The 288,358-nt window shown below is 40.0% G+C and overlaps 1 protein-coding gene, 1 long non-coding RNA gene and 2 other non-coding genes across 8 annotated transcripts; 3 read left to right on the top strand and 1 right to left on the bottom strand.

Moving 5' to 3' along the window:
• Positions 1 to 92,563: 92,563 nt before the first annotated feature.
• LOC133253153 (uncharacterized) lies at positions 92,564 to 98,015 on the bottom strand. The gene is made up of 3 exons (XR_009738210.1): positions 97,926 to 98,015; positions 96,192 to 96,288; positions 92,564 to 93,268 (listed from the first exon to the last, which is right to left on the bottom strand). It is a non-coding gene; the product is annotated as an uncharacterized LOC133253153 (long non-coding RNA).
• An 805-nt stretch (positions 98,016 to 98,820) lies between these two features.
• LPAR1 (lysophosphatidic acid receptor 1) lies at positions 98,821 to 266,618 on the top strand. 5 transcript variants are annotated; one of them, XM_061426477.1, is made up of 5 exons: positions 99,916 to 100,002; positions 124,939 to 125,137; positions 170,252 to 170,411; positions 196,977 to 197,724; positions 259,292 to 266,618. In XM_061426477.1, exons 3-5 carry the CDS (start codon positions 170,367 to 170,369, stop codon positions 259,591 to 259,593), a joined length of 1,095 nt encoding a protein of 364 aa, XP_061282461.1. In that variant the 5' UTR covers positions 99,916 to 100,002; positions 124,939 to 125,137; positions 170,252 to 170,366; the 3' UTR covers positions 259,594 to 266,618. The 5 variants fall into 5 exon arrangements, with proteins under 5 accessions (XP_061282458.1, XP_061282459.1, XP_061282460.1 ...); XM_061426474.1 differs by lacking the exons at positions 99,916 to 100,002; positions 124,939 to 125,137 and adding an exon at positions 98,821 to 98,908; XM_061426475.1 differs by lacking the exons at positions 99,916 to 100,002; positions 124,939 to 125,137 and adding an exon at positions 99,521 to 99,607.
• Positions 193,984 to 194,116, top strand: LOC133253532 (small nucleolar RNA SNORA71). Its single transcript, XR_009738322.1, has one exon. It is a non-coding gene; the product is annotated as a small nucleolar RNA SNORA71 (small nucleolar RNA).
• On the top strand, positions 258,868 to 258,939 carry TRNAC-GCA (transfer RNA cysteine (anticodon GCA)). The gene has a single exon. It is a non-coding gene; the product is annotated as a tRNA-Cys (tRNA).
• Positions 266,619 to 288,358: the final 21,740 nt, after the last annotated feature.

Here is a 288,358-nt window from a genome sequence, read left to right as displayed (position 1 = left end):
ATCTCTAAAATGAGAACAATAGTGCTTATATCAAGAGATTGTCTTGCTTAAAAAGCAACATACGTAAAACAGTTTGTCCACTGGCTGGCACATAGTGCTCAATTAATGCTAGCTTTTCTTTTAATTAAGAATACACAGAAGAACTATATAATATAGAGAAAAGCACTAGAATGGCAAAGACTAGAGATGTCTTCAAGAAAACTGGAGATATCAAGGGAACATTTCATGCAAGGATGGGCACAATAAAGGACAAAAATGTTAAGAACCTAACAGAAGCAGATGAGATTAAGAAGAGGTGGAAAGAATACACAGAACTATACTAAAAAGATCTTAATGACCCGGATAACCACAATGGTGTGGTTATCACCTAGAGCCAGACATTCTGGAGTGTGAAGTCAAGTGGGCCTTAGGAAACATTACTATGAACAGAACTAGTGGAAGTGATGGAATTCCAGCTGAGCTATTTCAAATCCTAAAAGATGACACTGTGAAAGTAGTGAACTTGATACGTGAGCAAATTTGGAAAACTCAGCAGTGGCTGCAGGACTGGAAAAGGTCAGTTTTCTTTCCAATCCTAAAGAGAGGCAATACCAAAAAATGTTCAAATTATCGTACAGTTGCACTCATTTCACATGCTAGCAAGGTAATGCTCAAAATCCTTCAAGCTAGGCTTCAATAGTACATGAACTGAGAACTTCCAGATGTCCAAGCTGGATATAGAAAAAGCAGAGGAACCAGAGATCAAATTGCCAATATCCGTTGGATCATAGAAAAAGCCAGAGAATTCTAGAAAAACATCTACTTCTATTTCATTGACTACACTGAAGCCTTTGATTGTGTGGATCACAGCAAACTGCGGAAAATTCTTAAAGAGATGGGAATGCCAGACCTCCTTATCTGTTTCTGAGGAAACTGTATGCAGGTGAAAAAGCAGCAGTTAGAACGTTACATGGAACAACTGACTGGTTCACAATTGGTAAGGGCTTACAACAAAGTGTATATTGTCACCCCGCTTAATTACCTTATATGCAGAGTAGCTCATGTGAAATACCAGGCTAGATGAATCACAAGTTGGAATCAATATTGCTGGAAGAAATATCAACAACCCCCAATATGCAGATGATGGCACTCTAATGGCAGAAAGCAAAGAGAAACTCAAGAGCCTCTTGATGTAGTTGAAAGAGTAGAGTGAAAAAGCTGGCTTAAAACTCAGCATTCAAAAAACTAAGATCATGGTTTAGTCCCATCACTTCATGCAAATAGACAGGGGGAAAGTTGAAACAGTGACAGATTTCACCTTTTTTTTCTCCAAAATCACTGTGGATGGTGACCACAACCATGAAATGAAAAGACACTTGCTCCTTGGATGGAAAGCTGTGACAAATTTAGACAGTGTATTAAAAAGTAGAGACATCACTTTGCCAACAGAGGTCCATCTAGTCAAAGCTATGGTTTTTCCAGTAGTCATGTTTGTATCGTGAGAAGTGAACCATGTAAAGAAGGTTGAGCACTAAAGAATTGATGCTTTCGAATTGTGGTGCTGGAGAAGACTATTGAGAGTCCCTTGAGCTGCACAGAGATCAAACCAGTCAATCCTAAAGGAAATCAACCCTGAGATATTCATTGGAAGGACTGATGCTGAAGCTGAAGCTTGAAAACTTTGGCCATCTGATGCTAAGACCAGACTCATTGGAAAAGACCCTGATGCTGGGAATGATTGAGGGCAGAAGATGAAGGGGGTCGCAGAGGATGAAATCGTTAGATAGCATCACTGACTCAGTGGACATGAATTTGAGCAAACTGCAGGAGATAGTGGAGGATGGAGAGGAGCCTTGAGTGCTACAGTCCGTGATGTTACAAAGAGTCAGACGTGACTTACTGTTAGAACAACAACTTGCTTTAGTAGCAAATCCTAAAGCTTACTCCTCTCCTTATATCTTCTACCTTGAACTGACTTTTCTTCTCCATGGGCCTCTACTCATTTTTCTTTTCTTTTCTTTGGCCAAATGGCATGTGGGATCTTAGTTCCCCAGCCAGGAACTGAACCTATGCCTACTGCAGTGGAAGCATGGAGTCTTAACCACTGAACCATCAGGGAAGTCCCCGGCCTCTACTCTTAATGACTGTCTTGATTTTATGAAGTACAGAGGCCAACATTTGTGGAATGTCCGGTTTCCTTTCATCTTCAAATATATGAACAACTGTATTCATTTTTTTGCTCCCTAAATGGCTAGCACAGGCCTGGCAGATGAAAATATCTGGCATTTGTTCCACTGAATTTAAAATGCCCTCACATTTTATGTTCAGTCCATGAAATTAGGGCAAGATAAGGGGGTAGGAATCACAATTGCAATTGTTTGAAAATTAGGCTCAATATTTGCTTGTGATGGTTGGTGAAAAATAAATCCTCTGGTATTTAAAATCTGCCTGAAGGAGACTTGAGAATCAGGAGATGTCTACACGAAAGGACTAATTTAGCTCTGATAATTAGCAACATAAGCAAAAAACAGATGAATAAGCTGGCTTTATTTGTAAATAATTGTTTATGGTCCAAATAATTTCCCCTCTGTGACAGAGACTTCCTTGCTCAGTATTGCAACATCTCTCAAATATAAACAGTAAAACTAAATGGCTACAGACAATGATCAATGTGTTTTATGATAGCAATACAGAGGGAGAACAAACATTCCCCAACTATCTAAACACAGCCAACCAAGCAAAGTCATCTGAACCTCTTGTGTCATGATAGAAATGGGATAAATATGTTTTTTCAGTGTATACCCAAATTGAACTTCTGTGACTAGTTCTGACACTAAAATAAATTCATTTTCCTGAAGTAAGAATGAATTTAGGAGAGAACTTTAGAATGATGTTATTGGCTTGAGGATATTTATTCTAGTATATGTGTTATAAGCTCTTAGTCTAAAAATCTGAGATATGGAATTTTAGCCAAGGAAGCTTGTAGATTCAAACTCAACTTTTTCCCCTCAAGACTCTTCATTTTATTTGTATTCAATGCTGAGTATATAGGCTTTCATTAGCCACTGATCTTCATGGGATTTGGAGAAGGAAGATGCCATGGATAATTTCTGAAATGTGAGGACATCGGCAGAATGAAGTAAAACTAGTTTTGAGTCAAACATTCTACCACTTAGGAGTTTGGATAATTAAGAGATTTTCTACCTTTCACACATATTTCGTGTGCAATTGCAATGATCCATTCCTGGAACTGCCAATATAGATTTAATTGGGCTTTCTGTTTTTGTAGTAGAAAGCTGTAACTCACTTGGCCCTGTTTCTTTTCTTAGGTTCTTCTTTATTCAAAGAAACATATGTTATCTTTCTTTTCCTTTTCATTAACTTCTTATGTTTCCCAAAAAGAACCACTTGAAATTGAGAAGGTAACATTGATACAAATTCTGACATCACCTATCATTGTACTGAGTTTTGTTAACTCTGTGTGTTTATAATGATGCTCTATTAAACTCTTATTAAACTTAAGGAAAATAGATGGATTTGTTTGAATGATTCTAGGGACTCTTGTGGAGAATGCAATGGCACCCCGCTCCAGTACTCTTGCCTGGAAAATCCCATGGACGGAGGAGCCTGGTGGGCTGCTGTCTATGGTGTCGCACAGAGTCGGACACGACTGAAGCGACTTAGCAGCAGCAGCAGGGACTCTTAAGGGATTCAAGAGCAGTATGATGCCATGTTTCAGGAGAAATTGAGAAAAAACTGTGCTGTACATCCTCTTTCTCCATTTTCCCCCATAATCTCACTGCACATTTGCTTTATTTTTATTTTTTAAAATTTTTATTTTGTATTCAAGCATAGTTAACAGTGTTGCGTTGCAGCAAAATGTGCAGCAGAGTGATTCAGTTATATATACATGTATCCTTTTTCAAATTCTCTTCTCTTTTAGGTTATTGCAGAATATTGAGTAGCATTCCTTATGCTATACAGTGGGTCCTTGTTGGTCATCTATTTTTTTTTAATTTTATATTGTAAACTTTTTATTTTGTATTAGAGTATAGCCAGTTAACAATATTGTGATAGTTTCAGGTAAACAGTGAAGGGATTCAGCCATACATATACATGTATCCATTCTCCTCCAAAATCCCCTCCCATCCAGGCTACCACATAACATGAGCAGAGCTTCATGTGCTATTCAGGATGTCTGTGTTGGTTATCCATTTTAAATATAGCAGTGAGTCCATGTTAGTCCTAAACTCCCAGTGTATCCCTCCCCCAACCTAAGTTCTCTAAGTCTGTGAGTCTGTTTTTGTAAATAAGTTTTCTTGTGTCATTTTTTACAGTCCCTATATAAATGGTATCATATGGTATTTGTCTTTCTCTGCCTGACTTATTTCAGGCAGTATGATAATCTCCAGGCCCATCCATGTTACTTCAAATGGTGAAAGATGTCACAGAGTATGTGCCCAAGAAATTCACTAGTATTGCATTGCTAGAAGCAGTGAGCGACCTGTTGAAAAGAGGCAGTTATTTGATTTAATTTTGGTTATTGATCGTTTCATCTTTTTCCAGTGTCTTCACAGTCTTAAAAATTTTTTTTATTGAAGTATAGTTGATTTACAATGTTGTGTTTAATTTCTAGCGTACAGCAAAGTGGCTATATTCTTTTTCTTGTTTTTTTTTTTTTCCCATTATTTCATAGTCTTTTATGTAAGAAGCAGACAGGCTCAATGGGGAACTGCTAGCCAGATGTCATTGTAATCCAGAAGTATTTTACAGAATTTTTAAAAAACCTAGGGCAAGTTTTAGTTTTTCTTCAGTTGTCCAAGATACAGTCATGACTCCTGTAACTGTGTGGTACTGACCAACAAATGACATTGGTGCCTCATGGCTTGTAGTTGTTGCATTAAGAGATTCCAGGTTCAAATTAGAAGGTCAAGGCATTGAATTCCAACTGGATGAGACTCATGCCCTATTTGCAATGTTGAACAATCAGCCGTAAACAAAGAGAACTGGGGGGAAAAAATCTGCTTTTTGTATAATTTCCCTAATTCTTGTGCTCCCTTGGGTATAGTGGCCTGATTAGGTGTTAGGTTTCTTGATCCTCTCAAATCAACTTGTTGCCATGGGATTTTGTATTTAAAGTCCCTAGGTTGTACAAGTTGCTAGGTTAATGGTTTTAAAGACAGTCTTTCCAGGGCCTGAGTGCTGAGTATCTCATGGAATAGTCCTGTTCGGAGCTTCAAAATATTCTTCATCAGATGGATGCTGTGTCCACTGACCAGGAGGCCTGTTCTGCAGGGATTCATCTGTAACATTTGCTACCGATCATCAGGGGCTTAGAGAAGACAAACCCTTTTTCTAGTGAAATCAAGCTAACAGCTAAAAATTAACCCTCTCCGGCCTATCTCATCTCTGTGTGCACTTTAGTTGTGCTGGGGGGCATGGAGAGCATAATCTGGGATGGAAGAGATCCATGTCTTATCACCCCTTCCTACAAAGCTTTAATATTTGAAAATACTGTGAAGTTTCAAAGAGTCTGATATAACCAGAAGGTGATAGGAATCCCTTGCAAACCCTGCTGGGGTACTCCCTTTGGAAATGAATTGTGGCTCAAAGACACTAGGCTATGGAATGTACTCTGTCCTTCCCAAAGCCCCTGGATCCAAATCCTTCCTCTAAATAGCCACATGTGCTGACTCCTTTCTTTACTTCTGTTTCCTCATCTCTAAAAACAAATGCATACTCAGTTGCTCAGTCATGTCCAACTCTTTGTGACCCCATGGACTGTAGCCCACCAGGCTCCTCTGTCCATGGAATTTTCCAGGCAAGAATACTGGAGTGGATTACCATTTCCTACTCTTCCCAACCCAGGGATGGAACCCAGGGATTCTGTGTCTTCTGCTTTGGCAGGCGGTTTTTGTTTTGTTTTGTTTTTTTACCATTGTGGCATCTGCCTACAGGTCTAAAACTAAATGGCTGATCTTAATTGATGTAAGGAGGCATGTAAAGGGCCAAAGCACATAGAGGGCTTAGCTTAACAGGTGCTCAATAAATGTAATTGGAACTCCCTCCTCAGTTCAACCTCATAACAAACACCTGGGATGAGAATACTCTTAGCTAATTAGGGGAGCAATTAGGAAATTGCTTCCTATGGATTAGACTTTCCTGTGTTTGTTTTATGGCAGTGGATGTGGCTGCTTTTTATGTATGTCTCTAATGATTCAACAGTTAATCATTGGGCAATCTGAAGAAGTTTGTAAGTATGTGGGTATGGTGACCTCTAAGGGGAGCTGGGGAGGAGCACCCAAAAGTGAGCAGCTTTCTGATAGTCATGTCAAGACAGACACAGAAGAAACTCTCTCAAATAAATGTGGAAGGTGACCACTGCCAGGTGTGGTACCACTTCCAACTCTGCTTAATAGATTTGCATTCAGGTAATATCTATAGGACCCTTACTTTCTGACAGGAGCAGAGATAAAACAGAGTTTTTGCAAATAGGATGGTTAAAATGGGGAATGATACAAATAAGCAAGCGCAAATCAGTGGGATAGATGTGTGGATAAATAGGTGCACAAGAAGCTTTGTTGCACACAGGAGGGACTGCTTCAGGAGAAGGAGCATCAGGGAAGGCTTCCTGGAAGCAGTGACTTCTGTTGAGCAAAGAAGTCAAAGAAATAGATTGAGGAAACTCACTGAGGGGCACTGTTGGAAATATGTGAGCAGATGCTGGTGAGCGTGCTGTATGAAGCATGGATGGAATGGGCTATTTACATATCAAGGTGGGCTTTGCAGAGTATAGTATTCAACAGTTGTTTATTGAGTGAATTAGAGACTTTGTTCCATGCCCTGCTGAAGTGCAGATAAGTGTTTTCTATTGCCTTTCTCTGATCATCCTATCATGAATCTGTTAAAAGAGAAATGGAGATAGTTTACCACAACCATTTTTCTATAGCCGTTATAGTTACAATGAGCTCTGATTTTCCTTTTTAAAAATTTTAGAATATTTTTGTATGATTTTAAAGGTTACTTTTCATTTGCAGTTATCATAAAATATTGGCTATATTCCCCATGTTGTATAATTATCCTTGAGCCTATCTTACACCTAATAGTTTGAACCTCCCACCCTCTCACCCCTATATTGCCCCCCACCACTGGTAACCACTAACAGATGTTCTCTATATTTGTGAATATGATTCTTTTATATTATAGTCACTGGTTTGTTGTATTTTCTATCTTATGATATTTATCGTACTTACCGTTTTCATGTTTTATGCCTTTACAGTTCACATGAATTTAGCACTGGCTTTATTTCTAAGGTTTCTGTGACTGCTCTTGACACAGTTAACGGTCTCTACAGTCCAACCAGACTTAGTAATATGTTATAGTTGCTTCAGATATTTTTTTCTGTTAAACAGAAATAAAGTGTTACTGGTCGAGTAGAAGCCCATCTTTTCCCTTCCCTCCCTCCTGGGAGTTAGCTTGTGTCCTGACATTCTCATGCATGTCTTAAATCTTTTACTATAAATGTATATATCTATAAACATAGTATTCTAAATATGAATAATATGGTCATTTCCTCATATATGTTTTCATATTTCAAAAAATCAGACATCATTTCAAGATGAACCAATTCAAGATGAACCTTCAAGAAAATGTATCACTTAACAAAAATGTGGGAGGGAACTCAACCAAAAGCACTATATTTAAAACAGATGCTCTAGTGTCTGAAACAGGAAAGAAAATTTAAAATCACAGAATGAAAAAGCAAAATGATCACTTCAAAAATCATTTGTGTTATTTTATATTTCAGGAGGAAAATATGTTAAAAAATTTTACTTTGGTTACCATTAATCAAGTATGGAAAAATTGATACTAAAGGAAGAAATGGAAGAAAAAGAAACCCAATGAGGCTTTTATACACTTTGCATGCTGATAAGATTTATGGCAGTTTAGTTAAGGACTCTATAATTGGATAGATCAGTGATGAAACAAACTAGTACAGGGCATTCCTCCTTCATCTAATTAGACTCCCTGAATCATGGAATTTAAATTATATGTGGAGAGGCTCTGTCAAAACACTCTCCTGCTTCTCCAGTAATTGAAAGCAACTGGATTTTTGCCCCTGGCCCCCAACATCTGGGAAACTTTCATCTAGTTTTTTTCCCTCCCAAGTGTGTATATGCATAAAAGCAAAAATTTCCAGTTTCCCAAATAGATTTCAAATTTGTCCTCATTCAGCATTTTGTTGAGTTTTAATTTGTCATTAAAATTATATCATAGACATAGTAAAAGAAAACCAAGGTGAAGGAAGACCTAGTTTAAGCTTACCTACAATTCTCATGTGTTCACCTGGGCCATATGTTTATCCTGCCCTCAAGTCTGTCCCAAAGGGTAAGATATTTCAGGGTTATTTCACATGGGTTTAGGATTCTTTTGTGGAATTGCAGTCTCTGAATTACAGCCCCTGGGAGCTAAAACAGATAAAGACAGAACTCAGGTAGGTTCTGCCTCAGAAGGTGAGACACACCCCGGGGCTATCAGCCTTCTGAAGCTGTGTGTTAATTGCTCAATTGGCTCTGACTCTTTGTAATCTCATGGACTATAGTCCGTCAGGGGTCCTCCATCCACAGAATTCTCCAGGCAAGAATACTGAAGCGGGTTGCCATTTCCTTTTCTAGGGAAACTTCCCAACCCAGGGATCAAACCTAGGTCTCTTTCATTACAGGCAGATTCTTTACCGTCTGAGCCACCAGTGAGGACCGAAGAATCATTGTGCTTGTGTGTTAAATCGCTTCAGTCATGTCGGACTCTGCGACACTGTGGACTGTAGCCTGCCTCCCGCTGCAGGAGATGTAAAAGACGCAGGTTCAATCCCTGGATCGGGAAAAATCCCCTGGAGAAGGGCATGGCAACCCACTCCAGTATTCTTGCCTGAAGAAACCCATGGACAGAGGAGCCTGGAGGGCTACAGTCATGGGGTCACAAAAAGTCAGACACGACTGAGGTGACTTAACATGGACTGTAGCCCACCAGGCTCCTCTGTCCATGGGATTCTCCAGGCAAGAATACTGGAGTGGGTTGCCACTTCCCTCTCCAGTAGATCTTCCCTACCCAGGGATCGAACCTGCATCTCCTATGTCTCAGGCATGCTCAAGTGGGTTCTTTATCATTAGCACCACCTGGAAAGCTGAGTGCTTCCCCAGTCCCTGGGGCTATTTCTCCAAGACAGATCCTAGATCTGACTTCTTTCCTTTTTCTTTTTTAAACTTCTTTCTTTATTTTGGAGGATAGCTGATTAACAACATTGTGATAGTTTAAAACATATCTGTTGGGATAGTTCAAACATTTCTGTTGAATATATCCCAATTTAACTATTAATGAATGAAGAATTTAACTATTGATTGACTTTTCCTTTTTGCCTGTGTACTCTAAAAATGTTTATAGCATTGCTATAAATTATTCCAAACACAATGGGATATTTGAAAAGCAGAGCATTGTGGCTTAAGTACAGTTATTTCTAGTAAAAATCCTATAGATGTTTGAATGAAGAATCAAAATATTTACAGACCTGTATATTTTATGATCCCTTGTATCTTGCAGTTGTAGTAATAGCTTCTACTTCACTTCAAAAGAAGGGATCATCCAGGTAAAGACAAGTGGAGTCCCTTTACTTCTACTTGAGACTTCATTTCTCTTTACCTGGATGATGCCTTCCTTTTTTAAAAAACGTTTTTTTAAATTTTATTTTTAATTGGAGGATAATTACTTTACAACGTAGTGATGGTTTCTGCCATACATCAACAAGAATCAGCCACAGGTATACATATGTCCCTCTGTCTTAAACATCACTCCCAATCCCTTCCCCATCCCACCCCTCTAGATTGTCACAGAGCACCAACTTTGGGTTCCCTGCATGATCCAGTAAATTCCCACTGGCTATCTATTTCACATATGGTAATGAATATATTTCAGTACTATTCTCTCAAGTCTTCTCACCCTCTCCCTACCCCACTGTGACCAAAAGTCTGTTCTTAATGTCTGCGTCTCCTTTGCTGCTTTGCAAATAGGATCATCAGTATCATCTTTCTAGATTCCACATATATGCATTAATATATGATATTTGTCTTTCTCTTTCTGATTTACTTCACTCTGTATAACAGGCTCTAGGTTCACCCACCTCATTAGAATTGATTCATATGTGTTCCTTTTTATAACTGAGTAATATTCCATTGTGTATATGTACCACAACTTTATCCATTCATCTATTGACGGACATCTAGGCTGCTTCCATGACCTAGCTATTGAATGATCCCTTCTTTTGAAGTGAGATGGAAGTTATTTACCACAGTTGCAAGATAAAAGGATCTTAAAATATACAGTCTATGAATATTTTGATTCTTCATTCAAAGTATCTGTAGGATTTTACTAGAAATAACTAAAGCCATGATGCTCTGCTTTTCAAATATCTCATTGTGTTTGAAATAATTTAGAGCAATCCTGTAAACATTTTAGAGTACTTAGGCAAAAAGGAAAAGTTAGTCAATAGTTAAATTCTTCATTCATCAAGAGTTAAATTGGGGTATATCCAACGGATATGTTTGAAATGGCTGTTGGTAAAATATAACTTCAGGAATTGTTTCTAAAAAGACTGATTTTTTAAAAAATGGCATTGAACAACAAAAAAAACAGTTTTTTAAAAGCAAAAAACAAACCAAAATGCTTCCAGCACAATTGGTAAAATTTTTAGCAATATAAACAGAACTGAAAAAATCAAACGTGAAAACTAAGAATATGTCAGAAAAATAATTACTGATTTTCAAACTTTAGATCAAGAGACAGACACAAAGAAAAGATATCATAAGAGGAGGAAATTTTTAGCCCAAATTTTACAAATAATTTTTATATTTATTCTGAATATTGGTCCCTAGAAGAATGTGTGCATATCCCATAGAGATAGGGGTCAGATACAGAGATGGAATTTCCATGTCTTTCTGCAAAAATCATTTCCTTCATTGGTCTGTCATTGTCATAACCACCCTCCCCAAGTCTATTAAACTTCCTGCCTGTGAAAATATAATTTCAAATCTCCTTGGTGAATTAGACAATTGATGAGAAAATGTTAGACAAAAAATAATTTGTATTAAACTGAACTGTTTGTATCTCAAAACTTCTTCACTGTTTTCTCTGATGAATTCCTGCCTCTTCAGTCTTAAAATCCCAAACTTGAGAAACCTCTCCTCTATGAAATCTTTACTAACACTCCTCACCATTTTCCTGTGCATTCCTCTCCCTGACACTGATGACTTCTTTTGTGCTCTCTCTACACCTTGTGTAGACTTTAATTGTATCGTTTATAACCGTTGAGTCATACTTGTTACTATTTACACACTAGTAAAATATACTGTGAGACCTTTAAGAATAATAACATTTTTTTGGTTTGTTTGTTTATATTCACAGCATTGCTGAGAACCTGTCTAATGGTCAGCTCAACATAACACATGTTCATGAGTAAATTATGGGAAGGTGAAGAAAAGTCCTGGGGCTCCCCTGCATGGCACACCAGATTTAGCTGATCCTGGCTCTGGAAGCATGAGAGAAAGGATTTCTTCAAAACAAATTCTGAGAGGAATGGAGAGTTTTAGTTTAATGGGTAGTATTTCATTTTGGCAAGATAAAAAGGTTCTGGTGATTGGTTGCCCAACAACGTGAATATGCTTAATTTAACACTGCCAAATTGTTCACCTGAAAATGGTTAAGATGGCAAATTTTATGTTTTGTGTATTTCACCATAATTAAACATTAAAAAAAAGTTTGGATGATGAGGAAGAGGACATATGAGCACAAGACATTGTAAGTGACCTAATGACCTCTCACCTGTGACAAGCAGAGATAATATCCATGACAACTGGCTACTCACAGTTGGTGTTTTTCCTTTTAGGTGCACTGTGTTTCAGATTCTATCTTATTTCATTTTTTGACTAACCCTATGAATGGAACGCATTTTTTCTCCTGCATTTCAAAGACCTAGAAACTAAGATGAAAAGAAGTGAACTGAACACTGGGGATCTGCTGGGTCAGGTCACTGCCAAGACTGGTGGTCAGCTGTCTGGTGTTAACCACGTAGGCTGGGCTCATGATCTCACGATATCTTGTCCTACCTGTGGTGCTTCAGGCCCAGAGAAAGCCACTCTGCTCCCACTCGGGGCTCTGGGGACCGGTCCACTATGCTGCTGTTAGGTCCACTATGCTGCATCTTGGATGAACAGGAGAGGAAGAGTTTTCTCTCAAGGATGGCACCTGTCCTCTGTCTGGATGATCTTCTCAAGCAGCTAGTCTCTTATTTGGTGGGAGACACATTGAAGTCTGTGGTGAGGGTCCCTTCTCCACTCACATTTCCTTGATGCCATTATCATCATCATATTATTATTACTATTATATCATTTTTACAGGAGGCCCAGTGGATCATGGGAGCCTGATGGTTTCGACTGTCCAGTGGCAGTGTTTATATCTACCTGTCCTTGTCAGTGTGGCCAGCACTCAGGTCCAGGTGTCACACAAGACAGCCTCTGAGTGGACATACAACCTCATGCACATTATGGATGCCACATTCTAACCCAACTTCAGCTGAGTCAGTTGAATCACAGGATTGCAAACTGATAGCTCCTGTATTGCCCAAACGCTGTGCATGTGAGCCTCAGCTGACACAGTGCTGGCCACTGTAACACAACTGCGTTTAAACCAACTGAGAGAATTCTATTTTGAATGCCAACAAAGTCTAGATTTGGGAGTAAGGCAGTGACTTCTAATTCTTCCCTTGCAGCTGCCCAGGAGACCAAGTTTCCTAGCCTTCCTGGCAGCTGGGTGTTGACCAATAGGATGTGAGCAGGAATAGCAACTTCTAAATTAACTTTGTTTAAGAAAGCCACCTTTATTTCTTCTCTGCTCTTTTCCACGAACTTGTCCTGTGAGTTAGCCTCAATCACGCTGCCTTGGGTCATTCCCTAGGGCAGGATTTTCTCAAACTTTTTGGTCTTAGGACTTCTTCAGACTCTGAAAAAATATTGAGGAATCCCAACTAGCTTTTGTTTCTATGGGCATATTTACTGTATTTAAAAAGTGGAACTAAGAAAAATTGTATTAATTATTTATCAAGTCATTTAAAACTAACTAATAGCTAATAAACCTATTATATAGTAACATAATATTACATATTAACATAGAAGTACATTTTAATGAAAACTAGCTATATTGAAAAATTTAAGCTATATATTAATTCATTTAAAATAATTATAATAAAACTGGTATGTGTTAATATAAGAACATATTTTATTAAAATATTTTATTTTCCTAGACAAAAAGTCAGTGAGAAGAGGGGAATTGTTTTACATTTTTCAAATCAGCTAATGTTTGGCTTAAAAAACCAGCTGTGTTCTCACATATGCTTCTGCATGAACTCTGCTGGGACAGACTCTTTTGCTTGCAGTCTGTGAGGAAGAACCAGCCTCACACAGATAGTAGCTGGGAAAGGAAGGAGTATTCTAGTAGTCATTTAAAAAAATGTTATTCTTCTTTGATACTGCAACAGATATAAGTGATAGTTTCTTAAAGGTTAGTTGCAATGTGAAGTCTGAAAAAAGTGACTTTCATACTCAGGTACATGAAGAATCTACTGGTCTGTTTTGCACTTTAAATGGATCTTTTACCCATTCATGACCTTACAATATTGCCTCACTGAGTTGCGTAGACCTTTCAAATGTTGACACATTTTATTAAACTACATCAAAACATCCCAACTGTTCACATCAACACCAATCTCAGAAAAAAAAAAAAATGGTAGTAACGTAAAGATAGTCAAAAGTCTTTAAGTACTGGGAAGCTGTCAAGTTCAAGGTACAGGTACAGATTTTCCAAAATGGTAATTTTTGCTTCAAAGCTCAAATTTTGTAATTGGCAACAAATACTGTCAGTTGTTTTTCTTGATTTGCTTTTTAAATTTTCACAAAGATGTCTGTCAAACACCCAAATCTGGATAAGAATATTTGTCTTTCCGCTATTCTTTGAAGTGAAAATCATGATTCATGGAGAAAATAAAAGTAGCTAGCTCTCCTTGAAGTGCAGAATTTCACAAGTGCTTTTCTTGGAGACAAATACATTACCTTGGAATTCATCAGACTTGACACATACTGCCAAATTCATTACCTAAAGTATTATGAAGAACCAAGAATTAATAACGTTAATATTTCTTGCTGCTTCATCAAAAGCATTTTAGAGTGAATCTGGCTTTTCTACCTTGTGATTGTGTGGCAGTTAAGAACACACTGAATACTAGTCCGCTTGGGCTTTCTGGTGTCCCTGCCTTGATTGAGGCCAGCGGTTTTATCTACCATTGCTTGTGTAACATTAGTTTAAATGTCAGTGCGGTGAAAAAGGCAAGATATCTTAGTATCATTATGAAAATAGCTCTGACCTATGCTCTGCCCGAATGGGTCTCTAGGATTCCAGTGTTGCAATACAAGGGAAGGTCAAGGCCTTCACGTTCTTAGTGTCCATGTGGAGCTGCAACAAGAAGTTAAATGCAATGTCATGGCGGGGGTGGTGGGAGGTGGGTGGAGGGGGGGGCACCCACAGAACCTAGTCTTATGACTTATCATTTCTGAGTGTTCTTTATTCCTAGCTGAGCTAAACTGTCTGGAATGGGAAAGTGAGCATCTTATAAAACCGTTTTTTCAGGGCCTGGGAAGATGGGGCAGGGCAGCATGAGGCAGGAACTGGTGGCTGGCCAGAGTCCCTGCAGCCACAGCTTCCTGGGCAGTGTAATGGAGCACGTTCCAGTGTTTCTGAAAACCTGGAAACAAGGGATGCCAGGCATTACTTTGCCTTGGGGCTCTTCCACCTAGGGTTTTTAGCTTCTGCAGCCCCATTTGTGGGGTACAGATCCATCTCTCTCTTTGTTCTGCCAAAAAGTCCTCCTCTTCCCACCTTTGCTCAAGATATCCAAAGGAGTAAAAGGCATGGTGGGCTTCCTGTAGCCTTACCGTCAGCTCTCCAGCTATTGCTCAGGGCTACCAGGGTCCTTTCCAGGCTTCTGGTGGCCTCACTCAGAGAACTATACTCCTGGAATTGTAAGTGAAGCTTGTTTCAGAGTAAATGACATTTTAGGGAATGGGGAAACAGTGTCTGAACCTCTTTGGGGTCAAATTCTGGCAGTTCTGTTTGTGGTATAATTCTGATGACGTCTTGGCTTTTCCTGTTGCTAGTGTATGATTCACCTTTCTTGGGTCTGACAAGTTGGTTATCATTTATCTTTGTATTTTTAGCTTCCAAAAGTGTATTACTTCACTGAGTCAGCTCTGGGATGATGACAATAGGCCTGTCGTTTCCTGGTATCACCATGCCCTAGTGTTATGTTCCATACCCTGATAAATTTGCCATATTTAATCTCTAAAAGAGAACCCAGAGCCACTTAACATAATTGTAGAGTTTATCTATTTGACAAAGGTGCCTGACTCAGAGGGAGAATGAAGGCTGGTACTCAGCCCTGTTCTGCTCACCAAGCTGTATTCCCACAGGGCTAGATGTGCCCAGAGTGAGCATCTTTTTCTCTTGTCTCCACAGAAAGGGTTCCTTTCTTTAGCTTGTATCAAAATCTTCTGACAGGGGCTTAAGGTGGCTCTATCAGGACTTACCTTGGCCCCTCCTGGGTCCTTTGAAGGATATTTTCTTTGTGGCTTGACCATTTGTGTCTTACTCAGAAGGGCCTTCCAGATATAAGTCCTGTTGTCTATTTCTTTCCCACTCAAACTGGCTTTCACCCAGGGTCCTAGGGGAGTGGGCCAAGAGCAGTACTTTGTCCACGTTGGACAGCTGGACTATTCAGCTAAATTGTAAGGACTAAGTTCTACAAACTCATCTCCTTCCTGTGTCCAATCTAATGCACACCCTTTTCATCAGCAAAAAGAAGGCTTTTGTTATGTGTAAGTATAGGAAGGAATGTCTGATAAGTCAGAGACCAATATACAGCCAGCAAGCATCAAGCACCCAACAGGGGAGACCACTTAAGAACAAAAATGTGGTTTTTCTCTCACAACCACCAGATGACTCCGGCTATGACAACATCAGACATGGTCCTAGAAGTAGCTACTCTTGCTGCTGCTGCAGTTTCTGTTGGGCAGTCCTTTGTCTAGAGCTGCTGCATGCAACAATCTGATATATTTCTTTCTTCTTCCCCAGCCCCTCACATCAAAGGGTGCCATGAGCTTTCTGTCCTTGCTGGCCCTTAATTTTCTCTGGAATCCTGGTTCTTTTAATCATGGCCCTTGTAACTAGTTTCTTTATTAAAAAGTCTTTAAAAGTCTCATCTTGGAATATGGTTGGTTTCTGTCTCTGATTGGTCCTTAGATCATCATGAAAGTACAGAACCATGAGGACAAAGAGAACCTCATACAAACTTGGAGGTAGAGGTGAGCAGTTGGGAGAGGTTGGCAGAGAGTGATTTGGGATTTTTCAAAAGCGACTAAGGAAGTTAGAAATTAATGGAGAAATTTCTTACCAATTCTGAAAGGAAATTCTCTTTCACCTAGAATTTTATTCCTAGTCAGAACATCAGTTAAGGGATTTCCCTGGCGGTCCAGTGGCTAAAAGACTCCACGGTCGCAAGTCGGGGGCTGGTTCAATCCCTGGTCAGGAAATAGACTCCCACGTGCCACAACTAAAGATCTCACCTGCTGCAACTGAAAAATGAAAGGTCCTGCATGCTGCCATGGAGACCTGGCACTGCCAAATAAATAAATAAACAAACATAAGTTTAAAAAGGACATCAGCTAAATATTAAATAGACTGAAGATACTTTCAGAACTTTAGGGTCTCTAGGAATTGACATCTTTTCTCAGGAACCTCCTGGGGGAGGTACCCCTTCACAATGAGAGAATAAGCAAATGCAAAGGAAGACACAGGACCTGGGAAACAGGAGATCCTAAGGGAGACAGAGGTGAAGGGACTCCTGCCAGTAAGGCTCGGGGGAGATACCAGGTCAGCACAGGAAGCAACTGAACCAATTAAAACAGGTCAGGGCTCCAAGCAAAGCTTTAATAGAATAGTTTTGAGAAGAGATTTAGACAATGGAGAAGAATTTGAAAGTGCATTAGTAATAAATATATAGAAAGCAAAGCAAAAAGTGGCATACTTCCTGGCTTAGCAATGGATAATATAAATACTATTGACCTAACAAAAATTAATACATGTCAAGAATACAGGGGGTAGGAAATGTGTGATTGTGTGTGTGTGTGTGCATGCATGTGTGTGTGTGTTGTAGTGGTGGTGGTGATGGTGAAAGCGGGGAGAGATGAAGAGCCATCAAGGTCAAAGCACCAGCCAGCTAATAAATAACTTCTCAAAGTGACAAGGCAAGAAAAATTACTATAAGCATGGTACTGAGATATATGGAGGTATATATACAGAATCACGCTAAGTGGCTTCAGTCATGTCCAACTCTTTGCAGCCCCATAGATGTACCCTGCCCCGCTCCTCTGATCATGGGATTTACCAGGCAAGAATACTGGAGTGGGTTGCCAGTCCCTTCTCCAAGGGATCTTCCCGACCCAGGGATCGAACCTAGGTCTCCTGCATTGCAGGCAGATTCTTTACCATCTGAGCCACCAGGGAAACCCTATAAACTCTATATGCAGGTTTAATTTTAAATTTTCCTTTAAAAAACCTAAACTAAAACCTAAAAATGGGAAGAGAGATGAGAATGAAGGAGTTTATGTGATTTTTTTCTTTTCTCTAATTTGCTGTACTAATAAATTGTTCACAGTTTCAAAAAAGAAATCCAAACTATTAACAAGTAGATCTGAAATAAAATAACTGGGCAGAAAATATTGCTCCCCTGCTTCCTTGGGCTGGTTCAGGGGCTCTTGCCAAATGATGTGCTCAATACTCACATAGCTTTGATCTCTGAACTGCAAACGAACATCCCATTTCCTTCCTGAGCATGGGTAGGGCTCTCTGTGTTCCAGTCACACGTCGCCCCTTGACCTCCCTAGCCCTGGACAGTTGTAGTGGGTTGAATTGTGTTCCTCAGAAAGATATGTCCAACTCTTAATCCCAGGTCCTTGCAAATGTGACTTTATTTGGAAACAAGGGCTTTGCAGGTATTATGTCCATGACCTCAAGTTGAAGTCATCCTGGTTTTAGACTGTGTCTTGAGTCCAATGACTAGTGACCTTATAAGAGAAAAGAGAGGGAAATTTGAGATACAAACACAGAAGAGACTCAGGGAAGAAGGCCACGTGAAGATGGACGCAGAGATTGGAGTGACGTAGCCACATCCAAGGCACCAGGAGCCACGAGAAGCTGAAAGAGGCAAGGGTGGGGATCCTCCCCTAGAAAATTTTAGCGGGAGCTTAGCTCTGGCAACACCTTTATCTCAGACTTCTGGGCCTCAGATCTGTGATAGAACCCATTCGTGGTCATCCCTAGGGCAGCCCTAGGAAACAATAGCGTACATAGATGCAGATGAATGAGAACCAAGCCTTTGAGTCTGTGGTGTGAATTTTTCAGGTCCTCTTCTCATCAAACAAACGTTTGCTGAGCTCCTGACATTTATCAGGCGCTGCACTGGGCCTCGAGGTTGGAAATGAGAACTTAGAGGCAGAGACAGCTTGGCCATGTGCTGTGGTCCATGTCAAAGCATTTGGGCTTCATCTCCTGAACCAGAACAAGCCTCTGAAGGGTTATAAGATGAGTTTGGTGCCTTGGAAAAAGAACTCAGAGCAGAGGGCAGTAGGGAGAAGGGATTTTGGTGGGAACCTGGGAAATGTAGTTAGGACTAGTGTTTTCAAATGTGGACGGTTGGGCCCTTCATTGAGGAGACTTGGGTAGGAGAGGCCTGTCCTGTCTGAAAACATTCATCAGGCCTAATATTTTCATAATATAAATGATAAGCGATCCCATCATGAGAAAACCTGGGACTGTAGTTGGATACCATGTGTCCTAGATGCGATGAGAGATGTTATCACTGTTCACCTGTCTATTTGTTTGATGCAGATTCGGTTTATTACCCTCATCTTTTCTGAGTGCATTTCTGTGATACCAAGTGTATTTCTGATATTTTCAAATTCTCTAGCAGTCCTGTGAGGAGAGTACTATTATTCTGCTTCTGCTAAGTCACTTCAGTCATTTCCGACTCTGTGTGACCCCAGAGACAGCAGCCCACCAGGCTCTGCCGTCCCTGGGATTCTCCAGGCAAGAAGACCTGATGGAGTGGGTTGCCATTTCCTTCTCCAATGCAGGAAAGTGAAAAGTGAAAGTGAAGTCACTCAGTCGTGTCCGACCCTCAGCGACCCCATGGACTGCAGCCTACCAGGCTCCTCCGCGCATGGGATTTTCCAGGGAAGAGTACTGGAGTGGGTTGCCATTTCCTTCTCCAGTGCATGAAAGTGAAAACCGAAAGGGAAGTCGCTCAGCCGTGTCTGACTCTTAGCGATCCCAAGGACTGCAGCCCACCAGGCTCCTCCGTCCATGGGATTTTCCAGGCAAGAGTACTAGTACTTCTACTTTAATCATGAATAGCTGAGGCTTAGATTTGGGTCAAGTCACACAGTTAGGCAGAGGTGGGACTCAACTCGAGTGACTTTACTCCTTAGCCATTCCCCAGTATTTCACTCCCTTTAAAAAAATTCATTTATTTCTTTAAAATTTATTGTAGTTAATTTACCATGTGTTAATTTCTGCTGTGTAATAAAGTGACTCAGTCATACATTATATACATTTTTTGATATTCTTTTCCACTATGGTTTATCATAAGATATTGAATATAGTTTCTTGTGCAATTCAGTAGGAGTTTGTTGTTTGTCCAGCCTATATATGCTAGCTTCCTTCTGCTAACCCCAAACTCCCAATCCTTCCCTCCCTTATCCCTCTGCAATTACAAGTCTATTCTCTGTGTTTGTGAGTCTGTTTTGTAGTTATGTTCATTTGTTTTATATTTTAGATTCCACACATAAGTGGTATCAGATGGTATTTGTCTTTTTGTTTCTGACTTCACTTAGTATGATAATTTCTAGATCCTTTCATGTTGCTGCAAATAGCATTATTTCTTCTTTTTGTGGCTGAGTAATATTCCATTGGAGAAGGCGATGGCACCCCACTCCAGTACTCTTGCCTGGAAAATCCCATGGATGGAGGAGCCTGGTAGGCTGCAGTCCATGGGGTCGCTGAGGGTCGGACACGACTGAGCGACTTCACTTTAACTTTTCACTTTCATGCATTGGAGAAGGAAATGGCAACCCACTCCAGTATTCTTGCCTGGAGAATCCCAGGGACAGGGGAGCCTGGTGGGCTGCCGTCTCTGGGGTCACACAGAGTCGGACACGACTGAAGTGACTTAGCAATAGCAATAGCAATATTCCATTATATATATATATATATATATATATATATATGTATATATAATATTTCAAATATCTAATTTCATATGTGTATATATATCTTCTTTATCAATTCATCTATTGATGAACATTTATGTTGTTTCAATGACTTTTCTATTGTGAATAGTGCTACTGTTAACATAGGGGTATGTGTATCTTTTTGAATTATAGTTTTATCTGGGTATATATCCAGGAGTGGGATTGCTGGGTCATATGGAAACTGTAATTTTATTTTTTTGAGGAACCTTCATACTTTTTTCCACAGTGGCTGCACCAATTTACATTTCCACCAACAGTATTTCACTCCCTTTGAAAAGTTTAGTTTGATGGCCAAAGGATGGGCCAGAGATTATAAGGATGTGAATGAAGGCAGTGGCAGTCAGTCTGGGTGGAACAAGATCGATGTGAGGGCTGTTTGAAAAGACTTGTTGACAAATCAAACCGGGAAAGGTGAAGGGAAAAAAATAACTTGGGACACAAGAAAAGATATTACCCACACTTTTTTCTTACTGCTTTGAAAATATTATATTTAGAATTTTTTGTTTCAAATAGTAAGAGTTTTGCATAATCAACTCAATACAATCTATATAAAGCAGTCCAGTATAGCTTGTGGTACAGCATCTGAGCTATAGAACAGATGTAATTTCATGCAACCGTATTCATCAGTGAATTTTGTAGTAAAGATGATATAAAATGCAAGTAATCACACATGAGTTTCTCTCCTGTATGGTTAGACTTCTGTAGAATGTGTAAATAGATTAATACCTTTTACACAGTACAGTTGTGCATCATCAAATACCCTCAACTGCAAAACAAGTCTGCTTTTTTTCTCCATTTAACTTTATTTGAGGAAATCTCTGGCACTTATTTTAAGCCATGTCTAATAAGTGCCTGTCTAGTCAAGTGTCTAGTCAAGGCTATGGTTTTTCCTGTCGTCACGTATGGATGTGAGAGTTGGACTGTGAAGAAGGCTGAGCACCGAAGAATTGATGCCTTTGAACTGTGGTGTTGGAGAAGACTCTTTTTTTTTTTTTTAATTTTATTAATAATTCAATGCCATTCTCCCGAATCTTCCCACCCTCTCCCTCTCCCACAGAGTCCATAAGACTGTTCTATACATCAGTGTCTCTTTTGCTGTCTCGTATACAGGGTTATCGTTATCATCTTTCTAAATTCCATATATATGCGTTAGTATACTGTATTGGTGTTTTTCCTTCTGGCTTACTTCACTCTGTATAATAGGCTCCAGTTTCATCCACCTCATTAGAACTGATTCAAATGTATTCTTTTTAATGGCTGAGTAATACTCCATTGTGTATATGTACCACTGCTTTCTTATCCATTCATCTGCTGATGGACATCTAGGTTGCTTCCATGTCCTGGCTATTATAAACAGTGCTGCGATGAACATTGGGGTACACGTGTCTCTTTCCCTTCTGGTTTCCTCAGTGTGTATGCCCAGCAGTGGCACTGCTGGATCATAAGGCAGTTCTATTTCCAGTTTTTTAAGGAATCTCCACACTGTTCTCCATAGTGGCTGTACTAGTTTGCATTCCCACCAACAGTGTAAGAGGGTTCCCTTTTCTCTACACCCTCTCCAGCATTTATTATTTGTAGACTTTTGGATCGCAGCCATTCTGACTGGTGTGAAATGGTACCTCATAGTGGTTTTGATTTGCATTTCTCTGATAATGAGTGATGTTGAGCATCTTTTCATGTGTTTGTTAGCCATCTGTATGTCTTCTTTGGAGAAATGTCTATTTAGATCTTTGGCCCATTTTTTGATTGGGTCATTTATTTTTCTGGAGTTGAGCTGTAGGAGTTGCTTGTATATTTTTGAGATTAGTTGTTTGTCGGTTGCTTCATTTGCTATTATTTTCTCCCATTCTGAAGGCTGTCTTTTCACCTTGCTAATAGTTTCCTTTGATGTGCAGAAGCTTTTAAGTTTAATTAGGTCCCATTTGTTTATTTTTGCTTTTATTTCCAATATTCTGGGAGGTGGGTCATAGAGGATCCTGCTGTGATGTATGTCAGAGAGTGTTTTGCCTATGTTCTCCTCTAGGAGTTTTATAGTTTCTGGTCTTACATTGAGATCTTTAATCCATTTTGAGTTTATTTTTGTATATGGTGTTAGAAAGTGTTCTAGTTTCATTCTTTTACAAGTGGTTGACCAGATTTCCCAGCACCACTTGTTAAAGAGATTGTCTTTAATCCATTGTATATTCTTGCCTCCTTTGTCAAAGATAAGGTGTCCATATGTGTGTGGATTTATCTCTGGGCTTTCTATTTTGTTCCATTGATCTATATTTCTGTCTTTGTGCCAGTACCATACTGTCTTGATAACTGTGGCTTTGTAGTAGAGCCTGAAGTCAGGTAGGTTGATTCCTCCAGTTCCATTTTTCTTTCTCAAGATCGCTTTGGCTATTCGAGGTTTTTTGTATTTCCATACAAATTGTGAAATTATTTGTTCTAGCTCTGTGAAGAATACTGTTGGTAGCTTGATAGGGATTGCATTGAATCTATAAATTGCTTTGGATAGCATACTCATTTTCACAATATTGATTCTTCCAATCCATGAACATGGTATATTTCTCCATCTATTAGTGTCCTCTCTGATTTCTTTCACCAGTGTTTTATAGTTTTCTATATATAGGTCTTTAGTTTCTTTAGGTAGATACATTCCTAAGTATTTTATTCCTTTCGTTGCAATGGTGAATGGAATTGTTTCCTTAATTTCTCTTTCTGTTTTCTCATTATTAGTGTATAGGAATGCAAGGGATTTCTGTGTGTTGATTTTATATCCTGCAACTTTACTATAATCATTGATTAGTTCTAGTAATTTTCTGGTGGAGTCTTTAGGGTTTTCTATGTAGAGGATCATGTCATCTGCAAATAGTGAGAGTTTTACTTCTTCTTTTCCAATTTGGATTCCTTTTATTTCTTTTTCTGCTCTGATTGCTGTGGCCAAAACTTCCAAAACTATGTTGAATAGTAATGGTGAAAGTGGGCACCCTTGTCTTGTTCCTGACTTTAGAGGAAATGCTTTCAATTTTTCACCATTGAGGATAATGTTTGCTGTGGGTTTGTCATATATAGCTTTTATTATGTTGAGGTATGTTCCTTCTATTCCTGCTTTCTGGAGAGTTTTTATCATAAATGGATGTGAATTTTGTCAAAGGCTTTCTCTGCATCTATTGAGATAATCATATGGTTTTTATTTTTCAATTTGTTAATGTGGTGTATTACATTGATTGATTTGCGGATATTGAAGAATCCTTGCATCCCTGGGATAAAGCCCACTTGGTCATGGTGTATGATCTTTTTAATGTGTTGTTGGATTCTGGTTGCTAGAATTTTGTTAAGGATTTTTGCATCTATGTTCATCAGTGATATTGGCCTGTAGTTTTCTTTTTTTGTGGGATCTTTGTCAGGTTTTGGTATTAGGGTGATAGTGGCCTCATAGAATGAGTTTGGAAGTTTACCTTCCTCTGCAATTTTCTGGAAGAGTTTGAGCAGGATAGGTGTTAGCTCTTCTCTAAATTTTTGGTAGAATTCAGCTGTGAAGCCGTCTGGACCGGGGCTTTTGTTTGCTGGAAGATTTTTGATTACAGTTTCAATTTCCGTGCTTGTGATGGGTCTGTTAAGGTTTTCTATTTCTTCCTGGTCGAGTTTTGGAAAGTTGTACTTTTCTAAGAATTTGTCCATTTCTTCCTCATTGTCCATTTTATTGGCATATAATTGTTGATAGTAGTCTCTTATGATCCTTTGTATTTCTGTGTTGTCTGTTGTGATCTCTCCATTTTCGTTTCTAATTTTATTGATTTGATTTTTCTCCCTTTGTTTCTTGATGAGTCTGGCTAATGGTTTGTCAATTTTATTTATCGTTTCAAAGAACCAGCTTTTGGCTTTGTTGATTTTTGCTATGGTCTCTTTTGTTTCTTTTGCATTTATTTCTGCTCTAATTTTTAAGATTTCTTTCCTTCTACTAACCCTGGGGTTCTTAATTTCTTCCTTTTCTAGTTGCTTTAGGTGTAGAGTTAGGTTATTTATTTGACTTTTTTTCTTGTTTCTTGAGGTGTGCCTGTATTGCTATGAACTTTCCCCTTAGGACTGCTTTTACTGTGTCCCACAGGTTTTGGGTTGTTGTGTTTTCATTTTCATTCGTTTCTATGCAAATTTTGATTTCTTTTTTGATTTCTTCTGTGATTTGTTGGTTGTTCAGCAGCGTGTTGTTCAGCCTCCATATGTTGGAATTCTTAATAGTTTTTCTCCTGTAATTGAGATCTAATCTTACTGCATTGTGGTCAGAAAAGATGCTTGGAATGATTTCTATTTTTTTGAATTTACCAAGGCTAGCTTTATGGCCCAGGATGTGATCTATCCTGGAGAAGGTTCCATGTGCGCTTGAGAAAAAGGTGAAATTGTTTTGGGATGAAATGTCCTATAGATATCAATTAGGTCTAACTGGTCTATTGTACTGTTTAAAGTTTGTGTTTCCTTGTTAATTTTCTGTTTAGTTGATCTATCCATAGGTGTGAGTGGGGTTTAAAGTCTCCCACTATTATTGTGTTATTGTTAATTTCTCCTTTCATGCTTGTTAGCAATTGTCTTACATACTGCGGTGCTCCCGTGTTGGGTGCATATATATTTATAATTGTTATATCTTCTTCTTGGATTGATCCTTTGATCATTATGTAGTGACCTTCTTTGTCTCTTTTCACAGCCTTTGTTTTAAAGTCTATTTTATCTGATATGAGTATTGCTACGCCTGCTTTCTTTTGGTCCCTATTTGCATGGAAAGTCTTTTTCCAGCCCTGGAGAAGACTCTTGAGAGTCCCTTGGACTGCAAGGAGATCCAACCAGTCCATTCTGAAGGAGATCAGCCCTGGCATTTCTTTGGAAGGAATGATGCTAAAGCTGAAACTCCAGTACTTTGGCCACCTCATGCAAAGAGTTGACTCATTGGAAAAGACTCTGATACTGGGAGGGATTGGGGGCAGGGGGAGAAGGGGATGACAGAGGATGAGATGGCTGGATGGCATCACTGACTCGATGGACATGAGTCTGAGTGAACTCGGGGAGTTGGTGATGGACAGGGAGGCCTGGCGTGCTGCGATTCATGGGCTTGCAAAGAGTCAGACACGACTAAGTAACTGAACTGAACTGAATAAGTGCCTGTATTGCTTTTCTAGGGCTGCATAATAAAGTACCACAGACTAGGTGGCTTGAACAACAACAGAAATATATTTTCTCCCAGTTCTGAAACCTGGAAGTCCAAGATCAAAATGTCAGCGGGTTGATTTCCTTCTGAGGCCTCTCTCCCTGGCTTGAAGATGGCTGCCCTCCTGCTATGTCTTTGCCTTCTTCTCTGTGCTTTTGTGTCCAAATCTCCTTCTCTTATAAGGACACAAGTCATGTTGGATTATGATCCACCCAAAAGACCTTATTTTAACTTAAGAATTCCTTTAAAGACCTTATCTCCAAATTCAGTTATTAGGTTGGTGCAAAAGTAATTGCAGTTTCAAACCATGAATCATTTTAACTAGACTCAAAAACATATTTATTAATCAAAATAGGAATCGTTACAATCAACACATTTTTGCTAATGAGAAATATTCCAATGATGTAAAAATCCATTCTTCAGGGTTCAACAAACTCTTGGAAAGCATTTTCTGCATCCTGCTGGTTGTGGAAGCGTTTTACCTGTGAAAAGTTGTTGAGATGCTTGAAGAAGGGGTAGCCGGTTGGCAAGAGATCAGGTAAATGTAGTGGATAAAGCAAAACTTTTAGCCTAATTTGTTCAACTTTTGAAGTGTTGGCTGTGCAGTGTATGGTCAGGCTTTGTTTTGGGAAAGAATTGGAGCCATTCTGTTGACCAATGCCAGCTGCGGTCATTGTAGATTTCAGGGTATCTCATCGATTTGCTGAGCATATTTCTCACATGTGATTGTTTCGCTGGGATTCAGAAAGCTGTAGTGGATCTGACGGGCAGCAGACCACCAGACAGTGACCATGAACTTTTTCTGGTGCAAGTTTGACTTTGGGAGGTGCTTTGGAACTTCTTCTCAGTCCAACTACTGAGCTGTTCATCACTGGTTGTCAAATGAAATCCACTTTTCATTGCATGTTACAACCTGATTGAGAAATGGCTCATTGTTACTGCATAGGATAAGAGAAGACACTTCAAGACAACAGTTTTTTAAAATTTTCAGTCAGCTCATAAGGCATGTACTCATTGAGCTTTTTCACTTTTCCAGTTTGCTTCAAATGCTAAGTGATGGTAGAATGGTCGATGTTGAGTTCTTTGGCAATTTGTGTAATTGTAAGAGGATCAGCTTTGGTAATGGCTCTCAATTGGCTGTTGTCAACTTCTGAGGGCTGGCCGCTATACTCCTCATCTTCAAGGCTCTCATCTCCTTTGCAAAACTTCTTGAACTATCACTGCACTGTATGTTTGTTAGCAGTTCCTGGGCCAAAGGCATTATTGATGTTGTGAGTTGTCTCTGTTGCTTTATGAACCATTTTGAACTTGAATTAGAAAATCGCTCAAATTGCTTTTTGTCTAACATCCTTTCCATAGTGTAAAACAAATGTAAAATAAATAGCAAGTAGTAAGTCATTAGCAAAAAAAAAAAAAAGTAAAATGAGAAATGCACATTAAAATGATGTATAACATAACCACATTTACTCAAGTTATTCCAAAATCAAATGGCAAAATTCGACAATGCAAAAACCACAATTACTTTTGCACTAACTTTCTGAGGTTCTGGGGGTTAAGACTTCAACATTAATTTAGGTGGGGGTCAGTTTAGGTACCCCGTAGTATGGTCCAAGATTACAAAGTTCAGAGCCATATTCACGCTGTAGGAAGCCGTTTCTTGAGATGATGGGATCCAGTTGCTCAGGCCATTCAGACAATCAGAACAGAGCCAAAAGTGACTTCACTGTGGGACACTTAGTGAAGTTACCTCCCTCTTCCTTATTATGTGGCCTGTTTCCCAGGGCTAGAGAGAGATTTCAGTCATTCTTTGGCATTATTGCTGGCCATGGGGACCTCTACATCTGATATTTTAAAGGGATGAGAACATGGGTGGGTGGAGGTTGAAAGTATTTGTTTAGATACAAGTACACAGACAGGCTGAATGAAATGGTGTGATCTCAGAGGGTGTGTGGAAACTGGCAAAAACTTTGGAGGTCAGTGCTCTGAGACTTCTAGAACTATGTCTCCTTCTCCCTAGTCCAACACTCTCTATGAAAGGTCACTGCTCATTCATCAATTTGACATCATGGAAGAAAAGCTCCCTTCAATCCTGTTTTTCCTTATGTGTGACTCAGAGTTCATTTATTAAGGGAAAACGCTGTGGATGTACATGTATATTTCCTAATAAACAAAGTGAGAGGGAATTTTTTTTTGCTACATATTGTTTAATTAAAACACATTGCCAACCGATTAGCTCTGTAATAAAACAAAACAGGGTAACAACGTTCCGTTATTTAAAAATCCTTCCCTGTCTCCCCAGTTGAAGTATTCTTCTGCTCCCTGTCCAATGAATGGCCTTTTATTTAGCCTCACTTTTGGCCTCACGCTGAAGAGTCTCAAATCTGTATCTGCCACCTAGAATTTTCCCCTAAGCTTCATAAGTTGATTGCCAGTTCTCTCTAGGTCTTGCCATTGACTGCTCTATAGGAAGCTCACACTCTTATATGTAGTGTACCAATAGTACCAAATATGTACCAAAGTGAACTTCTTTTTTAAAATTTATTTTTTGAAGTATAATTGATTTACATAGTTGTATTAAATTTCTGCTATCCAATGAAGTGACACAGTTACACACACACACACATTCTTTTTTGTATTCTTTTCCATTATGGTTTTTCACAGGGTATTGAATATAGTTCCCAGTGCTATACAGGAGGACCTTATTGTTTATCCATTTTCTATCTAATAGTGTACATCTGCTAATCCCAAACTCCCAAAAAAGTGAACTTCCTGTGTCCCTCAGAAACGTTGCTCTTCCTCCACATGCCACATTCTGGTTCATGAAACTTATTCAAAGAACTTAGAGATACACTTGCTTTCCTCTCATGCCTCACCTCCCATAATTAGACCCCCAATCCTACTAACTCTACGTCTTAAGTACATACCCTGGCTAGGCTTTCCTCTTCCTTCTCTTACATTTAGATTCCAACCATCTTTCCCCCAAGCCGATTACATTTGCTTCCCCAGGTGTCTCCTTGTCTCCTGTCTCACTTTTTTCTCCTTTCCTTGGATCCTAAACCTATAGACACATTTCAGCTTCCTTAGCCAACATTCCAGGCTCCCATCCTGGGCCTGACCACTTACCCAACATTCTACCCTGAAACACACCCTTTCCTAAACTTGCCGTTTGTTGCTCTAATGTAGCCTGATGGTCCCCAACTTGCAGTCATGCGCTCATGTGGATATGCAAACTCTTACTTCTCTTGCAAGCGTTACTCCCTTGGGCGGCCTTCCATGGTCCCCATAGCTTGGACTTGGTGCTCTTTTCTGTGGTTTATGGCATAGTGTGCATATCCTTCATTTCACTGGTCTACTAAGGTGAACCAGTTTCCTTACCTGTCTCATACATCAGATTTCCAGTTCCTTACACCCAAGGACACTTTTCTTCACCTCTGTGCCTCTAGTGTCTAGTCAATCACTGCCTTTAAGTATATTGAATAAATGTGAAAGTGCTTTCAAAAGTTTCAAATCTGATGGAAGTATAGGGAATCTTTTTATAAACATATCCCTTAAGCATCTATAATGAACTATTGTTTTATTGTAAGAAGACCAGTGAAATCAGAGTTGTAAGCTTCAGGTGCCAATCTGTGTCTAAAATGGGGCTAGTGATACTGTCTAAGCCAGTTGTGAGAATCAACTATGATAATATGGGAAAAATTTATTTCTAGACCCTAAATACCGTTCTTTGAAAACATGAGTTTAACACCAACTATGGTCAAGTCTTTCTAAAACTATATCCACCTATCTACCTATTGATATCTATACATATTTGTATATACACAGATATATGTATATTTTGTACTTTGTCCTGCTTGACTGTTTAAAAATTGATTATCACCATCTGTGTAATATTCCCTCAAGTGGTGATTCAGTGACTTCCTTATTTTCAAAAGAGAGCAGTGTTTTCGGTAAGATTAGATTAGGTTAACAAGTCCTTTAACGTGTATTTGATCAGGCACCTGCTCATCATATATTAATGCAAATAAACATAGAATTATCTAACAAAATTCAACCTGTTCTCCAAAAATAAAGGGAAGAAATTGAATCCTGTTTAGGTAAAGAGAGTTGTTCAAAGCCAGAAAAATCAGTGATTGAATGACTTGAGCTCATGTTTAATTTTGCCTTGAAAGAACCAATAAGTTTTGCCCAAATTTTTAGGTATTTTGAGAGAAGGTGGGAATTAGCACTGATTTTGAATATAGAAATGAAAAACAGCTCCTCTATCCACCTCCATAAGACATTTTCTATTTTTCCACATGGTATGTAGAAAGTGCTCAATAATTAGGGAGACCACACCTCCCATTTTGTTCAGAACAGTCCTGGATGGCCTTCTGTCTAGATAGAATTAATATAGCATCTCTCTCCTTCTCTAAAATGTCCCTGTTTGGATGCTAAATCCCACCCTCAGTACTTATTGAATGAATGAACAAATGAAGTCCTAGCTTCATTCAAGGAGAGGAAACAAAGAAGGTAAACATTTCAACTGTAACATTCTGCATTACATTATCCAGTGTTGTTTTACCTGGGGGCTTTATCGCTCCCAAAGAAATATTCAGGTTTTCTCATACACAAGAAGTAGAAAGATGCCTCTTCTTGCCTCAGTTCTCTTCTATTTTCACTTAACTTTTTCCATTAAAAAATTAACATAGTGATCTGGCTGGACAGACCAATGGAGCCATCAAGGTTCTGGAGATGCAGTGACTGTTGTGGCAGAATCAGAGAGACCCTACGGTCACCAGATGTCAGAGTTATTTACATATCATGTGTGATTTAAACTAACCTGATGATGAGATTTATAGCACTTAAAAATTTATTTTATTGAAGCATAGTTGATTTTCAACGTTGTGTTAATTTCTGCTGCTGCTAAGTCGCTTCAGTCATTACCGACTCTGTGCGACCCCATAGACGGCAGCCCTCCAGGCTCCCCGTCCCTGGGATTCCCCAAGCAAGAACACTGGAGTGGGTTGCCATTTCCTTCTCCAATGCATGAAACTGAAAAGTGAAAGTGAAGCCACTCAGTCGTGTCTGACTGTTAGCGACCCCATGGACTGCAGCCTTCCAGGCTCCTCCTTCCATGGGATTTTCCAGGCAAGAGTACTGGGGTGGGTTGCCATTGCCTTCCTCTGTGAATTTCTGCTGCTGCTGCTGCTGCTAAGTCGCTTCAGTCGTGTCCGACTCTGTGCAACCCCATAGACGGCAGCCCATCAGGCTCTGCCGTCCCTGGGATTCTCCAGGCAAGAACACTGGAGTGGGTTGCCATTTCCTTCTCCAATGCAGGAAAGTGAAAAGTGAAAGGGAAGTCGCTCGGTCATGTCTGACTCTTCGCGACCCCATGGATGGCAGCCCACCAGACTCCTCCATCCATGGGATTTTCCAGGCAAGAGTGCTGGAGTGGGATGCCATTGCCTTCTCCCTGTGAATTTCTACTGCTTAGCAAAATGATTCAGTTATACACATATATGTTTTTTCATATTCTTTTCCATTATGGTTTATCATAGGATGTTAAATATAGTTTCCTGTGCTATACAGTAAGAGCTTGTTGTTGACCCATTCTCTTTTCAACCCCATGGACTGTACCATGCCAGGCTTCCCTGTCCATCACCAACTCCCGGAGCTTACTCAAACTCATGTCCATTGAGTCGGCGATGCCATCCAACCAGCTCATCCTTTGTTGTCCCCTTCTCCTCCCCCCTTCAATCTTTCCCGGCATCAGGGTCTTTTCCAATGAGTCAGTTCACATCAGGTGACCAAAATATTAGTTTCAGCTTCAACATCAGTCCTTCCAATGAATATTCAGGACTGATTTCCTTTAGGATTGGCTGGTTGGGTCTCCTTGCAGTCCAAGGGACTCTTGAGAGTTCAGAAGCATCAATTCTTCAGCCCTCAGTTTTCTTTATAGTCCAACTCTCATATCCATATATGACTATTGGAAAAACCATAGCTTTGACTAGATGGACATTTGTTGGCAAAGTAATGTCTCTGCTTTTTAATATGCTGTCTAGGTTGTTCATAGCTTTTCTTCCAAGGAGCAAGTGTCTTTGAATTTCATGGCTGCAGTCACCATTTGCAGTGATTTTGGAGCCTAAGAAAATAAAGCCTGTCACTGTTTCCATTTTCTCCCCATCTGTTTTCCATGAAGTGATGGGACTGGATGCCATGATCTTAGTTTTACGAATGATGAGGTTTGTTTTTTTTTTTAATTGGAGGCTGATTACTTTACAATATTGTGGTGGTTTTTGCCATACATTCACATGAATCAGCCATAGGCGTACATGTGTTCCCCATCCTGAACCTTCCTCCCACCTCCCTCCCCATCCCATCCCTCAGGGTCATCCAAGTGCACCAGCCCTGAGCACCCTGTCTCATGTATTGAACCTGGACTGGCGATCTATTTCACATATGATAATATACATGTTTCAATGCTATTCTCTCAAATCCCATCCTCGCCTTCTCCCACAGAGTCCCAAAGTCTGTTCTTTACATCTGTGTCTCTTTTGCTGTCTCACATATAGAGTCATTATTACCATCTTTCTAAATTCCATATATATGCATTAATATACTGTATTGGTGTTTTTCTTCCTGACTTACTTCACTCTGTATAATAGGCTCCAGTTTCATCCACCTCATTAGAACTGGTTCAAATGCATTCTTTTTAATGGCTGAGTAAGATTCCATTGTGTATATGTACCACAGCTTTCTTATCTGTTCCTCTGCCGATGGACATCTAGGTTGCTTCTGTGTCCTGGCTATTGTAAACAGTGCTGCAATGAACATTGGGGTACACGTGTATCTTTCAATTCTGGTTTCCTCGGTGTGTATGCCCAGCAGTGGGATTGCTGGGTCATAAGGCAGTTCTATTTCCAGTTTTTTAAGGAATCTCCACACTGTTCTCCATAGTGGCTGTACTAGTTTGTATTCCCACCAACAGTGTAAGAGGGTTCCTTTTTCTCTGCACCCTCTCCAGCATTTATTGTTTGTAGACTTTTTGATAGCAGCCATTCTGACCAGCATGAGATGGTACCTCATTGTGGTTTTGATTTGCATTTCTCTGATAATGAATGTTGAATTTTAAGCCAACTTTTTCACTCTCCTCTTTCACCTTTATCAAGAGGCTCTTTAGTTCTTCTTCAGTTTCTGCCATAAGGGTGGTGTCATCTGCATATATGAGGTTATTGATATTTCTCCTGGAAATCTTGATTCCAGCTTGTGCTTCATCCAGTCCAGCATTTTGCGTGATGTACTCTGCATATAAGTTAAATAAGCACAGTGACAATATGCAGCCTTGATGTACTCCTTTCCCAATTTGGAACCAGTCTGTTGTTCCATGTCCAGTTCTAACTGTTGCTTCCTGACCTGCATACAAATTTCTCAGGAGGCAGATCAGATGGTCTGGTATTCCCATCTCTTGAAGAATTTTCCACAGTTTGTGGTGATCCACACAAAGGCTTTGGTGTAGTCAATAAGGTAGAAACAGATGTTTTTCTGGAACTTTCTTGGTTTTTTGATGATCCAGTGGATGTGGGCAATTTGATCTCTGGTTCCTCTGTCTTTTCTAAATCCAGTTTGAACATTTGGAAGTTTAAGGTTTATGTACTGTTGAAGCCTGGCTTGGAGAATTTTGAGCACTACTTTGCTAGCGTGTGAGATGAGTGCAATTGTGCAGTAGTTTGAGCATTCTTTGGCACTGCCTTTCTTTGGGATTGGAAAGAAAACTGACCTTTTCCAGTCCTGTGGCTGGGTTTATTCTGTTTGTTGTTTGGCCGTTCCATTTCAGAACACCGGAAATATGGGAAAACAAGTCCTTAAAGAGACACAGATGTATAGAACCGTCTTTTGGACTCTGTGGGAGAGGGAGAGGGTGGGGTGATTTGTGAGAATGGCATTGAAACATGTATAATACCATATACGAAACAAATCGCCAGTCCAGGTTCAATGCAGGATACAGGATGCTCAGGGCTGGTGCACTGGGATGACCCAGAGGGATGGTACAGGGAGGGAGGTGGGAAGAGAGTTCAGGATGGGGAACACGTGTACACCTGTGGCATATTCATGTTGATGTATGGCAAAACCAATACAATATTGTAAAGTAATTAGCCTCCAATTAAAATAATTTAAATTAAAAAAATAAAGTGTATAAAATAAACACCTGCTGCCCCTTTGGGAGAATTGCCTGGAATAAATGCACATGATAGAAGCTCTTTGCAGGAGACTGTCGGACTCTTTGGCAGGAGATCTAGGCAGGCTGGGCAGTGCTGTTGAAGCCCTGTCCTCCAGACAGAGTGTGATCAAGCCCTGCCATTAGCATTAGCAGAAGCTGTCAGGCCAGGGGCCCTGCCGTGGGCTGCAAAAACCCCTCTAAAGCTGTGGGCAGTGGCTGCCGGGTATTTACTTAACACCCTCCAGCCAGACAAAGGAAAGTTTATGGGAATAGATCCTACTAAGGGAACAAATGCCTAAGGGGACTGAGGAAGCTAATTAAGGGGAAAATCTGAAACCTGCTGGGATTTCATTTCCTTAAGTGCTCCGGACACTGGAACTGGCTTACCTGGTCCTGCTGCTGTCATCCTGTGGTCCTACTGTGGGTGTAAATCCCCCCCAAATGTCAGTCCTCGGCATTTGAGAAAACCCACTGGGACAGATAGTGTAATGGAATCTCCAACCTGAAACCAGAGACTGCCAGACAATACAGATTGAGCCCTTAACTAAGAAGGAGGCGGGACACCGGGTGATCTTACTTTTATGTGGCTTCTAAACAATGTTCATTCCCAGAAGCCGAAACAGAGACTTAGAATGGTGGTTGCCAGAGCTAGGGATGGGGGAAATGAGGAGATGCTGGTCCAAGGGAGTGAACTTCTGGTTATAATGTGAGTAAGTTCTGGGGATCTAATGTATAGAATGGCGACTATAGTTAAAAATACTGTGTTGTAGACAATGGCACCCCACTCCAGTACTCTTGCCTAGAAAATCCCATGGACGGAGGAGCCTGGTAGGCTACAGTCCATTGGGTCGCTAAGAGTCGAACACGACTGAGCGACTTCCCTTTCACTTTTCACTTTCATGCATTGGAGAAGGAAATGGCAACCCACTCCAGTGTTCTTGCCTGGAGAATCCCAGGGACGGGGGAGCCTGGTGGGCTACCATCTATGGGGTCACAGAGTCGGACACGACTGAAGTGACTTAGCATAGCATAGCATAGCATAGCATAGTCATACTTTGCTAAGCGAGTAGATCTTAAAGTGTTCTCACCACACAAACACAAAATGGCAACTTCATGAGGTGATGGGTGTTACTGAACTTGACTGCGGTGCCCGCTTTACAATGCATACATATGTCAAATCACCGCATTGGTGCTGTCTGCCCTTCATAGGGGACACACGGGGGCAAAGTCTGTGAAGCTGGGTCTCCAGACTGCACGCTGGGCTAATGGTGGAGGGAGGCCAGGCCCAGGTATAAGTTCACCAGGTAGGACAGGGCTCAGATCTCCATGGAGGCCGCCAGTGGGTGACTGTCTTCTGGCTCTGCCTGACATCTCAAATCATCATAAAGAATGTCACTTCACCCACAAAGAGGAAAATCAGGCTCACGTGAGTCGAGAGGTCTTCTGAGATCCTGAACAAATACCAGTATCTTTCCAACTTCTTATGTGGCATCTGGTTTTTAAAGAGAGAGAGCCTTTCCTTCTGACGTTTGAGATCACTTTGGTCTCATGTAGCATGGCTGAGTGTCATGTTACAAACAGCTTCCCTTTGCTTGTCTTGATAGTGTGACAAATCGAACATTTGTTAAGATGATGGGTCCTGAGGAAGGGAAAGGTAGAATGGTTACAACCTGGGCTAGGCATACAGAGAGACCCAGCTCTTAGTGGTTGCTTTGTCACTGTTTGGACGGAGGAGCCTGGTGGGCTGCAGCCCATGGGGTCGCTAAGAGTCGGACACGACTGAGCGACTTCACTTTCACTTTTCACTTTCATGCATTGGAGAAGGAAATGGCAACCCACTCCAGTGTTCTTGCCTGGAGAATCCCAGGGACGAGGGAGCCTGGTGGACTGCCGTCTATGGGGTCGAACAGAGTGGGACACGACTGAAGCGACTTAGCAGCAGCAGACCTTTTCTCATCAGTAAAGAGGAAGTACTAACCATGAGAGATTAAATGAGACTTAAACCTGTATCTTTACATAGCAAACCCTCACTGAATGAGACCAAATGGTTTATGAATAGATTTTTTAGGGAAAAAAGAATGATGACGGCTCCTTAGCAATGGAGACGGGGGTCTGGATTTCCCTGGATTTCTCCAGTCTTCTCTAGGGGGTTAGCGTTTGGTCAGTTACTGACAGATCGTGACTTTGCCTGAGAATGTGTCCATCTGCAAATTCTCATGTAACAGACTTAAATCTCCCAGGACTGGTTATAACCCTGAGGTGGGATGATACAGAGGGATCTTCTGAGGTATAGGTTTTGTGGATTCTGTCATCATAGGAAAAATAATACCTAACAGTTTTTAAATATTACTGTGTGCCAGGGAGTGTCCTAATGTTTTAAATACACTTTCTCATTTAATCCAATAATGACCGTATGAACTGTCATGTGTCCTCCTTTTATTTAAATCGCAAGCCCTTTCCTCTGCTATAGTGTTTCTTGTCTTGTAAGGTATAATTGACAAATAAAAGTTGCATATATCACGGCATCCAGTCCCCCCACTTCATGGGAAATAGATGGGGAAACAGTGGAAACAGTGTCAGACTTTATTTTGGGGGGCTCCAAAATCACTGCAGATGGTGATTGCAGCCATGAAATTAAAAGACGCTTACTCCTTGGAAGGGAAGTTATGACCAACCTAGATAGCATATTCAAAAGCAGAGATTTACTTTGCCAACAAAGGACCGGTTAGTCAAGGCTGTGATTTTTCCAGTGGTCATGTATGGATGTGAGAGTTGGACTGTGAAGAAGGCTGAGCACCGAAGAATTGATGCTTTTGAACTGTGGTGTTGGAGAAGACTCTTGAGAGTCCCTTGGACTGCAAGGAGATCCAACCAGTCCATCCTAAAGGAGACCAGTCCTGGGTGTTCATTGGAAGGACTGATGCTGAGGCTGAAACTCCAATACTTTGGCTACCTCATGCGAAGAGTTGACTCATTGGAAAAGACCCTGATGCTGGGAGGGATTGGGGACAGGAGGAGAAGGGGATGACAGAGGATGAGATGGCTGGATGGCATCACCAACTTGATGCACATGAGTTTGGGTGAACTCTGGGAGTTGGTGATGGACAGAAAGGCCTGGCGTGCTGCAATTCATGGGGTCGCAAAGAGTCAGACACGACTGAGCAACTGAACTGAACTGAAGGTGTATAAGATGAGACATTGTGAAATGATTGTAACAATCAAGCTAATTAACACATCGACATTGACTTATGTAGTAATGTGTGTGTGTGGTGAGAACACTTAAGATTTATTCTCAGCAACTTTTCCTATTTCCACCTACCTCCAGTCCCTGGGAATCTCCATTCCAGCCTCTGCTTCTGTGAGTTGACTTTTTTGAATTGCATGTAGAATTGAGACCATAGATAACGCAGTATTTGTCTTTCTGGATCTGGCTTATCTCACTTAGCCTATCTTAACGTTCTCTAGGTTTATCCATGTTGTCACAAGTGCATGAATTTCCCTTTTTTACAGCTGAATAATATTTCAGTGTGTGTGTATGTGTGCCACATTTTCTTGATTTATTCATCAGTGACACTTAGGAGAAAGGAGCAGTGACCCTACAAAAGACTGACCCAGACATGCCCGAGAGTGTCCAGGAGTCTCCGGCAGAGGCGTGGGTTGGCAGTGGCCTGCTGCAGGGTTGGGGGCACTGAGTGCAGCAGTGCATGCATGGGAACTTTTGAAGGAGGTCACCATTATTTTCATTACCTCCTCCATAGGGTTTCCCTGGTGGCTCAGAGGTTAAAGCGTCTGCCTGGAATGCGGGAGACCTGGGTTCGATCCCTGGGTCAGAAAGATCCCCTGGAGAAGGAAATGGCAACCCACTCCAGTACTGTTGCTTGGAGAATCCCATGTAGGGAGGAGCCTGGTGGGCTACAGTCCATGGGGTCACAAAAGGTCGGACACAACTGAGTGACTTCACTTTCTTTCACTTTTCACCATAGTTTGGCCTCAGGTCAAATAACAGGGAGGGAGCATAGCCCTTCCCTTCAATAGAAAATTGGATTAAAGATTCTGAGCATGCCCCACCCCCATCAGAAGAAGACCCAGTTACCCCTCAGTCAATCTCTCCCATCAGGAAGCTTCCATAAGCCTCTTATCCTTCTCCATCAGAGGGCAGATAGACTGAAAACCACAATCACAGAAAACTAACCAATCTGATCACATGGGCCACAGCCTTGTCTAACAGTGAAACTATGAGCTGTGCTGTGTAGGGCCACCCAGATGGACGAGTCATAGTGGAGAGTTCTGACAAAATGTGGTCCACTGGAGAGGAAATGGCAAACCACTTCAGTATTCTTGCCTTGCGAACCCATGAACAGTACGAAAAGGCAAAAAGATAGGACACTTCAAGATGATCTCACAGGTTGGTAGGTGCCCAACATGCTACTGGAGATCAGTGGAGAAATAACTCCAGAAAGAATGAAGGGATGGAGCCAAAGCAAAAACAACACCCAGTTGTGGATGTGACTGGTGATGGAAGTGAAGTCTGATGCTGTAAAGAGCAATACTGCACAGGAACCTGGAATGTTAGGTCTGTGAATCAAGGCAAATTGGAAGTGGTCAAACAGGAGATGGCAAGAGTGGGCATCGACATTTTAGGAATCAGCAAACTAAAACGGACTGGAATGGGTGAATTTAACTCAGATGACCATTATAAATACTATTGTGGATTAGAACCCCTTAGAAGAAATGGAGTAGCCATCATAGTCAACAAAAGAGTCCAAAATGCGGTACTTGGATGCAATCTCAAAAACAACAGAATGATCTCTGTTTTCAAGGCAAACCACTCAATATCACTGTAATCCAAGTCTATGCCTTGACCAGCGATGCTGAAGAAGTTCAAGTTGAATGGTTCTATGAAGACTTACAAGACCTTCTAGAACTAACACCCAAAAAGATGTCCTATTCATTATAGGGGACTGGAATCCAAAAGTAGGAAGTCAAGAAATACCTGGAGTAACAGGCAAATTTGGCCTTGGAATATGGAATGAAGCAGGGCAAAGACTAACAGAGTTTAGCCAGGAGAACGCACTGGTCATAGCAAACACCCTCTTCCAACAACACAAGAGAAGACTCCACACATGGAGATCACCAGAGGGTCAATACCAAAGTCAGATTGATTATATTCTTTGCAGCCAAAGATGGAGAAGCTCTATACAGTCAGCAAAAACAAGACAGGAAGCTGACTGTGACTCAGATCATGAACTCTTTATTGCCAAATTCAGACTTAAATTGAAGAAAGTAGGGAAAACCACTCAGGTATGACCTAAATCAAATCCCTTATGATTATACAGTGGAAGTGACAAATAGATTCAAAGGATTAGATTTGATAGACAGAGTGCCTGAAGAACTATGGATGGAGGTTTGTGACATTGTACAGGAGGCAGGATCAAGACCATCCCCAAGAAAAGAAATGCAAAAAGGCAAAATGGTTGTCTGAGGAGGCCTTACAAATAGCTGTGAAAAGAAGAGAAGCGAAAGGCAAAGGAGAAGAGGAAAGATATAAACATCTGAATGCAGACTTCCAAAGAATAGCAAGGAGAGATAAGAAAGCCTTCCTCAGTGATGAGTGCAAAGAAATAGAGGAAAACAATAGAATGGAAAAGACTAGAGATCTCTTCAAGAAAATTAGATATAAAGGGACTTTTCATGCAAAGATGGGCACAATAAAGGACAGAAACATTATGGACATAAGAGAAGCAGAAGATATTAAGAAGTGGCAAGAATACACAGAAGTACTACACAAAAAAGATTTTCATGACCCAGATAATCACGATTGTGTGATTACTCACCAGCCAGACATCCTGGAATATGAAGTCAAGTGGGCTTTAGGAAACATCACTACTAACAAAGCTAGTGGAGGTGATGGAATTCCAGTTGAGCTATTTCAAATCCTGAAGATGATGCTGTGAAAGTGCTGTTGTCGATACGCCAGCAAATTTGGAAAACTCAGCAGTGGCCACAGGACTGGAAAAGGTCAGTTTTCATCCCAATCCCAAAGAAAGGCAGTGCCAAAGAGTGCTCAAACTATTGCACAACTGTACTCATCTCACACGCTCAAAATTCTCCAAGCCAGGTTTCAACAGTACGTGAACTGTGAACTTCCAGATGTTCAAGCTGGTTTTAGAAAAGACAGAGGAACCAGAGATCAAATTGCTAACATCTGCTGGATCATGGAAAAAGCAAGAGAGTTCCAGAAAAACATCTACTTCTGCTTTATTGACTATGCTAAAGCCTTTAACTGTTTGGATCACTACAGACTGTGGAAAATTCTTAAAGAGATAGAAAGACCAAACCACCTGATCTGCCTCCTGAGAAATCTGTATGCAGGTCAAGAAGCAACAGTTAGAACTGGACATGGAACAACAGACTGGTTCCAAATCGGGAAAGGAGTACATCAAGGCTGTATATTGTCACCCTGCTTATTTAACTTATATGCAGAATACATCATGAGAAATGCTGGACTAGATGAAGCACAAGCTGGAATCAAGATTGCCAGGAGAAATATCAATAACCTCAGACATGCAGATGATACCACCCTTATGGCAGAAACTGAAGAACTAAAGAGCCTCTTGATGAAGGTGAAAGAGGAGAGTGAAAAAGTTGGCTTAAAACTCAACATTCAAGAAACTAAAATCATGGCATCCAGTCCCATCACTTCCTGGCAAATAGATGCAGAAACAGGGGAAACAGTGACATACTTTATTTTCTTGGGTTCCAAAATCACTGCAGATGGTGACTGCAGCCATGAAATTAAAAGATACTTGCTCCTTGGAAGAAAAGCTTTGACAAACCTAGATGGTATATTAAAAAACAGAGACATGACTGATACTGAAGCTGAAGCTCCAATATTTTGGCCACCTGATGTGAAGAGCTGACTCATTTAGAAAAGACCTTGATGCTGGGAAAGATTAAAGGCAGGAGGAGAATGCAACAACAGAGTACAAGATGGTTGGTTGATATCACCAACTCAATGGACATGTTTGAGCAAGCTCTGGGAGATGGTGTAGGACAGGCAGTCTTAGAGTGCTGTAGATCATGGGTTGCAAAGAGTCAGACACAACTGGGTGACTGGACAACAATGACAACAACAACAAATATTTCATTTACAGTTATTGCAAAATATTGGCCATATTTCCCATGTTGTACAGTATATCCTTGTAGCTTCAGTTCAGTTCAGTTCAGTTGCTCAGTCGTGTCTGACTCTTTGTGACCCCATGAATCGCAGCACGCCAGGCCTCCCTGTCCATCACCAACTCCCGGAGTTCACTCAGACTCATGTCCATTGAGTCAGTGATGCCATCCAGCCATCTCATCCTCTGTCATCCCCTTCTCCTCCTGCCCCCAATCCCTCCCAGCATCAGAGTCTTTTCCAATGAGTCAACTCTTCGCATGAGGTGGCCAAAGTACTGGAGTTTTAGCTTTAGCATCATTCCTTCCAAAGAAATCCCAGGGCTGATCTCCTTCAGAAGGGACTGGTTGGATCTCCTTGCAGTCCAAGGGACTCTCAAGAGCCTTCTCCAACACCACAGTTCAAAAGCATCAATTCTTCAGTGCTCAGCCTTCTTCACAGTCCAACTCTCACATCCATACATGACCACTGGAAAAACCATAGCCTTGACTAGACGAACCTTTGTTGGCAAAGTAATGTCTCTGCTTTTCAATATGCTATCTAGGTTGGTCATAACTTTCCTTCCAAGGAGTAAGCGTCTTTTAATTTCATGGCTGCAGTCACTATCTACAGTGATTTTGGAGCCCAGAAAAATAAAGTCTGACACTGTTTCCACTGTTTCCCCATCTATTTGCCATGAAGTGGTGGGACCAGATGCCATGATCTTAGTTTTCTGAAGGTTGAGCTTTAAGCCAGCTTTTTCACTCTCCTCTTTCACTTTCATCAAGAGACTCTTTAGTTCTTCACTTTCTGCCATAAGGGTAGTGTCATCTGCATATCTGAAGTTATTGATATTTCTCCCAGCAATCTTGATTCCAGCTTGTGCTTCTTCTAGCCCAGCGTTTCTCATGATGTACTCTGCATAGAAGTTAAATAAGCAGGGTGACAATATACAGCCTTGACATACTCCTTTTCCTATTTGGAACCAGTCTGTTGTTCCATGTCCAGTTCTAACTGTTGCTTCCTGACCAGCATACAGATTTCTCAAGAGGCTGGTCAGGTGGTCTGGTATTCCCATCTCTTTCAGAATTTCCCACAGTTTATTGTGATCCACACAGTCAAAGGCTTTGGCATAGTCAATAAAGCAGAAATAGACGTTTTTCTGGAACTCTCTTGCTTTTTCCATGATCCAGCTGATGTTGGCAATTTGATCTCTGGTTCCTCTGCCTTTTCTAAAACCAGCTTGAACATCAGGAAGTTCATGGTTTCACGTATTGCTGAAGCCTGTCTTGGAGAATTTTGAGCACTACTTTACTAGCATGTGAGTCGAGTGCAGTTGTGTGGTAGTTTGAGCATTCTTTGGCATTGCCTTTCTTTGGGATTGGAATGAAAACTGACCTTTTCCAGTCCTGTGGCCACTGCTGAGTGTTCCAAATTTGCTGGCATATTGAGTGCAGCCCTTTCACAGCATCATCTTTCAGGATTTGGAATAGCTCAACTGGAATTCCATCACCTCCACTAGCTTTGTTCGTAGTGATGCTTTCTAAGGCCCACTTGACTTTACATTCCAGGATGTCTGGCTCTAGGTGAGTGATCACACCATCGTGATTATCTGGGTCATGAAGATCTTTTTTGTACAGTTCTTCTGTGTATTCTTGCCACCTCTTCTTGATATCTTCTGCTTCAGAATGGTTAGGTCCCTACCATTTATGTCCTTTATTGAGCCCATCTTTGCATGAAATGTTCCCTTGGTATCTCTGATTTTCTTGAAGAGATCCCTAGTCTTTCCCATTCTGTTGTTTTCCTCTAGTTCTTTGCATTTTATACCTAATAGTTTGTACCTCTTATTCCCCTCTTATTCCCCTCCCCCTATTTCACCCCCCGCCCCCCATTGGTAACCACTGGTTTGTTCTCTCTATCTGTGAATCTGCTTCTTTTTTGTTACAGGGAGTCTGCATTTTAACAAGCACTTAGTTGTTGCCTTTCCGCTTTTACATTTGAAAACCAGTGTCCAAAAATAGACCGATATGTTACTCTTCCTGCTGCTACTGCTAAGTCACTTCAGTTGGGTCCGACTCTGTGCGATCCCATAGACGGCAGCCCACCAGGCTCCCCTGTCCCTGGGATTCTCCAGGCAAGAACACTGGAGTGGGTTGCCATTTCCTTCTCCAATGCATGAAAGTGAAAAGTGAAAGTGAAGTCGCTCAGTTGTGTCTGACTCTTAGCGACCCCATGACTGCAGCCCACCAGGCTCCTCCATCCATGGGATTTTCCAGGCAAGAGTACTGGAGTGGGGTGCCATTGCCTTCTCCTAGATACCCTAAATTTTTCACAGAAATAAGTAACATTTATACTAAAGACTTAAATTAATAGAAGAAAGCTATCTTTCTATAGCAGTGGCTCTCAGTCTTGAGTTTTTATTAAAACTCATTGGGGAGATTTAAAAAATAAAAATAAAAACCATGCCTGGGCCACACTCTAACAAAGACTCTGGAGGGAACCAGGCATCAGTACTTTTTAAAGGCTCGCCAAAGGATTCTAATGTATAGCCAGGATGAAAACTCTTGCTTTGTAGAATAGAAGGAGGATACAGAGGCTTCCCTGCACCTGCAATGCAGGAGACCCCAGTTCGATTCCTGCCTCGGGAAGATCTGCTGGAGAAGGGATAGGCTACCCACTCCAGTATTCTTGAGCTTCCCTTGTGGCTCAGCTGGTAAAGAATCTGCCTGCAATGCGGGAGACCTGAGTTTGATCCCTGGGTTGGGAAGATCCCCTGGAGAAGGAAAGGCTACCCACTCTAGTATTCTGGCCTGAAGAATTCCATGGACTGTATAGTCATGGGGTCGCAAAGAGTTGGACGCAACTGAGTGACTTTCACTTTCACAGAGAACTAGGGGCTTGCCAGGTGGTGCTAGTGGTAAAGAACCCACTTGCCAGTGCAGGAGACATAAAAAACATGGGCTCAATTCCTGGGTCGGGAAGGTCTCCTGGAGCAGGGCATGGCAACCCACTCCAGTATTCTTGCCCACAGAATCCCATGGACAGAGGAGCCTGGCAGGCTACGGTCCATGGGGTCACAAAGAGTCGGACACACCTGAAGCGACTTAGCATGTACACACAGAGAACTAGAGCAGCATTTTTCAAACTCTGATGTGCATATGAGTTACCCGGGATTTTATTAAAGTGGAGATTTTGATTCTGTGTATCTGATGATGCCTGAGATTTGCATTTCCAATGAGCCTCCAGGCCCTCAGCCCACACTTTGACTAACAAAGCAGTGAAGACCCTGTTCTCAAACTTGGCTGCCTATTAGAATTAGCAGAGAACTTTACAATAAGCTGATGCCCAGGCAGCACTCTAGACAATTAAATTGAAATATCTGAGAATGGGACCCAGCCATGAGTAGTGTTTTAAGCTCCCCAGTTAACTTCAGTGTATGTCAAGGACTGGGAACCGATGTAGGAGAGGGTTGTTAAATTTATTTAAATCCCAAAGAAGACAGAGATTTTAACCATGTTGAAACCCCAAAGAGCAGGAGGAATTGATCCCATTCATTGATGATGTCAAAATCTAGCATCATTGAGTTTTTGCATCTTAATTTGTTTCACTTGGTTGAAGGGGACGTCATTCTCCCTTGGTATTCCCACAGTCCCCTCAACACTCCTTCTTTGTTCCACACCCATGGCGAAGACTCATGTGCTTCTGCAGTTTTCTGTCCCAAGCCTGACTGGGCTGAACCACATGCCCAGTTAATCTCTCATGTCACGTTATGCTGCTCAGACATGAGCTGTGCTGACTTTCTAAATAAGACATGAAGTCCCCAAATTTAAAAACATGTGAGGTCATAGGAAATGTTTTTAAAACAAATAATTTGGTGCTCATGGAAACAAGAAGCTCAATGACATTGTCTAAGAAGTTGTCTGCAAGGACTTCCCACAGCTCTCAAATGGCTCTTGGTTATCAGGGGCTGGGAACATCCCAACTGGCAAGAAGCTCATCAATTTGATGCCATGGAAGAGCTGATACAGGCAGAATTTTAGAATTTTACTTCATGTTTAACTCCATCGGGACAGATATTTCACTTTTTCCTTGGTGATCTAATAGAGATTTTGGTTTATGAACAAGCCCTAAAAATAAATTCATATACCAGCACTGTTTGGTTTGAGCTTCATTTTCCCCCCAGTGTGTGCGAAGTTGGGTCCAGTCTAAGTTTTTTACAAGATTTCTATTGCTTTTCTTCTGAGGTTCTTCCAGATTATGACATAACCAAATGAGCCTTAACTAGAGATTTTTTGTGTCTCCTGTAGGAGGTGACGCATGAGCTTTCTGTCTTTCTTGCCTGTTTGAGTCCTCTGGGTTCTGTCTTAGGATAAAGGTCTCAGCATTCTATTCATATTTAAGTTTTTCAAATATTTATTTATGTATTTGGCTGGGTCGGGTCTTAGTTGCAGCGTGGGGATCTTTGTTGCATCCTATGGGATCTTTTCTTGTGGTGTATGGGCTTGGTTGCCCTGCAGCAGGCGGGATCTTAGTTTACCCGCCAGGTATCGAACCCATCTCCCTGCATTGCAAGGCAGATTCTTAACCACTGGACCACCAGGGAACTCCTCCTTTAAAAAAAAAAAAAAAGTATTTTCTTTTTCTTTTCAGGCTTTAATAAAAGTAAACTCATTAACAACTTTTTGTTGAGAAAGTCACATTTAATAGGCAGACAATTTGTAATACTATATAAAGTACGTCTATTTTGTAAACATGGAAATCCTATACTAAATGAAATATGTAAGCATATCAAACTTTGCTGTTAAAATTCAGAATTTGTTAAAGGTCATTTAATGCTCAGCAATTAACTGTGAACCCAAGTGGTCCAGGATCTTTTCCAGTGGGAGGTTTCTAAGCACCATTCCAAGCTTTTCTATGCTAATTGGTGTTTACATTGTTCTTATTTTGTGGTCCATTTTGTTCATGTGTATTTTTATAGGAATCATTCATTTCTTCTAGGTTTCCAACTTGAAATAATAAATTTCTCTTCAGTTCAGTTCAGTCGCTCAGTCGTGTCCAACTCTTTGCAACCCACAGCATGCCAGGCCTCCCTGTCCATTGCCAACTCCTGGAGTCCATCCAGACCCATGTCCATTGAGTCGGTGATACCATCCAACCATCTTATCCTCTGATGTCTCCTTCTCCTCCGGCCCTCAATCTTTCCAAGCACCAGGGTCTTTTCAAATGAGTCAGCTCGTCCCATCAGGTGGCCAAAGTATTGGAGTTTCAGCTTCAACATCAGTCCTTCCAATGAACACTCAGGACTGATATGCTTTAGGATGGACTGGTTGGATCTCCTTGCAGTCCAAGGGACTCTCAAGAGTCTTCTGCAACATCACAGTTCAAAAGCATCAATTCTTCAGTGCTCAGCTTTCTTTATAGTCCAACTCTCACATCCATACATGACTACTGGAAAAAACATAGCCTTGACTAGACGGGCCTTTGTTGACAAAATAATGTCTCTGCTTTTTAATATGCTGTCTAGGTTGGTCATAACCTTCCTTCCAAGGAATAAGCATCTTTTAATTTCATGGCTGCAGTCATCATCTGCAATGATTTTGGAGCCCAGAAAAATAAAGTCAGCCACTGTTTCCCCATCTGTTTGCCATGAAGTGATGGGACCAGATGCCATGATCTTAGTTTTCTGAAGGTTGAGGTTTAAGCCAGATTTTTCACTCTCCTCTTTCACTTTTATCAAGAGGCTCTTTAGTTCTTCTTCACTTTCTGCCATAAGGGTAGTGTCATCTGCATATATGAGGTTATTGATATTTCTCCCAGCAATCTTGATTCTAGCTTGTGCTTCTTCCAGCCCAGCGTTTCTCATGATGTACTCTGCATATAAGTTAAATAAGCAGGGTGATAATATACAGCCTTGACATACTCCTTTTCCTGTTTGGAACCAGTCTGTTGTTCCACATCCAGTTCTAAATGTTGCTTCCTGACCTGCATACAGGTTTCTCAAGAGGCAGATCAGGTGGTCTGGTATTCCCATCTCTTGTAGAATTGTCCACAGTTTATTGTGATCCACACAGTCAAAGGCTTTGGCATAGTCAATAAAGCAGAAATAGATGTTTTTCTGGAACTCTCTTGCCTTTTTGATGATCCAGCAATGTTCCTCTACCTTTTCTAAAACCAGCTTGAACATCTGGAAGTTCTTGGTTCACATACTGTTGAAGCCTAGCTTGGAGGATTTTGAGCATTACTTTGCTAGTGTGAGATGAGTGCAATTGTGCAGTAATTTGAACATTCTTTGGCATTGCCTTTCTTTGGGACTGGAATGAAAACTGACCTTTTCCAGTCCTGTGGCCACTGCTGAGTGTTCCAAATTTGCTGGCATATTGAGTGCAGCACTTTCACAGCATCATCTTTCAGGATTTGAAATAGCTCAACTGGAATTCCATCACCTCCACTCGCTTTGTTCATAATGATCCTTTCTAAGGCCCACTTGACTTCACATTCCAGGATGTCTGGCTCTAGGTGAGTGATCACACCATCGTGATTATCTGGGTCATGAAGTTCTTTTTTGTACAGTTCTTCTGTATATTCTTGCCACCTCTTCTTAATATCTTCTACTTCTCTTAGGTCCCTACCATTTCTGTCCTTTATTGAGCCCATCTTTGCATGAAATGTTCCGTTGGTATCTCTAATTTTCTTGAAGAGATCTCTAGTATTTTCCATTCTATTGTTTTCCTTTATTTCTTTGCATTGATCGCTGAGGAAGGCTTTCTTATCTCTCCTTGCTATTTTTTGGAACTCTGCATTCAAATGGGTATATCTTTCCTTCTCCTTTGCTTTTTGCTTCTCTTCTTTTCACAGCTATTTGTAAGGCCTCCTCAGACAGCCATTTTGCTTTTTTGCATTTCTTTTTCTTGGGGATGGTCTTGATTCCTATCTCTTTACTTTAATTTTTATTCTTTCTAGTTTTATACCAAATTGTCATAATTAATGAGCACATAATGATACATTAATTATTGCAATGACATATTTTATTCAGTTTCCCTCCCTTCTACCTTTTTCTTTTCCAGTATTTCATCATATTTAAGTTTTATCTTGTTTCTGCAGAGGGGAGGAGACTTAATCTGTCACTAGAGAATTCCTCCAGTTATCTTTGAGAGAAATTAAAAAATCAGAAAAGGTCTTTTATATTTACTGCCATGCTTATCATTTTATTACTATATTTATCATGTTTACTTTTACTGCCCTTTCTATTTTACTGTCTTTTATATTACTGCAAAATTTATCATATTAAATGCTTAAGGAATCATTAGGTTCTCAGCTAGAACTAGTAGCTAATGTATAACTGAATTTAAGATTCTTTAAAAATATGAGCTAATGTATTTTTGCTATTTACTTTGCTAAATTTTGGGTTGTTGAGCAACAGATAACTAATACAATAAAGTGATTATAATCAGTGTTTTAAAGGTCTTGCTTATTCTATCATCTCTTTTATTCCTAGGGTTTTTTTAGTAATTATTCGTTTATTGGCTGTGATGGCTTTTCGTTGTTGGGGGCGGGCTTTCTCTAGTTGTGGTGAGCGGGGTTTTCTCTTGTTGCAGAACAGGACTGTAGGGTGTGTGGGCTTCAGGAGTTGTAGCGCATTTCTATATGGTTTCTATAGGGACATTGTGTACAGTGAGAAGCAAGGCAATATGTATTCTGGATCGCTAAGATGTGAACTTTTCAAGGCATTTGAAGGAGAGTAGTCTAACTCAGGGCCTTCCCTGGTGGCTCAGGTGGTAAAGAATCTGCCTGCAATGTGGAAGACCTGGGTTCAAGCCCTGAGTTGGGAGGATTCCCTGGAGGAGGGCATAGCAACCCACTCCAGTATTCTTGCCTGGAGAATCCCCATGAACAGAGGAGCCTGGTGGGCTACAGTCCATAGACTCACAAAAAGTCGGACACGACTGAGCAGCCAAGCACAGCACAGCATGTGCTTAAAAAGCCACCAAACTATTTTTCACAATGGTTGTACCATTTTACACTTCCATTAGCAATGTGGGAATTTCTCCACATCCTTACCAATCCTTGTCTGTTTTCCCCCATTTTTTTTTTTTTTTTTTTTCATTATGGCCATTCTAGTGAGTGTGGAGTGGTATCTCACTGCAGTTTCCATTTTCATTTATCTAATGATTGATGGTATTGAGTATAATCATTTTTATTGGATTCTAGACATTGTGATGATAGCATTATTGAGTGTCTGGTTTTGTTGTCTTCCTTTAATCAGGATTGGATTTTACTCTGGAAAGCAGTTACTGTAGTTCTAGATCTTGATCCGTTCAAGGCATTTTTTAAGCTCAAATAGCCTTCACTCCGTCTTTCCTAAAGTGTAGATTCTAGTGGATTCCCTTAGTATGCAGTGAGGTTTCTCCAATTTGATTGGTCTGACTGAAAGGTTTTTTAACTCTGAAAAGTTCCGGTAGTTGTTCAACTTGCAGCTCCATATAAGTTTTCTTTCTGTAGTAGTTGGCTCTTGTGTTTTCTCACCCTCTAAACACACTGCTTATTATTCATCAGACATTCAAGATTCCCATGAAGATTTACCGAGCAATTTATTAAGCACTTCATTCCTTTGTGGTGCTCCAGACAAAGCCTAGCCACTTTGGCCCTCCTAAACTCTGATCTTTGTAACCTCCGCTTATCGAGACTGCTGCTCTCTGCTTGCCTTCTTCCTCCTTGTCAGCGTCTGGTAAATGTTTCCATGTAGAAAGCCGGAGTCATCATTGCATTCAACTTGCTTGTTTTCCTTCTGTCAGGGGTCACAATCCTGCGCTGCCCTGTGCTGTATGGTATCTAGAAATAGTTGTTTTATGAATTTTGTCCAGTTTACTAATTGTTTACTGTGGAAGGCTAGTCTGGTATCAGTTATTCTATCATGGTCAGAAATGGAAACGTAAAGCCTTTATTTAAGATATTAATTATCTCTAAAGAAATAAAAGCTTCTTTCCCAAAGCTCCAGTTCATCCGCAAACTTTCAATGCCCTTCATTGTTTGGAGGGGGATATTAAATTTGCTTATTTCTGAATCAATCTTTTTGGTTATGATTATGCTAATTATAAATCAGTCCCTATGACAAAGTGGATTGTAGTCCCTAATTTGCTTGGTCTATTCAAGATTCACCTTTGAAACCGAAGGTGGAGTCAGGTGACCTAAGTATTTCAAACTCTATGAGGGAGAGGTGGATTCCTGAGTGAAAAGTATGGACAATGCTAAGATGACAGGAGGGATTAAATTCTGGGGTAGGTAACTAATATATATTCAGTATTTCTATTTTATAAATGATAAGTGGGAGGACAGAGAGGTTAGGTGACCTGACCAACATCTCAGATATAGTGAGTGACTGAATTAGGACCGATCCATCTAACTCCAAAGGCAATGGTAATGGCAAAAAAGCAATGTATTAAAATGGAGTTTATAAATTATAAAAAATAGACTTTATAAATTATAAAAAGAAACTTTCATATACCTTCATTTGTTTTAATTCTTCAATCTAATGAGTTAAGCAAGGTAGATATTCACTCTGTTTTACAGATAAGGATACTAAAGTGATTGATACAGGTTGATTCAAGAATGTATGATTTGTGCAGAACTAGGATTAGAACCTAAATCCTCCTGCTATTTTCATGGACTATGATCTTTCCAATATTTCTTTAGTTATTTAGCCCAGTTTCACCCCCTTCCCATTCTCTTACCTGTTAAAGAGAACAGATTCCAGAACTTCATTGTGAACCATTTGGTTTTCGTTTCTTAATTTTACAGCTGAGTTGCTTTCACTGGGAGTCAAAAACCACATAATGAAAGATAAAATAATGTGTTTGTTTTATTGCTTTTCTTGGTGAAAGGTCTTGGCTCATGGGACAAATTCACTTTGTTCGGCAACTTGAGATAATCAGAAATTGATTACTTGAATCACTTAAATCTCTTTATCATTTAAATCTTTTCATGCAGAATTAAAGATGGTCATAGGTCAGAGACTAGAGGGAGAAGACTGCAATACATGCTTTTTCTAAAAGTAAAGAAAACAATTAGAAGACAGTATCTTGGAGAGAACAAGGGCTTTGGAGACTGGGAGACCTGAATTAAATCCCATCTCAGCTACTTAGTTACTTAAGGATTTTAAGCCTCAGTTTTCTCAGTTATAAAGTGAGGATAATAAGTACTCAGAAGGGTCATTTTAAGAATTACTTAAAGAAGGCTATAGTAGCACCATCAGATAGTTAATACTCCATGGCAGCTATAATTTTTAATATGTTAATACTATGGAAAATTCTGGAGCTCTGAGAGCAGTGTACTAAGATTTTTATCTTTGTCAGATATTTTCTCTAGTAAGATAATCAGGGTCCAAAGTCTTAGAAAAACTCGCTAGGCTGAGATAGTTACTTTTTCTTAGCCTGAAAACCAGAGTACCTTGAACCCTTGAGTTTAGAGCAATGGTTAAGGGGACAGGCCTGGAGTCAGAATATCTGAGTTGCTCTCTGGCTGAATACAGACTAATATCTCTGAATATCAGTCTAAGCTGCAGTTTCAACATTGATAAAATGAGATGATAATCATAAATGTGTGTCTACTGATACACTTAGCTTAAAACAAAGTAAAGCAATCTCTGTAAAATACTCAGAGACTTATACCAGTAAGAACTCCAACAAGTCTGCTCAAATTGGAGAAGAACCTGGGGTGAAGTGGAAGAGAAGCCATTTCCTGGTTCTCCATGAACTCGCATTTAACTCCCAGCACTGAATTATGGATTAGCTTCCTCTGAATGTCTATACTATCTTTATTTTTTTTCCCCATTGCTTTTAAAATCTCTTGAGAGCTGGACTGTCTCATTGTGGAAGCTGCTCACTCAGAGAAGGTTGCTGAAGTCATCATAGGTAAATGCATCGCAGGTGGACTGACTGTGGGCAGCGGCTGTGGGACCCCAAAGAGGATGAGAAATGTTACAGTTAGAAAATGCTGCCAGCACAGGAGGGTGAGGGGCATGAAATGGGAGCCAGAAGGAACTGGGAGGAAATCATATTCAGTGCAGTGCTGAGGAACAAAGGTTTGAAGAAGCTGAGAAGGTAACCCTGGGCTTTATGGGAGGAATCATAGCATATTTCTAGATTTGAGAATGGAAAAGAACATAACAAAAACTTGAGAAGGTCCAATAATATATTCAGCTCGTGGCTTCCCAACATGATGCCAGATGGGAAACAGAAGAGTCCCAGAGTGTCTACCAGCCAGACATCTCAGAGGGGAACTTCATTCACTGAAGAGCTCTTATAGACCAGTAACATACATGTCACGTTAGCTAATCCTCACAGCAACTCTGTAGGGCAGGCACTATTATCAAATCCATTTTGAACAGAGATCAGTAACTTTCCCAAGGTCACGAGACTAGTCAACATTAGAACTACCCATCTTCTAAAATTCAGTTTAACATGGTTACTTTGCCTTCTGAAAAATCTGGGGAATAAATCCACTGGAGATGACAACAAATTTATGTAAAAAAAAGTTAGGCAGATTCAGTTCAGTTCAGTTCAGTCATTCAGTTCAGTTCAGTTCAGTCGCTCAGTCATGTCCAGCTCTTTGCAACCCCGTGAATCGCAGCACGCCAGACCTCCCTGTCCATCACCAACTCCCGGAGTTCACTCAGACTCACGTCCATCGAGTCAGTGATGCCATCCAGCCATCTCATCCTCTGTCGTCCCCTTCTCCTCCTGCCCCCAATCCCTCCCAGCATCAGAGTCTTTTCCAATGAGTCAACTCTTCGCATGAGGTGGCCAAAGTACTGGAGTTTCAGCTTTAGCATCATTCCTTCCAAAGAAATCCCAGGGCTGATCTCCTTTAGAATGGACTGGTTGGATCTCCTTGCAGTCCAAGGGACTCTCAAGAGTCTTCTCCAACACCACAGTTCAAAAGCATCAATTCTTCGGCGTTCAGCCTTCTTCACGGTCCAACTCTCACATCCATACATGACCACAGGAAAAACCATAGCCTTGACTAGATGAACCTTTGTGGGCAAAGTAATGTCTCTGCTTTTGAATATGTTATCTAGGTTGGTCATAACTTTCCTTCCAAGGAGTAAGCATCTTTTAATTTCATGGCTGCAGTCACCATCTGCAGGGATTTTGGAGCCCCAAAAAATAAAGTCTGACACTGTTTCCACTGTTTCCCCATCTATTTGCCATGAAGTGATGGGACCAGATGCCAGGATCTTAGTTTTCTGAATGTTGAGCTTTAAGCCAACTTTTACACTCTCCTCTTTCATTTTCATCAGGAGGTTCTTTAGTTTTTCTTCACTTTCTGCCATAAGTGTGGTGTCATCTGCATATCTGAGGTTATTGATATTTCTCCCAGCAATCTTAATTCCAGCTTGTGCTTTATCCAGCCAGGCATTTCTCATGATGTACTCTGCATATAAGTTAAATAAGCAGGGTGACAATATACAGCCTTGATGTACTCCTTTTCCTGTTTGGAATCAGTCTGTTGTTCTATGTCCAGTTCTAACTGTTGCTTCCTGACCTGCATACACATTTCTCAAGAGGCAGATCAGGTGGTCTGGTATTCCCATCTCTTGTAGAATTTTCCACAGTTTATTGTGATCCACACAGTCAAAGGCTTTGGCATAGTCAATAAAGCAGAAATAGATGTTTTTCTGGAACTCTCTTGCTTTTTCCATGATCCAGTGGATGTTGGCAATTTGATCTCTGGTTCCTCTGCCTTTTCTAAAACCAGCTTGAACATCAGGAAGTTCACAGTTCACGCATTGCTGAAGCCTGGCTTGGAGAATTTTGAGCATTACTTTACTAACGTGTGAGATGAGTGCAATTGTGCAGTAGTTTGAGCATTCTTTGGCATTGCCTTTCTTTGGGATTGGAATGAAAACTGACCTTTTCCAGTCCTGTGGCCACTGCTGAGTTTTCCAAATTTGCTGGCATATTGAGTGCAGCACTTTCACAGCATCATCTTTCAGGATTTGGAATAGCTCAACTGGAATTCCATCACCTCCACTAGCTTTGTTTGTAGTGATGCTTTCTAAGGCCCACTTGACTTCACACTCCAGGATGTCTGGCTCTAGGTGAGTGATCACACCATCATGATTATCTGGGTCGTGAAGATCTTTTTTGTACAGTTCTTCTGTGTATTCTTGCCATCTCTTCTTAATATATTCTGCTTCTGTTAGGTCCATACAATTTCTGTCCTTTATCGAGCCCATCTTTGCATGAAATGTTCCCTTGGTATCTCTGATTTTCTTGAAGAGATCTCTAGTCTTTCCCATTCTGTTGTTTTCCTCTATTTCTTTGCATTGATCACTGAAGAAGGCTTTCTTATCTCTTCTTGCTGTTCTTTGGAACTCTGCATTCAGATGCTTATATCTTTCCTTTTCTCCTTTGCTTTTTGCTTCTCTTCTTTTCACAGCTATTTGTAAGGCCTCCCCAGACAGCCATTTTGCTTTTTTGCATCTCTTTTCCATGGAGAAGGTCTTGATCCCTGTCTCCTATACAATGTCACGAACCTCATTCCATAGTTCATCAGGCACTCTATCTATCAGATCTAGGCCCTTAAATCTATTTCTCACTTCCACTGTATAATCATAAGGGATTTGATTTAGGTCATACCTGCGTGGTCTAGTGGTTTTCCCTACTTTCTTCAATTTAAGTCTGAATTTGGCAATAAGGAGTTCATGGTCTGAGCCACAGTCAGCTCCCAGTCTTGTTTTTGCTGACTGTATAGAGCTTCTCCATCTTTGGCTGCCAAGAATACAATCAATCTGATTTCGGTGTTGACCATCTGGTGATGTCCATGTGTAGAGTCTTCTCTTGTGTTGTTGGAAGAAGGTGTTTTTTATGACCAGTGCATTTTCTTGGCAAAACTCTATTAGCCTTTGCCCTGCTTCATTCCGTATTCCAAGGCCAAATTTGCCTGTTATTCCAGGTGTTTCTTGACTTCCTACTTTTGCATTCCAGTCCCCTATAATGCAAGGGACATCTTTTTTGGGTGTTAGTTCTAAAAGGTTGTGTCCAACTCTTTGCAGCCCCATGGCCTGCAGCATGCCAGGCTTTCCTGTCCATCACCAACTCCCGGAGCTTTCTCAGACTCATGTCCATCAAGTTGGTGATGCCATCCAACCATGTCATCCTCTGTCATCCCCTTCTCCTCCTGTCTTCAATCTTTCCCAGCATCAGGGTCTTTTCCAATGAGTCAGTTCTTTGCATCAAGTGGCCATAGTATTGGAGTTTCAGCTTCAGCATCAGTCCTTCCAATAAATATTCAGGACTGATTCCCTTCAGGATGGACTGTTTTGATCTTCTTGCAGTCCAAGGGACTCTCAAGAGTCTTCTCCAACACCACAGTTTAAAAGCATCAGTTCTTTGGTGCTCAGCTTCTTTATGGTCCAACTCTCACATCCATACATGACTACTGGAAAAACCATGGTTTTGACTAGACAGACTTTTGTTGGCAAAGTAATGTCTCTGGTTTTTAATATGCTGTCTAGGTTGGTCGTAGCTTTTTTCCAAGGACCAAGCGTCTTTGAATTTCATGGCTGCAATCACCATCCACAGTGATTTTGGAGCCCAAGAAAATAAAGTCTGTCACTGTTTCCATTGTTTCCCCATCTATTTTCCATGAAATGATGGGACCGGATGCCATGATCTTAGTTTTATGAATGTTGAGTTTTAAGCCAGCTTTTTCACTCTCCTCTTTCACCTTCATCAAGAGGCTCTTTAGTTCTTCGCTTTCTGCCACAAGAGTGCTATCATCTGCATATCAGAGGTTATTTATATTTTTCTACTTCGTACTATATCAGTATTCTTAGGAATCTAGGCTTAAGGAGTTTTCCTAGAACTATTAAGGAAACCATATGGCTTGAGGAGCACTTGGAATTTTCCACCAAGCCCCAAGGAGTTCCTGCTGATCACATAGGGTGGCCTCTATGAGTTCAGTCTCTTCCCTCCATTTTAATCAAGAGCACATCAATGCTATTTTAAAATTCAACCAGATATTTATATTGCCTGGGATTCAACTTCTCCCTCAACAAATCCAGCCCAAAGAGAGAGATCTGGGCCAAGGCCTTCAGGTCCCTTGCCTCCATGTGCTCTAGGAAGTTGGGGGGAATCCCCCATCTCTAAGATTTTCCTTTTAATTGACTCATTCTCTAAATGACTGCTGGCCTGACAAAGTGACCTCAGAATTGGTGTGAGGCCAGCAGAATATCCTCCTAAGAGCAGGATTCAATCCTCAAAGTCATTACCCTCTAAAAAGAGGCTGTATAGGTCTTTCTGAGGATTTCTAGAGGCCTTTTTCATCTGATCTCACAAGATTCTTATCAAAGAGGTCAGCTTTGCCTCTTTACTTTCCTGGAAGCCATGGGCCATGTACTATCATCCCTGTTTTGAAAGTTACCCTACCCTTCAACCAAGTTCATTTTTCCATTTATTTAGCATCTGCCCTTTGTTTGAATTGGTTTCCAGAACCATCCTCTAATGAATTAGATGTTTTTTTAGTTTTTCCACGTCGCTCCATAAATGTTTAAACTGACAAGTAACTTACCTGTTCTCTTAGAGTAGAAAGTTCCCTCTGAGTTGGGTTCCAGAACCAAACCATTCATTTCAGGATGGTCAGTACTCCTTTCTCAGTCACCCCTTTCTACCAGCCATCACCAAATAGTGTGTTCCTGTTACTGATAGCTCTGGGCATTCTCTGCAGTTCTTCTTCTTCCTTGGGCAAGGGTATTACTTATCACAATATCCCACCCTCTGCCAGAGTTAGAGCAAAGGGAAGAGTGCAGTAGAAAGAGTGCTATCATTACTGACTTGTGGGATATTTTTGGTCATATTCTTGAATAACTATTTCCCTGATACCTAACGTATCTGAAGTAAAATGAAGTGAATGTCACTTAGTCGTGTCCGACTCTTTGCAATTCCATGGACTATACAATCCATGGAATTCTCCAGGCCAGAATACTGGAGTGGGTAGCCATTCCCTTCTCCAGGGGATCTTCCCAACCCAAGGATCAAACCCAGGTCTCCCACATTGCAGGCAGATTCTTTACTGTCTGAGCCACCAGGGAAGCCCGTATCTGAAAATACCCAGAGACTAGCACCTCTTCCCCTGCCCCCAGTCTCCTATGAGTAGGATTTTGATTGTCCTGACTTGCCTTTGTGGAGCAGCATTTCCCCAGTTTTTCTTTTCTAAGAGAATAGAATTGGAGATGAGAAAGTTGGAATCTTATTTCCTGCAGCAAAAGAGTTTTGTGGAAGCACGTTGAAGATATATTTAGGATAGGGCTCATTCTCATGTGTGATTTAGCATGTTTTTTTTCCAGGAAATAGGATGCATTTAAACTGAGAAGAAGTGTTTGGCTTGTATAACTCACTCTAAAAGTTTAATGAGACTCTAGTGTTGAGAGTATGAGTGTGCAGAGTGCTGAGATGGTTTCTTTTGCTCACTGACCAGTCCCTGTGAGCAGGGTTTGGGCTGTGATCCCTGGTCAGCAAGAAGAGGAAGTGAGTAAGAGAAAAAGCCAACAAGGAGAGAGAAATAGTGACAGGTTCCAGATTTCCTTTGTTTTTCTTTCTTTTCTTCAGCTCAGGGTGGGAGGGAAATAATTTTAAAAGTCTATAAGTGCTATTCCCTGAGGACAATAGATGGAACCTTTAAAAATAATTAAAATAGCCTAAAATAGACATCTTTGGGGGAATTTCACTCGTGGAAAGTACAGAGATAGTTGCAGGATTTCTTTTCCATTACCTGGAGTATTCCTTTCCTGCCTTCTCCCAACCTACCTTCTCATAAGGGGTAAAACATCAAAGCAAAATTGTTCAAATACAAAACCAAAAGTAGCACAGCAGCATCACTAAGGTCGGATTTGGAAAAGATACCCTTTTTCACACATTCTATGGGTTTGGGGGAAAAAGAGGAATATAAGATTGTGGAGAAATAGATGTCTTGGTATGAGAGTAACTTTAACAGGGAAAAAAGGTCAGAACCTCTAGGGTTTGCTACCCAAGGGAAGGAAGTCTTAGGGTCTGGCTCCACTTTCCAGGCCACGCACTTGGCTAAAGTTATTTCCCTCTGAAAGGCTGCTGAGGAAAGAGCATCCCACAGTTTGGAAGCTTGATTCCTAGCTCAAACGTCACTTCAGACTTCAGTGCTTTGCTTGGTGTGTGCATGTGGGAGACATTCCTTTATCAGGGTAAGACCACCACAAATACCTCATTTTGGATTGGAGAACTGTGAGACCACATGGTTTCCGGGACAAAAATCCTCTGCTATTCCTATAAAAGGTTCACTTCCTTGTGGGCAGAGTTGAATCTTGGCAGATTTTATTTCCTTTTGGAAAGTGCTGCTTTTCTAAGTATGATTTAGACTGCACTGATATTAAAAATTATTTGTTTTTCTTAATATTATATATTAATATATATGTGGAATCTTGAAAATGGCACTGATGAAACTATTTGCAGGGCAGGAATAGAGCTGCAGACATAGGAGACAGACCTGTGGCCAGCCGGGGGAGGAGCCGGTGGGACGGGTTGAGAGAGGAGCCCTGAATCACACGCCTTACCAACACGCAACAGATAGCGAGAGGGCAGCTGCTGTATGACACAGGGAGCTCAGCCTAGCGCTCTATAGCCACTTAGAGGGCTGGGATGCGCTGAGGGCTGGGAGGGAAGTTCAAGAAGAAGGGGACACTTCTTGTATACTTTTGGCTGATTGCCTTGTTGTACAGCGGGAACCAACACAACATTGTAAAGCAATTATCCTCCAATGGAAAAAAAAATTTAAGTGAAAAAGAATAGTTGTTTTCTTATGAAGTGTATTTGTGTGTGTGTATATTTTCACAGTTATCCACAGGCTATATATACATGGCCTTCCCTGGTGGCTCAGACGGTAAAGCATCTGCCTACAATGTGGAAGACCTGGGTTCGATCCCTGGGTCGGGAAGATCCCCTGGAGGAGGAAATGGCAACCCACTCCAGTATTCTTGCCTGGAAAATCCCACGGATGGAGGAGCTTGGTTGGCTACTGTCCATGGGGTCTCAAAGAGTTGGACACGACTGAGCGACTTCACTATCACTATCACTGCTGCTGCTGCTGCTAAGTCGATTCAGTCGTGTCCGACTCTGTGCGACAGCATAGACGGCAGCCCGCCAGGCTCCCCCATCCCTGGGATCCTCCAGGCAAGAACACTGGAGTGGGTTGCCATTTCCTTCTCCAATGCATGAAAGTGAAAAGTGAAAGTGAAGTCGCTCAGTTGTGTCTGACTCTTAGCGACCCCATGGACTGCAGCCTACCAGGCTCCTCCTTCCATGGGATTTTCCAGGCAAGAGTACTGGAGTGGGGTGCCATTGCCTTCTCCAATCACTATCGCTATCAAATAATAAATATATGTTTTATATATTGATTGACTTGTATATAGTATATGCTATATATTTCATATTATATATTGTATATGTAAAATATACAATATCCTATGTTATATACCATATATAATACTATAACTATATATAACATTATAATTGTATATAACATTATGCTATAAATGTGTTGTTCAGTCACTAAGCTGTGTCTGACTCAATATAATGAATAGATGTAACACACAGTATATTGTATATTTTTACTTGAATATAATTTTGTAATGAAAATCAATTGTCAGGTAGGTCACTGAGGGGTCAGGGAATTACTATGCTTACTTTAACTTATTCTAAAAAGACCTCTAATGAAGGTTGACATTTCAAGAGCTCTTAGCATACAGAACTTGGCAAATGGGTCAGAACTTGGCAAATAGTACTGGAGGGGAACACATAACTTGACAGGGAATCAAAAATGAGAATGTGGAAACATTGGAATGAAAGGGTAGCAAGAAGTTTAGCTTGAAAGAAATGAAAATGTTTTAAGGAAGGGTAGTCAGGTGAGAATTAAAAGTGGGGGATTCAGTAGATACTGCCTTGATAAATGTGCAGTGAGCTATATGATTTGCGTAAATGAATAGGTCTGAAGCTTGGCATTTACAATAGAATTTGTATTTTAAAGCTAGAAGGAAATATGGAAGGAAAAAGAACCTTTCGCAAGCATAATGAGCATAATGCTTTTACATGGATTTTTAGGGGAGTCAGCAGCTCTAAAGCCAGACAGATTCAAATCTCTGCTCTGCTACTTTTTTCCTTTCTGACCCTGGGCAAATTAACGTTCTGAGCTCTGGTTTCCTCATGTATAACATGGGGAGAGAAAACCTTCCTATGCAAGGGCTTTTTGTGAAATATAAAAGAAATTCTCGGAAGTCCATGGAATACTGCATCGACTATGTGAATGTTAATTTCTGTATCCCTTTAATAACTGACAACATTGAGGCTAGAGATTAGGTGCTGTCTTTGAAAGTGAGATTTGGCCAAATTTAGGTGTCCTTTTACCTGTCCGATTCCCACCTCCTTCCTCCCCACTTACACTTTGTTGCCACTGGAATTTGACTGGACCTCTGCTAGGCCTGGACGCATCTGGTCATGCCAGGTCACTAGGCAGTTTCTGGGAAGGCAACTACTCCTTTCTGTTTCCTAGAAAAGCCCCCAAACTAGCACTTGTGTGGAGGCAGCAAGGCAAAAAGACAATAAACTATTCCTGATGATACAGACTTTAGTCCAGTGGTGGAGTCAGAAAAGTATGAGACACTGTATACTCATAAATGGCTGGCACACAGCAGATCTGAATGCAAGGGTGAAGGCATTTATTGAGGAAAAAGTATTTCTTGGTGAGCCCCTGGAATGGGGAAGCTAAGCCTTTGGGTTATTATGGATATAAGATGAAAGCTGTGTTTCAACTTAGAGATAATATTTCCTCCATCATTCTCCGGCATAATTACCTGGACATGAACAAGACACGTGATTGAACTTTGAACTCACCGACTGGGATTCACAGGTGGCAGAAGCTCCCAAAAAGTCTGTGAGGTCGTTATACACTCTTACCTAAGCACACTGATGCTCCAGTGTTCTCTTAGTCACTCTGGGTATTTAGAAAGGCACTGGCTCAAGCTCCTTCTCTTTCCCCACTTGTTTTTTATGGCAAAATATACAAGGATGAGCCTGTCTGCATATCGTACAAGAGCCATGTGACTTTTGGTTTTGTAAGCTGCGCCAGTAGCTCTTTCCAATGTGTAATATCCACCCTGCTCTTCAGAATAAACCCTAAGAGCATATATGTAGATGTGTTGATGTGTAGACATGAGACATAGTCCCCTCCACTGGGGCTGCGGTCCTGGTGGACAGACGGGAAACAGACACGCTGAGTGGTTTGTTCTCAGACAGTAACTGGAAAGATTGATGTCATTTTATAGTCTGTATTTCACAATAAGGCTCTAAGCCTGGCTTTCTGTCCTCTCAGAACTGAACCATGTGCCCAAGCCTTAAAAAGGAAAACTAAAAGCAGAACATGAAGAATATGTTCCATTATAAGCTCAGGAGGGAGGTGAAAAGTTTAAACAAATGGAAAACAGAATCATTGTCAATGGTTGGCTATCGTGATTCAACATACTGATGCCCTCAGCCAACTGTATTTTGGGGGCAAAAGAAAATATTACATGCTAGAAGATAGATATTTAACTATTTTTCTGTAGCATGATAAAAATGCAGGCTTTCAGTCTTCTACTGACTCCTGTGTGCTACAGGGAAAGAGCTTTAATAAAGAGTGAGAGAACCGACCCCCGCCACAGGGGTATGAGCTGGTATAATCAGAGGAGGGAAAAGACCATATTATTTAGGATAAACAAGAAAGGGAGAGCAATTTAATTGGTTCCTGATGTCTCACATAACACAGGCCAGAGCTCTTAAAACCTAGTGGCTTATTTTTATTTGTGAATAGATTTGATTTTTTTTTTTTTTTAATGGGTTTTCCATCTGTGTTGGTCGAATTCCAGTTAAGAAACTTCCATCCTGGCTGCTTTGATCTTGTGCTCACCTTTCAAAGGCATAAAAAGGTCTTCTTTTCCCTTTATATAAAAGTACTTCCAGCCAATATTTAATATGAAAGAGATGTTTATCAGACTTGGGATGGGCATATTGAAGCTATTCAGGGGTTGGGGCTTTCTTTGCTCATTTCTTCTTTTTCTCATACACACTCTGTTTTTTTCCTATCAGCCTAGGTCCCTTGCCTATACTTCCTGTTGTGAGTTTGCACACAGAGGGAGGTAGAGGTGGCAATCAATAAAGTTGTTAGTGTATGGATACCAAGGGGGAAAGGAGGGGGTGGGAGGAATTGAGAGATTGGGATGGACACGTGTACACTATTGATACTACATATAAAACAGAGAACTAATGAGGATATACCGTATAGCCCAAGGAACTCCACTTAATGCATCGTGATGACCTGAATGGGAAAGAAGTCCAAAAGGAACGGGATGTATGTATATGCTTGGCTGGTTCATTTTGCTGTGCGGTAGACACTAACACAGCATTGTGAAGCAACTATACTCCAGTAAAGATGAATTTGAAGAAAGTGAGAAGAATAGGAATTCAAGAGGGGTTGCTAGGTAAGGGACAAAGTGTGTTGGTCGCTCAGTCATGTCCGACTCTTTGTGACCCCATGGACTGTAGCCACCAAATTCCTCTGTCCATGGGATTCTCCAGGCAAGAATATTGGAGTGGGTTGCCATGCCCTCCTCCAGGGGATCTTCCCGACTCAGGGATCAAACCCGAGGCTCTTACTTCTTCTGCATTGGCAGTTGAGTTCTTTACCACTAGCGCCACCTGAGAGGCCCTCATGTAAGGGAGAAGTGTGCGAGTCTGGGCATGCTGATTTGCTTCAGTCATGTCCAACTCTTTGTGACCCTCTGGACTGTAACCCTCGAGGCTCCTCTGTCCACAGGATTCTCCAGGCAAGAATACTGGAGTGGGTTGCCATTTCCCTCTCCAGGGGACCTTCCCCACCCGAGGACTGAACCAGTGTCTCTTATGTTTCCTGCATTGTCAGGCGGATTCTTTACCACTAGTGCCCCTGCAGGAGACATCTGGTTCCATCCCTGGGTCAGGAAGGTCCCTGGAGAAGGAAATGGCAACCCACTCCAGTGTTCTTGCCTGGAGAATCCTGTGGACAGAGAAGCCTAGAGGGCTACAGTCCAGAGGGTCGCCAAGAGTCATACACGACTGAAGTGAATTAGCACACACAGGCACGCACACTTTGCAATTATTCAATTGCGAAACCTCTGACTGACATGGACATGACTATTTCAGAGAGCTGACGATTCCAGTACTGTCTGCTTGCCAGATCTTGATGTGAACTCCAGACATAGAGGTGGTGTTTGGGAGGTGGTAATTCTCCGTGGGTACTGCTGTTCCTCTTCTCCCCTTCCTATCTCTGCTGCTGCTGCTAAGTCACTTCAGTTGTGTCCGACTCTGTGCGACCCCATAGACAGCAGCCCACCAGGCTTCCCCGTCCCTGGGATTCACCAGGCAAGAACACTGGAGTGGGTTGCCATTTCCTTCTCCAAAGCATGAAAGTGGAAAGTGAAAGTGAAGTCGCTCAGTCGTGTCCGACTCTGTGTGACCCCATGGACTGCCGCCTACCAGGCTGCTCCGTCCATGGGATTTTCCAGGCAAGAGTACTAGAGTGGGGTGCCATTGCCTTCTCCCACCTTCCTGTCTCTAGGAAAGCTATAAATTATTTAAATCAGCAAATCAAATAGGTCTCTTTGTGAACTTTTGCAAGTAAAACAGAATGTGTTATTTTAAAAACCAACTGATGATGATGAAATGGATCTGTTTTCAGGTGAAAGAAGTTATCTAGTTCCTGGACACAAAGCCTGGTCATCTGAGATGATTCTGGAGCCAACTAACATTTTTCAGTCCACTTTCTACATAATGTTTTTTATAAACTGTGATACTCACTGGTTAACTTACATATAATTACCATTGTTTCTTATGCAAAGTAAACACAGTTATAGCGATTGTGTTTCCCCTAACATTTAAAGCAAAACACTCAGTGAGATAGCAAGGCCCCCACTTTAAGGAAAATGGAGTTTTGCAAAAATAAAACACAATAGAATAAATATTTGCACATTGAAAAGAATTAATTATTTGAACCTCACATTACTATATAATTCCTTTAAGTTACAAAATGTAGTTTAAGTATACTTTTATTAACTGTAATTTAATTAGCATGCAACTTTTTAGTAATACCCATTGCAAAAAAAAGTAAATTTCTTAACAGTTTTCTTTTAGCTTTTTGTTTTTAATAAAACAGCCACCACAGACTTTGACAGTGTTATCCACGTCTGCAGCCAACAGATTTTGAAGAGATTGCTTCATTTTCTACTCAGACCTCTAAACCATGAGGAAGAGTGAAGCCTTTTACTCAGGGGCCATAGGATGGAAGCATTCTCAAAAAATAATTAGTGAAATTGTCATGAAGGGTAAGGAGGCAGGACCATGTTAGTTCCTAAACAGCTCTTTATCACACATTGCAGATGATGGAACAGAAATGCTGGAGCAGCACGTCGGCTATTTGCATGTTTCTCCCTGAATCAGAGGGAGGGGACTTTACGGATCCCAGCTGTGATTATTTTGGGGTTTCCTGGCTCTTTACCATTCTCTAGGTTGTAGTCTATGTGTCCAAAACTCAAGGGAGATTTTGTTCCAGCAGCTCTTGCCCAAGTGAGTTTTCTTTTCTTTCCTTTTTAAAAATTTTATAAAGAGTATTAGATACTTACAAGGTTCTGCATACTGCTATGATGTTCTTAAATGCCGGGTCAAAGGTAGGACGGGGCTGGGGAGACAGAGCGGGGGAGGGAGGGAGGATGGGACAGAGAGAGGATGAATAAATGAAAAAAAAGGGAGGAAGAAAGACTAGAGACCAGAAAATGAGCCCACCGTATTCCATTAATTTCCTGAGGAGAAAAGGAAGAGAGAAAGAAAGGAACAAAAGAATCAAGAATTCAGAGCACTGAAGGCCTTATCTACTTTTACTTCTTAAGTTTTAGTGCATATCATAATCATCTGGGAAGCTTGTAAAATGGAGAATTCTAAGACTCCTCGATGGTCTCTGATTTATCTGGAGCTCAGGAATCTGAATTTTTAACAAGAAACAAGCTAATAGTCTTAGTAATGTTGAAGGGCAGTTCCTCCCAGGTATTGGTGCCTGTGGAAGTTGCCTGAAGCAGGCCTCAGATCAGATCAGATCAGATCAGTCGCTCAGTCGTGTCCGACTCTTTGCGACCCCATGAATCGCAGCACGCCAGGCCTCCCTGTCCCTCACCAACTCCCGGAGTTCACTCAGACTCATGTCCATCGAGTCAGTGATGCCATCCAGCCATCTCATCCTCTGTCGTCCCCTTCTCCTCTTGCCCCCAATCCCTCCCAGCATCAGAGTTTTTTCCAATGAGTCAACTCTTTGCATGAGGTGGCCAAAGTACTGGAGTTTCAGCTTTAGCATCATTCCTTCCTACGGGCACATAATTAAGTCACAAAAGCAGAAAGAAGAATGAACATTTGAGAGGAAACCAGGGGAATGCGGTCAGAAGAGAGTGTTAGGAGCAAAACAAGAGACCTCTTGGGATGCAGGAGAAGGAGGGTTAAAAGAGAAAGCGAGTACCAACAGAGATTCTTTTTACCTTTTAACATCCAGATTTGCCTGATGAAATGAAATAGAAGACGGGAAAATGAGAAGACATAGAAGATGACCAAGTTGCTGTTAAGGCATTAATAAAATTAACCAAAACTTAAGGCTGAATTCCTTGCTCATTTAATAAGTCCTCTGTCCCAATATTTACCTTTGTGATACTATATCATAGGAAAATCATGAGAACATATTATTAGAAATAAATGACTGAATTCTTTGCCCTTTTTCCAAGAAGTTCTACTGAGGCACCTGCCTTTTATTAGAGAGGAAGATGGAATTTTAAAATAACTGAAGAAAATTGGATCCAGAAGAGACAGGATCTAAAGTTGCCAATGGAAAGATGGAAGCCTGTTATTGCCCACCTCAGAAAACTTCAAAATGTCAAAGTTCAAGTGTCCATTTTAAGAGTTTAGAGTTCAGAATGGTATCTGGTTGGCCACTGATGACTACAAAATTTCTTTGTATAAGGGACTTGGAGGCAGAAATAGGTTTCGGAAGGAGCTGGAGTTGGGTTTGTATAGCACTTTACATAAGGTTGAGAAAGTCAGCTGTTCACCTCAAAGAGTGAGGGGTGATGGAAATTATTGATGGTAGGTGGGGTGGCTAAAGCCATTCCAGTCCAGTCTCTTTTTTTGAAGTTCCAGTAATGAGGCTGCTATTCCCCGAAGCAGACTCACATAAAGTCTCACTAAACTAGCTGTGAAACCACAGAGAAAATGAAAACATGGGTGTTAAAGAGACTGATAATCAATCACCTGCATTCTGGAGGGGACTAAGCTGACTACAAAGACATTGAAATGACACATGCACACCTTACCACCTGAAAGAAAGCAAGGTGGGCATTTTCCCCCACTTCAGCAGACGCTCACTGGTCTGCCAGTCTAACCAGTGCCCTTGGGTCACTCATGTGAAGGCTCATAGGAATGTCTTGGTCCCCTGAATGGCACATACAGGTCTGGGAAGCCATCTCTCCAGCCACCTCCTCTGCTGATGCTGTGTTATAGCCCTCACACATCACACATTGATGAACTTGGCATTGGACAAGTCTAGATAGGGCTTCCCTAGATCCAGGGAAGCAGTCCACTAGCTCCAGGGTCCTCAGTTTCCCTGATGATTTCTGGATGTTTTCTTTAATTGACGCCTATGCTAATAGAAGGAAAAGTGAGATTCCCAGGCTCTGGCTTCATCCTTCTTTTTCCCCAGACTCCACTAGGAAAAGAAAAGATGGACTTTTCACTCCTTCCTGCGATCTTTGCTTTCTGAGTTGTCCTTGCTTAATACTTGTAGTGGAAGTCTACGATCAAATTAGTTGTTAGGAAAGTGAGATCAAGGAATTTAGAAAACCCTTTTCTCTCTGGGCAAAGCCATTTGACAGAAACTGAACACTGACCTTTCTTTCTCCTGCATTCCTGCTGTTAGAAGTCCTAATTACCCTTAACCATCATCCAAATCAGATGGCTGCCCAAAAAGGACAAACCACATTAAAATATTTCAAAAACAGTTCATCTAGCACATATTTCTCCAGTTTATTGTTTTAAAAGTGTCACTTGTTCTATGTAGAGGCAATTATTGAATAAACTGAGTAAACTGCCCTCTCAAGACTTGCCTTTACCTTCCCTTCTGTCTGGGATGTGGCCCTCCACCGCTCTATCACCCCCTTATCCACCTTCCTCAGATCTCTGTTCGTGTGCCATCTTCACAAAAGGTCTTTGCTGACCAGTGCCGAATCACTCTGCATTCGCTTTTCTCTAACCCCCTTCAGAGCTCTTATTGCTACGTGACGCGTCATCTGCTTGCTGGCTGACTCTGCTTCCTCGCGTTGGACTGTAAGCTCCCTGAGGAGTGGCTCTACTTTGTTCACTGTTGTGTCTCCAAGGCCAGAATGGGACTTTTCTGCATTTATTCAGATGTAGCTTGTTTTCTCTTTTGACCTCATTTTGAGATGACTTATGAATGAAATTACAAGTCACTTTTAAACTCCCGGAAATAATTTCCATGAAGTTATTTTGAAATTTTGTAATACTGCCATGTATTTTAAAATGTTGCTATTTTTTATCTGTAGCTGTCAGTTCAAATTGATTTCTACTTTCTTTTACTATCTTAAAATCTTGTACTTCCAATAATTTTTACTTTAGATAAGATGATGTGGTACTGTTTGATAAGCAGTTGCCTCACTGCATCTTTTTGATAAATATACTGTTGGTTCATCTGAACTGTCCATCTTTATCTCCTTTCATTTTTTCCTTGACTGTTATTTATTCTGATCTTAATAATGCCATTCTCAAGTTTTAAACTAGCATTTGCCTAGTATTTTCCTGTTCTGCCTATTTTCAAATTTTTATTTGTTTTAGGTCTGCTTCTTTTAAGCAGCAGATAATTGTTATTTTACTCAAACACTCAGCCTTTAAAAAAAAAAAAAAGCTCTGTATAGAGCTTTCCCATCTTTGGTTGCAAAGAATGTGATCAATCTGATTTTGGTGTTGACCATCTGGTGATGTCCATTTGTAGAGTCATCTCTTGTGTTGTTGGAAGAAGGTGTTTGCTATGACCAGTGTGTTCTCTTGGCAAAACTCAGCCTTTGTCCTACTTCATTTTTTACTCCAAGGCCAAACTTGCCTGTTTTTCCAGATATCTCTTGACTTCCTACTTTTTCATTCCAGTCCCTAACCTGTAATAGAGTATAATCTGCAAAAATACTGAATCACTATATTGTACACCTGGAACCAATATTGTAACTCAACTACACTTCAGTTTAAAAAAGAGAGAGTCCTAAAAAAAAAAGATGAAAAAGTTCTAGAGATCTGTACAATTTTGTGTCTATAGCCAACAATAATGTATTGTAAACTGAAAATGTGTTAAGGTAGTAGATCTCATGTTAAGTGTTCTTGCATTAATAAAATAAAACAGAAAACATATCTCAGTTTAAAAAAAATAAAAAAGAGAGAGTCCCTGGACTTGAGGCCGAATGGTTTTCTTCACTGGTACCCTCCCACTTACTTTACATTTCTCAGGCTTCATCAATATGCCGGCCCGAGTCTGGTGCAGGTATCTTTCCCTGCAGCTCCTGCTGTGTCTTTAGCCTCACAGTGGTTACCCTGGGCAGTACGTACAGTCAGTGGGAATCATGTCTAGTCATTCAGGTGAACTCCCTGAAAACCCCACCTTCCTGCTTTCTCCTGGCATAGACTGAGGCTGGGGAACAGGATGCCATTAGCAGTTAGGGGCTGTTGTGCCATCTCTCATACCACGCACGTCTGTCCCTACTTGTTAGTGTTTCTCTGTAGAAACCACATACTCAGAATCTCTTTATTTTTAGCTGCCAGCCTTAGTAACCCATTTTTGTAAAACTGGAAAAGTTTTCTTCAACACCCTATTATCTCCCTTTCACTATCTCCTCTATTAAAAATTCTATTTCTTTGCTTTTTACTGGGTATTGATAATGATCACTAACATTGTTAAATTTATGTATCAAATATTTAGATTTTACATAAATTAATCATTTAATCCTCATGGCAATCCAATGAAGGAAGCACTATTTGCTTAATGTCATAGATAAAGACTTGGCACCTAGAATCAACACCTAGAAAAGATAACTCGCAGCACAAGAAGAAATAGCTAAAAAGGAGTGGAGCTAAACTTGAGCCCAGATCATCTAACTGCAACCTCTGCAACCCCATCACAACACATACTGTTGTTACACTGTTCTAGGAGAAGTCCAGTGGTGCCTCTAACCCACTAATTTTATTCCCAGAAATGTTCATTCTGCCACTTGTCGGTTTTGCTCTTATTTGTTTATTTTCAATCATGTTTTTTAATCTATAAAAATTCATTCTTTCTTTTCATGATTACCTTCTAATATTGTCTAATGGAAAACCATTTTATCTATACATTGTCCTTGAAATCTCATTGGGAGTTATCAGTTAGAATTAAAGATCTCGGGGGAGGAGCCAAGATGGCAGAGGAGTAGGACCGGGAGAACACTTTCTCCCCCACAAATTCACCAAAAGAGCATTTAAAAGCCGAGTAAATTCCACAAAACAACTTCTGAATGCTGGCAGAGGACATCAGGCACCCAGAAAAGCAACCCAAGTCTTCGAAAGAAGGTAGGAAAAAATATAAAAGACAAAAAAAGAGACGAAAGAGGGAGGGACAGAGTTCCGTCCCAGGAAGGAGTCTTAAAAAGAGAGAAGTTTCCAAACATCAGGAAACCTTCTCACTGCCGAATCTGTGCTGAGCTTTGGAAGCACAGAGGGCAACATAAAAGGGAGAAAAAATAAATAAACAATTAAAACTCGCAGATTGCAAGCCCTACGGTAACTCCCCAGCGGAGAAGCAGCACAGACGCCTGCACATGCCATTAGCAAGCGGGGACTGGGCAGGGAGGCGCGGCATGGGCTGCATCGCTTAGAGTAAGGACCTGGCCTGAATACCCTGAGTGCTATCTGAGCGAAATAATCTGGGCTAGCAAACCAGACTGTGGGATATCTACCACACGGAAAAGCCAGCCCTAACCTAAGACACCGTCTGCGCATGGAACAAAGAACTGAACAGAGATAGCCGGCTGCAGACCATCCCCTCTGGTGACAGGCAGCCAGAGCCAGAAGGGGGCAATCGCAGCCCCAGAGAGACATTATCTATAGAACTGTAAGCAGGCTTCTTTGCTAACTAAAACTTCTTGGGGGTCTGGACGGTCAACATCTGCCTGAGAAGGTGCGCCGGTTGTACACCTAGATAACCGAGTGGTGGGGAGGCGATAAGTCGCAGCAATCGCGCTCGCTAAACACCTCATCACCTGAGCTGCTCGGACCTAGGAAGGGCACAAAATGCAGGCCCAACCGAGTCTGCACCTCTGAGGACTACCTGAGTGCCTGAACCTGAGCGGCTTGGACCTGGGAGGTGCAGGCAGCCCAGGGCCGGACACAGATGGTTCCCGGCGGAGCAGCCTAGAGCCTGAGCAGTGGGCAGGGAGGCTACACGCGCTGTGAGCGGGGGCAGACCCAGTGCAGCTGAGGCACTGCGAGCACACGCCAGTGTTACTTGTTTGCATCATCCCTCCCTCCCTCCCCACAGCGCGACTGAACAAGTGTGCCTAAAAGGAAAAAAAAAAAAAGTGTCCTCCACTGTCCCCTTTGTGTCAGGGCGGAAACCAGACACTGAAGAGTCCAGCAAACAGAAGAAGCTATAACAGAGGGAACCGCCTTGGAAGCTACAGGCAATAGATTAAAACCCTGTGGTTACTACTGATTACATAGGAAGGGGCCTATAGATCTTGAGAAATAAAAGTCGAACCAAGGAACTAGCCAAAAATGAGCTGAACCCACAATACTCACAACAAAACCAGAGAAAGTCCTCGATATATTTTTACTAATTTTACAATCATTCTTTCTTTTTTTTTAAATTAAAAAAAAATTTAAGTCCTCTATTATTCCTTTAATTTTCACTTTTATAACCTATTACTTTGCAAAAAAAAAAGACCCTATTTTTTTTTCTTCAACAAACTTCACATATATATTTTTTATAATTTTTTGACCTTGTTTTTTTTTTTTTTTTTTCTTCTTCTTTTCTTTAACATTGTATTTTTGAAATTCCAAACTCTACTCTAGATTTTTAAGTTTAGCTTTTTGGTATTTGTTATCAATTTTGTACCTATAGTTTTTTACAATTTCTGTGACTTTTTTTTTTTCTCTGTTTCTTTCTCTTCTTCTTTTATATAACATTGTATATCTGAAATTCCAAACTCTACTCTAGATTTTTAATTTATGCTTTTTGGTATTTGATATCAATTTTATACCTGTATCTTCTTTATAATTTTTGGGACATTGTTTGTTTTTGTTTTTGTTTTTCTCTCTTTCTTTTTCTTCTTCTTTTTTTTTAACATTGTATTCTTGAAATTCCAAACTCTACTCTAGATTTTTAACTTTTGCTTTTTGGTATTAGTTATCAATTTTGTACCTATATTTTCTTTATAATTTTCGCGACCTTGTTTCTTTTTGTTTGTTCGTTTTTTCTCTCTTTCTTTTCCTTCTTCTTTTCTTTAACATCGTATTTTTAAAATTCCAAACTCTACTCTAGATTTTTTAATTTTTGTTTTTATGTATTTGTTACCAATTTTGTACCTTTAAGAACCCAAACTTCAGTACCCATTTTTCACTAGGGAATGAGATTCCTGGCTTAACTGCTCTCTCTCCCTTTAGACTCTCCTTTTTCTCCACCAGGTCACCTGTGTCTCCTCCCTAACCCCTCTCTACTCTACTCAACTCTGTGAATTTCTGTGTGTTCCAGACCATGGAGAACACATAGGGAACTGATTACTGGCTGGATCTGTCTCCCTCCTTTTCATTCCCCCCTTTTATCCTTCTGGCCACCTCTATCTCCTTCCTCCGTCTTCTCTTCTCTGTATAACTCTGTGAACATCTATGAGCGGTCCAGTTGTGGAGTGCACATAAGGAAGTGATTATTGGCTAGTCCACTCACTCCACTATTGATTCCACCTCATCTCATTCGGGTCACCTCTAACTCCCTCCTCCCTCTTCTCTTCTCCATGTAACGCTGTGAACCTCTCTGGGTGACCCTCACAGTAGAGAAACTTTTCATCTTTAACGTAGATGTTTTATCAATGGTGCTGTATAGAAGGAGAAGTTTTGAAACTACTGTAAAAGTAAGACCAATAACTGGAAGCAGGAGGCTTAAGTCCTAACCCTGACTCCAGGGAACTCCTGACTTCAAGGAACATTAATTGACAGGAGCTCATCAAACGCCTCCATACCGACACTGAAACCAAGCACCACACAAAGGCCAACAAGTTCCAGGGCAAGACATACCAAGCAAATTCTCCAGCAGCAAAGGAACACAGCCCTGAGCTTCAAGACACAGGCTGCCCAAAGTCACCCAAAAACCATAGACATCTCATAACTCAGTACTGGACAGTTCATTGCACTCCAGAGAGAAGAAATACAGTTCCACCCACCAGAACACCAACACAAGCTTCCCTAACCAGGAAACCTTGACAAGCCACCTGTACAAACCCACACACAGCGAGGAAACACCACAATAAAGAGAACTCCACAAACTGCCAGAATACAGAAAGGACACCCCAAACTCAGCAATTTAAACAAGATGAAGAGACAGAGGAATACGCAGCAGATAAAGAAACAGGATAAATGCCCACCAAACCAAACAAAAGAGGAAGAGATAGGGAATCTACCTGATAAAGAATTCTGAATAATGATAGTGAAATTGATCCAAAATCTTGAAATCAAAATGGAATCACAGATAAATAGCCTGGAGACAAGGATTGAGAAGATGCAAGAAAGGTTTAACAAGGACCTAGAAGAAATAAAAAAGAGTCAATATATAATGAATAATGCAATAAATGAAATTAAAAACACTCTGGAGGCAACAAATAGTAGAATAACAGAGGCAGAAGATAGGATTAGTGAATTAGAAGATAGAATGGCAGAAATAAATGAATCAGAGAGGATAAAAGAAAAACAAATTAAAAGAAATGAGGACAATCTCAGAGACCTCCAGGACAATATTAAACGCTACAACATTCGAATCATAGGGGTCCCAGAAGAAGAAGACAAAAAGAAAGACCATGAGAAAATATTTGAGGAGATAATAGTTGAAAACTTCCCTAAAATGGGGAAGGAAATAATCACCCAAGTCCAAGAAACCCAGAGAGTCCCAAACAGGATAAACCCAAGGTGAAACACCCCAAGACACATATTAATCAAATTAACAAAGATCAAACACAAAGAACAAATATTAAAAGCACCAAGGGAAAAACAACAAAAAACAAACAAGGGAATTCCCATAAGGATAACAGCTGATCTTTCAATAGAAACTCTTCAAGCCAGGAGGGAATGGCAAGACATACTTAAAATGATGAAAGAAAATAACCTACAGCCCAGATTATTGTACCCAGCAAGGATCTCATTCAAATATGAAGGAGAAATCAAAAGCTTTTCAGACAAGCAAAAGCTGAGAGAATTCAGCACCACCAAACCAGCTCTCCAACAAATACTAAAGGATATTCTCTAGACAGGAAACACAAAAATGGCGTATAAATTCGAACCCAAAACAATAAAGTAAATGGCAATGGGATCATACTTATCAGTAATTACCTTAAACATAAATGGGTTGAATGCCCCAACCAAAAGACAAAGACTGGCTGACTGGATACAAAAACAAGACCCCTACACATGTTGTCTACAAGAGACCCACCTCAAAACAGGGGACACATACAGACTGAAAGTGAAGGGCTGGAAAAAGATTTTCCATGCAAATAGGGACCAAAAGAAAGCAGGAGTAGCAATACTCATATCAGATAAAATAGACTTTAAAACAAAGGCTGTGAAAAGAGACAAAGATGGTCACTACATAATGATCAAAGGATCAATCCAAGAAGAAGATATAACAATTATAAATATATATGCACCCAACACGGGAACACTGCAGTATGTAAGACAAATGCTAACAAGTATGAAAGGAGAAATTAACAATAACACAATAATAGTGGGAGACTTTAATACCCCACTCACACCTATGGATAGATCAACTAAACAGAAAATTAACAAGGAAACACAAACTTTAAACGATACAATAGACCAGTTAGACCTAATTGATATCTATAGGACATTTCATCCCAAAACAATGAATTTCACCTTTTTCTCAGGCGCACATGGAACCTTCTCCAGGATAGATCACATCCTGGGCCATAAATCTAGCCTTGGTAAATTCAAAAAAATAGAAATCATTCCAAGCATCTTTTCTGACCACAATACATTAAGATTAGATCTCAATTACAGGAGAAAAACTATTAAAAATTCCAACATATGGAGGCTGAACAACACGCTGCTGAATAACCAACAAATCACAGAAGAAATCAAAAAAGAAATCAAAATTTGCATAGAAATGAATGAAAATGAAAACACAGCAACCCAAAACCTGTGGGACACTGTAAAAACAGTCCTCAGGGGAAAGTTCATAGCAATACAGGCATACCTCAAGAAACAAGAAAAAAGTCAAATAAATAACCTAACTCTACACCTAAAGCAACTAGAAAAGGAAGAAATGAAGAACCCCAGGGTTAGTAGAAGGAAAGAAATCTTAAAAATTAGGGCAGAAATAAATGCAAAAGAAACAAAAGAGACCATAGCAAAAATCAACAAAGCCGAAAGCTGATTCTTTGAAAGGATAAATAAAATTGACAAACCATTAGCCAGGCTCATCAAGAAACAAAGGGAGAGAAATCAAATCAATAAAATTAGAAATGAAAATGGAGAGATCACAACAGACAACACAGAAATACAAAGGATCATAAGAGACTACTATCAACAATTATATGCCAATAAAATGGACAACGTGGAAGAAATGGACAAATTCTTAGAAAACTACAACTTTCCAAAACTCGACCAGGAAGAAATAGAAAATCTTAACAGACCCATACAAGCACGGAAATTGAAACTGTAATCAAAAATCTTCCAGCAAACAAAAGCCCCGGTCCAGACGGCTTCACAGCTGAATTCTACCAAAAATTTAGAGAAGAGCTGACACCTATCCTGCTCAAACTCTTCCAGAAAATTGCAGAGGAAGGTAAACTTCCAAACTCATTCTATGAGGCCACCATCACCCTAATACCAAAACCTGACAAAGATCCCACAAAAAAAGAAAACTACAGGCCAATATCACTGATGAACATAGATGCAAAAATCCTTAACAAAATTCTAGCAACCAGAATCCAACAACACATTAAAAAGATCATACACCATGACCAAGTGGGCTTTATCCCAGGGATGCAAGGATTCTTCAATATCCGCAAATCAATCAATGTAATATACCACATTAACAAATTGAAAAATAAAAACCATATGATTATCTCAATAGATGCAGAGAAAGCCTTTGACAAAATTCAACATCCATTTATGATAAAAACTCTCCAGAAAGCAGGAATAGAAGGAACATACCTCAACATAATAAAAGCTATATATGACAAACCCACAGCAAACATTATCCTCAATGGTGAAAAATTGAAAGCATTTTCTCTAAAGTCAGGAACAAGACAAGGGTGCCCACTTTCACCATTACTATTCAACATAGTTTTGGAAGTTTTGGCCACAGCAATCAGAGCAGAAAAAGAAATAAAAGGAATCCAAATTGGAAAAGAAGAAGTAAAACTCTCACTATTTGCAGATGACATGATCCTCTACATAGAAAACCCTAAAGACTCCACCAGAAAATTACTAGAACTAATCAATGACTATAGTAAAGTTGCAGGATATAAAATCAACACACAGAAATCCCTTCCATTCCTATACACTAATAATGAGAAAACAGAAAGAGAAATTAAGGAAACAATTCCATTCACCATTGCAACGGAAAGAATAAAATAATTAGGAATATATCTACCTAGAGAAACTAAAGACCTATACATAGAAAACTATAAAACACTGGTGAAAGAAATCAAAGAGGACACTAATAGATGGAGAAATATACCATGTTCATGGATTGGAAGAATCAATATAGTGAAAATGAGTATACTACCCAAAGCAATTTATAGATTCAATGCAATCCCTATCAAGCTACCAATGGTATTCTTCACAGAGCTAGAACAAATAATTTCACAATTTGTATGGAAATACAAAAAACCTCGAATAGCCAAAGCTATCTTGAGAAAGAAGAATGGAACTGGAGGAATCAACCTACCTGACTTCAGGCTCTACTACAAAGCCACAGTCATCGAGACAGTATGGTACTGGCACAAAGACAGAAATATAGATCAATGGAACAAAATAGAAAGCCCAGAGATAAATCCACGCACATATGGACACCTTATCTTTGACAAAGGAGGCAAGAATATACAATGGATTAAAGACAATCTCTTTAACAAGCGGTGCTGGGAAATCTGGTCAACCACTTGTAAAAGAATGAAACTAGAACACTGTCTAACACCATACACAAAAATAAACTCAAAATGGATTAAAAATCTAAATGTAAGACCAGAAACTATAAAACTCCTAGAGGAGAACATAGGCAAAACACTCTCTGACATCCTCTATGACCCACCTCCCAGAATATTGGAAATAAAAGCAAAAATAAACAAATGGGACCTAATTAAACTTAAAAGCTTCTGCACATCAAAGGAAACTATTAGCAAGGTGAAAAGGCAGCCTTCAGAATGGGAGAAAATAATAGCAAATGAAGCAACCAACAAACAACTAATCTCAAAAATATACAAGCAACTCCTACAGCTCAACCCCAGAAAAATAAATGACCCAATAAAAAAATGGGCCTAAGAACTAAATAGACATTTCTCCAAAGAAGACATACAGATGGCTAACAAACACATGAAAAGATGCTCAACATCACTCATTATCAGAGAAATGCAAATCAAAACCACTATGAGGTACCATTTCACACCAGTCAGAATGGCTGTGATCCAAAAGTCTACAAGCAATAAATGCTGGAAAGGGTGTGGAGAAAAGGGAACCCTCTTACACTGTTGGTGGGAATGCAAACTAGTACAGCCACTATGGACAACAGTGTGGAGATTCCTTAAAAAACTGGAAATAGAACTGCTTTATGATCCAGCAATCCCACTGCTGGGCATACACACTGAGGAAACCAGAAGGGAAAGAGACACGTGTACCCCAATGTTCATCGCAGCACTGTTTATAATAGCCAGGACATGGAAGCAACCTAGATGTCCATCAGCAGATGAATGGATAAGAAAGCAGTGGTACATATACACAATGGAGTATTACTCAGCCATTAAAAAGAATACATTTGAATCAGTTCTAATGAGGTGGATGAAACTGGAGCCTATTATGCAGAGTGAAGTAAGCCAGAGAGAAAAACACCAATACAGTATACTAATGCATATATATGGAATTTAGAAAGACGGTAACAATAACCCTGTGTATGAGACAGCAAAAGAGACAGTGATGTATAGAACAGTCTTATGGACTCTGAGGGAGAGGGAGAGGGTGGGAAGATTTGGGAGAATGGCATTGAAACATGTATAATATCATGTATGAAACGAGTTGCCAGTCCAGGTTTGATGCACGATACTGGATGCTTGGGGCTAGTGCACTGGGACGACTCAGAGGGATGGTATAGGGAGGGAGGAGGGAGGAGGGTTCAGGATGGGGAACACATGTATACCTGTGGCAGATTCATTTTGATATTTGGCAAAACTAATACAATTTGTAAAGTTTAAAAATAAAATAAAATTAATTAAAAAAAAAAGAATTAAAGTTCTCTTTAGTTTCCCCCCATGACTAGTATTAATAGAGGTAATTTTCTCTGACTCTGCAGAAGAGAAGCACTCTTCTGTCTGGTGGCAGAATCTCTTCTTTCATCTAGTTATTGCTCACTGTCCACTTACTTATGAGTGAAGGGTTAGAATAATCGGCACCAGAGGCCAACATGGGTTTCCTTAAAAATCTTGCTGGATTGTGTTGATCATCCCTTGGTAATCCTCTTCTCTTCCTGCCTTGTCGAGGGCAGGTAGGTGTAAAGATCCTGGATAAGCTGAGTTGGCTGGGCTGGGTCAAAATTTTTTCCTTTTTTTTTTTTTTTTCCAGATGTGCAAGCTTAGAAGCAGACCTGAGGAACAGTCTCAGAACTGCCCCTTCAGTGAGTTCTTAGGGGCCAAATTCCTGCTCAACTTCACTTGTCCTGAATGAAGTTCAGGTTGAATGATATGCCAACCCATCTGTATGTGGGCCACTCAGAGTGGCTTTCAACATCCTGCGGTTTGCTCTCTGGTGATTGATCCTCAACCTGCCACTCACACAGCCTTTGCTCTTGGGATTCCAGGGACATTGACGGCAGGTTTGAAATGTAGTTTCCAGTGGGAAACAGGAGAGGTTACATGACTAAGCATGAGTGGGGTTTTATTGAAATATTGAGCTGTCCCCACCACATACCCCCACCTCCCCATGTGGTTTTGTGGTGGAAAGTTTTACTGAGAGAACTTTTGACTTCACTTTACTTCAGAAGTTTGCTACAGAGAATTGTCCATTTTATATATTTGAACTCTTCTCACCAAACCAAGTATGGAAATAAACACCAGAATTGGCCACTCTGTACAACATTATATTCATTTCTATTCATTATTGTGGTATAATGGTTCATGACAGTATCAATTAACATGACATCACAGTACTATATCAATTTACTCAGGGAGGGGAAAGGGCATCTAACTGAAAGGTAGCCAGTCCTATAAGGAAACCTGGAACCAAAAGGTTTTGTCCAAACAGGGATAAGCTGGTCCAATTAGATTCTCACTCTGAATAGTTCAAATGAGGAAATATGGTGAGAATCAGAAGTGGCAGGAAGAACAGAAGATAAAAGGGTGTATGGAGGGATCTTGAGGTAGTTTAGAAAGTACCATCAAGTTAAAGTTATGAAGAAGCAGAAAACATTTCAGTTAAATCAAAGATGTACAGTCAAGGGTGATTAATCAGAAGAAGCAAGAAGACACAGAGAAAACAGAGATTGAGGTAACAATGGAGCCATATGAAAGGCTGTTTTACAGCAAGTATTACCAACCTGTTGCTCTCTGAGATCCAGTTCTAGTCTCTGTGAGGTCACTCAGAGCAGTGGAGTGCACAGGGACGGATATTCAGCAATTACATCCTGTGACTTTTTTTTTTTTTTTTCATCCTCTGACTTTTGAGGGAAGATGATTGGGTTCTTAATCATCAGACCATGTGCATTTCAGAAGCTGAGAAAATAGAAAACTGTCAGATATTCTATGGGAAAAAAAAATTTCTCAACTTTCATTTTTTCCTTCTACTTGATACACTTAAAATTGCAGTGAGAGAGACAGCATTTTGTTCTGAAATATTCAGTGAGCATCACTGGCAGTGTAGTTGAAGTCTTCCTGGTAATTAAGAATGACACAAACATATTCCTTACAAAATCCAAGCAGGCAAATCTTTCAGATATGAATCAAATGAAATTCAAATAGCTGAGGGGCTTCTCTCGTAACATTTGAGCAGAAACAGTTTTCAATACTGTTTGATAAAAATTTCAGCTTGATTGTTAGAGGAGAGGGCTTCCCAAGTGGCACAGTGGTAAAGAATCCACCCGCCAATGCAGGAAATGCAAGAGACACGGGTTTGACCCCTGGGTTGGGAGGATCTCCTGGAGAAGGAAATGGCAACTCACTGCAGTATTCTTGCCTGGAAAATTCCATGGACAGAGAAGCCTGGCGGGCTATAGTCCATGGGGTCACAAAGAATCAGACACGACTGAGCAAGGTCTGAGGAAAAAGCAACAAGGTGATCACTGCAATAACCTATAGAACCTAAAAAGACTAAAAGACCCTGACCAGATGGAGGGTAATTAAGGAGACATTGTAGGATGGAAACTATCTGCTCTGAAAAAGTGGAGAAGGCTATAGTGAAAGACTCATAAAACAGCAATATTATAATAGATGCTAAGGAGCTATAGGAAAAAAGAGCCCTAAAATACAGGGGCTCAACTAACAGACATTTATTCCCTGTCAAAAAACAGTCTAGAGGTGAGTAGTCCAGATTGGTGGGAGAGGAACATTGTTTCTTCCGTCCTATTGCTTCTCCAATCCCTAGGGTGTTGTCTTCATTAATCCTTTGAAATTGGATCCAGATAGGAGAAAGTAAAGAGATGGAGGGCAGGCAATTTCCTTTCAAGCAAATAATATAGAAGCTGCCTACGTTTCGTCCACTCATACTCTTCCACATCCATTGGTGAGAACAAATTATTTGATCATAATGGCTATAAAGTAGGCTGGGAAGTTGAAGTAGCTCTGAGCTGAATGTCCACATTTCAGGTAAAATTCCATGGTTAAGGAGTTAAGTGAGCTTTAGGAAGCATCACTACGAACAAAGCTAGTGGAAGTGATAGAATTCCAGTTGAGCTACTTCAAATCCTAAAAAATGATGCTGTGAACCCTGTGTATGAGACAGCAAAAGAGACACTGATGTATAGAACAGTCTTATGGACTCTGTGGGAGAGGGAGAGGGTGGGAAGATTTGGGAGAATGGCATTGAAACATGTAAAATATCATGTATGAAACGAGATGCCAGCCCAGGTTCGATGCATGATACTGGATGCTTGGGGCTGGTGCACTGGGACGACCCAGAGGGATGGTGTGGGGAGGTAGGAGGGAGGAGGGTTCAGGATGGGGAGCACGTGTATACCTGTGGCGGATTCATTTTGATATTTGGCAAAACTAATACAATTATGTAAAGTTTAAAAATAAAATAAAATTAAAAAAAGAAGAAAAAAAAAAGAAAGTGTTGCACTCAAGATGCCAGTTAATTTGGAAAACTCAGCAGTGGCCCCAGAACTGGAAAAGGTCAGTTTTCATTCCAATCCTAAAAAAGGCAATGCCAAAGAATGCTCAAACTACTGCACAATTTCACTCATCTCACATGCTAGTAAAGTAATGCTCAAAATTCTCCAAGCCAGGCTTCAACAATATGTGAACCATGAACTTCCAGATGTTCAAGCTGGTTTTAGGAAAGGCAGAGGAACCAGAAATCAAATTGCCAACATCCGTTGGATTATCGAAAAAGCGAGAGAGTTCCAAAAAACATCTATTTCTGCTTTACTGAGTATGCCAAAGCCTTTGACTATGTGGACCACCACAAACTGTGGAAAATTCTTCAAGAGATGGGAATACCAGACCACTTGCCCTGCCTCTTGAGAAATCTGTAGGCAGATCAGGAAGCAACAGTTAGAATTGAACATGGAACAACAGACTGGTTCCAAATAGGAAAAGGAGTACGTCAAGGCTGTATATTGTCACCCTGCTTATTTAACTTATATGCAGAGTATATCATGAGAAATGCTGGGCTGGGATGAAGCACAAGCTGGAATCAAGATTGCCGGGAGAAGTATCAATAACCTCAGATATGCAGATGACACCACCCTTATGGCAGAAAGTGAAGAGGAACTAAAAAGCCTCTTGATGATAGTGAAAGAGGAGAGTGAAAAAGTTGGCTTAAAGCTCAATATTCACATAACAAAGATCATGGCATCTGGTCCTATCAATTCATGGCAAATAGATGGAGAAACAGTGTAAACAGTGGCAGAGTTTATTTTGGGGGGCTCCAAAATCACTGCAGATGGTGATTGCAGCCATGCAATTAAAAGCCGCTTACTCCTTGGAAGGAAAGTTATGACCAACCTAGACAGCATATTACAAAACAGAGACACTACTTTGCCAACAAAGGTCCGTCTAGTCAAGGCTATGGTTTTTGCAGTAGTCATGTATGGCTATGAGAGTTGGACTATAAAGAAAGCTGAGTGCTGAAGAATTGATGCTTTTGATGTGGTGTTGCAGAAGACTCTTGTGAGTCCCTTGAACTGCAAGGAGATCCAACCAGTCCATCCTAAAGGAAATCAGTCCTGAATATTTATTGGAAGGAATGATGCTAAAGCTGAAACTCCAGTACTTTGGCCACCTGATGGGAAGAACTGATTCATTTGAAAAGACCCTGATGCTGGGAAAGATTGAGGGCAGGAGGAGAAGGGGATGACAGAGGATGAGATGGTTCGACAGCATCATTGACTCGATGGACATGAGTTTGAGTAAACTCTGGGAGTTGGTGATGGACAGGGAGGCCTGGCGTGCTGCAGTCCATGGGGTTGCAAAGAGTTGGACACGACTGAGCGACTGAACTGAAGGAAGAAGCAAAGAAGGCTTTCTGGTAACCACTAGCAGCAAGCCACACCGAGATAATCCATACTAGGGATTAAAACTCTTTAAAAGTTTGGAAACCCAGGTCAGTAATGTCTTTCTCTAAGAGCCCAAAGCCATCTTTGTGGGTTATGAGGCAAAAGGCAAGTCTGTGAAGTCTGTACAACAATGCAATGGAGCCTTTTAGTTACCACCGTAAAACTTCAACTGTTGTTGAAATCATGTTTTCTTCCCTTTATCCCCAAGGGTTATATGTGAAAGTCCAGAATATTTTCTTTGCTTTTCTAAAAGGCACAATCTAGATCCTCTCTTTTAAGGCCCTGAAAGATTAGGTCTGCTCAGGGAAATCCTCAAATCTCAGCCTTCTGTTTTCTCCAGAGCCTTCATCAAGTGCTCCATTGTTTCTCCTCACAAAGGAACACAGGCAAACCCCCTCCAAAGGGGCCGAGGACTCTCAGTTCTCCCCTTCTGCCATAACTTCTTGGGTAGCAAAAAGCTTAAATAAATATTGGAATTTATTGGCTTATGTAACGTGAAAGTTCAAGGGACAGACTACAGGTACACTTTGATCCAGGAGTTCAAATTATGTCATCAGGATATTATCTCATTCTCTCTCTGTCTATCAGTGCTACTTTTTTGAGTGTTGGCTTACTCCTCTGGCAAGTTCTCATTCTTGTCGGCCTCTAACATTTCAGGCTTTCAGTTTCATAGCTCTTATTGTAGCAGGAAAAGAAGAGATACCCCTTTCTGCTCAGCTGAAATAAAAGTATCCAAGATTGGACATCAGTGGCTCTGATAGGGTCACTGGCTCATGTATGAATCAATCAATGTGACTGTGGAATTGGGTGCTTTGAATGCTCAGCACTACATTAGAGGAAAAGGTTCAGCGTATCATCTTTGCATGCTCAGTTGCGTCCAACTCTGCAACCCAATGGTCTGTAGCCCGCCGGGCTCCTCTGTTCATGGAATTTTCCAGGCAAGAATACTGGAGAGGGTTGCCATCTCCTACTCCAGGGGATCTTACCAATCCAGGGATAGACCTCACGTCTCTTGCGTCTCCTGCATTGGCAGGCAGGTTCTTTACCAGTGTGCCGGAAAAGGTTAAGTCAACACAAAATGGTAGAAAGGAATCTCAGAGTGCTGTTAGTAGAAGGGAGCATGGATGCTGGGCAACAAAACCACAACAGATGTCCTCGGCCTATCCCTTTGCCTATGAAATTGACATATCCAAACTGGTCTTATAATAGGATAACAGTTAAATACTTGCCTTTGAATAAGCATATTCTCTAAAGGCCTTTAAACTACTTAGTTCCCTGAGCCTTCCTCCTGCAGTCATACTGCAAATTCGTCATTAACATGTCCTCATGTCCTTTCACCTTAAGGGCAGACATATGCCTTCTTACAAGGACCTACTGATTACAAGTTACATCACAGTAAGTGCCATCTCGCAGCTGTAATTTCTTACAGTTTTCATCTTACAGCCTACTTCCATTTTCTGTAACTTCTTGTTTATTCCTAATGAAATGAATTACTTAAAAAAACTTCACGTCCCACTTGAATATGAGGGACACCAAAATTAAAGCATCTGTAGCAAGAGTAATTTGTAGAGGATTTCAAGAAAGAAAACCTCTTTTATTTCTTAAGTAGAATAATAGATCTCTCTAAGATGCAGTGGAAGCTGATGCTATAGACAGTTGGTTCTATACCCTGCCACAGTCTCAAGGGCGTGGAATCAATAAGACATTTGCTCAATAATATCAAAATCTTGTTCACATTAATGAGGACTGAGCAGGGACTCCAGTTTTACCATTGTTCTCTTGGAGCAAGCTAGATTAGTTGGGACTGTAAATGTAGTGTAGGGTGAGGTAGTTAAGACTCTAAGACTTTTTTTCCCCAGGATTGAAATTCTACATCTACCACTCACTGCCTGTTTGACCTAAGTTACTTGACTTAACTATTCCTTAGTTTCTTCACCTACAAAGTAGAAACAATAATAGTATTGAGCTCACAGAGTTGATGTGATGCTTTTATGGGTTCATATGTATAAAATATTTAGTATAGTGTGAGAACTATGAAAGTAAAGATCCATGTAAGTGCACAGTGAAGAACCTTGTTAGCTCTTACTATTTACTTTTAATGAATGTTCATATATAAATATTCAAGTAAACAAAGTGAGGGAAGTATTATTCAGTAGCAAGTTCCTTGAAGAAACAACTAAAGCACAAAACTCACATTTTCTTTTTATGAATCCTGCCTAAATTACCCACATCTGAGCAAGAAAGTGGGAATGACATATTAATGGAAAAACAGGCTAATAAGCCTAACCTAGTTTCACATTCGAGAGGTGGAATAATTTATGGGAAAGCTCTCTAGGCTTCTAAACGCTGCAGTCAAATCACTGTATGGAGAAAGCTACAAAATCAAATTCCAAACAATGAAAACATCAGTTTCTTAATGGAACAGTTCCAACCATCTGGCATTCATATGTTTGCAGGGAGGTTATTGTGCAGCCATAATGACCCAATCCCACCTCTAGGCAAGAAGCTTTCATGAAGGAAGTTTACTCTGGCCATTTGTGGCTGGTTAATATTACCAGAAGAGGGTTTTTTTTTTTTTTTTTTCCCAACTGTTCCACTGTTAATGTTTCAAATTTGAACTTTTTTTTCCAAGAGAACAGAGAAAGAATGAACATGAGATATATTTGTAGAGTGCAAAGAGAGAGTAGGAGATTTCAGCATCTCAGTAATAAGTTTTTTCTTGAAGGCAATTTTTCAAAAAGAGGTGCCTTGTTGCATAGGCTGGATTCAGTCTTGCTGATAATCTATTATCTCTTCTAAACAGATTTAAATTAATTATTAGATCATCTTCTTATCATACTTTAACAACTGATTTTGAATAGAACTCGGAACATAGAAATAATGATATTTCACTTTTCTTTGAATGAACTGGAACTTGACCTACTGTTGAATGTTCATTCACTCACTTAAGATTAATAATCCAGTAAGTATTTACTAAGCCTCTACTAAGTGCTAGATACTGCATGAGGCATACCTGTTTAATAGAATGTAAAAAGATGAGTTTTAAGAGTTGAAAACAGGTATAATAAGAAGGGCAGTTTGATATAAAATATTAACAGCATGAGAGATTTTTATAAGGACAAAAGGGAGACATGCACAAAAATTTAAAATTCAATGTAAATAAAATCTACATTGGAGTGATTAGAAAGAAAAATAAACTATGGATAATAAAATCAATCAAGTGGATTTCACTCTTTATAAGTTCTTCTAAGATGGAGGGCAAAAGATTTTTTAAAAAGGCAAAGAGATAAAAATGACAAGAGAGTAACTGAACAGAGACCAGAGAACAAAGAGCTAGTGTATCGATAAGGCTATTCCTGAAGGAGACATAACAAATAAAGAAAAGGCCACAATTAACTATATAGTAGAAGAATGTTTTCTGACAATATACAATACAACTTTATTGTATAAAGTTATAAAACAACTTATACATTTATTATATAAAGACCTATGTCTGTAGATTTGTAGCTTCTAGGTTACAACAGTTTACTTTTTCTTTTTTTGAAGAGAACAGAAAATATTCAAAGATACACAAAGACTAAATATATGCTACCATAAAGCCTTTTTGAGAAATGTAAAAATTAGTCCAAGTGACTGAGTTGTGTACCAAGTTGAGAGCAGATAAAAATTACTGGGGCTTCTCTAGTGGCTCAGTGGTAAAGAATCCACCCGCCAATGCAGGAGACATGGGTTCCATCCCTACTCCAGGAAGATCCCACATGCCTTGGAGCAACTAATCCCCTGTTCCACAATTATTGAGCCTGTCCTCTAGAGCCGGGGACAGAGCTCACAATTACTGAGCCCATGCACTGAAACTACCGAAGCCCGTGCTCCACGACAAGAGAAGCCACCACAGAGAAGTCTGCCCACTGCAACTAGAGAGCAGTCCTCACTCGCCACAACTTGAGAAAAGCTTGTGCAGCAGCAAAGACTCAGCGCAACCAAAAGAGATAAACATATAAACTTAAAAGTATAATGAAAAAATTTTTTATTGAAGAGAAAGAATAAAAAAAAATTCATTAAACATTCAGCACCAGAAACTAAGGAGATTTACAAAATAAACCAAAGGAAGTCAGTAGGAAGGATTTAACTATGAACAAAACAGCTAAAGAGATACACACCAGAAAATGAATAGAAATGATAAATCCATCCTAGATCTGTTTCTTTTTTTGTAAAGAGTGAAAAAAGGCCCTTAGCAAAGCAACTCAGTAAAACACACATACAGACACATGCATCATCTATAGTACTAGGATAAATGGTGAAGACTCTAACAATTCTGTTTCAAGCAATTTGAAAATCTCAACAAGAAGACTATTATATGGCGATCATTTAAAGATAAATAGGACAGTAACTGTGGAAGATACCTGTGCAGGTTGGGTTCTATGTAGATGCTGAGGCTGAGGCAGGAGAACAAAGAAAGCGCTTACTGCGGAGTACCATCTATGAAAGGAAAAGGAGGAGAAGCAGGAGAGGGCAGAGGGAGCTATCTGACTCTGTTGGAGGCCCAGTGAAGTCCTCAGTAGCCCAATATGGATTTGGGGACAAAGATGGTCCATTAGAGAAGTCCCTCATTAGACAAAAATGGCTACACCCTTGTACCACACCACTGCTCAGTCATTGGCCTGGGTTGACCATGAGAAGAGTGTAATCTTGGCTATCATTCTGCTCACTCATTGCCTAAAGTGATGCCCTAAGAAGACTGTGGCCTCACCTTAAAAGCTACAAAGGACCCTCAAAGTGCTGAAAGCCATAGACCATCCACTAACCACACCCTTTGCAGCTGGCTTATGAGTTTTTTTTCTTGGAATGGATTTGAATGGCACATCTCCACGTCAGCCATAGTCCACTGCTTGCTCCACGTGGATCTACTTCTCCAAACTTGTGAAGGAAGCAGCACCTCCACACACACAGTGGGCTTCTCTTCCTGAGGAAAAACTTAGAAAACAGAGCTTAGTGGTATTAACCATAGCCTTCATCGCTGCAGTTCATCTCAGGGCCATCACTGGTATTTACCTTCCTTCCCCCCATTAAACATTTTACATTAAACATTACATTTACATTAAACATTAAACATTAAACATCTCACTCTTCAGCTAACATCTCCAGTAGTCCTAGTAACTTACTTCATGGTGTGACCCTGTGTCCTTAGTAACCATACACTTCTTTAATTGCTGCATTTGTCCATTCACACTCACAACTGGGCAAGGGAATATACCAAGAGGTACCTACCTGAGTCACGTGAGTTCCACACATATCCCTCCCTGTCCCTGTTAAGTAACAGTCTTTATTAGGTGTAACTGACAAAAAATAGTCTTCTCCTGTGAATTATCAGTGTGATGTATCCCTTAAAAATGGTGATTATACTTCATGTCTGCTGGACTTTACATAAAAGAATTCCAAACTGCCCAGGTAGTACTTATAGCTTGTAGTTCAATGGGGCTTTTTCTGTAAGACTTGTGACACTGGTAAGAGTTCAGAACTTCTGTCTCGCAGATCCCAGAATTGTGTAAAGAGAAGCACAAAGTCTGAGAGTGGGTCACTGAGATTTATGGTAAGTGGGGTCCTTGGGGTTCCTTCTGCTTCCACCCTCTAACTTCAAAAACCCATTTTTTTTTCTAATTGGTGATAAGACACCACATAAAGGTCTCTGTGCCAAGGCATACAGTGCATCCTAAAAAATAATTTCCATCCTTGCAGGCTGTTGTCTCCAAGTTGGTGATTCAGCCGTGTCTTCAACAAGACATTCTATCCCCTCCACAGGAAGTTTTTGGGTGGGGTGGTATGTGATAAGACTACATGGTCCATTCTTATGCTTTCTTCACTGCAAACTGAATGCCTTGGTTGAATGTTGTATGGGATTCCAACCTTGTGGATCAGACATGCCATAAGTCCTGGATAGTGATGCTGGCTGATACCCTTAAGGGCAGGAAAGGCATATCCAGAAGAGATGACCATTCCTCTGAAAATGAACCACAAACTCTTTAAGGATGAAAGAAGCCCAACCTAGTCAACCTTCTAAGAAATATTTCATACTAGAGGTTCAGAGATAGGAATGTCAGATCACCTTACATGTCTCATGAGAAACCAGTATGTAGGTCAAGAAGCAATAGTCAGAACCCGACATGGAACAACAGACTGGTTCAAAATTGGGAAAGGAGTACATCAAGGCTATATATTGTCAGCCTGGTTATTTAAGTTATATGCAGAGTACATCATGTGAAATGCCGGGCTGGATGAAGCACAAGCTGGAATCAAGATTGCTGGGAGAAGTATCAATAACTTCAGATATGCAGATGACACCACACTTATGGCAGACAGCGAATAGGAATTAAAGAGCCTCTTGATAAAGGTGAAAGAGGAGAGTGAAAAAGCTGGCTTAAAACTCAATATTCAAAAAATTAAGATCATGGCATCTGTTCCCATCACTTCATGGAAAATAGATGGGGAAACAAGGGAAAGAGTAACAGACTTTATTTTCTTGGGCTCCAAAATCACCGCGGATGGTGACTACAGCCATGAAATTAAAAGACACTTGCTCCTTGGAAGAAAAGTTTTGACAAACCAAGAAAGCATATTAAAAAGCAGAGACATTATTTTGCTTCAAAGATCCATATAGTCAAAGCTATGGTTTTCCCAGTAGTCATGTACAGATGTGAGAGCTGGACCATAAAGAAGGCTAAGCACTGAAGAATTGATGCTTTGAACTGTGGTGTTGGAGAAGACTCTTGAGAGTCCTTTGGACTCTAGTGAGATCAAAGCAGTCAATCCTAAAGGAAATCAGTGAACATTCATTGGAAGGACTGATGTTGAAACTGAAGCTCCAATACTTTGATCACCTGATGCAAAGAGCTGACCTATTAGAAAAGACCCTGATGCTGGGAAAGATTGAAGGCAGGAGGATAAGGGGATGACAGAAGATGAGATGGTTGGATGGCATCACTGACTAAAAGGACATGAGTCAGGCACCAGGAGATGGTGAAGGACAGGGAAGCCTGGCACACTGCAGTCCATGGGGTTACAAAGAGTCAGTCACGACTGGGCGATTGAACAACTATGACCAGAGGTTCAGAGTTGGTCCATGCTATGTCTATACTTCAGGCTTTGATTTGGTCTCCTTAGCTGGCAATGTGGACATTCAGAAGCAGCATTAGAGAGATCAGCTTTGGTAAGTGGGAGTCAGTTCTGTCATACTCATGCTTAGCCTCCCTCTCTGCCATGCTGCTGCTGCTGCTAAGTCACTTCAGTCGTGTCCGACTCTGTGCGACCCCATAGACAGAAGCCCACCAGGCTCCCCCATCCCTGGGATTCTCCAGGCAAGAACACTGGAGTGGGCTGCCATTTCCTTCTCCAATGCATGAAAGTGAAAAGTGAAAATGAAGTCGCTCAGTCGTGTCCGACTCTTCGTGACCCCATGGACTGCAGCCTACCAGGCTCCTCCGTCCATGGGATTTTCCAGGCAAGAGTACTGGAGTGGGGTGCCATTGCCTTCTCCGTCTCTGCCGTGGTAGCCACTTTATTCACATGTCCTTGGTGGTGCTGACAAAGGTTAGCTCAGCATTCCTGCTTGTGGAGATGAGCAGGAATTCCACCTCTTCCCTCTCCTTTACCAGTTGGAAGAATTATGGAAGGGAGAGGATCATGTTCATTCAAGTTCATCTTGGAATATATGATGGTACTCAGTGTAATTTACTCTTGTCAAAACCTATCCCTAATGGGTCAGATCTATGACCTCTTAGTGTAAATTCCTACAAGTCAGTTCAGATCTGTTTCTGGGAAGAAGTCCAGTTATTGTTATTGCTGTTCATCTTTTAGAAACCTAAGCTCTCAGAAACAGATTTTTAGATAACTTTTCAGAGATATTTTTTCTGGATATTTTCTCAGAAATTGGAGATAAATTAACCTCATCAGCAAATTATATCAAGGCTCAATTGCTATTACTTCCTTCCTCCTGATCATACTGCATCTTCCCAGGGGTTTTTAAAGTATCCTGTGTTGCTGTTTCAACTGTGCACCCGCCTCCCCCCAACCTTTGTGGCTCTGTATTCTGCATATTAGCAGCGACTTCTGTGAGGTCATGTCTTACCTGTGGAGCCGTCCTCCCAAGGTTGTAGCCGTATTTTATATCAAGTTAATTCCTATTCTAGATTTGTAATCTTCCCATGGTGCAGATACAGGGTGGCTAAAGGTTCTTAGCAATCATGAATAAGATTTCATACCTTGAAATCCTAACCCTCAGCACCTCAGAATGTGACTGTATTTGGAGGCAGGGTCATTAAAGAGGTAATTAAGGTAAAGTGAGGTCATAAGGGTGAACGCTAGTCCAATAGGACTGTCTTTATAAGAAGAGACTAGGGCACAGATACACACAGACTGAGGGGAGACCAAGTAAACACATCTGGAGAAAAATCACCATCTGCAGGCCTAGGACAGAGGCCTCAGAGGAAAGAACCGTTGACCTTGGACTTCTATCCTTTAGATCAGTGGGAAATGAACTTCTGTTGTTTAAACTATCCAGTCTGTAGTACTTTGTAATGGCAGCCGTCTGTTCTCAGGATACACAGACCTCTCTCTGTTGTTCTCACATTCCAAGAGTATTGTTTTTCCTTCACGTCTATACATACTGTTTATGCCTGTAAATCCCCGTCTAGGAGGTCAGGTTTTTCTATAAAGATTTTTGATTTTTCTATTTTCCCTTTTGTTACATATTTTCCTGAGCAATGAGCACAGAACACACGATTCGACAGTGAGAGAAGGAAAGTGGAACTACAGGAAGAAGAAATTGTAGAATAAAAATCTCAAAATTTTGGTCATATTTGGTCAATTGTTTGGTCATATAATTATTATATTTACTAAAGCCAGAAGATACATGCTATTAATTATATATTTTATGGTTATATAAAATTAGAATAGTAGCCATGGAAAATCACAGGCTTCATACATAGGAATAATCTACTGACTTATTATTTAAAAACTTTTAAAATTGAAGTATAGTTGATTTACACTGTTGTGTAAGATACTGGTGTATACCGATGCTGCTGCTGCTGCTGCTGCTAAGTCGCTTCAGTCATGTCCGACTCTGTGCGACCCCATAGACGGCAGCCCACCAGGCTCCCCCATCCCTGGGATTCTCCAGGCAAGAACACTGGAGTGGGTTGTCATTTCCTTCTCCAGTGCATGAAAGTGAAATGTGAAAGTGAAGTCGCTCAGTCGTGTCTGACACTTAGCAACCCCATGGACTGCAGCCTACCAGGCTCCTCCATCCATGGGATTTTCCAGGAAAGCGTACTGGAGTGGGTTGCCATTGCCTTCTCCTACTGCTGTATACTACTGATTCAATTATACATATACATATCTTTTTTTTTTTTCCATTTGACTCAAATTTTAATAATCAAATAAAATATATTAAAAAATACATTATGAAGAGACCAGTCATCAAAAACAGCTTTCTCGAGAACAGCATTTTTCAACCTTCAAAAAGAATTTTTTTGTGATTTCCCTGCTAAGGGAATTTTTTGGAGAATTTTCCAAATCACTCTTCTCCCCATAAAATTTTAATATCACAGATATACTGTATATCTGTTTATTTATTTTTTTAATTTTATTTTATTTTTAAACTTTACAAATTGAATTAGTTTTGCCAAATATCAATAGGTTATTATCAGATATTGAATATAGTTCTCTGTGCTATATAGTAGGAACTTATTATTTATCCTGACTTATTATAAAGTTAATTTTTCTTAGGACATGTGTATAGTTTATCTCGGTTTTTTATAGGAGTACAATCATTGTCTAGGATGTCATAGTGTTTATATATGTTCATTCACAACAGTAGCCCCCAGAGGATGTATGTGGTGGCTGAGTATTATTCCATAACAGTTTGCCTTAGAAATACCATTGTATGGATATAGCCAGATAATTATACTTGTGTTTTAAAGTATATTATTTGGGTATAATTTACAAATAATCAGTTGCATCAACATTAAATGTTCAGTTCAATGAGTTTGTACACTTAGTACACCCGTGTTACCACCACAGAAAGCAAGATATAGGATAGTTCTCCTACCCCAGGAAATTTCCTTGTGTGCCTCTTCTGTCAATCCCCAGTCCCTTGGCAACCATTGTTCTGTTTCAGACATCACAGATGAGTTTCACCTGTTCAGGAACTTCATAGAAATGAAATTGTACAGCAGGCACTGTTATGGATCTGTCTAATTTTATTCAGCGTGTTTTTGAGATTCATCCATATTGTTGTGTATATCAGGAGTCTGGTCCTGATATTGCTGACTAGTCTTCCATTAATGTCCATAATTACCATTTAATCTGTGGAATTTACTCTGCCTCATCTTCTGGCAGAGTTAATGTCGTCAGAGAAGTCAGGCTGATTGGCAGAGGCATTCAGTTAAATGTAACCAGTGCTTTGAGGTAGAGTTTGTACAAAGAGTTTGTACATTAGAGTTTGTAACATCTCTAATGTGCCCGCTTCTGACAAATGCCCACTCCAGAGGGCAGGTCATCAGAAATCTCTCCTTTTCTCAGATCAAGCCACAGTCTAGGTTACAGGGTATCATTGAACCCCTGGGATTATAGTAAAAATGTCTATGTATAATATATATGTCTATGTCTATATATATATTCATAGACATTTTTATACATATATGTATTTTATTCATATACATATATGTATATCAGTTAAGCCAAGGTAACAGAGTTCTCAAATATAGTGTCTCAAAGAACAAAAAAAAATTTTTTTCATATGAAAATCCAGAGAGATGTTCAGGTTGGTAGAGAGGCTCCATGTGGACATACAAGCATCAGGAGTTTGGCTGCCTGCCATCTTTGATTGGTGGCTTCCAAGGTTTGCATGGGCATCACCATCCTCATCAACAGAAAGGACAGAGAACCTGAGGGAGCACACATAAGAAGAGTCTTTGGTAATCCTAGACTCCACAGAAGTCTCTTTTGCTCAAGTTCTACAGGAGATAACTCAGGTATGTGGGCTTAATTAACTGCAAAAGAGGCTGGAAATCTAATCTAGCTGGTGTCCTAAAAGGCAAGAATGGATACTGTAGTTACCTCTGTTACAATGGAGAAGGAAATGGCACCCCACTCCAGTATTCTTGCCTGGAGAATCCCATGGATGGAGGAGCCTGGTGGGCTACAGTCCATGGGGTCGCACAGAGTTGGACACGACTGAGCGACTTCACTTCACTTCACTGAGCTACTTCACTTCACTTCACTTCTGTTACAATGTGTACTGCTGTTGTTGTCGTTCAGTTGCTAAGTTGTGTCCATCTCTTTGTGACCCCATGGGCTGCAGCATGCCAGGCTTCCCTGTCCTCCACTATCTCCCCAAATTTGCTTAAGGTCATGTCCACTCAGTCAGTGATGCCATCCAACCATCTTATCCTCTGTCACCCCCTTCTCCTCATGCCTTCAATCTTTCCCAGCAACACTCTTCCAATGAGTCGGCTCTTCGCATCAAGTGACTAAAGTATTGGAGCTTCAGCTTCAGCATCAGTCCTTCCAATGATTATTCAGGGTTGATTTCCTTTAGGATTGACTGGTTTGATCTCCTTGCAGTTCAAGGGACTCTCAAGAGTCTTTTCTAGCACCACAGTTCAAAAGCATCAGTTCTTTGGTGCTCAGCCTTTTATATGGTCCAACTCTCACATCTATACATGACTACTGGAAAAACCATAGCTTTGACTATATGGACCTTTGTTGGCAAGTGATGTCTTTGCTTTTTAGTACGCTGTCTAGGTTTGTCATAGTTTTCCTTCCAAAAAGCAATCATCTTTTTAATTTCATGGCTGCTGTCACCATCCATGGTGATTTTTGGAGACCAAGAAAATAAAGCCTTTCACTGTTTCCATTGTTTCCCCATTTATTTACCATGATATGATGGCAAAAGTATGATTATGATCTTAATCATAGTCTTGTTTCTTTTTTCTCTTTTCCCACTATCAGCTTACTGTGTGTGTGCGCTAAGTCGCATCAGTTGTGTCTGACTCTGCAACCCTATGGACTGTAGCCTGCCAAGCTCCTCTGTCCATGGGATTCTCCAGGCAAGAATGCTGGACTTGCCATGCCAGGGTTGCCATGCCCTCCACCAGGGGATCTTCCTGACCTAGGGATCAAACCCATGTCTCTTACACCTCCTGCATTGGCAGGCAGACTCTTTACCAGTGGTGCCACCTATAAATCCACTTATTTTATTACTGCTTTATAGAACTAACTTTTTGTTTTGTGACCCTTTGTATGATTTTTTTTTTATATTTAGGTCTATTTTTAACTCTGAAATTATATATATAATACACATATATATTTTCTTCTTCATTCCCCCCCACCCCCAACCACCACATCATTTTAGATCAAAAGCTTTTAATTTGCATGAAGGAGACTACAAGAAAAAGATTGTTTGACCTTGATCTATTTCAGACATTACCCAGATTATTCATGCAGAAATAGGTGATAAGAAAATGGTGAGCAGAGAGAGACTCTGTTTAGGGCTCTCATTTCACTGCAGTCTGGTCCTCACGCAGGACTGCTGCACACACAAGCCCACCTTCTAGTCCCCATTCCTAGAGTCTCCTGATGTCGCCACTACCCTGAAGAGTTTTATTTATTGTTACTACATTGGGCTGCCTCACCCTCCTCTGCCACTGGCCTTTTCAAATAGAAAGGTTTCCGAAGGAGAATGATTTCTTTCTGGTCAAGGGGAAAAGCACCAGAAGAGGCATAAATATACCATTTTAAAAAGGAAGAAACCCCTGTCTGAGAGGCACCTGAAAAACTTCCCCAAGCAGGCTGAATTCTCAGGGTATTGTTTCACCAGAATATACTTTCTACATTCACAGACTGGAGGGAAAGTTTCCAACAGATCTTTTTTGCTGATAGTTTTGATTACTCTCTAGTAAAAAAATTTCAAAGGCTTTTTGCCAGACAGAAGAAATGTGGGGAGGCAGAGGGAACTGGCATGATAGTAGCCCCCTCTGAACAAATAACAGAGCCCAAAGTAGTGACAGCCAGTGTTTCAGTCCTAAATGCTTTGCAAATTATAGTCCTTGGACCACTAGATAACAGCAATAACCTGACAAAGTCTACTGTTACCCTCTAAGATATTAACGTAAACCATTCTGGAAGTATTCCCCACTCTGATTCTCTTCATTTTGCTAAAAATATTTTTTCTCATGTTTGACAGCACCACTGTCTTTGGGTCTCTGACTCTGCTGAAGTCATTTGAAGAAACAGATCTAGAGAAACATTGCTCGGCAAAGGATAAGAGAGAAAGGTTAGGACAAAAAGCATTAAGTTGCCCATCCAATAAAGGGAATCAGTTTGAATGGCAAGAGGGCCACAGACAGATAAAAACATTAAAGAGAGTATAATCAAGATATCCTTCTGCATCTCTGTTGAAATCACATCATCTACTTTTGTGTCTGAAGTCTGTTCAAATATATTATCTTACTTTGATAAAGGCAGTGTGGAACCCAATAAAGTAGACTGAATTATTATTATTATCATCCCATTTTACAGATAAGAAAACTGACTTGTTTGAAATGTAGTACTTATTTTGATGGATTAACCTCTGTAATGAACTGGATTCTGTATTGTATTTCATTTTCTCTCTCTGTTTACACATGGGCATACAACCTAGAGTTGATTTTAAAGTTATTGAACGAAACCTGGGTGCAGAGCAGTCTCCTTCAGGCAGGCCTGCACATGTCAGGGAGACAAGTCTGTCCAGGCTGACCTTGTACTTTGCTAGGCCAATAAAGAGGAAATAAAAATTTTTAAAGCAAATAAATTGGAACTCTTGTATACTCATCTTGTGTGGACAGAATTCCTCATTTGATGTTAGAAAGGACCAGAGAGCAGTTTGGTCAGTTAATATGCAGTCAAAGCAGAAGCAGCCATATTCCTGAAATAAATATATTAGAGGTGAAATAAATATATATATTGGAAAAAAATATTGGAAACATTCAAGCTGAGGGCTCAAAAGAAACTCATTCACACTTTACCTTTGATTTATGAGGAAGGCCTAAACATAGAAATAATTAACTTGTAAATTAATTAAATGATTATTTGATACTATTTACTGCTACATTAATATAAGTATTTTTAATAAAATTCAATAAAATTTTAAAGTATTCTTTTTACTAAATATAGAAGTTTTAGTATTGAGAAACCCAAAAGTAAATACTGAGTGTGTAGTAGAAAGACAAGAAAATTAGCTAAGTGAGTTTTCTGAGTCGGGTAGAGCTATATTGCAGAGTACATCATGAGAAATGCTGGGCTGGAAGAAGCACAAGCTGGAATCAAGATTGCCAGGAAGAAATATCAATAACCTCAGATATAAAGATGACACCACCCTTATGGCAGAAAGTGAAGAGGAACTAAAAAGCCTCTTGATGACAGTGAAAGAGGAGAGTGAAAAGTTGGCTTCAAGCTCAACATTCAGAAAACAAAGATCATGGCATCTGGTCCCATCACTTCATGGGAAATAGATGGGGAAACAGTAGAAACAGTGTCAGACTTTGTTTTTTTGGGCTCCAAAATCACTGCAGATGGTGATTGCAGCCATGAAATTAAAAGACGCTTACTCCTTGGAAGGAAAGTTATGACCAACCTATTTAGCATATTCAAAAGCAGAGACGTTGCTTTGCCAACAAAAGTCCATCTAGTCAAGGCTATGGTTTTTCCAGTGGTCATGTATGGATGTGAGAGTTGGACTGTGAAGAAGGCTGAGCGCTGAAGAATTGATGCTTTTGAACTGTGGTGTTGGAGAAGACTCTTGAGAGTCCCTTGGACTGCAAGGAGATCCAACCAGTCCATTCTAAAGGAGATCAGCCCTGGGTGTTCTTTGGAAGGAATGATGCTAAAGCTGAGAAACTCCAGTACTTTGGCCACCTCATGGGGAGAGTTGACTCATTGGAAAAGACTCTGATGCTGGGAGGGATTGGGGGCAGGAGGAAAAGGGGACAACAGAGGATGAGATGGCTGGATGGCATCACCAACTTGATGGACGTGAGTTTGAGTGAACTTTGGGAGTTGGTGATGGACAGGGAGGCCTGGCGTGCTGCAATTCATGGGGTCGCAAAGAGTCTGACACGACTGAGCCACTGAACTGAACTGAACTGAACTGGATAGTTGAAAACAAAAGTCCTTTTCAAGTATATTCTTTCTTTTCTTACCAATATGTACTTTGTATTATACTTAGATTATATAGCGGATATTTTCCTATTCGTCCTGATGTATATTAGAGTTTAAGATCAGCTCTCATTGTTCGTGTGGTAAGAGTTTTTATATACTTTCTGCATGTTGTAAATGAACATACTAGCACTCTGCATGTATTAAAATCTCTAATTTTTCACATTATCTATTATAAAAGAAATTATAAATTGGTAGGAAAGGGGAAAAGGCAGTCATTTAAAGCTGATTTTTTAACAAAGGGGATTTGATGCATTGTTTGAAAAAGGAAACAGCCTCAGATAGTAATTGACGAGCAGCTTGGTTTTTAGCCTTGAGCATCCTGTGAAAACCACGAGACCAACTCACCCAAGGTTCTCAGCAGTCAGTCACTTGGGGGAGGTGGTCATATTCTCTTCGAAGCTATACCTCACTGGAAGCTTGAGAAGTTCTCATGCCTTCCAAGAAGTCTTCCTCTCCCCACTCGCTGCGGTTTCCAGTGACCTCTCTTTTCTGCAAAGCCCTAGGTTACCGAGTGACCGGCACCAACGCAGCCCTCCCTCGCGGTTCTGCCTGTCTTTCTTACAGGTAGTTGGATCAGCCCTGCCAAAGTTCCTTGGCGTGGCCCCCACGTGCCGTTTCAGGCCAGAGTCTGCAGTGTTTACTAGTAAGCAGCTACTTCTGTTGTGCTGCGGCTTTAGCAGTGAAGCCAGAGGCAGAGAACTGCCAACACTCCTGGAAGCCAAGGGTGGTAGATGGTAGGGGTGGCGCGGCAGGAGAGCACTCGCGTCCTCCCTGTGGCCGCCCCCCGCCGTGGACTGGGAGGTGTTCAGAACCCGGGCGAGTTTCTCCGGCTGCCTCTTTCCGGAGAAGGATCCCCAGGCCTCAGTCCCGCACCGCTCCCGCCCACATCTTCAGGTGTGTATTCCCCGCCCTTAATTACTCTTCTAAAATTGATAGTTTGTACTTGGCTTGGCGAAGTGCAAGTGCAGACTGGGAAAGCGGAAGAGAAATGTATAATCATGGATATGGAGAACTAGGGGAGCACAGTCATACATTTGCTTTGGTCTGCAGACCCAGTCAGTCGCAAACTCAGAAATGGAAACGTGTGCACCTTTCCGGCAGCAAAATTGACTCCGCGTTCTTCGCAGCTTCGAGTTAAAAGCTGCGCTGGGAGAGCTGTGCCTGCTGGAAAGTTTGGACACTGCACTACGCGAGAGGCCAGACGTTAGGGGTTCCGCGGGCCCGGCGATGTCTTCCAGAGCTTTTCAAGTGGGAAGAAAAGAGCGACAAAATGAAAATGCAACGTGTGGGGGTGGCCACCCGAGTCCCGCAAGCTGCCGGTCGCAGAGGTGAGCGCGGGAGCGGGTGCGGGATGGGGAGATGGAGTTGAAGGCCCTAGGGTCTCGGGCCCCGGGTGGGTTCTCTCCGGGTGGGGGGGCGCTGGGAATATCATGAATGGGAGGCTTGAGCTACCCTCCGCCCCCGCTCTGCAGACGAGGCTGGAAGTCCAGCAACTGAATGGGGGAGGAGGAGCGCCGAGGGTCGGGGCTCGGGGGGCGTCGCGCCAGGTAAGGGAATGAGCCAGGGGGAGGGAGTCGGGAGGTGCAGGACTTGCTGACTTGTGCTACGTGGAGCCAGCAGAAAAGAAGGAGGCGGAGGAAGAAGGAGGCCGGCGTCGGCGCGGCTCCCGTGGCCCTCCCTCGGCGCCCCCTCCCCCGCCGCCCCTGCCAGCGCGCCAAAGCCGGAGCACTCCAGGCGGAGCGGCGGCAGACGCTCCCCGAGCCGCGACGCCCCTGTCCCCCAGCGGAGCCCGCCCGTTGTCGGGCGGCCAGGGTCCCCGCGCTGCTGAGCCCTTCCCGGCCTCCCGGCCGCGCTCGGGACCCCGGCGGGGTGGGCGCAGGGGGCGGCCCCGCTCCCGGCGACGGCCGAGGGGCGGGCGGAGGGCCGGGCTCGGCGGGCCGCGGGGCGGGGGCTGCGGGGATTGACCGCTCAGCCTGAGGCCAGCCTGGGGGCGGCGGGAGCCGGACGCGAGGCGGCGGCGGGCGCAGGTAAAGGCGCGGGCGCGGCGCGGGAAGACGGTACCCTCTGAGCGCCGAGCCTGCGGCCGCCGGGTCCCTTCTGCGGCCAAAGGGCGCCCCGGGATCGCGCTTCCCGGCGGCAGACGCGCTTTGTGGCTGTGGGTGCGTGCGTGCGTGCGTGCGTGTGTGTGTGTGTGTGTGTGTGTGTGTGTGTATACGCGCGCGCCTGTGCCGGGTGTGGGTGGTTGTCTATGCCCGCGGGCCAGCCTGTAGGAGCGAGGCGCTGACGGCCTCCCCAACCAATTGACCGAGCCCCGGGAGAGCAGTTGCGGCAGCCGCCCGGGGCCCCCGCCCTCCGGTCCCCAGCGCGCTCCGGGGCCCACGCTGTGCTCTGTGCCTGCGATCGGGACCCGCCCAAGTGACACGTAGGTGGTCCCCGCTTACCTGGGACTGGGTGGGGGCACAAGAAGGCAGGCGGGGGGCGCTCGACGTCCTCCCCAAGCCGTGTCCGGGTGGACTTGGGCCGCCGGGGGTCCTCGCGCCCCGCAGCGCCGGGTTCCCGCACCACTTGCTTCTCACCCCTACTCAGCAGTCTCTCCCGGCTGAGGACTTTAAGCTTAAGTTTCTGCTCACCCGCCTAATAAACACGTTTATCAAGTAACTGGGAAGTCTAAAGCAAGGGAGGGACCTGGCTTTGAGTTGGTGGTTTTGAAATCGACGGGCTCCTTGTGTGTGTGTGTGTGTGTGTGTGTGTAGGACGAGTTTGTCGTGAATGGACTTAACCATTTTTTCTTTGCTGCCATTTGGACTTCGATGTGTAAGAATGACGGTATCCAGGACTTGTTGCTGCCTTCAGTCTGGGGCCTGAGATTCCTGCTCTCTGCTGCTACTTCTCTTTCTTTTCCTTTTTGTTGAAATCTATGGAGTTTTTGTAAACGTGGGTTTCCAGTGAGCGCTGGCTTGTTAAAGTTTCACTGTGAACGCATTGTTTTCTATTGGAATAAACACATATTTACAAACATGAATCTTGAAACAGGTAACTGCAGTTAGGAGAGCAAAATTCTCTATTCCTTCAGGCTTTAACAGTCCGAGTTTTTCACCTATTTGCTTAAGTGTCATTTGCCCAGCCTACGTATAACCGTGAAGCAGGAGGTCTATGATTCAAAGCTTTCAATTCCGGTTATAGAGAGACTGCACTGGAAAACCTGCAAAGTTCCTTCTCCTAAGAAACGATTTCCTTGACAGATAAAGAGTAGTAGAGCCCCAAGGAAAAAGGGTGTGTACTGGAGTTATGCTTATTTGGACGGAACTAAATTGTGTTAACACACATGTCATCCGGTTGTTTCTGCCCTTGATTCTCCAATTCAGGGAGACTGGAGAATATTTGTCCCAAATGCAAAATTGTGAATGACGATCACCATTATTAAGACTGCGTTTTTCTTGATACGGTTTAATTTGAGGATAAAGAAGCCAAGTAGCCAGAGAAAGAGGTAGTGTGTGGCAGGAAGATCAGGCTGAAGGACCAGCGGGAGGACTGGGTTATCACAATAAGCCACAGGCACACCACGCCCCCTAGCGGTGCGACCTTAGCCAGTTGGGTAAACTAGTCCTTCTCCCTGCCTGTGTCCTCATCTGGAAAATGGAAGCGTTTGATCATCTTTGCTGTTCCTTCCAGCTCCTTGCGATAACTAGAAACTGGAGGGTGGTTATCCCATCTTAGAACAGTAGGAAGTGAGTAAAGAGAAGTATAAACCGTTAGTCTGGGAGGTACGGGGGAGGGCAAGCAGGCTGAGAAGGTGTAAGAAAACCAGCAGTGGGAGATGCCAGGAGGACGGGAAAAAACAGCTAGGAGTTGATTTTCCTCTGTTTTTTGTTTTTCTCATCCACAAGGACATCAGTAATACCTGCTCCCTTCCCACTCCAGTCAGTCTTCCATTACCCATTTTATTTAAAGTGGGTGAGCCTACTTAACCATAAAATTGACCTGGAGTTCCCAGTCTGACCTGACCAATTTCCCATTTGCATCATTGTCTGGAGATGAGCAGTAGCACTCGGCTGTGGGCACTCAGTGGATCTCAGAATCCCTGCAAGTGATGGGGAAAGATATCAGACATGGGAATGTAAGTGGCCACCCTTTTCAACACCTGCAGTTTAAAACATCTATTTTTATTTGAAGCTAACCTTTTCTGAAAAGTAGTTTAAGAAAAAAAGACTTTACCATAAACTTTGCAAATTTTTACTGAATCTATTCTGTTAAGACCTACTGAAAAATTCAAAGAAAGTAAAACTCTTACTTGGTAAGCCTTTTTGATACATAATGGCGGTCAGTCTGAAGTTCATGATTTTTAGGCCCAAGAATCTTATTTCAGATGCTCAGTCAGGGAAGCTGCAACCTGTGTGGAGTATATGGTATCATTTTTCACTGGGAAGCTTTAAGTGTCCAGCAAATAAAGACCTAAATTTTGTTTGAGGTCACGATTTTATATCTGTGCTTGATGTGTGGCCTGTTTTCTTTGTTTTTGGTACCTGTATGGATACACGTTTGAGGGACATGATCTATTTTAAGTGAATTGTGATACCGTAAAACTTGGTTTAAAGTCTGAAAGCTTGCTCTGGCCTTGCTAACTCAGCATCTTGTTTGGTTTCTAATTTTTACGTATCACGTTACCTTCCCAATCCATAGCGTGTTATTTAACTATGTCATGGAGAGCTATTATGGATGCCTTGGAGAGTTGGGAGAAAAGGAGGATATTTTAATTGAATAAGTAGTTACTGAATTCCTTTGACAGTGGCAGAGACAAGGATGAGAAAAAGGCTCTAGAAAGAGCTGCAGTACAGAGGGAAAAAATACAGCCAACTTCCAGTATATAGCAACTGGGTTGCATAACTAGGTGGCAGCTGTAGAGTCTAAGAACCTTGGCATGCCAGGGAAGGGAAAACTGAATTCTGGCTCTGGGAAGGACTTCACAGAGGAGCGTGAAGATGAAAATGATGTGTCTCTTAAAAGATGAATAGTGGGGCATGAACTTGTTGTTGGAATCTGGAGTAATGAGGCTGGAGAGGTACAAGGTGATAAATTGTGGGGGACCTTGGATATTATTTTAAGGAATTGTGCTACCTAGGGATGTGGAGGGGCATGTGTGATTTAACCCTATGATGCAGGAAGACACTGAGTCACAAATCCTGGGCGTAGAGAGGGCTGAAATGATTGAGAGGTGCCTGGGCCCCGATTCCATTACATTCCTTTGTAAAACTCAAGGGCGAGTGAATGTTAGGGCACTGCTGCCAGCTTATGCAGATTATATAAAGGTTACAGATTGCCCCCAAATTGACAGTGCTCTTTTGAGAGATTTAATATAGTGAAAATTAATGATGTTTTTGTGTTACACCTGGACCTTGTGAGGCCCTTGAAGCATGTGGTTTAAAATTGCAGAGCTGACCAAGAAAGCCTTTTGTTTCCTTTTGTTTTTGTTTAGGGAGGGGCCTGCTAGTTAATACTAATTTAAACATGACTAATGGCAACTGACATTCTCAACCCTGTTTATGTTATACATAGTGTTTAACCACGGTAATTGAATATTTGTAGCACAGAAGAGAATTATTACTAGTTTAAAAATGGTGTTGACACCTTTGTAAAAGGTCAGGGTTAAGGAAAGAGGAGAAAAACACTGTTGCTGTTACCTTGAGGATTGACACAGGCCCCCCAGAGCCTTTATTAAGTTTAACCTCCAGTGGAAGGAGCTTGACGGGTTCTGTGAAAGTGAAAGTCGCTCAGTCATGTCCGACTCTTTGGGATCCCTGAATAGTCCATGGATTCTCCAGGCCAGAATACTGAAGTGGGTAGCCTTTCCCTTCCCCAGGGGATCTTCCCAACCCAGAGATCAAACCCAAGTCTTCCACATTGCAGGTGGATTCTTAACCAGCTGAGCTACAAGGAAAGCCTTGACTAGTTCTGTAGATGAATACTTAAGAACATTCTTTCTGGTCACCTGCTTTTTTTTTTTTTTTTTGGTTTGTTTTTTCCCACTAAATCTCTAGAGCTGAGGTGTGTAGCTCATTATCTCTAGACAGGAAGAATCTCTGTGGGCTTCTTTTGGGAGAGACTTCCAGCAAGGTGGCTCAGATGGTAAAGCGTCTGCCTACAATGCTGGAGACCCAGGTTCAATCCCTGGGTTAGGAAGATCCTCTGGAGAAGGAAATGGCAACCCACTCCAGTACTCTTGCCTGGAAAATCCCATGGATGGAGGAGGCTACAGTCCATCGGGTCGCAAAGAGTCGGACACGACTGAGCAACTTCACTTCACTTCACTTCCAGCAACTCTGGAGGTTTCCTTTCATGTCCCAGTACCTCCTGTCAAAGGTGGGAGTGGATAGCCTTTCAGCTGCATGTCCAAGGTGGAACTGACTGGAGTTATTCTGCTGTTGCTGCTGCTGCTAAGTCGCTTCAGTCATGTCCGACTCTGTGCGACCCCAGAGACGGCAGCCCACCAGGCACCCCCGTCCCTGGGATTCTCCAGGCAAGGACACTGGAGTGGGTTGCCATTTCCTTCTCCAATGCGTGAAAGTGAAAAGTGAAGTCGCTCAGTTGTGTCCTACTCTTAGCGACCCCATGGACTGCAGCCCATCAGGCTCCTCTTTCCATGGAATTTTCCAGGCCAGAGTACTAGAGTGGGGTGCCATTGCCTTCTCTGTTATTCTTCTAATTGCCTTCAAATCTGGAGGTGCTGGGCCAATAAGGAGAAAGATGATGAAAGATTTGGCCAATTGCTTTGTACCATCTTCTGAATACAGTTTGAATGAATGATCCTCCCAACTGTGTGTTTTATCTTCCACAAGGGAACTTGGGTTTGTAAGTTTAATCAATTAACTTAATTAAGGTGATAAATTGAAGGAATCTAAAGTTTTTTGTTTTGGCGGGGGAGGGAGAAGGGAAGTGCTGCTGATGGTGATTTTATTTAAATTTCTTGGCCTTTTTTCCCCCCCAGCAGGTTAGTGTGATTTACAAGTAATGCCGTTATTGACTTGGGGGTGGGGTGGGGCAAAGAAAATTATCTCAGTACTTGGATGTTGGCTCCTGTTATCTTATCAGCACTATAGAAACTTTAACTTTGAAGTTCATGTAACATTCAAATTTCTTCCAGAAATAAGAGGAGTGTTTTACTACTACATGGATTTACGTTATAATTTTATTTCTGTGGTACTATTTTTAAAAAGTGATGTAATAACAGGGCAGACTCTCAAATTTAGTCCAGTGCTAAAACAAACATGTGTAAGCCTGAATGAGGTAAATCAGGTTGTTTGCTTTATTTAATATGGAGACAAAGGAAAATGATTTCAAAACCGCCTCTTTCTCTAAAAGAGAGAAAGTTGGACTAATAAAACCTGGTTATGGATCTCTCTGGGGTAGGATTTCCAAGGTTGAAACTGTTGTTAGGGGAAATCTTGTTCATTATGGCCGTCGTGTGTGCCTTTGCTTCTTAAGGTTTAGGATTCATTATACAGAGAGGGCTACTGTGAACCATTCCTTCTTAGCAAGCTTTCCTTTTTCCGTTTTCTTAAATTTCAGACAATAGACTGGATTTGACTTTATGTAAGTCCTCTGTACTCGACCATGCTTTCAGTGGTTCTTCGTGACCAATACCCAAGCTGCCTTCATTCTGAAACTCAGCCCTAACAGATATTCTTGGATCTTTGGAAGGAGAAATGATCTGGGGTCAGAGGAAACGAGTTCTATTCTACTCCTAGCAGCACTGAACTATAACCCTGCTATAACGCAAGCATTGTGCTAGGTACTAGATACAGGCAGGGAGTGGGGGTGAATAAGCAGGGTTCCTACCCTCCAGAAGAAGCTGAGCTTACAGACATAGTAACATGATGATTGCAGTTCAGGGTGATAAGTGTGATGAGGGAGATAAGCTCAGGGTACTATGGGGGCACCAAGCAGGGGCCCTTGCTCCTCGGGTGTGGGGGTGGGGATGAGGCTCCTAGGAGATGAGGATCTGGGAGGAACCTCAGAGATGAACCAAGAGACCCAGAAGAGAAACAAGAGATGAAGACAGAGGGATTCAAGAGGCTTTTTATTTCTAGTGTTGTTATTGCTGAATGGGTCAAAGTTGCTTTCTTTTTATATCTGTAAAAAAAGAATGTTGCTGTTGTTTAGTCGCTAAGTCGTGTCTGACTCTTTTGTGACTCCATGGACTGCAGCCCACCAGGCTCCTCTGTCCATGGGATTCTCCAGGCAAGAATACTGGAGTGGGTTGCCATTTCTTTTTCCAGGGGCTCTTCCAGACCCAGGGATCGAACCCACGTCTCCTGCATTGCAGGCAGATTCTTTACCACTGAGGCACCAGGGAAGCCCCTGTAAACTAAGAATGGGCGCTGATACTATCTGGTTACTAATTCTAGATTAGTTTACTTTTTCCTTGATCTTGAATTTGCTCGTTTACTCCCGATGCAGTAGGTACCGTGTACTGGGGACCGAATGGTGGGAAACTAGACATACAAAGTCCCTTTCCTCAGGGAGCTTGCATTCTATCATGTTACGTTAGTGACTGAGGTTCTTCTGAAACAGCTTCAGATAAGGAGCATGTTTGTTGAATTGTTTTTCAACTTTAGGAATGTTTTCTTCAAACTAGGCCCAGTGTTTTCAGATCAGTTTGCTTTTCTTGAGAAGAAGAGAACGAGATGGATCCCAGTATTCTCATTTTCATTTTTTAAACTTGAAATGTTTTTACCTGGGTTTACCAGTTGCCAAGTCTAGAGACAGGCATGACTTTGTGTCTTATCTGTAGCCCTGGCTTGCTTCCTTCTCATTTGGATATTCTTAATATCGACCCAGTTTGTATTTGAGGTTCTTTAGTCAGTTGATGACTTGCTTCCCAGAATAATCCATATCTAGCCTTGGTAGGAAGTCAGACCTATTTTGAGGTCATGCCATCACAGTGACTCTGCTTCGTTACTGCATTTCACTTGTCCTGTTTAAGTCTCTCAGGGCTCTGAACACAGTAGAAAGTGTTCTCACCAGAATAAGATGCTGCATTCATTTATAGAAAGATACGGATTTTGTAATAATTCGAAAACTATGGATGTGTCTAACATAAATGGAGTAATGTCCCTTTGCTCTTTCAAGCTTTCTCTTCTGATGTAACCAACCCCTCTGTCATCAGCTTGTTACACAGCCTTTCATACCTTTCTTTTGCTTATACAAACCTCCAAAAATGTTTGTGTTTATTTGTTGGATTTGGCCCAAAAAGTTCATTTGAGTTTTTCCTAAGAGCATATGGAAAAACCCGAATGAACTTTTGGGCCAATCCAGTATATTGATGCATGTGGGGTGTGTGTCTGTGTGGGCACATGCTCCCTCCTGCCCCTGTTGGCTTCAGAGAGGCTGTGGATGAGGCTGCCATCACAGGCCAGACATTTGAGGTCCCAGGAACCTGCATGGCTCTTCCTGAGTCAGAACAGTGTGCTATGACTCTATTAAGAATCCTTGTCCCCAACAGAAAACCTCAATAGAACATTTCTCCAAAGAAGACATACAAATGGCCAACAAAGACATGAAAAGATATTGAACATCACTGATTACCGGAGAAATGCAAATCAAAACTACAATGAGGTATCATCTCACACCTGTCAGAATGGCCATCATCAAAAAATCTACAAACAATAAATGCTGGAGAGATTGTGGAGAAAAGGGAACCCTCCTACACTGTTGGTGGGAATGTAAATTGATAAGCCACTATGGAGAATAGTATGGGGGTTCCTTAAAAAACTAAAAATTGAGATATTGTATGACCAAGCAATCCCACTTCTGGGCATATACCCAGAGAAAACTGTAATTCAAAAAGATACATGCACCCCAGTGTTCATTGCCACACTATTTACAATAGCCAGGACATGGAAGCAGCGTAAATGCCTATCAACAGAGGAATGGGTAAAGACGATGTACATATATACAATGGGATATTACTCAGCCATGAAAAGGAATGAAACTGTGTCATTCACAGAGACATGGATGGACCCAGAGACTGGTCATACAGAGTGAAGTAAGTCAGAAAGAGAAAAGCAAATATCACATATAATGCATTTATGTAAAATCTTAGAAAAATGGTATAGGTGGTCTTATTTGCAAAGCAGAAATAGAGACATAGCTGTAGAGAACAAACATGGATACCAAGGGGGAAAGCGGGGGTGGGGAGGATGAATTGGGATATTGGGATGAAAATATATACACTGTAGATGCTATGTATAAAAGAGATAACTGTTTATCTGAGAATCTACTGTATGGCACAGGGAACTTGACTCAGTGCTCTGTGGTGACATAAATGGGAAGGAAATTAAAAAAAGGGAATATGTGTATATGTATGTCTGATTCACTCTGCTGTACCGCAGACACTGACAGAGCAGTGTAAAGCAACTGTACTCCAATTAGAAAAGAATAATTCTTGTCTCAGAAATAGGAAGGTTATGAATGTAACCAACAAAATGATTTTCAGCTGCATGACAACCAGGGCAGCAGATATTGCCTGGACTTTTATTTCCACCAGGACTGTGTTTCATCAGGTCTCAGGCAGGGGAGGAGGGGCATTTAGGAGCACGTGTTTGGCATCCTTGAACCTTTTGTTAGGCCTTGCCCAGCTGCCATGCTTTGCACTATCAACCGCTTCCGGAGCAGAGCAGATAGGGGGAGTTACTTATTATAGGCAGGTTTCATTGTGGAAGCATTAAACAGGGGCCCCCTGGAAGCCGGCAATCTGCAGATGATAAGGATGAAGAGTCCTACGGAGGGGGCAGCACAGTTGAAACAGGATTGCCTTTTGTTAAGGGACTGCTTTGCCATGTTGGACTGTGATTTGTTGGGAGAGGGATTATTGTCATGTGGAGAAAAGGAGAAACTCATTCTGTACTCAGTGTTTATTGTAATTCCACAGAGAATGGCTTGCTTTACTTTCTGAGTAGACATAGGGACCAGAAAGTTCAAAAGCTAGGGCAGGATGACTTGGGTTTCCAGATTCAGTGGGATCTGTGATCTCCTCCCTTTATCTGGGACCTTGTCAGTTCAGTTTCATGAGCTAAAAGACTTTGTGCGCTACTGTGAACAGTTGCTTTGCTTGGCTGAGGACATTATGGTGTTAAAAACAAATTTAAAAAGGAAAAGCAAGCACTAAGAAAGTGTGGTTCCCTGCTCTCCTCAACATGGAGAGCCATGGATGAAGGTGCCTGAGATCAGGCATACAGTGATAAATATTGTAAACCGAGGTTTAAATGAAATGCCATCTGAATGTTTGAGGACAGAGAGAGTAACTGCCTTGGAGGAGAGGAAGGATTTGCAGCAGTATTCTGGCCTCATTGGCAAGTGGGTTGAGAATGTCATTCCACACAGAAGAGTCATAAGGGAGGTCTGGGAGCTACATGTGAGTGAGTGACAGGTTGCGATTTGTGGCCCCGTGGTGGTCCACTTTGGGTCCATGTTGAAGGACTAACAGGGGATCAATAAAAGGCACATCAAAGCCCTTAGCAGAGAGTAGGGACATAAGAGTGTGAGGATTGTTCCAGTGAGGCAGTGAGATTTTCAGCTGGACATTTGAGTTTGAAGTTTAGCCGAGAAGCCAGAGCGTGGCAGTATTCAGGAGTAATTGTTATATATCAGAGTAAATACCAGTGAAATTTACGTGGTAAGCTGGAGAGAAGTTTTGGAACCTGAAGAGTGATATATACTTTGTCTTTAAAAGGTGAGGATAAAAGAGGAGGCAGACATTGATTAAAGAAAACAATGGATTGGTCTGATGGAGGTAAAAATCAAGAAAATAGATGGAACTCTGGTCCTCACTTTTTTTTTAATTTTTAAAGACAGTTAAAAATTAAAATTATTAAGCAAATTTTTTCTCCTAGCTTTTTTGAGGTATAGTTGATAAAACGAATACATTTAAAGTGTACAATGAGAAGATTTGATATATGTACATGTTGTTAAAGGATTCTCCCCCATTGATATACATACAAGGTGTCTTAACAAGGGCAATAAGGCATATTTTGGTTCTTCAGGTAATTCTTCTTTCCAGAACGTGCTTAAGATAGCTTTGTCAGTTGTTAGACATTTACTGAACATCCACTAGAGTTTCTCTTGATGAGGTGGTTCTGGGATGATACAAAGGAGATAGAATTTCAGTTTGATGTTCCTTTGAGAGAAATAAAAGCCTCTGAAACAATCCATTCCAGCAAGGGAAAATAAATCCTGAAAAGAATCAGAAGGTAGGTGGTGATTTGGGGCCTGAGAGGAGCTGCAAATACAGTTGCAGGTTCTTGCTGAAATAACAAAAGTGTTGTGCATATTACTGTCATCACTGCAATAAAAGACAAGCCAAAAACCTCTCAGCCTAAGACCAGACTTTGAGAAACCCCACAGGTTTGTCATGGTGATTTATAAACTTTGGTCAAGTAAATTTAAGCTTTAATTGCTTGATGAAGGTTAAAAATAGGATACAGTACAACTTTGCTCTTTACTTGGTTAAAAAAAAAAAAAAAAGCCTATTTTAAATTAAGAATTCGTTGAATATTTCCATTTCAAGAAATTATATTGGCATGCCTTCCCTGGTGGCTCAGTGGTAAAGAATCAGACTGCCAATGCAGGAGATGTGGGTTGGATCCCCTGGGTCAGGAAAATGACCTGGAGAAGGAAATGGCAATCCACTCCAGTATTCTTGCCTGGAAAATCCCATAGACAGAGGAGCCTGGCAGGCTGCAGTCCATTGGGGTTGCAAAGAGACTCGACTTAATGACTGAACAACAAAATGTCAGGGAATTATATTGGCCTGCCTTTTTGTAGTAAGATAGAGCAAGGGGAATCTGTTATCAGCCTTTTGCTCTCTAGGCCATTATGATTCTTTAAAATTATACTCATTTCCGTTTGAAAGTTGTAAAAGCAGTACATGCTTATTTTGGTATTTGAAAAGTCCAGGAGACTTATCCATAGTTTCACTGCTCAGCGATAACTTCCTTATTCCATTTCAGGGTAACTCTTGCAGTTTTTAAAATATTTGATCATGCTGAATATTAAGTACGTATACTATTAAAATCTTTCATTTTAAATTTCCATCGACCACATGATAGTTAAATACTGGATATGTATCATATTTAATTATTTCCTGTCTCTGTTGGCTTCTTTACTTGTTTAAGGCCTTGTGGTGATGTTCCCAGAGTTCTGTCCTTACTTTAAACAGGCTCCAAGCATGAACTTACCTATAGGGCAGACTGTGTTTTCTAGCCCTTTGCCACTGCCTGTCACCTCTTCCTGGTACTCTCTGTCTCCAGGTATCCCTATGGTTGCTTTCGCCTTCGTAGTGCAGCCTTTTCTATTATCACTACATTTAAAATTGTATGCCTCTTCCCATTTATACAGCTTGCCTGATATTTTCTTCTCCATTGCATGCATTTTCTTTGGACTTCTTAGATAAGGGAAAAGATAAACTGGAAAAAAAAAAAAATCCCATTTTATTTACTGCTGTCTTCCCTGTTCTTAGTATAATACCTTGCATGTAGAACTCAAATTTTTTGAATTAAAATTTTGTTTGAACTGAAATTTTTTGAATACAAAAATGAGTATGTTTGCCACCTCCTGAGCATATTGCAGTAAATAAGACCCGGTCTTGACTGCAGGAGATTTACAATCCAGTGAGAACTACTAACAGCAACTGTGACTGGAATTAGGGAGGAAAGCAGAGTGTCCTGAAAGAATCTAACGTGGAAACTGACCTTGCCTGCAAGGGGAAGGAGGATTTCTCTGAGAAACTGGCGTTTATATGGAGGCTTGAAAGATAATTGAGTTAGGTTAGTGAGTTAGGTTAGTGAAACTGGGAAGTGAAGATAAAAGAGGAGGGAGACATTGATTAAAAAAAACAATGGACTGATCTGATGCGGGGGATGAGGGGAGTCAAGAAAATAGACGGAATTCTGGTTCTCACTTTTTTTTTCATTTTTAAAAACAATTAAAAAAAATTTTTTTTTGGCCATGCTGCGTGCTGCGTGGTTTGTGGAGTCTTAGTTCCCCCACCAGGGATGGAACCTGAGCCCCCTGCATCGGCACTGTGGAGTTTTAACCACCGGGCTGCCAGGGAAGTCCCTGTTTCTCACTTCTTGAGTTGAAATTAGGTCATTTGTTTTAAATGAAAAGTTAGGCATTGATTGACTTTGTTGTAATTTTTGATGCATACAACTTTATTTTCAATGATTTTGAAATAATCAGTATTTTAAAATTTTGAATCTGTAGTTACTGGGGGAGGAGGAATAGGAATATTCATATAAAAATCTGAAAGTGGCAATTAAAATAATAAAACTAGCTTTATTTCTATGTTTTGTGCTGATGTACTCACTAAAAATTTAAAAGAGTGTAGGGGAAGTAAACATTCTCACTTTACTGGGATTGCTACTAGTGGCTCATTCAGCCAAGTGTGACTTGGCTGAATATTGCTTTATTATTTTGTTTACAAGTCAACTTTTGCATCAACTATTAGTTTTATTTTTCATGGTAATTGAGGTCTGTACAGTTTTTACTTATTGTCTATTAAGGATTTCTTTGTTCTGAGGATGGAAAAGAACATGGTTTCTATAGGTGACAAGTGCAGATATGTTTATTAATTCAGTAATATCATTCACATCTTCTGTGTCCTGATTTTATACTTGAGCTGTCATAGACTAATAATGTTTCTTTAGCCTCTCTCTATGAATGGGCTTTTGTCAGTTTCTTTATAGGAATTTCTGTGTGTTAACATAGTATTAAATACATAAAGATTACTGTTAGGCCTTTATTATGTTTATCAGTATAAAATAACCCTCTGCATTTGAAACTACATTCTACTGTTTTCCTGATATGAATATTGCCAGTGTTTTCTTTTTTTCTTTGTCTAAAATGACTTCACTCATCCTGATTTTAAACTTTTGGTGTCTGTCATTTTTTTTCATATCATTTTGCTAGTAAGCATCATTTAATTGAATTTTAACATACCTCTTAAAGGGAAACTTACTTCTTTAATATTCATTGTTAAGACCAAAAAGTTTGGTCTTAATTCTTTAAGTTTTTTGTTTTGAGAGGTACTTTAAAATGCACTGGTTTGCTTTTTCCCACCAGTATTTAGCTGCGTTGTCTCAGATAAATTACATAATATCTCTAGGACTGCGGTTTTTTTATTTGTAAAGAAGCAACATGCACACACAAATCTGCAGTTAATGCTTTAAAAGGGCCTGGCATGCTGAACAGATGACCTGACGTTATCATTGATATATTGAGCCATATGAAATTATTTTACCGCTTTGACCTATAAAAATGGCAGCTTCCTATGGTTCAATCTAACATGCTTTCTGTCTTTTTCTATGTATCATTTGTTTCATATATCCAGAGTATTTTTAAATGGCCAAATCTGGTTTTTAGCTTACTAGTGATTATCTTTGTTTTTCAAATACATTCATAAAATCTGTTTCTCTGATTCCTGGAGAACTAAATAACTTCTGATCCCACTCCTCTGTACAGTTTACTGTGCCTTTATTTCTTTTGCCTTCTTGCCATGTCTCAATTTCCATTTTATATAAATATATATATATATATGTATATACATGCATATATATACACACACATATATATATACAGTATATATATTTCAGTGTATAACTTAAATTTCAAGTATAGACTTTAGATTTTTGCATTCTATTTTGTAATAAAGTCTACAGCAATATTTTGTATGTGTCTCTAGTTAGTTTTGAGCCTCATTTGCACTTGGGGTCCCCTTGCTTATGCTAGCTTGAAAGGTACCTCCTGTGTGGTTGAGATAATGCCCTCATCTTTATCTGGCCAGTTGTATCTTCTGTATTTCTAGGTTATACTCATGATTTTTCTGCATTCGTCAGAGTGTCTGACTTGTTGAATTTCTAAAAGTGCCGTGTGAGTTCTTTCAGATTCATATCCTTCACAGAGTGTGGTTAATGGAAATAATGCCTTGATTTTGCCAATTTTGCCATTTTGTGTACCTTAGCATTTTGGTGGGAGGTTGGGAGGAGTCATGTTGGGACATCCAGTTCAATGGCTTTCAAACTTTTTGGACCATGCCCCCATAGTTAGAAAAGGTCATACATATATGAAGAAAATGACAGTTTCATGCAGATAACTACATATGCTACTGATTTTCCCCTCTATTTGTATTGTACTCTGTTTATTTTCATTTAAAAGAAATGTTAGTCATAACTAAGGTTTGAACACACTAATCTGTTTGTGAACAGTGGTTTGAAAAACACTGATTGAGTTTGTTGCTATTCTGTGTGTAATTAGGGTTATTCATTGTTCTATAAGTCTTTATTATATACATGGTATCAATTCTTATGCTAATAGTTGGACTAGAGTGGGGAATAAAGTGGCTATTATTATAGGAGGCTTGAAACAGTCCAGTGGGAAGGAAGACATTGACCAAATGAGCACCCATCATGGACAAAATGCAATGAATGTTACAAGGGAAAAGGCACAGGGAGTTTCAAAAGAAATTATTAAATGGGGAACCTCATCTGATGTTAGGGTGATTCAGAATTTTCCTAAGAAAGTGACATTTGATTAAATCTGCAGAATGAGAAGGGATTAACTCAGTGAAGGGTCGAAGCAGGGTGTGTGAGGGATTGTAGAGTCATGGAAGAATTGGGTAATGTAAGCAAAATAGAGTACTGGAAGTGAAGGACAGACAGATGAAAGGCAGGCCTTTTAGTGTGATGAGTTGGCATTTTTGTGATACTTAGTGGGCCTCCTGTTTATGGCTTTTTTCCCCCCAATAAAAGCCAAAGAAGAATAGAAAAGATATTTGAAGGGAGATGGGTGCAAGTGTGTTGAAGCAGTTTGTGTTACAGCTATTTTGTGTATTGCTACTATAAAGCCTCTTGATGAAAGTGAAAGAGGAGAGTGAAAAAGTTGGCTTCAAGCTCAACATTCAGAAAACGAAGATCATGGCATCTGGTCCCATCACTTCATGGGAAATAGATGGGGAAACAGTGGAAACAGTGTCAGACTTTATTTTTGGGGGCTCCAAAATCACTGCAGATGGTGACTGCAGCCATGAAATTAAAAGATGCTTACTCCTTGGAAGAAAAGTTATGACCAACCTAGATAGCATATTGAAAAGCAGAGACATTACTTTGCCAACAAAGGTCTGTCTAGTCAAGGCTATGGTTTTTCCAGTGGTCATGTATGGATGTGAGAGTTGGACTGTGAACAAAGCTGAGCGCCGAAGAATTGATGCTTTTGAACTGTGGTGCTGGACAAGACTCTTGAGAGTCCCTTGGACTGCAAGGAGATCCAACCAGTCCATTCTAAAGGAGATCAGCCCTGGGATTTCTTTGGAAGGAATGATGCTAAAGCTGAAACTCCAGTACTTTGGCCACCTCATGCGAAGAGTTGACTCATTGGAAAAGACTCTGATGCTGGAAGGGATTGGGGGCAGGAGGAAAAGGGGACGACAGAGGATGAGATAGCTGGATGGCATCAGCTACTCAATGGACGTGAGTTTGAGTGAACTTTGAGAGTTGGTGATGGACAGGGAGGCCTGGCGTGCTGCGATTCATGGGGTTGCAAAGAGTCGGACATGACTGAGTGACTGAACTGAACTGAACTGAAACAGTAATAGCATTTGTTGAAGCTATGCTCTGCACTAGAAACTGTACAAAGCTCTGTGTTGCTATGGAGAAGTAGTTTTGGTTGGATTAAAAAAAAAAAAATAAAACTCCTATAGTGTAGTTACCAATCTAGTAACTATGCATGATTTGTAGGAAAGTAGACTACTGGTTAAGTTTCAGTAAGTGTCAATCTGATGATTGAATGAACATTTCATAGCTTGGTGATTTTTAAATAATGGTTTGAAATTATTGCTGCATTAGGATTTTTATTTTTTATTATTTTGCCATGATTGGGTTTTAGTATTCTTTCCCCTGCCCCCTCCTTTTAAAGTTGGGTGATGAGTTTTAAAATATTTTAAATGGCATGCATGTGTACTCAGTCATTCAATGGTGTCCACCTCTTTGTGACCCCATGGACTGTAGCCCACCAGGCCTCTCTGTCCATGGGCTTCTCCAGGCAAGAATACTGGAGTGGGTTGCCATTTCCTTCTCTGGGGGGATCTTCCCAGCCCAGGGATTGAACCTGTGTCTTTTGCATCTCTTGCACTGGCAGGCAGATTCTTTACCACAGCACCACCTAGGAAGCTGTTTTATATTGCAAATCCATAAATTAAGCAGACTGATTGAGAACTGAGCATGGCAGGTGACCATGATTCAAGTATCAGTTTTCCCACTGCTATCCATCGGGCTTTTGGCTGGACCCACCCTTTCCAGGTCTCCAGGTCCTTGTCTTGGAATAAGATATCTTGTCCACCCATGCTCAGTCGTGTCCGACTCCTTGCGACCCCATGGACTATACAGTCTATGGAATTTTCCAAGCTAGAATACTGGAATGGGTAGCCTTTCCCTTCTCCAGGGGATCTTCGCAACTCAGGGATCAGACCCACATCTCCTGCCTTGCAGGTGGATTCTTTATCAACTGCGCTGTCAGGGAAGCCCTATCTTGAAATAGAAGACTTGAAATCAGTGCACAGAAATCATTCTCCTTATCGTATTATGCAGTGACTTCATGCTTTTTATTTTCAACTTTGCTGTGTTTCATCTTTAGAGAATTGATGTTTTTGTGCCATTGAGCTAATATAGTCTGACAAGCTCAAGCGAAACATGGAAGAACTCCAGGTATTTACATCCTTATGGGTATTGTAAAGGGAGGCTCAGGTGGTATACTTTGCCATTGGCCACCAGCACTGATACTTCTGGAAACATGGAAGGCAAAGAAGAGGACTTTCCTGAACAAAGTCTTCAGACTTTAACGCCATAGTTAAATTAGCTGAAATTACATTGCTTATTAACCTTTCAGATTCAGTTCAGGTGAAAAAAATCACTATCTTAGGCTTCATGATGGATGCTTGCTTTGGGGGAAATGAGCAATATCTACGTTGTTCTATATAATCTATATTTTATAAAAACATGGAACAGTAATGATCTTGTTTCAGAAAGACTTAGAGACCTAAGGAATCCCATGGAATATTAATTCCGTTTTAATGACTATTCCACGTTTAAGGACTGTTGGGTAAAGAATGGGTTTTCTGGGGAAGAGAATGAAAGGTCCTTGGCCTTTCTTACCAGTATACTAAATCAGTTGATTAAAATGTTAGTAAAATACATGAGTTTTGGTAATTTCAAAATAATTTTCAGTCTTCCAGTCTTACTTACAAGTACTTTATTTCACTTGTTCTTATTTCTGAGGAAAACATATTTGAGGAAACAAAAGTGCATGCTTTTTCTTTTTGTGAAAGTGAAAAGAAAAGTGAAAGTCGCTCAGTAGTGTCTGACCCTTTGTGACCCCATGGGATTCTCCAGGCCAGAATGATGCAGTGGGTAGCCTTTCCCTTCTCCAGGGGATCTTCCCAACCCAGGGATCAAACCCAGGTCTCCCACATTGCCGGCGGATTCTTTACCAGCTGAGCCAGAAGGGAAGCCCACACTACCTAATTCTTTATTGGACTTCTCTAGTGGCTCAGATGGAAAAGCCTCTGCTTACAATGTGGGAGACCTGGGTTCAATCCCTGGGTCGGGAAGATCCCCTGGAGAAGGCAGTGGCAACCCACTCCAGTACTCTTGCCTGGAAAATCCCATGGACGGAGGAGCCTGGTAAGCTGTAGTCTGTGGGGTCACAGAGAGTCAGACACGACTGAGCGACTTCACTTTCACTTTAATTCCTTATTCGTAATAAATATTTATTCAGGAAGTCCAGGTAACTGGGTATTTTACTTAGTATGTTTTGATGTTGATTCATCAGCTTATCTGCCTCTATTTGCTGTTGAATATCTTCTCCCTTAGCTCACACTGTGTGGAAACCTGGCCGGTACCTCAGGTTCCTGACTGGGGACAAGGCAGGGGCAGGTCTCACAGACCGTGGTTGGAATCAGATTGGGCATAGGTCCAGGCAGGTAATAGATATGGCTGTTGCTCAAGGCTGGTACTAAGAAATAGATTGAATCGGAAGGGGTTGGAGTCATGAGGTTAAATTATGTTCAAGGCCAACAGAGGCAGGAAGCGGCATAGAGTGTTCTCCTGCACCGCCGAGTACTAACATTTTAAGGCAGGGCATCCTGGATAGCCCTAAGAGAGAAGTTGTGTAGACAGAAGTTGACTCATGGGAAAAGACTCTGATGCTGGGAGGGATTGGGGTCAGGAGGAAAAGGGGACGACGGAGGATGAGATGGCTGGATGGCATCACTGACTTGATGGACGTGAGTCTGAGTGAACTCCGGGAGTTGGTGATGAACAGGGAGGCCTGGCGTGCTGTGATTCATGGGGTTGCAAAGAGTCGGACACGACTGAGCGACTGAACTGAACTGAACTGAACTGGAGGAGTTTTATTTTCAAAGATCTGAGCATCTGTTGACCATCTCTGCTTGTTCAGGGGAACCTGGATGCTGTATCAGGACTTTATCACGATGACCTTGGGAAGCACAATCCCCACAGTCCTCCAGCGTTTGGCCACCTCACAGTGGAGAGACACAGATGACAAATTCTTGTTTGATTCAGGGATTAGAGACCTTATTGAATACCTTCTCCAGGAGCAGAAAGCAGCCCAGGTTTTGTGTCTTTCTGCAAGAGATTTCCTGTAAAGCAAATTTAACATTCCATTAGTTTGAGGGAAAATAAGTATTAATCCTGGCCAGTAGCTGTTACAACAGAGGTTAGTGGACTGTTTGGGCTTACTTAATACAGGGAGGATGCACAGAATTTTTTAACTACCTAAACACTTTCCTTTTTTTCATTTTTATCCCATTTTGATGGTGGAATAACTCAGTTGGTAGAAAACATTTCAGTAAACACATTAAAGGTTTTTTTTTTCATATTTAAAGTATTTAAAACTGTCCAACTCATTTAAAAATATTTATTTCTATGTAAAAAAGTGGCTTAGAATATTCTTAAAAATGTTTTAAAATTTACTTTTGAAACCACATCATGACAATATTTAAACAGACCTACTCATATTTGCAGTTCCCTAATGTAATATATTTTTCATTTAATCATGTTAGTTTTATAGTCTATTCCCATTATGGTCTATTTTGTGATATAATTCTACCTAGAGGTAACAAATATGTTTTTGTTTCTACTGGCCATGTTGTTAAACTATTCATTCAACCATTGTCCTTTTTTTGGACATTTAATTTTATTTCTTATTTCTTTGCTTTTTTAGAAAATACTACACTTAACAACTTTCTGTGTAATTGTCTGAGACTAAGAATGAGATCACTAATTTGAGAATAAATATCATTTGGTTTCCAAGTATGTTTAGAAAGGTTATTAAGAAAAACTCTTTAAATTACGCAACTAGTATGTGTTCATTGTACAAGACAAAAATATAAAAGAAGGAAAAAAAGTAGTTGTAGTCCCCTCCGAGGTAGCCATTGTTAACTTTATGTGACATTTCCTTCTAATATTTTCTCTGCACATTTTGCTAACTGGTTGAAATCCTACCAAGTAGCATCGAGTATCCTGTTTTTTGTCTTAACAGTATATCATAATTAGAGGTGACCTTACTTCCGTTTAGTAGCTTTACTTCACTGCAGTGAACACTTTTGTGTGTGTGAGGCTTTGTCTGAGTTTCAGAGGATTTGTTTGGGATAGATCCCCATTTCTAGAATTTACTGCTTCAAAAGATAGGGATGATTTTTTGACTAGTGGTGAGAAATGATTAATTTCCAGAAACCAATGGTAATACTTCATACTCTTTTCAGCAGAATTTGAGAAAATTTGAAAAATAGAAATCTTCCTGAACGAAATGTAGGTTTGTGAAACTTGGAAAATGATCAGAGCAACAGGAAGCTTTGGTAGTGAAATTGATCAGACTTATTGATGGATATGCCCCTCTCCGCTGCAGTGATACTCTTCACTCCTCCACAGTTTTGTATTAACCAGCTTTCCTTAGTCCTGTACCCTTCCAGTGCACAGATTTTAATGTGCAATAAAACATGTTGGTTTTAACTGCATTTACTCTCTCAAATGATTGTGGAATATTCCAGGTTAATATGCTTCTGCAAAAGAAGTGGTTAACTACTAGGAAATGAAACAAAATGGATAGCAGAGAATTAAAAATTGAATAGTATTTATACCTGTGCTTGTTCTGTATGTACTCTTTGTATTAGTCTCCATAAACTTTATTTTTCTCCAGATGTCATTGGTCTTGAGGCCAGGGACGACTTTTGCTCTTTGGGGGAAATTAAGTGAACTTCCTTAAGATATAGTTAATTTACCGTTTCATCCATAACTAGAAGTAATCACATGAAATTCAGTTCAATTTTCCATTCAATTGTTGATCATTTATTAGACTCCAGAAATACAAAGGTGAGTAAGATGGAGGCCTTGTCTTTAAAAAAACTCAAAAGCAGTAGAGCTGCAAACTGAATGAAAAATACTGTGTGATGAATGCATTGCTGAAAAGTAGTTACCTGTATATTTCCCTACTGAAAATAAATTTAGTAAGCACAGGAAAGAAATGCAGGAAGAGAAAGTGAGAGTGTGAGTTTCAGCAGAGACCAAATCAGAGTGGCCCCCTCAGGGTCCTATTCACACATTTGGAAAAGACCACACAGTTCACTGTCCTTGCTAGAAGGGGACACGAAGAGGAAACACAGTCAGCTGTATGATCCAGAGAGCCTGTGAGGATAAGGGCTGAAAGGGGCACAGCTCTTCATGGTGCTGGGAGGAGAGAGGATTTTAATGGTTCTTTAAACATTTAGTATGTTAATATAATGAGCAATGTCTCCAAACACAGTCTTTACAATGAATATAACTGTTGGAGTAAGGGGAAAAAACACAACAGCGTTGCTCAACAGAGGTCAATGGCATCATGCCAAAGCTTGTCTCAGAAAAGCAGTTCTGTGGGAGCCAAAGCTAGACAAGTAGCTCTTGGCTGATGTGGCTCTATCCAAGGATTATTCACATTCCTTGTGCAATGATAGGCTAGATACCTTTCAGGATAAGCCTGTGAATGTTATTCCTTGAAAGGAATATTTTTGCTAATATTGAGTAACAGTGAGTTCAAGATTATATAGCTCAACTCTGCATCCTTTCCTTGTAGTCAGATAAGTGGGGACTGAGTGTTTTACGAGTCAGCCCTACTGGATAGCACAAACAAGGATCAGTCTATGACCTCAGGCTATGGGAATAACTACAGGCATGTTCGGTAATCTCACTTCAAGGAGTAGAAGGAAGAGAGATGAAGGCCCTGACATTTTATGCCTTTGGCTGGAGTTTGCAAGACTGGCAGTCTGTGTGCTACATGGATTTGGCTCCATATGTATTTTCTTTGTTCAGTATAAGGTTTTGAAAGGTGACATATCCAAGAAGGGATTATGATTGGTTCTTATTATGCAAAGTTAAGATATGTTTTTACTAGATACTTCTTTTATTTATGATGCCTGGGTGGTCCCTAGAGATATTTGTGTTTGTCACACCTGCCAAATTGCAGTTACAGTATAAAGGGAAGTTTGTATAACTTTCAGAGACAGCGTAAAACAGGTAGTGATTACTCTGGGTGGGGAGGAGGATCATAAAAGGTTTTCTGAAAAGGTGGTTCTGAGGCTGGCACTGGAAGGATGAAGGGGGCATGGGATTCAGACAAGGGAAGGTGTTCCAGGAAGAGCCAAGTACATGTGTAAAGACACTTGTGTGGTCAGCATTATGTGTTAGGTGAGCTTTCAGTAGAAACTGATGCTTCATGAACAGAGTATGGTATTGCTGTAGTGGGAAATGCTGGAGGACTCAGTATTCTGTGCTCAAGGAGTTGAACTGGAAACAATAGGAAACTACGGAAGTATTTAAAATTGAGCATTGGCATGCTAGATTTCTGTTCTGGGAAGATTATTCCCACACAACCAAGGGAAGTGGTGGTCGGTGGAAGGGACTTAGAATATGTTGCTGCTGCTGCTGCTGCTGCTGCTAAGAGGAGATAATTAGGGCCCCAATTAAGGCAGTGATCGTGGGTTTAGAGGGAGGGAAGCAGATGTGAAAGATGTTTAGGAGGAAGAGTTGACACCATTGAGTGAATGAGTAAATATGTAGGTGGAGTGGGGGAGGTGGGTAGTAATGGTGAATGAATGGTGATTCCATTGACCAAGATGAAGAAGGAGGAGAGTAGGGAGGGTATGGGAAGTGTATGAATTTTCTAGGGCTGCCAGGACAAAGTACCACAGATTCAGTTTAATTCAGTTCAGTCGCTCAGTCGTGTCCGACTCTTTGCGACCCCATGAATCGCAGCATGCCAGGCCTCCTTGTCCATCACCAACTCCAGGAGTTCACTCAAACTCACGTCCATCGAATGGGTGATGCCATCCAGCCATCTCATCCTCTGTCGTCCCCTTTTCTTCCTGCCCCCAATCCCTCCCAGCATCAGAGTCTTTTCCAATGAGTCAACTCTTCACATGAGGTGGCCAAAGTACTGGAGTTTCAGCTTTAGCATCATTCCTTCCAAAGAACACCCAGGGCTGATCTCCTTTAGAATGGACTGGTTGGATCTCCTTGCAGTCCAAGGGACTCTCAGGAGTCTTCTCCAACACCACAGTTCAAAAGCATCAATTCTTCGGTGCTCAGCTTTGTTCACAGTCCAACTCTCACATCCATACATGACTACTGGAAAAACCATAGCCTTGACTAGCTGGACCTTTGTTGGCAAAGTAATGTCTCTGCTTTTCAATATACCACAGATTAGTGTAACTTAAATAATGGAACATTTTCGTACAGTTGTGGAGGCTAGAAGCCCAAGGTCAAAGTGTTGGCAGGATTGGTTTCTTTTGCGGCGTCTCTTGGCTTGTAGATGGGTCCCTTCCCTGTATCTTCATTTGATCTTTTCCCTGTGTGTGCTTGTCTGTGTCCAGATTTGTGAGTGCTCACAGCTGTATGAGTGTATACTTTCAGTTAGAAAGGGGATTTTGAAGTGTCAGGGGCCAGTTCTGGGTAATGAGGGGCTAAGCAGAGAGGTCAGTTTTGGGGAAATGTTGAAACTACCCTTTTCTTGTAAGGACACCAGCTGTATTGGATTAGACCTCATTTTAACTTGATTACCTCATTAAACACCCTGTATCCAAATTTGAGGTACTCAGTGTCAGGCCTTCACCATATGAATCTCTGGGGACAGTTCAGCCCTTGACAGGAAGGATGAGGGTCATAGTTAGCACATGTTGGATTTGAGATCCCTGTGGATATGCCGTGGTGGTTCTGGAATGTGTTTAGAGATGTGAGAGCCCAGCTCAGAAAATGCTCCAGATTTGGTAGTTAAAACCTGGGAGCACATGAAGTTATCTTGGATTGAGGTACCCAACTTTGTCTTATTTTAAGAATTGCCCAAGAGGGGGTCTTTTAGAATAAACCCCATGTAGGGTCCCACTTGAGATGCGTTGACCCCGTCTTAGGGACAGAAGCTGAAGCAGCCACCTGGTGATTCTAACGTGCGTCCCAAGTTTGAGAGGAGTGTCTGGGGAGTGTGATGTGTGAGCCAGAGAAGATGTATCAGAGATGTCCAGGATCACTCTAGTAATGGGTGGGAAGGGAGAAGAGCAGAATTTAAAAGCCTTCTTGCCTGATGTCCACTAATTTCTCCATGAAGAATATGAAAGTTATGGAGTTTATTTGAGAGGATAAGGGCTTAGAAGAGATACTGGGGGAAATGGAAGAGAGCCAAGGACAGTGACACCATAGCGGTTGTTATTGTGGGCTCTGCTGAGATGAAAGTGTCTGATGAGCAGTGCCCTCTTCATCTTGTCCATACGTTTTCTCTGTGGGGGGCCTCTGGAAGCTGTGAATGGGGGCAGAACAGGAAGTTTGGAGTTTGATCCAAATTGAGGTGTTAAAAGGCAGAAGGGAATGTGGTAGGTAGCAGGCTGGCGGCGGGGTGGCCTGTGACATTTAGGCTGAATGTTCTGGGAACTGAGGCTGGATGGGCTGATAAACAGGGGAAAATGGAGGGGGCAGGAAGCTGGATATTTTGACATCCAAGGGCAGACAGAGTGTATGTGAGTGCTCACAGCTGTACGGACGTATAGTTCCAGTTAGGGGATTTTGGAGTGTCAGGGGCCAGTTGTGGATAATGAGGGACTAAGCAGAGAGGTCAGATGTGGGGACATGTTGAAACTACCCTTGGTATTGACTTGCGTGCTAAGTTGTTTGAAGGAGGGAATGGAGGGTAGGAGGGATTTACTGGATAGCCTTTAAGGTCTCTTTCAGCTTTATGATTCAACAGAATGTCTTTTTTTTTTCTTTGAGCCACTGCTATCATTTTTTTCTCCCTCCCTTTAGTTGTTTTGGAATCAGACTGCAGCAATCTGGAAAGTAGCCATTTAACACATATTTTTATTGATCCCCTTGTAATTGTAAATATTTGATGATGGCCTCTTTACACGCCTTTGGAATCTGTTCATGCGTGTGTCAGAGGGTTCACGCAGGGTGAAAGTGGTGCATTGGTCAGAAACGTCCCCACCAAACAGCTGGCTTCTGGGGCCTGTAATGAGGAATTACGACAGGAAGGAGAGGAGTTACTGAAGTTATTTTAAGGTAACGTTAGTTGGATTCACTGCTTACCGCATGGGAAAGGTCATCGTTATTACATTTACCATTTCGGGTTTGGAGTTTAACCTCTTTATTGTGGATTTGTTGGTCCTGGGCACTTTAGTTTTGTGGTAGGATGTTTTGTCTGCAGTTTGCATCTGTATTTGGAATGAGAATGAAGTATCGTTTTTAAAACCAGGACCCAAAACAATGGAAACAATTGTGAGGGCACATCTTATGTTCAGTGGTAGAATTTCTCATGGATACTGGAGAAGATAAATTTGATTCTCATCCTGGCATATAAAAACGACTCATAGTTGTTGCAGCAAAGGCAGATGTCAACAGCTTTGATTTTGAGTTTGCTTATTTGGGGAAAAACATTTTCTAAATCACATCATGCTTAGTATCAATACAGAAACTCAAGAGTGAAACTCCAGAACTTTCACAAGGCTATGGGCTGAATCCAACTGGTGTGTCCTGTACAGTCACAGAAATCCCCCTCATCTGTTGCCTGGGGTTTAATTCTTTCTCTCTTCTCATTCCTTACCTTTCTTTTCTTCCTTCTTCTAGCAAGGTCCTCCACATTGAATAGTTTCTCAGCTTTTTACCACCCACCTTTAATGATCAAGTGCCTTAGGATATTTATTTCCCTGAAGTCAGCCCTGTCTCACACTCTGCCTTTCTCTCATCCTCCTACTACATCACATATACTGTTCTCCCTTCAGGGACAAGTTTGGACTGGAACTGAAAGAAGGGATTATCAGGATTTGGTTCTAATCCCACTTTAACCATCAATTGAAACCAGCCCACATCGTACTAGTCATTTTGATCCTGCCTTTATGGACCTACAGGAGAAGGAGAGGATGAGAGAGGATGGATGGATTTGCGTATGGTGAAGTGGTAACCATTTTGGCAACCATGAAGGTAGGGTGTTGGTTCTCACCTTTTACTTTGCATCAGAATCACCAGGGAGCATGTTTGCCATGCTAAGTCCTGGGCCCTCTCACAGAGATTCCGATTCAGGCAATCTGGGAAGAACTCAGGATTTTGTATTTTTAACGAACTCAACTGAGAGACTTGTAGGACTTTAAATTTTAGAATTCTCAGCTTCGCAGTAATAGCATTTTTCAGGGCTGGACCCACTTGAAATGGCTGTTAACTCCAACTGTAGACTTTATTTCATGATAGTGTGTTCTCTAAACATGTCATATGTGAAAATTAAAGTGAAAGCAAGTGAGATGTTGGTTTCACCATGTCTGGGTTGGCCAGAAGCACACAGCAAGGGTACTCTACTGTGGTTTAGACGTTGTCCTTTAAAGAATATGTGTATCTCAGTGGAGAGTGGAAGGAGCTGGTCAAGGATCTGAGAGAGAAGAATTATGAGAAAGGAAAGGAATAAATGGGTGACTCGATCTCTGCCTTCATTTGCCTGATCCACCTTCCAGTGTTGGAAAGGTGAAATTCAGTTTGATTACAGAAGAGCAGCTGGGTCCTCTTGATGGGCTTTTCAGCCAGGTGACTTGAACCACATTTAAGGGAATTTCTAGTGAGCAATTTGCCCAAGGACTTCATGGCTGGCCTTGGAAGGGAGTGAGCTTCCTGTCCTGGAAGTGTTCCAGCTGATACTGGAGAATGTAGATAAGATGAGAGCGCTGGGGAAGGGGTGAAGCTAGATGAAGCTCAGCGGTTTCCTTCCAGTTGTGAGATGCTACTTATTTTATGAACAACACACTTAAAAATTTTTAGGATACTGTTCAGGAATCCAAAGCTAAAATAAATCTAAGTAAACTCTAGCTGGTCGATGGATTATACACACACCACACACACACACCCCACACCATCTTAGACTCACAAATGATAAATGCCAGGCTAGTTTTGGGTTGTCTTTGAAGTTTATTATTTGCAGGTGTAGAAGCTCTTAGTTTTAGCTTGTAACGTTTCGAGACATGAAGTGCTGTCTTGAACTGTCTTTGATGATTTGATGTTTATACATAAGGTCTGCTGTGAATTTGGAAGGCACTGCAGAGTCACTCTTTTAAAGATCAGAGGAAGGCTGGATGAAATAAATTAAGAGTTTTTTCTCGATATTTTGTAGATTCTTATTCTTTGCCTAGAGATCTGCCTTCAGAGAGCTGCTTATGGAAAGAGGGAGAGTCGTGGCATTTCGTGTGAACTCATGAGCCAATGTGAGGTTTTCCTATCATTAGCTAATAACATATATTTAAAGTCACATAAAAGTATGTTGCCTATGGTTTGTATTTTATTTCTGAATAAATTAGAGATTAAAATCTGTGGTTTCTAGTTCAAGGATATTGTACATAAACACACAAATCATGTATCTGATGTGGATTTTGATGTCATTAAAGAGAAGTGGCAGCAGCCAGGCATTATTAGCTTTCCCCCCTTTTTCTTAGTTGCATCAGTCTTTTGCCTTTATGTTGAAAGGCCACAGTAGATGTTGACTTTCCCCCTCTAACTGCCAATAATTGTAAAATGTGAAATGTTTTTAGATAGGTAGTTTCAGCCCCTGTCTTTTTTCCTGGTTCTCTTGCTTTCACTGCTCTTGTTCCCAAGACTCAAAATTGAGGCCAGATGTGTGTCAACATTGAGGAACCCTGACTGGCTCTCTTGTTCTCTCCCTCCTTGATATTAATGCACGAAGGGAACTGCGACACCAGGCCACTGTTAGTGTTCCAGCATTTCTGCCTGTTGTTCTCTTGCAGGTTCTGAATGAGATTGGCACGTATTCTTGTTGTGTGCTTTAAAATGTGAATATTTAAAGCAGCACTTTCTGATAACACCGTAAGTCTCTGAAAACATTATATATAAATATATGGATATGCTGCAGATTTTCAATTTTGATTATTTTATTTTGGGAGGAGGGTTGAATGTTTCTATTTTTATTTCTTTATTGGCGTATGAAAGTGTTAGTCACTCAGTCGTGCCCGACTCTTTGCAACCCCATGGACTGCAACAGTCTCCTCTGTCTGTGGGATTTTTCAGGCAGGGATACTGGAGTTGCTTTTTCCTTCTCCAGAGGATCTTCCCGACCCAGGGATCGAACCTGAGTCTCCTGCACTGCAGGCAGTTTCTTTACCGACTGAGCTATGAGGGAAACCCTATTGGACTACAGATGATTTATAAAATTTTATTTTTTAAATGAGATTTTCTTGTATAACATTTTACTCAGAATCTAAGGCTAAATGACTCATCTATGTATCTACATGCGTATGTTAAAAATTGTTTTAACAGTGAAACAATAAATGAAAAGGTATAAAATGTAAGCAATAGAAACAACAGAAATCAAATTTTGTGAAATATAAAAATTATAAAGCATGCTAAGCATCCATAATAAAACCACTTTTAATGTTTTTAAATATCAGTTCTTTCCCCCTCTGTATTTGTACTTATGATTTGGTTGTTGATTGCAAACTGTAGGGGAAAATCCAAATTCTTAGAAACTAGGAATACTAACTCTTAATATTTTTGGTATATGTCTCTTCATATATTTAAATACATTGATATATTTTATGTTGTTAAAATTTTAATTTTTAGTAATTTTCTTATTTTAAAAGTGATACATATATAATTCAGAACCTTTGAAAAGATAAAAAACATAAATAAAAATTTGACAGAAGTCTTTCCACTTAAAAATAAACATTAACCATTTTTAAACTTTTTTTTCCAAGTGTGAAAGTGAAAGTCACTCTGTTGTGTCAGACTCTTTGCAACCCTATGGACTCTACATGTATATACATGTATATGTAATTCCATGGAATTCTCTAGGCCAGAATACTGGAGTGGGTAGCCTATCCCTTCTCCAGGGGATCTTCCTGACCCAGGAATCGAACCGGGGTCTCCTGCATTGCAGGCAGATTCTTTACTAACTGAGCTATCAGGGAAGCCCTTTGCAAGTATGTGCATCTATAAATGCATACTTTTTACAAAATTATAAATACTAGAGTATATAGTTGCTTTGTAGGTTTTTTATGGTTAAAAAAAACTTAGAATGTATAAAACTTTTCTTTTGGTAATAATGGCACTATTAAGTTTGTTTTGGTTTGATCTTGCTGTTTCTTATATCTGAGGATTCATATCTACCACCAGTTCTGGGACATTTTTGTTCATTAGTTCTTAGAGTAATACTTCTGACAGTTTTGTGGTTTTGACTCTCCATTTAGATGATTCTGAGACCTTTTCAGTATCATTCCTGCCTATGAACCTCACTTTCAAATTCTCATCTCTGAGGCTCTGTCTGTTCTGTGTGATTTTTTTGGGTAGTAACAGTCTCATTTACTAATTTTCTCACCAGTTGCACTTAATCAGATATTTATCTCATGCACTCATTTGAAATACTATGGTTTTCATTGCTACAAACTCCATTTGAATCTTTTTCAAATTTGCATGGTCTTAAAAAAATTGCTATTCTTTTACTACATCCTCTTGTTAAACATATTAAACATTTTTATTTTATAGTCTGTATCTGATAATTCCATTTTCTGTAGACTTTATAGGTCTGATTCTGCTATTTGTTGTGTCTCTGGTATGTTCTGGCTTCTTCATGCATTCTGTGAATTTTTTTTTTCCTTTTTGTACATGAGCTCATGTTTCTAGGAACTTTTCTTCTAGTAATTCTTTGGGAACTTAAGGTGAAATATAAAAAACTTGTATTTGCTTCTGCTGCTGCTGCTAAGTCGCTTCAGTCGTGTCTGACTCTGCGCGACCCCATAGACGGCAGCCCATCACGCTCCACTGTCCCTGGGATTCTCCAGGCAAGAACACTGGAGTGGGTTGCCATTTCCTTCTCCAATGCATGAAAATGAAAAGTGAAAGTGAAGTTGCTCAGTCGTGTCCGACTCTTCCCGACCCCATGGACTGCAGCCTACCAGGCTCCTCCGTCCATGGGATTTTACAGGCAAGAGTACTGGAGTGGGGTGCCATCGCCTTCTCCGGTATTTGCTTCTACTGATGCCTTAAGGGCACTATCAGTTCATGTCCACATCAGTTTAAATATCAGTTGAGTTTTTTGGGTGGCTATAGCAATTGTATGAATTCACGCCTCCAGTGTAATATTAGGGGCAAGTGTCTGGGTATAAAACTTCAGAGAAGGCGCCTTCCTGCCTAGATCCAAATCTGAGACAGTCATGTTTCTTTATCCTCTCCCTATGTGACATGCGTTAGTACTTTTCCCCCTTTACACTATTGAGGGTGAAATGTCCCAGCTTTTTGATCTGACTTTAACTTCCCACTTGATTTCTGCTTGTAAAAGTCAAAACTAGGGTCAAGTGGGATTGGGATACACCTGGTTGCTAGGTTATGTGTTCTTCTACCTTGACTGATGTCTTGACATATTTTGGCTTCTCTGGAGGTCTGTTACTTTTTGGCCAACTTGGCTAAGCATTTGAAAAGGTGGATAGGGATGTATGTGTTGTGTATGTGTGTGTGTGTGTACACATTTTCATATGTTCACACACCCAGCAGTTTTAGCTGTTTTTGTATTGGGAGAGTTTTCAGGGTATTTTGTCTTCAGTATTCCTGGAAAGGAAGCCTACAATATGACTTTTTAATAGTAGGGCATAATTCATCCCTCAATTATATTTTTATTTACTTAAATAATCTTCTTCCTTGGAACCTTAGGTTGCTTTCAATTTCCGTTACAAAGGATGCCTTCATTTAGATATCTCAGCGTAGGTTGCTGATGTTTCCTCAGGATAAATACCTTGAAGCGAAATTGCTGGGTCAAAGGGTATACTTGTCTGGTTTTTGATAGATATTACCAGAATCACCCTGAAGGATGAGGGTAATTGTTCCACACTGAAACTTCCTAACACAGCACTTGCAAATGCCACACTTCTTTAACCACTGAGTATTACACACTTAAGTCATCAACATTCTAGGGGAGATGGCATTTTATTTTTAAAATTCAGATTTCTTTTGTCATTGGAGAGGTTAAGCGTAACTTTTTCTTAGCATTGAACATTTGTATTTCTTATAAAGTTTGGGTTCATGTTTATAATCATTTTTCTTCTAGGATGCTTATGTGCAGATTTTTAGTTTAAATTATATACTTAATATATAGAATTCTTTAACAATTTTAAGATATTAATGGCTTTTCATAAGACTTTTTTTCAGTGTGCATTTATTTTTCTTAAATATAAAGAAGCTTTAAATGTTAGTCCACTTTATCAATCTTTTAGGCTTCTTATTTTGGCATTATGCTAAAATAGCCTCCCCCTACTCTAGGATTATATAAATGTTCTATTATGATTTCCCTTAGGTATGTTAAGGCTTTGTTTTTCATTGAAAATTTATTTAGTTGTTTATGTAATGGGAAGGTCTGTCTCTCACTTTATACCATTGTGGATTTCTCATTCAGGTTGATTTGCTTGTTCCTGTTTGGTGGTATGATTTAGATAAAGCCAGATCGTTTGGGAATTTCTTCATGTTGAGGCCGTAACTTCTGAAAATGGAAATGACACAGTATAGAATTGGCATGATATGAAATTGGAAATGTAGATGTTGATGTAGACAGTGGTGACTTCCAAATCCGTGATGAGAAAAGCAGGGAAATGTGTTAATAAAGAGGGAATGAGTTAAGGGATGTGGTAAAGAAGACTGCTTCCCAGTGGTTCGGTGGTAAAGAATCTACCTGCCAATGCAGGAGATGTGGGTTTGATCTCTGGGCTGGGTAGATCCCCTGGAGGAGGAAATGGCAACCCACTCCAGTATTCTTGCCTGGAAAATCCCATTGACAGAGGAGCCTGGCAGACTACGGTTCATGAGGTCACTAAGAGATGGACACGACTGAGCACACAATAGAAAGAAGGTTAACTCTCAGGCTTAACCGTCATGGGGTCATCTTCCCACCCGTTTCTGTTTTCTGTTGTCCTAATTGCCATTGGAAATAGAATGTGTGGGATGGACAAAAAGGCTCTTGAATTGTCGGGGTTTGCAATGATTTGAAAAAGCTGGGGAGACTTTATATTACTTACACTTTGTTTTTTGTGTGATATGGTTTTTCTGCATGTGGTGGGTGCTCAATCAGTATTTGTTGCATGAATGAATGAATGGAGATTGCCTGGTTAGGAAATAGAGCCAGGTTTAAATACTGTGTATTTTGGAGTAAACCAATTGTTTGGTTCATTTTTTATTTCTAGTGGCTCTCTGCATTCTTCTTTTGTCCACCATGCCTTTTATAAGGACTGTCTGCCAGACACACTGAACATTAGGATAAAAAAAAAATAATTATGGTGCTGACTTTGTCCTCAGGGAGCTCAGATCCAGTAATTGCTTCACAAATGGATAGAGTTTAGTGCAATGAAGCTGTCTCTTATGTGCATGGTACAGAGATGATGTTATATAAGAGGGCATGCCTGACATGATATAAGAGGGCTGCTGATGTGAATGGCAGGGGGTGACTAAGAAGGAGACTTTTGAGACTTGATAATGAAAGGTTGAAAAATAAAGGAGAGTTTACCTTGTGGATAGGTAGTGGAAGAGGGCATTCCAATCCGTGAAAATAGACCATGAAAAGATAGGAAATAATATGGTGTTTTCTAGGAACTCCAGGTGGTTTGGTTGGTGAATAATGGATGATGAGGCAGAGGCCAGATCATGGGAGGTCTTGTGGTGTGTCTGAAGGAATCTGAAGTTTGCTTCTTCCCTCCCTCCCAATTGTTAACAATTGAAAGGATTTCCACAGTTTATTTCTTTTTTTTTTCCTAGTTAGATCATTAAGGGAGGTTAAACTGGAGAGAGACAAAGCAGTGAACTAAGATTAGAGATAGAGACCCTTACAATTGTCCTAGGGAGATGACCTGAACTAAATAAAGTGACGGTGGGGGCTGGAGGAGAAAGAATGGATTTGAATTCATTGAAAAGTGTAGTCAACAGGATTTAGCAACATGCTCAGTGTAGGAAAATAAGTTGTGTTTGGGCTATTTTTGAATTGGAGGTTTTAAAATTATAGACGGGTCAGTTGGAGTGTGGGAGATTATGTTCTGGACTTGCGATGCACATTTAAGCACCATCAGCCTGCAAGTGTTTGTGGGATCCATTGCTATGAATAAGATGGCCTAGGGAGAGTTAGCACCAGTAGGAAAGGGCTAAGCAAAGGACTTGGGGGTGCACCAACATTTCCGGACTCTCACAGGAAGAGCATCCTGCAAAGAGGCCTGAGAAAAAGCTAGCAAAAAGTTGGATAGGAATCAAAGGAGCATACAGTCATTAAGTAGGGCAAGTTTTTAAGACAGTGATTAACAATGTAAAAATGTCGTTAAAGACACAAGATAAGGACGCAGAAATGTCCTTATTTAGAGGAAAGGGATCTTCGCTCAAAATTTTGAGCAGTGAGGGCAGAAGCCATGGTGCATCATAAGAGGATGCAGAAGAAGTGAGCGCAGACTGTTCCTTTAGTGTTCTTGGCCTTGAAAAGGAAGAGGGTGGGGGAGGGGGCAGGGAGCTGGGGAAGAGGAAGTAGTGGTAGTTGGGGTCAATAAGTATTTCTTTCTGTATTCTTTTTAAGTGGGAATTATACCATGTTTTTATTCTGAGTGCTAGGAACTGAAGAGAGAACAAAGCTGAAGGTCCAGAAGACCGAATAATTGAATGAAGTCAACTTTGGTTCTAAACTCCACATGGCCAACTGGGGACAGGGATGGGTGGGAGAAATGTCTTACAAAGTCAGTGTTAGCCAAAACTGGTGATGGTTCCTATCATTGGAAGATACAGGTTTTCAAGGCAAGCATTTCACCAGTGCATATGGGCATAAACATTGGTAACTGTCTGGTAGCTATCTATTGGTGTGTGCTACATGCAGCCTTGATTATGTCCTCGTGGAAAAATTAGTTGGATGTTTTCCCCTAAGTCTGAATAGTTGGAATAACCTTTATTGGATCACTGATATATCTTTAACACTACAAACAGTATAAGAATGTTAAATTGTCTTTGGAATAATATTCAGAGGTGTTTGTAAGTAAATTTGGTTACATTTGGGTTATTGCTAAACAGCCCAATTCTGATTTCCATTACATTCTTGTTTCTTTGAACTACAAGAACCTGAAGTACAGTCAAAGTTTTGGGGGATGATTACTAAGGTATGTGGCTCCAGTATCCTGTCTTCACCTCCACAAAGACTGTCTAGTTTTCATGCTCCAGCTCTATGGGGTCGTGCTTCTGAGAAGGAAGGAAACTCCTGACCCCATCAAGTTGCATGGGTACCCGGACGACGCTGTCCATTCTGTGATTGCTGCCACCACTTTTTAGTTACTGCCCCTTGAGGAATCGTTCACCTTACTCTATTGAAACACCTTGAAACAGAGAGTTTTCTTTTAAAGTAGGAAAACTCTTTAAGCTATTTTCAGAGATGTCTGCATGTTTATATCTCTGTTTAGGGCCAAAGATAGCCTTTCTCTTTCAATTAGTGGTACCTTCCATTAAGCAAATCACATTAGCTTACCCCAGAGGATGGGCTCTAGGGTGTCTTATGTGGCACCATGCTGGTGTCACTCTTGCCAGCCTTTAGCTGAACAAGCACTTGTGTGCCCCTGTGAACTGTCTCCGACCGTGGAGTGCTCTGGATTGTCTACTAAAATCCAGGGATTGGGGCAGCCATAGTCTCTCCTTCTCTGTTTGAGAATGGGTATCTGTGGTTTAAATACTTTCCTGTAGAACCACAGGACTTAGGATTTCCGTTCTAAATGACCTGGATTCTCAGAGTTCCTGATTTAGGTGTGCAGATTAGCTTCTTAGAACCAGAACTTGTTTATTTGCACAACCCTAGAACTTTGAAGTTTGGAAGAACCACGTATTTCTAGAGCCTGTCTTTTGTGTTCCTCTTTTACTGATTGTTCTTTGTTCTTTTGGCCTTGGCGGGAAACATCCTCTCTCTATTTGTGGCTTTAGATCCTCTGGCTTATCTGACTTTGATTAGGGATAAAAGAATGCCTTCCTATCTAGCTCTCACAAGACAGTGGATATTGCTTTACACTCACCCTCACTGTTCCCCATCCTTTTTTTTTTTGTAATAGTTTAATTTTTTAAATTGAGATTTAATTGACGTGTAACATTATGTTAGTTTCAGGTTACAGCATAACAGGTCGGTATGTGATATAGATTACATTTTTTACTTTAGTTTTTTGCTTTTCAGCCAACTTAATTTAAAAAACTCGTAATATCCACTTCTTTATTTATTTTATCTTTATATTATGCTGCAGTAAAGTTGATTTATGATATTGTGTTAGTTTCAGGTATACAGGAAAGTGGTTCGGCTATGGATATACATATGTCCATTCTGTTTCGGATTCTTTTCCCATATAGGTTATTACAGAATATTGAGTAGAGTTTCTAATGTCCTTGTTGATTATCTGTTGTATATATAGTAGTGTATATGTGTTAATCCCAAACTCCTAATTTATCCCTCCCCTCAACCTTTCCCTTTTGGTAACCATAAATTTGTTTTTGAAGCCTGTGAGTCTGTCTTTTGCAAATAAGTTCATTTGAATCTTTTTTTTTTTCTTTAGATTCCATCCCCACCCACTGTTAGTTTACATCATGTGACACTTTCCCCTATTTTAAAAGACAAATTCCTTCTGAAATATGTTCTTACTTGCTTTTGGTTTTGTGTGATTAACTTTCATACACAGTGAGTGTTGACTGGTAAAATCAATTGCTTATTTTGCCTTATAACTACAGTACATACTGATTTACTGATTAGGGTACAGATTGAGGTGGATTAGAAATAAGGTTGAAAATTGATTTCTCAAGGGAATTTTCTGAGGAAAGGATAATAGATGAATATAGATGAATATGTAATTAGAACTCTCTTCCTCTTTAAGGAACATAGGCCATCTTAGTGCTTCCATGTGTTTGGTTTTAATGTATTAAAAGTTAGAAAACATGGTGAGAAAGAAGGGTTAGCTGTGAGCTTATTATAATCACTTGTCTTAATGTTTACATTTTTCTTGATGCATCTAGTTAGGTCTCATGCTGACTCCAAAATGACAGAACTCTCTGGAGAGCCCATTTGCTAGAATAAAGCTTCTTCCATTTTAATTGAAAAGTGACAACATTTCTTTCTACATCATGGCTTTTGTGCACAGTATGCCTGCACAGCCCGATAGAAGTTTTTGCAGAGATGGAAATGTTCTGTTTCTGTATGGTCCGCCTCTGGAGGTGACTATCATTTTGAATAGTGCAGGCTTTGACTTTGGAGTTAAAACCACTCCTCATTTGCTAGCTGTGTGTCTCCTGACTAGTCTCAGAAAGGTTCTTCTTTGGGACAGACAGCTGCACACCAAGGCACACAGCTGGGTGCATTCCGGACATAACTCTCCCACTTAGCCATGTGCCCTTGTGAAGTGACGAGGACCACCCTCCTGACTATCGCAAAGGTTCTGCACCTTGACTGCTAAAACAGGAGAAAACCCTGGCCCCGTATCCCCAAGAAGTCTTTCCGAGGAAGGGGGTTCCCGTTCGTTCCTGAGTTATAAATCAGTGCTGAGGGGCCTGGCTAAAGACAGGAAAATTTTCGTGTTACACTTCTCCCTCTACCCACATCGGTTAGAACTAGACTTCTGTTCTCCTATATTCAGGAGGCCACGGACCAGACAGTGGATTATTTATTGTACTTACTGATTTATGAGGGCTTCCCTGGTGACTTAGCAGTAAAGAATCTGCCTGCCAGTGGAGGAATCGTGGGTTTGATCCCTGATTCGGGGAGATCCCCTGGAGTAGGAAATGGCAACCCATTCCAGTATTCTTGCCTGGAGAATCCCATGAACAGAAGAGCCTGGGGGCTACAGTCTATGGGTCGCAGAGTTGAACACAACTTAGTGACTAAACAACATCACCACTACCATCTTATTTATGAACAAATGTCTTGGCATAGAACTTATTAAAGTGATGGGATAAAAGGAGAATAGTGGATTACTGTCTGGTCATTGCTGCATTTCAGAAAGCAGAGCTGCATGGTAAGGGGTTGGTCCCTGCTGCTCTCTTTGATCCCCAACCCTTTTTTCTAGAAAGTGAGGTAGAGTGGGGAAGGTCTGCTCCTTCTAACTTACTTCTTCCTGTTTGTTTTCATCACGCAAAGCATTCGTTGGACACTGATTGCTTTCAGTTCTGCTCCATCTTCACCGCACTTCATAGATATTACACTGTACTTAATGTATATTATTCCCAGGTTCTTCTAAATGGCTGGATACTCTTCTTGATTTCTTAGCCATTTTGAGTTTTTGCCTTTTTGTCTTTATTTACATGCATTTCAATAGGAAATTGGGTGGGAACACATCAGGAAATTTGGGCTTATAACATTTTTATTCAGAAGTCGGTTTATGACCATTTACACTATGAGTTCTTTAATCATAGCTTTTGATCGTGAGGAAATGCCTCTGGGTTGAATTGGCAGATCTCAAAGATGTTGGACGTTAATGTTGCTTAAGAGGATTAACAGAAAGCCACTGAGGGTCACGTGGTATACAGGAATTACCTTTTAACAGATCAGATTCCACTTCCAAATGATATAAAACATGTGTCCACACCCCTCTGCCTTTTTTCAAATTTATAATTTAATAGCTTAAAAGAACCCTCTATATGAGTTAGATATTGCCTTTCCAGTAGAGCTATAATATCTTATGCTCAAGAACAGGAAATGAATTCAAGAAACCTCAGATGTGTTGTCCAGTCCTTTGCTAAAGGAGAGCTTGGTGTGAACACTGTCGAAACTTAAAGCAGTTGCTTTTGGCAGACATGCTTCACCATTCAGATGGACAGCATTAAACAGCTTCACTCCGCAGGTCACTGCATGTGATAATGTGATGGGTACATTGCAGCTCTTTTATTCCTATGGATACACACTGGGATCAAGTCCTGCTCAAACACATGTTCTTAGCATCTTCACTAAGTGTGTTTTAAAAGAAAAGTGTCCAAGGATTATATATCTGCCCTGCATTTTTCTGTGGCGTTTCAGTTAAAAGTCTTTACTGAATAATCCAAAAACTCCTTCCTGAGAAAATTCCTAGCTATCCCCATCAATAGGTGAAATGACCCTCAATTTGGATTGTAATCCAGTTGATTTTGTTAAAGAAAGATCCAAATGCCTGGTGTCCAAAGTACGTGGAAGTGGTTTTTGATTAACAACTGGCCTCTTAAACTTCAGACACTTATCAGAGACTTCAGTCTTGAATCATCAACCTTTCTAGTTCTCTCTAAGGCCATTTGAAGCAACTGTTAATATTATCGCGTAGTATTAAATGGACAGTCCAGTGAGTAGTTCTCAAAGTGTGGTCCCAAGACTAGCAGTACCTGTTAGTAAGTGCAAATTCTCAGGCCCGTTTCAGACCTACTGCCTCAAAACTTAGAGGGTGGGGCCCAAATACTGATTGTTGGAATGAGATCTCCAGCGAATTCTGGAGGCTGCATGCTACAGTTTGAGAATCGCTAGTCTTAATATAGGAGTTAACACATCTGGCTTTCAGCCTAGGCTCATTTTGGATAATTGTTAAAATGAAAGTTCTTGGTTCCCACCTATGCAGAGTCTGATTCAGTAGGCCTCAGTTAGGGCCCAGGGATCAGTGCTTCTGTGTTTGGTGGCAAAGCCTGCTTGGGGAACCTCTGCTTTCCCTTTGTGTCAGATTAGTCACTCTACATAGAGAATACAGTGCTCTGGTTCCTTTGTAAAAGTCTTTCTAGAACTCTTGATTTAAGACAATGGCATATAATCAGAAGTTACTTCTGAATTACTTAAGGAGACTTAAAAAATACAGGAGACTGAGTTCTACTGTATCAAGAGGTCTGGTTAGGGGTGAGAAGTGCTTGTTTTTGTGTGTATTTTTAAGTTCATGGGTGAAATGCCCCCTGAGAACCATGAACTTTTGTTTTCAGATTTCATTGAAATTGATAGAAGTTATCATATCATTTATATTTCTGTTAATTTTTTACTATAGAACTATTACTAGTATTTAGTAGAAGAGAATAGTGTCTCTCTCCTGATAGTTAATGTGCAGTTCTTCTTTTTTCTTTTGCTTTAATTAACAGAGAGCTTAGAGTACAATTTTGTACAACATTTTGAAATAATCTATTTCTTTTGCCCACTTCAGTCCATGACTCTTATTTTTTCCCATTTCTTTGCAATATTATCGATATATTGTGTAAGCTTAAGGTGTATAGCATGATGAACAGATACATGAATAGGTTGCAAAATCATTATTGCAATAAGGTTAGTTAACACATCCATTATCTCAAAAAATCAGCTTTTGGGGGGTGGTGATAACATTTAAGATCTACTCTCATCAACTTTCAAGTATATAATGTAGTATGTTAATTACTGTCTGTACATTAGATGCTGTACATTAGATCCCCAGAACTTAACTCATTTTATAGCTGGAAAATTGTATCCTTTGATCAATGTCTCCCCATATCCCCCACCCACTTGCCACTGATAACCACTAATTCTACTATTTCTATGAGTTTGCTTTTTTAGATTTCACAGATTAAGTAAGATTGCATAGTATTTTATCTTTCTGTTTCTGACTTACTTCACTTTGCATAGTGCATTCTGGGTTCATCTGTGGTGTGGCAAATGGCAGGATTGCTTTCTCTTTTATGACTGAATAATATTCCACTGTATGTGTATTATAATACACCATATTCTCTTTATCCAGTCGTCCAGTGATACACACTTAGCTTGTTTGCATGTCTTGGCTATTACAAATAATGCTGCAGGAGACATGGGAGTATGGTTACCTCTTTGAGATAGTGAGATATCTCTTTGAAATATCTTTGAGATGGTTATTCCCTTTGGCTGTATACCCAGAAGTGGGATTGGTGGATCATATGGTAGGTCTATTTTTAATTTTTTGAGGAAATTCATATTGTTTCCTGTAGTGGCTGAACCAACTTACATTGCTGTCAACAGGGTACAAGGGTTCTTTTTTTCTCCATGTTGCTAAAACTTGTCTCTTTCTGTGTTGGAGAAGACTCTTGAGAGTCCCTTGGACTGCAAGGAGATCCAACCAGTCCATTCTAAAGGAGATCAGTCCTGGGTGTTCTTTGGAAGGAAGCTGAAGCACCAATATTTTGGCCACCTCATGCGAAGAGTTGACTCATTGGAAAAGACTCTGATGCTGGGAGAGATTGGAGGCAGGAGGAGAAGGGGATGACAGAGGATGAGATGGCTGGATGGCATCACCGACTCAATGGACATGAGTTTGGGTGAACTCCGGGAGTTGGTGATGGACAGGGAGGCCTGGCGTGCTGTAATTCATGGGGCTGCAAAGAGTCGGACACGACTGAGTGACTGAACTGAACTGATTCTAAGAGGTGTGAGATGCTACATTGTTGTTGTTCAGATTTGCATTTCTCTGAGGACTAGCGATGACCATGTTGATGAACATGTTTTCATGTATCTGTTCTGCATGTCTTCTATAGAGGAATGTCTATTCAAGGCTTTTCCCATTATTAGTTGTTTGTTGTTTTGACATGGTTGTATGAGTTCCTGTTAACCCTTGATCACATAGATGGTTTGCAGTTTTTTACTCCGATTCCATAGATTGACTTCATTTTGTTGATAGTTTCATTCTGTGTGCAGATGTTTTTAGTTCAATGTAGTTCCATTTGTTTTTGCTTTCATTGTTTGTGCTTTTGGTGCTATATCTGAAATACCGTTGCCAAGACCAGTGTGTCTAGGAACTTCTTCCCTATGTTTTTTTCTAGTAGTTTTATAGTTTGGGGTCTTTTATAGTTTGTATGTATGTACAGTGTCATATCATTTGCAAATCTTTTTCTTTATCCATTCATTCATCTGTTGATGGCTACTTGGGTTGCTTCCATGTCTTGGCTATTATAAATGGTGCTGCTGTGAACAGTGGGATGCCTGTATTTTTTCAAATTAGTGTTTTCATTTTATCTACACAAATGTCCAGAAGTGGAATTGCTAGATCATATGGTAGTTGTGTTGTTAGTTTTTTGGGAAACCTCTATACTGTTTTTCACAGTGGCTACACCTGTTTATATTCCCACTAACAGTTGCTGTAGAAGAGTTCTCTTTCCTCCACATCCTCCCAACTTTTGTTGTTTACATTTTAATGATAGCCATTCTGACAGGTGTGGGGTGATATCTCACTGTGTTTTGATTTGCATTTCTCTAATAATTAATGATGTTGTGCATCTTTTTTGTGCCTTTCACCATCTGTGTGTCTTCTTTGGAAAAATATCTATTTAGGTCTTCTGTCTATATTTTGATTTTTTTTTTTTATTGAGTTGTAGGACGTGTTTATGTATTTTGAACATTAACCCCTTATTGGTAGTATCATTTGCAAATATTTTCGCTTATAGGTTGTCGTTTTTGTTTTGCTAATGGTTTCCTTTGCTGTACAAAAGTGTTTAAGTTTAATTAGGTTCCATAGAGAATAGACTGGTGCTTGCCAAGGGGGTGGAGGATGGGAAAGAGTTGAATTGGGAATTTGGGATTATCAGATATGCACTAGTATATATAGAATGGATGAACATCAAGGTCCAACTGTATAACACAAGGAACTATATTCAATATCTTGTGATAAACCATAATGGAAAAGAATATGAAAATGAATGTGTATATATAACTGAGTCACTTTGCTGTACAGCAGAAGTTAATACATTGTAATTCACCTATACTTGAATAAATAAATTAAAAAAGAAAAGTTTAATTAGGTATCATTTGTTTATTTTTGCTTTTATTTCTTTTGCCTTAGGAAATGCATCCAAAAAATATTGCTATGATTTATGTCAAACAGTGTTTCTATGTTCTCTTATAGTCATTTTCAGGTCTTAATTTAGGTCTTTAATCCATATTGAGTTTATTTTTGTATATGATGTGAGGAAATATTCTAATTTAATTGTTTCATTATACATATACTATATAATATAATAAATATACAATCAGATCAGATCAGATCAGTTGCTCAGTCATGTCCAACTCTTTGCCACCCCATAAATTGCAGCACGCCAGGCCTCCCTGTCCATCACCAACTCCCGGAGTTCACTCAGACTCACGTCCATCGAGTCAGTGATGCCATCCAGCCATCTCATCCTCTGTCGTCCCCTTCTCCTCTTGCCCCCAATCCCTCCCACCATCAGAGTCTTTTCCAATGAGTCAGCTCTTCGCATGAATGAGGTGGCCAAAGTACTGGAGTTTCAGCTTTAGCATCATTCCTTCCAAAGAAATCCCAGGGTTGATCTCCTTCAGAATGGACTAGTTGGATCTCCTTGCAGTCCAAGGGACTCGCAAGAGTCTTCTCCAACACCACAGTTCAAAAGCATCAATTCTTCGGCGCTCAGCCTTCTTCACAGTCCATCCATACATGACCACAGGAAAAACCATAGCCTTGACTAGATGAACCTTTGTTGGCAAAGTAATGTCTCTGCTTTTGAATATGCTATCTAGGTTGGTCATAACTTTCCTTCCAAGGAGTAAGCGTCTTTTAATTTCATGGCTGCAGTCACCATCTGCAGTGATTTTGGAGCCCAGAAAAATAAAGTCTGGCACTGTTTCTACTGTTTCCCCATCTATTTGCCATGAAGTGATGGGACCAGATGCCAGGATCTTAGTTTTCTGAATGTTGAGCTTTAAGCCAACTTTTTCAGTCTCCTCTTTCACCTTCATCAAGAGGCTTTTTAGTTCCTCTTCACTTTCTGCCATAAGGGTAGTGTCATCTGCATATCTGAGGTTATTGATATTTCTCCCGGCAATCTTGATTCCAGCTTGTGTTTCTTTCAGTCCAGCGTTTCTCATGATGTACTCTGCATATAAGTTAAATAAGCAGGGTGACAATATACAGCCTTGACGAACTCCTTTTCCTATTTGGAACCAGTGTGTTGTTCCATGTCCAATTCTAACTGTTGCTTCCTGACCTGCATACAAATTTCTCAAGAGGCAGGTCAGGTGGTCTGGTATTCCCATCTCTTTCAGATTTTTCCACAGTTTATTGTGATCCACACAGTCAGAGGCTTTGGCATAGTCAATAAAGCAGAAATAGATGTTTTTCTGGAACTCTCTTGCTTTTTCCATGATCCAGGGGATGTTGGCAATTTGATCTCTGGTTCCTCTGCCTTTTCTAAAACCAGCTTGAACATCAGGAAGTTCACGGTTCACATATTGCTGAAGCCTGGCTTGGAGAATTTAAAGCATTACTTTACTAGAGTGTGAGATGAGTACAATTGTGTGGTAGTTTGAGCATTCTTTGGCATTGCCTTTCTTTGGGATTGGAATGAGAACTGACATTTTCCAGTCCTGTTTGGACTGTTGAGTTTTCCAAATTAGCTGGCATATTGAGTGCAGCACTTAAACAGCATCATCTTTCAGGCTTTGGAATAGCTCAACTGGAATTCTATCACCTCCTTTGTTTTAGGTTAATTGACATAAGTGAAAGTGTTAATCATTGAGTCATGTCCAATTCTTTGCAACCCCATGGACTGTAACCTGCCAGGCTCCCCTGTCCATGGGATTTCCCAGGCAAGAATAGTGGGAAATTCCTTCTCCAGGGGATCTTCCCAACTCAAGGTGGGTTTATTTGTGGACTCTTGCTTTCTCCTTAGTTCCATTGATCTATGTGTCTGTTTTACTTATTGTAGGTCTGAAGTCTGGGAGCCTGATACCTTCAGCTTTGTTCTTTTTTCACAAGTTTACTTTGGCAATTTGGGGTCTTTCATGATTCTGTATGAATTTCCAGATTATTCTAGTTGTATGAAAAATGGCTGGGGCATTTTGATAGGGATTGCATTAAATCTGTAGATTGCTTTGGGTAGCATAGCCATTTTAGCAACATTAACAATCTTCCAGTCCTACAGCATGAGATATCTTTCTGTTTTTTTGTGTCATCTTCAGTTGCCTTTATCAGTATTTTATAGTTTTCACAGTATAGGTCTTTAATTTCTTGGTTAAGTTTATTCTTAGGCCTTTTATTCTTTTTGATGTGATTTTAAACAGGATTATTTATTTTTTAACTTTCTCTTTGTGAGGGTTAATTACTAGTGTATAGAAAGTCAACAGATTTGTGCACGTTAATCTTGTATCATGCAACTTTGCCGTATTCATTTATTCTAATCGTTTTTCAGTGGAGACTTTAAGATTCTCTGTATAAGGTATCATGTCATCTGCAAATATGACAGTTATATTTCTTCTCATCCAGTTTGGATGCCATTTATTTCTTTTTCTTGTCTGATTGCTGTGGCTAGAACTTACAATGCTATGTTAAATAGGAGTGGTAAGAGTGGGCATCCTGTCTTGTTCCTGAATTTAGAGGAAAGACTTTCAACTATGAATATGATGTTAACTGTGGGTTTATCATAAATGGCCTTCATTAAGATTAGAGATGTTTCTTCTGTACTCACTTTGATGAAAGTTTGTATCATGAATGGATGTTGTGTTTTGTCATATGCTTTCTTGGCATCTGTTGAAATAATCATAGGATTTTTATCATTACCTTTGTTAATGTGATGTACCATACTGATTGATTTGCAAATATTGAACCATCCTTGTGTCTTTTTAATACATTTAGCTTGATCATTATGTATAATCCTTTTAAAATATTGTTGGATTGGTTTGCTAATATTTTGTTGAAGATTTTTGTATCTATGTTCATCAAAGATATTGGCTTCTAATATTCTTTTTTTGTAGCGCCTTTGTCTGATTTTGATATAAGAATAATGATGGCCTGGTAGAATGAATGAGTGTCCTGTTCTCTTCAGTTTTTTGGAATAATTGGAGAAGGATAGGTCCTAGTTTTTCATTATATGATTGATAGAATTTCCTTGTGAAGCCATCTGGTCCTGGACTTTTGTTTGTTGGGAGATTTTTAGTTGTTTTTTTTTTTTTTTTTAATTTCAAATTCAATTTCACTTTTAGTGATAGGTCTGTTCAGGTTGTCTGTTCCTTCTTGATTCACTGTTGTAGGTTGTATGTTTCTAGAAATTTGTCCATTTCTTCTAGGTTGTCCAGTTTGTTGGTGTATGATTATTATAATATTCTCTTATGATTTTTGTATCTCTGTGGTATTGGTTGTTAGTTCTCCTCTTTCATTTCTTAATTTGCTTATTCAAGTCCTCCTTTTTTCTTCTTGGTGAGCCTGGCTAGAGATTTGTTGGTTTTGTTTATCCTTTCAAAAAAACAACTCTTGGTTTTATTGACCTTTTATATTGCATTTTGATACATGTTTTACTTATTTCTTCTCTGATCTTTATTATTTTCTTCTGCTGAATTTGTACTTTATTTGTTCTTTTCTTAATGCTGTATGTGGTTATGTTAGGTTGTGTATTTGAAATTTTTCTTGTTTCTTGAGGCAAGTCTGTATTACTGTAAACTTCCCTCAGAGCTGCTTTTGCCCCATCCCATAGATTTTGCAGTGTTGTGTTTTCTATTTTCTGATTTCCATATTGACCCTTTGGTTTTTTAGTACCGTGTTGCTTAGTCTCCTGGGGCTTTCCTGATAGCTCAGTTAGTAAAGCATATACCTGCAATGCAGGAGACCCCAGTTCGATTCCTGGGTCAGGAAGATCCCCTGGAGAAAGGGTAGGCTACCACTCTAGTATTCTTGGTCTTCCCTTGTGACTCAGCTGGTAAAGAATCTGCCTACAGTGTGAGAGACCTGAGTTCAATCCCTGGGTTGGGAAGATCCCCTTGAGAAGGGAAAAGCTACCCACTCCAGTATTCTGGCCTGGAGAATTCCATGGACAACATGTTTGTGCTTCCTCTGAGGGTATGCTGGTAGCTTTCACCTTCGTAGGGGGTGGGGCTGGAAATGGAGGGTCTAGAGCTGAGCTAGGTATGACATAGGACTTCCTCTCTGCTCAGTGGCTGTCACTGACCTGTTGGGGATGAGGTCTTATCCCAAGTTGCTGGGGCAGAAACCCTGAGGGGTGAGCTCATATTAGGTCTGACCTGCTTACTCCCCAGGGCAGGTGTCCACTTTTATAATCTCCCTTTTTCTCTGGATCCACTCCCAGGGGCACAGGTCCCAACCTGATTTTTCTTCCCTTCCTGATTACTTTTGTGTCTTTCTTATAACTTTGGATGTACAGGAGTCCTTCTGCCAGTTTCCAGGTTTCAGTGAGGATTGTTCTACATGTAAGTGTATTTTTTAAGTGATTGTGGGGGACAGTGAACTCCATATCCTCTTACTCGGCGATCTTGATCACCGTACTATTTTGATTACCATAGCTTTGTAATGAAGCTTGAAATCAGGAATTGTGATGCTTCTGCTTCATTCTTTTTTCTCAGGATTGCTTTGGTTGCGTGAGGTCTTTTGTGATTCCATATCCATTTAGGATTGTTTGTTCTATTTCTGTGAAAAATGCCATTGGAATTTTGATTTGGATTGCGTTGAATCTAGGTGGCTTTGAGTAGTATGGATGGTGTGTGTTAGCTGCTCAGTTGTGTCCCTCTTTGAGATTCCCACGGACTGTAGCATTTCAGGCTCTTCTGTCCATGGAATTTTCCAGGCAAGAGTACTGCAACGGGTTGTCATTTCTTCCTCCAGGGGATCTTCCCAACCCAGGGATTGAACACAAGTCTCCTGCATTGCAGGCAGATTCTTCACCACTGTGCCACCTGGGAAGCCCATATGACAACCGTATTAATTCTTCTGATCCATGAGCACAGGATATCCTTCCATTTATTTGTGTCTTCTGTTTTTCTCATCCATGTCTTGTAATTTTCAGTGTATAGATCTTTCACTTCCTTTGTTAAATTTACTAAGAATTTTACTGTTTTAAATGCTGTTTAAATGGACTTTTCTTTATTTTTCATATATTCATTTTTAGAGAATAGAAACAACAACTGATTTTTGTATGTTGATTTTTATATACTGCAATTTTACTAAATTAGTTTATTACACCTAGAAGTTTTTTGATGGAGTCTTTAGGATTTTCTTTATATAAGAGCATATCATCTGCAAACAGAGACATCTTTATTGCTTTCTTTTGATTTGAATGTCTTTTATTTTTATTGTGTAATTGCTCTGGTTAGGACTTACATGTCTGTGTTGAAAAGAGGTGGTAAGAGTGGGCATTCTTGTCTTGTTCCTGATCTTGGTGGGAAAATTTTTATCTTTTTTTTACCAGTGAGTATGATGTTAGCTGTCAGTTTATCATGCATACCTTTTATTATGTTGAGATCTGTTCCTGCTCTACTCAGATTTGAGTTTTTGTTTTTAATCATGGGTGTATGTTAAATTTTGTCAAATGCTTTTTTTGCATGTATTGAGAGGGTCATATGATTTTTAGCCATTATTTTGCTAATAAAGGTATATTGTGCTAATAGATTTTGCATTATATTGACCCACTCTTTTATCTTAGAAATAAATCCCATTTGATCATGGCATCTGATTCTTCTGCATTGCAGGCAGATTCTTTACCCACTGAGCTATCGGGAAAGCCAGAAACTAAGTAAACTATGGAATATTTGCCTTTGCTTTGAAATGAGCTTCCTGTTTGGAGAACCTTTCCCGTATCTTGGTCAGTGTTTCTATGTTTCCTCCAGATGATGGATGTATTACAATCATCAGTTGCCTGGCCGTGAAAGAGTTAATGTTTCCTAGTACCAGGCACTGACATAGGCAGTGGGGGAAGTCTGGCTCATTTTGTTTCAAAATACACCGTACCTCAAATAAGTACAAACAGCTGCAATTATGGGACTGAGGCCAAAAGAAATCCGTGTGGTGTTCTGAACTCCAACTGAGAGGAGTTCATGTAACATGGATCTGAGATTAGGCTCCAAAACAAAACCATCAGGCCCCAGCAGGAGAAGTGTCCTTACTTGTCATCCTGGTCACCTCTGTAGCCATCACCCAAAGAAACTGGTGTGGTTTGAGGTGACCTTTTGTTTCCCTCTGGACCCACTTCTCTGCGGCAGGGTGAATTCTACATTCAGTTTCTTGGAACCCACAACTACAGTAGTGTAAGATGGCGACACCTTGGAACACGAAGGATTTATAGATGTGTTGTCTGCTTATTTTATTTCCGTGACTTGGCTTAAAACAGCAGGCACACTAAGTCTGGTCATGTAGCACACTCCTTTTCAAGCCTCAGGAAATTCTTGGTCAGGTAGAGACTGCTGCCACTGAGTCTGTTTGGTTGTTTCTTCATCTCCCAAGATTTTTTAGGTAGTAACAGTAGCAAAGCCTTTTTTTTTTTCCTGATCCCGTTCATAATCGGAATTCACGTTCTAATGCCTTATCTTTTCTTTGGAGTGGCCATATGATCCCTTCACACTAGTTAGGAGCTTTCTGTGTGACACTCTTCACCCTCCACATATTTGGATTTCCCTATGATTTTTTTCTGGACATTCAGGACAGCATCGCTCAGGCTGATGGTTAGATGGTTAGAAGTCTAATTTAAAGTGTGCCTCACAGCTGTTTTTAGGTCTCCAGTTGGTTTTTAGGTCATATCTCAAGCAGAGGGACTTGTGGCTACTTGTGGTTTTATCATCTTCTCACAGCTTATAAAAAGACTTCTTTTCCTTTTCATATTCTGCTGCATTTGAGATAAACAGCTTCAGTGATAATTTAGAAAGATACCCTGTGTTACATTTGAAAACTCGTTCATAAAAGGAAAACAAGAGTTCGAATACCATTCATGTGAAAGTTAGGGAGGAACCCCCTATTTTTGTTGTTTATTTGTTATCATGGTTACTGAATTATTGTGAACAGAGAAGAGTCATTTGATTCCTCTTGCTTCACATTCCTGATTTCATCCACAGGGTAATAGTGTTTCAAGTGTTACTCACAGCATTGTTATATTAATGAACGAGGCCAGCCTTGCCTTCTCTCTCAAAATGTGAATTCTCAGGAAAACTTACAGTCTTCTCATTTTCTTAGCCCAGCAGGGAATAACTCATCATGCAGCACAATACTAGTTTCCTTTAGATTTCCCTGTATTGGCTACTGTTTTAAAAAGTTATTGCCAAGAGGGACTCCACTGAAGAAAAGTGATGTTCTATTATAGCAAGAAAGGAAATGAGATGAAGTACCTCATTTTTCCCCCATCGTGAAGTAGATACTAAGGTTGTATTCAACAGGTTTGATTTTTTTCACCCTTAAAACTTTGAGTAGGATGTATAAGTCTAGACTTAGGATGTATGCTGATTAAAAAAAACCACAAAAACCTGTTAATCTCTGATTTAATTAGAAGTTAGTGAAGGAAAGGAGATTTCTTATTTGGCTCTTGAACTCTGAAAATAAACAAAACTTTCATATTTTGAATAACACATTGTGGGCCAAACAACATCTGGAAGAGATTATTCTCACTAGCTGGCAGAAGGAATTTCATAATCCATCGTCTTCAAAGAGCATGGTACCTTGTCACATTTTCCCTGTATCCTGGAAACAGAAGACGTTCTTAGGGCCACTTTTGTGGGGGATCTGCCCTTTCTTTGTTTTGCATCGAATGTAAGTGTGTCTTTCTAATTCTGTATAATATTTCTTTAGCTTTTGGAAATACAGCAAAACTTGGTGGGATGACTCTGCCTGCACTGTTTATTGTGGTCCAGACTTCTCCTTTTTCAAAAGACCTATTTGACTTTTGGCAGTATGCCTCTTATACTCTGCCGTTTGTCTGAGACGTCTCTTCCTGTCTTCTCTAAAATCAGGCACATGTGTGTCTGGAATAGTCATGTAATTTGTAACAGTAACTTCTAACCAGATTAAAAAAAAAGTTTTTAAATTCAGTTTCTTCTTGCGCATGCCTAGTCTTACGGTTAGTAGTGACACATGAATACTCTCTTTCAATTAAACACATTTTATTTTAGATCATGGGGCTTTTCCGCCTCCTCCCCCTGCTCCTCCCTTCCTCCTTCCTTCTCTCTCAAACTTACAGAAAAGTGGCAACTGCAGTACAAAAATGCAAAGAACCTTTTATCTTGACAAGTCCATTAGGAATGAATTACTGACATGATGTCCTAACATCCTCCAGTACTTTATAATGTATTTCCTAAAAACAAGGACATTCTTTCACATAGTCACAAAACAATCATTTGATTTTGGAAATTAACATCATTACTGTTCAGTTCAGTTCAGTCGCTCAGTCGTGTCCGACTCTTTGCGACCTCATGAATCGCAGCACTCCAGGCCTCCCTGTCCATCACCAACTCCTGGAGTTCACTCAGACTCACGTCCATCGAGTCAGTGATGCCATCCAGCCATCTCATCCTCTGTCGTCCCCTTCTCCTCCTGCCCCCAATCCCTCCCAGCATCAGAGTCTTTCCCAGTGAGTCAACTCTTCGCATGAGGTGGCCAAAGTACTGGAGTTTCAGCTTTAACATCATTCCTTCCAAGGAACACCCAGGACTGATCTCCTTTAGAATGGACTGGTTGGATCTCCTTGCAGTCCAAGGGACTCTCAAGAATCTTCTCCAACACCACAGTTCAAAAGCATCAATTCTTCGGCGCTCAGCCTTCTTCACAGTCCAACTCTCACATCCATATATGACCACAGGAAAAACCATAGCCTTGACTAGATGGTCCTTTGTTGGCAAAGTAATGTCTCTGCTTTTGAATATGCTATCTAGGTTGGTCATAACTTTCCTTCCAAGGAGTAAGCATTTTTAATTTCATGGCTGTGGTCACCATTTACTATCAGCTAATTTTCAAATCCATTGAAGTTTTCCCCAGTTGTATAAGTTGTCTCCCCTTACCAGTGAAGGATCCAGTTCAGAATCTTGCATTGTATTACCTGGTCATGTCTCTTGTTAGTCTCCTTTTAGCATGGGACTGTTTCTTAGTTTCTTTTCTTTTATGACCTTGATCTTTTAAAAAGATTATAGGATGGTTATTTTGTAGAATGTTCCTCAATTTGGATTTGACCATCCACCCCCTTTTTAAAAAAAAATTAAACTCAGAGTTTGAAACTTTGTCAGGAATATCACAAGAGTGGTGCTCTGTTCTTCTCATTGTGTCCTATCAGCTGGCACACACCGTGTTGTTCAGTCACTAAGCTGTGTCGGATTCTTTGCGACCTCATGGACGAGCACACCAGGCTTCCCTGTCCTTCACTGTCTCCCAGAGTTTGTTCAAACTTATATCCATTGAGTTGGTGATGCCATCTAGCCGTCTCTTCCTCTTCTGCCCCCTTCTCCTTTTGTCTTCAATCTTTTCCACCGTCAGGGTCTTTTCTAATGAGTTGGCTCTTTGTTTCAGGTGACCAAAGTATTAGAGCTTCAGCATCAGTCCTTCCAATGAATATTTAGGGTTGATTTCCTTTAGGATTGACTGGTTTGATCTCCTTGCAGTCCAAGGGACTCTCAAGAGTCTTCTTCAACACCACAGTTTGAAACATCAATTCTTTGGCACTCAGCTTTCTTTATGGTCCAACTCTCACATCCATACATGGCTACTGGAAAAGCCATAGCTTTGACTATATGGACCTTCATCAGCAAAGTGATGTCTGTGCTTTTTAATACACTGTCTAGGTTTATCATAGCTTTTCTTCCAAGGAGCCAGCATCGTCTAATTCCATGGCTGCAGTCACTGTCTGCAGTGATGTTAGTATTTGTCCCAGTTTCTGGTGATGCTTACTTTGATCATTTGATAAAGATAGTGTCTTCTAGATTTCTTCACTGTAAAGTTACTGTTTTTCCTTTGTAAGTATTAAGAATTTTGTGGGAAAGCATTTGGGTCTATGTAAATATCCTATTTCTTATCAAACTTTTATTAGTTAATTTGTATTATAATGAACTCATAAATTCCTGTTTTATTCAAAGGGTTATAAATCTGTTCTGACATTCATTCTGAAGCTCAGAAATGTCCACTTTAGGCCAAGAAGGAACCCTTCAATCTAATTTTCTTTTTTTAACATATCTTCATAATTCTTTGAGTGCTATCTGTCTTTCTGGCACAAGAACATGTTCCAAGTCATCATGTACTTCCCTGACCTCCAGCCCTGGACTCAAGCATTTCTCCCAAGAGCCTGGCTCCTTTCAGTAAAGAATGGTATTTAGAGACCAAGATCTAAGTCCTGGCACACTCATTGTTTTTGGGGTGTCACAGCTCCAAATTCTCTGACTTGCATGCATACACATGTTACACCTCACTACACATACTCTTAAACTTCTGATTTTATTTCTATAGCTCTTGAAAACCATGAGTCTGTACCTCTGTCCTCTCCTCTCCTGGACGCTCTCTTATCTTTTAGGCTCTGACAGGTGCTCTCAGCTGCCTTCCCAGGACCTCCTCCTCACCTCCTTTAGTCTCTGACACTGCACTGGGTTGCTCTTGAGTTGTTACTGATATATGTATACATTATAGTTGGTGCTCAGATTTTCTTATAGTGCAGTGTTTTCCCTCCAAGGAAAATATTCTTTAAAAATTGTATTTTGGAAATCTATAACGTGGCATTTTCCTTATTATTATAAGACATAGACTTTATATTAATAATTTTATTGAGGACATACATGAATTGCACATATTTAAAATGTTTAGCTTGATTTGTTTTGATGTGCATAATACCCTTGAAATAATCATCACAATCAAAAGAATGAACAAACCTATCACCCCTCAAATTTTCTCCTTCCCTTTGAAGTCCTTCCTTCTGTTGTCTTACCCTCCCTTCCTATTCTCCCAACTATTACTGGTCTGCTTTTGGTCACTATAGACTAGTTTTCTTTTTCTATAGTTTTATATAACTGGAATCATATAGTAAATGCTGAATTTTGTTTGGCTTCTCTGAGTCAGTATAGTTATTTTGAGTTGATATATATGTTATTATGTCTATGACTAGTTCATTTGTTTTAATTGCTGAGTAGTAATTCCATTGTATGGACATTATAGCAATTTGTTTATCTATTTGTGAATTGATATTTGAGCTGTTTCCAGTTTTTGTCTATTAAAGATAAAGCTACTATAAACATTTGTGCTCAAGTCTTTGTGTTGATATGCTTTCTTTACTCTTGAGTATGTACCTAGGAGTGAAATGTCTAGATTGGATAGTAAGTGCATATTTAATTTTAAAAAATGGTCTAATCGTTTTCCAGATTGATCCTATCTTCTGTTCCCACAGCAGTGTGTGAGAGTTACAGTTGATTCATATTCTCACCAACACTTGGTATGGTCAGTCTTTTTAATTTTGGTTATTCTGTTAATATCTAGTGGTATTTTATTGTGGTTTTAATTTGGGTTTTCACAGTTGCTCTTCTGTGCTTATTTGCTATCTGTATATTATTTTCCATGAAGTGTCTAGATCTTTTGCCTAGTTTAAAAAGTGAGTGGTTTCTTCCTGAACTTAGAAATTTTAAAAATACATTTTGGATACAAGTCTTAGATATGATTTTAAAGTTTGTTTTTTTTTTTTTACCAAGTTTGTGGCTTTTTAAATTTACTTAGTGTCCTTTGAAGAGCAGAAGAGCTTTTGATGAAGACTTGTGTTTCAGTTTGTTCTTTTATGGGTCATACTTTTGATATCTTACCTAGGAAAACTGGGCCTGATCCAACTCCACAGAGATTTTCTCTTTTGTTTTCCTCTAGCAGTTTTATAGTTCTAAGTTTTACATTTAGGTCTTTGAGACATTTAAGTTGATTTTCATACGTGGTTTGAAATGTGAATCAGAAGTTGTTTTTTGTGTTATTTTGCATTCAGATATCCAGTAGTTCAGCACAATTTATTGGAAAGGCTCTTCTTTCTCCACTATGTCGCCTATTTACCTTTCTGAAAACTTTCTTATTTAAGTATAGATCTACTTTCTGTTATAGTTCATTAATCTATTTACCTTTCTTTAGGCCCATACCACACTGTCTTTATTCTTTAAAAAATATATTTGTTGCATTAAGTCTTACTTGCAGCATGCAGGATCTTCATTTTTCCATGTGGGATCTTTTCTTGCAGTGCTCGTACTCTCTAGTTGTGCCAGGCAGGCTCCAGAGTGTGCAGGCTTCAGTAGCTGTGGCCTGTGGGCTGTCTGCTGTGTCATGTGGGCTCAAGAGCTCACGGGCTCAGTAGTTGCTGTGCGTAGGCTTAGCTGCACAGCACATGGGATCTTAGTTCCTTTCCCAGGGATGGAACCCCATCCCCTGCATTGCAAGGTGGATTCTTAACCACTGGACTACCAAGGAAGTCCCCATTCTGTCTTTTTCCTTTATATCCTTTAATGTGTATGGGGTCAGTAGTGACCACCCCTCTTTTTGTTTCTGCCATTAGTAATTTGTGTTATCTTTTTTCCCTAACAACTGTATTGATTTTCTCAAAGAAATAGCTTTTGGGTTTATTGCTGTTACTAATGGGCTTCTCAGGTGGCCCAGTATTAAAGAATCTGCCTGCTGATGCAGGAGACACAGGAGATGTGAGTTTGATCCCTGGGTCGGGAAGATCCTCTGGATTAGGATATGGCAACCCACACCAGTATTCTTGCCTGGAAAATTCCATGGATAGAGGAGCCTGGAAGGCTACAGTCCATGGGGTCACAAAGAGTCAGATGCAGTTGAGCACACACACACTGTTATATTATTATCTGATTTATTCATTGTTTCCTCTTTTTCTGCTTACTTTGGGTTTAATTAGATCACCTTTTTCCGGCTTCTGATGGTCATTTGTCAGACGTTTTTTCTACTAAGAGTGTTTAATGCTGTAAGTTTCCTCAGGTACTGCTTTAGAGGCACCCCTCGAGAACTGATGCTTTGTTTTTGTCTTCATTCAATTCAAAACATTCAAAATATTAATTCAGTTCAAAGCACTTTCAAATTTCCCCCTTCAGTTTCCTTATTGCATAAGGTATTTAAAGAGATGATAGTTGTTCAGCATTTGGTAATCTTCCAAAGATCTTTCTGTTACTGATTTTTAATTTAATTCAGTTATGGTCAGAGACCATGCTTTGTATGACTTGAATCCTTTTAAATTTATTGAGACTTGTTTTATGGCCCAGGATAGGGTCTGTCTTGGTACCAGTTCATTTTGCATTTGAGGAAAATGTGTATTCTGCTGGTAATCAATAAAGTGTTCTAAAAATGTCAATCAGAATCAAGTTGATAATTATGTTGTTTAAGTTCTTATTATCCTTATTGGTTTTCTATTTTATCAATTAATTATAGAGGGGTATTGAAATTTTGGCTATGATTTCAGATTTGTTTGTTGCTCTTATCATCAGTTTTTACTCCATATCATTGGAAGTTCCCTTAGTGTATGTACGTGTGTGTGTTAGTTGCTCAGTCATGTCTGACTCTGCGACCACATGGACTGTAGCCTGCCAAGTTCCTCTGTCCATGGGATTCTCCAGGCAAGAATACTGGAGTGGGTTGCCAGTTCCTTCTCCACTTTATTAGATGTATAAACTTTAATTATTATTGTGTCATCTTGATGAATTGACCCCTTATCAGTAGTAAATGGCTTTCTTTGTTCTTGGTAATATATTTTGCTCTAAAATCTACTCTGCCAGATATTAGTATAGGCACTCCAGTTTCATTTTTAGTGTCATCTTGACACATCTTTTTCCTTTTCCTATTAAACTACTTGTGTCTTCATATTTAAAGTATGGTTCATGTGGGAAATGTATAGGAGTTGACTTTTGCTTTTTTATCCAGCCTGACAACCTTTGCCATTTCATTGATGGTGTTTAGACCTCTTCCTCTGTGTGTGTGTGTGTGTGTGTGTGTGTGTGTGCATGTGTATTTTGTTATGGTTATGTTTAAGTACATCATCTTGCTCATCTGATGATGTTTGCTTATTTATCCTGTCTATTCTTTGTTTCTCTTTCTCTCTTTTTGCATTTGGTGGTTTTTGTAACTTTATGTCTTCTTTGGCGTATTAGCTACAATTCCTTGTTTTATTTTTAGTGGTTGATTTCAGCATTTGTAATAGGCTTTCAGTTATATTTATTTAATTAAGTTGATTATATTAAATGATACTTTTATGTGATATTATCCTTCTCTCTAGTATAAAAATCTTACATTATGTTTTCTTTCCTGCCTCCTAACTTTTCTAAAATTTTATTTCTATAATAAATCCCATCATTATTACTTTTGTCAGGTATCTTTTTAGTAGCTTTGTGGATATAATTCACATATAATTCAGCTATTTAAGAAATATAGTTCAATTTTTTAAATATATTCAGTGCTGTGGAACTGTTACCACAATGTTAGAAAATTTTCTCCATCCATAAAGGAAACCCCACATCTATTACCAGTCATTCCCTATTTGTTGTTGTTCAGCTGCTAAGTCGTGTCCGAGTCTTTGCAACCCCATGGGCTGCTGCATGCCAAACCCCCAGAGTTTGCTCAAGTTCATGTCCATTGAGTCAGTGATGCTATCCAGTCATCTCATCCTCTGCTACCCTCTTCTCCTTCTGCCTTTAGTCTTTCCCAGCCTCAGAGTTGGTTCTTTGCACCCGGTGAGTTGGCTCTTCGCACCAGGGGCCAAAGTATTGGAGCTTCAGCTTTAACATCAGTCCTTCCAGTGAATATTCAGGGCTGGTTTCCTTTAGGTTGACTGGTTTGATCTCCTTGCGGTCCAAGGGACTTTCAAGAGTTTTCTCCAGCACCACAATTCAAAAGCATCATTCTGTATTTATCCTTTTCCAAACCCCTGGGAAACACCAATCTACTCTTCTGTCTCAGAGATTTGCCTATCCTGAACATTTCATATAAATGGAGTCATAGTATTAGGCCTTGTATGGCTGGCTTCTTTCACATAGGATATTGTTTTTTAAGGTTGATGCATGCTATGATAGCATTTATTATCATTTTTTCCCCTTGTGCATTAAGATTCTATTGTTTGGACGTACAGTAAGTCCCCTACATATGAACGATTTCCATTTTGAGAGCATGTTCATAAGTCCAATTTGTAAGTCCAACAAAATTAGTCTAGTAACCCAACTAACACAATTGACTATATAATACTGTACTGTAATAAGTTTATAACACTTTTCACACAAATAAAACATAAAAAAACAAACAAAATAAAATATTTTAAATCTTACAGTGCAGTAGTACCTTGGAAAGTACAGAAGTTCAGTAGTTCATGACAAACACATGAGCTGACTTACATGATTATACATGCGAATGAATGCATGTTCTCATCTTTGACAGTTCACAGCTTGAAGATTCATGTGTAGGGGACTTACTGTAGGATATTTATTTTTTAGTCTGTTTATCAGTCGATAGACATTTGGGTTGTTTTCATTTTTTTACAATTATGGATAATGTTTCTAGGAACATTCTTCTATAAGCTTTTGTATTGATACATATTTTCACTTCCCTTGGGTATACACCTAGGACTGTACTGGCATGGTAACACTGTTTAATGTTCTGAAGGACTACCAGGCCGTTTTCCACAGTGGCTCTACCGTTTTACACTGCCACCAGCAATGTTTGAGGGTTCTAGTTTCTCCATATCCTCACCAATTCTTATTATTTATCTGTTATTTTGATGATAGCTTTCCTAGTGAGTTTGAAGTGGTATCTCATTGTGAATTTGCTCCCCCCCGCCCCCCGCAGTGGCTAATGCTGTTGAGTATCTTTTTATATACTTACCAGCCATTTATGTATTTCCTTTGGGAAATGTCTATTCCGATTTTTTTCTCCTTTTAAAATTGGCTTGTGTCTTTATTATTGAGTTGTAAAAGTTCTTTATATACTCTGTATACAAGTCCTTTATCAGATATGTTTTGTAGCTATTTCTCTCATTTTTTGAGTTATTTTCAATTATAATTTAAAGAGATATAAGAAAACTGTCTTTTATATTTATCCATTTAATTACTAGTTTCGGTGTTCTCTATTTCTTTGTGAAAATTCATCTGTCCTTGTGATATAAGTTTCCTCTGTCTGATAGAATTTCTTTCTAACATTTCTTATAGTCCATGGTCTGCTTACCGTGAATCCTTTCATCTGTTTTGTTTTAAAATGTTTTTGCTTTATTCTCCTTTTTGAAAAACATTTTCCATGGACAGAGACTTTTATATTGATAGGGTTATTTTTTTCAGGACTTTAAAGATGTTGGTCACTGTCTTCTTGCTTGCCATATTTCTGATGAAAAATCTGCTGTCCTCCTTATCCTAATTCCTCTCTGTGCCACATGTGTTTTTTTATCTGGTGGCTTTAAAGATTTTCTTGTTATCATTATGTTTGATAAATTTGATTAAGTGTGCCTGTATGCGTTTTCTTTGTTTTTTATGTTCATAGTTTATTAAACTTGTTGAATATGTAAGTTTGTAGTTTTCATTCAAGTTTGGAACTTTTGGCCTTTGTTTTTCAGATATCCTTCTCTTTCCTTTAAAAGTGTTAGTCACTCAGCCATGTTCCACTCTTTGTGACCCCGTGCACTGCAGCCCAGCAGGCTCCTCTATCCATGGGATTTCCCAGGCAAGAGTACTGGAGGGGATTGCCATTCGACCCAGGGATCGAACCCAGGTCTGCCTCATTGCAGGCAGACTCTATCATCTGAGCCACCAGGGAAGCCCTCTCTCCTTCCTTTGTGAGCTCCAGCTACATGTATAGTGGTCTGTTTGAAATTTTCCCACAACTCACTGATGCTCTTTTAATTTTTCTTACTCTCTTGTTTTTCTCTCAGTGTTTCATTTTGGATCGTGTCTATTTCTCTCACTTTGCTAATCCTTTCTTCTGCAATGCCAGATTTTTGTTAATCCCATCCAGTATATTTCTCATTTTATGCATTGTATTTTTCATCTCTAAAAATTTGATTTTGGTCTCTTTAATAATCCTTTATGTCTCTACTTTTTTTAATATTTGGAATATAGTTGTAATAACTGTTTTAATCTACTTATCTGTTAATTCTCACATCTATTTCCGTTTTGTTTCTGTTTCAGTTGTGAAACTATTTTCTCCTTGTGTTGTTCATATTTTCCTACTTCGCTGCATGACTAGTAATTACTGATTGGATGCCAGACTATGTGAATTTTACCTTGTTGGGTGCTAGATATTCTCAGGCTTTGTTCTGGGTCATAGTTAATTACTTGGAAAGAATTTGATCTTTTTAGGTCTTGCTTTTAAAATTTGTTAGGTGGGATCAACTCAGTGTTTAGTTCTAGGACTGATTATTCCTCATTACTGGGGCAAGATGTTTCTGAGTGCTCTAGCCAAGGTTCTGTGAATTATGAGGTTGTCCAGTCTTGCTAGTGGAAACAGAGACTGTTCTAATAGATATCACTCCAGTCTCTTCACAGATTCCTGTGTGCTTCTCTGATCTGTTCTCTGGTGAGTACTCAAGGCAGGGGATGGCAGGGCTGCAGATCTCTGGGGTTTTCTTTCTGGTTCTCTTCTCTATGGTATTCTGTTCTGGTAACTCTAGCTGCTTAGAGCTGCTTGTGTTCCCAGATATGCTTCTTTAACTCAGTAAGTTCTCTGGGTTCCACCTGGATTTCCCCTGTATGGTGGCTGGCCACTCTTGAGGCAGGAAGCCAGGTCAATCATGAAGTGAAAGTGAAAGTCGTGCAGTGTGTCAGACTCTTTGCGACCCCATGGACTACACAGTTCATGGAATTCTCCAGGCCATAATCCTGAAGTGGGTAGCCTTTACCTTTTCCAAGGGATCTTCCCAATCCAGGGATTGAACCCAGGCCTCCCACATTGCAGGCGGATTCTTTGCAGCTGAGCCATAAGGGAAGCCCAAGAATACTGGAGTGGGTCGCTTGTTGTTTCTCCAGCGGATTTTCCCGACCCAGGAATCGAACTGGGGTCTCCTGCATTGCAGGTGGATTCTTTACCAACTGAGCTATCAGGGAAGTCTGGGTCAAATCATAGTGCTTACCTGTTCTTTTCCTACTTCTGACGTGTTCAGTATTTTGTATATTTTATTATTTTTCTTTTTTAAGACAGGCAGTCATCTGGTCTTAGCCCTGTATATTATTTTTCTGTAGAAAATTAAAGTATCCACAGTACCTCAGGATACATATATATATATATATATGTGTGTGTGTGTGTATCTATATATATATAAAACCTTACTGTGTAGATATGTTTCCCAAATGGGATAAATATATAGATACCTAATTTAAATACAATTTAATTTTTATTGGGTATATAAATTGAATTGCATGGGAACATAATTTTAATAATTCAGTTGGCAAGCACTGTATTATTCATTGCTAAAGTTTTCTAGTCTTATATGCTATTGTATTAAGCCCTCTTGTAGTAAAATCTTCATCCTTCATGAACTCTTTCCACAGTATAAATTTATAGTTGTAGAGTTACATAGTCTCTGATCCAGTGTACTTTTTAGAATCTTGATGCAAGCCACACAAACACATGCGCTCATCCATATTGTATTCCAGAAAGATTGTATAGTTTGTCTACACCAGAAATAAATGTGTCTGTTTTCTCACACTGTGGGAAACACATCAGAAAACTATCTTCCAGGCATAACTTTTTTATGTTGAGGTGCAGTTGTAGTTTTAAAAATTTAAATTTATTTTATTGAAGTAGAGTTGATTTATAATGTTAGTTTCCACTATACAGCAAAGTGATTCAGATATATAGAGATAGGTGTTTTCTTTTTCATATTCTTTTCTATTATGGTTTGTTACAGGATAGTGAAAATAGTTCCCTGTGCTATACACTAGGATTGTGTTGTTTATCCATTCTATATATAATAGTTTGCATTTGCTAACCCCAACCTCGCAATCCATCTTTTCCCGCTGCCCCTGTTCCCTCCGAGCAACCACAAATATGAGCAACCATAAATATGAGGTACATAGAGTGAGTTTTAAATCACTCTTCAGGCACTCAGAATTTATTTTGACTTATTTTCTGAAAAGTATTTGAAGTTTAAGCTACTGGAAACCTTAAGTAATGGAAGATGCCTCTGTCCACAGAATCCTTTGCTGTTATTCTGGGCTGAATGCTTTTCTTATCACAGCTGCAGACTTCTATATTTTGGCCAGCTATTTTGACCGTATGCCTCCACCCCCATTTGCTTTCCCTTTTTCCTTCTTTCCCTTTCCCTCACACCCTTCTATTCTAAGTAATTTGGGAATTACTTCTGATTTTAGAAACATGCATTTGCTCTTAGAAGAAAATATCCCTCAAGCCTCCTCCATTGGCTCTGGTTGGAAGAATCTAGCTCATCCTGAGGGTTGATTATAAAGTTGTAATCTCTTTGTCCTGAAACCTGTGGACTGCAGACATTCCAACATAGCTCAGAGGCTCTCTCCATAAACATCCCTCAATAGAAATGTACCCACCCTATCTGTGCTTCAGGATATTTACTTTCTTGGGTGGAACTCTTGATTGCCTAAAGTCTTTGCAGGCTCTGGGTCCCTATGCAAAAGGCTGGGTCAAGGCATGCAGATAACAAGGAGTTTGGGAGTTTGGACATTGTGGCCTTGGGTAATGGAAAGAAAAAGGGTGGTTGTAAGTCTGTTTCTTATTCAAAGAGTAATTCTTTTCATTGCCCTTTCAAGAGGATTTTTTAGATCTTTTAGTTGACTTCTCTTCCTTTGCTCTCGTCCCTTTCTTTTTGCTCTCTCCCTTTAGATTTAGCATGCTCATGAGTTTCTTTCTTTTTTTTTTTTAACTTATAGGATACGTTTCTCTTGGCCAGTTTCTGACCCATTATTCCTAAACTTCAGGTCACCCCCGTTTTCTAAATAATATCGCACAAACTAGCTTGGCATGTAAACAGAGTTTGACTAATTCATCCTTGACCCTAGTAGTGAAGACCATTGTAAGACTTTTTTCAAAAATTGTGTTTTTACAGTTCCTGGTTATTTGGACAAGTTTCAGGATAGCATCTCTCCCCAGCAGGAGCACTTTCCAAAAGGGAAAACTATACACCTGTCAATACAGTCTTTGAAATCAGAACTGTGAGTTTATTTAAATACTTTCTGGCCAGTTCTTTAATCTGTAGAGTCTTGAGCTCTGTCAGAGTACACATATAACAGTGCGGTTGTGGTGCTTGGGTTTCTTTTGTGCGGGTTGCGTGAGCACGATGGGCTAGCTGTATTCCTGCGTTTGAACACATTAGCCAATTGCCATGTAGAAAGAATGGTAGACTTTTAGGCCAAATGTAAGTTTGATTGAAAAGCTGGAAAAGCAAATGGAAAAACTAATCCTATCAGTTTTGTGAAAAAGGAAAGATTTAAGAACATGAAATATATATGAAATATATTGTCTTCAGTGTGTAAACTGAGGGCTTCCCTGGTGGCTCAGTGGTAAAGAACCTTCGTGCAATGCAGGAGATGCAGGTTCGAGTCTTGGATTGGGAAAATCCCCTGGAGAAGGAAATGGCACCCCACTCCAGTATTCTCGCCTGGGAAATCCCATGGACGGGGAGCCTGGCAGTCCGTGGGGTCACAGAGAGAGTCAGACACGACTTAATGACCAAACAACACAGTGTAGTATTGTATGACTCTCAAAATGTGAAGAATGTTTTCCTTTTTCTTGTGATTTCCTGGAGTTTTTAATATTAGTTCATCACATTTATATGCATTTCAGTTGGACAGTTTCTTTTAATAGTTATAATAGCTACATTTTTTGGTCAGCATTATTATCACAGATATTCCTTGTTTACATGGATTGATAAGAAGCTCATGCTGAAGCTCTCCTGAGCACATTATTTTGATTTATCACCTGTATTATATCATCTGTGGAAATTTCAGGGTGTAATATATCCTAATTTCATTTAATACAAGTGCCTTGTGTTTGCTATTGCAGATAAATGATGCCATGGCTGAATGTATAGTTTGAGTCATTCTACATTTTTGACAAAATGAAATATTGCTTCTCTGTCTTGTCAGCTGTTGTGGCCAAGTTGATGACTGTGTCCAGCCTAAGTTTTTCCCTTTGTGATTTTGATTTTCTCCCCATTTTGTTTTTTCATGGGAATTCTTTTAACTCTTGAAGTTTATTTATTTAACAAACCTGCATTTCAGTTGTAGATCATGCACTTCATATTTTTCCTGAAATGAGCTCTTTCTTTTAATTGTTGTAACATATAAATGACATATAATTTACATTTTCAAGTTCAGTAGAGCTAAGTATATTTACATTGTTGTGGAACAGATCTTCAGAACTCTCTCTGTCTTACAAAACTGAAACTCTCTGCCAATTAAAAAACAACTCCTCATCCTCTCCCTCTCCAGCCCCTGGCAACCACCGTTCTACACACTGTCTCTATGAATTTGACTCCTCTAGGTACCTCATATAAGTGGAATTACAAAATATTTGTCTTTTTGTTACAAGCTTTTTTCACTTAGCATAATGTCCTCAGGGTTCACCCACGTTGTAATATATGCCAGAATTTCCTTCTTTAAGGCTGAATGATATTCCATTATATGCATTTAAAGTACTGCATTTTGTTTATCCATGTATTTGTCCATGGACACTTGAGTTGCTTTCATCTTTTTCTCTATTATTGTGAATAACACTGCCATGGACATGGGTGTTCAGATATCTCTTTGAGACCCTGCTTTCGATTATTTTGGGTGTATACACCCAGCAGTGGAATTGTGGGCTTAAAAAAATTCTATGTTTAATGTTTTAAGAAGCTGCCATTCTGATTTCTACAGCAGCTCAAGTATTTTGCATCCCCATGAGCAATACGTAAAGGTTCCAATTTCCCCACAACCTTGCTTATTTTGTTAGCAACAATTCTAATTGACATGAGGTGTTCTTATCGCATTGTGGTTTTGATTTGCATTTCCCTAACAATTAGTGCTGTTGACTATCTTGTCAGGTGTTTTTTTGACCATTTGAATGTCTCTGGAGAAATGTTTATTCAAGTCTTATTTTTTAGTTCAGTTGTTTGATTTTCTTCTTGTTGAGTTTCTTTATTCTGGATATCAATTCCTTTTTAGGTATATGATTTACAGATATTTTGTCCCGTTCCATGGATTATCTTTTCATTCTCAATTGTGTTTTTTTGCACAGGAGTTTTTAATTTTGATTTAGTGCATTTCATCTTTTTTTCTTTGTGTTCTTTAAGCTTAAGAACTTAACGTCTTTTAGGAAAAGCTTACTTTTCTTGTTAAATAACTTATGTTCTATTTGTTCTTTCTGGATGTATTAATTCTTATTCTATTGAATCTGTATTTTTTATGCTCCACAGCCATAATTTCCAATCATTCTAGTAACTATTATATTAAAGCATGTGTGATTTTTCTCAAACTTGTCTTCCATGGCATCAACTTGGTCTTCTATAGTGACACTTCTGCCTGTTGTAGTTTTAATACATTTTTAGTTTCAACAGTTTTATTTTCTTTTTCCTTTTTTGTTTTTATTTTTTTTAATCAATGTTATAAAGAGTCAAATAGCTATATGAGGATTTCTAAGAAAAAGGAGTTCTTTTCTCCCTTCCTGCCTTGTCTCTTCCCCATAACTACCATTTTCAGTTGATTTAGTTGCTTCATTGGGTATTTGCATTATATCACTAAGATTTATCCTTGTACTATTGGATATGTCAGTTTCAAGTATTGATAGACATTCCTGTGGAGGATGTGTTGCACGCATACTCCCCTCCCGAACCTCTCTATCCTGATACATTAGGTTGTAGATCATGTCAGTTTTCAGTGTTAATGTTATTATGACCTTGATAATATCATTCACAGCTGAGCCATCTAGAACTCTGTGAATCCTTTTCTTCTTCCGTAAATTCTCTTTTAAATTTTCATTTTTCTTCTTATGTGTGCTTACTTTTCCGTGTGCTGGTTATTCTGTTCTATATGCTTAGGAGGCTTTGTGTTCTTTCAGTCCCAAGCTATCAGTTCTAGAAATCTGTCAACATACTCACAGACAGTCAGTCTGTCCAGTCAGCTTTGTCATCTCGCAATGTCCTTTCACAAGCAGGCCAGGAATTCCCTTTAGTTTTCTCCTGAAGTGAACTTTTGTTCCTGTATCTCACGCCTTCATTTTGACTAGTTTCCTCCCTACTTTGCGAAGGACATCCTGCAATGAGACTGCAGATTGTAAATCACTTTCTTTATTGTCCATTGTCTTCCAGCTTCTAGGTTGCTATTGAGAAATGCAGACTTTCTGATTCCTAATCCTTTGTCCATGAGCTCCCCCTATCACTTTCTGATCAGTTACAAGAATTTTTAAAAAATCTTTTGTGTTTAAAAAAAAAAATCATGATGATGTGCTTAAAGTGGGCATATTAAAATTGATAGAAGTGGGCATGTTGGTTATCAGTGGACCTTACAAGTCAACAAACTTAGGACTTGTCACTTTAGGAAATGTTTTGATTTTGTTACTTGATCTCCCCGACCCACCCTTACACCGCCCACTCCACTCCATTTCCTTTTTTTTTTCTTTAATTCTGGAATTGCTTTTGTTTGGCTGTTAGATCTCCTGGACCAGTCCTCCAGCTTTCTCATTCTTAACTGTTCTGTTTTCCTTCAGTTTGTCTTTTGGCTCTGCATTTTGGGGAAGTTTCTTAACTTTATGTTCCAGTCCTTCTCCTGCCTTTCCAGTTACCGGTTTTTAAGTCTCCTGTTTTTGTTTGAATGGGCGCAGCATCTTCTTCCTGATGTTACTGTTGTTAAGATCTTTTCATCTACTCAGATTCCAGAGAAGACTCTTCCAGACTTAGCCTTTAGATATAAGGCTGGTTTCAGATGCTTAAGGTAAATAAATAGATAAATAGAAATAGATAAATACTGAGCAAGACAAGCTATAGCCCTGACCTTCCTCTTGTTCATCTTGCTCATCCAGGTTTGAGGTTAAGAGTTTCTTGTCTAGTTTCTGCTGGACTAGAGAGTATAGAGCTCTCTAAAGAAGGATACATGAAATCTGAAATATTTTCCTCCCTGATCTAACTGGCTCTATTTATGTGTAATTTGGAGGATAAATGTATCCATTCCTGGTTTCAGCATTGATGACTTCTTTCCTCTTTTGGTACTTTATGTTCATCTACTTATTTGGGGAATGGAAGCTTTGAAATCTTTAGTCATGTAAAGTGAAATTGAAGTTGCTTAGTCGTGTCCGACTCTTTGTGACCCCATGGACTATAGCCTACCAGACTCCTCTGTCCATGGGATTTTCCAGGCAATAGTACTGGAGTGGATTGCCATTTCCTTCTCCAGGGGATCTTCCCGACCCAGGGATTGAACCCAGGTCTCCCTCATTGTAGACAGACGCTTTACCCTCTGAGCCACCAGGGAAGTCCTGTAGGCCCCACCCAAAGCTGTGGTTTATCTTCTTTCACTAATACCATTTTCTGCTTTTTTATTCTGTTTTCTACTTTATTGACTGCCTTCATTCAGGTCTGTAATTCATAATTTTTTGGTTAATGTTGACTCATGTCTGATCTCATATTTCCTAAAGTTACCTTTTATGTTGTATACCTATTTCTTAAGTAAATGTTTGCTCTGACTCTAGAGTCTTCCTTCTCTTGAGCTGAACAATATTTTTCATTTGCCTGGTGGATATGAATTTTTCTGTGTCTTATCCTTAGAGAGGGAAGTCTGTGTATATTCAGTATCAGGTATTGCCCTGTATTCTTTTAAGGGGCTGAGATGAGTCATTATTTGACTTAAGTCCAGATGAAGGAAAAAGGTTAGATTTATAATAGATAAATTTGCCAAGTTAGAAATTCATCTTCCTATGAGGCCTAGGAAAAGAGCCAGCATCAGCTCCAGAAGTAATCAAAGGAAACAGTTGCCTCAGAACCAGAGACTTTGTTTTAAGGTATTTGGTGTTGCACTCAGTAATTAGAAAGATCATTGTCACTTGGCATGGCTGCCCATATCAGAAGCCAGCTGGTAGTGCTTTTTTCCCACATATTTTCTGGGCCAGTCATTATGGCTACATGTAAATTAGAAGTAAATACAGCCAGAGATTACTTGCTCAGTCAGAGCCAGGAACCCCTTTTAAGGAGCTGAATGTATTTTAAATGTACTCCAATGCTCCATGGCTTAGTTCACTCTAGCCCTCATCCTTCTTAACAGGGAGCATCATTGTGAGTCTGTTGGGGTCTCATTTACTTATTTTCTGTCCATGTAATTATAGTTTCACATGAAAGCAATGTTGAGCTTTAAATGTTCTCCAACCTTCCATGTTGATTCTTGCCAGTATATTTTTCTGAAAGTTTGAGCAACAGGTAGGATCCATCTGTGGCTTCTAGGATTGAGTCAGGATATTTCCTTTTCTTATATTCAGTTGGTTATTTCCTGTTAATCTAGCACAGAACCATGAGCCTATGTGGCTTTCATACTTGTAGATTGTATTTTATTTAAACATTTTTTATAAAATATTTTTTTAATTGAAATATGGTTGATTTACAATGTTTCAGTTTCAGGTGTACAACAAAGTGATTCAGTTTGACATACATACATATCTATTTTTTTTTTCAGATTCTTTTACCTTGTGAGGTATTACAAAATATTGAGTGTAGTTCCCTGTGCCATATAGTAGGTCTTTGTTGACTATATAATGTGTGTGTGTGTGTGCGTGTGTCAATTTTGAGCTATGGGGAGGGATTTTGAGGTAATTCATAGCCAGGGACTGTCAAATGAATGAATAGGCATGTCAATCGGTGACAAAGCTCGTGTTCTGCTAGTAGCATTAGGTGTGGGTTTGTGGTTTTGAGAAGGATAATAGAGATTAGAAATCATGCCTAGAATGGAACATGGGGACAACTAGGGAGGAAGAGAAGGGAAAAGAGTGATGGCCAAGGGTACCTGGGGTTAATGGAGCCAACTCACACTGCTTTGTGGTTTCCTGTTATCAAGAGCCCAAAGGAAATAGAGAGTTAGGCTGGTTATAAGAACTTCAGGACAGGTATCTAAATACTTGGAAGAGTTCAAAGAGGGTTGAGTTTTTTTTTTTGTTTTTTTTTTTTTAATTTCTGTGCAGCTCTGTAGTTGGCAGTCTGGGGCTCTGAGAAAGCAGGAGACGGTATGTCAAAGTAATCTGGCTTACTTGGCCAGAGACTGAATGGCATCATTACTTAGGAGATTGTCTTTGGTGTCATCACATCTCTTCCCCCATGATTTGTACAGTTTTGTAATTAAGTTGAGCAGTACATAGGTTTCATGAATGTAATTTTAAGACGTTGCTTCCCAAGAGAGCTATTTTATACTCTTGGAGGTAGTATTGCTTAGCTCTTACATTTTCAGAGTTAAGTAACCATACCCTATCTTATAAAGGGCTTCTCATAGTGTAAGAACAGGTTCAACATACACTTTTATGAATCTTCTAGTGTTACACAGTATTAGCCCAGAAACAAAAATCTCTTCGACTGAAAAAAGGAAAGGTTCAAACACAAAAGCGTCTAAACTCTATATGTCTTCGATGCTTTAGGGGAAGACAGTTAATGTTTTGTCTTGATCTTCTTCTTCAAAAAGGAAACTAACAATCTGTACTGTCTACTGTGTAGCTCAGGGATGTGTCACATAATTCAACACTAGGGGTACATCATTAACATTTTATGTGGATGAGAGCAGGGTTTGGGGAAATAGGTACTCTGCAGGACGTCTGACTTGCATCTTGCTTCCTTCAGAACTTTCTGGAATGTTGGGTTAGAAAATCTCCAGGCTCTTTCTCTTGGTTAACTGTTGTTCACTTGGAAGGTTCATCGGTGGAAAGGCCCCGTGGGGGTCCCGGCTCATGTCTCAGCTCTGTCGTTTCCTGGTTCCTGCCTGGGGCTGACACATAAACCCTTCAAAGCCTCAAGTTTCTTATCTGTGAAATGAGTTGACAATATCTACCTCAAACTGTGCGTGAAATGACTGCACCCTTTCTCAGCATCTTGTTCACTGAATCCCAGTCTCCTACCCTTTCCCCTTTTGCTATCAGCAGTGATGCCATATGGCATTTGTTACACCCATGTCTTTATCCTTTTTCTGACTGTAGGCTGGGTACCCAGCATTCACATTTTGGGCAACTCTTTGTACTCTGAATATGGGAAATATTTTAAGGTCATATTGCTTAATGATGTAACTCAGCAGAAATGATATTGGACCCACATGAATATTTAAGAATAGAATCTCACTCACCTTCCGTATTTCTTTTTGGTTATCATGCCGTTCATATAATCATAGAACAAGATGGTGTGAACTGTAAATATGCGAGAAGGAAAACAGGGGGAAAAAGTAGGGGTGGCACCAAATGATGCCAGGAATAAGTTCAGTACAAAACAGTGCACCGTGGGGCCCTATAACTTTCCTAGGGTAGGGTCAGCTTTCCGACAGCCCTCACAAAAGAGAGGCCCTCTGTGGATGTGTGCCTTCCTCCTGGGCTATTTATTTAACTTCACAGTGTGATGAACAGCAGGTCTTTCCTCCCTAAAACTGGGACTGAAGAGAACATCACTGTTGTCTCAGGGTAGCTATGGAATTTTGTGTGGATCATTAGACCAAAATGTCTTGGCAGCTTGACTTTGATTTGTTAATAAAAAATAGTCACTGACAGAATGTTAGAGGAGGAAAGTAGAAAGGTACCACACTTCTGAACAACGAAAACCTAAAGTGATGAAAACTGTAGTGTGAAGGATAATAGACAAAGACAGGGTAAAAATCAGAATAGCGAGTTCAAAGAAGTTGCTGCCAAACCTAGATTGTTTCTTAGGAAACAGTTCTTCTGAGGTTATGTGACTTGCCCAGCATCATTCAGCTAATAGAGAAGAGTGCCAGAGGATTTGCAGAGACTTGGCTTAGATATCCAACTCCACTGTTACTAACTGCTCAAGATTACTGACTTGGATTTTGTGATCCTGGTTTGTGACTTTTACTGTTATGAAAAATATCATTTCCCAATAGTATGATAGTGTTCTGGTGTCATTTTGCATGCTGGGGAAACCAGAAAGTGTATTTACAGACAAATGCTGCCTTTTTGAGGCAAGATTCGGCTCAGTTTTATTCATTATGCCCTTAGTTCACTGTGGATGTTCCATAATTACGTTTTGAGTAAAAGAAAGGATATTGTTAGGTGGTATGAAAGCAACCTAAAAGTGAAAAATTGTCTTAAAATGAAAGTATTTTCTTAAAGTCTTTTTTTAATTAATTTTTTTAATTGAAGGGTAATTTACAGAATTTTGTTGTTTTTTGTCACACCTCAACATGAATCAGCCGTAGGTACACATACATTCCCTCTCTTTGGAACCTCCCTCCCATCTTAAGGTCTTAAAATGAAAAATCGTCCCCCTCTGTACTAGATTGAGATGTGGAAATAAGTCACATCCATCTAGCATCCTCTAAGAATGTTGAGAGGAATTGAGAAATGGACTCTTCCTCACACCTGTGGAAGTTTGATTTACAAAGCCCCCTCCCCCACTGCCCATCCAAGTCCTTATTCTTGTGACCCACTCCTTTAACTTTGGGGTGTCTTGCCTTTCTTTAATTCTGAAAATGGTAACAGGTTCCCTAAGGAAATGTAAACATGGAATGCATTCACTTAAATCTCATCTGGGACTGGGACTTGGTGCTCTAGGACTGATTCTCTATGAACAAAAAGTATGATTCCACTCATCTCTCTTCATCAGCCCTCAGGTTTTCAGCTGCTAATGGGCAGGGTTGAACTGGGTGTGTCTCTAAGACACTTGATGAAAGAAAGTGAAGTCGCTCAGTCGTGTCCGACTCTTTGCGACCCCGTGAACTATAGCCCGTCCACCAGGCTCCTCGTCCATGGGATTCTCCAGGCAAGAATACTGGAGTGGGTTGCCATTTCCTTCTCCAGGGGATCTTCCCAACCCAGGGATCGAACCAGGTCTCCTGCATTGCAGGCAGATGCTTTAACCTCTGAGCCATCAGGGAAGCCACTGGATACTTGATGCTGTTATTCTATTTGCTCTTTGCCTATATAGTGAAGGCTCTTAATTGTGAGTTACTCAGTTTCTTATTTAAGGACAAGATGGCCCTTTCCCCTCCCTACTCTCCCCCTCTTCACTACTTGAAATCACCTGCTACAAACATCTGGCTCACATGCCAAGTTGGCTTTAGGTTTATGAAATGGTAGAGAAATCCTGGCACTGAGATGTTAGCTGCTCTGTAAGATGCTCCTTCCTGGGTTCCTCTTTGTATGACGCTTGTGGTTGCCTTTTGAGATAGGGTTTTGTTTGTTTGTTTTTGCTGCCCATGGCCAAAGGTGCTTCACTCCCATGTGCTAGTCCTCTGAGGCTAAAGTGGGTTTTCCGATCCTTTTCCAGGTCCACAGTTGCTCCTAGCATGACCGCGATCTGATCAGCAGCCAGGAGAATCTGACTCCCTTGCTGTGGACCTCAGCGCTGGGGCCTGGTCACCGCCCACGACTCCGGAGCTGCCATGGCTGCTGCCTTTACATCCTCCCCTGTCATTTCACAGCCCCAGGTATGTGATTCAGACACACGTAGGTCTGGGCTAATCATCGTTTTGTTGAATGTTTCAATTGAGTTTCAGAACCTGTGTTTGACTCTGGAGATCACACGTGTCTCATCTGAGTTCTCGTTTGGTGGGGATTTGGATGAGTGTTTTGTGAGGGAGGTGCTTGTTTTTGGCACCTAGGGTGGCTGGCTGCTACTGGAGGCGTCCAACTCCAAATCAAGAGAGTCAGTAGCAGATCCCCCTGTTGGCTTTTTTAGGGTTTATCTCAGAACTGATCTAATCTTATAACAAGTTTTCTGAATGTTGTCTTGGTGTCCTCCTCCTATAATGATGATTATTTTACCTTGACCTGTTCTAGTAACTGTGAGAAGGAAATGCAATTCCAGAAACTTCTGAACCACAGTAATGTGAGTTACTTTTACTGTCCAGAGAAGAACAGTCACACAGCAGGAACATTGTTTTCACTGTTTTACAATCTGGTCTACTGAAATGCTAACTGAACCCTTTCAGTTTCAGGAGGCAGCATGGTACAGCGGGGAAACAGACTTTGGAGTCATTACACATGTGTTCACATCTCAATTATTGGGTAAAGGGCCTTAGTCATGCTGACCTCACTCAACTTCCATGTCTTCTCATGTAGTCATCCCTCACAGCACGGTTATAGGGATTCAAGGAGAGGATCTATGCAAAGCACGAATCAGCAAGTGTGATTTCCCAAATGCTCTTCTTTCACTGTCTTCTCCTTTTATTTTTTGGCTGCACTGTGCACATGTGGGATCTTAGTTCCCTGACCAAGGATTGAATCTGTTTCCCCTGCATTAGAAGCATGAAATTTTAATCACCGGACCACCGGGGAAGTCTCTTCTCTTCCTTTTAGACTGTGACCTCCGATCACATTCATGAGAATCACTTTTAGGGCCAAGGTGGAAGAAAAAAGCATGATTTTGAGAAAAAGTCATATTGATTGAAATTTGAAAGTTTATGATACAAAATACTTTTCTACACCTTTTTTTCTTTGAATCATTTTGCAGGCTACTAAATTTTGTATATATTTCTTTATTTAATTGAATATAAATTTTATATGATATGGGAGCCTTCATAAGGAAATGAAGATCTGAAGAAAGAAAACTACATATTTTTATACTGGGGTATTTTTTTTTTTTTGGTCTGATTTCTAAAAAAAGTTTTTTTTAAATTGAAATATAGTAGATTTACATTTTGTATTAGTTTCAATTGTACAGCCAAATGATTCAGATATATATATATATATATATATATATATATATATATAAATATATATTATCTTTTTTCATATTCCTTTCCTTTATGTGTTATTAGAAAATATTGAGTGTAGTTCCTTGTGCTATAGAGTAGGCCCCTGTTGCATATATTTTAGGTCAGGGTGTGTGTGTCTGTGTGTGTGCAAAGAAAGGGAGGGAGGGAGAAAGAAGAAAAAGGAGCTTTTCTACTGTATTTACTGTAAATGTTTTTCTTCTTCTCTAAAAGACTTGGGATTTTATCACATGGGAGTAGTCATTGCTGTTCCCGAGCGTTATAAAGTTTGTAGTGTCATTTTCCAGAATGCTTAGTGTTATCACCATCATGTGTATTTCTCTTGCTGGTAAACGGATCATTGCCTTTTCAACACTTCATTTACTTTGGGTGTTTGATTTCCATTCCCCTCAATAGTGTTCTTGGTACCCGAGAGACGTGGTAAATGGGTGAACAGATTTAGTGCCTGTTACCTAAGGTCACCATTTCAAAGTCCACTGGAGTTGTTCCCTTGCAATGACTGTTCTTAGCCTTTTGTGAGTAAGTTAGGCCCTGATCCAGGTTTCCTGGACAGGACATTTCAGCACCCAGCCTTGCTGCTCTCATTTGTCAGCATTTCCAACAGCATCATCTTATCGACACATCTTTGCTCTTACACAAGCTACTATCAGCCGGTGAGTGATATAAATATTTTTAAATGATTCATTTAATGAAAATGTTTAGCACCACCCTATGTAGAAAGAGGTCATATTTAACATAAACACTTGAGGAAATGTGTATTCTTGTAAAGTCTCTGTGGGGAAGTAAATTGGTCCAGTCACTCTGGAAGGTAATTTGACAGTATCTGTTAAAATTATAGACCTTCACACATCCCCTGTTCCCATCTAGATACTTATGTTAGAAAAACATGATTCCAAGGATATGTGCAGGGAGATATTCCCTGAAACATTAGTTGAAGACCAAGCAGTAGAAAACTTTCTAATAATCAATAGTAGAAGGACTTAATAAAGTCAGTCATGTTGATATGATTTAAATACAGCAGTTAAATGAGGATATCTGTATATCTCAACACAACTCTGTCTCCTCAAGATATCTAATGGAGGGAAAAGAAAGCAAGATGCAGAATAATACTTATAGGAAAATATAATTAAAACTGTAAAACAAGACCATATGTTCTTAGGGATAAACATATGGTACATTAATATAAATGCATATAGTGAGAAGTCTGTAATACACATTGTCCACAGGAACAAAATTGCCCCCAAGAGGGCAAACAATGGACCTTGGGAGATGAAAAATCCCTGCAGAGCTTAACCCTGCCTGATGAAAACCTATTCCTAAGTACTTAGTTTCTCCTTAGGGAGAACTTGAATTTAATTAAAATTTCTTCCTTGAGAGTCACCAATAGAAAAAAAAGGAAACGCTGATCTAGAAGGATGCACAAGACTCTGCAGTCACACTGCCTCAATTCCAATCCTGGTTCCAGCATTTCCTAACTGAGCCCATGGTGGGAGGGGAGAAAAAAATATTCACTCTGTCAGTGCCTCCATTTTGTCGTCTGGAAAACGAGCATCATCATGAAAAAGCCAAATCCGTAGGGTGGTTTTAAGGTGGAAATGAGATCATGTATATAAAATTTATAAGAGTATTTAATATATTTCTCGGTACATCTCAGTATTGTTCAGCAAGCACTATGGCAGGCCTGGGGATGCAAGATAAAGACAGCCTTTGCCCTTTCAGAGTTTAGAAATGTAAGGGGAAATACCCAGATAAGGAAACAAAAAATTAGAGTGCTGTGTCACAAATGCTGTCATGTGGGAAGTATGGGTGCTCTTTGGGGTAAAGTGGAATGATGTGTAGGATTAGGGAAGATGTCTCAAAGGAAGACTAGCAGGCTAGGAGCTTATTCATGAGTATAAGTTATTCTGGTAAGGGAGAGGATACAGCCCGTGTGAATATAAGTGTCCCAGGGTGGGAGAACTCACAGCTTTCGGTCATAGTAAAGTGGGTGTGAGGGTGTGAGCAGTGATGTCTGGAGCCAGCTGTACCAGCTCACAAGGTCTGACGTTTCAGCTTTCAAAGGAATTTCGTAAGCTGGCTGACTTCATGTTTGTGGCTTGAAATCAGCCAGGGTGGAGTATTTACACCATGGAAGTTGGCAAGCACAGGCCCTGGTACCTAACAGCCCATTGTTAAGTACTGATCAGCATACTTCAGGTTGTAGAAAAGGTAGGGTTGGGTTACAGAGTTGGAGAAGATTTTGCAGGGCCTTGGAAGCCACATGAAGATTTTTAACGTTAATCTCAAGGAAACTTATGTAGCTCATGAGTCTTAGAGCCTGGGTTCAAACCTTACTTTTGACAACTGTGCTGAACCAATTTATTAATGAATCACAACCAGGGAAGTGAGTCCCATGATTTTCACAGAGACTCTGATAGGTGGGGAAACTCAAGCCCCTTGGAAGGAGTCAGCTGTAAGCTGAGGTGTTAGGTCACAGAGAGAGGCAGCTTACCCTTCTGGAGAGATGCAGACCAGTGGGTCACTTGGTTCCCAGGATCCTCTCATCCATGAGGAACCTCATGATTGCTTGTCAGTCCTTCCCATGTAATTTGTGCAGTCAGCTTTTAATCCAAGGCTGATTTGCCCTTGCCTGCAAGCTTGTATTCATGTATTCTCTATTATCAAGTTTTCCCCAGGTTCAGAGAAGGTAAAAGCAATTTAAATACAGATCTCCTTAGGCGAGGCGTAATAAGCCATTCACTCAGTCAGCTTTGCCTGGTATTGTCTGGCACATCAACTCGAATTCTTTCAGGGTGAATTCAGGGACCTGTGCAGAGATAAACCCACATTCAAGTGTGAAAGGCCTGACAGTCCTTTCTTAAGACAAAAACAATTGGAAAAAAAAAAGCTTTCAGTTTTGTTACTCTCTATTCACTTGGTAACAAAGAGCATTTTTCTAATCAAGGCTGCCTAATACTAGATATAAACTAATTAATATGAACAGAATAGCTGGTGATTGTTTCCTACAATAATAGGGAAGAAAGCTTTCATTGTCACTCATGCTGGAATTGCTGTTCAGTCAGTGAAAGATACGCCTGGTGCTTTGAAGTGGGACAAGTTTGTATTCCTGCTTGACTCCTGCCCAGACTGTTAGATGGATTTTTGTTTGCTCAGGCTGAGAAAGACAGCACCTTGTTCTGAAGCTGGATGGATACCGAGGCGAAACCAGACTAGCAGCAGCAGGCAGACTGTGCGTAGCTGCTTTATGTTGACTAGTTCAGCTAGTTCAGAATAAAGAGCTCCTGAAGGAAGCTCTGGAGATGTCTGCAGACAGGAACATGCTCGTGCTTTGGTTAAATTAATGAACGTGCTCCTACCCTGCAGGGCTGGGAGGATGGAGGGGATGGAGATAGAACGGGTAAGCAAAAAGCTTGCCACTCTTAATGACCGTTTTCTGTATCTAGAACTCTGTGAGCAGAACTTGAATGGTGGTTCATCTCCTTACTGTGGGTGGAGTATGGATTAAAAGCTTTATTTTACTTTTGAATGGAAGGGTCAATAGTTCAATCCGTGTATGGGTGGTTCAGTCTTTCTCAAACCCAGGTATTAGAGATGAGAAGAGGTGTTTGAGAATTTTGAAGGCGTTCAGATCTCAGAACCCCGATCCCAGCAAGGAAGGAATGTTTGCCATCAGTGTTTTACAAGGTATTCTGTCTCATTTGCCAAGTGGCTGTCTTGGTGTTAAGACAAGGAAACAAAGATATTTTGATCCCTTCAAGTGATTTCCAGTGAATTTCATTAAAAACATGAATTTGGGTAGATGCTCAATGCTTTCAAAACATTTGTTCCCCTAGTCGCTACCCGGTGCTGCAAGTTAACTAACAAGTAGGTATCTGCTTGGTGTCTGTTGGAAGACAGGTATTTTTGAACATCAATACTAATAGGTTTTTAGAGGTTTTATTTCTGATATTAGAAAATGGATAATTTTAGATTAAAGCAGTTGAATTCTGTGTTCAGTGGGTTGTGATTTTGAGATTGAAAGAATTCCATTTTTTTGGAATTTTGTATTATGCAGTTTTCAAATATCACACACACACACACACACACACAATCAGAATAATAGAGTGAATCCCAGGATAGCTGTCACTGAGACCCAACAATTATTAGCATTTGGCCAAACTTGATTCACTTTCTCTCATTTTGGGGGAATTAAATATTTTAAAGCAAATCCTTGGCATCCTGTTATTTTATCTCACATTCATACATCAATATGCATCTCTAAGAAAGAACTCACTTATATTGCCACAGTCCCATTCCTCCACAGAGTAAAATTAAAAACAACTTTTAAAATTATTTTCTACTCAGCTATGTTCAGAATTTCCCAGTTGCTTTTCTCAGAAGTGTTTTTGCAATTGGTGTGTAAAGAGTTATCTTTTAAAAACATTGATTAGATTAGTTTACTCTTCTGCCTGAAACTATTCAATGACTTTTAAGGTTTACACAGGGAATTGTTTCAATTACTAAATTATCAGTCCCTAAAGTAAAGGATCATGGTTATCTTGATAGCACTTTCTTGTGGACTACAGTGTGAACAATTGCTTGCAGCGTGAGGTATGTTTCCAGTGCCACACAATGAAGACGCAATGTGATCTGACTTAACCAAACATGGAATTGAGAAACCAGAATGCATAGGATTAGACCCAGGTGAATTTTGGTTCAAATCTAGGTTTAAATCTCTTTCAGTATAGATCTAGCTTCAGCTAATTTTTTTTTTTTAATCCGTAGAATAATAGACACTGTGCTCACAGATTTAAATGGCAAAATATGTTAGATGCTTTGTACAGTATCAGCATCCTTTAACAGACCACTGACATACATACTGTTAGTTCCTTCCTTTTCCCCCATAATTATTCTGGGAATTTTTTTTTTTTTTTAACAGGGAGAGAGTAGTTACCTCTACATATGGTCTGTGTGTATGACGCACTTATGTAATATGCCAGAAGATCCATCACAGGAAAGCCAAGTTAGATAAACACTCTATGGAAAACTCCAATGTATTGCCAGGAATAAATGCATGTGGAGATAAACATTGAGATTTCTGACTTACTCCATCTTGAACCATGTTTCTGTTAGAAGTTAAATTTGTTCTCATATTGCAATTTGAATTCATCTCTGCCCCCTTTTGTGTTTATAAACACAGATAAAGTTTGAGAGGATATCTTATTTTGCAATCTGAGGGCACGTTTGGAGTTTTCAGTTCATAAGACAAAATTGTACTGGGATACCTAGGGTAAACCACAAGCGAGACATTAATATTTGTTTCTTTTTCTAATACATCATTTCTAATCGGTTTAGTCTTTAATGATTAATGGAGTCAATTCTTTATCCTTCAAAGGGGTGAGGCTTCCGCCCTCTCATGACCCATGATGGTGCTCTTAGCCAGTGTTCCTTTTTACTCTCCTAGCTGTCTCCAGTTATTTTCCTTTGAACTTTAGTTATAGTTATTCCATGAATATATGCTAAGGTGGGATAACACCCTGCTGTTTTCACCAGCTGAGGAGATGGTAATCATAGGGTCTGGGGATGTATGTCTTTGGAGAACTGTATCTCACTGTCATAAGACCGTCATTTACAAATTCCACCTTCATTTGCCACATGATGGTACTGCCATTTGGTAATCACACAGCATCCTGTGAAGAACTGCCAGTGAGTTAGACTTAAGTCCATTTTGTAAATGATTATCCTAGACAGGCTCAGGCTGGGAGAGAAGTGAGAAGTGGTTGTTACCTGTTCCTTAGCATTAGATAAAATATTTCTGAAAGGGCCACGAAGGAGATGAATTCCTGAAAGGTGAGATTAGCTATCAAGCACCTTTCAAAGATTCAGGCAACCTTTGGGAGCCAGAACTCCTGTCCTGTAGGAAGAGGAGTAGGGTGTGTTGTTATTGTTCAGTCGCTCAGTCCTGTCCGACTCTTTGCGACGCCATGGACTGCAGCATGCCAGGCTTCCCTGTCCTTCACCTTCTCCCAGGGTTTGCTCAGACTAATGTCGATTGAGTTGATGATGCCATCCAATCATCTCATCCTCTCTTGTACCCTTCTCCTCATGCCATCAATCTTTCCCAGCATCAGTCTTTTCCAATGAGTCGGCTCTTCGCATCAGGTGACCAAAGTATTGGAGCTTCAGCTTAAGCATCAGTCCTTCGAATGAATGTTCAGATTGATTTTCTTTAGGATTGACTAGTTTGATCTAGCTGTCCAAGGGACTCTCAAGAGTCTTCTCCAATACCACAGTTCGAAAGCATCATTTTTTGGCACTCATTCTTCTTTATGGTCCAACTCTCAAACATCTGTACATGACTACTGGAAAAACCATAGCTTGGCCTATATAGACCTTTGTCAGCAAAGTGATGTTTCTGCTTTTTAATACACTGTCTAGGTTTATCATAGCTTTTCTTCCAAGGAGCAAGCATCTTTTAATTTCATGGCTACAGTCACTGTCCACCATGATTTTGGAGCCCAAGAAAATAAAGTCTGTCACTGTTCCCATTTTTTTCCCCCATCTATTTGCCATGAAGTGATGGGACCCGATGCCATGATCTTAGTTTTTTGAATGTTGATTTTCAAGCCAAATTTTTCATTCTCCTCTTCCACTTTGTCAAGAGGCTCTATAGTTGCTCTTTGCTTTCTGCCATTAAGGAGGTGTCATCTGCATATCTGAGGTTATTGATATTTCTTCCAGCAATCTTGATTACAGCTTGTGATTCATCCAGCCCTGCATTTTGCATGGTGTACCTTGCATAGAGATTAAATAAGCAGGGTGACAATATACAGCCTTGATGTACTCCTTTCCCAGTTTTGAACCAGTCCGTTGTTACATGTCTGGTTCTAACTGTTGCTTCTTGACCTGCATACAGGTTTTGCAGGAGGCAGGTGGGGTGTTCTGATATTCCCATCTCTTTAAGAATTTCCCAGTTTGCTGTGATCACAAAAAGTCTTTAGAGTAATCAATGAAGAAGAAGTAGATGTTTTTCTGGAATTCTCTTGCTTTTTCGATGATCCAATGGATGTTGGCTATTTAATCTCTGGTTCCTCTGCCTTTTCTAAATCCAGCTTGTACATCTGGAAGTTCTTGGTTCACGTACTGTTGAAGCCTAGCTTGAAGGATTTTGAGCATTACCTTGCTAACATGTGAAATGAGTGCAATTATGTGGTAGTTTGAACATTCTTTAGCATTGCCCTTCTTTAGGATTGGAACAAAACTGACCTTTTCCAGTCCTGTGGCCACTGCTGAGCTTTCCAAATTTACTGGCATATTGAGTGCAGCACTTTCACAACATCATCTTTCAGGATTTGAAATAGCTCAGCTGGAATTCCATCACCTCCACTAGCTTTGTTCATAGTGATGCTTCCTGAGGCCCTCTTGACTTTGCACTCCAGGATGTCTCATTCTCAGGATGTCTCATTCTAGGTGAGTGATCACACCATCATGGTTATCTGGTTTGTGACATTTTTTTGTCCAGTTCTGTGTATTCTTGCTACCTTCTCTTAATATCTTCTGCTTCTGTTAGGTCCATACCATTTCTATCCTTTAGTGTGCCCATCTTTGCATGAAATGCTCCCTTGGTATCTCTAATTTTCTTGAAGAGATCTCTAGTCTTTCCCATTCTATTGTTTTCCTCTATTTCTGCATTGATCACTTAGGAAGGCTTTCTTATCTCTCCTTACTATTCTTTGGAATTCTGTATTCAGATGGATATATCTTTCTTTTTCTCCTTTGCCTTTAGCTTCTCTTCTTTCTCAGCTATTTATAAGACCTCCTCAGACAACCATTTTGCCTTTTTGCATTTCTTTTTTTTGGGGATGGTCTTAATCTCTGACTCCTGTACCATGTCAGGAACCTCTGTCCATAGTTTTTCAGGCACTCTGTCTATCGGATCTGATCCCTTGAATCTATTTGTCACTTACACTGTATAATCGTAAGGGATTTAATTTAGGTCATACCTGAATGGTCAAGTGGTTTTCCCTACTTTCTTCGATATAAGTCTGAATTTTCCAAGAAGGAGTTCATGATATCATGATATCTTGCTTGGTATCTCTAATTTTCTTGAAGAAATCTCTGTCTTTCCCATTCTATTGTTTTCCTCTATTTCTTTGCATTGATCCCTGAGGAAGGCTTTCTTATCGCTCCTTGCTGTTCTTTGGAACTCTGCATTCAGTTGGGTATACCTTGTGGTTGTTGGTAGACAAGATAGCTGCCTGATTTAAAAGTATCTGCACTGAGATGAGCTTCCACCAGACAGCAGAAGGAGGTCTGAAGCCTTAGCTGAAGCCTGGAAAGAAAAGTCATTGATCTGGATTCAGGTTTGAGCCCCAACTCCAAAGGCTTTGCATACTCTAAAACTGTTTAGCATTACCTGAATTATGGTTGGGAGAAGGCAGTGGCACCCCACTCCAGTACTCTTGCCTGGAAAATCCCATGGACGGAGGAGCCTGGGGGGCTGCAGTCCATGGGGTCACTAAGAGTCAGACACAACTGAGCGACTTCACTTTCACTTTTCCCTTTCATGCATTGGAGAAGGAAATGGCAACCCACTCCAGTGTTCTTGCCTGGAGAATCCCAGGGACGGGGGAGCCTGGTGGGCTGCTGTCTATGGGGTTGCACAGAGTCAGACACGACTGAAGTGACTTAGCAGCAGCAGCAGCAGCAGAATTATGGTTGATCAGGTTACTGAAGTCATCTGGGAAAACAGGAGGGGAGGGCTGTATTAGAGCCACACAGCCTATATTATAGCTGGAAGTCCAACTCTGTATTGGTGGAGAAAGACAAGACAGGAAGAGTAAGGTGGTGAATGATAGGGAATCTGTGAGATTGTAGTCCTAGTTACCCCAAGATGTATCAGGAATGTACATTTATTCTTATGAGAATGCTTTTTGCATGATTTTTTTCCCTGAAAAATATTTTTTAAATTTCATTAAATATTTAAAATATTAGAAGCTGCCTCTTTTGAGCCTCACCTCTTATTGCTTTCCTCTAAGCTAGTCACTCTATGGACGGAGGTTCGTGACATTGTACAGGAGACAGGGAGCAAGACCATCCCCAAGAAAAAGAAATGCAAAAAAGCAAAATGGCTGTCTGAGGAGGTCTTATAAATAGCTGTGAAAAGAAGAGAGGCCAGAAGCAAAGGTGAAAAGGAAAGATATACCCATTTGAATGCAGAGTTGATAAGAAAGCCTTCCTCAGTGATCAGTGCAAAGAAATAGAGGAAAACAATAGAATGGGAAAGACAGAGATCTCTTCAAGAAAATTAGAGATACCAAGGGAACATTTCATGCAAAGATGGGCTCAATAAAGGACAGAAATGGTATGGACCTAACAGAAGCAGAAGATATTAAGAAGAGGTGGCAAGAATACACAGAAGAACTGTGCAAAAAGATCTTCATGACCCAGATAATCACGATGGTGTGATCACTCACCTAGAGCCAGACATCCTGGAATGTGAAGTCAAGTGGGCCTTAGGAAGCATCACTATGAACAAAGCTCATGGAGGTGATGAAATTCCAGTTGAGCTATTTCAAATCCTGAAAGATGATGCTGTGAAAGTGCTACACTCAATATGTCAGCAAATTTGGAAAATTCAGCAGTGGCCACAGGACTGGAAAAGGTCAGTTTTCATTCCAGTCCCTAAGAAAGGCAATGCCAAAGATGCTTAAAGTGAAAGTGAAAGTGAAGTCGTTCAGTCATGTCTGAATCTTTGCGACCCCATGGATTGTAGCCTACCAGGCTCCTCCATCCATGGGATTCTTCAGGCAAGAGTACTGGAGTGGGTTGCCATTTCCTTCTCCAAGGGATCTTCCCAACCCAGGGATCGAACCCAAGTCTCCTACATTGGAGGCAGACACTTTAACCTCTGAACCTCTTGCAATGCAGGAGACCTGGGTTCAATCCCTGAGTCCGGAAGATCAAATGCTCAAAGAATGCTCAAACTACCGCACAATTGCACTCATCTCACACGCTAGTAAAAGTAATGCTCAAAATTCTCCAAACCAGGCTTCAACAGTATGTGAACCAAGAACTTCCAGATGTTCAAGCTGGTTTTAGAAAAGGTAGAGGAACCAGAGATCAAATTGCCAACATCTGCTGGATCATCAAAAAGGCAAGAAAGTTCCAGGAAAACATCTATATCTGCTGTATTGACTATGCCAAAGCCTTTGACTGTGCGGATCACAATAAACTGTGGAAAATTCTGAAAGACATGGGAATACCAGACCACCTGACCTGCCTTTTAAGAAATCTGTATGCAGGTCAGGAAGCAACAGTTAGAACTGGACATGGAACAACACACTGGTTCCAAATAGGTAAGTACATCAAGGCTGTATATTGTCGCCCTGCTTATGTAACTTATATGTGGAGTACATCATGAGACACGCTGGACTGGAAGAAGCACAAACTGGAATCAAGGTTGCCAGGAGAAATATCAATAACCTCAGATATGCAGATGACACCACCCTTATGGCAGAAAGTGAAGAGGAACTAAAAAGCCTCCTGATGAAAGTGAAAGAGGAGAGTGAAAAAGTTGGCTTAAAGCTCAACATTCAGAAAACTAAGATCCTGGCTTCTGATCCCATCACTGCATGGCAAAGAGATGAGGAAACGATGGAAACAGTGACAGACTTTATCTTCTTGGGCTCCAAAATCACTGCAGAACGTGACTGCATCCATGAAATTAAAAGACGCTTACTCCTTGGAAGAAAAGTTATGACCAACCTAAATAGCATATTAAAAATAAAGACATTACAAAGGTCTGTCTATTTAAGGCTATGGTTTTTCCAGTAGTCATGGATGGATGTGAGTGTTGGATCATAAAGAAAGCTGAGCACCAAAGAATTGATGCTTTTGAACTGTGGCGTTGGAGAAGACTCTTGAGAGTCCCTTGGACTCTAAGGAGATCCAACCAGTCCATCCTAAAAGAAATCAATCCTGAATATTCATTGATTTTGAAGCTGAAACTGCAATACTTTGGCCACCTGATGTGAAGAGCTGACTCATTTGAAAAGACTCTGATGCTGGGAAAGATTGAAGGCAGGAGGAGAAGGGGACGACCGAAGATGAGATGGTTGGATGGCATCACCAACTCAGTGACATGAGTTTGACCAACGTCCGAGAGTTGGTTATGGTCAGGGAGGCCTGGCGTGCTGCAGTCCATGTGGTTGCCAAGAGTCGGACATGACTGTTGACTGAACTGAACTGAACTGAAGAAAATATTTTGTGCTTTAATAAATAAACAAATGAGCCATTATAGATAAAGTTGAGCCTCTTATACTGCTTCCGAAGTCTATTAACCTCCCCCATGGCTCACATGATAAATTCATACTTATCATCTCCTCCCATATATTTGTGATATATACATATGTCAGGGAAATGTTTAAACAATATATAGTATATTTCTGTAATTTTTTTTTGACATTTCTAAGAATGGCATAGTGCTCGTATACTTTGCAAGTTGCTTTAGTCATCAGCATACGTAAAGCTATACTTTGTTCATTTTGGCTGCTTTATAGCTTATCTTTCTGGTTATTTCACAATTTGTCCTTTCTCCATTTGAAATATTTTATGTTACTTCTAGTATTTTGATATTAGAAAAGAGTAGCAGTGAAAATTCTTGTATGTCTCTCAGGCACATGTTTGAGGTTTTCTAGCGTTAGAATCATGCAATCATGTGTATGAATATATCTAATTTAAGAGGGTTTTGCCAAACTGTTTTGCAAATCAGTTGTATTAAAATTTTATTCCCAAAATAACTGTATGGCAGTCTTCATCAACTCTTGATAGCTTCAGACTTGTTAAATTTTAACCATCCAATGGAATGATTGGTTAATTGGATTTGACTGCAGTTTTTATTTAATTTTCTCTGATTCCCTGGAAAGTAATTATCTTTTCATGTGATGATTGGCCATTTAGTTTTCCTTTTTTATGAATTGCCTGTCCCCATCTTTGCCTATTTTGCTATGGGATTGTTTGGCTTTTCTATTTTGATTTGCGGACTAAACCTTTATTATGTGCACTGCCAAAATTTTTACTATTCTTTAAATTTTCTTTTCATTGATTAGAAAGTCTTTTGCTGCATGGAAGTTTTGAATTTTGTCAATGTTTTGGTTTTGTTTAGAAAAACCCCCCTAGTTGCAAATTATAAATATATTTTTTTAATTTCCTTTTTTACACGTCTTTACTGAAATTGATTTCTGTGTATGATAGGGAAAAGACAGTTTGTTTACTTTTATTTTTTCACACAGATGAACAGTTAATGCTGTTTTCCCCATTAGGTAAAGCCATGTCTCTTATATCAAGTTACCATGAAAGTGTGTATTTCTGGTTCTTTTCTACGTCATTGGTTGTTCGCTTTTCTGTGCCAATATCATGTCTTCCTGCTATCACTTTGAAATAAAGTATGGTTTTCCTTAGGGCATCTAGTTCTTTGACTTCCAAGTTATCTTGTGTACTCTGGCTCTTTTGTACTTCTGCAGCAGTATTCAGAGAGTCTGTCAAGCTTCATGAAAAACCCTTTGGGATTTTCATTTTATTGCACTGAATTTATGTATTACTGTTTTGGAAAACTGACATCTTAATGTCTTTCTCTGCCCATTAAATGCTATCTCTTAATTATTTAGGTTTCCTTGTAAGCTTTTGAGTATTTAGACTTATTCCTAGAATCAATAAACCTTTTTTTATTATGTGTTGTCCTTGAAATAATAATTAAAAATTTTTTCTGATATTTGTATATAAACACAGTTAATTCATGTGGCTTGATATTTAATTCAGCAAATTTGCTAAACTTTGTTAGTACAGTTTGTTTATAGATCATCTTGTATTTTATATGTAAATAATTAATCATTTGTGATAGAGAGTTAAGCTTTTCTTTTCCAGTTCTTTTTTTTTCTTACTGTTTTGGCTATAATCACTAATACATGCTAAAGGCAACTGGTGATCAAATCAGCTTTGTTTTGTTTCTTAAAAGGGAATATTAATATTTCCATCAAATATGACAAATTTCCATCAAATATGACAAATATTTCCATCAAATATGACATAGACCTTTTACCAAGTTAAGGAAGTTTCCTTCTAAGCCTAGATTGGCAAATTATGGTGAAAGTTGTTTAAATTTACCAAACACATATTTGCATGTCTAATGAGATGATCATTGGCCTTTTTTCTTTCCTTGAATTTGCTCACGTCATGATTTCTATTACCAGATTTTTTAAATGTTAAATCATGTTTGCATTCTGGAATAAACTCTGTTTAGTCACATCTCTCTCTTTCCCTATGTAGGTCTAGATATATAAATATAGATAATTATTTTATTTAGGAACTTTTTATTTTTGTTCTCAAATAATACTGGCTGACAATTTATTTCACTCTTAATCTTCCTTTTGTGCTCGTAACATGGGTGTGCTGGCATCATACAAAGATAACCAAATAAACTGAGAATGTAATATCAAGTAATTTTAGGTAGGTTTCAAAACAAATGGAAGTAATGCTGAATCACAGGGAGCTGGAGGCATTGGAGTGAGTGCTTACTTAGGGAAGAGGATTACCTGTAGATGTCAAGTATGCATGTTCAAATATTAAAAATAAGCATTAAAGAATAGAAATGGAAATGTAACTGGAACCAATTGAAGTAGAGAAGGGAGAATGCAAAAACTCCATCGGTTCAGTTTTGTCTTTAGTCTGATATTCTTGGATCCAATCCTACTGTGTACTGTTCTGCTGATTCTCACGCATGGTACCCTTCTTGGGTGTTTTTATTCTTTGGGGTGATTAATTCATCAGTGGGGCTGACCAGAGAGAATCCTGTGTGGCTGTATTGATGTCTGGCCCTCTGGAGAGGTCTGATGCTTGCTAGTGCCAGGCACATGGATGTGGGGCGGAGATATCACAAGCTTAAGGGCTGTGGCTTTTGTTAATTTCTCCTTCTGTGGCTTCTCACACTTGGCAACAGGTCTAACTTCAGATCCCATCTGTGTGTGATTTATAGGCTTGGGGTCTTAATTTCTGAAGGGAGTCTTTTAATTTATTTATTTCCCAACCAGGAGCCTAAATGAGACAAACTTACTTGTTTTCCCCAGTGCCCCTATGTAGATTATGTTTTCTGTTCACTCTTTTACTGATAGGGAGATCTTCAAGACTCCTAGCTTGGCTCTTGATCTCAGTTCTAAGTCACTGCCTCAGTTAAGGCCAAGGGCGCATCTCCTTTTTCCCAGTAATGTTTAATGCCGTGTCTCCATAATGTTGACAGTCTGCTACCAGGGCATCCTGTCACCTCCGTCTGCTGTTCCCTTGGAGCTCAGCAGCGCATCTAAAACACTACTTATATTTTTCTCTAGCATGTCTTAGTGTTTGTTTGGTTTTTAGTCTGTTTGTTTTTTTCCATTTCTTCCTCTTGGCCTGACTCAAAATTCTCTCTGAAAATTCAGCTAATATGATGTCACTCATGCAGCCTGTTACAGGGAATAACAGATACACAAGTGTTTTCATTGATTTACTGTTTGTTTTCCATAGTTTTCTTTTTTATATGTCGGTACATCATATTCACATACATTGTTACTGTATAAAAGTAGTATTTTATGTACTTTTTCAGATAAACTTTTAAAAAGATCTAGTAATTGCATGTTCTTCAACTACTTGGAATATGACTTTCTAACTTAAACATTTTTGGTTTGCATCAGCATTATTTTGTGGCCTGTTTTCTGATTCTAGTGGTGGATCATTCCTTTTTTTCTTTTTATTGTTTCTCATTTGAGGCTCTAAAAAGTGTGAGAAATATTTTTATTGTAATTAGAGACTTAATGACGTTTATTAAATTCTGTGCTGTCTCTTTTCAATCTTTTTTTGTGGGTAGAGGGAATGAGGCAGGAAATGTGTGTAAAGTCTGAGTATTTTAGCTTTAAGAGCTAGAATTGAATTCCCTGGTAGCTCAGCTGGTAAAGAATCTGCCTGCAATGCAGGAGACCCTGGTTTGATTCCTGGGTCAGGATGATACCTGGAGTAGGGATAGGCTACCCACTCCAGTATTCATGGCTTCCCTGGTGGCTCAGACAGTAAAGAATCCACCTGCAATGTGGGAAAACTGGGTTTGATCCCTGGGTTGGGAAGATCCCCTGGAGAAAGAAACGGCTACCCCTTCCAGTATTCTTGCCTGGAGAATCCCATGAACAGAGGAGCCTGGTGGGCTACAGTCCATGCAGTTGCAAAGAGTAGGACATGACTGAGCAACTAACACTTTCACTAGAGATGTCTTATTTTACAAATGAGAAATCGACACTTAGAGATGTTGTGAGACTTACTGTAGACCAGATTAGCTGGTGAGCATCAGAATCAGGAAGAAGTCCTCACCCACTCCATTGTTTTACTTTAGCAGAAGTGGGAACCCAAACTGGCTTGATTTAGGTCTTATTACTGGTCCTTTATTCTGCATAGATTAAAATCTCCTTTTAGTCTGTCAGAGTGCATATTTACATTCTTATCTAAATACTTACTGAATCATATAGACTTAATTACTGGTCTGCGAGCTGGTAAGTCTGCGAGCTAAGCATTCCCTTCACTTGGCTAATGAAGATGTAGCTGTCTTTCAAGAGATTAAAGACCACACTGGATGGAACGGGAGTGGCCCCCCAGCAGGCACCCAGGTGTATCGTTTTGGTACCCCTGGAAGGCATAGCTCAGTGCAGTGCCTTGCCTGTACCTGGCGTTCCAGTAATGTCTGTGAATGTGCCAATGAACAAATGAAGTATGTAATGAAGATGAACACCCTCTGTGCCTCTTTAGAGTTCAGGCTTGGCAGATTTGTTATGACTTCTTTTGAGATCACATGATAAGGTGAGGTTAATTTCTGAGATTTGGAACATCTCTTCTGTAGAGCAGCCAGTGAGGCCTCCTCCCACAGCCCCATCATCCTGTGATGTAATTGGTAGATGTGAAAAGGGCATGAATGTGGACTTCTCTTTTTAGCGTTGAGGGCAGTTTATTTTTGGAATCACTCTGTTTTATTTATGTGTTTGTTTCTTGGGCAGGGTGGAATTCTGTAACTCACTACAGAGAAATTTCTAATTATAGTGATTGAGATTTTGGAATAATGGACTTTAAAAAGTATTTGAGTTTTGTTTGATTATATTCTTGTTTTCCCCTAAATTCTTGCAACACATATTACTTTTCAAAAGAAGAAAGGGAAATCATTTATAGTTTTATCTATATAAATTTCACAAATATTTAAATTTCACAAAATTGTCATTCTTCACAGTTTGTTCCCCCCGCCCCCCGTATTTTTCTGTTTTCTCCAGTAATATGAAAAGTAGTCATCTTATTTTTAGTATGTTAACTACTCAATTTGGTGGTTTTTGAATCATGTTTAAACTTATTTTTGAAAATTATTGTTACAACTTAAATAGTATGCTTTGATTTGTGCCTAAGTAATAAAACAGATATTTACATACTTCTCTTGCCCCATTTTTAAGTCTTATCAATGCAAGGATTTTGGGGGCAGTGCTGTCACTTTTATTATGAAAACACTCATTATGAACCACAATCTTTCTTATGTGCCCACTGTATATACATGTATATTTATTGACATTTTAGTGTTAAATGTTTTCTCTTTTATTATCAATTCAATGATTTTAATTCCAGATTATTATTGTTTTTACAATAAATACACATTCAAGTCATTTTTGATGTTTGCTTTGTTTTATAACCATATGAAGAACAGTTACTTAGACTCAGTTATCTTTTGTATATTTTCAATGCTCGCTGCTAGTCTTTTTATTCTATTGTGGTTTTTATTTTTACTTTTTTCATGGCTTACTTGCATTTATATTTTCTTTAGGAAGGAAATGTGTATGTTGATCGTTCTGAGCTCCCACACCTTGGGACTGTTCTTTATTATCCCCTTATGAGAATTTAAGTATAGGTGGTTATAGAATTTTATGTATCTCAAACACTGTCTCCATGTAATGGAGACTTTTTTTCCAAATTGAAGTACAGTTGAAATAATGGAGATTTTGATTGGTTGTATTCTGTCCTTTGAAATTCTACAGCTGAGGTTTGGAAATACTGTATTTTCTCTCTTTCTCTCAGTATTTGTTTGCTTTTTGTTTACTTTTTATATTTTTAGAATTTAGAATTTTAACCCTGAAATTCCAAAATCTAACCTAGCTATATCTGAATTTTAGTTGATTTTAATTAATTCCTTTGTAGTTTATGTAAACTTGCATCAGTAACTTGAGGTCTTTCTTTTTAAGCAGTAACTTTTCATATACGTCAAGCTGTGTTACTTGAGCTTTGTCCTAGTCTTAGCTGGAAGAGTAGTTACGTTAGGAATTTTTTCCTGTATGTGCCTTCTTTCCCTTTATCTTATCTCAGATCTTCTCTGAGCACTGAGTAACTTTCCTAAGTATGTTTTCTGCTTGTCATTTCAGTTTTCTGAAATTTTTATACTTCATTTCAGTGCCTGCATTACTGCTTTTAATTCAGAAATGGCTTTTCATCCCTTTGGTGGCCACACTGATGGAGTTCTGATGATGTCCACTGTGTACTTAATCCCGGAACCAGTGAATATGCTACTTTACATGGCAAAGGGGACTTTTCATATGTGATGAAGTTCCATATTTTGTGTTGGGGAGATTATCCTAGGTTATCTGGGTGGACAAGAATCTTTAAATGTAGAAGATCGAGAAAGAAGTGTCAGTGTTAGAATAATGTCAGTGTGAAAAGGGCTTGACTTGACTGGTCATTATTGGCTTTGAAGCTGGAATGGGGCCAGGAGACAAGGAATGTGGGCCATCTCTCCAAATTGGAAAAGACATGAAAAAATTCTCTAGAGCCTCTGGAAAGGAACAGAGTCCTGCCAACACCTTGATTTAGCCCAGTGAGACCCACTTTGGACTTCTGACCTCCAGGACTATAAGATAATAAATTTGTCTCTTGAAGCTACTAAATTTGTGGCAATTTGTTATGTTAGTAATAGGAAGCTAATATAATTTCTATGGAGTTTTTTCTGGAATATTTTTTTTCTGTCTTTACAATGACTTTCTCTATTTTCAGTGCTTGTATCCTAACAAAGCACTTTGAGAATACAAATTAGAAATACAAATCCTGGCATTTAACCCCTTCTCCCTCTGCCCACCACCCCCCCCCTTTTTTTTCATATATCTGCTTCAAGGGGAGGCATTCTGTGTCATATGGCCATCTCCTCTGAGTTGCTTTCTCCCTGTTGTGTTTGCTAATTTTTTTCCTGTTTGCTTTATCCTTGTAACCATGACTACCTTAATGGCTTATAGTCCACCCAGGCATAGTTGAATTGGATACTTCCAGAGCTTGATGTGCATTTCTGCTTAAATCCATCAGGTCCTGAAAAAGTAAAGAAGTACTTTCACACTACCTTTTTGAATACCGTTGAAGATGCTACCAAAGTCTCTTTTGCTTATTCTCTAGATCTGCTGATTTTTGTAGCTGATAGGAGAAAAGATTTAATGCTTCTTTCAATTCAGTTCTATTGTACTAAATCTAGCTAAAATTCCAATTTTTTCCTCTGGCATTATCTTGCTAAGCTGCTTCAGTCATATCCAGTTCTTTACGACCCTATGGATTGTAGCCCTCCAGGCTCTTCTGTTCATGAGATTCTCCAGGCAAGAGTACTGGAGTGGGTTGTCATCTCCTTCTCCACAGGAGTTATTGACCTTTGTTATTTTTAATTCCTGGTATATTTTCTATTGCCTTAATATTTAGCTGGTGATTTTATTAAATATTGAATTCTTATCCAGAATATTCTTGGAATGGAATTTAAAATCTGAAATAGACCTTATGTATAATTTAGTCCAATTTTCTGATTTAATAGATGATAAAACCAAGGTTCAAACAAATCATGTAACTTATGTCATTAAATATGGTATGCTTTTTATGATATCACTACTCAATTTTTATAAGAGATAAGAGATGGCATAAAACCAGGTCACATGCCATTGCTAAGTAAACACTGGATGCCTTTAGAGGAAATTTGTCAGTTTTATTTATCTTAGTATACTGTGGCTTAAAAAGACAATTTATACTTTATATTGTAATTATTAATGATACAGTTTTTCTATGTGGGAAAAGCAATGAAGCTGTATATAACACTGCTTGACTTTGTTGGCAGTTGGCATTCAGAAATGTGAATGCTGTGAAATACAACATTTATATTTACATTTTAAAAAATATCCTTTGCAGAAATTCTTGAAATGTAAACATTTTTGAAATTAGCTTTAGTTTATTAAAGCAATCAATATGTATTTAGCATCTAGTCTGATAGTTGGATGCTATACAACAATTAACAAGAAAGCTAGACCCTCTGCCCTCATGATATTTAGTCCAGTGTGGGGAGATGTCAATAGATAAGCAGTTATTGTACATTGTGTGTTGTTATAGGTGTAATGCAGGGAACTATGGAGGAAGCACCTTGCCGAGATGTGGGAAGATCTTGGGAGAACAACTAGAAAGAATAGTATTCAACTGGTACATGAAGAATGAGTATAAGGTGAAACTGGGGGAAAGATTGTTCTAGGCCAGTGGTACTCACAGAATGGTCCTTAGACTAGCAGCATCAGTATCACCTGGGCCCCATCTCAGCTCTGCTAAATCAGAAATTCTTGGGATGTGGCCATCAAGCTGTGTTTTAAAAGCGCTCTGGATGCTGATGCAGAAAACTTCCGTTCTCAGTGATGCTGAGAACCAGAGGTGAAAGAGATTACAGTACATTAAACAGGTGAAGCAGAGAGCTTGAAGTCATTAATAACTTGAGTTGAGGCAAGAGAGGTCTGATAAAATGGTTGAAAAGTTTAGATCTTTAACTTATGTGCTCTTGTAAGCCACTGAAGCACTTTCAGTAGAGGAACAGTGTGAGCAATTTTGTCTTTTAGAAAGATCACTAGAGAAGAGATTAGTGCTAGGGAGAAAGAACACCTGGGAAACCGGCACAGTAGTATTGCTGGTGGCTGTGAGGGTGGAATAGTAAACAGGTTGAACAGACACTGCTGCTGCTGCTGCTGCTGCTGCTGCTGCTGCTAAGTTGCTTCAGTCGTGTTCGACTCTGTGCGACCCCATAGATGGCAACCCACCAGGCTCCTCGTCCCTGGGATTCTCCAGGCAAGAGAACAGATACTGGGGAAGAATTTATAGGATGTGGTTACTGATTGAATGATGAGGATGAGAGAAAAAGGAATTTCCCAGGTTTAGCACTCAGGCCACTGGAAAGCTAGAGGTCTCTAGCATAGGGTCGCACAGAGTCAGACACGACTGAAGCGACTTAGCATGCATGCATGCATTGGAGAAGGAAATGGCAACCCACTCCAGTGTTCTTGCCTGGAGAATCCCAGGGACTTCGGAGCCTGGCGGGCTGCCGTCTATGGGGTCGCACAGAGTTGGACACCACTGAAGCGACTTAGCAGCAGCAGCAGCCTTGGCAATAGAGACCACAGGAGGAACAAGCTGGGGAAGATTTTAAGTCTGAGCTTGGTTTTGAACACAGAGAGTATGTGATAGTCAGAGATAATGGTGGACAATTTGATATTTGCTTAAAGCACAGGAAAGAAATAGGGGTTAAATGTATAGGTATGGGAATATTTGGGCTCCTCAGGTGGGTGAGGGGTAAAGAATCAGCCTGCCAATCCAGGAGATGCAGCAAATGTTGGTTTGATCCCTGGGTCAGGATATCCCCTGGAGAAGGAAATGGCAGCCCATTCCGGTATTCCTGCCTGAAAACGCCATGGATAGAGGAGCCTGGCAGGCTACAGTCCTTGGCGTCACAAAGAGTTGGACACGACTGAATGACTGGGCATGGGAATATTTGAGATATATAACATAACTGAAATCTTGGAGGACATTTTTGAAAAATTAGTACAAGTGTGTTAAAGGAGAATGTAGAGTAGAAATAGTAACATTGCACAGAGGATTGGGAGTCTTGGAAATGACTGTGGAGGACCAGCCCAAGAAAGAGATCAGCGCCCAGGAGAATATGATGTCACGAGAGTCAAAGAAAGAGGATTTTATTAAAAAGAGGCTTCCAGTCATGTGTCTAATGCTCTGAGGGGTTAGTGTGGTGAGGACTGAAAAGTTTCCACTGGACCAGCCACCAGATTGGTGTGACTTTGGGAAGTTATGTGAAACTCAAGGATTGGCTAGAGTGGTTTTCATGGAGGGGTAGGAGGAGAAGCCATATGACAGGTAATTGAGAAACCAGTGTGTGTCCAGTGAGACACAGAAGAGAGCAATTGGCCATGAAGGGGAAGGAATCATCAAACCTGGAAGTGAACATGAAGTTATTGTAAGGCTTTCTTTCTGTCTTTGGTAGAGATTAAACCAGCTTGATTATAGATAGGAAAGATTCATGGGAGAGAAGAATGAGTGAGGGGGAGAACTGAAGATCTGAAGAAGAGAAAGGAAGCAGTTTGTAGAACAAGGTTCTGGAAATAGTAGGGATGGATGGGATTCAGAACACTTGGAGACAAAGGGTATGCCTTTTCCATTGTAACAGAAGGAGAAGGAAGGAGAGATTCTTGAGTAGTAATTTTAAAGGTAAGAGTTCCAATAAGTTTCCCCTTTTGGCAACTGCTGAGGAGAGATGGAAGGTGGGACTCAAAAGAGAATAATAGATAAGTTTAAAATAGTTACTGTGAAGAAGACACAGAATAATAATTAGGGAGAAAATCAGATTTCTTATGGCATTAAAGTCTCAACTGAGGCTGATTCTTTACCACCTGAGCCACAAGGGAAGCCCAAGAATACTGGAGTGGGTAGCCTATCCATTCTGCAGCGGATCTTCCCAACCCAGGAACTGAACCGGGGTCTCTTGCATTGCAGGTGGATTCTTTACCAACTAAGCTATCTGGGAAGCCCGCCAGGCGTTTCAGATTTCCTCTAACATTTCTCAGAAGCTTTGGCATAAGTATGGAGTAGTGTCAGTTGCTCAGTCATGTCTGACTCTTTGCAACCCCATGGACCACCAGGAGTCCACCAGGCTCCTCTGTTCATGGGATTCTCCAGGCAAGAATACTGGAGTGGGTTGCCATGTCCTTCTCCAGGGGATCTTCCCGACCCAGGAATTGAACCCGCATCTCTTGTTTCCTGCAGTGTCAGGTGGGTTCTTTACCATTACAGGAACCAGTTGTATTCATCCAAGACTGATGTTATTCTAAGAAATGGTTACAGAAGTACAGTGGAGCAAGTCGATTAAAAGATAAAGGTCTTGCTTCCTAATTTGAAATTGTAAAATTCAAGAAGGTCTGCCCCCTGCATTCGAAAGTGACCGTGGGCTGCCTGTGCCCTGGTCATTGATAGTGCAGGGAGAGGAATTGCCGAAAGCCTTTCCCCGTGTTTGGAAGGTCCATCCTGTCCCTTGCAAACCCTGGCGCTTTCACACATGCCTGTAAAAAATAAAAAATAAAAAAATAAAAATAAAAAAAAGGGTCTGAAAATGGAAGATTTTTTTTCTTAAATAAATGGCAAAATTTGCTCTGAATGAATCAATATGAGGCTACTTATAACCTTTATTTATCAAATTTAGTGTATATACTCATATTTTAGGGCTTCTAAGGTGGCACAAGTGGTAAAGAATTCGCCTGCCAATGCAGGAGACACAAGAGATGTGGTTCGATCCCTGTGTTGGGAAGATCCCCTGGAGTAAGAAATGGCAACCCAGTCCAATATTCTTGCCTGGAAAATTCCATGGAGAGAGGCCTTGCAGGCTACAGTCCAGGGGGTCTCAAAGAGTCGGACATGGCTGAGTGACTAAGCACACAGCTCAACATTCATGTTTTATTTTAGAACTTAATGTGTATCATTATGGAGTGCTGCCCCAAATTTTGATGGGGCTGTTATATCAGATAAGGATTATGTCCTCTATAACTGTGATTAAAACCAGCAAATTCGGGGGAACTTCCCTGGCAATCCAGTGACTGAGACTCTCTGCTTCCACTGCAGCGGGTGGGGGTTCCATCTTTGGTTGGGGGACTAAGATCTGACATCTTGGTGGCCAAAAGCAAAAACAAAACCAGAAAATGTTTAAATTCTGAAGGAAACCTGACCTCAGAGTCTTCAAGAAGAGAATATGTTCCTGTGTTAGCAAAAACAGTGGTTGAAATGATATACTATGGAACCTGAGATGGATAAAGAAAGGGGGGAGATACGTAATTTACTGGGAAAAAGTAGCATGCTTAAGGAAATAGATGGCTTCAAAAAACTGCTGTATTGGGGATCAAATGAGAAACTGGGAAGAATGGGAAGTGAGGGACTAGAATGTATAAATTGGAAAGAATGGGAAGAGTAATCCAAATGTAAAGAATATTGAATGTATCAATTGATTATTTCCAAAGGGAGACGGTTTTGAACAATTACAAAGTTCAGGATGTGACCAGGGGAGTGGGCAGCTGAGTTATAAGAATAGAAAGGCATGAGTGATGAGATCAAGAAACTGAGAAGCTAGAAAATTAGATGAGTTACCCAGAGTAATGGCAAGATTTGAAGTGGAATGAAACATAAATTCTCAGATCCCCAATGAAGGGTTCTCTGTGGCAGGTACATGAAATACCACGATGTGTAAGGCAAGGTCCCCACTCTCCCCGTGGAGTGTCATCTTTTTAAGAAACAAGGTGCTAAATAATTATACAGCATAGTAAGTGATGATTATAGAAGCATGATCTAAAGTCTATTGAGTATAAATGAGGAAAGAGACCCTAGATGTCTGGACAAGTCAAGAGACTAACCCTTCAAGAAGAATCTCACTTTTTTGGAGGTTTCTGTGATTGGTAAACATTTATGCACAATCCACAGATATTCAGTAGAATATTTGATCAAAACTAGTGGTTAAAACTATATTTGCTTTAAAAAATTTGTATTTGCTACATTATTTATCAAATGCATTGCAAGATAAAAAGGTTGGTTGTGAGCTGTCTTCAAAAATTATTCTCCAATTTTAGGAGTCACAGGTACACTTAAGTCTTTAGGTAAGTTGATTTGGTGTGTAATTTTCTAGTTTCTCCTTCATGTTACTTCTTACTCTCTAATTTCATTGTAATAGTTTTATTGACTGCCTATATCATTCTGTTATAAACCTCCTCAATCCTTTTTGGATTCAATTAAGAGTTGAAGTAGTTAATAAGGAAATATATTCCAATTGAGGATGTTAAAAATAAGAAAACACATAATAAAACATTAGGACATCAGTCCTGGGTGTTCATTGGAAGGACTGATGTTGAAGCTGAAACTCCAATACTTTGGCCACCTGATGCGAAGACCTGACTCATTTGAAAAGACCCTGATGGTGGGAAAGATTGAGCGCAGGAGGAGAAGGGGATGACGGAGGATGAGATGGTTGGATGGCATCAACGACACAATGGCATGGGTTTGGGTGGACTCCAGGAGTTGGTGATGGACAGGGAGGCCTGGCTTGTTGTGGTTCATGGGGTCACAAAGAGTCAGACACAACTGAGCAACTGAACTGAACTGAATCACTCATTATCATTTTAAAAGATATACTTTAGAAAAGTGTCCAAATAGCAACTGCTCTTTGAAGGTTACACTAGGTAATATATTTCTTATGTCCTCCAAAAAGAAAAAAGTTCTCAAACATAGATGCATTGATGAATGCTATTCTGGGGTAAGTAGTTGTGGGGATAGACAGTGCTGACCACAGGAATGTTGAACAGCAAACGCTGGCTTTGGGCAAAGAAGCTTTGATGCATAGTGACCTCTTTGAAGTGTTGGCACTGATAGTTCCTGTGGGGACTTGACGTTACAAGATGCCTGACACAGATTGAACATGCTATGTGAGAACAGAAATGCAGAGTAATAGGGCAATAATACCCTATCTGTAAACCAACTGTGTTTACAGATTCCCTAAATAACAGGTCAAAATAGACTGCACTATGATAAATATTCCAGTTGCAACACTCTTGCAAAATTCTCATCTGTCTCATGTATTTTAAGCACGATTTCTGGGTCGTGTGGCTTTTCTAGTAGACTTCAATGATGTGCAACCACCAAGCACAGACCTTGTCATTTATTTAACTCCAACTCTCTTTAATCTTGAGGACAGTAAAACTGTAAGAAATCTTGGGGTTTCAGCATAATCATAGAACATTACACAGAGTCAGATTTTCAGATTCTTTGCTTATGGCTTTTTGGGGGCCACATTTACCATAGAACCCTTGCTTTATCTATACATCTTTAGATTTGGATCTGTGGTTTTTCGCTTTTTCTCATCTTTCTTCCTTTCTCTTTTAGTTCACAGCCATGAATGAGCCACAGTGCTTCTACAATGAGTCCATCGCCTTCTTTTATAACCGGAGTGGAAAGTATCTTGCCACAGAATGGAACACAGTCAGCAAGCTGGTGATGGGGCTTGGAATCACCGTCTGTATCTTCATCATGTTGGCCAACCTCCTGGTCATGGTGGCGATCTATGTCAACCGCCGCTTCCACTTTCCTATTTATTACCTTATGGCGAATCTGGCTGCTGCGGACTTCTTTGCTGGGTTGGCCTACTTCTACCTAATGTTCAACACAGGGCCCAATACTCGGAGACTGACTGTCAGCACGTGGCTCCTGCGTCAGGGCCTCATTGACACCAGCCTGACGGCTTCCGTGGCCAACCTCCTGGCCATTGCAATTGAGAGGCACATTACAGTTTTCCGTATGCAGCTCCACACGCGGATGAGCAATCGGCGAGTGGTGGTGGTGATTGTGGTCATCTGGACCATGGCCATTGTTATGGGGGCTATCCCCAGTGTGGGCTGGAACTGCATCTGTGATATTGAAAATTGCTCCAACATGGCGCCCCTCTACAGCGACTCTTACTTGGTCTTCTGGGCCATTTTCAACTTGGTGACCTTTGTTGTCATGGTGGTTCTGTACGCTCATATCTTTGGCTATGTTCGCCAGAGGACTATGAGGATGTCTCGGCATAGTTCTGGACCCCGACGGAATCGGGACACCATGATGAGTCTTCTGAAGACCGTGGTCATTGTGCTTGGTGAGTTACCGTAAACAAACCAGATCAGTTCACGGTAGTGATAAAACAACAGTGTGAACATGCATGAGTGTGAGCATTCCATGCAGGAATTACAAGGGGACAAGGCATCTTTATAGCAAATGTTTATGGTAAAGTCAGCATCCCAGTCTTCCTAGAATTACAGAATTGGTCTCAGGGAAGTAATGTCTTAGTGATGTGATACAAATGATGATGATGGGGAAGATCTTATTGACAGGTTTGGCTATCGAGTATTGACAAACACCTGCTTTTGAAAGGTTTTATTACAGCCCAAATTATGGAACTTTTGTCCATCGTCTATTTATTACAGATTCCCAGAAAGTATTTTTAGTCTCTTATGAATATTCTTTCATATATAGTCATTTTTATGAGTCTATTTCCTAATAAAACATCTTTCACATTCAGTCATTGCTACTGCATGCATATAGGTAAGTATACCAAGATTTTTATATATTTATTGCACAAAATTGTTTAGAATTAATGCCATCTGTGACAGTCATCTTTATGAAAACTCATTTTTTTCCCATTAATTGTCTGTTTTTAATTGTTGTTTAGTTGCTAAGTCATGTCCGACTCTCTGCGACCCCATGAACTGCAGCATGCCAGGCTTCCCTGTCCTTCACTATCTATCTCCCAGGGTCTGCTCAAACTCATGTCCACTGAGCCTGTTTTTAGTGGTGAAAGTTAATTCATCTTTCAAGGTGAAAAACGGTTTTATTCTTTTATGTGATGTATACTGGAATAATTTTTGTCTTTAAATAACTATTATTTTTCCTGGATGAAAAATTCATGGTTAGTGATCCAGAGGAATATATTTATTCATTTATGTTTTCAGAAAAGAGTTAAAGAACACCTCATAACTTCCAGGCCTTGTGTTGACTCCTGGAAATGTGTCTATGAAGAAGAAACACACAGAATATTTCTTTTGAAACTTGGGGGCCTATTTTAAAAGTTCATCCACTGAGCATTTTAAGTAATTACCCTCTGTAATTACATTTTCTCCATAGACTGTATTCAAGTTGCTGTTTCATCACATTAAATTTTTTTTTTTAAATATTAAGCATTTCATCTTTCTCCATGAAAATTCAGTGGCAAGTTCCTCTATTGCCTTTTATTCCAGTTTGTAAAGCAGGGTTGAGTGGATGGAACCTGGGATTATGTGGATCCTCTGAAACGCTGGGAGCTACGTTAATTTTAGCTATGGGAAAGAGAGCCCTAATTATGGCTCCCAGGATAAAGACCAGGTCTCGGGATTGTCGACACAACTAAAGGCCTGACACTATGACTAACTGGCACATGTCGGTGGTACACATGACCTACCGAGGCCCCCGTCACCTCAGATGTGAAATTATCTTTTTCCATCAAACAAAGTTCAATTGAAGTACAAAAATGGTTTCCATCTGTGTTTAATTATCAACAAAAGCCCTGTGCTTTCCTGTGCTTCAGATATACATTCTCCATGGTAGGGATGAAACTTGTCTTTATTTACCATAGATGGTGTTTTTTTTTATTATTATTAAATACCATGAACTATTTCACTTCTGTATTGACTCAGGTATTCGTTTACTGCTGATCTGAGTGTTGGTTGAAACTTTTCATATGCATACACTTTTTCTACTATTATCTCAAGTATTGCTCATAGTTCATAGAACGACCAACAGAAAATAACTCCTGAACTTGGACTATGAACCTGCCAAGTTCTTGCTTTAATTTTGACCTTTGTATAATGCCTAGCATTTTCCAGTGTGTAATATGCTCAATGATTCATATAAAGTTAACTTTTGGGCCTGATGGGGTGATTTTGCAGGTTAAATGAGAACTACTTTGAGGATTTATGAAGCAGCAGTTTCAGGGCACAATGGTCCTAAGTGGCCCTTCTGCCCCACTGCACCAACCCCTAATGTGAAAGTAACAGATATCATGCTACCCTCTAAGGTCAAACTGGTGAACTCTACAAAGATTGAGTATATGTGGCTGCCTCTGAAATAAGTGGCACTATTTCTATAGGTGTATGATGGAGGAAGTTTTAGAACATGGAAAACGTCAATCAGGGTGATAGGTGAAGAAACTTGGTGAGACAAGATAATGTATGGGATTGTAGTAGAAGAAGGAGAAATTTGAAAAGTGGACTTTAGACTTCTGGAGAAAAGGGGCAAGAACGGGAGAATAGGTAATTCATAACCCTAAAATTCTGGGGTTTTTATCAATGTGGTGCCTGGATCCCATTCACACAACATACTCCCCTGCTTGAATTTTATGTAGTCATGATTGCCAAGAGATAAGTTGGTCTGTAGGAACAAAAATTCTAGTCTACTTGAAGCTCTTCTCATTGTAAATTAGGTTATTGACAATAAGGTATTTTTGTAGTACACATTTGGGTTTTTAATATGTCTTCTCTGCCAAATTGTCAACTTTGCAACTTTGGGCAGGGATTGTAATGATGTGTTATCCACTTTCTCCACATTTCCTCTTGTAGGATCTGGTGCAAAGTAGGTGCTTGTCAAGTAACTGTTGAATAAATGAATGTGGTGACAAAACCAAATTTCTGAGCCTTCAAAACTGAGGACCAGAAGAAAACAGAGTGAATGTACTAAGTTGATGCCATTTGTTCAGTCGTGTGGCAGAAGCCAAGACTGGTTACATCCCTGTCACAATTTATGCCTTCCCATCAAATATTTACTACAGCTAGGAAAGTGACCACAGTGGCTGCTCAATAAATAATGCTTACCTTATTCATTTATTCTGGTGATGACTGGTTTGATTTAACTGTGTCAAACCTTCGGTTTGTATTTCACCATGTCAGAGTGATCTCTGGCTTTTAGACTTATTCAGTTCAATAAACCAATGTTTATTGGTTATTTATCCTTCAGTTAAAAGAATTTGTTGGTCGACAAGTCAAATTTCTAGGAGTCAACATAAAATAAAAGGGTCTTTGAGATTTATGATGGCAATACCAGGAGCAGTTTTGAAGCACAAGGTTTTGTATAAGCTGCTCTTGAGTGAGTATTGGATCTTAATAGTTTTATTTGTAAAACACATAGAGCATTTAAATCAGGTGCCAAGCTATACTGTGCCTTAGAAATGACTTTTTGTAAAGAGCATCCCTGAGAGTTTTCCCGGTACCATTATCTTATTTGTTAGCTTCATTTTCCAGATTTGAAAACTGAGGCACAGGGACATTAGGTAATTTGCCCAAGGTCACACAGCTCGTTAAGTACAGGGACTAGGATATTTTCAGGCAGTCTGTTTCCAGAGCCCACGTGTTTTTCACCTCCATTCTATTCCTGCCTCTGTATTACCAACAACTACTGGAACATGCTAGATGGAGATACAAAGCTTGAGCAGCACTGTGCTGGTAAATCGAAACATTGTAATCCTGTTTGTTTCTGTTGATACTGCCTAGTTGCCTGTGCTCTATTTCCTGGGTAGAAGAAAGCTTTCAGGGAGCATGCCTTTCCTCCTTTTCCTTCTAATGATGATGCTTAAGACTCTCATCTCATAGGCTCTTTTTCATTGTTTGGTGTTGGAGCGCCAGGCGCTGACTACTTCTGATTGAGGGAGTGTTTAGTTCAAGGTGTAGTTAACTTGAAGGTTCATTGTCCTAGCATGAGGTCATGTTATCCTTTCCCCAGGCTTGAATTCTCCCCCCTTGACATTTTACCAGAAATTCCTTTTGAGTCTGTTCCACAGTTGATTCAGAATGGCAGTCAAGTTCTTCCTTATTTGACCACAGTCTATCTTGAGTTATAAGTCCTTGCCTTTCTTGCTCTGTTCTTTGTGATGGAGACACGTCTGTTGGGGATAATTAGAGAAGAGGGAAACCAGGATTTGGAAAGAGAAAATAATGGTTATGGTGTGGAGGTTTTTGCATTGTAATCGTGGGAGAGAGTGAGGAACATAAAGCAAAATAAATCCAGGTGGAGCTTGTCTCTGGGGAAGAAGAGAGAGACACTGTTTTTCTAGTTGGATCCCTTCTGGCTTGAAATGATCACCACTGAAGCTAGACGACTGCTTATTACTGATGTACCCTGTTCCTTACACCAGGGAGAGCCCACTGTTTTCTTGTTACTGTGATGAAAGATAATTCAGCAAATACCTTATAAGCAAATCATCATGTACTTCTGTGTTCAATTTAATTCAACAAACATATTGTTGAGTTGTTAAATATGTACTAAGGGATAAAAAGATGAATAAGGTAAACACCATTTTTTAAAAATTGAGACAACATTGGTTTATAATATTATGTAAGTTTCATGTGTACAACAGTATATTTCTACAGCATGCTCACTACCAAACTTTTAGTTTCCATCTATCACCATACTGTTGATCTCTCTCATCCATTTCACCCTCCTCCCTACTCCTTCCCCTCTGGTAACCATTACTTTAATTCCACAATAAGTGAAATCATATATTTGTCTTTCTCTGGCTTACTCCACTTAGAATAATACACTCAAAGGTCCATCCAAGTTGTAAATGACAAAATTTCATCTTTTTTATAGCTGAGTAGGAAAATTCTGAAAGATATGGGAATACCAGACCACCTGACCTGCCTCTTGAGAAACCTGTATGCAGGCCAGGAAGCAAAAGTTAGAACTGGACACGGAACAACAGACTGGTTCCAAATAGGAAAAGGAGTACGTCAAGGTGGTATATTGTCACCTGCTTATTTAACTTACATGCAGAGTACATCATGAGAAACGCTGGGCTGGAAGAAGGACAAGCTGGAATCAAGATTGCTGGGAGAAATATCAATAACCTTAGATATGCAGATGACACCACCTTTATGGCAGAAAGTGAAGAGGAACTTAAAAAGCCTCTTGATGAAAGTGAAAGTGGAGAGTGAAAAAGTTGGCTTAAAGCTAAACATTCAGAAAATGAAGATCATGGCATCCGGTCCCACCACTTCATGGGAAATAGATGGGGAAACAGTGGAAACAGTGTCAGACTTTATTTTGGGGGGCTCCAAAATCACTGCAGATGGTGACTGCAGCCATGAAATTAAAAGATGCTTACTCCTTGGAAGGAAAGTTATGACCAACCTAGATAGCATATTCAAAAGCAGAGACATCACTTTGCCAACAAAGGTCCATCTAGTCAAGGCTATGGTTTTTCCCGTGGTCATGTATGGATGTGAGAGTTGGACTGTGAAGAAAGCTGAGTGCGGAAGAATTGATGCTTTTGAACTGTGGTGTTGGAGAAGACTCTTGAGAGTCCCTTGGACTGCAAGGAGATCCAACCAGTCCATTCTGAAGGAGATCAGCCCTGGGATTTCTTTGGAAGGAATGATGCTAAAGCTGAGAAACTCCAGTACTTTGGCCACCTCATGCGAAGAGTTGACTCATTGGAAAAGACTCTGATGCTGGGAGGGATTGGGGGCAGGAGGAGAAGGGGATGACAGAAGATGAGATGGCTGGATGGCATCACTGATTCGATGGACGTGAGTCTGAGTGAACTCCGGGAGTTGGTGATGGACAGGGAGGCTGGCGTGCTGCGATTCATGGGGTCGCAAAGAGTCAGACACGACTGAGCGACTGAAGTGAACTGAACTGAGTATTCCATTGTGTCTGATACTACATCTTCTTTATCCAGTCATCTGTTGATGGGCACTTGGATTGTTTTCATGTCTTGGCTATGTAAATAATGTTGTATTGAACATAGAGGTACATATATCTTTTAAAATTAGTGTCTTTTTATTCTTTGGATAAACACCCCAGAGTTGGATAACTGCATCATATGGTATTATACTTCTAATTTTTTGAGGAATCTCCACACTGTTTTTCATAGTGACTGTACCAATTTCCATTCCCACCAACAGTGTAAGAGGGTTCCCTTTTCTGCACATCTTCTCCAATACTTGTTATTTCTTTCTTTTTGATAATAGTCACTCTAACAGGCAAGAGGTAATATCTTATTGTGGTTTTGATTTGCATTTCTCTAATAATTAGTGATCTGAACATCTTTTCATGTGTCTGTTGACTATCTGTCTTCTGGAAGAATGTCTGTTCAGCTCCTCTGCCTATTTTTAAATCAGACTTTGTTGTTGTTGAGTTGTGTGAGTATTTTTTATATATTTTGGGTATTCACTCCTTATCAGATTTATCATTTGCAAGTATCTTCTACCATTCAGTAAAATGTTTTCATCCCTGGTGCCTCAGAGGGTTAAGTGTCTACCTGTAATGCAGGAGGCCCAGGTTCGATCCCTGGGTCACGAAGATCCCCTGGAGAAGGAAATGGCAACCCACTCCAGTATTCTTGCCTGGAGAATCCCATGGATGGAGGAGCCTGGAAGGCTACAGTCTCCCGTGTCACTAAGATTCGGACGTGACTGAGCAACTTCACTTTCTTTCTTCTTCTTTCTACCATTCAGTAGGTTGTCTTTTTGTATTGTTGATGGTTTCCTTTGCTGTGCAAAAGCATTTTAGTTTAATGTAGTCCTCCTTTTTAGTTTGATGTAATCCTACTTGTTTATTTTTGCTTTTATAATCCATTCTTTACTGAGCTTATAGTATATTAGAGGAGACTAAGAAAGAGTTGCAAAAGCAGTAGGGCCCACATGCTAGTTGATGTCCGGGCAGAGTGGAGGGAAAGGAAGGCTCCCAGAGGAGGCAGTGTTGAGTTCAATCTTGATGTATGTGAAGGAGTTTGTCTTCCTATAAGGTGGGGGTCGAGGAGAAGCTCAGCAAAAACTCCCCTCTGGGGAACTGAAAGTAGTTGGGTGTGATTACCATGTGGTGGGTATGCTGGATAGATTTTTGACTCAGAGTTAGCATAACATACTAAGGAGTTTTAGTTTCAGCTTTTAGGTGCTCAGAGGCACTGCAGGAGTCCCTGAGATAAAGAATACCAGTTCCTTGTAGGGGTAACCATATAATTTATCGTCCAAACTGTGACCCTTTTGGTAGTGAGAAGAGGCACTAACTGAGACACCGGGACAACAGGCAGAAACCGAGACTAGTCTGGTCAAGCCAGACTACGGTGGCCCTCTTTCCAGACCGTACTTTCTGTTTGTTTATATTCCTTTTAGGTTTTCTTTTGGCTTTTTAAATGTAGAGCTTGACATTGGACTTGTTCCACTGTGTAAGGATAGTAGAGAACAACTTCTCCTTTTTTTTTTTTTTTAATATAGCAAGGACTGTCCAGATTTAGAATTAAGACTGAGTGACTTCACTTTCACTTTTCACATTCATGCATTGGAGAAGGAAATGGCAACCCACTCCAGTGTTCTTGCCTGGAGAATCCCAGGAATGGGGGAGCCTGGTGGGCTGCCGTCTATGGGGTCGCACAGAGTCGGACACGACTGAAGCGACCTAGCAGCAGCAGAGCTGAAAACAAAAATCACACTATGTCTTTTAAAAAATCACACTATCCAACTTCCTAATCTTACAAATAAAGAGACTGAAGCTCCCAAGTTAATTGAGAAATTTAAGTCTGTGTTAGCTGGTGGCTCAAACCAAGAAGTGGGCTCACTCCCAGTTAGGTGCTGTTCCCCCTGCCGAGGCCTCCAGCTTGTTCATTTCCACCCACGCTTTCCATCATTTTCTTGCTTGTGAACATCAGCATGTATTTATGTGGCTACCCAGGGTTAGGTGTAAACAGTGTGGCTATAAAGGTACCTGGAACCCACAGAAAGGGTCCTCTTGAATTTGGCTTTATTATAAACAACTGGTGATCTCTGAAATGAAGTGTTAACAAGAGTCATTGGAAACTGAATTACTAGCACATCATGTAGTTTTTACACATATTACCCTCCTGTTTGCTTTATTAAGGAGAGCATTGTATTAGTTTCTCGTTTATCTTGGTTTTTATTGTTTATATTTTCCTGTGTGTGTATGTGTTTCCCCACTTACATTCATTGAGGCAGGATGCCTCTGGAATCTAATCCTGACTCTTGTTATTAACTGTCTGGGTGATTCTGGGCAGGTCACTTTCTGCAGGATGGAGGTGGCTGATTTGATTTCCAAGGTAATTTAGAGTTCTACTTAGAAATACACATTCAAATGATAAGGGCATACCTCCTGTGGATCGGCCATGTAGAATTTTCTATTGGAAAACACAGAGCTAGAATTGATGTAAAAGCAAGGAATTATGATTTTTTTTCATATCAGCTTTAGAGTAATTAGCTTTAGGTGTACTCTGCCCCATTAAAGGGGATGGTACGCCTATAGGGGAGAGGCTCAAAGAAATGAATTTTTAAAACACGACTCTGCAGTAGAGAACTGTGCAGCAAGAAGGGAAGGTTTCCCAGTTAGTCCTGTCAGGGAAGGGACTGGACACAGGAGCCTCTTATTCCCTGGCCACAGGTGACGTACTGCACATCCTGTTGCCCTGAAGAGGAACCAGAGCTACCCTGAGTCTCCTCAGGTCCCTGTGGCGTCTCTGTTAAGGCCCCTTTGAGGAAGGGCCTGGGAGGCCATTCATGAGAGCCTCCGTTGTTGGGTCAGCCACGGGCTGGTTGGCACCATGGGTGTGGTCAGGAGAGAATCCCTGCGGAAGCCCCACAGCGCTGCCCAGACCCCAAATCCTGGGCCCGGTCAAACACAAAAACAACTTTCAAATACCAGCTCTTTGTACCCTTTTGTTGCCCAAATCCATTCAAATATTTTTACTCATAAGAAACTTTTAAAACAGAAACAGAAAACAAAAATACCACATGAACCTAACAGAGTTCCTTCTGAGGTGTGGACACAGCAGGCAGAACATGAAGCTCTGTCTTATTTTAGGTTTGATGAGAGTGATTCAGACCGCATCTGGCTGAGACGCCTGTCAGTCCAGAATGAAGGTTACCCAGTCATTTGTCCTTATCCTTAAAGGTCATAAAAGATGCAAAGGTTTCCTGAAGGAATTGTGGTAGCCCCTGGGAATCACTGTTGCTTGGGGCTTGAGAGCTTTGTTTTGGAATAAAATAGGCCAGAGTTTAGAATTTGAATCCCCACTCCTCACTTTTTAGTTTCATGGCCTTGAGAAAATGACTGAACTCTGAGCCTCAGTTTCAGAATTAACTAACATAGGGATAGTAGGACCTTTCTGTAATTAAGTGACCATGAGCACTAGAATGAGAATTTCTATAAAGAACACTTAGCACAGGATCTGGCTAATGTACAACACTGTTACTGTCATTACCATTAGGTCTTGTCTGCATGTGTATTTTCTGCCCTTATCCCCGCCCTGCCATTTCCCTCTTCTCTCTGAGGTTCCCCTCTCATCTATACACCAGCATACATACAATACTGGATTTGGTGGCTGTGATGGTGCTTCATTTCTAAGACATGGCATAAGGATATTGTTATAAGGTTTAGCAGCTGTTAGCTCTAATAACAGACTGTAAATTTTATTCTAAGTGGCCTTTGCTTTTCCAAAGATACATCTGTACTTCAGAGTTACCTGCATCTTATTTGTTGAGCCTCAGGCTCTATGTATGAAAAGTCCTGCTAGCCCCAGAAGAAATGACAGTTTTGCCTGGTAACCCTCTGGATATCTCCAGATTAAATAGTTAAATAGTGTTGACTATTAAAATGAGTTTTTAAATAGAACAGGCCATTTTGTCAACTTCTCTTAAGAAGGGTCATCAGCTCCTTCCGGTGGACCTGTCATGCTCAGGGCACAGCTGGCCACTGTGCATTGTTTAGGGCCCTGTTCTATTTTTTTTTGATCCACAATGAAAGACCGTGTCTGACATAAATGAAAGAAATGGCAAGTGGACAGGGTCATGAGTCCTTATTGCTGTTCCCCAACTTAATGTGTGACCACTTCCGATTCCTTTAGTCTGGGTCCCATGACTGTCCACCTAGAAAGGAAAAGATATTTATCTCTTCTTCTAATCTCTCACTGCTGCTTCATCTGTTTCTGGAATATTGTTATGGGAATTCAGTGATCGCAAGGCTTTATCTTATTTCCCATCTCTGGAACAGGGCCTAGCACTTGGAAAAGTCTAAATATTTATTGAATGAATAAATGAACCATATCTTTTTTTCTGGGTGGAGTTTTATAGGTTCCCTAGTAACAATAGAATCACACCTGTGTTGCTTGAAAGTGAAAGTATTAGTCACTCAGTCCTGTCCTACTCTTTGTGACCCCATGGACCTCTGCCAGGATCCTCTGTTCATGGGATTCTCTAGGCAAGAATACGGAATGGGTTGCCATTCACTTCTCCAAAGGATCTTCCCCACCCAGGGATCGAACCTGGGTCTCCTGCACTGCCTTACCGTCTGAGCCACCAGGGAAGCCCATTGCTTGAAATTTAATGGAATTTAATACTGAGTCTCATTGAAAAGAATATTTGTTAAAAGATAGTTATAATTAGGCAGTTCCACATCCTGCCTGTCCATGACATTTCTTTAGGTTAAGTTCTAGTATAAGCTTGTAAATAATAGTTTATTTTGTTAATAAACATATATGAAATGTCTATTTGGGCCTTTGTTAAGTAGTAGGGATGCCAGAGAAGGCAATGACACCCCACTCCAGTACTCTTGCCTGGAGAATCCCATGGATGGAGGAGCCTGGAAGGCTGCAGTCTATGGGGTTGCTAAGAGTCAGACACGACTGAGCGACTTCACTTTCACTTTCCACTTTCATGCATTGGAGAAGGAAATGGCAACCCACTCCAGTGTTCTTGCCTGGAGAATCCCAGGGATGGGGGAGCCTGGTGGGCTGCTGTCTCTGGGGTCGCAGAGTCGGACACGACTGAAGCGACTTAGCAGCAGCAGTAGCAGCGGGGATGCAGAGGTCAATGAAAATACGGATTCTGTTCTCAAGGAACCCTCATTATTTAGGAGCTCATAATAGATAATTTAAATAAAGATAATATAATTTGGTAAATAAAATATGAAAAGTGCTGTGGGAGTGCTGATGTCTCATCAGGCAAAATCAGGAAACTTTATGATGAAGGGGTTAGAGGGGTAACATCTTTGGTGATGTTATTCATGTTCTCCATGTGAACCCAGCAAAGGAATGACTTCTATTAGGTATTCTGTACACTCTGAATTGAATTAAGTGTTGTTACTTCCCTATATTGCAATTATTACGTTGCTTAGGTATGGAAATAACCCCTGTTCAGCTTTTGTGGGAGGGGAAGCTTGTTTGATTTTAAGACATTGTGCTTATAATTTTATTCCCTGCATCTTGCACTATATGATTCATTTTTTGAGTTGACTGTAGTTAATCAGATTCACATTAAATTGATTATGAAGTAAATGAGTTTGAATGGTTACTAAGCTATAAGGAAAGGGCTATTTCTGTGTGTGCAAATTAACAATTTGTATAAAATAAGAAGGGCTTTGTAGTGACATGCATGTTTTAGGACTTGAAAGGTCATTGCCCGGAGATGTGGACACCTACACTATGATAAGTGTAGGGATGAAAATTGCCAAATTTAGCAAATAAAAATAATTGCACAGGCATACTTACACTAACAAAAGTATTCCCTGTTTGTCTGAAATTCAGTTGGCATTTTGTATTTTATCTCAATCCCAGTACACATAGCATTCAATGGGAAATAAAGTGTTTTAGATGGCAATCAACCCTCTATACATAGGTGTTTTTTTTTTTTTTTTTTTCTTTGTACTACAGGTTTACCTGTGCCCTGGAGGTCAGTTTAAGTGCACAGGGATTTCACTTATTTAATATTTCTGATTTTCATTTTGAGTTGTCTGGAAATAAAGGGACGTCTCTGGTTTATAGAATCTTATACTTGTTTCTCTGAAATTATGTTTACGAAAATACCTCCAGTTCAAAATGAAACTCGTCTCTCCTTTTACATATACTTTGTCCTGTTCTTTGAACAATGTGTTTTTCCATAGAAATAACCTTTTTTTTCTGGTGTCTGTACCTTTGATTTTTTTTTTTCCTTTAAGCCCTAAGCTAGAGCCTTATGCTCCAAGAAGCTACTTTTTATTCATGTATTTTAGTGAAGATGATACTGTCTAGACTAAGTGTGGTCACGGCTTTACTTAAACCCTGGCTGGTCTTCTCCGCCCATAGAGGAGTTATTATAATGATCCAAAGCAAATACGAAGTTCTAAGAGGGTGACAGAGCAATAACAGGGTCTTTTTGAAGAAGTGGGATTTAGTCTGGCATCGGGAGACTGGAAATTCATGGCTTCACCTATTTATCCTGCCCAAGTAGACTTTTTGTTGACACAAAGAGCACTGCATTTTAAGTAGGGTTTTCCATGAGTTCATTCTAAATGGGTATTTCTCCACTTCAGAAAGCTTCTCTTCATGTGGCAGTCAGGGATTCGTTTGCTTGAGTTATTTTCCTTTCTCAGGGGAGGCGGGGAGAGAGAAGACAGTCGCTCAGGAGTCCAGCCTTATAGGACCTGCCCAGGAAACTGACGAGGTGGAAAGCTGACAAGCCTTTGCGTTTGCTGCGGCCAGCGAGTGATTCACCCATGATTTGCTGAAGGGATTTGCTTTGCTAACCTTGCTGAGCACGTGATACCCGGGAATGCTCCTTTGTATAATTACCCCAGATCCAGAGGAGAAGCCTAGCCATAAATCGAAACGCTGGAATCTGAGTTTCTGAACGAAAACAGGGGAGGCCTGTATTTGGACATCCTGCAAAGGCCATATATAATGATCAAATAAACAAGAGTTGTAGAGATTAGAGCACTAGCTTTATTTAATTTGGCAAATTCTTATGTCTTGGGAAAAATGAAGATGTTTTCATTAAAAAACACTATTTCTAAGCCCCTTGCTAACTCTAACGTACTCTAATGTATCTACAAACACTAAATGCCATATACATCAAATTAGAATACTAAGTCTGACTGTAGTATAGATACTTACATTGCTGTGCTAAGATAGTAAAGTTGATATAATTTCATAATGAAATTTCTTAATATTTTAGTTTAATCTGAATTGGTTCTACAGCTTTTAAGGCCAGAACTCTATCACTACAGCATACATACATTTGAAAGACATGAGAAGCAGGAACAGAATAAAATTGAAAATAGAATTTGAAAATGCATTCATTTATATATCTTGATTTGTCTATAATGTATCGAATAGTAAATGATTTATTGCTGTTATATTACAATGTGATGTATGGTCAATGTAGTGTCCCTTTGCAACTGTTGGTTTACAAGATTAATAATGCTGTGTGTAGCTTTATTTCTAGGTAGCTTTACCCATTGTTTTGATCCAGTCATGACATTTTCATCCTATCTTTGTGACTATAGATATTTAAATCACAATTAGAGTGACATTCAATTTTGATTGAGAAAATATTTTCTAGAGCATATATTAGTCTGTTAATCCCTTCAACAACTTAATATATAGCACAGTAAAACATTTCTAGTTTGTTACATTTTTCCAGATTTAGTTTAACTGAAGTTTTCATGAGAAATTTTTTTGTATAGATTGTAGAGTGAAAACTTACCCATTGGTTTTTGGGGAACAAACCAGATTATAACAAACTTCCTACCATTGTGAGTTTTCATTCTTCTTCTCACATTTACTTTGCTTTGGCATTATTTTACAGGTAAGTTTTATTTTTAAAAAATTGATATTTTTTGGTTTTAAGATGTAATAGATTTTGTGTAGTTTGGCTGTTCATTTTATTTTTAATTAACTTTTATACCAATTTAAATTTTTCAAAGGTCAATATTTATAGTTTTGACAGTTTCTTAAAAAAAAATGGAGATAATAATAATGGTTAACATTTGAGTGCTTACTAGTCATTGACTCATTAAGTCCAACTCAGTTCAGTTCAGGCGCTCAGTCGTATCCGACTCTTTGCGACCCCATGGACTACAGCATGCCAGGCCTCCCTGTCCATTACCAACTCCCGGAGTTTACTCAAACTCATGTCCATTGAGTCAGTGATGCCATTCAACCATCTCATCCTCTGTTGTCCCCTTCTCCTCCGCCTTCAATCTTTCCCAGCATCAGGGCCTTTTCAAATGAGTCAGTTCTTCACATCAGGTGGCCAAAGTATTGGAGTTTTAGCTTCATCATCAGTCCTTCCAATGAATATTCAGGACTGATTTCCTTTAGGATGGACTGGTTGGATCTCCTTGCAGTCCAAGGGACTCTCAAGAGTCTTCTCCAGCACCACAGTTCAAAAGCATCAATTCTTCAGTGCCTAACTTTCTTTATAGTCCAACTCTCACATCCATATATGACTACTGGAAAAGCCATAGCTTTGACTAGATGGGCCTTTGTTGGCAAAGTAATGTCTGCTTTTTAATATGCTGTCTAGGTTGGTCTAACTTTTCTTCCAAGGAGCAAGCATCTTTTAATTTCATGGCTGAAGTCACCATCTGCAGTGATTTTGGAGCCCCCCCAAATAAAGCCTATCACTGTTTCCACTGTTTGCCCATCTGTTTGCCATGAAGTGATGGGACCAGATGCCATGATCTTAGTTTTCTGAATGTTGAGTTTTAAGCCAACTTTTTCACTCTTTCATTATCATCAAGAGGCTCTTCAGTTCTTCTTCACTTTCTGCTATAAGTGTGGTGTCATCTGCATATCTGAAGTTATTGATATTTATCCCAGAAATCTTGATTCCAGCTTGTGCTTCTTCCAGCCTAGCGTTTCTCATGATGTACTCTGCATATAAGTTAAATAAGTAGGGTGACAATATACAGCCTTGACGTACTCCTTTTCCTATTTGGAACCCGTCTGTTGTTCCATGTCCAGTTCTAACTGTTGCTTCCTGACCTGCACACAGGTTTCGTAAGAGGCAGGTCAGGTGGTCTACTTTGCCTCAAATCTATATTATATAAAAATTTAAGGAAGCATCTTAAACTCTGAATTTCTGTTCCCTCTTACCCCAGATACAGATACTATATTGTTTAATAATCTTATATGATAGTGCCTATGGAAGTGTCACATAAATGTTAGCTATGAATGTTTTTGCAGCTGCTGCTTTTAGAGCACTAATGAAGAAAAATAAAAGTTTGGACTGCTAAGCATGAAATGTGATGCAGTGTGATTGGAAAGGCATTAACTATATTCTTTCTCTAGATTTGCCACTCACTGATTGGTGTGACTTTGGGCAACCCACTTAACCTTTATGACAGTTTCTTCATCTGCTGCATGAAGGGCTCTGCTACATCTGTGTTTCTCCAGGTGTGGCCAAGGACCACCTGCATCTGAATCACCTAGGTTGCTTATGTGCTGGTTCTTGGACCTGAAGCATAATCTTTGTGTTGGCTGCCAGGCATCCATAGTTCAGTCATGAGTGAGTGAAATGGAACTCCCTCTGTGGTGTCTGACTCTTTGTGACCCCACGTACTGTAGCTTGCAAGGCTTCTCTGTCCATGGAACTCTCCAAGCAAGAATACTAGAGTGGATTGCCGTTTCCTTCTTCAGGGGATCTTCCAACCCAGGGGTCAAACCTGGAGCTCCTGCATTGCAGGCAGATTCTTTATCATCTGAGCTACCAGGGAAGCCCCTGGCATTGAATCTGTCTATTCTCATTTCTAAGCTCTGTTTTTTCACATTTCTACCAAAGTGAACACATGCTTGGTATCATTTAAATAGTGAGGACCTGTGATCACCCTCACACACAAGTGTCTGTACACCTGCCTTATAAGAGGATGAAGAGAAAAGGTAAAGGAAGGTGGAGGTAGGAAGAAAACACAGTGCTGCTCTTGCTGCTGCTGCTGCTAAGTCACTTCAGTCGTGTCTGACTCTGTGCGACCCCATAGACGGCAGCCCACCTGGCTCTGCCGTCCCTGGGATTCTCCAGGCAAGAACACTGGAGTGGGTTGCCATTTCCTTCTCCAATGCATGAAAGTGAAATATGAAAGGGAAGTGGCTCAGTCGTGTCCGACTCTTAGCGACCCCATGGACTGCAGCCCACCAGGCTCCTCCGTCCATGGGATTTTCCAAGCAGGAGTACTGGAGTGGGGTGCCATTGCCTTCTCCAAACACAGTACTAGTAAGGTAAAATTCTTGACTCTTGAAGAGCTTATTATTAAAGACAATTGATGTTTTACACTGAAAAGACTTTCCTCTTGACGTTACTGAGCTCTGTTTCCCATTGATGACTGGGGAGAGCATTACTTACCACTCTCCCCTGAACTGGGGACATTTCTGTGAGTTAGTAGATGTTAATGTGCTTAGAAAATGCTTGCTGGCACATGTTACAGTGAACATAAAGATCTCATGCCTTACCTGTTGTTCTGCTTTCATCAAAGTGCCACCTTTGACCAGTAGCCATTGGTCTTTTGAAATTGTTTTCTTGGAATGGTCATCCTTTGGTGCCAGTTGCCCTGTTTTATAGACATAAATAATCGCTAGTGGCATTTCCCCACTGTCTGCCCATAGAAATGAAACTGAGTATCCTATATGGGAACTCAACCCATTACTGTGGTTTGTTTATTCATCCATCCATTCATCTCTTAATTGCTCATTTAACCAATGAATGTAGAATCCTGGTGTGGGGTGAGACTATAAATTATGGCATCAGAGCCTCTTCCAAAGCCAGGGTTGGGTTGTCTGTACAGTAGTAATGATATGTGGTCTTTCAGCAGGGAACATTCTTATCTCCCAAGAGGACGTATAGATGGACTGTTATATAAATTGAGCCAAAATCTGGTAAAAAGCTATATTTTAGGGTGCCACCCACTATATCTAGTTCTTTTTCCTTTGGTTCCATAAAGAACACTGTGTCTATATGTGAACCAGTTCAGTTCAAGTGACATCCATTGCCTCTTATGTGTTGGGATAACAAATACCAAAATGTATAATCCTTACTCATTTCAAGTATGACTAAATTACAAGGCAGAACGGGAATAAGGCTTAAGACAGATACAGTTACAAAGCAAATATGACCCAGCCATCCTAAAGCATGAAATCTGATAGGAAGGATGCCACATGTACGTAGATGATTATTATAAAAGGCAAGAGATGACAAAAATACCCCCAAAATAAGTTTGAATAAAGCTTTTTGGCAATGTAGAGGAGAGAGAGAACCCCATCAGTAGTATAATCAGGAAAACTATGTTAATGACTTTTTTGAGTTGAGTGTTGAATCGTGGGTGATGTTCGAGGAGTGAGGTGATCTGTTAGACTGCATTTACCGTCTTAAGTGAGCTTCCCTGGTGGCTCAGACGATAAAGAATCTGCCTGCAATGCAGGAGACCTGGGTTTCAATCCTTGGGTCAGGAAGATCCGCTGGAAAAGGGAATGGCTACACCCCGCAATATTCCTGCCTGGAGAATTCCATAGACAGAGGAGCCTGGCAGGCTACCGTGCATAGGCTTGCAAAGAGTCGGAGGCGACACTTTCACTTTCACTTTTCACCCTCTTTCTAAATCCTGTTTTAATAATAATTTTGTTTACCATAGTAATACATTTATTAAGGGGGAAAGTGGCAAAATTAAGAACTTTAAGTAATAAAAATTAAGAAAATTTAGAATTCTAAACTATTCAGAGAACCAAAATATTAAAATGAATATGCTGTTTCTTTCCAGTCCTTTGTTCTGATGAATACTGTACAATTGGAATCATATGGTACATACACTTTGTTGTATGATGTTTAAAAGTAGTGTGCATGTTACCATGCCAACAAGTAATCTTTGAAAAAATGAGTTTTCTTCACAAATTTCAGTACATCCAAATGATATAATCATTGGGTATTTAGGTTTTCTTCTCTTTCTCTGCTATTTCAAATAACATTGAGATAAATATTATCTAATACAAATTTCTGCTTTCTTCACTGAGACTCTGCTATTTAATGTTCTCTAGAAAGTTTGTACCAATTTATGCTCTTTAACACAAGGGGATAAGACTGTTTTGTTACATTCATGCCAATATTGGGTGACTTTTTGTCCTCTCTTAATGGTGTCATATTTTTACCATTGACAGTGTTTCTATTTGTGAGGCTGGATATTAACAAACCTCTAAAAGAGATGGAATCTTTTTCTGGGACTTAGAAACTAAGAATAAACAAAAATAGAAATGCCTTTGCTGCTACTGCTGCTAAGTTACTTCAGTTGTGTCCGACTCTGTGCGACCCCATAGACGGCAGCCCACTGGCTTCCCCACCCCTGGGATTCTCCAGGCAAGAACACGGGAGTGGGTTGCCATTTCCTTCTCCAATGCATGCATGCATGCTAAGTCACTTCAGCCATGTCTGACTCTGTGCGACCCCATGGACAGCAGCCCACCAGGCTCCTCTGTCTACAGGATTCTCCAGGCAAGAATACTGGAGTGGGTTGTCATTTTCTTCTCCAAGAAATGCCTTTAGCTCCATTTAAATATATGCACTACTTTGAAGTACTTTATCCTATGTAAAAGTCTAAAACGGATTTATTTCTTTAGAGACCTAAAGCCCTGACAGCTGAACAGTATAGCACAGGGGCTAACAAGTGTTATCTCTGAGGTGCACTGCCTCGGTTCTAATCCTGACCCTCCTTTGTACCAGCAGAGTTCATTTAAGCAACCTACTCAGTTGCTCCAAGTTTTCATTTCCTTGTCTGTATGACGAGAGGCAGGGCAGAAACAGTAACACCTCAAAAAAATTAAGTAAGATTATTATATAAGACGCCAGGCGTGTAAGGACTTGGTAGATACTATTATGTAATACATAACATGGTGTTTTCATTGAATATTGCTGTGTTGAAACCTAAAGTCCCTGGATTAATCCTCACGTTGTAAATCTTCATTCTGATGTGAGAAGAAGGGGCAGCCCAGAAGGATCAAGACCCATCATGCTTTCGGGATTCAGGGGGACAGGTTTTCCTTGTCAGAGGATCCCGAAGGACTCTGCAGACAGAAACACAACTTTCTTCTGAGCTCCCCCACGTTTCTGTCTTCCCTGCACCACTCTAATCCCTATTGCAGATGCTCCCATAATCCCTCAGTGCCCTTCTCGTCTCAGTTATTTTTTCATAGTGCTTTTAGGCCGAAAGAAGTACATTTATTAAGTGGTTTAATCAACTTAATAAGTAGGTAGGTCCTGATGAATGAGTAGCCATTTCATAAACCAAAGCAAAAACACATACTCTGAAAGGATGAAAATCATTTTTTGTTAATTCTTAACAGCAGTGACTGAGAGATGTGATTGCTTTGTTGGGCACCGTGCAGCTCATTAGAACCTGATTGGTCCTGGCCGCTGCCATCCTCATTTCTTGTTCCACACTGAGTTTTGGGCAATACTTGATTTTTAACATAGTATATAAACTGCCAAGACACAATGTCACGGAAAGGAATGCAATGCCATCTAATGCTGAAACTGTGAACTACTTCAAGCTAGTGGTTCACATGGTTTCTGACTCTCTGTATCTTATCTGTCTATCTATAAAGGGGAGGGAAACAGTGACATTTGACGTATGTCTGTATCTATCTGTCTGCCTGTCTGTCTACCTGGCTGTGTTCTTCTAAATCAACTGGAACCCTAAGGTGCCTCTGGGCACAGTTTGGGAACCAGTGTGTGTTAGTCTGACGTGCGTTGGCCGCTCAGTCGTGTCCAACTCTTTGTGACCCCACGGACTATAGCCCGCCAGGCTCCTCTCTCCGTGGAATTGTCCAGGCCAGAATACCAAAATGGGTTGCCCTTTCCTTCTCCAGGACATCTTCCCAACCCAGGGATCGAACCCGGGTCCCCTGTGTTGCAGATAGATAGTTTACCGCCTGAGCTACTAGGGAAGCCCAGAGCCCTGCTGTATTCCTACTTTCTGGATTTACTTCAGTTTTATTTATTTTTTTGTTTTGTTTTGGCTACTCACTTTCTCTTGTTCTCTGGTTCCTGTTTCTGTTTGGTTCTTGGTTCTAGCTGTCCCATTTCCTTCCTGTTTGCCCAGAGCCTCTCTCCACCTAGTCTCCATCAGGCAGCAGCAGTCTCTGGAGCTACTTGGGAACCTTTACAGTCCTAGAGGTAGCCTGGGCGGTCCTCGTGTGGTTTTGTTCTGGCTGTGGACCAGTCACGGTGCTTGCGATCTTACGGGACTCCTTCATTTCACAATTTCAGGGAGCTTCTTTCCTCCACAGGCCGTACAAGTGGAGGGCGAGTATTGGGTCGTGTCTTTGGGTGTCCCTCTGTGGCCGTCTCCCTGTGGTGTGGGTGGGCACGCTGTTCTACCCAGACCTCCCAGTTCTTATAGCAACAAGACCTGGCCAGGCCACATCTCATTGTCCCTGTTCTCGGCATGTCAATCCAGAAAACGCATCTGACGCGAATGAGTGGTTAACTGTGGTCTCTGGATTAGACCTTCTGCTTTTGTATTCTAGGTTACCACTTAACTGCTCAATTTCCTGAAACTTTAGATTCCTCGTCTGTAAAATGGAGATTAATAATAGGACTTACTTTGTATGAAAAATGAGAAAATGAAGTGAAGTAAGATCTGGTGCCTCTTAGCACCATGCCTGACCTTAATAAGTGTTATTAAAGCACTTAATAAATGTTAACTGTTACTATTTTTTTTTTCTGACAGTAACTATAAAATTTACTTTCAAGTATTCTGACTTTTGTTAGGAATAAAGAAACAAGCCATTCATTTTTAAAATTTAATATCTTTTTACCAGTCAATGAAAAGGAAGTCGATATTAAAATGAAAAAATAATCTTACACTCACATTTGATTTATATAATTAAAGTACACTAAATAGTAATCTAAAGATTTTCATGACATAATAGGTTTATACTTTATGCATTTGACATTTTGCCTGTTTTAGAAATGATAAAACTGAGGCTCAAGAGATTATGTGAATTGCTGAAGATAATCCAACATTTGCTGGAACCCACACCCAAACTCCAGATTTGTAATTTCAGTGCCAGTGCTCCTTACTTTATTGTTTCCTTTAATATTTAAAATGTTAAAAGCCAGAGAGGAAGGAAGGAAGGAAAGGAAAACAAAGAAAAAGAAAGACTGTTATTCTCTCTGATTTTTCTAAGTGATGAAAATTTGCTGTTTTTGCTGTTTCTAGTACATTCGTTACAGTAGTTTTAATTTAGTGTAGAAGAATCACAAGTTTGAGGGAAAAAAGTATTGCCAGTGCTTCATTAGAAACAAATCTGAGAAATTTATAAAGATGGTAACGATGACCCTGTATGCGAGACAGCAAAAGAGACAGTCTTTTGGACTCTGTGGGAGAAGGCGAGGGTGGGATGATTTGCGAGAATAGCATTGAAACATGTATATCATCTTATGTGAAACAGATCACCAGGTTCGATGCATGAGACAGGGTGCTCAGGGCTGGTGCACTGGGATGATCCTGAGGGATGGGATGAGGAGGGAGGTGAGAGGGGAGTTCAGGATGGGAAACAAATATACACCTGTGGCTGATTCATGTCAATGTATGGCAAAAACCACTACAATATTGTAAAGTAATTAGCTTCCAATTAAAAAAAAAGAAAAATTCCGAGAGAGACGGTGCCTTGTGGTCTTAGTCAGACTACATGTCAAAAACATTGTATTCATCTCTCAAAAATATAAGGCAAGCATTTTTAAAGTTTAATATCCAGTTGACAGAAAAGTGCTTCAGAAAGACAAGCTGTCCCTTCCCCCATTCTCCCTTTACCCAAGTGTTCACTTGCCTAACCCTTTCACCCTCGCTACAGCCGTTGCCGCCTAGCCACTTTCTGGGCACAGTGGCGTGGAAATACATCATCACTGTATAATTTTACACACAACAGAGAGAACATGCCATTATGGAACCAAATCTTAGCTGAATAGCCTGGCCTTAGACTGTATTTTCATCTCAGTGTAAAAATGGAAATGAAACCTTGGCTTCCTTACGGGTCAGTAGGGAGTTTGCTGGCCCGTACTTAATGTCGTTTCAAACCCAAATAGAAGGTGAAGGGAGAACCAGTGCTCTTGTAGCTTCGAGGTGGAAGGCATTGAATCCCCTGTGCTGAGTCATTGTAACAATGTAAAGATGTAGCTTGATTCCCTCTTGGCTTCTTAGAAGATTATGGAAGTCACAGGCTAGCAAGCTAAACATTTCCTGGCCTACTGGAGACAAGTCTCTTTGGGCAGGCAAACAATGAAGCCTCACAGTGACAGCATCAGTGGTCCTCCAGCCAAGCATCATGGACTTTGTAGCAGAAGCTCTAAGTATCTGGAACGTCTAATGTGGGAGAGCTTGGCTAAGTAATATATGAACATATAAGAAAAGAGTCTGATGTCAGTTGTACTTCAAAAAGAGGTTTAAAAATATAAACATTAAGGCTACAAAGAAAGAATATAAATGCTAAAAACCTAGAAACTCACAAAGATTCTGAAGTTTCCGTTCTGCTTTTTTCCTGTTAGCATCATGAGGCAATTCTCATGTAAATTGACTGTTTCCATGTTGTGTTAGTTTTCTGTGCTGTGTAACAGATTACCATGCTTAGTGGTAAAACATCTATTACTATCACACAGGTTCGATCAGACTTCCAGGCACACCGTAGTGGCTTTTCTGCTCAAGGTCTCACCAAGCTGAAGTCATCATGGGCTCCCTTCTCATGTGGAGGCCAGACCAGGAAAAGATCTGCTTCCATGGTCCCTCAGGTGGTTGGCAGAGTTCATTTCCCTGAAGCTGTGGAAATTGTGGCAGCTTGCTTCTTCAGAGTAAACAAGAAGGACCTACTGTATACTGTATAGCACAGGGAACCAGGGAACCATACTCGATATTTTGTAATAACCTATAAGCAGTTATAACCTATAACCTGCTTCCCAGGTGGTACTAGCGGTAAAGAATGCACGTGCCAGTGCAGGAAAAGTAAGAGACGTGGGTTCTATCCCAGGGTTGGGAAGATCCCCTGGAGAAGGAAATGGAAATCTACACCAGGATTCTTGCCTGGGAAATCCCATGGACAGCGGAGCCTGGCTGTCTACAGTCCATGGGGTCGCAAAGAGTCGGATATGACTGAGCGCGCGTGCGCGCACACACACACACACACACACACACATATGTATGTGTATGACTGAATCACTTTGCTGTACACCTGAAACTAATTCAGCATTGTAAATCAACTATACTTCGATTAAAAAACATAATAATAAATTGGGAAAGAAAAAAGCAACACAGTCTTCACAGTTTTCCAGTGTCTGACCTCTAGATTCTTTTTAGAAGAGCTTACTTGATTAGGTCCAGCAGACCCAGGATAATTTATGTTTTGCTCCACTTAAAGTCAGTTTAATTACATATACAAAATCCTTTCACCTTTGCCATATAACCAAACCATTAGGGAAATTGATGCATAACCTTTGCTGTATTCTGTTTCTTCGAAGCAAGTTACAGGTTCTTCCCACACATGAGGGGAGGGGGCTGTGTGTACAAGGCTGTGCCTCAGGGAAGGGACCTTGTAGATTGTGCCCACCATACATGTGCCATGTGTTTTAAAATGAGCACGGTTGGAAGAATTGACTTTTGAAAAGCACCAGTTTAAAAGAAATTAATATTATTTGATGGAAGATTAAGGATGCAATATTATGTATTTAAACTATCTGCTTCATAAATATTTGTTCTTCCATAAAGAATGTATCATTGAACACACCCGTCTTGAATTTTTCTCTTCTTTTGGCCGCTGAGACGTTACTCTTTGCTGATTCTCCTATCTTTTGCCTCATCCCTTCACTTGCACTTCCTCCCTGCACTGTTTGTTTTTAAAATGTCATATCTCCAGCCTGACAATTTCCTTTGTCTACTCACCTCAAGGATAGCAGAAGTGTTATATCCCTGACCACTTACTTCCCGAGCATAGTGGCTTGGAAACACGTAATCAGGATATAGTTGTGACTCTGCAGATAAGCCAGCCACTGTGTTGGGGTCAGCTGTCATCTGAGTGTCTGCTGAATGGCCCAGGACAGAATTTAGACTGGACCTCACTGTTAGAATAGAAGTGAAATTTTTTGCTCCTTTTTGGTTTGTAGGAGACATGCTGATACCACTCATGTTGCGTGATTTTTATGTCTAAATGGTAATATAACATAACTAGTCTTACAGATGTGTGCAGAGTGTCTGCCTGTGTTTGTTTATATTTAACCTTGTATAAAAAAAAAGGATTTAAGTCAGCTTAAAAAGATGTATACAGTTCAGAGGATAAAGTTAAAAATAAGCAAGAAAAAAGAAAAAAAGGGAAAAATAAATATGAGAAAGTGCCATGTAAGGATATACTTTCTAGCAATTAATGCAGATGTAAACACAATTAGATTGATGATTTTGTGACTATAAGATATCAGGAGAAATAGCACTTGTGAATACTGAGCCCAGAGGGAGATTTCTCTTATGGGTCTTCTTAGTCGTTGATGGATGCATAGGTCATGGTGTGACGTACTGGACAGTTCACATGCAGAACCATATCCCATGAGAACATTTTTATAATAGTCCTTAAAGAAGGCTGGGAGTCTGCTTCCAGAGTGCAGTGCAATGAAGGCATTTCTGGGCTTGATTTACTAATGTATTGGTTGATTCAGTCTAGACTGAGGTTTATTAGAGTGTTCCTTAGTCTTAAAAACTTACTGTCCTATTCCTCAAAGTTTGAAAAAAATTTTATTTTCCATACCTTGGATTATGTTTTGAAAAGAAGCTGTTTGTTTCTCCAACTATAGACTTGCTACAGCATAAAAAATGAATATGCCCAGCACTCAGAATTCTGCTCTATCTTCTCTCAGTAACCTTTAAGAATCTTTATTTTACCTAATTTAGAAGAATGAGTTCATCAAGCATATTATAGTTCTTTTTTTCCCAAGGACCTAGTTTCCAAATGATATTTCCTGATAACATCTGGACTACTGTTATTTTTATATTTTGAGTTAAGTATAGAATACTTGTGAAGTTATAGTAGAGGATTTTTTGACAGGGCTGGGAAGTGGGGGGTGGTAATTAACATGCTTTAGAGAAAACCTGTGGAGCTTGAAGAGATACCTGCCTCCTTAGAAGACTGTACCACCTCAATTGCAAGGAGAGGATGAGGAGAACCACATCAAGCAAAGGATCTCCTCATGATAATAATGATGTCCTGGGATCATCAGTAATGATGGCCCTGACTCACAGGGGCTGTATGTGATCTTTATTTCCTCTTCACTGATTTACACCTGCCTAGCAAAGTAACGATGGCACCCCACTCCAGTACTCTTGCTTGGAAAATCCCATGGACGGAGGAGCCTGGTAGGCTGCAGTCCGTGGGGTCACGAAGAGTTGGACACGACTGAGCGACTTCACTTTCCCTTTTCACTTTCATGCATTGGAGAAGGAAATGGCAACCCACTCCAGTGTTCTTGCCTGGAGAATCCCAGGGACGGGGGAGCCTGGTGGGCTGCCGTCTATGGGGTTGCACAGAGTCGGACACCACTGAAGCGACTTAGCAGCAACAGCAGCAGCAAAGTAAATCATATTTAATGGCAATGTTTCATAAAGGATGAACATTTGAATAAGAATAAAAAGCCACCCTGCTTTTGACCACCACCATTTGGATGTATTTCCATCCAGTGTGTTTTCCTATTGCAGTGCGGTCTTGTGGCTCAGAACAAAGGCTTCTGGAGGGATTCAGACCTGGACTCATATCCCAACTCTAGCCATGATTTCTCAGTCATGTGACCCACAAAAGCCTCTTGAGCTCTCTGAACCTCAGTTTCTCATTCGTAAGATAGAGACAGTAGGAGCGTCTGTCTCCTGAGGTTATTGGAAGAACTACATGAGAAGGTGCATGTGAAGAGCTTAGGACAGTACAGGGCACATGGCAGACGCCTTCAGCAGCTATCGTGAGTGTGTAAACATGCATGTAAGTAGATAGAGTTGTGTTATATAATTGATATCATACTTCATACAGCTGCCTTTAATATTTAAAGTCTGGCTAATGTTTTATCATGGAGTTGTTTCATTCTAAACTTACCTGTTTGCTTTTGCTTTATTTTTGTTATTCATGTTGTTACCATGGTTTGATAATTTATTAAATGATTATGTTGACTGATACTCGGAAGGTAAACAGGAAGACCTAAAAGAAGGCAAACTTGTTCAATTTCTCTTCTTAGGAAAGTCAGTGACTGTTTCATTGTCCATGATAGGAAGTACAGAAAATAAGCTAAAAGCTACGTCTTAAGATTTTAAACGATTTGTATTCTTTTATGTCTTTGTACTTCTAGGAATTTATTCTGAGGACAAAAATGTGTATAAAGATACGTAGTGGTTGTATGTATATGTATGCATGTACATAAATGTACATGTGCTGCTCACAGGTTTGATTTCAAAGATGGAATTATAAATTTTGTTGTATATTTCATTTTCAAGGATTCTACATTGTATAGGACTCTTGTGATCACAAAATAGCAATAATATTTTTTTTTAATGAAACGTGAAGAAGAGCTATAAAATGCTGAACATAGTCATTTAAGAGTACATTTACAGAGAGTTTAAGAACAGACTAAAGTATCCTTGAGGATAATGTCTGTGTTAAACATATGACACACATCCTTATTACCGTCTCTGAATTCAGACTTTTATTTTTAACTTGAGAAATCTGCTTCACCCAAGTTCCTATGCAAGCCAGGTAGTTATTAGAACTAAGGAAAGATTCCATTTTTAAGGATTAGCAAAGACGGAGCTGAAGAGGTAAAATGACCTATTTGAAGGAGAAGTGAAAGCCAGAAGTAGCATCTCAGCAAGCAAAATAAAATAAGCTTCTTTTTGAGTATTTAATGAGGAAAGAAGTGGAAAGAGAGAAGACTTTTGTATCCATACTGTGTCAGACATCTTCCATGTAATTATCGGAATATCCATTTTGGCCTCTAATCTGCAAAGGAAGATCGTCATGATTTATTCTCTGAACCAGGATTCTTCTAGAAACATGTTTATTAAAGACATTTACATCCTCAAAGCAGTTTAAAAGTTAGGCCACTACATAAGAAGAGAAAGAGAAGTATGTTTAGAATCCAGTGGGAGTTTGTAAATTCTTGGATGTGGAGTTTGCTTTCCCCTGGGAAGAGGTACCTTTTGAGATGATGGCATCCTTGGTGGGCAGGAACCTAGGGGGAAAAAAGCAGTGGAAACCTTTTTGTTTCTCATCTCCTGCCAGAGATAAAGGACACTGATACTTGTCAAGCTTGGACAGGTCCCATTAATGCAGTCCAATAACAGCCTTTCTGTGAAGAATGTAACAGGTACCCAACCGAACTTCTTACCCATTCTCTCCACTTTCAGCATCTCACTCTTCCTGTACTTCCTGCGGAATAGGTGCTTAGATCTTCCTAATCTGTAATGCAAATGGGTCATCCCCACGGCCCAAGAGGGAAAGCTGAATCTCTTACACTAATAATCTCATCCTTCCAAAAATCACTTTGCAACCTGTTCCTCAGACTTATTTCCCTTCACTTGCTTTGTTTCATCCAAAATGGGGTATTGTTTCTTGGGTGTATCATTCTTATCTGCTGATCTAGTCTGGTTATTACATGGGTTTGTAATATCTAAAGCTAAAAATGAATATACTTAAAATATATTTAAAACACCTTTCATAACACTACTATAAAACTTTGATGAAGAGATTCTTGGAATCACATGTGTTTGTGTATATATGTGTGTGTGTAAAATGACAAGTTGGTGCTAATTTTCATTTCTCTCAAGAAGATGAACCTTTCTGATTTAGTTCTAAAACTGACTTGTATTAGTGATAAATACTGCTTTTGCACATCTGCACCTGATGTAAGTGTAGTGTTAGTTGCTCAGTCGTGTCTGACTCTGTGCGACCCCACAGACTGTAGCCCTCCAGTCTCCTCTGTCCATGGGATTTTCCAGGCAAGAATACTGGAGTGGATTGCCATTCCCTTCTCCACCTAATGTAATGACTGCTCTAAAAGTCTGTAGTTCCATGTGGCACGGTCTGGTGGCAAATTGCCTTGGAATCAGTTCAACACTTTATTTCCATAAAGGTAGGTAGGTAGGCAGGCAAACAGATTGATAGTACCTGTTGTGTGCCAGGTGAACTACTGGGTCTGGGAATATAATAGTATATCTGGATTTGAACACAGATTTCAGTTGAAATGGTAGCTTGACAAGTCAGTTGAATTCAACTTTTAAGTTCCTCATTGGAAATAAGACAACTGATCCAACTAAATACACTGTGTTGGAGAGTAAATGTAAAACATTCTTGCCATGGAGTTCTTGTTCCTGTGCTGGTCCTTCCTGTGGCTGGAAGTCTGACCTTCATAAGGTTGACCAGTTGCTTAGTCCAGTTGAGATCAACCTTTTCACTAGTTGGGGCATCCCAAGTGAGGCAAGATTAGCAAGAGCCTTGTAAACTAAAGGGGGCCAGTTTCATCTGCAGGTTGATGAAAAAAGGGCAGTGTCCTGGTGACATTTGGAATGGAATCTCTAGTCCTTTCTTCTGGGCACATTTCCTGAGTAATGAAAAAGGTGATGTTTGAGACGTTGTCTTCAGCAGGAGACATAGGGTTATATTGTAATAGTCCAGATTTAGACACTGCCGGTTTCTGTGGTTGGTGAAAACGTGAACAAAACAGTAACTTCATTAACAGCATTTCAATGCAGTCTGACGGACGAACATCTTAAAACAGGTTTTATTGGAGAAGCTCGTTTGATCTTGCCTCTTCTCTCTTTGCTTTTAGGAGTAAAAACAATTAAATGAGAACTCTTTAGTCAGCAAAAAAGTGTTTAACCTCTATTAATTCTCTTTTTTTATAAACAGTCATTAAAAGACAAGGGTTTTCCTTTTTCAAAGTTTTATATTCTATCTCTGGGTCTTGGATCAGACATTTGCATCTGTGAAGAGGTCAGAATTGGTTTTGAGGGAGGGAGATTCTTGGCAGTGTCCATCCTCCCAAGTTCCAAGGTATTATGATACAAAGTTCTACAGACGCAGAGGGTCAGAGCAAAGAGATCTGGCCTTATGGGTGGTCGAAACTGGGTGTGTTTGGAAAGACATTGTGTTTTTCTTTCCATTTTCTTCTCTGAAGGGTTGAAAACCTGTGATTTAGCTGTTTTGCTTCTGCATTGCCTTTGTGCTTGCTTTTCTCCTTCCCCCGTCCTCAGTGACCCAGATGGTTTTGTATCTGCCCGTCCACTTCCTGTCTCACTTGGGGTTTTCTGCTCTGAGGTTTACTTTAGACTGAGATAGTATCTTCCCTGGCCTCTCTGCTTTCTTGCTGACCTTTATTATTGTTGTTAGGTCTCTAAGTTGTGTCTGACTCTTTGCATTCCAATGGACTCTGGTACACCAGGCTCTTCTGTCTTCCACTGTCTCCCAGAGTTTGCTCAAACTCATGTCCATTGAGTCAGTGATGCTATCTAATCATCTCATCCTCTGCCACCCCCTTCTTCTTTTGCCCTCAATCTTTCCCAGCATCAGTGACTTTTCCAGTCAGTCAGCTCTTCGCATCAGATGGCCAAAGTATTGGAGCTTCAGCATCAGTTCTTCCAGTGAATATTCAGAGTTGATTTCCTTTAGGATTGACTGCTTTGATCTCCTTGCAGTCCACAGGACTCTGAAGAGTCTTGTGACCCTTATACAAACATCTAGAACTTTTGTATATTACTAAGTGTTGAATTCCAGTCTCAACTGAGAAGAAGGTAATAGGAATATGGAGAAGGTACAAAAGAGGTCAGATCATACAGATCTTCTGGCATCTAGTCTCTAGTTCCTTGTTCCTTCTGAAACGGAAACTAAAAATCCCATTGAGCTTTCCCTGTGCATGGTGCATACCAGCTGTGCTGAAGGGTTGCTGGATATGCCTGTCCTTTCCTTCAGCAAGGGTTTTGCCTGCACCATGGGCTTCCCAGCACTCTGTGTAGCTGGGTTTAAATTTCATAAGGCTTCCTGGACAGTTGTGCACATGTGAGGGAGTTTCTAGTCCACAGAGGAAAGGCATTTCTTTACCGTATATAGTTAACACCACTACCTAATAAATTTCTCTCTTAGAGTCTGGCATGTTTTATTCAATGCAGTTACTAAAATGTGTTTATCCTCTTAGATTATTATTTTATTTTACATTTTCTCTCTGAGTTTCTTGTAAAGATATTATGTGATCAGGCATTCATTTACATGAGATCAGATCAGTCGCTCAGTCGTGTCCGAACTTTGCGACCCCAAGAATCATAGCACGCCAGACCTCCCTGTCTATCACCAACTCCCGGAGTTCACTCAGACTCACGTCCATCGAGTCAGTGATGCCATCCAGCCATCTCATCCTCTGTCGTCCCCTTCTCCTCCTGCCCCCAATCCCTCCCAGCATCAGAGTCTTTTCCAATGAGTCAACTCTTCCCATGAGGTGGCCAAAATACTGGAGTTTCAGCTTCAGCATCAGTCCTTCCAAAGAAATCCCAGGGCTGATCTCCTTCAGAATGGACTTGTTGGATCTCCTTGCAGTTCAAGGGACTCGCAAGAGTCTTCTCCAACACCACAGTTCAAAAGCATCAATTCTTCGGCGCTCAGCCTTCTTCACAGTCCAACTCTCACATCCATACATGACCACGGGAAAAACCATAGCCTTGACTAGACGGACCTTTTTTGGCAAAGTAATGTCTCTGCTTTTGAATATGCTGTCTAGGTTGGTCATAATGTTCCTTCCAAGGAGTAAGCATCTTTTAATTTCATGGCTACAGTCACCATCTGTAGTGATTTTGGAGCCCCCAAAAATAAAGTCTGACACTGTTTCCACTGTTTCCCCATCTATTTCCCATGAAGTGATGGGACCGGATGCCATGATCTTTGTTTTCTGAATGTTGAGCTTTAAACCAACTTTTTCACTCTCCACTTTCACTTTCATCAAGAGGCTTTTTAGTTCCTCTTCACTTTGTGCCATAAGGGTGGTGTCATCTGCATATCTGAGGTTATTGATATTTCTCCCAGCAATCTTGATTCCAGCTTGTGTTTCTTCCAGTCCAGCGTTTCTCATGATGTACTCTGCATATAAGTTAAATAAGCAGGGTGACAATATACAGCCTTGACGAACTACTTTTCCTATTTGGAACCAGTCTGTTGTTCCATGTCCAGTTCTAACTGTTGCTTCCTGACCTGCATACAGATTTCTCAAGAGGCAGATCAGGTGGTCTGGTATTCCTCTCTCTTGTAGAATTTTCCACAGTTTATTGTGATCCACACAGTCAAAGGCTTTGGCATAGTCAATAAAGCAGAAATAGATGTTTTTCTGGAACTCTCTTGCTTTTTCCATGATCCAGTGGATGTTGGCAATTTGATCTCTGGTTCCTCTGCCTTTTCTAAAACCAGCTTGAACATCAGGAAGTTCACGATTCACATATTGCTGAAGCCTGGCTTGGAGAATTTTGAGTATTACTTTACTAGCGTGTGAGGTGAGTACAATTGTGCGGTAGTTTGAGCATTCTTTGGCATTGCCTTTCTTTAGGATTGGAATGAAAACTGACCTTTTCCAGTCCTGTGGCCACTGCTGAGTTTTCCAAATTAGCTGGCATATTGAGTGCAGCACTTTCACAGCATCATCTTTCAGGCTTTGCAATAGCTCAACTGGAATTCCATCACCTCCACTAGCTTTGTTCGTAGTGATGCTTTCTAAGGCCCACTTGACTTCACATTCCAGGATGTCTGGCTCTAGGTCAGTGATCACACCATCGTGATTATCTGGGTCGTGAAGATCTTTTTTGTACAATTCTTCTGTGTATTCTTGCCATCTCTTCTTAATATCTTCTGCTTCTGTTAGGTCCATACCATTTCTGTCCTTTATCGAGCTCATCTTTGCATGAAATATTCCTTTGGTATCTCTGATTTTCTTGAAGAGATCCCTAGTCTTTCCCATTCTGTTGTTTTCCTCTATTTCTTTGCATTGATCGCTGAAGAAGGCTTTCTTATCTCTTCTTGCTATTCTTTGGAACTCTGCATTAAGATGTTTATGTCTTTCCTTTTCTCCTTTGCTTTTCACTTGTCTTCTTTTCACAGCTATTTGTAAGGCCTCCCCAGACAGCCATTTTGCTTTTTTGCATTTCTTTTCCATGGGAATGGTCTTGATCCCTGTCTCCTGTACAATGTCACGAACCTCATTCCATAGTTCATCAGGCACTCTATCTATCAGATCTAGTCCCTTAAATCTATTTCTCACTTCCACTGTATAATCATAAGGGATTTGATTTAGGTCATACCTGAATGGTCTAGTGGTTTTCCCTACTTTCTTCAATTTAAGTCTGAATTTGGCAATAAGGAGTTCATGGTCTGAGCCACAGTCAGCTCCTGGTGTTGTTTTTGCTGACTGTATAGAGCTTCTCCATCTTTGGCTGCAAAGAATATAATCAATCTGATTTCGGTGTTGACCATCTGGTTATGTCCATGTATAGAGTCCTCTCTTGTGTTTTTGGAAGAGGGTGTTTGTTATGACCAGTGCATTTTCTTGGCAAAACGCTATTAGTCTTTGCCCTGCTTCATTCCATATTTCAAGGCCAAATTTGCCTGTCACTCCAGGTGTTTCTTGACTTCCTACTTTTGCATTCCAGTCCCCTATAATGAAAAGGACATCTTTTTTGGGTGTTAGTTCTAAAAGGTCTTGTAGGTCTTAATAGAACCGTTCAACTTCAGCTTCTTCAGTGTTACTGGTTGGGGCATAGACTTGGATTACTGTGATATTGAATGGTTTGCCTTGGAAACGAACAGAGATCATTCTGTCGTTTTTGAGATTGCATCCAAGTACTGCATTTCGGATTCTTTTGTTGACCATGATGGCCACTCCATTTCTTCTGAGGGATTCCTGCCTACAGTAGTAGATATAATGGTCATCTGAGTTAAATTCACCCATTCCAGTCCATTTCAGTTCGCTGATTCCTAGAATGTTGACATTCACTCTTGCCATCTCTTGTTTGACCACTTCCAATTTGCCTTGATTCATGGACCTGACATTCCAGGTTCCTATGCAATATTGCTCTTTACAGCATCAGACCTTGCTTTTATCACCAGTCACATCCACAGCTGGGTATTCTTTTTGCTTTGGCTCCATCCCTTCATTCTTTCTGGAGTTATTTCTCCACTGATCTCCAGTAGCATATTGGGCACCTACTGACCTGGGGAGTTTCTCTTTCAGTATCCTATCATTTTGCCTTTTCATTCTGTTCATGCGGTTCTCAAGGCAAGAATACTGAAGTGGTTTGCCATTCCCTTCTCCAGTGGACCACATTCTGTCAGATCTCTCCACCATGACCTGCCCCTCTTGGGTTGCCCCACGGGCATGGCTTAGTTTCATTGAGTTAGACAAGGCTGTGGTCCTAGTGTGATTAGATTGACTAGTTTTCTGTAGTATGGTTTCAGTGTGTTTGCCCTCTGCTGCCCTCTTGCAACACCTACCGTCTTACTTGGGTTTCTCTTACCTTGGGCGTGGGGTATCTCTTCACGGCTGCTCCAGCAAAGCGCAGCCATTGCTCCTTACCTTGGACGAGGGGTATCTCCTCACCGCCGCCCTTCCTGACCTTCAATGTGGGATAGCTCCTCTAGGCCCTCCTGCGCCCATGCAGCCACAGCTCCTTCATTTACATAGGAGTCCAATTTTAAGATATTAATCATTACAATTAAACTTATATTTAAGGTATTTTAATAGTTAATAGTAAAAATACCCATCTAAATAATGATTTATGAATGTTTTATTAAGTGCTAATCAGTTCAGTTCAGTCTCTCAGTCGTGTCCAACTCTTTGTGACCCCATGAATCGCAGCACACTAGGCCTCTCTGTCCATCACCAACTCCTGGAGTTCACCCAAACTCATGCCCATCAAGTCAGTGATGCCATCCAGCCATCTCATCCTCTGTCGTCCCCTTCTCCTCCTGACCCCAGTCCCTCCCAGCATCAGGGTCTTTTCCAATGAGTCAACTCTTCACATGAAGTGGCCAAAGTATTGGAGTTTCAGCTTCAACATCATTCCTTTCAGTGAACACCCAGGACTGATCTCCTTTAGGATGGACTGGTCGGATCTCCTCGCAGTCCAAGGGACTCTCAAGAGTCTTCTCCAACACCACAGTTCAAAAGCATCAATTCTTTGGTGCTCAGCTTTCTTCACAGTCCAACTCTCAGAGCCATAGATCACCACTGGAAAAACCATAGCCTTGACTAGACGGACCTTTGTTGGCAAAGTAATGTCTCTGCTTTTTAATATGCTATCTAGGTTGGTCATAACTTTCCTTCCAAGGAGTAAGTGTCTTTTAATTTCATGGCTGCAATCACCATCTGCAGTGATTTTGGAGCCCAAAAATATCATTGTAAAATTATTTAAAATGTCTAAACAATTTTAAAATAGAAAAACTAAAAATAAAAATATTTTAAAATAGCTAAGTATTTCTAAATATTTAAATAAAATCATTTATAATTAATAGTATTTTAATTACTAATTTAAGTGGAAAATGTTCTTAAAATAAGCTTAAGGGGAAAAAAGAAAATAAGAAAAACAGTAATTAGTTGTTTCATAATAACAAATAAAGAGCAGTAGATGAGAGGCTGACCTATTTGGATTGGAAAAGAGCTTAAACTTTTTCTACTATAATTTTTAAATGAATTCATTCTGAAATCAGAAAAGGGGTATGTGAATGTGGTGTGTGTGTATGTGTGTGTTTTAAGGATATCTTTCTTGGTAGAAAACTTTGGGATGATTAAACTGATATAAATCAGACAATTCAAATATTCTTTGCACAGCAGGCCATCTTTCTATTTTCTGTGATTCTTGCTTCTTATTCTGCTTTAATGGCTACGTTTTTTTATTAATGATGTTTATTTTTCTTCTATCATAGTATATGATCAACACATATAAATTGGGTAATATTAAAAAAGAAAAAAAATATTAATAGCAATGGCAACCCACTCCAGTACTCTTGCCTGGAAAATCCCATGGATGGAGGGGCCTGGTAGGCTACAGTCCATGGGGTCGCTAGGAGTCAGACATGACTGAGTGACTTCATTTTCACTTTTCACTTTCATGCATTGGAGAAGGAAATGGCACCCCACCCCAGTGTTCTTGCCTGGAGAATCCCAGGGACAGGGGAGCCTGGTGGGCTGCCGTTTATGGGGTTGCACAGAGTCAGACACTACTGAAGCGACTTAGCAGCAGGAGCACTCATATAGTCCCATCACACAGACAGTAACATATCTTTTATCTGAGAGCATCTTTCTGTTGTCCTGACACATAAATGATGGGAAAAAATATAGAATTAATGGGTCAAGTTAGATTTAGAAGACTCTTCTGATTTAGAAGGGTCTGAGGTCGATCTGCTTATTCTCGCTTTATGGGTAACCTGTTTATTTTCATGTATGGTTCTTTCGTGATCTTTATAGGTCTATCTCTGCCTTCTCTTCCACCAAAGAGCTGTTCCCCTGGAGGCCTGGAACCTTTGTGCCAAGTTGCTTCAGTCATGCGCGACTCTTTGTGACCCTATGAACTGTGGCCCGCCAGGCTCCTCTGTCCAGGAGGAATACTGAACGGGTTGCCATTCCCTCCTCCAGGGGATCCTCGTAACCCAGGGATCGAACCCATATCTCTTATGTCTCTGACATTGGCAGGAGGGTTCTTTACCACGAGCACCACCTGGGAAGGCCCCCCTACCTTTTTACAATGCTAAGGGGACTGGAGGCTATCTGTGCCTCAGAAGCCTGCCAGATCTCTAAGGAATCTAGACTGTCTTCCACCCATGTCTGTTAGTCTTAGTTTCCTTTTACCCCTTCCTGGATGGTTCTGTGATGCTATTCCCTAGTCAGCACGTTATCAAGAATATTGATTGTCCGTGACATTATTGCCATCAATTCTTAAATAAGACTTGACCTCTTCTCATACAGTGTTATCCTTTTCTCCTCTGTTAAGCTGATGTGATGAATACATTTTTAATATTTTCAGGCATGCATTAGCTTTTGTGATTAGGTATCTACACTGTAATAACTGAAACTGTATAGACATCGATAAAAGTTGTTTTATTCTTAATTTTAGGTTTTTTCAAAAATTACAAAATTTAATTATTATTCCAAGTCTATTTTGCATCAATGAAGGATTTTTCCACATAGTAATTTTCATAAACTTCCTTTATCCATAAGTTGGCCCCTTAAAGTGTATGCAATATCACTATAGAAGCTTGGGTCTTACTTGTATTTTGTATGATATGTCTAGTATGTTTTATATTTGCTAAGTGCATTTATATTTTTTACATAAAAATCATTTTAATTTAAAAGGTCTTATCCTAGAAGAGGCCTTGAAGAAAACTAGCTGTTTTTAAAATACTTTGATAACTGATTATCAACCCTAATGGTTATGAGAGTCAAATCCAAGGAAAATATTTAAATATGAAAAAAATTCTACCGCAGAATGATTGGAATGTATGCTTTTATTAGATCATTTTTGAGGTGACCATTTGGCATCTATTGGGTTAGTGTTAAAAAAAGAGAAGATAAGCTTACGTTTCTAGTACAAGCTGAAATTATGAAGGTGCTGTTTTTAATGAATACATGTCTTGATACTTAGTTTTTTCTCAAAGAAAAGAACACATGGATTAAATAAGCTTTTTTAAAGAAACCACCAGTAGTTATATTACACAAATGAAGTAGAATTTTACTCTATTTTATCAGTATGTTACACCAGGTATGGAAGGAGTTCAGTTCAGTCGCTCAGTCATGTCCGACTCTTTGCAACCCCATGACCCACAGCATGCCAGGCCTCCCTGTCCATCACCAACTCCTGGAGTCCACCCAAACCCATGTCCATTGAATCGGTGATGCCATCCAACCATCTTGTCCTCTGTCGTCCCCTCCTCCTGCCTTCAATCTTTCCCAGCATCAGGGTCTTTTCCAATGAGTCAGCTCTTCGCATCAGGTGGCCAGAGTATTGGAGTTTCAGCTTCAACATCAGTCCTTCCAATGAACACCCAGGACTGATCTCCTTTAGGATGGACTGGTTGCATCTCCTTGCAGTCCAAGGGACTCTCAAGAGTCTTCTCCAACACCACGGTTCAAAAGCATCAATTCTTTGGTGCTTAGCTTTCTTTATAGTCCAACTCTCACATCCATACATGACCACTGGAAAAACCATAGCCTTGACTAGATGGACCTTTGTTGACAAAGTAATCTCTGCTTTTTAATATGCTGTTTAGGTTGGTCATAACTTTCCTTCCAAGGAGTAAGCATCTTTTTATTTCATGGCTGCAGTCACCATCTGCAGTGATTTTGGAGCCCAGCAAAATAAAGTCTGCCACTGTTTCCACTGTTTCCCCATCTATTTGCCATGAAGTGATGGGACCAGATGCCATAATCTTCGTTTTCTGAATGTTGAGCTTTAAGCCAATTTTTTCACTCTCCTCTTTTACTTTCATCAAGAGGCTCTTTATCCTAATATAGGAAGTAGTCCAGCATTGTAGTCAGGTGGTAAACGATCTCAGGGTCTCAAATGTTAACACAGGAGACGTTTGGCTTCAGAGGTAACATCTCTAAGGACTTGTATTTTTGTGCCATAACCCTTACTGATCTGACCTTTTAAAATGCTTCACTTTGTTTACAAAATTATGCGTGCCTCTGACAACAAAGTTTCTGTAGTACAATGCTTAGCATATACCAAGCACTTGATGTGTGTAGCCTTATTTGTGTGCAGCCTACAGCACTCCTGTGCAGTAGATGCTATCATATCTTTTTTACGAATGAATACACTGAGACCCAGGATATTAAACTAGGACACTGAGCCAGCAAGAATACAGATCAGGGTGTTTTCTAGTCCAGGTACATCTGACATCAAGCCCGAGCTCTTAACCACAAAGCCGGATTGCCATGTTGAATGATTCCATCTAATTCTGTTTATCTGGTCACAAAACATAAGAGATTGACAGAAGTTTATAGTCTTTTTTCTTTTTTTTGCTTCACTGTGTGACTTGCAGGATCTTAGTTCCCTGATCAGGGATTGAACTGAAGCTGTGGGCCTTGAACGCGCAGAGTCCTAGCCACTGGACCACCAGGGAATTTCTTACATAGAATCTTTTTAATCTTTACACATTACTGATAAGAAAACAGAAGTTTAAAGCTTTATGATAAAGTTAAGATGTTTATACTTGTTTATAAAACATTGTATTAAATCGATTTATTTGTCCAATGTACCAAACCATCCATATATGACTAGCACTTCCCAAAGGTAAATTATTTTTGGGACCACTGATGCAGACCAATTAGAGACCCCAGGGCTAAATGGTCTCGCAATCTCAGACCTAACAGAAGATCAGCCAAGCTCAAGACTTTCCAGATTCCCAACCAAAGGCAGCCCAGGTGGGCTCATTCCTCCCCCAGATCAAGTGGGGTGTCACCGACACCACCAGGCAAGCCGGCAGCACTGGCAAAAAGGGCTGGATCAGGATCACCCCTGACAGGAAGTGGCCAGGGAAAGCACTCTCCTTACTCACCAGACCTAAGACTCACTTGGCCTAGTGAGGGATTGTGGGCACTAGGCAGCTCCAGAAAAGGAGATTCTGACAGGAAAAAGTCCCACCTGGGAAGGGCTGTTCTTCCCTGCAACATGGGGAGGAGAGAGGAAAGGAGGATCATCCTGGCACAGCAAGAGCCAGGAAGTAGTTTGTTCTCACGCCAAAGAATTCTTCTCTCCACCCCAAGCAGAGACACTGGGAGGTCACACCCAGGGAAGCTCCTCCACCCCTCAGGTGGAACCAGCAGGGACTCTGGGTATCTGAGCCGCCCCAAGTAGCCCAAGTCAACCAAAATAGCACCACAAAGTCCCTGAAAATGCTAAGTCTAAATGAGATGACTGACTGATACAAGAAAAAATTAAAATAGGACCTTGAGTTTCCAAATATAATAGCTAAAATATCTAGTTTACAATGGAAAATCATCCATCACATCAAAAATCAGGAAAATCACTACTTGACTGAGAAAACAATCAGCTGATGCTAACACTGAACTGGATCAGACATTAAACTATTGATAAGAATTTTAAAGCCGCCATCATAAAAACACTTCAGCACACAACTGCAAATTCTTTAGAACAAATAAGTATCTCAGCAAAGAGCTGCTGCTGCTGCTAAGTCACTTCAGTCGTGTCCGACTCTGTGCGACCCCATAGATGGCAGCCCACCAGGCTCCGCCATCCCTGGGATTCTCCAGGCAAGAGCTAGAAGTTTTAAAAAATAACCAAATGGAAGTTTGAAATTAAAACATGCAATAACAAGAATAAAGAGTGGGTTAAATAGTAGAAAGCAGATGACAGATACCAATTCATCTGAAGACATATCAACAGAATCTACTCAATCTGGATAAGAGGAATAAAATAGACTTAAACAAAAGAAGAAATCCACAGTGGCAGGGACCAGGGTGATAACAAAAGATTCAACATTTATACACATCATCAAAGCCCCAGAGGACATGAAAACGGAAGCAAACTTAAAAGAATATTAGAAGAAACAATGGTTTAAAATGTCCAAATCTGGTATATATGTATGTATACATACACACCCTGTATATACAAGCCTACAGATTCAAGAAACAGTATGAAACTCAAAGAAGATAAATACAAAGAAATCCACCTCAAGACATCTCATAATCAAATTGGTTCACTTTCCTTTTCTGCATTTCAGAGTTCTCTTTGGTTGTCTCTTGTGTTTTTCGCCAGAATTTGTGTTTATACTTAGCTGGGAGGTACAGGGAGAAAGCTGTTTGTACCATCTTGTCTGGATCAGAAGTCTTATTCATGGACTTTTGTGGGAGGGAAACCCTTCAGACTGCCCGTAATACAAAAGTACGAATTTGGTCAGTGGCTTTATTTTAGCAGAAAATACACTATTCTGGTACATTTCTATCTCTCATCATTCCCTGTAAACAAAGCCAGAACACAATCTACCTTCTCTTTCTTCCCCCGCTCCTCCTTCTACTTCTCTAATCATGTTACCACAATAGGCTTCAATGAATGGAAGTGCTTGTGTCTTTGAAAGTGCAAAAAAAGAGTTAAAGCCTGATTTCAGTCTGCCACCCTTTGTGGTGGGAAAGTGAGTCAGCAAATCCTCTGTCCTTGGGCCACCACTTCTCCTTACACCTTCGTCCTTGTCAACCTCACCAAGCTGAACTTCTCAAGCCTGGGAAAATGGGCTTTAAAGACAATTTGTCACACCTTGTACCTCAAACTCAAAAAGAGAAAGAAACCTTAAGTGTAAATGCCATCTGGCTTTATTTACTCTTCATCACCCACCTCTTAGAAAAAGCTAAGCAGATACAGGCTTTTACTCTATAGGAGCAGTTTACAGGAACAGATTCAAGGATTTGTTTTTAAATTTTTGAACAATAATTTGATTCAATTAACACAATCACTAATTATTTCATATCTGAAAATGACCCATTCTTTGGTCAAAAATCTAAAAAATTTGTTTGTGATAATTGGTTATGGCAGCAGTAGAAAACTAATGCAAATACCTAGGTTGTGCTTAAGGAGGTCACTGTTCATCTCACATGCTTTCCTATGTAAAAGCTTTAGTCAACCCCTGGCTTCACCCTCCCCCACGTTGGACAAACTCTGGAGACATTGTTAATTTCATGATTAGAATGGGTACCACTGTCATCTAGTGGGTAGAGGCCAAGGATGCTGCTAAACATTATACAATGGAAAGAACAGCATCCTGACAAGAAAACATTATCCAGTCCAAAATGTCATTGGTGCCCGGGTTGAGAAGTCCTGAACTAAGTTGATTTTCACAGAAAGTTGAGGTCTACCGTGCATTTGGCTGTAAATTAACTGCATAATCTAGACCTGCTCTCTCCACAAGGATGGCTATTAGACATGTGACTATTTAAATTCTTTAAAATTAAATTATTTTAAAATGAAGTTTCTCTGTCATACTTGTCATATTTCAAGAGCTCACTGGTCACAGTGCCTTGTGGCTACCATACTGGGTAATTCTGATTAGAACACTGTATCATTGCAGAAAGTTCTGTTGGGTTGCACTAGTCTTTCATACGATTGCTGCATTGAGTGTTATGAATGGACAAGTAAAATCAGCATTTTCTAGAAGCTTGTTAGCAATGCAGGCTCTCAGATCCCACCCTGATCTGTAAAATCAGAATCTATATTTTAATAAGATCTCTAGATGATTCATGTTCACATTCAAATTTGAAAAGTCTCAGTGACTTTCTCTTGCCTTGTTTTCTTTCTCCTCCACTCTTGTGCTTTTTCTGCTTCTGTTTCCCTTTTAGCTGCACAAATGCCTTTCTTCCCAACATTAGTTCTAGTCTCTTCAAACCAGAATTATGTCTTATTTTATCTCTGTATCCACCCACGACCCCAGCCCCCACTCCAAGACATTGAACACATTGTCTTGCACAAAATGGTTTCTTAGTATTACTGTTTCTGGGCTGAATTGTATTGAAATAACTCCGATATGCAGATGACACCACCCTTATGGCAGAAAGTGAAGAGGAACTAAAGAGCTTCTTAATGAAAGTGAAAGAGAAGAGTGAAAAAGTTGGCTTAACACTCAACATTCAGAAAACAAAGATGATGGAATCTGGTCCCATCACTTCATGGCAAATAGATGGGGAAACAATGCAACCAGTGACAGACTTTATTTTTTTGGGCTCCAAAGTCACAGCATATGGTGACTGCAGCCATGAAATTAAAAGATGCTTGCTCCCTTGGAAGAAAAGCTATGACCAACCTAGACAGCACATTAAAAAGCAGAGATATTACTTTGCTGACAAAGGTCCGTCCAGCCAAAGCTATGGTTTTTCCAATAGTCATTATGGATGTAAGAGTTGGACTATAAAGAAAGCTGAGCACTGAAGAATTGATGCTTTTGAACTGTGGTATTGGAGAAAACTCTTGAGAGTTCCCTGGACTGCAAGGAGATCAATCCTAAAGGAAATCTGCCCAAGGATTCATTGGAAGGACTGATGCTGAAGCTGAAACGCCAATACTTTGGCCACCTGATGCGAAGAAATGACTCATTGGAAAAGACCCTGATGCTGGGAAGGATTGAAGGCAGAAGGAGAAGGGGACAACAGAGGATGAGATGGTTGGATGGTATCACCGACTTGTTGGACTAGAGTCTGTGTAAGCTTCAGCAGTTGGTGATGGACAGGGAAGCCTGGTGTGCTGCAGTCCATGGGGTTGCAAAGAGTCAGACATGACTGAGCGACTGAACTGAACTGAATTTCTGAAAAAATCTTAGTATAGGTCCTTTTTCTTTTAACCAAAAGGATGGCTATTTGTACCTTTTACTTTGAAATTTAATTTGACTATTTCCTAGAGTTTTGATTAGGAAAAAAAAGTTTTCAAATGTTGTGAATTAAAGTTTCCTTGGTCTTTCTAGGTAGCACAGTGGCCTGCCAGTGCCAGAGATGCAGGAGACCTGGGTTCCATCCCTGGGTTGGGAAGATCTCATGGAGCAATAAATGGCAACCCACTCCATTATTCTTGCCTGAAAAATTCCATGGACAGAGGAGACTAGTGGGTTACAATCCATGGGGTTGCAAAGAGTCAGACATGACTGAGTACCACCACCAAAGGTTCCTAGTGATTCCACAATGTAAAGAAGAGAATGCATAATAGTATGCTGTATTCAGATTCTTCTTTGTGTAACAATATGTAGCAGCATCTTTATTCTTAATATTACCAATGTCCATATATCTAATTTATTTTGTATTGCATTACAAAATAAATACTTAATGTTTCAGTCACCTAAAAGGATTATCAGTGTTTTGTTTCGGTTTTTTTTTTTTTTTTTGAGTATCAGTCAAAATTTGTTACTTTGTTACTTTATGTGATAACTACTGTGGCACACTGGTAAAGAATCTGCCTGTCAATACAGGAGACATGGGTTCAATCCCTGGGGTGGCAAGATGCCCTGGAGAAGGAAATGGCGACCCACTTCAGTATTCTTACCTGAGGAATTTCATGGACAGGGGAGCATGGCAGGCTACAGTCCATGGGGCCGCAGAGTTGGACACAACTGAGCATCTGAACAACAAACATGACCGCAAGGAATTCACTTACTCTCTCTTGGCACCAATGCAATTAAAACATTCATCAGATGTTTTGGAGTCAAGGTGACATAGACTCCATGAATGACTTGATTTATGAGTGCCTCAGCTTTGAGCATGCATAAGAATTAACTGTTGTAGCAAAGGAGCAAATTAAATAGCTTAATTACACCTTAGAGGATTTGGCGTAGAAGCTGTAGACTGTTCGGATGGTAAGGGTTCTCTTTCATTTTGCAAGTAAGGAAACTGAGCCTAGAGAAGTCAGTGTGGGGATAAAGATGGTCCCATTCTTATGTTGTGTGGAGAGAGCAACATGGGAGACCTTTCTTTTAGACCTCGTGTCTTCATCTCGTAAATGTATGAAACATGGGATGAACCCGAAGATCCTTGAGTGCCCCTAGGAACTTTGAAAATAGATTTCATCCAGTTCTCCTTGTTTTAAAAGTAATGTTCCTTTTATAGTTTTATGCTGCCTCTCTGTAGACTATTTCTATCTGGGATTCAAACCCTCATCACAACACTAGTATTGAAGTTAGATTTAAATTCATGTTTCTTTACACATATTAATCTATGTTTAAAAAGTTTTAATTTCGTATATAGATGAATAAAAGTGCCAAATTGTATAAATTCTTGGTTATAGTTCTGCAATTCCAAACTACTAGACAAAGTCAAACAGACTTTTTAAAAAATTCCTGAAAGCACATTAGCACTGGAAAAGAATAATTTGGTCCAGAAATTTTGGTGTAGATTGCCTAGAATTGTAAGCAAAACGTTGTTTTAGGATACTTTTTTCCCCTCAGGGTAGAGCATTGGCTTTCATTGGACTCTGAGAGGGGCTGAAGTCATAGTAATGACTAAGAACCACCGGTCTTTTCAACTCCTGAAATTTTTTATGTATATGAATATATATATATACTCTGAGGGCCTCTGAGAACATGACCTGTGCAAAATAGCAAGTTTTATTAGTAGGATGTCTTGAATCCCCTATTTTTCTATTAAATGTTTTCTTTCTTCCTCTGAAATTTCTATAGTTGAGGACTTCATGTACCTTTTATGAAATAATCCCCAAATGATGAAAATTTGACAATAGTGGTGTAGAGATGACGGTAATTAACATGAGTAGTGTGGGTATTTGCTTAGTTTAAAATTTTTTAAAGTGCTCATTTTAGTTAATACCCAGTTCTTTTTCTTTCTACTTATCCTGTCTTTCTCCCCGTCTTTCTAGTTGTCTGTTTTCATCTACTCTAGGTCTGTGATTATCAAAGAAGCTGACAGGGATGCTCTCATTTGGAGAACGTAGGTGCCTATAAATTAAGCAAGAGTTGGCACTAACACAAAGGTTTCTCCCTGTATGCTTGGTCTGCAGGTCTGATCTGCTGAAGCTTTGCCAACTACTAATGGAGTCGGTTGATGGGAAGGCAGGATGCAGGAAAAAAGTTCTCCCTGATTAAAAAGTTGTACATCCATATACAAGTTACTCACTCTCAGCCCCAGCTTTTAAGCCGTGCTTAAATATATTATTTATTTGATAAATTTTCATATGGTAGTAGAGTCTTCAGAAGCCTTTAATCAAGCAGCCTCACTCTTATTATAACATTAGAATAATGATAGTTCCATCTTACTGGAACTTTCTAATCTTACTGTACTGTTCCATCTAATAAGATGTCATGGTACTGTTTTTGCTGATCCTTCGCTTCATTTTTCCTGCCAACTTAAGTGTAGGATTACTTTCCACATTGTACTGTGGAGCACAATGGGGAATTCTAAAAAATCCAATATTTAAGTGCAGACTGCAAAAGAAGCTGTCAGGAATCAGACCAAGCAACTACATCTCACACTTTGAGATGCCTGTGTATCTTCCATGAGTGGGTTGCCCCTGATAGGTTCAGCTGAGCATTATAAAAGATACCTTGTAGAAATGCATTTGAAAGGGATAACTGCACTTTAAAACTTTACATAGTTAAAGTCAGAAAGCCACAGAAGACTGGAAGAAATAGCAGGAAGTCTGAAAAATAAAGCTTTATTAAAAGGAAACCGTCAGTAGTCATTTTTGAAACATTAGAGCCCTGGAAAGTATCAGCAGAGTTTAAAACCTTAAGAGGTAACAAGATTAATTACAAATCAGACTTGAAGCTGTGCATCCGTGTCATAGCCCTAGATGAAATCAACAAAAGTCCATTCTCCCTCCAGTCTGAACTGGAAGCAGATATTTCACTGACAACTTGGAGCAAGAGGTTGGCCAGTGAATCACCACAGCTTATCTCTTCCTTAACAGAATTTTTCTCTCTGTAAGCCCGATCTGATTAAGATCTTTGATTAAGAAATGTATTAATATACGAAGTGGGTGGGTGAATATAGTGAGAAAAGCCAGAGAAATAAATGTCCAAGGGTGGTCCAAAGTGTTCCTTCCCTTTCCTTACAATAGCAAACGTGCAACCCTGTAGACTTCATTTGTTCTTTGGGAAATTATTTTTTGTTTTATCTGTTTTCTTTTCCCCTTTTGCCAAAACTAGGCTGTGATGGAATTCTCTCAACCCTGGCCCTTTCCCAGCGGCCTCACTGTTTCAAGAGGGTGGGGTCCAGTCCTACTGAGTTGGTGGGAGGGCATCGGACGCTGACCACCCACCCTCGGTGCTTTCAAGGCCTGACCTGACCCCACACCCCACTCCTCAGCCATGACCTGTGAGCAACAGGGACGTGAGGCCTGAGTCCATCCCCTGAAGAAGTTCCTTCCCTGCCTTATCTGTTTTCCCCAGATGTCTCAGCCTGGTCTGGCCCAGTCGTTAAAAACTCATCATCCCCGCCCTAGTTCCCAGTTAGGAGGAATATCTAGCCTCCACCTTGGGCCTTGACCTGGGGACTTAAGTCTTGGACCTTTTCTTAATAGAGAGGCCCACACTGCCGCATGGCCAGGCCCCAGTGTCTGCCCCAGAGAAACTTGGAGCAAGCTGCCCAGAAACCCCACCAGCTGCCAGCTCTGCACAGGCTCAGAGAAGAGCCTCTCCAGTCCACTGTGTTCCCAGGCTATCTCCAAAGCCAGAAGGATGTCCTCCTTTTCCAGAACACGAGAGCAGCAGCACAAGCTGGGGTGGCCCCTTGCTTGCTTCAGGTCCTCTGCCTGAAGTATATGAGAGTTCAGGGTCTTTAAAACCCTCCAGTCACACAGCCCAGGAAATTAAAAGAAGTTTTATCTCCAAGGAGTCCCAGTCCATCTTCTTTCCCACCAGCTAGCTTCTTGAGTGCCTATAGGAATAATGCCTGAATTTTGTCAACTGTTTCCTTAATTATTAAAAACGAACATGCTCTTTGTAAAAACAACAAACAAAAATTACAAAAATATTTACATTAAAATTTTAAGTCCGTACTACCACCCCTGCTTCCTCAAGGTAACTCCTGTCAACAATTTGATGCATATTCTGCTAGACTTTTTGTAATAATGTGTGAGGTATATATGTATATAAGTACTTATAGATATTTTATAATAAATGTAATATTGTGCATGGTATAACTTCACAGACTTAATATTTAATTTGTGTATCTTCTGACATAGGTCAGTGCAGTACAGCCATGTTAGTCTATGTGATGGCTGCTTACTACTCCACTTACATATAGCATCAGTGAATGTTTAGATTTACAGTTCTACACTGGTACAGATATTGCCTCGTCAGACATCCTGTGTTTATAACTTTATGTGTTGTTTCTAGGCATTTCTTTTTTTTTCTTTTCTGCAGATGTGTTTTGTTTTTCAGCTGGGATGCTTCTTCGTTGTTGCTTGCAGACTTTCTCTAGAGCGGGGGCTGCCCTCTAGTTGTCTGCGCAGGCATCTCATGGCAGTGGCTTCTCTTGTTGCAGAGCTTGGCCTTTAGACATGCAGGCTTCAGTGGCTGCAGCATGCAGGCTCTAGTGGCATACGGGCTTAATGGCTCCACAGCATGTGCAGTCTTCCGGGACCAGGGATCGAACTGGTGTCCCTTGCATTGCAAGGTGGATTCTTAACTGATAGATGGAACATTGTAAGTTTGTGTGTTAGTCATTCGGTCATGTCCAGCTCTTCGCAGCCTCATGGACTTTAGCCCACCAGGCTCCTCTGTCCATGGAAATCTCTAGGCAAGAATACTGGACTGGGTTGCCATTCCCTTTTCCAGGGGATCTTCCCAACCAGGGATCGAACCCGGGTCTCCTGCATTGAAGGCAGATTCTTTACAGTCTGAGCCATGAAGGAAGCCCATCCTAAGTTTGGACATTGCCAAATTGCCTCCAAAAAGGTTGTTAGATGACTCTTCTGTCAACAGTATATGGGTGAGTCTATGGATTTATTACTTATTTTGTCATTAATCGGATTATAAATCTTCCCCAGTCTGTTAGCTGTTCTTTTTAAGATAAGAATATAATATTTAATACAGGTGAGCTTTAGATCTAAAGCCAAAAGAGCTTGGTAACATTTCATTCTAGATTGAAAACCTCAACTACCCAGCCACGGACATTGCTTGACAACCATAGGCCAACCCCACACCCCACCCCAAACACACAATCTGCGCCACTGAGCTTCCTGTATGGTTCTGAGCAGGCCAGACAGATGCTTCCTACCAACAGATAGGGAAAAGAAACTAAAGATGATTTGGTGCTAGTTCACTCTGTTATCTCAATGTCAATCTCTCCCTCTCCCTTTCCTTCTCCTCCCTTCCCACCTCTCTTCCTCCCCTCCCCCACTTTATTGAAGTATAATTGACGTATAACAAATTACATATAGGCTGAGCACCAAAGAATTGATGCTTTTGAACTGTGGTGTTGGAGAAGACTCTTGAGAGTCCCTTGGACTGCAAGGAGATCCAACCAGTCCATCCTAAAAGAGATCAGTCCTGGGTATTCATTGGAAGGACTGATGCTGAGGCTGAAACTCCAGTACTTTGGCCACATGATGCAAAGAGCTGACTTACTGGAAAAGACCCTGATGCTGGGAAGGATTGAGAGCAGGAGGAGAAGGGGACGACAGAGGATGAGATGGTTGGATGGCATCACCGACTCCATGGACGTGGGTTTGGGTGGACTCCTGGACACCAACTCCAGTTGGTGATGGACAGGGAGGCCTGGCATGCTGTGGTTCATGGGGTCACAAAGAGTTGGACACGACTGACCTACTGAACTGAACTGAAAGTGTACAATTTACATATAATTGTTAATGATCAACTTATGGTTTAGCAATCTAAAAATCTGAACAAAAATGAACATATCTGTGGAGGATGTATGATACATACACACACAGAGCGTGGACCTATTCTTAGCTTTCTCTTACCTATTAACAAAAACTTGGTAAAGATAGTAATTTATACCCATAACCACTTCTCTCTAAATTGCTTCACAGAAAAACTGCCTAAAGCTTGGTCTGTACTTGGAGTGTCCAGTTTCTGTCCTGTTCACTCTTGAATCTACTCCAGTCAGCCTTCATTCCCAAGACTCACAGAACTGTCTTCAGTGATCTCCTTGTCGCTAAACCTTTTCTTTCCGTAGCTCACAGGTTTCCTCCCCTCCTTTCCCTCTTCCCAGCCCTCAGTCTATTAGCAAATCATGTCAGTTTTACCATCAGCCGGTGTCTGTGGTCACCATCTTCTCGTGGTCAAAGCTGCCCTCAGCTCTTACGTGGATCACTGTGTGATTCTCTAGCTGCCCTCTTCCTTCCTTGCTTTCCCATCCTCTCCAAATACTGTGCCCCTCTAAAAGAAACCTTACTGATTCATTTTGTTAGTTGTCTCTCACAGCCTTCCTAGAGCTTAAATGCAGATAGGGACGATAGTTTTCTGTTGCATTCACTGTGGCATCCTTAGTACCTGGAGGTGTCCTGATATGTAGTTACATGAGGCTTTTTTTAAAAGTTAGTCAACTAAGGCCTTCAGGCCAAGTGTTTCTCTCAGCCTCTGACAGTTACGAAGAATCAAAAAATTTTTTTAACTCCTAAAGTTATTTGTGCCAGATTCTTATAACAAAAATGTAACTAGGTAAATACCACATTATCATTTAATAAAAAAGAGGGCAATCAGAAAATGTTTCTGGGAAAGCTGAAGGGAAGGCTTTGTTAATATTCAGTGGGGGCAAATTGCAAAAAGAAATTGCTTGAAATTTGCTGAGGAGAACAACTGTACATGTGGGGGAAAACCATAAAAAATCAGCAAGGGTTGTTTTGTACTCAGATTGCTTTGCAAGAATTTTAAGTTCTGACTTCACTCTAAAGAAGCCAATTTGGAGGGAGTTTTTAGTCTGTGACACTTTATTGGTGTGGCTTTGCTTGGAAGATGATGCAGAGCTCCAGTTAACAGACCAGTGTTCAAATATAAAGCCTTGGCTCTAGGTTAAAGGATTGGCAAATGAACACAAGTTGGCATTTTAAATTCAAGTAAAATATTGAAGGTATCATTTTTATAATTTTATGTTATAAACATTTTTAAAATTAATTGATTGTTAGCCTCCCCTAAAGCTTATTATAGGGTATCTGTGTGTGTGTATACACACTTTTCTTTTTTGCAGTCATTGGAGCATGATTGATACCATTTTATACATATGTTTTAATATCTGTTCTTCTTGCTTAACAGTGTATCTTGGAGATCATCTGGTAATGATAGAATTTCTTAAAAACTTTAGAAAGTTGAACAGCATCTCACTTTATGAATTCAACTTATTTTACTTCTCTACTACTGATTACTTAGATTATTTCCAGTTTTTAAAAAAGTGCTGCAAAGAATTCCTGGCACATACGTAATTGTATTGTATGTAAACACATCTATAGGATAAATTCTCAGAAATGACCTTATTGCAGTCTATTTTGATGGCTTTAGAACTGGTTGATTTTTGCTCAGGATTTATGTGTTAGAATTTGCTTTGTGATACTTTGTCTTAGTTTTGAACGATCCGTATTTTACTCTGAACGTACATGTTTATGTAGAAAAATATGTTTGTGATTTTAATTTGGAAATCTTTAAATACCCACTTCCTTATCATTTTTGCAACTTAAACTTTTTAATAAAAGTTTTTGATAACAGGAAATATCTTAGGCACACAGCTGTTTACTAGAGTAGAATAGACTGTACCTCCTTCCTACTCTGTCAAGAATCTGTACTTCATAAACATCAATCCAGAACATTTAGCAACTGTAAGAGACATAGCCAATCTCAAAATGAATTATCATATTTACAATTTCTGCCTTTCTGGGTCTTTCAGCTATTAAATACATACATAAATAAAATAAATATAATTTTTAAATAAAATTTTTAGGTTGCAAGATATTTCTGAATTTTCTTTTGGATTAAATTTTTATTTTTTCTCTCATTTCATTAGTAAAATTATGAATTATAAGCTAAATTTCCATTATATTTTTTGTCCTTGAGTTTTGTCTTCTGAGTGACACATATCTTGCTGATCCATACCAGTAGTTCATGAACTGCAAAGAATAAAATCCATAGGATTCTGTCATCAGTTACACTCTGTGAGTACTTTCAGCCAGATATTGGTACTTGTTTAGACTTGTACCATTTTAGGGGAATCTAAATCCATAGCTGAAAAATTAAGTATGTTGTAAAACCAATTACAAATTCTCTGTTTATGCTGAACTTTTCCTAGGGAAATATTCTGGATGGGGGGAATTTCATTTACTCTTTAAGGGATAAATATTACTTACATCACCTTGGTAACAGCTAGACCACAGTCATGCAATATGTTTGGTATCACTTTCTGAGTTAGACAGTGCTGAACAGTGGTTGACAAGACTGATTTACTGTGCAATATAAGACTGACCATTTTTAAAATAAGGGAGGGAAATGTGTTTTGAAAATTTGTGTAATCACTATGTTTAGGCAGCAAAACTAATTCAATTTTTCTGAGAATGGTGAATTATCTCCTATGTGAAGAATAAAAGACATTATCCTTTTTTGTTGGTTCTTTTGTGAAAGAAAAGAAATCTTGTTGTCTTTTTTTTTTTTAATATTTATTTATATTGGCTGTGTCAGATGTCAGTTGCGGCACAAGGGATCTTCAGTCTTCACTGCAGCATGATCTTTAGTTGCATAGGAGCACAGTGTTAGCCACTGGATCACCAGGGAAGTCCCAAATCTCACTGTCTTTTTTAAGCTACTAAGATGCAGTGACTGTTGTGAATCTGTATGGGTATATAAATCCATACACACATTTATCTAGTATGTATAATATAGGGCTTCCTTGATAGCTCAGTTGGTAAAAAATCTGTCTGTAGTACAGGAGACCCCAGTTTGATTCCTGGGTCAGGAAGATGTGCTGGAGAAGGGATAGGTTACCCACTCCAGTATTCTTGGGCTTACCCTTGTGGCTCAGCTGGTAAAGAATCCACCTGCAGTGCAGGAGACGTGGGTTCAATTCCTGGGTTGGGAAGATCCCGCGGAGAAGGGAAAGGCTACCCACTGCAGTATTCTGGCCTGAAGAATTACATGGACTCTATAGTCATGGGGTCACAAAGACTTGGACACGACTGAGCAACTTTCACTATATAGTATATGTGTGTGTATTTTTTAAGTTTAAAATATATCTGATTTTAAAATGATAAGGGCTTACAAGAAAAGCCTTTACTAGGCATTTGGAGTAGCACTGTTTTTTAGTTATTAGTGGGTAATAATGGTCTGGTGAGCCAGTCTTACTCTAGTTAGTTCACTCTTAAGAGCTGTGCAGAAGTCAGAAAACACGTTTAGAGAGGAGGAGACGAGGTGGTGACCCATGGCTTAACACGCATTGGTTTTGTTGAAAGTAAATTAATGCATTTGCTGTTTGTCTGCTTGCACAGAGACTTCAGGGGTCGTATCTCCAGGAAAACATGGGCCACTGTTGGAAGTGGTATGGGTGTTTGTTTGTAAGGACGTATAACTTTGGAGAAGGCAATGGCACCCCACTCCAGTACTCTTGCCTGGAAAATCCCATGGACAGAGGAGCCTGGTAGGCTGCAGTCCATGGGGTCGCTAAGAGTCGGGCACGACTGAGCGGCTTCACTTTCACTTTTCACTTTCATGTGTTGGAGAAGGAAATGGCAACCCACTCCAGTGCTCTTGCCTGGAGAATATGGGTGTTTGTTTGTAAGGACATATAACTTAGTGCATTTTTATTTTGCGAGCTATCTCTTGATTTTTTAGAATTTGGAGCTGATGAGAATGGCCATACTAATTCTGTACTGAATGTTACTGCAACTTCATTTCACTACTCGTAGAAAGTTTCAGAGGAACACATCTTTCCTCAAGTGATTGTCTAATATAACCATTTGGCCTGTTCATTGGATGGTGTGACTGGATGTTTTAGATTTGCAAAAAACTGACTTCAGTGGCAGTTCACTGTACTGCCTTCTCAGGAGGTCCCCCATGCGGGAAAATCTCCTGCACGGTGGACAGCCAGCCTCTGACACATGGTGCCCCTGTCCCCCACCAGTGCATTTGTGTGTCTGAAGTATCTTACATGGAAACAAAAGTGTGAAAGTATTAGTCCCTCAGGTGTGTCCAACTCTGCAACCTCATGGACTGTAGCCCCCCCAGGCTCCTCTGTCCATGGAATTCTCCAGGCAAGAATACTAGAGTGGGTAACCATTCCCTTCTCCAGGGGATCTTTCTGAAAATATAACATCTGATTGCCTGCATCCCTTACCACCACTAATAAACCAACCATCTTTCTATGTTAATTTCATTTGCAATTCAAAAAAAGATCCCACATTTAGAATTAAAAGAAACATTTAAAAAGTGTGCAGGGTCATGTACTAAAGTGGCTTGAGACTGCACAATTATGTTTACATTCCCTATTTATACTTTTTGTATTTTCAAACTTTTCTATAGGAAAAAGTATAATTCAAGGAATTAGCTTCATACCATTAGTTAGACATCTATCAGGAAATGAAAAACAGCTGATATACCATTCCAGGAAGAAAAATTAGATTAATGAGACTTATCCTTATTGTACTTGCATAAATTTTAAGTGTTCCTTGAGTTCAGGAAACAGTACTACAAATTATCAGGCCATAAATATGTGAAAACAACTTGCCAATTTGAGTCTCTGCAAAAAAATGTTCAAGAAACAGTGGCTGACTTTATTTTTCTGGGCTCCAAAATCACTGCAGATGGTGATTGCAGCCATGAAATTAAAAGATGCTTACTCATTGGAAGGAAATTTATGACCAACCTAGACAGCATATTAAAAAGCAGAGATATTACTTTGCCAACAAAGGTCTGTCTAGTCAAGGCTATGGTTTTTCCAGTGGTCATGTGTGGATGTGAGAGTTGGACTATAAAGAAAGCTGAGCGCCGAAGAATTGATGCTTTTGAACCGTGGTGTTAGAGAAGACTCTTGAGAGTCCCTTGGACTGCAAGGAGATCCAGCCAGTCCATCCTAAAGGAGACCAGTCCTGGGTGTTCATTGGAAGGACTGATGTTGAAGATGAAACTCCAATACTCTGGCCACCTGATGTGAAGAGCTGACTCATTGGAAAAGACCCTGATGCTGGGAAAGATTGAAGGCAGGAGGAGAAGGGGACAACAGAAGATGAGATGGTTGGATGGCATCACCAACTCGATGGACATGGGTTTGGATGGACTCCGGGAGTTGGTGATGGACAGGGAGGCTTGACATGCTGCGGTTCATGGGGTCACAAAGAGTTGGACACGCCTGAGCAACTGAACTGATGATGCTTGAAAAAAATCTTGTGTATATTTTAGCTTAATATTATAGATGGACATTGGTCAGAACTGTAATTTATATTTTAAAAAATGATAAAATATGTATTTGTTGGGTAGGATGTATTCCTTTTCCCTCCTTCTTGATTGCTAGAGCGTGGATATGAGACTAAGTAAAGAGTGGCAAGGTGAAAGTTCCCTGAGGCGAGTTTTGAAGCTTGAGGGATTAACAGAGAGGTATGTTGGGTCAATTAGTGATTGTTCCCAGGAAGCGACCTCAAAATCCAGGGTCTAATGGGGCGGCCTCATCCTGTTGAAACATTCCTTTAGCAGTAACTTGACTGATGCTGGTTTCCCTTCTTGCCTGACCGGACCTGCTTCCCTAAAGCGCAGTAGATTCTGTAGGTAATTGGACACCCATCAGAATTAGAAGCAACAGGCTAGTTTTTGCTAGAGTAACAAGTGCATATGTAAAGAGACTTTTACATTGTAGGATCCACCTCATGCTCCTTTGAATGTCGCATAGTGCTCATTTAAAGACCATGTACACTGTATGTGTTACTGTTTTCCAAACAGAGCTAAGTGACTTTTCTAATTAATTTTCCTTGTTTTAGATATGTCTATTAGGTAGGCAGTTGTGATTTTCTGCTCTGTTTGGCAGAAATATTGAGTAGCACTGTTTGCCAGCCACTATTGTAGATGCCAGAAATACTGACATGCAAGAGATACCTTTCCTTCTTTTATGAAGCTTACCTTCTCATTGAAGGAAGATAGAAAATAAACATATAAACCAATATATAAGATATTTGGGGTATGGGTAAGGGAAATGAAGATGATAACATGAGATAATTAGTGGGGAGAATGTGCTGCTTTACCTAGGATAGTCAGGTTTGGCTTTTGAGGAAGTGATATTTAATAGTAAGAAGACATGAAGATCTACAGAAAGAATATTCCAAGATGAAAACACATGCATGCAAAGATCCTGACAGAGAAATAAGCTTGATATGTGTGTGGCTAGAACCCAGCGAATGAGGGGTAAGTGGAAAGAGAGAGGCTGAAGAGTCTGACAGGAGCTAGTAATGTCGGACATTATGGATCACAGGAAGGATTTCAAGTAGGAAGCTGTGCAGAGTCTTAAGTAGGAAAGTGATGTCATGTGAATTGATTTATGCTTTTGAAAGATCACTCTGGCTGTTCTGTGCAAGCTGGACTTTAGGGAAGAAGCATGGAGGAAGAGGAATTGGTTAGGGCCCTATAGCAACAGGCAAAGAAAATGTATTGCTTACTTGGCTAGATTTGTAACCATGGAGAAGTGGTTTCTACTGGCTGTTCTCAAGCACAGATGGTCTTCTATAAGAGCTAGTCCTAGTATGCATGCCACTTTAGCCTGTGCTTTCCAAAGTATGGTTGTAGGACAAGATTTAGAGTCTGTTGTAGATTATGGAGCATGTATGTGTATGCTGCTGACTGGTTAATGTGTAGGAGAGTATATAAAATGCCAGAAGGATGGCACCATTGGCCTTCTGTGTCTATGGAAGCCAGCATCATGTTGAGCAAGACAGTATTATGGGGCAAAACTTATGCACAGGAATATTAAAAAAAAAAGAGAGAACATAATGAGTATTCTACTGTGATTTGAAGATCTGTGTGTTGTTAACGTCCTTCTCCAAAAAATGTTGCTCTCAGGAGCAAGTGAAATAAACACTAGAATATATCACACAATGAATGAAATCACGAAACTTTAAATGCATGAGACATTTATTAAGACCATGACGAAATAGAAGTGGTAGGCGTTATACTGAATGAAGTAAAATTGGTATTAAGATAGAAATGACTTGTTTTTGGAGATATCTCATTTGCATTAATATCATTTTCTGTGTTCCAGAAAAGATTTTATAATGAATATAGTTTACTCTTTTAGAAAAACTTTTTTCTCTAAAAGCCATTCATATACTTCTCCTGCAATGACCCCTTTACTGTTAGACCTAGCAATAAGCTTTGTATCTGTGGTCTTTTACCTAACATTCTCCTTTAAGATTTATAATTTAGAATGACTTCCTAGCTAGCCATATTTGCACCTTAAGAGCAGAAATCAAACTATAACTACAGAAATAAACTAAAATCGATTGGATTCTGGGATATCCAGATGTCTGTTCTGCAAGAATACACACTTTAGTGGCAACTAGAAAGAGTAGTTTATGTGTTTGAATGCTTTTTTTCCCATTAGATCTCTGCCACACGTCTCTAAGGTTGGGGGACTGTTTCAGAGATACTCATTTGAGGAACATGTAAAGCATGACTAAGGAAAGGTTAATTTGGACACAGCAGTGGTATAGAATGGACTTGCCTTGACTGATTTTAGATCTGCGGATGTCTGATTTTTTGTAAAAGCACAAATTTGCCTGCCAGACTGGAAGTGTTTTCTGTTTTTTTCATCAAAAACCTTGGACTCCCTCCCACAAGGTCTTCTTTCTTAGACATTTTTTTCTCTTTAACTTTAGTTCTTAAGTTCCATATGTAAACAAAGTTCAACTAGTTAGGAAAAAGTCCCTCTAGAAAAAAAAAAAGCCTCTAATTGTGAGACCAGATGGTAAGCATTATTCAGCTGATGGGGGTGTGTAGGTTTCAGGGAAGGTGTGGTAATCTGATCTGGTTCTGCAGCTGTGACCTCTTGTTCTAAAACAGCCTCTTTCCTCCCTGTTTTCTGCTTCTACATTCCAGCACCTCTTCTTCCATCTTTGTGGGCACCGGGGCCCTCACAGATCGATTTGACAGATGCAGAAGAAAGGACTGAAGCTTGCTCTGCTATTTATTCCAACCCACAATATATTTTGAGTAGTCTTCTCCCCATGTTACTTGTAATGTTGGCAAATTGTGCAGAATGTAACCACTCCTGTTCAGCCCACCTAGAGTGTCTTTCAGGACTCAAATTGCCCTGAGCCCATCAGGATGCCTTTAGGGCATCTCCCATCTGAACTCATGCAGTTCAGATCAGATCAGATCAGTCGCTCAGTCGTGTCGGACTCTTTGAGACCCCATGAATCGCAGCATGCCAGGCCTCCCTGTCCATCACCAACTCCCGGAGTTCACTCAGACTCACGTCCATCGAGTCAGTGATGCCATCCAGCCATCTCATCCTCTGTCATCCCCTCCTCTTGCCCCTAATCCCTCCCAGCATCAGGGTCTTCTCCAGTGAGTCAACTCTTCGCATGAGGTGGCCAAAGTACTGGAGTTTCAGCTTTAGCATCAGTCCTTCCAAAGAAATCCCAGGGCTGATCTCCTTCAGAATGGACTGGTTGGATCTCCTTGCAGTCCAAGGGACTCTCAAGAGTCTTCTCCAACACCACAGTTCAAAAGCATCAATTCTTCGGCGCTCAAATCAGGCTAAAGTTAAATAGAACTAAGGGCATCATCTGTGTTCTCCTTATCTCCCCTCAGAAAACACCAGCCAACACTTCTCCTGTGTTTCCTCCTTCAGTGGAAGGTAGCACCATCCTTTCTTCTCCCAAATGGAAAATCTAGAAATCATTCTCAATTCATCTCTAAAAATACTTTGCCAGTCTTTTCATATTTCTCTTCTCATTGCCACTGCCTCTGTTCAGGTTCTTCTTTCTCCTCTAGAATTTGGAAATACCTGGTTTTGCTTTTATGTTTACCTCGATCATTTTTTTCTTCCTTTCTCTTTCAGTGTTGTATATTAAACCAGATTCTGGCCAGTGAGGCTGATGAAAGTAAAATCTGATAGGGTAGATGAAGATCAGTATTTCTTATATGTTCTGCAGCCATAAATCATAGTATGTGGCTATTCTGAGAGTTAGTGCTGGAAAAGCTTCAGATGTCTTTGCCAGGCTATGTAAGATCTTGAACATCTTCTCTTCTGGTACTTCTGCTTCTGACTTTACAATAAGCCACCACAAACTATTTGTGCTTCCTCTTTCTTTCATGCTATTGCATAACATTCCTTGGCTTTATGCCTTAATCTGTGAGGATTCATCCATCAGAAATGTTCTGGAAATACACAAACTACGTAAAGGACTGTCTCCATTGAGTACCACAATATTTTATCCATTATCTTCAGTAGGTACTGAGTCGACCTGTGAGAAACTCCAAAATGACCTGGGGCTTCCTGTGCTTCTCTATGTTCCTCTCTTTTCCTTCTTGTTATTCTTGTCACATCCATCTTCAAGGATTAGGAATCTCTTATAATTGGGGTGGTGTCTGAGAACTTTTTGAAATGCCAGGTCTTCATGGTGTAAAACATGCTTCCACATTTTGCCTGGAGGCACTCTGCCCTCGTACTCTGCTACACCAGCCTACATGCGTTATGCCTCCCGTGACGGCAAAAGGTAGTGTGATCAGGTAGAGGAGCAGTACTTTTATATGTTGTATCTCGGTTTGATCCTCATCATACCCAGTGGAGGTGGCCAGAAACTATTGTTTCTCTACTTGACACATGTGGAGATTGGGGGTTCTTTTCATTCTTATCAACCTGCCTTATGGGTGTGCACTTGACTCTCCTCAGATTATGTACAGGTAGACTGTCCACAGATTATAGATCCAGGGTCCCCAGTGCACTTCTCAAGTTCTCTGACCCGAATGGATTATGGTTGGCTCCTTTTTGCCAAAGGGGGTTGGATGTAGCTTTTGTTTTAAGAAGCCAGATGGTAAATCCATAACTTGAACAAAGTTGATCTCATACTATTCAATCACTATTGTTGAGAAATCTCTAATCACTTAGGAATTTCCCAGGGCCTCTTTTCCACTGCAATAGTCCACCTTCAGCTTTCAGTCAGTTTGGTCCTCACACCTCTGTGAAAGAGTGGGGAAGGGAAAAGAAAGAAAAGCTCTGTGTGATTGATTTTAGATGTTAGTTTTTGAGGTCTGTCCTGAGTCTCTTAAATTAGTCAGGTCTTGAAGATCCACACACTGAGTGTTGGAACGGTGTGGTTGTGAAGAAGGGAGAGGACTTGGAGTTCTTCAATGAAACACCCATGTGTATTAGCTCCCGGTCAGGCCACAGAGTTCCCACTTCCCTTCTCTAACCTGGCAAGGCTTCTTGCATGGTTGGTAAAACCCATTGGACTAGTTCTGGAGACCATGGCTTTTATCACAAAGATCTTGCTCTTTTTGAATTTAAAAATTAGAAGAAGTTATAAATAACAAATGACTGTATTTGAATTCTGTTACTTTTGAAGAAAGGCAGTTTGAGCCAATCCATGAGAATAAGGATGTTCCCTTCTGCTGCCTGGAAGGGAAAAAAGATCATGTTATTTAAAATAAATCTATTGAGATGCATGTTGCTGGTATCTAATCCAGCTCTGAATTTGAGCTCAATTAGAGCTTTGATGAAAGAAAGGGAAAAGGAGTCTTGAAAGAATGTTCTGCCATTCATGAAAGGCCTGCATGTGTTTAGTTTCCAAGGAAATGGAATAATGGGACCATGTATTTTCCATCCAAGCATTTTCCATCCTGAGAATAATTCCCTTCCCAGCTTCTCAATGAATAATGCATTATATCTGAAACTCAAGAGGCATTCCTTTGATTTTCCTTTATGTTTAGCTTTCTGAGTGATTTTCAAGCAAGGAAATTCAAGGACTTGGAATGAATGCTTTATTAACATTTTTACTTGAAGTACAAATAGCTCCATGGCTATTATCTCCTGATATTTGAAATATTTTTTCTTTTCTCTCTAAGGAAACTCTAAGGTATTGTATTTATTAGAAAATGAAGCACCTTGGCCAGTCTTCAAAGTGAACAGCAGTTTAAAACCAATAGACATTTGTGTTTAGAACAAAGAGCTTTATGGGGGTACTTTGCTCCTTTCTTTATTTTCATTTCCCCGCTGAAAAGTTTCAAAAAAGAAAGCTCACATTCAATACTGGACTGTTTGGGAGACTAAATCTCACTTGTTTACATTTTGTGAAACCCATTCCTTGAGGCTAGTCCGATTCTCGACCCCAGTCCAAGCCTTCCTCCCCCTAGGTCAGTACCATTTAAATCAAAATATTCCAGTGCACTTCTGGGATTATCCCCACTCCCTGTCTGCTCATTGTGTAGCCTGATTATATTAACACATAAGGGCCCCATCAAGGGAGATGTAATGGGACAAGACCTCGCCCACCCCATCATGTTCTCTTAGCCAAGGATCCCCAGCTCATCCTGGGGGTAACACAGGGGTAGATTTTAACACTATTTCTAAACCTCCTTTTTCTCTGGAAGCCAAATGAATGACTTCAGTAGCTAAATAAATTGGAATTAAGAATATAATTTATTTTCCATCCTTTTATAGTTACAGTAAAATCTTCATGAGTTAGAAGAGTTGGGAAAGCAAGAGAATTTAAATAGGAAAACATCTAAAGCATACAATTTTGGCTTAAGAAATTTAATTTTATTAATTTGAGAAGTGGGAATATAACATTTTCTGGAGCATAGACTTTGGAGCCAGGCTTTAAGAGCAGAAACCCTGGGGTTTGCCTCTGGTCTGCAGATTTCCAGGACCATGGCCTTGAGCAGGGTATTTTACTTTGCAGTTTCTCAGTTTCTTCCTCTGTGTGGTGGGATAACAGTTTCTATCTCATATGGCTATGGTGCAGATGAAATGAGTTAATATTTGTAAAGCATGTAGAAAAGCCCCATTTAAGTGACAGCTGATTAAAAATCAAAGTAAATATACATTTTATCACTGGAAATTGCTACTTCCAAACAGGGTTGTGTTATGGAGCAGATAATAGTGATATTATTGTTATTGTTTCTGATAAGATACATGGAGTGATTATTTTCTTAGCCCTGGAAGCTCAGCTGGTAAAGAGTCTGCCTGCAATGCAGGAGACCCTGGTTCGATTCCTGGGTTAGGAAGATCCTCTGGAGAAGGGAACGGCTACCTGCTCCTGTATTCTTGGGCTTCCCTGGTGACTCAGACAGTGAAGGATCCGTATGCAATGCAGGAGACCTGGGTTCAATCCCTGGGTTGGGAAGATCCCTTAGAGAAGGGAATGGCTACCCACTCCAGTAGAATTGCCTGGAGAATTCTATGGACTGAGAAGCCTGGCAGAATTCCATGGACAGGGTCGCAAAGAGTCGGACATGACTGAGCAACTTTCACTGACTCACTCATTTACTCCTACAACAAACCAAATGAGGTAAATGTAATTATTTCTACTTTTCAGATGAGAAAACAGGTAAGAAAACTAATTTGCCAACAATAAGGACCTATTGTATAGCATAGGCTACTGTATTCACCAACCTTATAGTAATCGATAATGGAAAAAGAATCTGAAAAAGTATATATATTTGAATCACTTTGCTATACACATGAAACTAACCCAGCATTGTAAATCAACTATACTTCAATAAAAAAGAAAGTATTTTGCCTAAATTCATCCAATTTAATAAATAGCAAAGCAAGGATCTGAGGTCATACTGAATCCGGAAACTGTGCTTTAACTAAAATGAGAGGGCATTTGTCACAGTGGTTTTTCCTGAGAACAATCTTATGTTATAAAACACAGTATTTTTTATAAGCATCAAAGTGTGTATCCTAAATGCTGAATATCTCTATTTTGTATCTCAATTGCTTAGCAAACTCTGTTTTGTTAAAAGTAATCATCAATGTCTCATAAATAGTCGATTTAGTAAGGTCCTAGGGCTTCCCTGGTGGCTCAGAGGATAAAGTGTCTGCCTGCAATGCAGGAGACCCAGGTTCGATCCCTGGTTTGGGAAGATCCCCTGGAGAAGGAAATGGCAACCCACTCCAGTATTCTTGCCTGGAGAATTCCATGGACAGAGGAGCCTGGCGGGCTATGGTCCACGGGGTCGCAAAGAGACAGACACGACTGAGCGACTTCACTCACTCTGAATTAATAAGATTTTATTCAATTGCTCATTTATTGTCAGAATCTGTTCTGATTATTTCAGAACATGAACATTTTATTTCAAATGATGATCTGATGCCTTTGGAGCTCATTATTTTGACCTTGAGCTGAAATCATTTCACCATATGGGTGCTCCCTTCATCATTCTATTTTTCTGTTCTCTCTTTAAACCTTCCCGTTCCCGCTCCCTGACCCTACAGGTGCCTTTATCATCTGCTGGACTCCTGGACTGGTCTTGTTACTTCTCGACGTGTGCTGCCCCCAGTGTGACGTTCTGGCCTATGAGAAGTTTTTCCTTCTGCTTGCCGAGTTCAACTCTGCCATGAACCCCATCATCTACTCCTACCGCGACAAGGAGATGAGCGCCACCTTCAGGCAGATCCTCTGCTGCCAGCGCAGTGAGAACACCAGCGGCCCGACGGAAGGCTCGGACCGCTCGGCTTCCTCCCTCAACCACACCATCCTGGCTGGAGTTCACAGCAATGACCACTCCGTGGTTTAGGAAAGAAACTAAGATGAGAGGCGGCCAGCATCTATTGAGGGATGAACAGCCTCCCCCTCCCCAAAGGCCAGGGCAGGGTGGGGTGTGAGAGAGGAAAACTACATTCATGTACTTAAACACTAACCCATGGCAGTATTTGTTCCTTGACCCACCAAGACTTGACATATATTGAAAAATTAGCTTATGTGATACCCCTCATCCTGCTCCCATTCCTTTTGAAAGTAGAAAGTGGAGATCTTGCAATGGAATTCATACACAGACTCTGGAGCGTCCGTGTACACTACACTAACTAGTCTTCAAAAGTTTTTGTATGATTTGGTGCAAGTCAGAATAAATTCTGACTAATTGAATCCACAACTTCATTTACATGCAGGCTTCCCTTTTTCTCTTCTTAAAGGATACATTTCATTTAATAAACATGTTTATGCCTATCAGCATGCTTGTGATGGATAAGACTGTAGACTGTTTTTAAATGATTTATAACTCCATTTTTTTCCTTATGTTAGGAAAATTGTAAATTAGAATTACGTTTTTAGAAAGCATGCATGAAAATCTGTGTGTGCAGTATGCCATACTTAAAAAGACAAAAGAGTGTTGTTAATTTTAAATGTTCTAGGAAGTAGAAAAACCTAGATGTCAAAGCCAGTATTTGTTTAGGTTATGAAACAAACAATGATCTAATCACAATATTACCTTTTTTTTATTAAAGTGTTGTAACATGTATAAAACAGGAAATGTAAGTTTATTATCAGAAGAATATGTACTCTATAAAAGTTATAGAAGATGAGCACAGTGGTATGGTCCCACATATTTATGGTACCCGAGTACATTCTAATTATCAGTTCATCAGAGGAATTTTTTTTAATAACCTGTGTTTTTCTGTATTATAATACACAGTCATTGTAGAAAACTTGAAAAATGCAGAAATGTATAAAACAGAAAAAATACTGATATCACAACCCAGAAGTAACCAGTTAACAGCTTTTCCCCCTGTGTATGCTATGTATATTGTATACCTTTATATATAATTGCAGTCATACTGTAAACAATTTTATAACCAGTTTGTTTTTTTCCACTGCAGAATTGCCACATTTTCCTATGGCATTAAAAATTTTACAAAAACATGACTTTACTGGCTATATAATATTCCATTTAATGGATGCAACTCAGTTTAACCATTCCTGTATTGTTGGTTATGTCTAATTTTCATGATTTTATGTCTAATTTTCATTATTATAAATAATGTTGCAAAAATTTATGTACATAAAACTTTGTCCATATAATTGATTATTTACTTAGGATACATTGCCGTGAAGGATGTTTTTTTTAAAAATGTGAAATGTCTTTTTATGCTCTTACCTTTTATAAAAGGAGATTTCCTACTTTTGCCCTATGTGGGTGGCAACCGTGAGAAAAGCCAGTTAAATTACCTTTTTACAAAGGAAATGCAGTGGTTACTTTAGTTGAGAGTGACTTTTTTATATAACAAAATGGACTAGAAACAGTCTGTTGTCACAAACAGCCAGGATACCCTACTTAATATGCTTAGCAATTCCAGATTTCATTTGAGCAACAATGACCCGGCTCTTGGTAACCACAGCTTTAATGTGGAATTGAAGAAAATGCAAAGAAATCGAACATGTCGAATGAATAAAGGACCACCTTCATATTAAACAGCTTCTGTAGCAAATGGGTTGAATGTGTCTGTATGTGACTAGATAATTACTGTGTGTTCTTAAGGGCCACCCCACCGTGTTAGGTGATACCTATTTAACGGTCCAGCTCAACTAATTATTGCACCGGTTTGTAGTAATAAGTAACCAGTAAAGTCACAGTCATGAAGCAGGTGTGGGAAAGTTAGGAGTACGTTTAAGAGAGAGATGTCCAGGAGAAGAACGTCTTTTCAGGAAGGAGGAAGTCAGTGTATGGTCACCATTTGAGCAGAGAGCACACTTAACAAGTGCCCAAACCAGAAGGAGTATGGGGAACCAGGTAGCAGAAGGTATCTGCACAGATTTTATGCAAAATATAGAGCCTTTTGTAGAGGAAGGAAAGAAATGAACTTGGACTTTTATTCATGCACACTTTGAAGATGTGGACTATTTGAAATTTAAAAACATGCTACTTGGACTTTAATAAATCATTCTCAACCAGTGTTTGGCAATGTATGGTTCTGGTCAGTGCTGCTTCTCTTGTGCAAGAGTCATCTTTGCACTGCATGGCGTCTGCCTTCTGTGACCTCTTCTCTGTTCCTGCCACAGGGGCTTCTAAACTCAGAGGGGAACCCACCATATGCTTCCCCAGCTCAGAATTGCTTTTAGTTTTTCATAGTCATAAGTCTCTTCAGTGTCCGAGAGATGGTGGTTTATGTTGTCTGAAAGGAGAGATAACATCTTAGGATAATACTTCATCCCAGCAGTGTAACTATGTGAGTGAGTTTCTTTTGGAAAAACTAATTTTATAAAAACTTTATGATGACTTTATGGTAAACTCTCACCAGGAGTTTATAAACTTACGGTTATCTTTATGTTTTTAATAACTAAGAAGATAAAAGTGATAGGTACCTCCCAGATCTATGCTAAATATATTCTTTTCCATATATTGCTAAGATGTTGGAGGAAGATAACAAGGGGTTTATTCAAATGAATGTCTCAGTGAGTATTTAAAATAGGATTCTAAACATTTAAATTTAGGTAGTTGTAAGACTGTTAGAAATCAAATGCCTCAAAACTCTTATTCACTAATTAACCATGTTTTGTTGCTGTTTGTTTTGTGTTTTTTTTTTTTTCCAGTGAAAACATAATTTCCTGGATTCGAAACCTCAGCTAACATTATACAATTAGTGAGTCTTACTGGTTTTCTCATGTTCTTTCCCAGTTAATCATTGCATTATGCTCCATTGTTCATCATCTTTCTCATTTATTCCATGAGTCTCTCAACTTCTAAAATGGAATTTTGTGATATTGTTTCCAGCCTTTCTTCTTAAACCCAGAGTGTGACTTGTGCTAGATAAAAAACGTAGAAATGCTTTATCAGGTCCCTTCATTATTACAAGACCTTTGGAAACAAATGGCTTATTTTTTAACACAAAGTGAGCTGTACCTGATCCCAAACGCTCAGAAGGCTTGGGGTTGTTTCTTTGTGTTGGGATGGACTTGAACTTAGGCACCATCTGACAGAAGAAATGTGTGTAGCGAAGAGCCAAAGCAAGTCATCAGCCTTCCACAGCAGGGATCGGTTAGTCTCTCACATTCGTCTGTACTTTGTATAGTCTAGACAAAAATTCTCTGATTCTTTGATTGATAGTGCTCATATTCACAGATTACTTACTGTTAATCTGTTTAATGATATGGCAGGTAAAGATCATTTACAAATCTAAAGTAGAGATTGATAAACTATGGCCTGTTGGCCAAATCTACCTGTTTTTGTATGACCTGTGAGCTAAGAATGGGTTTCACATTTAAAAATCACTTGAAAGTGATTGAGGGAGGAAAGGGAATATTTTTTGAAACTTGAAAATTACATGAAATTCAAATTTCAGTGTCTATAAGTAAGATGCTACTGTGGTTCTTCTCACTGCATTACTGGTAACGTTAACTCAATTTCTTAAGATAATGTCTGCCATATTTCTCCACTGTGGGGCGGGGGGGGGGGGGAACACCTGTTTTTTCTTTTATAATAAGCATGTTGTAGGAAATATTCTGTTCTTCATCAAATTTTAACATCTGATTTTACCATCTGTTGATATTTCTTAGATGAATGAATCATTCACTGATGGTTGCCAAATGAATTTCTAATTCTCTTTTTTAAAATGTATTAGTTAGCTCTCTACTTTGAAAAAAAGCTTTGTCCTCTCCCATTTATTTATTCATTTATTTATACTAATATGGGCTCATGAATTCTGATTTTATCCAGTTGGTTATAATGTTGCTGTTATTTTAAAATTAAACTTTAGAGATAATTTTAAGTCCATGTGCAGTTGTAAGAAATAGTATGACAAGATCCTTATACCCTTAATTCAGTTTCTCCCAGTGGTGATATCTTGTGAAACCAGAGTATGACATCACAGCTAGGATACTGACATGGATACAGACAAGGTACAGAACAAGGATTGGCCCCCACAAGGCTCTCTCCTGTTACACCTTTATAAACACGATCTCCTTTACCCCGTTCTGACTCCTAGCAACCACTAATCTGTTCTCATTGCAGTTACATTTTAACTTTTTTCGTATTGAAACTCCTAAAAACTTCTCTACATATGACAATAGTTTCAGAATGTGGGGCTTGATAACTTCCCTAGAAGTTGTTGTTGTTGCTATGTACTCTCCATACAGAGGGAGAGGGAGTTTTGTGATTGTAAAAGCTACACAAACCTAACAATATTTCAAGGAATACAGAAATAAGTAAAAAGTAAGAATCTCTCCTGCGGGATGGAAGCTAGACCGCAGATGCTGGCTGAGCACATCACCTGTCAAACAGACTGTCACAAAGCGATTTTATGTTTTCTTTCCTGAAACTCTCAGTGTCTTCCCACTGGCATCAGGGGCGAGGCTTCAGTCTTGCTGCCTGTTTTGCATCTTATCTCTTACCTTTAATCTTTCTTTCAGGAAAGGAATCTTACTTCACTTTGTATTCTCCACCTCACCTCACACAGTGCTAAATGGTACTACTTATTAATACTCGCTTGTTTAAATGAAAGAAAATGGGTGAGCCACAGGAAAAGGTGTTCTTAACCAAGAAATGCTCCTTAGTTCCATAAGCCTGATAAAAGGTTTCCCTTCATGTGTAAGAATGTTGCAGTTAAAATTAAGTAGGAGCAATGAAAAAACAAGGACAAGGGCTGCAAATGATACAACATTTGTGCTTTCTGTGGCTTATTTAACTTATTTTGATATTTAATGTTACTATGTTTTGAATCTGTAGTGTTATCTACATTTATATAATTTGTATTTTGATCTTTGCAATGACATTGTTACGCATGAGGAAATTGTGTCTCAGAGGAAAAATTGGGGGTCTGATATTTGTTGTCTAGAGAACTTTTTGAACCTAATTATTTATTTTTTATGTTGTAATTCCTAATTCCTCATATGTACTTATCTTGGCTCGCCAAACAAATGATGAGTTTCTTGATCAGTACAATGCATTGCATTTTAAAAAGTCCTTTAAAGAACCTAGTACAGTAAAAGTAATAGATAATATGAGGTCATGGGCAGCACCTGAATTGTTCTCTGTAGGGTTTACATTGTTGCAAGTATACCTGTATCCTGAGCTAGATTATACATTCTATGAGAATGAGATAGACTGGTACTTTCCACCTCCTTTAAATGAATTCAAGTGACAAGAACAAAGCTGAAAATACGATGCCTTTACTAAATGCTTCTTGACTGAGAACTATAAGAACATAATTAGGTGTTGTCATTGTTGTTACTATCACTTGTTCTTTAATTTATGCATCCAGAAAGACATTTTTGAGGCCCTCTGTGTACGAGGCCCATGAGATACTGCTGTAGAGGAGATACGCGAGATCTTTAATGAACCTTAAAATTCAGTAGGAGTGAGGGAGATAATGGGAGAAGTAAGTTAAAAGTAAAATTACAAATTGTATTAAATGCTATGAAGGAGAGTATTGCATGCCAAAGAAATTAAAGGAAGATAAAGGGATAAAGAAGGCAGAGAGAGGAACTACTTTTGAGAGTCTAAAAAAGCCTTCCTCTTGGGATGGGAATTGTCCCCTCAAAGCCCACTCCTTGAGCCTGAGTTGCACGAAGGAGTGGCTCTGCCAGGCTCTTCAACTTCTACCCACATAACCAGCGCCCATGAAAACACCCCATTAGAAAAATGGACATGAATCCAACATAAATAGGTAGGAATTCCAGGCAAAATGTGTAAGTGCTTGGCGAGACAATGCATGCATTTTGGAAAGAAGGACTATGAGAAAGAAGCTTGAAAGGCAGCAGGTATGATGTCTGAGTGATTTGGAAAGTGATTTTATCCTGTGAAATAGGTGGACTGTATTAAAAGACTTACGTAAAGGGAGTGACAGAGTCTGGTTTATGCGTCAAAATAAATTGAAGAGGAGGAAGCCTGGAGGCAAATGACAGGATCAGAGGTTGTCACATTAATGGAAGATGAAGGTGGTCGTGGAGGTGTAGAGAAGGAGATGGCTGGAGAACAAGATGTCTGGGACCTGGTGACTGTGTAATGAAGTCATTCCTCGGGTTATGACCTTGGCCTCGGTGACACTAAGGAACATCGGATCATGAGCACGTTTACGGAAAGAAGACGGTACATTTTGAAATATCTGAGCCACCCAAGGAGAGCTGTGCAGTTGAGAAGCTTCAAGTGTGATACATGAAGCTCAGCATGCTTTCTCAGGACTGAAGATCCAGATCTTGGAGTCCGTACTCCTCTGCTGTCATCTTTCCCATTCCTCTTCAAGATAGGCAACACCAGAGCTGTTGACCTGTCTGAATAGAAAGAAAGAAAAGCAAGGAAATGGGGAGGAATAAAAGAGCAGAACTTAATAACTGAAAATATTATCCAGAGACTTAGAGATATTTCTTTCACAAAATAAAGTTAGCTAAATACAGCATTTTGGTGGTGGTTGGTTTTTTTTTTTTTTTGACAGTACATTACAGAGATAGATCCAAAGTTGATAAATATGTATCTACCTAATTGTATAGTTGAGGTAGAGATGTTTAGAACTCATTAATGTCTTACATTCTCCTTCCTGGGCTGTAGGAAAACTACAGTTCTGTTCAGCAGGTCCATGTGACACATCATGGCCAGTAGCCTGTAAGCAGATGTGGACCAGTGTCGTTTCTAGGCGGAGCAAGTAAAAAGCTCCTGTGCTACTCTCTAGGTCTTTTTTCCCCCTGAAAGCCAAGCACAGTGATGTGGACATAAAGAGAATGATGTCCTCATGAGTCTGGGACCTGGAATGACTCTGTAGTGCAAAATCCCTGCCAACTTATAATGAATGTATAGCATGATCAAGAAATAAACATTTGCTCTGTGTATGGTAAGATTTTTGTGGTTCATTTGTCACTGCAACATAGCTTATAATAACTAATAAATAGTATTAAATTTTTATGAATGTTAGGTTTCTAATTGTTTAGCTTTTCTGCATCATAGGGAATGTACATTAAAACAATTTTTTTGTAGAGAATAGCAGAAAACATACCCCCCAAAATCATATCAGTTTATGGTCCCACATGTATGAGACTATTTCACCAATACTAGAGGCTGTCAGTGTCTTTACAAGTTTGGGTGGAAACTCCCCAAATACTTAGATGTAAAGAATTTCTATATAACATATGCATAAAAGAAGAAATCTCATGGAAAATTTAAAAGTATCTTGAACTAAATAAAAATAAATATACAACCTATCAAAATTTGTGGGATGTAGTGAAAGCAGTGCTTAGAGGGAAATTTATAGCAGTGAATGTGTATATTAGGAAAGAAGTAAGATCTGAAATCAATCATCTGGGCATCCACTTTAGGGAAATAAAAAAGAAGGGCAAGTTAAAATCAAAGTAAGTAGAAGAAAAGAAAAAATCACTATTTTAGTGTGCTAAGCCAAGAAAAAAGATATACAGGCGAAGGAGGAAGAAATACAACAGACTGTGTTTGCAGATAGTATGCGTACATAGAAAATCTGAACAAATCGACAAAAAAACTGAAACTAATCAATTATAGAAAGGTAAGTGTTATGATTAATGTGCAAAAGTTAATCACCTTCTTACAGCAACGAACAAGTGGAATGTGAAGTTAAAAACAACACCGTTTACATTAGTGCTAAAGAAAGTGAACTGCTGCTGCTGCTAAGTCGCTTTAGTCGTGTCCGACTCTGTGGGACCCCATAGACGGCAGCCCACCAGGCTCCCCCGTCCCTGGGATTCTCCAGGCAAGAGCACTGGAGTGGGTTGCCATTTCCTTCTCCAATGCATGAAAGTGGAAAGTGAAAGTAAAGTCGCTCAGTCATGTCCGACTCTTCTTGACGCCATGGACTGCAGCCCACCAGGCTCCTCCATCCATGGGATTTCCTAGGCAAGAGTACTGGAGTGGGGTGCCATTGCCTTCTCCAAAATGAAATAATGGATTGGCCAAAAAGTTTATTCCATAATCTTATGGAAAAACTCACACGAACTTTTTGACCAACTCAATACTTAGATATAAATCTAACAAAACATGGACAAGATCTATATGAGAAAAACTAAAAATTCTGATTAAAAAATTAGAAAACTAAATAAATGGAAAGATATTCCAAGTTTGTGTATATTGTCAGGTGTCAGTTTTTTACAAATAGATTTATAGATTCAATGCAGTCTCAACCCAAATCCCAGAAAGATATTTTATAGATATTAACAGATTCTAAAGTTTTTATGGAGAGGAAAAAGACCCAGAATAACCAATGTAATAATTAAGAAGGACAAAATTGGAGAATTGACACTACCCAACTTTAAGATCAAGACAGTCCGGCTGACACTATCCAACTTTAAAATCAAGACAGTCTGATACTGGTGAATTATTGGACAAGTAGATCAATGGAACAGAATAGAGAGCCTGAAAGTCGACCTGCCCAAACATAGTTAACTGATCTTTGAGAAGGGAACAAAGATTTGTTCCAATACAATGAAACAAATGTAGGCTTTTAAATAAATGGTACTAGAACAACTGAATATCCCCGTGTAAAAACATGAATCTAGACACAGAACTTATACTCTTCACAAAAATTTAAATGGATTAAAGACATGAAATGCAAAACGACAAATCTAGACGTTAACAAAGGTTAAAAAAAAAAGCTTTAGAAGACCTCAAGTTTGGCAAGGACTTTTTAGATACAACACTAAAGGCATGATCCATGAAAGAAATAATTGATAAACTAAATTAAAATTAGAAGTATCTGCTCTGTGAAAGATGCTGTCAAGAGAATGAGAAGACAAGCTGCAGACTGAGAGAAAATACCGGCAAAAGATGATGGTAAGCACTCTCCCAAAATATACAAAGAACTCTTAACATTAAACAATAATAATTTAAAAAGTACAATTTTTTAAAAATTGGTAAAAAACCTGAACTGGTGATTCACTAAAGAAAATATATAGATGGCAAACAAACATACAAAAAGACGCTCAACATCATATGTTATTAAGGAAAATCCAAATAAAAGAACAAGATATCGCTATAAACCTATTCAATCAGTCAGTCAGTTCAGTTGCTCAGTCATGCCCAACTCTTTGCGACACCATGGACTGCAGCATGCCAGGCCTCCCTGTCTGTCACCAACTCAAACTCATGTCCATTGAGTCAGTGATGATATCCATAAACCTGTTAGAATGAGTGAAGTTGCTCAGTCGTGTCCGACTCTTTGTGACCCCATGGACTGTGGCCTACCAGGCTTCTCCATCCATGGGATTCTCCAGGCAAGAGTACTGGAGTGGGTTGCCATTTCCTTCTCCCCTATTAGAATAGCAAAAATTTAAAAGAATGATAACATCAAATGCTGGCAAGGATATGGAGCAATAGGAACTCTCATTCATTGCTGGTGGGGATGCAAAATGGTTCAGCTACTTTATAAGACAATTTGGTGTTTCTTACAAAACTAAACACATTCTTAGCATCCAGCAATTGAGATCCTTGGTACTTACCCAAAGGCTGAAAATTTGTGTCCACAGACAAACCTACACATGTTTATAGCCAGGGCAACACTTTGATTTTTTAGAAGTCCTGTTTGGATGGTTCTTGGAGGCACCTAGTTAAGGGTTTCTGAAATATGAAGAAAATACTGTCTGGTCATAAACTTAGCTTCATCTTTAGACCATGTTTTCCTGACAGTGTCCTTAATTTGTTCTTTGCCCAAAGTCATTTTTACTTAGCACTCTTTACTATTTTTAGAAATTGATAGTTTTCAAACCAAACAATTCCTGGGTTCTTTGTATTTAACAATCCTTTCTTTAGCTCATCTCTCTCCTGTTGTATTTTACTATAAATGCCTGTAAAAACACAGGCAAAATCTGCAGTACTGTACCTGGAGATCTCCTTAGTTAAACTACCCAGCCTATAGGCACATTTTAAAAATTCTTCCACGTTCCTGTAGGTGTTAGTGTTACTAAATGTTCTGCCACTATTTAAAAAGGATTCCCCTCCTAATTTCCAGTACTGTTTTTCTCACTTTCTTATGTCTTCACCACCAGCAGCCTTGAAGATCACATTTATGACGTTAACTGGAAATTTCACATTGTCTTTTTGTGTGTGTGTGTGTTACTAGAGTATATTATTTGAATCATTTCTTCTGTTGGGGTCCCCAAACCCCAAAGTTCAGTCCTGTGCCTACTCTCACAGAGCTTACAGTAAGCTTACTGGTAAAAGTAATTATTATGAATGAAATGAATTTTATAGGGGAAGGGGACTTAACCTTATCTGAAAAGGGGAAGGGGCAGCAAACAAGGCTCCTCTGAGAAAGTAACTTTCAAATTTACAGCTGAAGACTGTGTAGAAGTTATCTAAATGAAAAGGGGGCATGGAAATGTTGACGGTAGGTCATGTGTAAAAATTTTAAAGCATGCTCTTGAGTACATGAAAGAATGCATACATGGAGCATGAAAAAAAGGGCTAAAATCAGGATGGTGATTAGAAACTATATTAGGTAGAACCCTATCATTCATCCTGGGGAATTTTTCCTTTATTCTAAGAGCAATGAGCTACTCAGTGGTTTCTAGGCAAGGCAGGAAATCAGGAGCTGATTGGGTGATAGTTTAGATGGGGGCATGAGTGAATGCAAGGAGACCAGTAGGATGCTACTAACGAATCTGAAGTGAAAAATGATGTTTGCTTAGATGAGGGTGTTGGTATAAATGAAAAGAAGTGGGCTATTTTAGATACATGTAAAAAATAAAAGCAACCAAGATTTAGTATTTTGATGGGATGTGTATTATAAGGGAAAATGAAATAAAGTTCTCTTCTCTCTGGATTAAGCACCAAGATTTTGATGGGATGTGTATTATAAGGGAAAATGAAATAAAGTTCTCTTCTCTCTGGATTAAGCATAATGAAAGTGAAGCTGCTCAGTCGTGTCCAACTCTTTGTGACCCTATGGGCTAGCCCACCAGGCTCCTCTGTCCATGGGAATTCTCCAGGCAAGAATACTGGAGTGTGTTGCCATTTCCTTCTCTAGGGTATCTTCCTGACCCGGGGATGGAACCCGGGTCTCCCACATTGCAGGCAGACTCTTTACCCTCTGAGCCACCAGGGAAGCATGATAGTGGTGCCATTTACTAAGAGGAGAATTTAGATAAGGAACATATTTGGGGTGAAGGCAGGGAGAAGAATTTGACTTCACTTATAGATGTGTTTGGTAGTTGCTACCTCTGATATACCTAGAGGGAGATCTGTTTACCCCTGAACATAGGGCTGAGTGTGTGTTAATATGTTTTCTTATTAAAACATACTGCTTAAAAAACAAATACCACTTTTGTATTTGTTATAGTCCCTTCTCGGCTAGAGCCACCTTGGGCTTCCCAGGTGGCTCAGTGGTAATGAATCCTGCCAAGCAGGAGACCCAGGTTTGATCCCTGGGTCAGGTAGATCCCCTGGAGAAGAAAATGACGACCCACTCGAGTATTGCCTGGGAAATCCCAGGACAGAGGAGCCTGCCCTGGGGTGGCAAAGAGTGAGACACAGCTTAGTGACCGAAACCGCCAGTGCATATTTCCTTCTCACTATGAATGCATTGATATTCCTTCTGTTTCCTCTACTCTTTTATTAGCTTTGGTGGAGGATGTCAAATGTATTAGTATTTTCCAAGCGATAACTTTTGGGTTTTATTATTCTTCCTACTGTCTTCTTATATATGAATTTAGTAATTCTTGATCCTATCTTTGTTAATTCTTTTCTTCTTATATCCTTGCCTTATTTGAGGACACATGAGTTGAATGCTTCATTCATGTAAACATTTGTACATTTTGAAGATGCAAATTTACCATGAACCCTGAATTCAGATTTGGAGTGATCTATTAGATTTTGTTTACTTTAAAGTTAATTTACTGTGTAAAATTTAAATGACCATTTCAAAGAGAATAATAGAGAAAAGAATGATGTATTCAGAATAATTATATCCATATATGCAGATAAATTAGCATATTTTAGTTTTGGAACTATCAAAAATAATAATCATTAAGAAGTATACTAATTGTCCACAGCATTCATTTATACAAGTATATTGGAGCAGAAATGGCCTGGTAGACTTCAAGTATCGCCTATACTAGTGAGGCACTGGCCCCACCCAGGCCATTAAACAGGAAGAGTTCCAGGACTTCCCGTTATGCTGAAGCCAAACCTAACTAAAGCCCAATGCCACTGTCGCTATTGAAGATATTTTCTCTCCTTAATGTCTAGAGCACAGGTCCATAGAGGCAGAAGAATGGTGCAGTATAGCAGCTCTCAGTTTTATCAGAGCCAGTGCCTACCTTTATTAACAATTTTTAGTTTAAAAAATTATTACTGTCTTGAAATGAGATTCTTAGTAATGCAATCTACCTAGTCATATTTCTTTTTTAAAAAAATCAATATTCTTAATTCTCTAGCAGTAATATAATGGAAAACATATGAAAGGAAGCTAATTTACAATAAAATAATTCTTCAATATGTAAATGCTCCGAAAAGTGCTATAGTAGAGGACATAAAAAAGGTAGTCAGATGTTTGCATATTCGGATGTTGAGTAAGTCCAGATTTAAGAGAAACAAGACAGTACTCAACCAGATACTGTAAATCCCAACACTGAAGTCCAACAAATGTAATTACTTTCAATGCAGTATCAGGTTATTTAAAGGTCAATGAAATGATTAAAACAAGCTGCAGGGAACCTTCTGAGATTTCCTGGGTTTGCCGCACGGGTCAAAGCTGTTGCATCCCTAGTGTCCTTTGGAGCCTCCTGGTGGCAGTTGCCCTGCTCCAGCTTAATACTGATGGGAAGAATTCCAGATCCTACTCTTTCAATTTTCCTTTTTTACTGGGTTGTAACATCTTACTGATTCCCTCATGAATTAATGAGCTAAATGAAATATTTGCTGTGTGTTCATTTTATTTTTAGATGAGAGTCATGCTTTTTTATCTCCTAAAAAACTAATCACTTGGCACTATCATCCCCCCAAAAGTCACGTTATATTCCACAAATTGCTGAGTGACCTGATGGATGGGAAAAGACTGAGGATCGGGGATGGAGGAGATAGAATGCACAGGAATTCATGGCCTGAGTACCTGTCAGAACCACAGACAGCAGCAGGGCACACTGCAAACGCACAAAAGCAAGGCATGACTGGCTGCTTGTATCTGGTGTCAATCCTTAGACACCAGGTGGGATAAGCCTGGAATCATTGCAAGTCTCAGAGACAGACACACCTCCTATTTCCAATGCCAGGAATTCCATGAGTTTCCTCTTAGATGAGAAGTTTCCAAGAAAAAAATACAGAAAATGGAGCAAGAAGTTTTCCAAAGCAAATGGAGTTAAGCTTCAATAAACTAAACTTTAAAATAATTTTCTAAGTTACTCCGCATGAGTGAGTGATTTTTTTTCTACCACTGAATGGAAATAGAACCTCAGAAGATCAAATTCAGTTATCAAGAAAGTTACATTTTTGCACCTCCAGTATGGAAAAGGCATTTTTGTAAGGCAAACATTGGATTATGGCATGCATATTATAACCTGTTTTTCTCCCTTATTTTGGACTGCTTTCATGCATATGGATATACACGTATCTCAACTTTTAAACTGCTGCATCATATCCACTGAGTGCATGAACTGTAATTAAAATAATGCTTGGTGAACATTTAACTGGAATAAAAATGCTGGAATAAAACACTCCAGAATCCTTAAAAAATGCTGGAATCCGTATGGATCTTTGCACACTTTTCTACTTCCATAAGATAAATTTCTGGAAGTGAAATTGCTGATACAACGATTGAATATGGGCATTCGATTTTTGATTCCACTTAACTGGATGTCCATGAAGATGTCCAGTTAGAGAGCCTATTTCCCCCATGCATTCATAAATATTGGTCCTTAGGCATCTTTTGATTCTTAGCAAAATTGTAGGTGTTTAACCATTTCTAACTTTAATTTTTATTTCTTCATTTACTGATGAGATTGATGGTTTTTCCCTAAGTTTCTTATTTTTCTTTGCATACCTTTTTTCAGTTGCTGGTCATTTTAATTTGGAAGTTGTTACACTAACCTTTTGTCTTTTTGTCTTTTACATATCAAAGCTAAATTTTCCTAGCTTTGAATGTAATGCCTTTGGCTATATTCATTTCCCTTAAACAATTCTGTAGTATTTTCATTTATAGTTTCTGAATTTTGTGACACGATTAGAGATATTTTGTCCTCCATCATTTTATAAATACATCTGAACACCTTTTGTTCCATGTACTTTGTGCTTCTACTATTTTTAGTGTAAAATACTCGACCTTACTGCAGTTTTTAAGTGTATGGTAGGAGGTGAAGATGTACCTTTATTTTTTTCAAAAATAAAGTCAACTTTTGTAACATCAATGGTGCAATTGTTCATATATGTACAAATAAATATATTTATTTATAAATATACATGCACATGGAGAAAGAGAAAGGATAAGAAAGAAAAAGTCTGTTGCTCTCAACTCTTTTAAATAATTTATATATAATAATATTTGTTTTAATTATTACAATGTTAAATGTTTTAATATAAGATGCTCATACTATTCCTGTGTCAATATTTTCCCAATGTTCTTGAACATTTTTTCTATATACAACTTAGAATTAACGTGTCTAATCCCAAAGTACCTTGAAAAGTATGTGAGATCTTTGCTAGATAGAGATCTATGTTTTCTTTCTAATTACATTTGTGACTGGTGTATTTAATTTAATATAAACTATCCTCTTTCACTTTAGGTATCACATTCAGATGGTTTGCTCTTGTGTCTGTTGTTATTGTGATTTTGGCCAAATTAAATGTGTATGGCGCAGACATTGTTGGATCATTTTTTTATATCAACTTGATAGCACAGAATTTTTTGTTTGTTTTTGAATTTAGACTTCTCCAAATGTTAGTATTTCTGGGCCTGCTGTTTCTTAATTCGTTTGCTAGCTCTGCATTATTTTGTTTTGGGTATGCAGTTTATAGGAGCTTTCCAGGTGGCTCAGTGGTGAAAGAATCCACCTGTCAATGCAGGAGACACGGGTTTGATCCCTGGGTCAGAAAGATCCTCTAGAAGAGGAAATGACAAGCCACTCCAGTATTCTTGCCTGGAAAACCCCATGGACAGAGGAGCCTGGCAGGTTACAGTCCATGGGGTTGCAAAGAGTCGGACGCGACTGATCGTGCATGGACATACAGTTTATAAACAGCAAAAACTTTAGTTTTGCTTTGCTATTCATTCCATGAGGTTTTGTATAATAGAGTTATTTAGTTGATTCTTTTTATTTTTTTTCTACTATGCTTTTATATATCCTTATTTTTCTTTGTTCTAATTTTCCATCTTGAAATTATAATGCTTTTCTAATCTCTTTGAATATTTTTAAGACCTATTAACTTTTATTAATAAAAAAAAAGTTTCTCTTTTCCAAGTTCAGAAGTTTATTAGTTTTACTTCCTTCCTACTCTTTTCTCTGAAATTCTCGATCTATTAAAAATCAGCCTATTTATTTTCAGATCTTTTTCATAATGCAGTTTTTCTTTGAAGGATCTTTGCTAACATATGCCAACAAGTCCTTCGAAAGTGGTATTTGCTAATTATATAGCTCATTGGCTTTTTTATTTTTATTTATTTTTTTCCTGGGCAAATGTTATTTATTTATTTATTTTTAGTATAAATTTATTTATTTTAATTGGAGGCTAATTACTTTAAAATATTGTATTGGTTTTGCCATACATCAACATGAATCCACCATGGGTGTACATGTGTTCCCCATCCTGAACCCCCCTCCCACCTCCCTCCCCATCCCATCCCTCAGGGTCATCCCAGTGCACCAGCCCTGAGCATTCTGTATCATGCATCGAGCCTGGACTGGTGATTCGTTTCACATATGATAATATACATGTTTGAATGCCATTCTCCCAAATCATCCAACCCTCGCCCTCTCCCACAGAGTCCAAAAGACTGCTCTATACATCTGTGTCTCTTTTGCTGTCTCGCATACAGGGTTATCATTACCATCTTTCTAAATTCTATATATATGTGTTATTATACTGTCTTGGTGCTTTTTTATACTATGTCTTCCTCTTTTTTTACTTATTTGTGCTGAATCATTTTTCTTTGGATTTCCATGAATGATATTTTTCTTCCTGGAGGCGTACTTTACGTGTGAAACCACGTTTCATTTTTCCTCTCACATCAACATTTTTTTGGCCAAGTTTACAATTCTTGAGCAATAATCTTTTTTTGTAATAAATTTTTAAACATTGCTCAGTTATCTCTAGCATAGAGTGTTGTAGGAGTGATAAATGATGCCAATCTGTAACATTATTATTAAGTGTAGGATATAATCTTTATTTTAGAATTGGGAAGTCAGGAGCCTTTATCTTAGTATCTTTTTTCTAAATGTCTTTTGTAGGCTTGAGAAGAAATCATATTTTCTAATAGTTGAATGCAAGATTTCATGTTTTCTTTAGGTCTACTATATTCATTATATTTTAATATATTTGATATTTTGCTGTTTTCTGTTTTTCTGTCCATAATTGAGAAAGATGTATGTAGGTCTACTTTGATTGTGTGTTTTTCCTGCAGCTGGGGGTGGGGTCTGTCCATTTCTACTTTATGTATTTTGAGGCTATTTTATTAGAGTATTCATATTGAAAAAGATCTTCCTAGTGAATTAAATCTATCAGTATGTAGCAATTTCCCCCCAGTAGCTCAGCAATAAAGAATCCACCTGCAATACAGGAGACCCAGGAGACATGGGTTCAATTTCTGGGTTGGAAAGATGCCCCGGAGGAGGAAATGGCAACCCACTCCAGAATTCTTGCCAGAAAAAATCCCATGGATGGAGGAACCTGGTGGGCTACAGTCCATAGGATTGCAAAGAGTCAGGCATGACAGAGCATGCGCGCAATAATGCTTTTTAACGTGTGTTTTTACATTTGATATTGAATGCTTCTTTACCATTTCTTCTCAGGATTCAGTGAGTCTTTCTAATGTAAACCTCAGTTAGCTCAGATAAAATTTCTTCTATTGTTTCCTTCATGCACTCTGTAGTTTCCTGACAGACCTAATTATACACATGTTGGGCCATCGTCATCTATTATTCATATTACTGAGCATTTCTCTTAGGTTTCACATAATGTCTTTTAGTTGCTCTAAATTCTGTAATAATTCTACTAGAATGAAGGCTCTATGGGAGCAGGGCTTTGTTTGCTTCTTATATCCCCAGTGTCTGGATATAAACCAGAAGAGAGAGCAGAGAAAATGCTTAAATAATATCTACTGAATGAATTGTTGGTGTGCTTATTCTAATTTGTTTTCAGCAGTCTAATGTTAACTCTGATATTTCTGGCCTCTATTACCTATTTTTAAATTTGATCAATCATCTTTTTTTTTTTCCCCAACAAGAACTCCTTCTTGTTCTCTGATTACTCCTTTTCCCATAGAACCCTACATTAATTCTATGCATCCATATAATCTATTAATTTGCACTGAAAATACACTTTATGTTTTTTTTTTAAGTTTTTTTCCTTTTCTTTTTTTGTTAACCATTTCTCCAGGAGAAGTTGCTTAAACACTAAGCTAGTGACCCAGTTTATTGCAAGGTACTTTGATGAATATCTTTATCAGTGAAGGGTAAGCTTGATCTGACCTGTGCTCTTTCAAGGATTGTACATGTCATTTTGTGTGTGTGTCCCAAGTGTGGCTCAGTCTGATTGGCTACTGACTGAAAGAGTCTGAGAACAAGCTTTTCTCTGGGTATGGTTAATGGATGGAGATTCTAGAATTCATGCAGTGTCAATTTCCAATCAGAATTATTGAACTTCACCATTCCTCCAAGTCTTGCTACTACAATAAAGTTGAGGAAAAGGAGACAACATTTAAAGCTTTGAGGGCATAGTGTTCTTTAATGAAGAGAACTTCATGCTGGGATAGAATGTTAGACATGCCGCCACTCTTTAAAGACAGAGGACTTGAAAGAGAGGTGCCCGGGCCTTTTGCTGCAGTGGCCTCTCCTGCTGCAGAGCACAGGCACCAGAGCATGGGCTCAGTAGTTGCTGTCATGGCTTGGTTTCCCTGCTGCATGTGGGATCTTCCTGCACTGGCAGGTGGATTCCTACCCCACTGGACCACCAGAAAATCCCAGTAGCCAAGCTCTGACTCCAACTCGTATTTCTAATTATTCCCTGAGAGGCTCTATCCACCAGAGGTGGGGTGGAGACTCATTCCTTCGTGTAGACTGAGGAGAAGAGGGACATCTAGTGGTAGTCTGTAACTAGGAGGACCGTTGCTGAAAGCGTTAGTTGCTCAGTCCTATGGACTCTTCGTAACACCGTGGACTGTATTCACCAGGTTCCTCTGTCCATGGGATATCCCAGGCAAGAATACTGGAGTGTATAGCCATTTTCTTTGCCAGGGAATCTTTCTGACCCAGGTATCGAACCCAGGTTTCCTGCATTGGTAGGTGGATTCTTCATCATCTGAACACCAGGGAAGCCCCTAGGACGACTGTTACTTTGGTGCCAGATATCAGAGAGCTCCTGGAATGACATTCCATTAAATACCGAGCCAACTGTGTTTGCTTCTCAGAAATTTGTCCATCCACCAGCATCAAGTTGAGTTGAGTGGAGGGAGCTGTGGTGGTCCACCTGGAAGCCTCCAGAAGCACATGGCAAGGCTGAATCCCAATCCCCAATAGAAGAGAGGGAAGGCTAGGTTGTAAATAAAAAGAACTTCTGGGATGCCCACTTAATATAAGAATTTTCTTGTGTATGTATATATGTGAGTGTTGAGGGGGGTGTAATTTTGACAAGGAGGAAGAGAGACATAGTAAAAAATTATTGGTCTATGTAAATCATTTCCAAATCCCATCTTACCCAAGAGAAAGCTCTTGTCTCACTTGGTTATTCCTGATCTTCTCTCTGAGAAGCATTTTTCTCTGTATTACGAGCTTCTGGAAAGAGTGAAAGGGCAAAGAAAACTCTTAGGGTTGAAGATGAAAAGGGGAGAAGAACTCAGGGGAAAAGATATGAAGTTAATCTCCATAGGAAAAGAAAAGATACACATGTTGATTTGGGTACAGCTGTTTGCTTTTCCTCTGTTTTGAGTTGCATGTTTAAGATTGAAACTTTTTAATTATTGTTTTTGGCTGTTTCAAGTGTGTTTCCTTGAAGATGACATTGTATCCAGGAGCCAAATCCATTTGGGTCCAAGATTCACATTAGTTTCAGCTTCTGTCCTTGCTGCCATATTCCCACTGCTGCTTGTTCTTAACCTGAGTTCAGAACTCTGTCTCTTTCCAGAAATGGTTCTCTAAATCTCAGCACACGGACCTCTGACTCTGACCTCTTTGTCTCTATCTTAAGAAGAGCCTGACCCTTGACTCCCCAGCTCTCACTTTGGCCCATCTCCAAACTCTTCCTGCCAAATCCAGTCCTGATCCTCTCTTCTCCATTCTACTCACAGTGTTTTTCTTAAGACTGTTCTGTAGGCTCTGGAGGGTGAGAGGCATGTTCCTGTCCCATTGTTTTATGATTTTACTCTATTTCCTTTCATTAGTCCCCAAAGAGAATCTTTTCTTAAAAAGCACTCTTTTTAGCAAAGTTCTTTTCTAAATAGCTATTTTGTTATTCCTACAGCAATCTCATACTAATTCCTTTGTTATTATAAGCTGGTTGTTCTGTAAATAGATTACTTCTAATCTGTTATTTGGAACAGATTTCTTTTTTTTTATTGTTTGAATTTTATTACATATTACTTCTTTTTTAAATTTTATTTTATTTTTAAACTTTACAATATTGTATTAGTTTTGCCAAATATCGAAATGAATCCGCCACAGGTATACCTGTGTTCCCCATTCTGAACCCTCCTCCCTCCTCCCTCCCCATACCCTCCCTCTGGGTCGTCCCAGTGCACCAGCCCCAAGCATCCAGTATCGTGCATCGAACCTAGACTGGCAACTCGTTTCATACATGATATTATACATGTTTCAATGCCATTCTCCCAAATCTCCCCACCCTCTCCCTCTCCCACAGAGTCCATAAGACTGATCTATACATCAGTGTCTCTTTTGCTGTCTCGTACACAGGGTTATTGTTACCATCTTTCTAAATTCCATATATATGCGTTAGTATACTGTATTGGTGTTTTTCTTTCTGGCTTACAGATTTCTATTAGCACAAAGATTGTATTGATTACATAGCATTATGCCAATTTTGTGATATCCCATAAAAGGAATTGACTTTGGAAAAGAAAGATATCTTTGCTTTCTTTCTCTCCCCATGCCATCTACATTCTGTCTTACAGACAAGTGATGCTGGGGATTGATGCTGGGGATATTTGCATCAATATTGAGTATTCTTTTTCGATAGCTTCAATTTAATACCAGTGGGGAGCTATTCACAGGTATTCGGGAAAAAATTCATTTCTCTCCTGGCAAACAAAACCTCAGAGGCAAAGCCAAACAGAGCAGGTGAGTTCAATTTAAATAAAAAAGCTAATGGACCATTTTAACGTCAAGCCTGTGAAGGGTTACATGGGATTGGGACCAGCTGCTTTCCCTCATGCTTGTTAAAAAGCAGGAACGGGAGCAGATAGTACAGGGTCTACCAAACAGGAAGGCTTGGCTTTGGAGAAGCAATCTGAAAATTCATCCTCTGCAAATAGAATGAGAAGGAAGTTTCCAGACTCTGTGTATAAGCACTCAGAGTACTTTTGCTGATGAGCTATTTCAAGACCTTCGGCTGAACACTCAGGTACGTCCCATGTTTAATCAAAACAAAAAAAAACAGTCCTCAATCTGTAACTGGCATGTAATAGAATTAAACAGTCATCTTCTCAATTGCAATGTGTTGGAATAATGGTAGTCTGTGTGGAGTCCAGAAATTGAAAGCCAGAGAGTGAGTCATGTATCTCCAACCCAGTTTGGAGATGGGACCACGTCGACTGAAATGAGAGAAGTGGAGTCCGTGATAGGAGTATCTCTATGGGGAGACTTCACGCTTCTTTGTTCTGGTTCAGTGCTCACTGAGAAACTTTTTAAACTTTCAGCGTTTACTTGTAGATGCTGCTTTATGTGAGTTACGTTTTTACACGGACTGTTTTGAAAAATAGAAATTTTGAAACTGACTCTTCGCTTCACTTGTCTAACAGCTATTTTGGGCATGTATTTTTTTTTTCCAGTTTGTTTTCTAGGAATATGTGTGAGCCATTTTGTTTTCTGTTTTTTTTTTTTTTCCCCCACTGGATGTTCTAGCAGAAGCGTGTCCCATACAGCCAAAACATTTTCCTAACTACTGCTTTAAATATTACTGCACAAATATCACAAAAGAACTCCAGCAAATACACAATTTTTGCACCAGCACATGAAAAGTTCCACATTAGAGGTTGTCCATCTCAGCGTGAGTCTCCCTGTGCCTGGGGCTAGCTCCCTGAAGCAATGCAGCAATGATGCTTTATGACTCTAAGAATTGGGTACCAAGGTGCCTGCAAACTCATTCTGGGGGTCCTCTGCCTGTGTATTCATCCGGGTTTGGTGATGAGTTTGGACCATGACTGATCTTTTTGATTTAGCATCTCCACAAAACAGTGCGTTGGAGATTTCTGCTCTGACTGACAAATCTCCAAGCTACCATCACCCTTGCAAGGTACAGACTTTTTGGAATACTGAGAGCTCATTGGAGTCTAATGCCCAGCCCCTGACCTTGTGGCAAGGACAAGCTCAGATAAGAGAACTGGGAAAATAAAAGTATTTTTGCTTGTGAAGTTTTTTGAGTTACTCCACACTTCAAAAGAGCTGGGATCCCTAAATAACCAAGGTTAAATTAGCTTTTTAATGGCAGGAAAATATGTTTATTCACTTGATTATTGTCTATAAATAAAGGTTTGCATATACATGTAGGCATCAGTCTTGTAAAAGTCAAGGGTAAAATTGTTTTGAATAGAGAGTTAATAAACTAGAGAGTTCAAGTCTTCCTGTATTTGTTCAAGTTCACCCTTCCTAGCAATGCTAGGCAGGGTGTTCTTGTTTTTAAAAAATTATTTTATGTATTTTTGGTTGCGCTGGGTCCTCGTTGCTGTGCGGGCTTTCTCTAGTTGTGCGGAGTGGGGACTACTCCCTAGTTATGGCTCAGTGGTTGTGGCATACTGGCTTAGTTGCCCCAAGGCATGTAGGGTCTTCCTGGATCAAGGATTGAACCTGCGTCTCCTACACTGGCAGGCAGATTCTTCATCACCGAGCCACCAGGAAAAGCCCTGTTCTTGGCCTTCAAAAAGAAAACAACTTAGAATGCAAAGAGGAGTTTTTTCCCCTCTGGCTGGAGTCTGTGATACGCTTAGTGGTAATACTGGCAGCTGGGCCATTTTGCTTTCTTATTTGTCTTGGAGAAAAACGGGCCAAGAGTGTGCAAGGATGCTCTGAGAGGACAAAGAAGAGACAAACCGCACTGGTTTATTAGTTAATCTATTGCTATAACGCTGCCTAACAAATGCCCACAAAATCTCACTTCCATTTAACAGTGAGAACTTATCTCGCAGGTCTGTGGGTCCTCTGAGGGTTAGCTGATCAAAACTGGGCTTGGATCAGCTCACTGCAGAAGTCTGACTCCATGAGTTTCTCCTGCTGCTATGGAAACAGGGTCAGACATGTTCTTCTCCTACTGATGTCAGAAGTTTTTTTTTAAACGGACAAGGAACTGTCCCGTTATCAGCTCTGCTTCTATGTTATTGGCTGAAGGAAGGCACAAAGCTGCCCTCAGAATTAAAGTCCTTTGTTCATGCTGAAGCCATGGCAAAAATGTCAATGCACTAAATGGTGAAGAACTTTGAGCAGGAATGTAACCTGTCACACTGAGGCTAAGGGAAGACTTTTTGCTAAAGGGATGAATGAACTGTTCTAGGAAGATGAGAGAAGAGTAAGCATAGGGTTTTGGAATGAGATTGCAACAGAAGGAAGAGAGAGTTGGTGGACAAGTGTGTATGGAACAGCATGATGTGTTTGGGAAAATAGAGGTAATTCCTGGAGGGGCAAAGAAATGTGGGTAGGTGACTACAGATGAAGTTCTAGAGATAGGATGAGGGCAGACCATGCAGGACCTGGTGTACAAAATAAGGGAGCTGAAATAATTATAGAGCCATGGAAAGACAATGAAGAGCCTTAGATTTGCCTTTGATAAAGTTAAGGAGTATGTAGGGAAAAATTAGCATGGTCCAGAAAGGTGTTAGGGAGATGAGTAGAGAGAAGGAGATGTCATAAAATCTTGAACTAAGGCAGTGGGGGTGGGGATGAGGAGGAATAAAAGGATATTAACAAGGTGGAATTCACAAGACTTGACAGTCTGGTTGTTGGGACTGTAAAAAGAGGCCTTAATCCTCAAACCTGGCTATTCAAAGGACCATCCACAGGCCAGCAGCATCATCCTCACCTGGGGAACTTGTTTTCAGATTTGGACAGAGTGGGAGGCATGAGGGTAGATGTTTATTTAGCTATTCTGGAATCTGTTGTGTTTTAAGTCTCTATGGCTTGTTCCAGTGGAGATATCCTGTCTACCATTCTGGGTCTCAGGATAAAGATCTGGGACTTGAATCTGTGAATTTGGATGAGGCTACCTGGAGAAACGGAGAAGGCGATGGCACCCCACTCCAGTACTCTTGCCTGGAAAATCCCATGGATGGAGGAGCCTGGTAGGCTGCAGTCCATGGGGTCGCGAAGAGTCCGACACAACTGAGTGACTTCACTTTCACTTTTCACTTTCATGCATTGGAGAAGGAAATGGCAACCCACTCCAGTGTTCTTGCCTGGAGAATCCCAGGGACAGGGGAGCCTGGTGGGCTGCTGTCTATGGGGTCGCACAAAGTCGGACACGACTGAAGCAACTTAGCAGCAGCAGCAGCACCTGGAGAAAGGATTTTAACCCAAGTAACTGAGTGCTGAAGTCAGATCCTCGATGTGAGAAATGAGCTAATGAATAAGAAGAATCATCTGACAGATGGGAGGAGAATCAGAAAGGTGGTGGTCTGTAAACCCAAGGGGGAAAGGGGATTGGCAGGGTCCAGAGCCGTGGAAAGTTTAAGTGAGATTTTTAATAAAAGGATCTATTATACTTGAAAACCGGCAGGTTATTGTTGACATTTATGAGGATAATTTTAGGTGAATGGAGGGTTAAGTGGCTCAGCTAAGATTATACATGGTATTTAAATGGATAATCTGAGATTCAGACTAGGGTTCTCACCCCAAGTCAGTTTTCATCCTGTGCACCTCAGCTATTGATCTGTTTCTGAAGGTAAATTAATATATTGACAACTTAGCACAGAAGCCGTTATGGGAGGGAGGAGATAAAGATGCATAAATGACAATTTATCAAAAAAATACTTGGTAAGTTCATTAGGTCGAAGCTCTTGAAAGTCCTAATTGCCTCTAGTTGAACAGATACGTTTGGGCTCCAGGACAGGCAAAGCCATGGATTCCCATCAGTCTGGATCCCTAGTGATGCCCGCAGTCTGTAAGATGTTTCAAGATATTGTCACTCTGTAGCTTCCTCAGTCACATGGACATTAAAGGAAGGGCCCTTTCTCTACACTCCTGGAGGTTTTGATTAGTAAGTCAGGGAAGAAGGGAATATGTATTGTTGCCCCTTAGCTTTTCCACTCTTCCTTTGCAAAAGTTCTTCCTTTTTCCACTTGGGTGATGAATCCTATAACTAATAAAATGTTTAAATCACTGTAACTTAAAGATTCATGAAGAATCCTCTTCTCTTCCTTCTAGCTGAAATACTGAAACACAAAAATGATCCATCTAACATTGTGGTTTCAAGTATTTTTCTGGGCAAAATAAACAGGGAAAAAGAATGTAAAGAATCTTAACTGGGATGCATTCTTGTGAGGTGAAGCAGGACTTAATGATTACAGGGACTGTACAGGCTGAAAGACAGATTTGAGCCCTAAGATGACTCTCGGGCCAATCCCACACACATTTATCCTGTATTATTTTTCATAATGTTCTGTGAAGTTTCTTAGATTACTGGAATGTTGTATTACTGAAAATGATTTAGAAGTTGATTTTCTAGTATTTTTCTACTTATGTAATCTATTCTCTAGAAATAATTTTTTGCATTTTCTTTTTCAAAAGAAACTTCAATTTTTTTCTTTTTACTGACTTACTGCACTGGATGAAACTTCTAGAATAAATTTATTAGGGTAATTATAATGGACATGTTTTATTCTTTATTACTTATGTATTACTTCATTGTGTCATTATGAGGTATTGTATCTACTTGAGATGGTGTGTAAGCATTCTTCTATGCTTGTTCAGGAATTTTTTTCAATCTTTTTTCCCCACTGGAAATGGATATTCAATTCAGTTCAGTTCAGTCACTCAATCGTGTCCAACTCTTTGCGACCCCATGAACCACAGCACGCCAGGCCTCCCTGTCCATCACCAACTCCTGGAGTCCACCCAAACCCATGTCCATCGAGTCAGTGATGCCATCCAACCATCTCATCCTCTGTTGTCTCCTTCTCCTCCTGCCTTCAATCTTTCCCAGCATCAGGGTCTTTTCAAATGAGTTAACTCTTCGCATCAGGTAGCCAAAGTATTGGAATTTCAGCTTCAACATCAGTCCTTCCAATGAACACCTAAAGGACTGATCTCCTTTAGGATGGACTGGTTGGATCTCCTTGCCATCCAAGGGACTCTCAAGAGTCTTCTCCAACACCACAGTTCAAAAGCATCAATTCTTTGGCACTCAGCTGTCTTCACAGTCCAACTCTCACATCCATACATGACCACTGGAAAAACCATAGCCTTGACTAGATGGACCTTTGTTGGCAAAGTAATGTCTCTGCTTTTGAATATGCTGTCTAGATTGGGCATAACTTTCTTTCGAAGGAGTAAGCGTCTTTTAATTTCACAGCTACAATCACCACCTGCAGTGATTTTGGAGTCCAGAAAAATAAAGTCAGCCACTGTTTCCACTGTTTCCCCATCTATTTGCTGTGAAGTGATAGGACCAGATGCCATGATCTTCATTTTCTGAATGTTGAGCTTTAAGCCAACTTTTTCACTCTCCACTTTCACTTTCATCAAGAGGCTCTTTACTTCTTCACTTTGTGCCATAAGTATGGTGTCATCGGCATATCTGAGGGTATTGATATTTCTTCCAGCAATCTTGATTCCAGCTTGTGCTTCTTCCAGCCCAGCGTTTCTCGTGATATATTCTGCATATAAGTTAAATAAGCAGGGTGACAATATACCACCTTGACATACTCCTTTTCCTATTTGGAACCAGTCTGTTGTTCCATGTCCAGTTCTAACTGTTGCTTCCTGACCTGCGTACAGGTTTCTCAAGAGGCAGGTCAGGTGGTCTGGTATTCCTATCTCTTTCAGAATTGTCCACAGTTTATTGTGATCCACATGGTCAAAGGCTTTGGCATAGTCAATAAGGCAGAAATAGATGTTTTTTCTGGAACTCTCTTGATTTTTCCATGATCCAGTGGATGTTGGCAATTTGATCTTTGGTTCCTCTGCCTTTTCTAAAACCAGCTTGAACGTCTGGAAGTTCACGGTTCATGTATTGCTGAAGCCTGTCTTGGAGAATTTTGAGCATTACTTTACTAGCATGTGAGGTAAGTGCAATTGTGTGGTAGTTTGAGCATTCTTTGGCATTGCCTTTCTTTGGGATTGGAATGAAAACTGACCTTTTCCAGTCCTGTGGCCACTGCTGGGTTTTCCAAATTTGCTGGCATATTGAGTACAGCACTTTCACAGCGTCATCTTTCAGGATTTGAAATAGCTCAGCTGGAATTCTATCACCTGCACTAGCTTTGTTCATAGTGATGCTTTCTAAGGCCCACTTGACTTCACATTCCAGGATGTCTGACTCTAGGTGAGTGATCATACCATCGTGATTATCTGGGTCATGAAGATCTTTTTTTGTACAGTTCTGTGTATTCTTGCCACCTCTTCTTAATATCTTCTGCTTCTATTGGGTCCATACTGTTTCTGTCCTTTATTGAGCCCATCTTTGCATGAAATGTTCCCTTGGTATCTCTAATTTTCTTGAAGAGATCTCTAGTCTTTCCCATTCTATTGTTTTCCTCTATTTCTTTGCATTGATGGCTGAGGAAGGCTTTCTTATCTCTCCTTGCTATTCTTTGGAACTCTGCATTAAGATGGTTATATCTTTCCTTTTCTCCTTTGCTTTTTGCTACCCTTCTTTTCACGGCTATTTGTAAGGCCTCCTCAGACAGCCATTTTGCTTTTTTGCATTTCTTTTTCTTGGCAATGGTTTTGATTTTTGGAATAATTCCTACTTGTTCATACATTTTAATTTTGTAATATAATGTAGTGATGGTGGCATAACATCATGGTTAAGAGAAGTGCTCTGAAGGCAGGCTGCCTAATTTAAGTCCCGGTTCTACTGCTGGCTGGTTATATAAACGTGGGCAAGTTTCTTAACCATCTGTGGCTCACGTTTCCTTTATCTGAGTGGGGGAATATTAGTCCCAGTCATGTAGGGTTGTTGCAGAGGTACAGTAGATTTGGCGTCAAATGTTTTGTCTAGGGTGATTGGCGGAGGTGGGTGGTGACAACTGAAAGTGTGGACTTGCTTTTTGGGGTAATGAAAATGTTCCGAAATTATTTGTGATGAACGATGCGCATGTATGTGAATGTATTAAAACCCATTGACTGGTACACCTTAAGTAGCTGAATTGAATTGTTATTGATGTGTTGGTGCCCAGTAATTGTTAGCTAACAAGAACTTAGCATTAAAGACTGATATCAACATTAACACTGTTAGCTGTGTTTTTGCTTGTTGTTAAGATGAGGTGTCCTGCACAGGGTGCTGCTGGTGGTTGGGTGATGCCGGGTCTTGTGTTCAGTGGTTTCCTTTGCGTGAGTTCTCACTGTTTGACACTCCCTAGGCTTAGTTCTCTGGTAGTCTAGGGTCTTGAAGTTGGTTCTCCCACTCCAAAGGCTCAGGGCTTGATCTCGTCTCCCTTCTCCTCCCTTTGGCCTTTGTCCTGAGATTCTCCTTCTGTTACCTGGTCACTGTGGACGCATTGGTCTGTTTCTAGAAGACACCTTTGGAGTCCCATCTCCAAATAGAGCCACAATGGGTTTCAGAGTTTCAGCATGTGAATCGTTTTACACCTTCCTGCGAAAGGAAGAAAAACAAAACCCTTGCCTGTCAAATGGAACTGGCGCTTAACCTCTTTTGTGTGTTAGGTTCCTTCATGTAAAGTGAAAATAACAGTGTTCACCTCTTTGGTTGTTATAAAGAATAAATATATTAATACATTTAAAGCACTAAGAATAATGTCTTGTCAAATAGTACATTCTCATTGTATGTTAACTTATTAAAAATATTTCTTAGCTAATATTTTACTTAGGATTTAAAAAATCTTTATTCTAAATTATATTGGTTTATCTTCCTTTATAAAAAGGAAACTTCTTTTATAATAATAGATACTATGTTGTTATGTATCCATTTTAAAGTTATAAACAAGATAAAAGAAAGAAAAGGAACCTGCAATCCCATTGTTCTGAGATAGTCAATGTTATCATTTTGGTTTATAACCTTTTTTCTCCTCACTCTC

This window comes from Bos javanicus, chromosome 8 (assembly GCF_032452875.1).
Source record: "Bos javanicus breed banteng chromosome 8, ARS-OSU_banteng_1.0, whole genome shotgun sequence".
Taxonomy (NCBI): domain Eukaryota; kingdom Metazoa; phylum Chordata; class Mammalia; order Artiodactyla; family Bovidae; genus Bos; species Bos javanicus.
This window is presented reverse-complemented; position numbering and strand designations above follow the sequence as displayed.

Bases quoted from the DNA above. Each gene is read 5' to 3' on its own strand.
- LPAR1 (XM_061426474.1), top strand. From the start codon at position 170,367: ATGGCTGCTGCCTTTACATCCTCCCCTGTCATTTCACAGCCCCAG. The intron at 170,412-196,976 runs GTATGTGATTCA...TTTCTCTTTTAG, and splicing joins CTGTCATTTCACAGCCCCAG to TTCACAGCCATGAATGAGCC. The intron at 197,725-259,291 runs GTGAGTTACCGT...CTGACCCTACAG, and splicing joins GACCGTGGTCATTGTGCTTG to GTGCCTTTATCATCTGCTGG.